Source organism: Podarcis erhardii (genome assembly GCF_964252035.2).
Source record: "Podarcis erhardii genome assembly, chromosome: Z".
NCBI classification, from domain to species: domain Eukaryota; kingdom Metazoa; phylum Chordata; class Lepidosauria; order Squamata; family Lacertidae; genus Podarcis; species Podarcis erhardii.
Window position 1 is genome coordinate 26,876,944 of NC_138504.1, and position 288,358 is coordinate 27,165,301.

Below are 288,358 nucleotides of genomic sequence, written 5' to 3' on the forward strand. Positions count from 1 at the left end.
CTCACAGAACAGATTAATTTCGTCTTGCGAGGCACCACTGTAGTTAAAAGCAGAAGTCGGCAAGTGCATCCTCTTTTTTGCTCTTCAAAATATGGCAGCCCCCTTTGAATGATAAGTAAAGACTTCTGGCTCTGGCTGCACTCCCAGTGACATAAGCAGGAATGTGACAATGGCTGCATACAGATTTAAATCACACAGTCCTCTTAGAATCCTGGGAAATGTAGTTAACTATTCAGAGTCACAATTCCCAGCACCCTTAACAAACTACAGTTCTCAGCATTCTTTGGTGCTTTAAATGTATGCAGCCCAAGCAGGGACAGTCCAAGGCAAGCCTGAGCCAATCCAGAAAATGCTCCCCCTGCCCCCCCCCCCGAAATGTAATTTGTTAAGGGTGCTGGGTTATAGCATGGGTAGGGAATATCAGGCTAAGGGACTAAATGCAGCCCCCCCCCCGCCTCTTTCTGTCAGGGCTCGGACCACCCCTCTCCAGTTGTGCTTCGTACCCTCCTTGAGGTTTTTTTAGTAACTAAAATGAATATTTGGATGGAGATAAAGTACTGTTGTGGTGGGAGAGGGCTCATCTCATCTCACCTCCCCAAACCCCACACCTTCCCTTTCCATTCTGCCATTTGACCTCAATATTGCCTTTGCAATGCATGGCAGTGTCAAATTGTTATTTATTTATTTTTAAAGGGGGTCTAAAGAGTCATTTAGGGTCCCCCTGGCAGCTACCCAAAAATACCAGGTGCTGTATTAGAACTATCTCTGGCTGTTGGGTGTTGCTATACAAAGGAATATTGTTGAACAACTGCCATGATCTGTTTAGGCTGCAAATCCAGTAATGCCACAGGATGATTCGCAGCATTATTGAAGGTAATTGGTTTGAACAGACACCAGGACTTTGGTAATTTAATCAGGGCTATAACAATCATGACCTCCATAGATACCGCCTGATATCAAAACGGGATTCTGCATCTTGATATATTATTGTCCCCGCTGCTCTTTCCCTTGATCATGTTCCCTTGGAAAGTCATCTGAAATCTAATCTGATTTCTTTCTTCTTTGACAGCAGCCGCAGAATATTATTTTCACTTCTCAGGAATCCACAGTACTTTGGTTCCTCTGTCTTTTCGCCAGTCTACACTGTATTTCATTGCTGTGGGGGAGATTAAGTTCTCATTGGTATTCAGAAGTGTGAATGCATGGATTCCTTTTGTTGTGCTGGTGGTGTCAGGATTAAATCCTTTAAAATGTGAGCCTATTGAGATAAGAGCTTGGAATTGACCCTCCCCCGCTTTAAGCTTGACTTCCCAAGAAAAGGCCTGAGCAAAGTGATGGCAATGAAGCCTAGATTTTGCTTCATACTTAATGGTCAAGGACACATTCCATGTATTATTGTAAAGCAGAAGCAGATCCATTCCATTATGCACTAGAGCTTTCTGTGCAGGGGGAAACTATTATTGTTGTGATGCAGATGCTGATGATAAGGATTATTAGGTTGTATTCACTGCAGCCTTTCAGCTTGTGCAACATCCACCTATTTGTGCAGCAGAACTCCCACCTCCTCTGCCCTATAGCCCTCTCCACACAAACCCTCCTCAAAATCTGCCCCAGAGAATTGGGAGCAAATTTTGAGGGTGCAGGAGAAGAGGAGAGGAAGGGGAAGTCCTTTTAAGTGGCAAGTGGAACTCTGCACATGCTAGGGTTGCCATTTCTTGAAGAGCAAAAAAGAGGCTAGCCGAAGCCACTGCCAGCCTGAGCCAGTGAAAGAGACACACAGGCTAGCAGCAGCCGCAGTGTGCAAAGCAGCCCAAGCCCCCCTCCCCCCCCAAAAAAACCAGACATTTCCTTTAAAATGTAAAAATCCACCCAGATGGGTATGTGTCTGTCCCCCCCAGGACATGTCCAGGTTTTCCCAGGGGTTATGGCAACAACTAGCACATGCCGTGTTGGCGACAACCTGCTATTATTTATCATTTGCTACATTTGGACCTCACATTTTCTCCCTCCAAAAAGCTCAAGGGGGCTCACATAGTTCTTCTTTGCCCCATGTTATCCTCATGACAACCCTGTGAGGTAGGTTAGGCTAAGAGATGGAGACTGGACCCCATGGTCACCTGGTGAGCTTTGTGGATGAGTGAGGATTTGAATGACTCCCAAGTTGTAGTCCAACACTCTACATTTGTACACCACCCTGTACAAAAATATTCAAAGTATGCAGGCTAAAGGTAGCCATTGAAGCTTCCATGTTCAGGTGCAATGAACCTTTGAATACTGGATACTAAGAACAAAGAGTGGGACAGCTGTTTCCTCTGTGTCCTGCTTGTAATCTGTCCAATATTGGAACATAACATTGGACTACATCTGAAGCCTCATATTCTTCTGACTGTACCTGCCTAGATTTGGCCGTTGGAAACATTATGAGCTGTGAGATGTCAGGTGCTAAACATCACTGTATAACAACTATCTAGTTCAGCAGGGGTAGCCAGTGTGATGACCTTCAGATGTTCTTGGGCTACAATTCCTATAAGCCCCAGCCAGCATGGCCAATGAGTCATGGGGACTGTAGCCTATAAGATATCTGGGGTGCACCATGTTGGCTACAACTGCAATACACTCAAATGCTAAAACAACTTCTATTGAATGTTGAGCAATTCTAAATGCTCCTGTATATCAGGTATCAAATGCTGTCAGAGAATGAATATACTGTTGCTTGTCAGTTATCAAATGGTCTCAGATAACTTAAATGTTATTGCATGCTAACCATTAAATGCTGGGAAATATGCAACAAGTAAATACTCTCAGCAGCTAAATACATTTATGAGTTTGGGGTGTTAAGCTGTATGCCAGACCCCACTAATCCCTGGATACAGCAAGTGTTAAAATCCAATCAAGTCTTCTATTCCTGGAATAGTGAGATGTAAGGAGAACAAAGGAAGGGTTGAGAGTTGAAAGTTGCAATGATGTGCGCCAGAAGTAAAAGCAGAAATCTGGGAGAAGACAGAGAGACAGAGCAATTTTTGATGTCAGTTTGAATCCAAGGTTGCAACTGCAGTTGTGCCTCATTCCCAAAGGAAACAGGAAGCTGGAGTAATCGCCTGGAATCCCTGGAATCTTGCACTGCTCAGAGATTGGGGTGGCTGAGAACAATACTGTCAAATGCAGCTATCACAGCATCTCTGTTACTAATAACTGCTGGATGCTGTCTACTGCTGCTTGTTAGTGATTTAATATTGTGAAATATACTGAACATTAAAGGTAAAGGTAAAGGGACCCCTGACCATTAGGTCCAGTCGTGACCAACTCTGAGGTTGCGGTGCTCATCTCGCTTTATTGGCCGAGGGAGCCGGTGTACAGCTTCCGGGTCATGTGTCCAGCATGACTAAGCCGCTTCTGGCGAACCAGAGCAGCGTACAGAAACGCTGTTTACCTTCCCGCCTGAGCGGTACCTATTTATCTACTTGCACTTTGACGTGCTTTTGAACTGCTAGGTTGGCAGGAGCAGAGACCGAACAACGGGAGCTCACCCCATCGTGGGGATTCGAACCGCCGACCTTCTGATCAGCAAGTCCTAGGCTCTGTGGTTTAACCCACAGCGCCACCCGCGTCCCTATACTTAACATTACATGCCAACAATCAAATACTGTCAAATAGCATATTCAGAACAAATATAATAGGATTGTAAATACAAATGTCAAATAACTGGAGGTTATTCAGTAAATGTTTGAGCATCCATAAGTACCGTATATGATCTTAAAATCTGTAGGATGAACATTTTGAGGGGAAATATTAGCAGCAAATCCATTTTAGCTCCGTTTTAATGTGGCCACCAGCTCATGGCCTTCAGTAACAGAAAACTAAGAGCCTTTTTTTTTTTTTTTTTTTTTGAAGAATGGCAGCAAGTAGGTAACAAAACAGCATTTTGCTTATTGCAGTATTCACTGCCTACGTGCTGCATGTGTATATAAAGAGCCTCTGAGCACTTTAGCAAGTGGTAACTCTGAATGCAGTTTCTGCACTGAGATTTTTGATCGGGTCCCGTATTTAGAAGCCTGCAACAGCCGATGCAAAATGAAGCATATCAGCACAATCGTCTGCTTATCTTCAAGGGGAAAAAATCTTATTGAAAGCTGTAGTGCTCAGCTGAAAGCCAGATGCAACAGCTATTGAGGAAATCATTTTATCCTAACATCAGTGGCTGAATTCTTACTTCCATGCAGGAAACCTTGTACATAACAAGAACAGGTCCAGGACCTGCTTTTTTCCATCCTTTATATTTTCTGAAGCAACCAAGAGAAATTGGTTTATTTCTCACTTCTTTATTGCTCAGCCAAACTGTGTGTTGTGTTATTGGTGCTTTCTAAAAAACATGCTTAGGAACAAAAGGAAGTCACCTAACTTGGCCTGCTGCTTCAGGTGTGGTGGAGGACTCTATTGGATCACCACTGTTGACATATAATTTGACCACCAACTCAGTTGTCTTCTGTACATAAAATGAGGAAAGGACACCATATTGTCCTTCACCCAGGCCTCGGTATGTCTTGGGAAATACTTGGTGTGAGCAATTGGAGCAGGACCTCTGAACTAGAGTAGAGGAAGCTGCTGTCTACTAAGTTAGACCAGTGGTCCATTGAGCTCAGTATCATCTACATTGACTTGCAGTTACACTCCAAGGTTTCAGGTTTCAGAGGACATTCTCAGCACTACATGCAGATGCCTGGAAATTAAACCCATGCAAAGCAGATGTTCTACCACTGAGCTATCACATTTCCCTAACTGATATACCACTACTAGGAGCTTGGGATACTGTCTTATAATAAGTCAGAACATTGGCTCACTTAAGAACATAAGAAGAGCCTGCTGGATCAGGCCAATGGCTCACTATTCCAGCATCCCATTCCCACAGTAGTCTGTTCCCTCAGACCACATGGCTCTCACCAGCTTCAGTTGCTATACCAAAAATTTAGGAACTTTCACCACTTTATAACTAAACCAAGTTTTATTGTCTGTGGATCTTTATGAAGCACATGAATCTGACCTTTGGAGAGTTTGTAAGTAAATCATTTTTAAACTTACCAAACACATGATCTTTTCCTATGCTAAGGGAAGAGGGAAACTTTGGAAAGAAACTTTTTAAGGAGATATTTTGGATCTCGCTTAGAAGGGCATATTTTAAAGGTCTACCAGCCTATTTCCACATTTCGCTGCATATTATGTAACTTTAAATCTCTCCTGGAGTCCTCTCACCCAAAAGCAGAGGTGTAGCATGTGGGGGTGCCATGGAGGCCGTGGCCCCGGGTGCAAAATCGAGAGGGGACACAAACAGACACCCGCCCCCCAGCAGGCTCCTTCATTGGAGTCTGACTCCACGCCAGAAGGAGCTCCACCTTGGCTGTGGTGCTTGTGCCTGGTGCAGCTCTGCCCTTCGGGTCAGGCCTGACCTGGGTCAGGAGAGCAGATGGCTGCCACACACCTCATGCCCAGTGGCAGCAGCTCTGCTGCTGTGTCTCGTCTGATCCAGTGGAGGAGAGCAGCCCTCCTCTGTTGTGGTGAGGCATGCCTGGCTGCAATGGCTCTGGGTCAGGTCTGACCCAGCGGTGGAGAGCAAGAGAGTCAGCGGCAATGCTGCTGCCCACACTCCTTGGATGCAAGGTGCCTTGCACCTGGCTGCAGTTGCTTCACTGCCGGGTCATGTCTGATCTGGTGGCAGGGAGCATCCCACCTCAGTGGGGCACACCCAGCCACAGCAGCGCCACCTCTGCCGCCAGATCATGCCTGACCTGGTGGTAGAGAGCAGGGGGAGAGTATGCAGCAGCTTCCCCACCCCTCTCCTACCTTGAACTGTGGCATGTGGGAGGGCGCCCTCCACACCCCTCCCCCCTCAGGGACGCACCCCTCGCGTCTGCCCAGGGCATCACAGGCATATACTCTGCCGCTGCCAAAGAATACTTGCCCTAAATTTGGATCTTAGCATATAAATGCCAGAGAGAGAGAGAACACTTTATGCTAGCAGATGCATTTTTCTGCACATTGCTCAGCTAGAGAAGTGCATTGCAAAATTCAGATTAAATGAATATTTCAAAGGATGGCTGTGTTTCAGTTCATGTATTGTTTCAGAAAGTGTGAAACAGGTAAGCAAACTGAGCTGAAATTCTGCACCATCCCTTGCAGGCCTCTGGATTTAGATGCCCCTGAAAAACGTCAAGAGTAAAAGATTTATTTTGGCACATAAAAATGAGAAGAAAAATGACAGAAAGACAGACAGGGAGGGAAGGAGGAAGAAAAGCAAGGTGAAATTTACTTAGAGAGTTTTCTTTTCTTTTGCAGCTTCAGATTACAGCACTATCCCCATTGTGGCTATGGTTATACCAAAGAGCCAGTTGCTCAGCAAGTGACTTATTGATCCCTGTCTGCAGGCTGAACCCTGACAGCAGCTGTTGCTGTTCATCATGCTCGACTGTCTTCATGTGTTGTTTCCATGACTTCTGAATTTATTGCACCTGTCTCAGGCTCCAGGGGGGACATCAGATTCCTGTGAGCTGGATCACTTAATGGCTTTCCAAAAATGTCATTTGTTTAAAGTTTCACTCTTTAACCTTTCTTTCTCATGAGCACAAAAAGAAGGGAAAAGAAGGGGAGGGCCAAAAAACCTGTCTGCACAGTGTATTTCTAGCCTACAAATAATCTTTCCCCCTCCCATTGCCATTAATCTTTCTTTCTCCTCCCCTCCCAGGCATCAAAGGCTCATTGGCAGCAATCTTAGTGAATAAGAGTACAGCACTGTGTACATTCCCATGCAAGATGCAATGAAGTGATTTCAGTTTAATGTGCTGAAACAAACAGAAACATCATCGCAACACAGAGCAAAAGTCTGAGCAGATGAAAAAGAAACTAAATTTAGGCTGTTGTACAATAACTAGCATTAGCAGCAGGGACACTGTAAATTAATTTTCGCATGTCACAGCCTGAAGAGTGCTACAGATGCTACAAGCAAAATGTGTATACATAATTGTGAGCAAAGTTGCTTAAATAACACAGACATAGAAAAGTCCTGACTTTATTGACAAAACTCAACAGTGTATAATCTGAGAAGAGACAGCGGAGATCTTGCCTTTCTCAGGTCAGGCCTTGTACATAGAAGGGAAACATAATGCCAAACATACAGAGGAAAACTTAATCAGAACTACAAAGCCAATAAGAAAATGTGACACCTCAGCAACGAGGAGGAGCCAAAATGGCGACGGAGGTAGCAGCCTAGCCAGAACCTCCCGCCTTCAATTAAGCTTTTAATTAGGTTTTAGCCATCTTCTGACCCTATGTTTATATTTTTAGTTGTCATTTTGTTTCCTTTGCTTTTAGACTAATGTTATTATCTACTGTTTTACGGCTCAACTTGATTTAGCGTAACAAGGAATGCTAAAGAAGATAGATTGCAGTCTTTGCAACTAACGCACAGCTTTCATCCATTGAACATAAGACCTGGCCTTGATCTGACAAAAGGTTGGTCAAACAAGGAGCGGCTGAAACTGAAGGCAAGGTTCTGCTTCATTTTATCCCCTGGCACAAGCCCTATTACTTTGCTGCAGTAAACCATTCTGATTTATTAGTCATTTATAACTTCTTTGAGGGTGACGAGGGTACTGGAGACAGCCTCGGTATCTCTGCTCACAAATATAAGGGGGAAGGCACCACAGGACAGAAGCGTTAAAAGCCCTAAAGCTGAGAACTAAAGACGGAAAAGGGAGCAGAAACTCTAGAGGCCCACCGAGATAAGGGACAAGCATGAAACCTTGCTTGTAAAACAACCCTCCCCACCTCTCGAAGGTGGGAAACTGGAAGATAAACATAATCCGTCTTGTGATTGAGCCAAGTGAAGCCAAAAAACCCAGGACTAAGAGATTCCAAAAAACTGCTCCCAATTACCTTTTTCCACGCCCAACATGGTCCTCACAAGAAAGAACTATATGGACCTGGGAATTGCACTAATATCACCTCAGTGGGAGTGGGAGCCCCGAAGGAAGCAAAGTAAAATCACCAATTACTTCCCCCGTAAAGAAGGGAATAAGAATCCACAACACGAGAGCTCTCCAAAAGAAATTGCCCCTACTGTGCTGGATTGGTCAATACAACACAAAGACTTACAAACTAAGCATGAAAGACCAAATTATTCCATGAGCTGGGCGCAGGAACTGGACCTAGCTGAGAACGTCTTGATGACCAATTCCCCCAACCCCAATGACCTTGAGCACCAAAAATCAACTCAGAATCTCAGGGAAAACCTGCAAGACCCTCAGCCCACAGCAAATGCCAACAGTATAGAAGAGAGGGGTGACCAGTTACATGATCAAATAGATCAGATACGCACAGACCTCTACAATATAAAAAACTTCCTAGCAGTAACAAATGGCCTACTCCTGACGCTTGTGGAGAATTTCAAACAAGCAAAAAGAGCCACAGATCAGACCCTGGACTCAGATGCTAGAATCCACATACCACCCAAAAAGAACTCACGCAAAAGAAAACCGGAACCCAAGACGAAGAAAACTGAAAACATCAAAAATTTTAAGCCGTCTAGAAAAACCCAACACATCAGCAAAAAACAGTGGCAGAAACTCTTCAACTTATTATCATCACCTCCTATATCCACAAAAAAAATCAAAGCTCAAGGCACCAAAGAGATCGACAAGGGAGACTCGCCAAAGACCAAACCCCTCCCCATATGTGAAAATAATTCCCCAAGTACATTCAAAGAAATAAGCCCCCCCACGGCTGTTCTCCCCCTATGTTCGCCCAGCCTGACAAAAGCAACCAAACTACAGCTGGATGCTCCTGTCTTGAACCCACCTAGGACCCCTGTAGCAACTGAAAACAGAAGTAAGTCGGGGATCTCCAATATAGACGGGAACCCACGGGAACTCCAAGCCCCCAGTAGAAAGAAAGAATGGATCCTGGTCCTAAGCCCGGAAAAGATGGTATTCACGAACTATCCAAAACCACTGGGTCCTCGCACAGGGACAGACCGCGTGAGGCACCTGCTGACTATTATAAACAACATTCTACCTGGGGCAGTTAAAGCAACCGACATAGACAGTATAGACTACCTATATCAAGACAGACATTCAGTCTGTGCCCTGATCACTTTCACAGATCATAATCTGGTCAACTTCATCTTTAGAACAAGAAATCTATTTTTAAAGAAAGGAATAGATTTATTAAGAATCTTTGAAAACAGAGCTCCGCTAACCTCCCTACTGGTGGCCAAGAGGGAAGGGAGACCAAGAACAGAGGAACAAAACGATAGAGTGCATATGCAACAAAACCAGCAAAACCAAAGCCTAGTACACCAGCAGGAAAACATAGCCCCTATTGAGACTCAACTTCATTTGAACGACAGAGAGGACTTTTTCTCCATAGAAGAACATGCCCTAATAAATCGGTTCTGGTCACTGCAGATGCCAGCCCAAAAGGAAATCTTGGTTAGACTGGACACAGACTGACCAAAGCAGACTGACCAAAAAGGAGGCCCATGTTGAGACTACGGAAGGCTCACACACACGGCCTATATCCCCCAAGTGCCTAGTGGACAAGAGGACGGTGGGAGGCGCCTTTAAATGTGTAGATTCAGAAGACCAATCGCAGCCCTCGCTGGTGTATGGTAAGGCAAAACTAAAACAGACTGTCACATCTCCGCGTACCTGGTTCAACTATCTAAAACTCTCCCCAAATGAAATAGCTACTCCCCCAAGTCCAAATCACCCCCTTAAGTCCCCAAGAGTTATGGATAATCATTCCCTTATGCAGCAGATGCCTATTGACAAACTTAATGGGAGTGTTTTTTTAGACGTAAAGGGGTCACTGAACACCGTGGACCCAACAAATCTACACCATGGAGGGACAAAGAATTAAAGCTGCTGTCCTGGAACATTGCAGGATGGCGCGCTAAGAAAAACAATCAACAACTTGCAATGCTTCTTAAGCGATTCAATATCATCCTCCTGCAGGAGACCTGGCACAGCGACCCCATTCTGTTCAATGGGTATTCTTGTCACTCCCTACTTGCTACTCCATCTGTGAGGGGAGGTAGGCCTAGTGGAGGTTTAGATAGCCTTAACTCCACAGAGCTTGAACATTCCTTAAAAGCCCTCCCAAACTGCAATTCACTAGCCACAGCAGTCCTACTCAAATTTAAGAGAGATGCACTGGTAGTGGTCAATGTCTATGTGCCCCCCTGCCAAAAAAAATCTATAGTGAAAGCTAACTGGGCAGAGTTGGAGGCATTCCTAAACTCCATAGAATCTTCCCACCCTTCTACACCGATTATAATCGGGGGGGATTTCAACGCCTGTATGGGAATTGATGATAACAATCTTTACAGCCAATATGATCAGATTCAGGACCCTGAAAGTCCAACCGAAGCAGGCGTTTCACGACTTTCTAAAGATAAAAATGCAACTTCTTGGGGCTATGTCTAGCCCAGGTCGCAAAAAGAAGGGAGCTGATGATATTAAACAGTAGTAAGGAAGAGGATCGCCCAGGGGAGTATACCCATTTTTCAAAGATGGGAGGAAGTGTGATAGACTATATTCTGATATCAAGATTCGCCTATAACTCTGTGTCGAAGTTTCAAGTGGGACATAACACCGAAAGCGACCACCTCCCACTAATTTTAGCGCTCAATGGCCCATCGTTTAACAAACCCATGGCTAACCTTTACTACACCCCCATTGTTAATCTGGGATCACTGGCCCCCAGAAGAATTAAATGGACCCCCATGCTCAATACAGAGCTAACTTATCTCCTCCATTCTGAAGACGTGAAGACCATCTACTCAGCCATTGTATCAGCTAATACCGGGGGAAAGGCCATGGACTCGTTCAACGAGTTATTAGCAAGACTAAAGACCTTCTTAACAACTGAGATACTTAATTCTGTTACAAAGCGGGCAAAGGATCAAGAGAGATGGTTTGATTTGGAGTGTAGACAAGCAAGGAAACGTCTGAGATCAACCTATCGGAATTACAGAAACACCGGAGCACCCTCGCTATTTATGGCTTACATCTATTTAAGACGAAACTACAAACAGCTATTAAAGGTAAAAAAACAAAAAGCTGAGAGATTGGCCTGGTGTAATTTAGTGAAGGCCTCAAATGAGAAAGACTCAACCTCCTTCTGGCGTACCATTATGGGCCTCCTGGGCCAGGAGCAGATTGGTCCCACATGTACTGTAGAACCCCAGGAGTGGATGAAATATTTTCAAACCCTCTTCTATGACGACAAAGCTCAGCACAATGATCCAAGTGCCTACTCCGAGAATTTACCATATTGGCCTCCTGTCTCCATAGAGGAGGTGGGGAAACTAATTGCCCAAGTGAAAAACAACAAAGCCACGGGCATAGACCACATTCCAGCAGAGCTCATGAAGAACAATATCAGTTGGTGGGCTCCTATAATGGCGTCAATATTTACATACATCAATTCAACAGGCATAATACCTGGTTGCTGGACAGAGGCAGTAATTATTCCAATCTATAAAAAGGGTCCTATGGCAGATCCAGTGAGCTATAGACCCATTAGCCTCCTTACTATCCCCAGCAAACTGTATGCCAAACACCTCCACATCAAACTAATTGTCTGGATGGAAACTGAGGCAGTTTTGGCGGAGGAGCAAGCCGGCTTCAGACAGGGCAGAACAACAATAGACCATTGCTTCGTATTAGCACACCTCATTGACAAATACGTCAATAAAACACGTGGGACTCTATACGCAGCATTTATTGACCTGAAGGCAGCCTTTGACTCGATCTCACGAGTCGAACTTTGGGCTAAACTCAATGCCACCAACATTGACAAAAGATTACTATTCTTGATAAAAAGCCTATATAAAGACTCCAAGTTATATGTAAGAACCTCAGTAAATGGGCAACTAATTGGCCCTGTACCAGTCACCAAAGGAGTCAAGCAGGGCTGTGTTTTAGCCCCGACCTTATTTAACTTCTATATAAATGACATGGTCAAATACCTAACATCCCCGGAGTTTCATGCCCCCAAATTGGCCAAAAAATCAATTTCAGCGATCCTCTATGCGGACAACGCAGTTCTCTTATCACGAACCAAAGTAGGCCTCAAAAGGCTACTAAGAGAATTCTCAGCCTACTGCAGGAGAGATCAACTGGTGGTTAATCACCAAAAAACCAAAGTCATGGTCTTCGCTAGGAGACACAGACATCACAGATGGGAGATGGACAATCAGCCAATAGAACAGGTCAAAATTTTCAAATACCTCGGAGTAGTTTTCCAGTCAACAGGGGCCTGGGAGGCCCATCATAAATATGCTAGGGAAAAAGCATCTCAAAGCGCCAAAATACTGTCTCGCTTTTACTTTACGAAGGGGGGCAGACATATCCCAGCAGCTCTGGAGGTCTTTCAAGCAAAACCCTTGGCGCAATTACTCTACGGGGCCCAAATCTGGACGGGAAATCATTGCCGCACACTTGAAACGGTCCAGTCTAAATTTTTAAGACAGATTCTAGCCGTTCCACCATGCGCACCAAATGCGGCGCTACGGCTGGAGACTGGCCTCCTCTCCGTCGAAACCCGGACCTAGTTAAGAACATTCAACTATTGGCTTCGCTTAAATTTAAACCCATCCGGACTACTACCTCTAGTAGCGCAAGATGCTCATAGAAGTCGGTGGTCCAAAGTAGTGCATCAAAAACTACTTACATGTGGCCTCCAAGCACAGCATCTCCTGAAAATGGGTCTCCCCAAGGCAAAAACCTTTATTGACCAGCGCATGAAGGATATTGAGCAGCAGAATAATCTGGCCTATATTAAGAAATTTAGTGCTTGGTACGCTTATCTGCCCCCCTCCCACTTTGATTTTCGGGCACCCTATTTGTCTACCTTAATCATTCCAAAACTCAGATGGGCCTTTACACTGGCCAGACTAAATATGTTACCCTCAGCTGTTCTTGAAGGTAGATATCAAAAAATTTCATTCGAGAACCGGCTCTGCCCCTGTGGAGCTGGCTACGTAGAGACTGTGTCACACGTTCTCTTGTCTTGCTCCCTATATAAAGATCTCAGGGACGAGACCATCACGCCGCTCCTATCTGCCATCCCGAGCCACTCTTGTGAAGCCAAATTGTTCTCACTCCTAGCTGACCAGAACAGCTCGACAACAGAGAAGGTTGCCAAATTTATCGAGAGAGCAATGACACTGAGAGCTGCTATCTGAATGATATCAGTGTCGTCACCCGGATTCCTCGCCTAGGATCTTATTATTATTATAATATCGTTTTATTATTATTATTTTATTACCTCTGCCAAGTTTTAAGTACTGAGATTATTAATTTATCTGCATCTGGGTATTATTATCTTTCTCCCTGTCCTGACCATCCCTCTGAGGTTATATTTATATTTATAATCTTTCAATTTGGCTGGTCTATTCACTTAACCGACCTGGAACAATCTATCAGAGAAAAGGCCGCCGCCCATGGGACAGAGGGTCATGGATGAATGATAATCCAGCTTTTACTTAGGGTTTTAATAGGTCATAAGATTTTATGGTAACTATATTCGTAATGTATTTTTGTCTGTGTTTGTCCTTTGATGCTATGGCCTGTCGGCTACGCAAATAAAGTCTATTCTGCTTCTGCTGTGACACCTCAGTGAAAATCATGCTGTTCAGCCTGGTGTCCACCTACCCCCCCTCCTGACTAGTTGACTTTAACAGAATTAGCACTTAAGCTACAAACTGGAAGATCGCTGCTGTTGCACATCCATCAGTACTCACCTAGCCAAAGTTACAAAACTCCAATGATATCCAGCCCCTCTGGCTTCATTTTCCCCTTAGAAGCACAGTTATGGCATTTCCCAGAACTACTAGAAAACAGAGATTAAAAAGAAACCAAAACCCAGTGCCAGCATGTGGTCAGTGGATCACTGACTTAGTTAGCGGTGGCCCACCAGGGGGCCCTTTGGTGACCACTTCTTTATCATTGAAAAAGAGGACAAAATAAGGTGCTGATTTCCATAAATGGTGCATAAGCTGTTTTATGTGTATAGATGCAGATTTTGCAATAATTACTATAATTTAAACATATCTTACCATAGTTGACAAAGCCCTTCTGTATTTCCTTTCTAACATATCTTTTTTCTTTAAGCCAGCTTTGGACCAGAAAACCCTCTAAAGGTCTGTCTTCTGTTAAGAATGACATGGGGACACTCTAGTTGAACCAGGTAAATGTGCGTAGAATTCAGCATTAGATAAGTTAACAGTCCATGCTGAAGCAGGTGCAGAAAGAAGCAATGGGGCAACCTCAGGGCAACTCCATCTCTCCCTTCTTAGTTTTCTTTATCTTTAAACTGGACTTGACCTGGACAGCACTTGAAGCAAATGTATACCACCCCCTCCTTTTTTTGAAAAAAAATTCTCACCAACACAGTAAACAGATTGGATAAATCACACTGTAGACACTTCAATTAAAAGGAAAAAGAAGCAAAAAGGACGAAGTCCCTTTATGGTGGGAAGGAAAAGAAACTTCATGCAGTCCAAACCCTTTTGCCCATCGCTGACATGTATTTTTACACATCTGATGTAATTAGCATATGGAATAAAGTTCCACCATACGGCACTGAATGTTTGTGGTTTCACTTTCAATTGAAAAAACTTGGACCATTTGTCTCTTCAAAGCCTAGTACAGCAATATTTGGACTATTGCAGTATTGGAGAAAATTGCCCATAATATAACCCAATACAACACTCCATGTTCCTATGAGCTGTGTGCAGCTCGGAATATGACTCAGAATTCCCTGAAAAATGCTAGAATTCATTGGGAAAATAGAACCTGGCCCTCTGCTTTCTGTCAGCCAGCTGTGTGTTGCATGCTGCAATGCATCCATTGATTTATTGAGTATGGAAGTCTTCCAAACTTCATTTGGCAAGGTGAGGCAACTGCTTCAGGCAGCAGGATCCACAGGGGCAGCGGATCTAGCCTCCAAGGAATGCATCTCCCACTACTGCTGCAGCAACAGCTACAGCATATTCCTTTGAAGTCCAATCTACATCCTCCTTAGCAGCTCCCTGCCATTCCGCCTCTACAATGACCTCTTGGTGAATAAGAGGTATTGCTGGTCTCCTTTCACTGTTATTCCCAGTGTAGATATTTATTCCCCATTGTTCTTGATGCAGAAACTCACTCACCCCTTCTTCCCTGCTGGGGATGAGCGCCATCTTGTGGTTTGCCTCAGATGCCAAAATGTATTGGGCTGGCCCTGCAAACTTCCAATATGAGCATCCAGTTGTTTCATTCCCTCCAGCAATCTGGCATGCAGGCTATGGTGCATATATGCAATCTATTCCCCAGGGTCAGACATGGCCATCAAGCTCATTTTATGTGGCCGCCTGGTACCTTCTGAAATTGTTTCATTCTTCCACCCCATCATAGTCCTTTCTAACCTGTTTCTTTCCTTCTTTAAATTTCCTGGCTTCTAAAATGTGTTTCTACCAGTTTCAGAATACGGAGTCTAGGTGGGCAAAAAAGAAAACCAATTAGACGATTCAATCAGCAACACTAATGATGTACAATAACATGAAGAAGCTTCTTTAAAGCAAATTATTTCTAAGTAAGGTTGTCTTCCTGCAACTCAGATTAATATTGTTGCATGCTCAGTGGTGTCGCGGGGGGGCGGGGTGTGTGTGCCCTGGGTGCCATGTCAGGGGGGTGACAAGAAGGCACCCCGTGGGCAAGGCGGCACAAGCAGCCATCGCACCGCCGCAGCCACATGCAGCCACGAGCAGAGGATCCTGCCACATCTATACAGCGTTCAAGCGGCAGCAAACCACTACATACAACACATGTGCAGTGTCACATGCATGCACTGTACGTAGTGATGCCACACACCTGCTGTACATAGCGGTTTGCCGCCGGCGCCGCCCGAATGCCATATGGATGGCGGTGGGATCCCTCCGTCACCACTACAATCACAAGTGGAGGATCCCTCCACCGCTGCTGCAGCTGCGACAGAGGATCCCGCCATTGTCTGTACAGTGCTCGGGTAGCGCCAGCGGCAAACCGCTACGTACAATGCATGTGCGGTGTCACACGCATGTGCTGTATATAGCACATGCGCCCTACGTAGTGGTGCAACGTGTGCGCAGCTGGCGGTTTGCCTTCATTCGCCCCTGTGTATGCTACCTCAATCTCTGAGCGGTGCAAGATTCCTGGGGTTCCAGGAGCTTACCCTGGGTTTAGGATTCCTTTTGGAGATGACTGTAGTGTCTTTATGATATATGGTTTCTTTATATACAACCTGTGTCTATAATGGAGGGGTTCACATTATTAACACCCTAAAAGAATCTAGTTTCTTGCATATCAACAGCTTTGGATTCAAACAGAGCTCAGACACATTGCTCTGATTCCCTCTCCAGCTTTCTGCTTAACTTCTGTAGCACATCACTTCTAGGGCAACTCAACTCTGAACTCAGGCCTTGTACTTCTAACTATCTAAGAGTTGAGGGAGGGGCCCCACCCATTTGCTGTTTCACAAGGAGCCCCTTTCCTTTGTTTCCCTTAATGGCCCATCACTCAGGCTAGCCTGGCATATGTTTCAACACTTGCTGGATCTAGGCGTTAGAAGGATCTCTAGTTCCTCCCCACACCCCAAACTCATAACATTGTATTAGCTGATCATTAACTGTGATCAGTCCCAGTTCAGGAGTAGCAAAGAATATATATCAATACATATCCAACCAATCTGTCAATCAAGTCAGACTGTCTGTCTGTATTTCTTAATTGTGCACACACAAAATCTTGCCCTGCAACACAGTTGACTTGCAACTTCTGCCCATTTAACTTGCGTGATTGCAGTTTTACGTGCTTGCCAGCCAGCCGGCTGACATTGCACAAATTAAACACGCAAGGCAGAGAGCTTAAAAGCTCTCATGGGGCCATCTGAGATCTCATGAAGGCTGTGGGGGGCGGGGAGAGTCTGTGGCAAACTGGAGTAAAGAATCAGAGGCAGAAGCTGAAGCTGAAGCAGGGAAGGAAGAAGGTCAAGTGGCAGAGATGAGTCTGGCTGCTGAAGAAGCTTGGGTGCCTCCCCCTCCTGCTGCAACAAGCTCCTCATCCCCCTGGTTTCCCAGGGTTAAGAGAGGCATGAAGAGAGCAAGCAGAAAAGAAGGGAGCTTCACGCAGGAGGAGACTCAGGTTGACTGGGGAAAACGCTGGAGAGCAGGGGACTTAGGCAGTTGTGGTGCAGGGGTGAAGGAAGGCTAACCAGCACCCAGTGCAGGGGGCGGGGCAAACTGCCCCATGGCACATGTGCATGCGGTGTACATAGCATGCGGCATACATAGTGGTGCCACACATGTGCCACGGCGTGGTTTGCCGATGGCACCACTCAAGCGCCGTACGGATGGCGGAGGAAGCTCGCCGGCGCCGCTGCAGCCTCCACACGCGGCTGCAGTGGCACGATGGCGGCAGCTTGCGCCACCAAGCCCAGGTGCAGCGGGGCAAGCTCCTCGTGGGGTGCTTTCTTGTCACTCCCCTTAAAGATGGCACCCAGGGCAGCCTACTCCCCCACCCCCTTCTTCCGCCACTGCTGTGGGGAGGCAGGGGGCCTTCAGTCTCAGCAACTGCTTCACGGGGGCAAGACCTATCAAAAATGAGTTGCTGTGCTCATTAGATCTGACACTCCTATGCAGATCCTGTTTTAGCTAATCAGCTTGCTTGGGGTGATTTACTGCTGGCTCGCTCCTGACAGCTGAATTTATTAAAAGGAGAGGAGGAGCGGAATCATGCATACCACCTTGAGCTCCGTGGTGGAACAGTGGGACAATAAATGTAACAATAATTAAAAGTACCAAAAATATCCCAGTCCACAATATAATCTGCTAATGCTGAACATACAACAGCTAGGGCTCTATCCAACATTCTCTGTTTGCTCTTGTGCTAGCTGACGGGCAAGTTTTAATGTTTTGCAAGAGAGGAATCCAATACAGCAGTTGAGCTAGTGGAAACCCATTGTGCAACAAGTTGCGTAATCTACTGTACAACAGATTCTGGTGTTTTTTCCCCATTTCTAGTTGTGAACTTTGTGAGCCCTACATGAATGTTTGTAAAAATTGCAGGGACTTGCATAGGTGTGAACATGTAAATGGGGGGGGGATATTGCAATCCAACTCCCTCCCCCAGTCAAATTCACTGAACATCTCAGAGAGTCCAGGAGAGAGATTCTTGTAGGCTTCTAACATCATTGCCTTCAACCATTTGCTATGTCTTGGGCTCTCTCCATTTGGTGGTCACTAGATCTGGTGCCTGAGCTTGCATCCCCACCCAACCTCTCTCCCCAACCCCTTTTTATTATATATATTTAGACTGCAAGCTTGTTCATACCCTCCAACCTTTCTCCAATGAAAATAGGGATGTCCATGATAATTTTACTATTTATACCCCACCCATCTGACTGGGTTGCCCCAGCCACTCTGGGCAGCTTCCAACATAGACAATAACATAGTAACACATTAAACATTTAAAAAACCCTTCTGTATACAGGATTGCCTTCAGATGGCTGGGGGTCAGATAACTCCATACCGTCCAACATATCTCCGATGAAAATAGGGACATACTAAGGAAAAGCGGGACATTCCAGGATCAAATCAGAAACCAGGACGGCTTCTCTGTATCAGGGACATCCCTGGAAAACAGGGACACATGGAGGGTCTGGCTTGTTGGTCTTTGTATGCCACTCTGGGAGACTTTTCAGCTACAGTGGGGTAAAAATGCTTCAGATAAATAAATAAAAACCAACTTAGATGCAAAAGCAACCATGGTGAGTATGGGCAGGGCTAGATTTAGGTTTGATAAGGCCCTAAGCTACTGAAGGTGATGGGGCCCTTTATATGTCCAGCTGTCCTTTGTCAACAACAAATTGTTGTGTAATAGGTATCTAAAGCCATTTGCACTTAACAAAATATGTATTTTCTCAAAGTAATTGTTGAACTTATCTTATATTATGGAAATGTACATCCAGTTGTTTTTTTTCCTTTAAATTTTTTGGAGGCCCCCAAGAGAGTGGGGCCCTAAGCTATAGATTGTTGATAGCTTATCCAGCACTGAATATGGGCAGGAAGAAGGAAGTAATCAGGTTGGTTGGATATTACTGGACTTACGACTGTGTTTTCTGAATCTTTTCAAGATGCTCCTTCTGTTTAATATACTACTTGCTCAACTTCATGGGGAAAGGGTGTGTGGGAGAGGAGAAAGCAACAACATTCTATCACAATTAGATGCAGGGGGCCGAAGATAAAATGGGATTATGCTCAGTAAACTCCATTATGATTACTGCTTTCTAAATGCAGTAAATAAAGTCATTCTCAAAATAATTTAGGAGGTAATTATGTGCAAAGTCATCATTAAAGACTTCTCATTTTATTTACAGAACTTAGATATTTACTCATAAATGAAGCTTGACTTCTAGTGGTATGTGTTTGGTTTCACATGTCACATTGCTGGATCACTTGTGCTGGTAACAAACAGATCACTGGGGATGTCTCTGTCGCAGTCCCTGGGAAAATCTGTGTAGAGTTTCTTGAATGGCAGGCCTCTCAGTTGTTTGAAGTTCAACAGCAGGGATCATTCAGTTTGTGACCTAAGAGGTTAATTCTGATCCCAGTGTTTGCCAACTACCCAGAAGGGTCAATATGTTGTTTAGTAGCCAGTCAAAGTGACGTGGCATTCACTGAGGTAGGCAGTGCCCCATTTGGTTGCGTACTTCTAATGCTGTTTTCCCTGTGTACCTTTGGTTGAATGTCTTCTTGCTAGAGATGTAATCTTATTCTTAGTACTGGTTAAGATTACTTTTCAGTGATCTCATCACACATACCATTTCACTTCAGTTTTCACTTAGTTATTTTAAACTATCCCTTACCTTATCTGCTCCTTTAGCTTTCTCAGAATAACATTATTGTTTACGTTTTTTATGCTGATTCCCGAACTGTCTGAAAACTCAGTAAGCCAATGAGCAATTACTGGCTTACTGAGTTTTCAGACAGTTCTGGAATCAGCATAAAAAATGAAAACATAACGTAATCCTTGCTGAAGATATGAAGTATGTTGAGGTATGTAGGCCTCAGGGTTACTGTCTGTTCAAATGAGGTAGAGGAGGTGACAGATCTCTTTTGCCCAAGTTACTAGTCTTTGCCAAAAAAAATTCTTATCAGCTAGCTAACATATTAACAGCTTATATTGTCAAGCATGTAAGTGACGCACCACAGTCCCAAAAAATCAGTTCACATTGTTCAAGGTGTAGGTTTCAGGGTGTGCTTATAATTCTGTCTCCCAACCCAGTGACACACTTTGCCCAGAAAACCAAACAAAAATAAATGCAATTGTATTTTTGCATGAATTAATAATGAGAAGTAATAAGCATAAACAGGATGAGACAAAAATTAACCAGTTGTTATAGTATTATAATGTAATATCACTTTTACAATATATATGCACCACTCTCATTTTAATATCCACAAAATACAAATAAAGCCTATTTTTTGCTACATTAATAAATATCATAGATTCGCATTAAGATGTGAGCCTTTGACTGTACTTTCTCTGTGTGTCTGGCTAAGGGCAGAAAAGGGAGAGGAAAGTCAACAATAACGCAGTGTAAGTTAATGGTGATTAATGGCTAACATAATTGCCTCAGCAGTGAATCAATAGGGCAGAAGTTAAAGTGAATAGACATTTCAGCAGTATTCAGCAGACAGTTAAGATCAAATGATTATGACTGTAGCTGACTAAATCGTATGGAAACAAATATCATATCTGAAAAATTCTAAAAGACAAGAGCAACTGGTATCAGACTCTGAAGAAAGTTGCTGCAAGCAAGACTCCTTTTGCAAAGAGAGCAGACAAACAGTCTATACGCCAGTTCGATGCTCAGTCCACTTACAGCAAGACAAAAAGTCTCTGTTCCTTTCCCTTCAATTTGTATTCTGTTTTGGTCAGTAAGGTGTTACCTTGATTTCTCTCCCCATCTGTTAAGTGACTTTGCTAACATCTTCTATGACCTTTGCAGCAAGTCCTTCTGATCTGGAGAACCATCATCATTTGGATTGGAGACAATCCTGTCAGGAATGTCCTCAGCAACATCTAGCAAAACACAGTACAATTGAGAAACAATAACCTCACCCACAACCCCAAAACAATAATTCCACGTGCAATGCATCACACACATAGGGCTCATCCACAACAACAACTGTTCAGACATTGAAGAAAGTGTGGTTGAGCTCATAGGCTCAGCTTTTGGGGTGACCAGAATGTAACTAATCTATCAATGGCACATCCCTGCCAAAAGACCTCCCCTTCATGCTGTTGTAGTTCAGGAGACTGAATCTCTGCAGGGCCTCCAGGTGTCACAATACACAATTATAGTAGCACATATCAGAGTGCAATCACTTCATGTTAGAGCAGGGGTGCCGAAACTTTTTTCAAAGAGGGGCAGATTTGCTGAAGTGAACATGTGTGAGGGCCGACCAAAGTTGTTGAGCTTTTCTTTAGGATTGCAGTTGTTGAGGTAGGGTTGAGGGGGGGGGACCTTCCTGAGACCCTACAGAGCAGCTGCCAGTCAATGTAGGCAATAGCAAGTTAAATGGACAATAATTAGTCAACGGCCTTACTCAATACAATGCAGCTGCCTATTTTCTTTTCAGAGAGGGGGCGGGGGGAGATACTTCAGCTCAGCCACTCCCGTACTCCACACAAAGAAAAGCAGCAAGAATGATAAAGGCGGGTGGACAGAGGATTTGGGGAAATGGCAGGGTGGGTGGGTGGGTGGGAAGATGGTTTAAATCTACAAACAGCAAAAAACTGTGCCTACTGGGAAAGGGTATTGGAAAGGCTACCACAATTTAAGACCAGGACACCTGTCACAACCACTGATATCTCTTTCCAGTCCTTTTACTTGTAGGTGGAAAAAGTCACTGTGGCACTAAAGATGCATTAGAGCAGCTCTGAAAGGCTGAAAAACACCTCTTAGTTCATCAGTGCCAGACCCCCTCTGTGGAAATCTGCAATAATAAAAAGAATATTTAACTATGAAGAAGAATTGGATTCAATCACCCAGGCCCCCACTGGCAGTTATTTTAAAAAGAAATTAGAGCATCAATATTTGTAATTTAGAGTCACTTACATGCATACGATGAAACAATAAAAAAGAGGATTGTTTTGAGAACTTGTGATGCCTTGAGGGGTGAAAAACCATTTAAATTATTCAGATACAATTTGTCTTGTAAGCAAAATACAAATGGCATTTGCATTAATTTTCAACTGTTAAGCACTGCAGCTTTGGGGCTTGGCTGGAATGAATAACGTAAGCTGTATATCACCCTGCTCAGAGGAGATAGAAGCCAAAGTTTACCAGTGCGGTGCACTTGTATTCGGTGCATTGTAGTTCCAGAACAAAACACCAGAAAAAGTCAGTCCACTGTTAATCCTTGGGTGATAAATTGGTTTGGATAGCAACCATCCCACAAGATCCAATGAAAGAACCGCTGCCCAGAATCTAGAGCTTTGAGGGTGTTTTCTAGGCTACAGCAGGGAAAGCATAAAACTAGGCACAACCAAGTACATATCTAACATGCATCACAGCACACATCAAACACACACACACACACACACACTGTGGTCCATAATATGGAGAAATGTATTATGGACTTAAAATACAATACAATATGCTGGGGAACATAAAACACTTACATCACTTGAATTGTTATTTTTATTTCTTGCCTAATTATGAATCGAATTGGAAATTGACAAAAAGCTATGACTGATTATGAACAATGGGTTGTTGGTTCCTCATTTTCAATGTTTATTTAGAAGTAGGTCAGCCCACTCAGTTCAATGGGTCCTGCTCCCATTGCATATGATTGCAACCTTAGCATGTTCAGCATATCTAAGACTGTGAGCCTCTACATCAGGGGTCAGCAAGGTTTATCTTGCCTGGGCCAGATCGGTCCCACAGAGATCCCTCCATGGGCCGGATCATGCACATGCCTGTATTTTTTGGCATCTGCGCATGCGGAGACGTGATTTTCAGTGCCGCAGAAGTGAATCCCCTCGCCGTGCTGCACCAATTTAGCGCAGCGCGTGAACTGGCGGCTTGGTTCGGGTGCGGCTCATGGGCCAGTCAAACAACCTCCGCGGGCCGCTTCTGGCCCATGGGCCTTAGGCTGCTGACCCCTGCTATACACACTTACCTGGTAGGACATCCCATTGAACTCAGTGGTGTTTATGTCTGAGTAGACATGTGCAGGATTGCCCTGTATTATCCTAAGGTCTGAAGATTGCTGTGAACTAATGCAACTACATTAGTAAAAAGGCACTCTGAAGCTAAACACTGTTACAACATTTTGTGTAACTATGGAAGTTACTCCAAGTCTTGAAAAGCATGACAGAAACTACTGGATTCCAATGACCAATATATTTTGAGGCCTGTATCCTTTTGGTACCTGAAGCAAGTGATTATGTATTACACAACAGTGGTACATTAGTCTCTAGATTTAATGGCATTACAGGGAAGACTACTTAGATCAGGAGTAGGAAACCTCAGGCCAATTCCAATGCTGGGGAATCTCATAAGGCCATATTCTCTCTTCCCAGACCACCTACTCCTACTTGAGAGCTTTTGCTTGGCTGGACTGAGTCCATAAGAATGTGAGAACATAAGAAGAGCCAGCCGGCCTGTCTAACCCAGCAGCCCCAGAAAGCATGATAAATGGTCTAGGGTGATGGGAGTTATAGTTCAGCAACTTCTGGAACACCAAAGGTTCCCAAATCCTACTCTAGAGCAAGGACAAGAAAGGACGTAGTAGAAGTGGTGTTGGTCTGTACCTCTAACAGGATATAGAGTCCTATAACCTAGAAATCCCAAAGGGGGCAGAGTATTCCACAGAATTGCTGTGGGTGGTGATACTGGGCCCCATGAATAATTCACTACTGGGGATGTACTATCATCAGCCTGACCAAAATGCCCAAGATGATCTTGAGGTAAGGAAGGAGCAATCCAAAAGAGGAAGTGCTGGAGTAATGGGTGATTTCAGCTGCTCTCACATGGACAGCATAAATGTACATCCCAGTACACAGAAGTAAACTTTCTAGGCACCCTAAATGACCGCACCCCAAAAGAGTTGGTCATGGAAACTATCAGAGGGACTGTGGGTCTAGACTTAATCTTCAGATGTGCCCAGGTGTCAGGGACTGGGCAGAAAAGGAATGGTGGAGACCAGCTCGCCATCTTGACCTTTCCAGGGAGGAGGGCGACGGAGACAGTATAGATTTACAACAAGGGTTTGAGGGAGATAGCAGCTCAGAGGCAGATGAGGGGGAACGTTGGGAAATCATTTGAGAACCAGAGCAACACCCAGCTGACACATTGTCATTAGAAAGCATTTCAGACCCTCCACCCCCCAGAACCCGGCGAACCTTGAAAGTAGGAGAGCAAAGAGCTCAAAGACAGAGGGCATGTAGCAGCACCCGTAGAGGAGATGATGAGAATGAGGAATGAGGAAGTGGGAGAGACGAGGGGTGGAGATTCACTTGGGACAATGCCATTATCCAAGATGCTGGGTTCTATAGCCTCTCTCTGTAAAGTTTGAAATAAAAAAGGACTGGAATAAACTTCTCCTTGTCTTTATACTTTCCTAGGCAACCAGTTGGGAACCACTGACAGCATCCTCTCACCAGGATATGGTGGGAGATGTGAGAGATCTAGGGATAGCAATGAGCAGTGAGGTCGCCATGTTTGCTGATGGCACCAAATTGTTCAGTGTGGTTAATGCAACTCAATGTAAGCAAGCATAAAGTGATGGGGGTGGGGGGTTCTTTACCACTAGCAACAAGGTCTTGGTAACCACTGTTATCTTCTTCAGCGGGGTTGTTCCATGACAGATCACCACAAACTTTGGGACTGTTGAAAAATATACCAAAAAAATTAACGAATGTGACTCAAATCAATGTGACTCTACTAGACCCAAAATTCTTAACCAATGTGGACTAAAGTCGCTTCTGGGGCCTCTCTGGGATTAGGAGCCCTGAAGCTGAAGCTTCATTAGTTTCATAGTAGATCTGCCTCTGTGCGTTGTATGGATAAAGTGGACAAAGATATGTTTTCCTCCCTCCCTCATAATACTGAAACTCAAGGCCTTCCAATCAAGTGGAATGTTGGAAGATTCAGAAGAGACAAAACAAAGTACTTCTTCATGCAGTGCATAGCAGAAGTGGGGGACATTTTTCAAACCATGGGCATTATTCTCTTGAGGGCAACCTTCCAGGGGACACATCCCAGTGGTGGGTGGGGCTAGAGTCAAAAGTGGATGAAATAATAGGTACTCTGTTCTTCCTCCCAGGCAAATGCTTGTTGGAAACCCACAAAAGAGGTCCCAAGCACAACAGCCATCTCTAGTAAATGTGACCTCTGTGATGGTGTTACCATCACTGGTTAAGTGTGTGAACTTTTCGGCTAGGCAAGTATCTTCTAATTAACAGTCCCATAGCTCTCAGCTCATGTCTGTGATTTGAGGACCTATTAAAATCTTTATTTTGCCAGAAAAACGAGTGTGTTGTTTCAAAGTGCTCATCATTACACAAAATAGCTTTGAGCTTAGAACTGTATCGATCAAGTCCAGCCTGCAAACACTAAACTGCTGTGAATATAGTATCCGTAGGGACATTAAAAAGAGCATCTGTAATCAATTGAAGTAAACCCTTTTATTGGTGATCGTACATTCTGCATACCAGAGAAGTCAGGAGCATGCAATCAGGGAATGGCTGTCAAGCAGACAAACCTTGCCAGGGATTTCAGGCCATAAAACAGGAATGGCAGAGCCTAAGGCTGGGGTACAACCGGGTGTTCTGCAATTGACCATGTATGCTCAGTCCACAAAGGACTCTTCAAAGGTAATGCAGAATGCATTTTAGTGCAGGTGGCCAGATGGACTGGAACTGCGCATTTTGATGCATATCCAACTTTCTTCCTTTTCCTGAATCCAGTGACTATTTAGATATTGGGGGGGGGGGGAGAGAAAAGAAAAGAAAAGAAAAGAAAAGAAAAGAAAAGAAAAGAAAAGAAAAGAAAAGAAAAGAAAAGAAAAGAAAAGAAAAGAAAAGAAAAGAAAAAGACGGCAAAATAGGACACTGGTTTGCATTTGCTAATTTACATGCATTAGATGCAGATTTAGAAATAATTGCCAGAATTTAAATAGAAAAACAATACTTCACAGTGGGGAAGACTGTGAAGAGATGGCCTATATGCTTGCTCTATCTGCTATCCATGCATGTACTGCTGAAGGACAGCTTCAAAAACCTGCTGTGTGGTCTTACAGTTCTTTATATGAAAATGGACTTGGACTAGATTATCCTCCAAACAGAGGATTCCTTCAAATAGAGGGCTGACAGCACTTTGAATAAAGGGCTGTTCTCTGTAATACAGGAGCTGTGATCACCCTAGAAGTGTTTCTGAGATTGTATTCTCTGCAACTTAATTTCTCCCTGCATTTTGAAATCCCAAATCACCTGGTTTTGTTTTCCCCAAAGAACCAGTTTTTTAAAGGATTGTTACATGGTGTTCCCCCACAAAGGAAAAAAACCAAATTCCAACATTAACCTCGTTCCAATAATCCTGCATGTGCAGCTTTCCATTTCTTCAGTTGTTCTGTTACTTTTCTCCTTCTCTCCATTTCCAGTCTTCAGATGTGCATTGATAGTAGTAGTACATGGCAGAGGGAAGCAATCCTTATGTCCACATGCCTTCATACACATTTGTAAAAGATTGGACCAAACGAAACACATCCACAAGCACACATGCACATCAATATTGAGTTTCTCCAGTGTTGTATCGATGCACACTTGCACTGGAAATTGAAAATGGTGGCTCACAAACCTAATGTACACATTTTTTGCAAATAATTTCTCCTAACAAATTAAATAATTGTATGTCCTTTCATGAATACTTGCGTTTTCATGCATCCTTTCTGCTAACAAATACACATGGGGGGTGTTTGTTGTTGTTTTTTGCAGAGAACAACACCACAAAATTTGGAGAAGTGTGAATATCAAAGGGTACTTGTGCTTTGGTCTGTGTATTGTTTCAAGTTAGGTTCATATTAAAATGCAAGCTGGACCAAATATCTCTTTCCATCCCTACTTGTGCATAGCTAATATTTTTAGTAAATCACATTGAACTTACTGGGAATTTAATCTCTGTAAACATGCTAAGGATTTGGCTCCAAGGGTTTGATACCAATCCAGAGCTTGCTAAGCTAGGAAACCAGTTGGCTCAAGGAATAAAAATGTATCTGCTGAACCTTTAACAAACCCTTTACGATCCCATCATCTTTCTGCACGACTGTTTGCCTCACTGAGTTTTGCAGAGCCTCATTACCATAAACCCCCATATTTTTAAAGCCCATTTTTATTAAACCGTTTAGAATTTAACCAGGCAAATTCTGCTGAGTTATGTTTTCTAGGGATTGGTGACATTTTCAAAATTAAGGCAGTATATTTGAAGCTTGCCTGAATACCATAGAGACCCCCCCAAACACTGGAGCTTTTATAAGGCTGCCTACTAGTTTGCTGCCAGACCTCAGTGCCATTATAATAAAGGGGAATGAATGGAGATGGCAGAAATGACTGGCAGAATCCGAGACCTGGGAGAAGAAGCGGTGGAAGAGGACTGGAAGAAGTTTAAAGACTATCTGCAGAAACACTGTAAAATTTACGAATGCTAAAATGATGTTGGATTTAAAAATAATATGGCATTAGTGATATAGGTTTAAAAGCTATGTAAAAAATGTAAATTGAAGAAGGGTGAAAGACTAAAGTTATATTATGTCAAAAGTAAACAATACGTTAAAGGCGTTTAAACATAAGGAGGAAGGATTGGAGACATAATAGAATGATTTTAATAATCAGAAATGAGTCTTGAAAGAGGGTAAGGATTTGCTGTATCTGACTGGGTAAAGAGGAACACAAAAAAGGGAGGCGTGAGGAAGTCAAGAAAGACAGTTTTGTAAGCATGAATTTAAAAGCTGGAATTTTTATTTTTAATTTTCCCCCTTCTCTTTTTGATGGATGGAATTTCTTTTTTCTTTTGTATTTTTGTATTTTATTTTTCTTATCTGTTTTACGTGACTGTTTTTGTTTTTCTTACTTTTGTGGTTGTTATGATTCTTCTTTTCTGTAAAAGCAAATAAATATTTTTTTAAAAAAAAGATGGCATATCAGACTAGAACCCTAACCCTAACCCTAACCCCAACCTATCACCTTCCCATTGTTTTGGACTACAATTCCCATAATCACCAGTCAGCATGGCAAATAGGCAGGGATGATGGGAGTTGAAGTCCTAAACATCTGGATGGTATAAGCTTAGGAAGGTTGGGCTAGAAGAGAATTGGGAGTTACGGGTATCTGCAAGAATTGTTCCAGGAGTGAGCAAGTCCAAACTTTGAAAGTGAGGAGCAGACTAATTTCTCTGAAAAAAAGAGACAAGTACCTATACACTTTGTTTCACAGCTACATACAAATGCTAGGAAGGTGGGAAACTGGTTCATCTGGGAGGGCATGTGTCTTCTCCCCCGCCTCTTTATTACTCACAAATATATCTTTACATCATAGCTTTACATCTTACAATTCTATATTTTCTTTATTTTCAGATTATATTCATAATTGTTATTATCATAGATTGACAAATATTACTGTACACAAAAAAGAAAAAAATATGTAATTTTAAAATCATAATATTCTTCATAAATGAATGACTTCCCTTCTCTTCCATTTTGTACTAATAAACTTATTGCCTATATTTGTCCATTGTCTTTTTATTTACAATATTTTCTTATCTATCGATTTTACTTTTAAATTTGTTATCTACAGAAACTGCTCAAAGGCTGTTACCGTTTTCAAATTGCAGCAATTGCTCTTCAAGTGTTCCTTAAAAGAATTCCAATTTGAGACAAACTCCTGTTTGGATTTATCTTTAATTCTTTCTTATCAGGGAGGGCAGGTGTCAATGCCCATGCTGGGAGCCCATTCTAACTTTACATGTTGCACTTGAGTAAAGATACTCTGGTACAAAATACCTTGATGTGTGAAGGACTTGTGTGCAATATTTGCCATATCGTACTCCTTGGTTATGTTAAGTTTCTGCCCCAAATGACTTCCGCTGACCAGCAAAGCACAAACAAGTAAGGAAGTGAGCAAACTCTACCTGTTAAGACATCTGAATCAGCCATGCTCCTAAAAAAAAGGCTTGGCAGGGACAGACCTTAGTAATATGACATTTCATGCCCTCCCCCACCCCTTGTGGCACAGGTTTAAGACAGGCTTTGGGAAGGAGGCACGAGATTCTGCCAAGTCCTAGAGCCCTACCTCCTTCCCAAAGCCCACTAAGGGTTTGCTGGTTTGGGGAAGGAGCCAGGAGCATCCAAGGACCCTGTCAGAGACCTCATGCGTCCTCCCCAAAGCCAGACAAGCACTTACTGGGCTTTGAGAAGGCATCCTTCTCAGCAGCACACCCAGTGTGACCACACCACATGCACAGTCCTAAATCCTCCCTGGGTTTGGGCATAATTCTTTATGTTTGGATAACTGACTTTTCACATAGTGAGTGTTCTGATAGCAGGACCTGTGTGTACAAACTCCCCCTGTCCTCAAAATAGGCGATTAGGAAATGAGACAAGCTACATAGCAGTTCCAAGTGTTTTTAAGGTATTCAGCCAGAGTTTTACACATGTGACCTTCATATTTGACAAAGGTCCCAAGGCTATCTATTTCTTAATGTTAAACTTTTGTAAGGCACTGGTGGGAGGGGGGAGGTTGGAACCAGGAATCTGTAGGCCCAGGATAGGAGCTGCACTCAATGTGCAAGTGGCAGGAACTGCTGGACTGATCTCAACTGCACTGAGAGAGATGCTACACCTCTAGCTCCACCAGAAACAAGCAGCACAAGAAGCACATTGGATCATATCTGGCCCTGTAATGTTGACCTCAGCTTGGCTCATCAGCCTGGGGGACTTGCTCTTAGGAGAAGATGAATTGCCATCTGTGGAACCATCTGTTGGTCTTCAGGCCACAGGACCAGCCCAGCCATTAGGAATAGCTAGGCAATCACCTGGGGCAGAAGATACTGGAAAGCAACCTCCTACCATTCCTCCTCAAGTACCTCTGCTTATAGCAATGGTAGCCAAACATGGGCTACAACTCCCATCATCCCTAACCACTGGCCATTCTGGCTAGGGATGAAGGAAATTGGAATCCAACAACATCTGGAAGGGCACTATGTTGGCTATACTTGACTTCCAGTAATGGATTCCCCCTTGTATAATGGTTGGACCCAGCATCGCCATTGGGATATGAACTGCTCAAATGATGTTTTTATATATGACTTTATATGCCAGGCATAAAACTTTGGATCTACCAGATTCAGGGTACTTCCAAGACTGCCACTGTTTTCATGTGGAATTCAATCTCATACTAGCATAAGTCAGGTTGTACAGTTATAGTAGATTGGGAGGTCTTGTGTAACAAACCCTGCTTCTGTAAAAAATAATAATCAGATTTTTGTGATAAGGAAAGCAGCTGGAAAAATGCACCAGAAAGTATGGCACAACACTTGCTTTGAAGCAACATCATCTAACCTTCCCACAAACAAATCAGAATAAATGCTCAATAAACAGGTAGTCTAAAAGTGCCCTCAGGTAGAAAGGAATTTTGCTGGCAGCAAGTGTACATTGCAATCCAAAGGGACAAGCAAGAAAATGTGCAATTGAAAAGGGGCAAAATGGAGGCAGTGGCTCAGCTGATGACAACTCTAGTGGCTAGCATCTACCTTGACAGCAGTTGTGCACTTCCACAGTGTGGGCAGAGCTGCACCCTGCCTCCACCCATCCCACAATGTACAATGTCTCTGCAGTCTCATTCCATCTCCATATTTGAAGCTTAAAATGGGAATACACAAATCTGTCATTTTGGTTTCTCGTTTTTCCAGTCTTAAATTCAGTTCACATTTTCACATCATTTTGCAGGGAAACAATACCATGGAAATTCAGCATCATTTTAGTGTGCATTTTCTAATTTGTTTTGCACACTTCATCCTAGTATATGCATTTTTGTACACAATACTTGGCTAGAGAACTGCATTGCAAAATTCAGAGAAGTATGAATTTTTAAGGATGGCTGTGTTTTTGTCAGTATATTGTGTTACAAAGTGAATTCAATTTCTTCCCCCATTCCTAGCTTGAATATGATTGGGGGGGGGCGTGTCTGTAACTCAGTTCCTCATTTAAGCAGCAAAAGGAATTTGATCTGATTATGGTGTTATGCTGTAAAACAGCTGTAATTTATTTTGCATCTCTTCTTGAACTTTGCGGGCCAATCTGCACTCAGCCCAGGAAATTACAGTTGTGAAAGGCCAACTTTATCACTGTCATGCCTACTTCGCTGTCATCATTTAGGGCTTAATGGAGCAAAAAGTAAGAACTGTGGAATTTAGCAAGGCCGTTTGACTGACTAAAGATATTCATCACATAGATTTCAGTTTTACCTCATGTTAACCAGCAGTGCAGAGATTGCACTTGTCTTTAATTATGTGCTTGATGAATTTATCAATATAGTTTAAAAGACACATCAACTTTTAAAAAACTCATTCTGAAAATTATATCGGAGTACTTCATGTGCTTTCTATTGAGAATTGTGTGTGTGTGAGAGAGAGAGAGAGAGAGAGAGAGAGCACATATGTGCATGTTTATGATTGCCGCATCAATTAAATAATTCACTTGAGCATCTTTTTGATGATGCATCCAAATACTATACTGGTAAATGAAGAACAAAGATGTAGAGAGGTAAATATGAGGCATAAAAGATACGTGAGCCAGCTAGCACAATGGACTTCATTTATAGAAATAGTGCAAAACAGTTAAGTCAGTGTTCAAAAATGTTCTTCAAACCCATCACAATTTCATTGTGTTATACAAGGTCTAAGAATAGAATCTTCTGGGGACCTGCACTCTTTGCTTCGTAAATTAGAATGGAACAGGCACAGATGGTTCTTATGTCACTCATCTGAGCGTCCCAGAGCATCAAAAACCTGCCTTGTTTCACTCTGCTGCTGAATTGTCCCAGTTCTGAAGATGGGGGCAAACTTGGGGCATGAGAATTCCTGATGCCTAAGAAGATAAACTGCAACCTGAAGGAGGTGGACCCATGTCACAAACCAGCCAAGGATAGAAAAGCTGTAGGCCATGGGGTTTGTAAGTGGCAGAGATATGGGAAAGGATGGCAAGGATTTTATGGATGGAGCCACACCTCAGTGACAGAGCACATGTACTACATGAAGGGATGGGTGAATCTATCAGTTTCAGTTTCTCTCAGTTTTTCATTGTTCCAATCTTAAATTCAGTTCTCCACATCACTTTGTTTGGGGAGAGATGGAATTATTTCCTCATGAAAATTCACCAGCAAACCAATTTTCCCTAATGCAATGCATTATTGTATGTTATTTTCACAAATATGTGCATTTTAATGAACAATTTATCCTAGAATATGTGTTTTTGTACATATGGAGAACTGGTTGGAGAACTGCACTGCAGTATCTGAATAAGTGCAGATTTCAGAGGATGTCTGTGTTATCCAATCTGTTAAGGTTATCATTAATCCTGATTCTGTCTTCAGTGGTATTACCTACCCCTCCCAGTTTGATGCCACCTGCGAATTTGATGAGCATCCCCTCAATTCCCTCATCCAAATCATTCAAAAATATGTTGAACAACAATGAGCCCAGGACAGAGTGCTGTGACACTCCACCTATCCCTTTATCCCAGGAGGAAGAGAAACCATTAGTGAGCACTTTCTGAGTTCAGTGAGCCAACCAGCTGTAAATCCACCTAAGAGTTATCTTGTCCAATCCACATTTTACCAGCTTCTCCACAAGTGTATCATGGGTGATTTTTGTCCCATGCTGGGTTTTAGTCATTACACTCCTTTTCTAAGGGTTCATAAAACAACTGTTTAATTATCTGTTCTAAGACCTTTCTTGGTATTGATGTCAAGCTCACCAGTCAGTAGTTACCTGGGTCTTCTTTCCCCCACTTTTTAAAGATAGGAACAATATTTGCCCACTTCCAGTCCACAGGGACCTCACCTATCATCATGGCTTGTTCCACATCTGGTAGCTATAGTTTCCTGATTTGTATGGAACATTTCTGAGGAGGGGACTATGCATATGGGTACAAAGTTTGTTCAGGTTTCATGCCTGAACTGGGCCAAGGAGTTAGACTGGTGAAATGAATCGTTCTCCCTATAAATGTTGAAGCTGGAAACGATGTGGAGAATTTAACTAGTTATTGATGATTGGAGCCTGAATTCACCCATGGCAAGACAAGACGGGACATGCAAGCATCCTCCATCCAGCTGTTTTCAGTACAATTTGGTTCCCCAACCCAACACCCCAATTTCCTGTAATATGTTGCAACCCTATGCATGCTTACTTGGAATTAAGCTCTTTTGAACAAAATTATCTGTAATACTGTCTTAGAATAAAATGCTCTATTAAGAGATCTGCCAGTTAAACTGTCAGCACAAGCCTCCAACACCGATCTGTTCTTTATAAGAACATTTCCAAGACAACAAAATGACAAGATAGAACTAGACATGATGTAGCACCTAAGCTAAGGCCATGGAATTGCACCACCAAGTGGCTGGTGGTGCCCCTTATATAATCATTAGGGATCCAACTTTCTAAACAATCCTGTGTAAGATTGGACTGCAAGACAGGCCTATCATTATCATGTTCAACCTAGGCTGCATATACACTATAGCTTTAAAGGACAGTCAAAGCACATTTCCCCTCCCTGAAATAAGAGTAAGAGTAAGAATGGGAACTATACTTTGCCCCTTCCAGAGCTACAATTCCCATGACCCTTAAAAACAAACTTTCCAGGCACAATTCAAAGCACTGGTTCTTACCTATAAAGCCTTAAACGGCTCAGGATTGCAATACCTCAAGGACCACCTCTTTCCATATCCACTGATTCAGACCCTGCAATCATTAGAGGCCCTCTGTGAGAAGTCTGAAGGGTGGCAACACAAGAAAGGGGTCTTTATTTGCAATTGTTCCCTGTTCATGGAATGCTCTCCCCAGGGAGGCTCACTTGGCACCTTCATTACATATATGCCAAGTGAAAACATTCCTCTTCAACCAGGCCTTTGGCTTATTAACACTCTTTAAAATGTATTTGGAGGACAGGGGTTATTGATTTGTTTTTGTTTTATGTATGTATTTTGTATTTTCATTTTGTATTTTTATGGTGTGAACTGTTCCATGATCTTTGGATGAAGGGCATTATACAAATGTTAATAATAATAATAATAATACAGTTCCCAGGATTTGGGATGTGTGCGCTTTGAATGTGCTTGAAAACTGCAGTGTACATTCAGCACAGACTTTGGACCTGTGATTTGACCACAAAATCAACTTATTCTCCAGTGAGCTTTAAGAATGATCACAGAGCAATTTCCCACGGAATGATTAAGAATTCTCAAGCTGTGGGTTTTATTTTACCAGGATTGTAATACCAACATAGACCAGATTGTTCCCTCCTTTCCTTCTAAATTATATACTGTAAGGAAACTTATTTCCCTGTCCTTGTCTATATGGAAAGTAATCTACAATGATAGATGCCTTCAGGTACACAGACCCAGTGTCAGATTGTGTGGCAACTTAAAACATTTAAAAGCTCAACACCATTTCCAATTTACTCTGAACCAGTTCCATGCTAGGCAGGAGGGTGATAAATAATTTCTCATGGATCAACCGTTTGGTAAGGAAGAGGAAAACATTATATCATCTGGGCAGTATCTCAGCATAGTAGTTTGTTCTTGTTGGCCATAGAGGTCTGAAGATTATTTACTGTGCAAGAGAGATGGACTTCTTCAAAGAAAACAAGTAGAGCAGTGGAGATTAAATACCATTAATCCTTATTTGATCTACTAATTATGGTGCCATCCCTTATTTAGATCTTGATTACAGTTAATGGTTTCTCTCTCTCTCTCTCTCTCTCTTGCATGATGCCCTCAGTATATTTTGAGTCTGATTAGGGCTAAGTTGAAACAAGCAGCTCGTTTTCACTTTTGCTCAGTGTGATAATTGGGCTTGTTTTAGCGAAAGACACACACAGAGAGATACATGGAGATATAGAGATATATAAATAAAAATACATATTTCTGCCCCTTTTAAAAGTTTAAGAGGAGCATTGCTGGACCAGACAAAGTATCCCATCTAGTCCAGCATCCTGTTCCCACAGGTGGCAACCAGTTTCCTATATGGGAAGCTCACAAGCAGGATACGAGCACAACAGCACTCAATTACCAGCAACTGGTATTTCTTTTGGCACCCAAGACAGCAAATCCCAGGAGCCTTTTACCCTGGCAGTAGAAATACAATAGCAATACATGAAATAAATGAGCATTCACTGCCCTTTCCTGACACCCAGCATTACCTGCCTAAGGCAACTGTCTCACTCTATCTAATGGTCAGGCCAGAACCTATAACTAGATGCTATGGAACATGCTATCTCCTACATTCTCTATCATAACACCAGTTATGGGGGGGGGGCAACTTATGGGGCTTGCATGCCAATGGTGGGCAGCACTAGAGGCAACAGGGATTACTCTTACCTTTGTACACTAAAAGTTAAGAGGTGTCTACATACCCCCGCAACCCTGTATCCATTTCTCCATATTTTATCCAGGCATTGTCATGGTTCTCCAACGTTGCTCCTAACTAATGATTAGTGCAATATATAGATTGCACAGACTTAGACTCATATGTTAATTATTTGTACTCCAAGATTTTCCAGGCTGCATCATGCGACGTTATGAGAACTCATTGCCTTAGCTTCACATAGGAATGCCATTACAGAATTAAGATTTAAGGTAATGCCCTCAGCCTTTTTACCCCCAGAACAGTGTTTTTGTGTGTTCTGTAAAATGTTTAAAGAGAATATTGTTCATTATGTTTTTCAGTGTCTACTTTATTCTGAGTAAGTTTTTTTTCTTCCTCTTCTTCTGCCGTTGCTGATTTTGTTGTTGTTGTTGTTTAATATGAAAACTATATTACTTTGCACGCTTCCTTATTTGCGCCTGCAACCGGGAATTTAGGTTCCTTTCGGCTTGGAGCTAAACAATAACGTTACTACAATTACATTGGACGTCTATCAAAAACCATCACATTTCTGTAAAAGATGCTTAGCTGGTTTCCAGTTTGAAATTTGCCAAACAAGTGCTCACAACCTGCACTATTGTTTCTAACCAGGTGTCAGTAGGAGAGAGAAGAAAAGAGAGATGCAAATTCTGTCAGTGAAACAGTTTGAACAGATTAATCTTTGTTATTAGAGAATGCTTGATTACAAATCAAGATAAGGCAGTGTAGCAGTATATACTGTTCTTGCGGAAATCAGGAGCATGCAGAAGCTTTTCTTGCTGAAATCAAGAGCCTGCCTTCGGTTTTCCATTCTTGTGTCAGCAGCAAACAGTGACTGAATGTGGGAGGCACTCTGCACCACCAAGACCACTTAAGCCTCAAGTGACAGCAAAGGACCCAGAAGGACCCCCAAGCTATGCACCTACTCCTTCAGAAGAACTGTAGCCCCATCAAAAGCAGGCAAATGAAAAGAGGCATAGAAATTATTCTAATAATCAAAAAGAAAGAAAGATGAGCACATCCAAATAATCAATAAACAGTGAAATTGAGAGTCTCCTCATGAACACTGCACAATATTGTATGAAAACTTATATGATTTGTTGCTTGGTCTTACATGTTTATTTATGGGGATCAATAGCTATAATATAACCTGAGCATTCCTTAGCAGGCTGCAATCCATCAATCTCTCGCTTTCTCTTCATTAACACAGAGAAGGAGCAAACGTGTTTCTTTTGCACGTATGCTGTCATAAGGCTCTACTACAGGATCCATTTGTTCTCTACAGACTGACAGTGCTCTCCTGCCTTGACACTTGCTGGACCGCAGGCAATGGCAATACCTCCTTGCCAATCTTTATTCTTGACTGCTAACAGCAATGTCATCAGCAGGGACAATTTTCTTTTCTTTTTTAAAAAAGTGACAATGGGGAATCACCAAGAGGGCACAAACCAAGGATGCTGTTCAGGAGTGGTCTGGGGCCCCCAAGCTCTATGTATGTAAGATGGCGTCATTTTCTGTTTTGTCCTGTATTCATTGCACACTGCACTGTTTCTATTTCACTGCATTTTGTTTTCTGCCAAAAACAACATTATACATCTCTCTGTCTGATGTGGTGTATGTAGTTTATGTAATTAACTATGGAAATCACGTTGATGTTACGTCATTTCACCCCATTCATTTCAATGCAGAGGAAACACAATACAAATGGAGGGGAGCACCATTTACATATTGTTTACACTCTGAAAACAACAACAATGGTGAACTCTGATCATAATCACTGGACTGATTTCCCTTCTGGAATGAAGAAGAAGAAGAAGAAGAAGAAGAAGAAGAAGAAGAAGAAGAACAACAACAACAACAACAACAACAACAACAACGTATTATTTATACCCCGCCCATCTGGTTGGGTTTCCCCAGCCACTCTGGGTGGCTCCCAACAAAATATTAAAAACACGATAAAACATCAAACATTAAAAACTTCCCTAAACAGGGCTACCTTCATATGTCTTCTAAAAGCCAGATAGTTGTTTATTTCCTTGACATCTGACAGGAAGGCGTTCCACAGGGCAGGTGCCACTACTGAGAAGGCCCTCTGCCTGGTTCCCTGTAACCTGACATCTCACAGTGAGGGAACCGCCAGAAGGCCCTCGGAGATAGACCTCAGTGTTCAGGCTGAACGATGGGGGTGGAGACATGGGATGAATAGGCAAGCATTGGCAATTTCTGTTCCCATTTTTGTTTTTATTAGAATCTTCTGGCGTTCCTAGCAAACCATGTCTTTTCTTCTGGGACCCAGTTCTCCTGTCCTTTCCTCTCCTTTTAAAACCTTTTCATTAAGAAAGCAAATAAACTTTTTTTACAAGACAGCTGTGCATGGTGCAAAGTGCTGTAACCGTAAGACCTTAGCCACCCACTATCTTGATATGCCCAGAGGCACTCTATACATTGATGCTGATTTGGGCCCCTTACCCAAAGTGACCTTCCAAAGGCTTAAAAAGATAAGCTGAGCCCTGTTGGATCAGATCAAAGGTCTGCCTAGTTCATCATTTTGTTCCACACAGTGGATTTGGAGATTCAGTTTAGCTACCCTTGCTAATAGCCATGAATAGACCTGTCTGTCTATGTCAGGGGTAGTCAAGCTTTTTAAACCTACCGCCCGCCCACTAATGCATCTTTCTTGACGGTAAAATTTCCTTACCGCCCACCAGTGCTTGATGGAAGGAGGATTCAGGTTGTGACATAGCACCCCCTACTGCCCACCTAGAATCCTGAAACACCCAATAATGGGTGGTAGGGACCATAGCTGTCAACTTTCAGATTTGAAAATAAGGGATCAGCAGCCTCGAAAATAAGGGATCAGCAGCATAGCTGTCAACTTTTGGATTTGAAAATAACGGATCAGCAGCCTCACCTGTCCCGGAGACAGTCTACGGGATATCTAATAATCTGCGATAGCAGTGGGAAGCAGCGGAAAATGGCGCTGAAATAAGAGAATTTCCCGCAAAAAACGGGAAGGTTGACAGCTATGGTAGGGACCAGGTTGACAACCCCTGGTCTATGTATTGTCTAGCTCTCCTTTAAAGGGGGTTTAAAAGCCTGTTGCACTCACTGCACTAGAAGAGAGCTCATTCATTCATTCATTCATTCATTCCATTTATCAGTTGCCCAGCAGCAAAAGTTCTTCTGGGCCTACAAAGTAAGTAACCTTGCTTTGTATAAGTGGTTCCCAAACATGGGACCGCTTGAAAATTGCTGTTGGTCTTAGTGGTCCACTTAATGATTTTTCTGTCAGTTGTAGCACCTTGTAGTAAATACACTGTGCTAGAAGCTGTGTGATTTTTAGTTTTAACTGGAGTTCAAACAAAATGGCTTTAATTGGACTTTGGAAAAAAATTGCAATTAATTGTTATTGTTTTCAGTTTTATTGTGTTATTATCTTCCTTAGTGGGTTGTGCAAACCTCTATTCTGAACAATGCTTTTTATGGGCTATGGTAGAGAGCACTGGGCTAAGTTTATGGAACCAAGGGGGCGATTCCAAAATAATTTGGGAACTATTATTCTAAAGTGACTCTAGAGGTAGCAACCATGTTGTGCAGGTTCTGCTCCCTGCCCCCTGCATGTCAGTGGAGCATGTAAAAATGCACCCTGCCCCATTCTGCCCCCAATCTTTCCTCCTCTGGGTCTAAAAGGACCCATACATCAGCAATCATGAGTCATTTGGATGTGCCTAAAATGGTTGCCACCTGTACTTTAGGCTTCTTTGGGAGGAAGCAATTAAGTAATAGCAATAATTCCCTTTTCCCTTACATTTGAATTTTGAATGTATCCAATATGCAGGACTTTGTGCCTTGCTGAAACTCACATCTCTCCGTCTACTAAAAATTTCCTCCTACTTACAATCTCAAATGGCATGCAAAAATGAAACCCCCAAAATCTGAAGCAACAAACTATCAAAATTTAGATAGGGAAAGATAGGGAAGACTGAAAAAAGTTCAGATCTCCCCACAAGATCTCAGGCTTCAAATGCAACCTCTTTCCCTCTTGGTTTGATTGTGCGGAAGGTAAAATTAGATGTGTGGCTCTAACCTGTCAATAAAATACAGCTCAGAGTTTGCTGGCTGCAAAGGGCCCCGAAGGTATTTGTAACCATAGACTACAATATGACAATTCTTACTGTGTGACTTCCCAGTTTAATAATTTGAGCTGAAGATCTGATTGTTACCACTAGTTCAGAAAGAATTGCCAGACAAAAAGCCCCCACCTCTCCTTCTCTCTCCCCCCCCCTCTGTACAGTAATTAAGGAGATAATGCAACTGAGGCCTTACCCTACTTTACATCAGTCCCAAACCACAGAGTATCTGGAGCTCTGCAATTCAAAGTCAGTCCTTCCTGAATGAAGAGCGTTCACTCCTGGGAAGCATAAAAGAGAGTGCAGAGGGTTCAGAAGAATAGAAACCAATCCCCATCCAGCTTTGGCTGCCTGCTTTTTGCATACATATAAAGTTAAACAGCAGTTCAAGTGCCATCTCTTAACACAGGGATAGAAAACTTGGGCCTGGGTCCCAAATGCGGCCCTCCAAGCCTCTCTATCTGACCCTCTGGGCTCTCTCTGGCCACATCCCTCACCAGCCCTGCTTTGTACCCTTCTCTAGTGTTTTTGCTTGGCTGAAATGTGCGCTTGAATGTTGATATTGCCTCTTACTTACCTGCTAGGTTCCCCACACCTGGCTTAGCAGCTTATCCAAAGCCCAGCTGCTGCACCTGGCTTCTCTTCCCCAGACTTCCAGTTTAGGGGAAGGAGAGGCTGTGCTACCGCAGAGGAATGTCATATTTCAGGGCAGGTAAGAGCAGCCCCAATGTTGTCATTTTGCACCATTTGAAGTAGGCTCTTAAACAGTCCTTCTGGATCAAAAGGGTGAGTGGAAAGCTAAACAAAACCAACCAGGTTTGTGCACAATGAAGCTGAACACCAGAGCCACCAACCATGCAGCCTGCCTGGGAGCTGACCACTGGTGTACATTAGAGACCTAGTGTTGCTGGAGGCAGGGAGTCTAACAGCCAGTGGAGTCAAGGACAGGCACAATGTCCCCATCTTCCTCTTCTTTCCTGCTGAGTTTTACAATGACAACACTAATGAGACTAAGGAGGAGGATGATAGCAGCCCCAGTCATTTCCTGGACTGGTTGTAAGGAAGAAGGCAGACAGGAGGGGCTGGCTGAGGGCAAATGGAGGATGGTGGGACAGCGCCCCATTTCCCAAATGGACCGGCCTCTCCTGCAGCTGCCCTGTCTCAAGCAGGAGGTAAAATAGAGCATGTTTACAGAATCTTTGGTGTGCTGCCCTATATTGTGATAGGACTGCCTTTGCTTGGTGAGTCATACGAGTCTATGCTAAATTTGTGTAGCAATACTGCCTGAGCCAGCCACAGCTCTCACAGGAGCATAGGAAGCTTCCTTGTACTGAGTCAGGCCACTGGTCCATCTAGTTCATCACAGGCAGCTTCTCCCCTGGGTTCTAGGCAGAAGTTTTTCCCAGCCCTGTCTGGTGACACCAAGGAATGAACCTGTGTCCTTCAGCATGCCAGACAGATGCTCTTCAATTGAGCTGTGGTTCACAACTCCTCATCTGCACCATTATAATTATATTTTAAGGTAGGGTTGCCATATGTCCAGAATCTTCTGGACACATCTGGAACATTGCAGTTGGTAGCAGTTTCCGGGTAGAAATCAGCAAAATGTCTGGGGAAATCCGGATGTATGTCAACCCCCATGTCAAACAACTTTGGGCAAAAAAACCCTCAACTTTTCTGTCCTGATCTTCACTGTTTGAAAATGGCAACACTATTTGAGGTACATAATTGATTCTCCTAAGGAATGCAGCTTTCACTTAAAAAAAAAAGTTTCTTCAGCCTGAAAAATGCATAAAAGTACATGGGCTGATTAAATCTAAGGAAGCTGAAGGCGAGAGGGTGGCTGAGTTGGCAGCTTTGCAGGATATCCAGCAATTATGGGTATAGGGAGTAGAATGGTTGAGGCTTTGCCAACTTAGCAATCAACCTTTCCCCATGACCTGAAGAAGCCAAATAGGTGGTGCAAGGTAAGCAGATTTATGCAAATGTACTTGTTATGCATACGCAGGTGGTGCTGTGGTCTAAACCACTGAGCCTAGGGCTTGCCGATCAGAAGGTTGGCAGTTCAAATCCCCGCAATGGGGTGAGCTCCCATTGCTCGGTCCCTGCTCCTGCCAACCTAGCAGTTCGAAAGCATGCAGTGCAAGTAGATAAATAGGTACCGCTCCGGCGGGAAGGTAAACGGCGTTTCCGTGCGCTGCTCTGGTTCGCCAGAAGTGGCTTAATCATGCTGGCCACATGACCTGGAAGCTGTACGCTGGCTCCCTCAGCCAATAAAGCGAGATGAACGCTGCAATGCCAGAGTCGTCTGCGACTGGCCCTAATGGTCAGGGGTCCCTTTACCTTTACCTTATTTGTTATGCATACTTGTTTTTTGTTTTATTAATGAGTGGCACCTCCTGAGGATGGAGGTGGTGGTGTCCTCCCAGAAGCTCTACATTCATTGAAATGAGGATGGGGCGGATCACGGTTGTTGAAACCCCAGGATGGCAGTGGTGGCCCCACAAGCTCAGTGCGCTGCTGCTGTCCCAGACCCCCCCTTTAACCACACCACTGACACTCTTGTCCATCCTTGTTTCTAGGATGATGCCATTGCCTCCCCCATCCCTGGCCTGAGACACCAATGAGTTGTAAGATTAATCTTTCATGTATACTTTTTCTCAGGCTCCTAGCCAGAATTTTTGTGGAGAGGGAATCATAGCAGTGCAGCTCAAGCATAAACACCAGGAGCCTAAGATGTTTACAGTCATTTTAACGTTCTGTAATTTATTATGTTTTAGTTTGAGTTGAATTGTGTTTTTGTGAAACCACCCCAGAAGCATTGCTGAAGGGCAGTACTGTAAATAAAATATTTTAAAAGTAGCAACAAAATAAAATGCATTAAATATTAAACAAAAGTTTAACTTTATATGACACTAAAAACAACCCAGGCTGCCACTTATTCCACTGATTAGCCAAAACACTGGAGGCAGGAGCAAAAGGTACATCAAACAACAGTATAGACTATGCCCTTTTCCATCTACTTCCAGACACAAAAGAAGCTTGGGGAGATAGATAGATTAGATAGCTAGATAACTGAAAGCTTAAGGGGGGCAGGTAGGGGTGCCAACTTGAATAAAATATTGTGGGGGCCCAGGCAAGTTCCACCCCACATAATCGATCACATGATGCAGTACACACAAACTATGTGAATGGGAATGCACACCAACTTTGCGGGGGCCAGCTCCCTCAAATATTTTATTGTGGGGGCCGACGCCCCCACAACCTCTAGGAGTTGGCTCCTGTAGGGGCTGGTCACCCCCTGTCATGTCTACAGCACTACATAATAAAAATAATCAGCAATGCAAATTCAAAATTGCATTTATATCCCACTATTCCTCAAAGGAACTCAAAGAACATACATGGCTTTCCTCTGCTCATCTTATTCCAACAACAATTCCTTTATGTATGTTAGGCTAAGAAAGCAACTGTTCCAGGATGATCTATTCTAGACAGCAGTCCTGTGCTCGTTTCCTTTCAATCCTACTGAATTTATTTCTGAGTAAATATGTGTAAAGATGAGTGAAGGTGTGGGCTCCAGCTCCAGCCCCTCCCAGCATGCTCCAGCTGGCCAGGAATGATGGGTGCTGTAATCTGCCCAGGAACATCTGAAGTATGCAAAGTTTGCTACTCCTGAGTTGTGCTGCCAATCGGGACCCCTAATCAAGTGGGATTCTGTACCTGGGTCCCTGCAGTCTTACTTCATCACTCGACAGCACACTTAACTCACTACCATCAGATAGTTGCCACTGTTAGAATAATCTGCCACCCAACAGCCAGTCATTTCTTCCCATTAAGGAAATGTGTTCAAATCAAGATGGGCCATATTATTTTCATGCACCAAAGAACACCTGGCAACAAAGAAAGGGTCCCTCCAAACTGCCAGTGTCTTGCAGGGGAGGGAGGGCATGCTGGAAATTTAGTTTGCACGGTTAAAGTAGATTAAAGTGGCCTGTTGCCCTAGTTCAAGAAATCCACTTTTAAAAAAGAAAGAAATATTCTTGTGGATTGGAAAGTGATGGGGAAATGAATTGAAAAGTGTGGGAAGAATTAATGATTAACGGGAAGGCATATAAACATTCCATTAAGGAATCAGGATGAACGCAGGATGAATGCCCTGGGAGGAATTCAACACTGTGCTGAAAATGAATTAACAAGAACAAGAACAACAACAAAAATAAACATTCCATCAGCACAAGCATTTCGGCTTGCCCAACAGAACCATCTTTTCTCCCCGCCTCCATACTGTTATTTGAGTACTCCATGCCATAGCTGTCAACTTTCAGATTTGAAAATAAGGGATCAGCAGCCTCACCTGTCCCGGGGACAATCTACGGGATATCTAACAATCCAGGATATCAGCGGGAAGCAGCGGGAAACGGCGCTGGAATAAGGGAATTTTCTGGGAAAAAAGGGAAGGTTGACAGCTATGCTCCATGCACACACAACCCGGGGTGGGGTGGGCAATTGGGGCTCAGGGAGAAGAGAGGGGAGAAAGCCCCATTGTGCTGGAAGGAGCCCTTGCACTGGCTCCTGCTAGCAGAACTGCTTAGCTCAGAGTGGTTCACTATGTGGCCCTTGAGGCCTTTTTTGGCATCCCTTGACAACATCTGACATCGCCCCAGTTCTTGCACTGCAAGCTTTAGGAGTGAAGCATGAGGGCTCTGACGGGGTCCTCCTGCCTCCTTCCCAAAGCCTAGGTAGGTAGCACTTTCTCAGCTTTGGGAAAGAGGTGGGAGAGTTCTAGTACCCTGCCAGGGACCTTGTGCCTCCTTCCCAAAGCTCAATGCCTCACTTAGCCAGCTTTAGGAAGGTAGCACAAGGGCGGCGGCGGGGGGTTGTCAAAGTTTGGCCTCACTCCCACCCCCCTTGTGACAATGCAGTGTGCAGGTTCTGTGTCAAAGTACTCTTGGTATGAAAAGTTGGACTGCCCTGACTTAGCTGAATCTAGCCCTCTGGGAGTAACCTGGGCTGCATTCACATGGAAGTTTATTCTGTTTTCATGACTTTCCCCGAACTGTTAAGTTCTGCATTATACTTGAACATTCACACAACATAATAGCTTCTGGATTTACAGTGGAATTTAGTGCAAGTTTAGTGCCCATTTCCACGTCATTTGCTTCCAGAAAAAATCCATTTGCTAATAACATGGAAATGAGTGCAAAACTTTTGCTATATTCCACTTTAGTTCCAGATGTGGCTTTTACATTGTGTGAAAGCTGAAATGTAATGTAGAAATTAATAGTTAGGGAGGCTTCGTGAAAACAGAATAAACTGCCATTTGAATGTGACTCTGAATAATGCACACAGAATCCAGAGAGAAAATAAATGGATAATACTTTACTGAGTAAACTGAACAAGAACAGTGTATGATTTCAGAAGAAATAAACAGAGAGGGTTTGTCTTTCTTTACAGTTCAGACCTAGTCCATAGTAGGGAGACATATGACAACTACTCAGGGGAAACCTTCCTAGAATGATACAACCAATCAGGGTATATGTTCCCTCAGCAAGCATCATACCACTCTGCCTGGTTGCTAAACAACACCTGACACCAAGACCCTTTGTTATCTGACTTGAACGCTAACAGGAATAACCCTTGCAAACAAAATGATCTCTGATGTTTCACTTCCAATTTGCTTGTTGTCATTTAGTCTCCCACTAAAACGAATAGAAACAAATGCTCAGTAAATACTGGACACAGGGTGAATGCACAATAATCAGGTAACTTGGAGGAGCCCAAAACATAAGACATGAAAGGGTCCGTCTTCCCTTCTTTCCAAAGAACTTGCCTGGGAGAACACGTTGCCTGTGCCCCACACCTCTGTGAAAACCAATGCTGATCTCCAAGCAACTGGTGATGGTAGTACTTATGTCATGTCCTTTAAATCCACAGTTCCCTTAACAATGATAAATCTGTATGGAAGAGACAGAGAATGCTTTGGCAGCCTGACAGGCACTTAATGTGCAGAGATGAATAAAAGATAAATCACCACTTCTGGGGATGAAAGAATCAAGCTGTCAGTCAACACACACTGGAGGTGGGAGGGGGCTCTACAGTGCTAGTGATGACAACAGTTGGAGGGGGAAATAATGAGGAATTAACAAGTGTTTGGAAGGAAGAAACATCTAAAGCTGCCATCCACAGGGATGCAAAAAAATAAAATCAAAAATAGTAGGCCAGAAAACTGTTTTTATTAGGTTGCTGTAGTTCTAACTTGCTCATCATCCTTACCCCACCATCTGGAAATCTTTCTATAAAGGTCTTTGAATTCCTTTGGATAACTCAGGAGGTGGATTTTGCTCTACCCCATATCAAGCCAGTGTTTCCTAAACACCCCCACCAGAAAAAAGACCTCCATAAAACACTGGAGGCATTTCATTCCTACAGTCCTCCCCACCACACCCATCAAATGTGGAAAAATAAGAAGGACCTAGCCTGAAATGAGGACACTCCATGTATTTTGCATGAGTCCATGTATCTCCAACACAGATTCATCCAGGGATTCGACAGGCAGTGGGGGTGGGGTGGGCAGTTGATCCTCCTGCAGGCAAATGCTTCAGAGACACAGAACTGTTATAGGAGCAAGGCAGTGGTTGGAAGGGGCCAATGTATGGAATCATTCAAGGAATCATTCAGAGATACAGCCTGATCCGAAGGTAGAAGAAGAAGAAGAGTTTGGATTTGATATCCCGCTTTATCACTACCTGAAGGAGTCTCAAAGTGGCTAACAATTTCCTTTCCCCTCCTCCCCCACAACAAACACTCTGTGAGGTGAATGAGGCTGAGAGACTTCAAAGAAGTGTGACTAGCCCAAGGTAATCCAGCAGCTGCATGTGGAGGAGCGGAGACGCGAACCCGGTTCACCAGATTACGAGTCCACCGCTCTTAACCATGCTGGCATTTATCTGACAAAATTTATATACCACAAACATATAAGTGGTTTACAAAAATATATTAAAATTATCAGTCAAAAGAGGCATGCAAGATTGCCTTACTCCATAAATGCCCACTCAACCACTTCATTCTGAGGAACTTGCAGAGTTACAGGTGTCTCATAACACCCACTCCAAATCAATTGAAAGAAGAACTAAAGAAGTTGAGGGGGTGATATCTGAACGTGTGTGTGTGTGTGCATGTGTATGTGTGTAATAAAATAATAAAAGTAAAAAAAAAAAAGTACAGTGGACGCGTGGGTTGCGATTCGGCGCTTCTACACATGTGCAAAGTGCGATTTAGCACTTCTGCGCATGTGCAACCGCCGAAACCCAGAAGTAACCCGTTCCAGTACCAGTTTCGGCAGTCTGTAACCCAAAAAAACGCAACCTGAAGTGTCTGTAACCCGAGGTATGACAATATATATTTATTTATTTTTAAATGATATTTATTGAAGTTTCAGATGATACAAAAAAGAAAAAAGAAAACGAAAAAAAAGAAAAACAGTCAACCTTAACAATCCTTTTTTTTCAGTAATTTCTTTTCTGCGACTTCCCCTCACCTCCCCTTCTTGTATTCCTTATCCAGATATTTATTCAACAAGTTCTTGTTCTTAAATTTTTAACCCTAATTTGTTATTATGTCTAATTCAATTTATATATCAAATTTTAACTTGTATACATTAATCATTATGCTTAAAGACTTTTTCTAAGGTCGACCCTGTTTCCCTTGCACGAATTCCCCGTTTTTACACTAATAGCAATACAAAAAAAGAAACAATAGAAAGAATCAAAAACATACTTGTGCACCCTTCGGATTTCCAGATCCCACCCTCCCCTTCCCGGTTTCAATCCCCAAACCATTGTCCAATTGTCCTTATGCTATCAGCCTGGATTCCTCACATCAAAAGCCCTTAAATCTCTCTCAGTTCCTTTCTGCCGGTTTTTTTGAATGTCCTTTGTAATAACCACCGAGTCTCGGAAGGGCTCTATCCCAAAAATGTCCATGTTCCATCCGGCTGGGCCTCCAGATTTAAAGGTGGAGCTCAAAACTTGTTTCTTAATCTTTATAAGTCCACATGTCCCAAATTCTTCAGCTCTCCACAAAGGGAAAACTTTCCATTCTTCCTTCTTCAGTTCAAACCAAATTTTCATCATCCAGTCCTCTTTTTCTTTTATATCCATCTTGACAGGCCTCCGGTTCCCTTTTGCCTTCTGCAACATGTCAGCCCCTCCTTCCTGATGCTCCTGTTCAGCAAATATCTCTTTCTGCACTTTTTCTTGTTCAGCTGCCTGGGCTGTAGACAAAACATGGCTCTGCTGTACCAATTTTCTCACGAGAAAAGCAACCTCTTCCAGATCAGCTACTATTTTTCGACCTATTTCCATTATTGTAGTGTCCCTGAATCCCCTCTAGAGGGATTCTGGTTATTAAGTATTCCTTACACTTCCAGCCCCAAAGTCCAGTTAGCTTGTTTCAATTCTTCTTTATTTTCAACAATTTCTCACTATATTGTAACAAATGTAACCAGCAAAGGCATCAGAAACAAAGTTCTCTACTTTTCCCCAATTTGACAGCTGTCAAAGTCTTCTATGTCTCCTCAGCAGGCTCCTCTCACTGATCGCTCCCGGGTCTCGGGGAGGCACTTTAGCTCTCAAAGTTAGCTCTTATCCTCCAGCACATTTACTTATACTGTCAATTCGTGCAATTAATAGTTTAATCCATTTAAAAAGGAGATATTCTCTCGACCTTAAATATATAGTCCTTGCTTCAGATTGTTTACAAGACTGGGGAGACGGACTTCCTCTTTGGTCTTCCCCGGTCGTGCCAAATTCAAAAAAAAATTTCTTTTATAAGTCCGATTTCCGTATTACTCACGGGTTGTTGCTTTTAGTCCAAATGTTCATAGGAAAAAGTCAGTGCTCTCGGTCGAACGGCATGTGGCTTCGCTCGTCAGGGGAAGCAGAAGACTCACAGCACCACGCCACTCCCGTCCCCCGCTCCGCAGCCTTTAAAAAGGCTCCGTCGCAGGTCGGGGGGGCGCAAAACGGTGCCCACCGAGTCACCAGGTCCACGGGCTTCCGCGCCCATGGTTTTTGAGGGTCCCCGTGTCACCGGCGCAGCAGGACCCGACCCCTGTCGAGCAGATTCCCTCCGGAGCTCGGAGGGAATCCGCCATTCGGCTGTGGCGCCAACCCGGAAGTCCCGAGGTATGACAATATATAAAAAACCCCTTTGAGAGGGAAACAAATGATTATTTACTTATTTGTTTTATTATATATGTGTGTGTGTACTCTTTAAAGAGAAAAAAGGGGGAAAGGGAAAATAGCAATAGCAATAACAATAAAGTGGAATAAAAAGGTTTTTTAAGGTGGTGATAATAATGGGAGGGCAGGGGGAGAAAAAAAAAATCTGTGAGATTCCCCCCCGCCCATTTAATTTTTAAAAATGAGAAATAAAAAATAAAAAAGTAGAGGAAGTCAGGGCTGAAGTGGCAGTCCCAGGAAGTGTCCTGTGTTGGTTCAGGGCTCCTTTATGGGTGCCGCCATTTTAATTCTTGAGAGTTAAATAAGTAAGTATTTAAAAATATATATATATTTTTAATTAAGATTTTATTTTTTTTGTAAAAAAAATTTTGTTGGCTTTACAATGTCAACTTCAATAATTATTTTGCATCAAAAAGAGAATGAGAAATACAAAATAACCAACATGAAGTATAAGAAAATATTTTTTTTGGCTCCTGTGTCTGTTTCCAACCGACAGTGGCACCCCTCTGCCGGCAGGGGAGGGCCCGCACAGCAATACCTTTTACGCGGTTCCTTGATGGGCTCCTGCCCACTACCCTCATGCCAGTCACCAGAGAGGTTGGTTGGGTGCCAAGTCTGGAATGGGCTGTGCGCTTCTACATGGCCTCCCTGGTTCTCCCAGTCCCCTCTCTTGATGGCTGCAGTGGGGGCTGTGGCAGTGGAGGCTGGTAAGTGTTTGGATGGGGTGGGCCCTCCACTATGTTGTCTGCTTAGCTTGGCCTCCAGACCTCCAAGCTCTGCTGGATCGCCGTTGGGGCAATTCCAGTCCTGGAGGAGGGGGAAGGAGGGGGTTGGGGGCTCCGCACAGCCCTCTCTACCTTTGCGTTGGGCGCCCCTGGCTCCCCCATGCTCACGGTGGCAGTGTTGGCGGTGTGGGGACCAGCCAGAGAACCCTGTTGGTGCTGGCAGTCCCCATGAGCTTGGTGCGGCTATGGTGCTTGTCATTTTGCCTCGCAGGAAGTCATCCAATGGCTAGAATCTTGTACACACAGAACTGAAAAGAGAAAATACCAATGAAAGAAGATGGATTTTTGAGCGAATGGACCATGCAGAACTGACAAAACTAATGGCAAAAATAAGAAACCAACATGATGGACTATTCATGGAAAAATGGAAGCCCTTTTGGGGGTATCTGAAAAAAATACCATAATCAGATGAAATTGTGAGCAGGATTTGAAATATGAGCAGTGGAAGAAAAATGATAATACATGAAATAGAAGAATAAGTCTTAGGTGAAATGCTTATTAGAATGCACTATGTAAATGGGATTAAGAACAACATGGAAAGAAAGGCGGAAAGGCAACGTTTAAAAAAATGTATAACAAATTTTGAATCTGGAATTTATATGTAAAGATAAAGTTTAATAACAATTTGACACACACACACACACACACACACACACACACACAGAAAGTGCAAATTTCACAGAGTTGCCTTTAAATGTGAACTAAATTGAATTTCTCCAGAATCCCTACCTTGAGGGAAATGCCACTGAACACCATAAAACTTACTTCTGAATGAGTATGTATGGAGCTGCACTGCCAATTCCCAGTTTGTGTTTTATTAAATTATCTGGAAGTGTAAAAATGTTAACATTTTGAGCGACCTAATGCAGACTGTGTGATGTCACCACCTATTCAAAATCCAGTTTAAATGTCTCTTGCACATATGACATAAACCTTCCCTGAACTTATTGAATGTATTTTTATTGAGCTCTTTCTAGAGCAGGGAGTGAGTGGAGAGAGAATGCTGTGTCTCCATTCAGTATATAATCTCCAGATGGCATACATCACTCAGCCCGGAGTCAACTTTATTAAATAAAATGTTTTCCTGGAGCGAAATGTGCTTGCTTTGCTGAGTCCCCTGTTAGGGTGGCAGGCCCAAAGAGCTTGGCTGATCAAACTTGTTTTATCAGATTTATTTTAACAGGCCTTCAAGAAGAAATGGGCTGGTTGCTTTTGCCAGAATTCAGGACAAAAGAGCTCAAAAAGCTGGCTAGAGAGTATAATTCTCCTTTAGAACAGGAGGTGGGCAACCTTTTCTTTGGTCCAAGATCTGCATTAATCCTTGACCAACACTTCAGGCGCTGTATGCAAATGGTGATGGGTGACCCAAGGTAGTGTTTGTGTGCATACACACTAGCTGATTCATGCAGATTGGATTAAGAAGGGCATAATCCTCTAATTTCTCTCATCAAATGAATAGCCATGGGTAGTCAGCAGAGGGTAGGGTTGAGACTAACAGTCCGGAGGAAATACACTTTGTATTTTTCTGCCAAAGTGCCAAGCTCCACTCTTCCTCTTTCTTGCTGTCTATCTCGCTTCCCTCTGTTCTGCCCAATGCAGCTATGAAACTAGCTACCACCATGTTGGCTTAGATCTGAAGCCATCCTTAGAAATTTGAAGAAACTGTTGACAAAGACTGTTTTTCTTCTTCTTTACCAATGGGACCTCTGTATTGTGTGTTTACTCTTGCAATGCAATTGGTGTGGGAATGAGACGGGATTGGGGGGGGGCTGACTGGCTGGCTGGCCAGGTAGCTCCAGATTTCAAGGTTTTTCTTTAGCTCTGTGAACCAATTTCAAACCCAAGACAACACTTACCCTCAGTGGGGAACTGCTGCTGGGTAAAGTGTACAGGTTTCTCAACCATGTCTCCCAAAGGATACCATTAGCAAACCCCTTGTAATCTCAGTTTGGGCAATGGGGAGGATCACCACTTTGCTTCTTGCCTTTCTCATGTCTTCTTGCAGAACCTCAAGGTGTCACGTTATTGGGCAACAGTCTACAATCCACCTTAGAAGTGGACTCTGACAAAGAGGTCTCAGCATCCCGACCTCCACTGCTGGATCGCCCAGTTTAGAGGATGCAGCTTTGTCCAACTCTTCCAACTCAGGAGACACCCCTTTTGGCAACCCTCATAACCAGCAGCTGCAGAATAAGGCAACAGCCCTTCAGGCAATAGACAGCTCCTTAAAGCTGGTGGGACTAACAGGAGGTATCAGGCCAATCAGTTTTTTTAAGCCCTCAAGACTGAAATATGCTGCTGAGGGTATAGCTCAATATTGGGAAGCTGTTTTCAATAAAGGAGGCTTGGGGTTGCTGCCTTGCCTTGCTCTAAAGACCAGCTACCTCTGTTCTTCTTCTTCGCCATTACTACCACCAGCTCATTTGTAAGGTGGAGAGGCAGTGAGCAGCAGGCTTCTGTGCACCATCACTACTGTTTGCTTGCTCCCTCACTTCCTCTAGGTCAGAGTGGAATGCAGGTGAGCAATGGCTCTTGTGGCCCTTCAGCAGGTGCCTGACATGCCAACCCTTGACCCCACCCATGTTTTGCAAATGCATTCCATTTTGTTTTCACACCTTCTACAATGGGAAGTAGAAACTGGCCTTAGGATTGGCTCACACAGATGTAGATCATCCTGGTTAATGGCTTCCTACCTCTGGCATGTTCCTCCTGAAGTTTTTATAACTGCTGCTGAATTATAAGTCACTCTTGCCTGGATCTAGCTGGCTGAGAGCTGTATGCAATTGGAATTGTACTTATCTTCAGCTCGCTAGGGTTCATATGGTCTGCAGGGGGAGGGGGCTCTGTGTCCTGTTCTTAAGCCTGTTCCATGAGATGACAGCACACATATTTTATTTTATTTTTTAATACTGCCTAAGCAGATGATGGGCAATAGCAGTGATAATTTGTTTGGCTGGGTATGGGGGTGGGGGGTGGGCCGGACTTAATCCCTAGCCCTTTGCTTTGACCATCAGCTGATTGACATGGCCACTTATCTGCCAAGGCAAAAGACATAAAAAGTATGAATGGGAAAAATCTATCCATTTTAGTTTCTCTCGGTTTCTTATTTTGCCAGTATTAAGTTCAGTTTGCCCATTTCTACTTTGGTTGATTTTTTAAAAATGTACATTTCTCCTAATATGTGCATTCCTGTACACAACTGTGCCTTTGATGTGCATTTTTGCAAGCATGCTACTTTCCTTAATATGTAAATCTGCATGCTCAGGTTTCCTCAAGTTACACACTTTTGGAAATGTCTACTGGTTGATGAACACTGCCCAGTAAAATTCAGAGCAGTGCACATTTCCAAGGAATGCTGCATTTTGGCTTGTGTACTAATTGGGAAGTTCCAATCAGGCGGGTGTATATTAAAATGTAAACCAAAATGAACTTCTCCTTCATGTCCCTAATAGAAAATTCCCTTGTTTGTTTAAATGGTTTAATACAGAAGCAGAGCTGCCCTCCTGACAGTGATATTGCTGCAGGTTAGCTAGAAGAGATGGAGTAGGATGGGTGTCGTAAGTCTAATGACAGGAGATTCTTTTAGATCAGAGCATTTTCAAGAAGAAACAAAATGACACAAATCTTCTTAGAAATAACCGTTTTATTGATTATAGAGGTAGTTGATTATGGAGGTAATTCATTTTTAGGCCTCACAGGCTCCCCTTCTTGATTTATTAATAAATAATAAATCACATATATTCTTTAAGAAATGCAGTACATACTTGAATAGTAGTATTAATACGTTGTAAGCATCGAAATAAGATGCAGGACCATATGATTACACATAAAAGTAATTACAGTAAAATTATAGTAAGCTGAATAAATGACTTCAAAAAAAAAAAAAAAAAAAGAAAGAAAGAAAGAAAAGCAGATGCTTTCAATGAGTAGCCATAAAAGATATCCCACCAATGATATTCAGTAAGAGCAGATTCCTGGGCAACTCTACATCGTATTTCATTATTATTAATTTGTTAACCATTGTAAATGACATATTCTATTCGGCTCAAAAGTCCTATTATCCTTTATAAGGCCCACACTAGATTTACACGTAACATATCCATAGAATACAGTTTTGGTCCGTAACTACCAGAATTGCTGCAACTTTACATATTTCTCCACTCCTTTCATTCATACTCACCGGATGGGTGGACCCACTAAAAAAGGTGATCAATCTTTTTTAAGAGTCTGTGGACGGCCACCTCTGCAGCAAGTAAGCCACGCGCTGTACCAGGGTTTTACCAGCTGTTATATAGTTTCAGGTTCGGTCCTCGTATGGCTGCATTGTCTTGTAATGCAGGGAGTTGGACTAGATGATAGCTGTTGTCAGGCTGATTCCTCAGATAGTTATGAATAGTTATTTGTCCCAACATGTCTTTTGAGAACAGTGGCTGCTGTCTGCTGGACCAGGCGCTGGGCCAGGCATGCACATAAAGCACAGTCCGGCTCTTCCTCTGGGTTAACCCAGAGGTAACTTGTCTCAGCATGTCCTCTGAGAATGGTTACTTGTCTCAACATGTCCTCTGCGTGTCCTTGACTTATCTCAGTTTTAATGTATGCTGATGACCTAGTACTTGTATCCAGAACCCAGGTGGGCCTGAGACGGCTGCTTGCAAAATTAAGTTCATATTGCATGTGGAATGCTTTATCTATAAACTATAAGACACAGGTCATTGTATTTGGGAAGCGTTCTAAAAAGCATGTTTGACACCTGGATGAACACATCATAAACCAAGTAAATACATTTAAATATCTGGGATTGATTTATTCAGAAACGGCATCTTGGAATACACAGCTATCCAATATTAAATTGCAAGCCTTTAAATCAGCAAAAGCCATTCTGAAATTCGCTGCCTGTAGAGGTGGAAATCTGGTCAACCCAGCTCTATCTGTGTATAAAGCAAAAACAATGGCCCAGATTTTATATGGTGCAGAGGTTTGGGGTACCTCAAAGGTCTCCGGTCTGGAACCCCCACAGAATTATTTTTTAAGAGTTCTTTTAGGTTTACCCAAAGACGTGCAATCTGCCATGGTCAGGTTGGAAACTCGCATGTTGAGCATAGAGAGCCAAATAGATAAAAGAATTCTCTGTAACTGGTTTAGAGTTCAACAGATGGACAACACTAGGCTCCCAAAAAAATGCCTGATTGAGCTCTCAAATGGATTACCCCTTAAAAACTGGGTACATCATGCTGCCCAACTGAAGGGCAAATATGACCTCTCAGTGACTGAGATTAAAGAACTCCCCTTATATTCACAGAAAAAATATTTTTAAACGAACCATAAGGGCAGTGGCAACTAAAAACGATCTAAACTCTATGTGCACATCTACATGCGCCCCATTGTATTTTAAACTTAGAGAGGTCAGTGAACACATATCTTATTTTAATGAATTGACTTTTGCACAGCTTCAAAAAGCTTTTACAGAGCTACGACTAAATACAATAAGCTCTGCTTATAGAGATGGGAGACACAGAGGCATACCAAAAAACGAACGTGTTTGCATTAGGGGATGTTCTGAAGTAGAGGACCTTATGCATTATATCTTGCACTGTCCGTTATATAATGATGCAAGGAAAAGATTTTTGGTACCTATAATGACAGGGTCCCCTGGCCAGCACCCCCTTGACATGATTTTATATCTCCTTGCAGACACAGATAAGTATGTGACCTGGCGGGTAGCACTTTTTGCAACTGCTACTAGGAAAATTAGAGCAAATTATATAGCCAAGGTAGCCATTAACTGTAAAGGTGATTAATTTATTTGATCCTATCTATCTACCTCAGGCTATGCTCTATCTTTTTCACCACACTCCAAGTATAAATTTCACACTGTATTAATTGATATTGTTTTTAACATTAGTGACCATGTGATGATTTTAGCTTATGAATTTTATTGTTTAATGTTTTTATTTGTACATTGGGGTATTTTTATAGCTTTGTTTAGAGTACTTAATGTTTTAATAATATAAATGTTTTAAGTCTTTTTTTATCAATTCAGTATATTTTCTTTTAATTGTCAAATAATTCTGTGTACATTGCGGCAGCCTTTGGCTATGTGCAATAAAACTGACTGAGACTTGACTTATCATGTCCTTTCAGAACAGTTTTTTTTTATTTAATCTCAATATGTCCTCTACATGTCCTGTGACTTCATCAGGCACATCCTGCTTGTCCATTCCACCAGCTTGTCCATCTTTCCTGTTTTCTTCAAAATCAAGCAATGTCTATCTTGATCTTCAGAATCAAGCAGTCTCTATCTTTATTTTTATCTTCAGTGTCACATACCATCTGGTTGTACTCACACTTCAGACATATCTCCATTCATACTATTAGGCATACTAAACATATCTTCAATTATACCATGAGGTCATTTTTAGGCCTCACATGGGGGCTGCAGAGGCACACCAGGGAGAAGCACCACTTAGACTCTGTCAGTGGTCCTGCACAGCCTACACCTCACCAGTGCCCTGCCTCACCTCTGTACTCCACAGGTAAGCGGCAGTGATGCTGATATAAGGAGGGTGGCACCGAAAGGATACTGCAATATGAAATGTAAAACAGGCTTACCATGTCCAAGTTCACAGGGATGCTTCCAATTTTTCCCTCTGTATTTTTCCTGGATGCTAGAATTCTGAATAACCCAGACTTGCTGCCTCCCTTCAAGTAGGACCTGTGACACACTGAATGGGTTTTGTAACACACCACCCCAATCTCCGAGTGGTGCGGGACTCCAGGGGTTGCAAGCGCGCTTACCAGAGTCTGTGTATCCTTTGGGGACAATGAGGCACAACAGAGACTGTGGTGTCTTTATGATATATGGTTTTATTTACACATTTATACCTTTCCCCAAATGGAGGGATCACAGAGCATTCACATCATATGGGGGTCTGGCTTTCCCATTAAGGGCACAAAAATCCATCCTTTGCGTCTCTTAGTTCCAGCCAGTCATTCCCAGCTCACTCTGCTGCTGCTCCTTCTCCTTCTTTCTGCTAAGCTATTCCAAGGACCTCTGGCCAGACTTGCCTCATTCTAAGTTGAAACCCTAAACTAGACCTTTGCCTCTGCCCATCAGCACACAGCAAACAGGGTCCCCACTCTCCTTTGCCTGGCAGTCTTGCCCTCTGACTGTTTCCTTGATGGGCCATCACTGGACTTCATCCTATCCTAATGGCCCATCCAGCTGCCTCTGCGGAGCTGGAGTGCCTCGTTAGCATAATTATATCCAGGGGGTTCCATGCTTGGCAGTTTAAGCAAACCTTGATTTATTCTAACTTTTACCAAATTCAGGAATTATGGAGAAGATCTGGCACCTATGAATTTAGCAGAATATGCCCCCACTTCTGCAAACCCATAACTTATTTGAATGAGCCTGAAATAAAGCAATATAGATCCCACCATGACACTTGGGGCCAGTGTGATGTTGTTAATGGACCCTTCCAGACTGGTGTTTTATTGCATGTGCATTCCGCAATATGTTCTTGACACAGTAATAGTGTATTAGTGGTGAGCTTATTCCACTTTAGTTTGTTCTTGCAATGCTTCCCCAGTGCTACCTCATTATTGCTATCCGGAGGGGCTGCAGCAAAACAAGAAAAATGAACCAGACTATTTGTGGTATAAGAAGTTACACTGTTACAGGATTTCAGCAGGGAGCAAGGGCAGATTGTCAATGGTATAATCAGCATAATTGCACTAGGGCCAATGCCTGCAAGGGGCCCCAAGTCTGAGCTTTCATTTTTTTAAAAAAATGTATGTCTCTAGCCTTTCTGGAAGGCAAGTTATGAATCACAATGTTCAAGGTATCAACCTGATTGTAGATAAGTGTTTCCTAACACCAGGAACGGAGGTTTCATATCATTCTGCTGAGCAGTTTCACAACAACCTTGCAAGGTAAGCTTGGTGGAGAGAGGGTGACAGCCCCAAGGTCACCTGATGAGCTTCTCAGGTGAGTGGGCATTTGAACCTGGGTCTCTTTGCTTCAAGTCCAAAGAGAACAGGGATGGGTGGGGGAGGGGGTAATGCTTATACCAAATTGTGCAATCTCCTACTGTATGCTTCTGACATGGCAACAAACAAAGAAGAATAGGATTTCATGTGATTTCTACTGTAGCAACTTTTTTTATTTCTCCGGGAACCTTGCATAAAAGCACATCAGAACTTTGCCAGCTCATCAGGCGTAAATGCTCTTTGTCACTAAGTGCAGTTGTGCTTAATGAATTAAAGATGAAAGTCACAGCAGGGGGCAAAACTGCTAGAGAGGGAAGCACTTTTCTTAAAGGGCCAATTCAAATCTTTAGATGGGACTCTCTGGCTCTTTAAAAGTCATCTCTAGAGTGTTTTCTTGAAGACTGTGGGAGCTGCCTGTATTTTGGAAGATGTAATAAGTAGAAGAATGTAATGAGACTTGTTGCAAGCAAACCCTTGTTTGCTCACCCCTATAGCATCTAGTCTGGGAAAGGAGCATTGTTTGTCCTTTAGCCTTTGACCTGCAGGGTAGTGACGCTAGTGAAATTGATAATTATATAAGAACATAAGAAGAGACCCGCTGGATCAGGCCAAAAGCCCATCCAGTTCTGCATCCTGTTCTCACAGAGGTACAACAGCTTCCACAACAAATCCCACTCATAATGTGTTTGGCTGCAGGAGCTGATCCTCCACACCTCACCAAAAACTATTTTTGAGCTTGGGAGGCTGAGAACTTTTGCTCACAGGGAATGTAGCTCTCAGGCTCCAAAAGGTTGCTCACCCTGGATGTTAAGTGTGCAGGGATTTACTCTGCATGCCTCCAAAGGTCCATTAAAGAAATGGGAAAACTTGCTTTGGAACCCCCCCTGCCTGTGGACATCAGGCAGGAACCTTCAGTGTACTGTTTTTATTATATTTATTATCCATCAGGTTCCAGGGCAAGTTTCTACAGGGCAGGGCAGATCTATCTCACACTCTATTGTAAGCCAACTTTGGGACCACCCAATTGTAAATCAACTGCTGTTATTATGTCAGTTAACTGACAGGTGGATTGTCTCACCCACCTGTCAAATTTGACCTACATGGGCGTGGGCAGATAAACAGTAAGCAGGGTTGAATTCACATCCATTTTTGTTTCTTCAGTTCTCAGCACCTGTTGTGTTTGCCATTGTTTTCCATATATGACTAAAATCATATATTTCCATTTCTTCCATTCTTTTTCCAAAGGAGCGCCAGAGATCTGATAGCTTTTCCCTCTGAGTTTAGTCCTAGTTGTACACAGAGCCATTCCTCCAGAATCACAACTCTTCCATTTGGCTGTTTTATTCTTCCAAACACCTCTGTGAAGGACTTTTCCATTTCACCATTTGTTTCCTCCAACTCTACCATTTCAACCTCTGCCAGTCCTTTATCCATATTCTTCTCCAAAGTCTCTGTATCATCTTTGATTCAGCTGTTCATTTCATTTGTCCGTAGTTTACTTTCACCCCCCATTTCATCAATCTTTGATCTAATCAATTTTATTTGCTCAGCAAAGATTTGCTAAAGAATGCCAGCAGCCAGTGGAATATCCAAAGGTATACTTGCCATACTGAATATTTTTGATCTTATTAACAATCCAGTCTTATTACATCTCCCATCTCCATGAGATCTTCATAGCCTTATCTCTTATTGTAACATGAGAACCAATAGGCATAGCCCATTTCAAATAAACAAAGTCCTTCCCCACAGGAGAAGTATCTGTGAGATGTGGATGGATGTAGGCTTTTCCTTTTGTTATTATTTTTGTTAACTTTTTGTTAACTTTTTGTTAAGTAAGAAAACTAATAAACCTAATATATATATATATATGATACAAACATCCAAAATGCTAATGAAAGGATTAATACACACAAGGGCTGCAACATTCTAAGAAAAAATCTTGTGAGGTCATATACCTTGTGTCCTGGACTGGCTGGATGCAAAGGAGTGGTGGGGGCACCAGCTGGGTAACCTGCAAGGGAAGAAGGCTCAGAGTCAGGGGATTGGTTGGTGGGATGACAATGAATGGTCAGAGGGAGAAGAGGGAGCAGGCTGGGAGGAGGGGGTGTCAGAAGCTGAAGAGGCAACAGGGTTTGGTAAGCAGGAAGAGTCTGGGGCAGAGAGCAGTCCAGAACCTGAGGCAGAGGAGGAGGCTGGAGAGGTGTGGAGGGAAGAGACAGAAATGAGGCAAGCTGCTGCAGAAGAAACTACACAATGGCAATTGAATGCTCCACCAAATAAATCAGCTCCAATCTTAGCATGGTTCCTTTGGGGGCTGACCAGAAGAAGGCTGCTGAAGAAGCCAGGAGTCTCCTCATTCTTCTGCAACCAGCTCTCCTCCCCCCTGTTCTCTTAGAACACACAGAGAAATGAAGAGGGCGGAGCAAAGAGGGGTTGTGCACAGGTGCAGTTTGTGACTGCTTGGGAAAGAGCCTGTAGAGGAAGAGCCTTAGGAAGTGGCGGAAAGGTCTCACAACTGCAATGTTGGAGCAAGACCTCCTGAAAAGAGTTGCTGGAATCACTAGGCCTGTGCTGTTTTGGTGTATTGAATAAAGAGTTAACTTCACTGACACCATGTTTTTCTTTGATTGCTGACCAACGCTTGACTCCAGCTCCTGACATTAAATCAGTTTATAACAGTCTTTTTGTGTTGTTAGAGCAGCTGTTCTGCTCTGCTGCTGTTTGCCTCAAAATAAGAATCTGTATGAGTTTGAGTCTTAGTGATGAATCTATGTAATACATTAGTAACATAAGTGATACCTGCCTGCCTTCTACATATATATTTTATCTAACAAGTGCAAGGACACTGAGAGTAAAAGTTATTGTTATTTAAACTTTAAAAGAGTGTCTTGAGTAGTTTTCATAGGAGGGGAAAGGGAACAAACAAAAGGGTATGAACTGCTAATAGCAATTAAAAATAATTACTAAATAAATAAACTAACATTTATTAAGTTTAACAAGTGTAAAACAGGAAAGATAAAATTAATTTATTTTTCCTAACTAAAATATAATTGCCACAGGATCAAATGGAGGTTACTTTCAATTTCTAAGCAGCGCTTTGATCAGGGGAAAAAAATTCTTAGCACTGAACTCCCTTGTTCATTTAAAACTTTATTGTCGCAAACCATTAAAACAGCCTCCCCCCCCCCATGTTTGAAATTCCTTGCTCCTCAATTCAATCCTACTTTTCTCCTACATAGCAAATCCAACCATGTCTCTACCTATTACACACCTCACATCATGTATGATATCAAGTGTTGCAGGTGGTCATGTCTGAGGGAAACAGCCACAATGGCCACATGGGGAAGCCTAGCAGGCTAAATCTGGCCCACAGTGCGTCCTCACCCCTGTTTTAATGCATGTGGAATCTCCTTTCACAAATCCTCATAAGAATATAGCAGCCTGCTGAATCAGGCCAGTGGCCCATCTAGTCCAGCATCCTATTCTCACAGTGGCCATTTACATGCTTGTAGGAAATCCACAAGCAGGACAAGCACAAAAGCACTCTTCTTTCCTGCAATTTCTAGGAACTAGTATTCAGAAGCATTACTGCCTCCAACTGTGGAAGCAAAGCATAGCCTTATTTGTCCAATCCTCTTAAAGCCAGTGGCCATCACTGCCTCCTGCGGGAGTGAGTTCCACAGTTTAACGATGCACTGTGTGAATAAGCGCTTTCATTTATCTGTCCTGAATCTTCCAACATTCAGCTTCATTGAGTGTGCATGACTTCTAGTGTTATGAGACAGAGAAAAAAACTTTTTCTCTCACCACTTTCTCTATGCTATGCATAATTTTAAAAAATTACAACAGTGGTGTTAACAGTGATGTACATAACACCAACTGCAAATGAATGCAGGGCCATGAGTAGTATGCATGAAAACATCAATGCTAAATTGAGCATATACCCGGAGGCAGTGCACATTATTGCGGGGGACTTCAATCACACAGACATGAGGGCAGTAGTCCCAAAATTCCATCAGCACATTGAGTGTGCAACAAGGAGAGAAAATACTCTTGACAAGGTGTATACGAACATTAGACGGGCATATGAGGTCAAGACCTTGGCGCACCTTGGTGGTTCAGATCATGTGTCCCTGCTTCTGACACCAGTATACACACCCCTCAGGAAACAAGGCCAGATACAAACAAAGATGGTTACGGTGTGGCCTGAGGGAGCCTCTCAGCAGCTGCAGGACTGTTTCCATGAGACTGACTGGAATATGTTCGACCATCAAGATCTAGAAACTTATACATCAACGGTCCTGGATTATATTAGATTCTGCACAGCAAATGTCACCAGGGAAAAGTATGTTAAGTTGTATCCGAATAGAAAGCCCTGGATGACGAGAGAGGTTAGGAGATTATTGAAGGCCAGAAACTCTGCTTTTAGAACTGGGGACCGGGTATTGTATGTTATAGAAAGAGTGAACTTGAAGAGGGGTATCAGGAATGCAAAAGCGGAGTACAGAGGAAAAATTGAAGACCATGTGAGAAATCACGATACTAGACAAATGTGGCAGGGAGTCCAACATCTGACTGGTTATAAATCGAGAAATTCATCAGTGGTAGAGAGTACTGCTTCCTTGATGGAAGAGTTGAATACCTTCTTTGCCCGATTTGAGGTGACACCAACAGTGACTCCAACAGGGATGCCAGAGCTATTGGCGTCACTACCTACAGGAAATGCTGCCAGGGTGGAAAAGGGAGAAGTGAGGTGAATATTAAAGGAGATAAACACGAGGAAGGTATGGGCCCGGGTGGGGTGGCTGGCAGGGTGCTAAGAGATTGTTTGGACCAACTGGCAGGAATATTTACAAAGATTTTTAACCAGTCCCTGGCCCAAGCCACTGTTCCACCCTGTCTGAAATCTGCTACCATTATACCCCTGCCAAAAAAATCAAAGATAGACAGTCTGAATGATTTTCGCCCTGTGGCGTTGACACCCATTATAATGAAATGTTTCGAAACACTAGTGAGGAACCGCATCTTATCTTGTCTGCCAGTGGGACTTGACCCTTACCAGTTTGCGTACAAGGCAGAGATCCACGGAGGATGCTGTGGCAGTGGCTTTACACGCTGTCCTGACACATTTGGAGAATCAAGGGAACTATGAGAGACTGTTATTTGTAGACTTTAGTTCTGCATTTAATACTATTATTCTGCATAGATTGGTGCCCAAATTATTAGACCTGGGACTTCCACCGTGTTTGTGCAGGTGGATATTAGATTTTCTATCAAACCATTCCCAAAGGGTCAGGTTGGGTTCCCACGTCTCTGCGGATCTCATCACGAATACGGGGATGCTGCAGGGGTGCATGTTGAGCCCACTTTTATCTATACAGCTGACTGTGCCCCCAAATACCCCAGTAATAAGATCATTAAGTTTGCAGATGATACAACGGTGGTTGGTTTAATCACGGCTGGAGAGGGGGAGGTGGCCTATAGGAAGGAAATTGAGCAGTTGGGGGAGTAGTGCAGGAAAAACAACTTACTCCTTAACTTAAAGAAAACAAAAGAGATTATTGTGGACTTTAGGAAATGTAAATTGAATATTCAGCCACTTATTATTGAGGGGAAGTGCGTGGAACAGGTCTCGGTGTTTCGATTTCTGGGAATGGAGTTGAGAGATGACCTAACCTGGGGAGAAAACAGCAAAGACCTGATGAAGAGAGCAAAGCAGAGGTTATATTTTCTAAGAATCCTCCGGAAAAGGACCTGTTGATGGCATTTTACCATTGTACTGTGGAGAGTGTATTAACTTATGGTCTGTGTGTGTGGTTTGGGAGCTGATCGGCCAGGGAAAAAACAATGCTGTCCAGGGTTGTAAGGACTGCAGAGGGAATAATTGGGTGCACTCTTCCCACCTTAGATCAAATCTATGCTTCCAGGTGCCATAAGAAAGCTGCAGAGATAGTGCAGGATAGTACGCACCCCGGAAATTATCTCTTTCAGCTTCTGCCTTCTGGAAGAAGGTACAGGGTTGTAAAGACCAGGACTAGCTGCCCGAGAAACAGTTTCTATCCAAATGCAATTCTAGTTTTAAATGCAGTATAAGGAGTCTCTATGGTATATTGTATTTTAAAATGGGGTTTCAGAGTTTTTAGGGGTTTTTGAATGTCTTATGTAGATTTTTCAATTTCATTGTTCTGTATGGGACAATGACAATAAAGATATCATATTGTATTGTATCGTAAAACATTTATCATGCTGCCTCTTTTATTGCCTTTTCTTTAAACTAAGGAGTCCCAGAAGCTGCTACAGTACCTTTCCTAATACGAAAGTTCCTCATGGAGGACATTTTGCTATAAGATTTCAAGGACTGGTGTCTATTCTCTCCCCAAAAGCTGATAAAGTAACAGATGGAGAGGAAGCACTGGGGAGAGAAGCAGGCTTAACAAGAGGAAAATCTGTAAGTGCATCACACTCAGCAATTACTTTTGATCTTGTCTGTCATATTCCCTCCTACTCACGTGTCACTCATGTCACTACCCTGGCTTACAAATTCAAATGCTGCAGGCAAAACGGCACCCAGGACTTACCAGCTGTGGCTTCAACATTAGACATACCGGTCTACGGTCAGAGAAAGCATTGCTCATACACAGTTGGATCACTTGGGGAAAACATTAGCCTAATGTGCAGGGTTTTTTAAAAAAAGGGGGGGGACTATTATTACACTGATTACAGAACTGAAATATTCCTGGTTTTCTTTTGCAGATTTTTTTCCATATACTGTTTGAGGTAGAAACCTACTAAGGTAAAAAGGTTGGATGGTTAAGTCCAGTCAAAGGTGACTATAGAGTGCGGTACTCCTCTCGCTTTCAGGCCAAGGGAGCAGGCATTTGTCCACAGACAGCTTTCTGGGTCATGTGGCCAGCATGCTTAAACTGCTTCTGGCACAATGCGGCACTGAGACGGAAGTCAGAGTGCACCACTGCCGAAGTGGTACCTATTTATCTACTTGCACTGGTATGCTTTTGAACTGCTAGGGTGGCAAGAACTGGGACAGAGCAATAGGAGCTCACTACCGTCCCGTGGATTTGAACTGCTGACTTTCCAATTGGCAAGCCTAAGAGGCTCAGTGGTTTAGACCACGGCGCCACCCATGTCCCGGGTTACCTTAAAACTACTAAAGACTATGGCCCCTTATTCACAGTAGGATGTAGTAGTAGGCAGTTGCGATCTGAAGGGGAAAAGCTGAAAGAAATTATTTCTCCAAATTCTCCTCTAAATAATTTGAAGTCAAATTAATACCCTCTGTGTATTTTCTGAATATCACGCAAATATTTGTTAACTGCCTTTGGTAGCTCATAACCACTCATTCAAAGTACATTTAGTTTACCGTACTTTACCTCTGACTGAGCTATAATTCCCAAATGGAAACTACAGTTCCCAGAATTTTTCAACATTCAGCTTCATTGGATGTCCATGAGTTCTAGTGTTATGAGAGAGGGAGAAAAACTGTTCTCTATCCACTTTCTCCATGCCATGCATAGTTACATACCCTTCTATCATGGCACCTCTTACTCGCATTTTCTCTCAACTAAAATGTCCCAAACCCACCAACCTTTCTTCACAAGGGCTTCGTTCCACCCGCTTGATCATTTTGGTTGTGCTTTTCCAAACCATTACATCTACAATTTACATTTTTGGATGAGGCAACCAGAACTGCACACAGTATTCCAAACGTGGTTGCATCTTAACAGCAATTTGAAATCAGTAGTTTTATTTCCAGTTCCTTTCCTAATGATCCCTAGAATGGAATTTGATTTTTTCACAATGGCTGGGCACTGAGTCGACACCTTCATTGAACTATCCTTTATGACTCTAAGGTTTGCAGCCTGACATGCATCACTTTACATTTCTGCCCCATCCTTGGTCCTGGAATCCACCCTTTCTTCCACTGGTCAGGACTCTGGGTCCAGAGCCGGATTGAGGCAACTGCCGCAGGTGGCAGAATATAAGAGGACAAGTGGCATATTCCAGGTTCCAGCAAGATATCATAGACCTTTTGCGAGATCTTGTGAGAACCCAGAAACCACTGCCAAACAACCCAGGTAAGTTAGGATTCTGTGAGGGAGGCAGTGGGAGAGGGTGGACTGAGCCAGTGAAATGGGACCTGCCACTGTCTGGGTCGTGGGACGCAGGTGGCGCTGTGGGTAAAAGCCTCAGTGCCTAGGGCTTGCCGATCGAAAGGTCGGCGGTTCGAATCCCTGCGGCGGGGTGCGCTCCCGTCGTTCGGTCCCAGCGCCTGCCAACCTAGCAGTTCGAAAGCACCCCCGGGTGCAAGTAGACAAATAGGGACCGCTTACTAGCGGGAAGGTAAACGGCGTTTCCGTGTGCGGCTCTGGCTCGCCAGAGCAGCGATGTCACGCTGGCCATGTGACCCGGAAGTGTCTCCGGACAGTGCTGGCCCCCGGCCTCTTGAGTGAGATGGGCGCACAACCCCAGAGTCTGGCAAGACTGGCCCGTACGGGCAGGAGTACCTTTACCTTTTACTGTCTGGGTCAATGGTACTGCCTCCGAGATTCTCTGCATCTGTAGATCAGGGCATCTTTACTGTCATTAATCCTGGCACTGATCTTACTTTTGCCCTCTGCATGATGTCAGTGTTCCACATTCATTGCCTGATTCCACTACTTTGCCCCTCTTGAGCTTTGACATTATGACTAAATCATCTGACCTCATAAAAGAGGGGGCAATTGCCACAATAGGAAGGAGGGAGATTGATTAAATAAATAAATAAATAAATAACCACACATCCCAAGCTGATTTCTTTTGAAGGGTTGTAAAATTGCCAGTGACAGCAACACTATTGTATGATTTTGCATGCTGGTTAATGCTTATAATTTTAGCAAAGCATTTCAATAGTACTACATGATTAGGAAAATGATGTGCTATGCAGGCTTGCATTCATAATGTTGAACAGGGACTGGGGGGGGAAGTGAATGAGGATGCTGCTGGCATCATTCTGTTGCTGTTCTTCCTGCTTTTGTTTCTGTTTGTATGTGTGTATGTGTGTGTGTGTTTTCATGTAAGAAGGGCACAAAGAATCTTTGACCGTGTAATTACATCAAACAAAAACATAGTATAATTGAGAGTCTTTGTCTCATTTAGGTTAGGGTCAATTCCAAAGTGTGTGTGTGTGTGTGTGTGTGTGTGTGGTGTTTGTCAATACAAGTCCCTCGCACCCCCAGCAGATTTTGATAGTACACATGTCCAGACCCCAGACTAGGGATAAATCAGTCAGCTTCCATATGCTCCATACATTGTCCATGCATTGGTAACCTCATGGTTGGATTACTGCAATTTGTTCTATGTGGGGCTGCTCTTGGGGTTGTTGTGGAAGCTGCAGCTGGTACAAAATGCAATGGCTAGGTTGTTTGTGAGAGCAAACTACCCATCAGCATGTAACATGCTACTTGTGGGATTGCACTGGCTGCCAATCCACTATTGGTCCAAGTTCAAGCTGCTGGTACTTATACAATGCTCTCTACAGCTCAGGGCCTGGTTTCTCTCTGTCACACACACACACACACACACACACACACACACGTGTAAACATAACACACAGGTACTACAGGAGCAACCATTCATAGACATACAAGTACAACATGATATTAAAGCAGCCAAGAGAAGAAAAGATGGTGGCTGCCGGTCATGACTGGAAGAACATAGGATAACCTATCCAGTGGGAAGCATGGACCAGATTACTTGAGAGACCTGTTTCCTTATACTGTAGAGTTGGAAGGGACCCCAAGGAACATCTAGTCCAACTCCCTGCAATGCAAGAATCTTAACTAAAGCATCCATGACGGATGGCCATGTGCCCCACTTTGTGTGTACATTTCATGGACCAAAACTACATTGCAAAATCCAGAAAAGTACATAATACAATCTGGAGTTGTGTTGTGATGAACAATCAAGTTTGGGTTCTAAACTGCAATCATGTGGAAATCTGGAGATACATCGGAAACATTCACTGGAACCACCAGAAAGTTCACTGTTAATTCAGTACAATTTATCTGTGTCTCTTGTAAGGGGGACATGTCAAACTCAAATAATCTTTGCATGAGTGATTCTGTCAGTCAGGCTATTCTTCCAGACTTAGTTCACCAGAAAAGGCATCACAAAGCTGAAGTGGATGGACTGACAGAGTGCAAAAGCATGCATGTTTGGTCAAAAATTATCTACACTGAGTACAGTAAGAACATAACATGAGAGGTGCCTGCAGGATCAGGCTAAAGGACCATCTATCAGAATGGCCAGATATACAGTAGTACCTCTGGTTACGAACTTAATTCGTTCTGGAGGTCTGTTCTTAAGCTGAAACCGTTCTTATCCTGAGGCGTGCTTTTGCTAATGAATTTCCGTTTGCATCCTGGGGCAAAATTTGCAACCAGGAGCAGTTACTTCCAGGTTAGAATTTGTAACCTGAAGTGTTCGTAACCAGAGGTACCACTGTATGTCTATGTAACGGTGACATCCACAAGCATACCACCTCCATTCAGAAATATACTCCCGGGAAAGTGGGTATGCACAGGATGGCAACCTGGGTTTGGAGAACCTGTAACCTTGTAATAATAATAATAATAATAATAATAATAATAATAATAATAATAATAATTTTATTATTTATACCCTGCCTATCTGGCTGGGTTTACCCAGTCACTCTGGGCAGCATATAGCACATAAAAATTGTAAAACATTAGACATTAAAATTTTCATGATAAAGGAGTGCCTTCAGATGTCTTCTAAAAGTCAGATAGTTGTTTATTTCTTTGACATCTGATGGGAGGGCGTTCCACAGGGCGGGTGCTGCTATTGTGAAAGCCCTCGGCCTGGTTCCCCACAACCTCACTTCTTGCAGTGAGGGAACTGCCAGAAGGCCCTTGGAGCTGGACCTCAGGGTCCAGGCTGAACAGTGTCTGGGCTGTTATTAAACAGCAGCAAGAGCTTTCTGGTAGTAAAGAGCTGTTTGATGGTAGAATAGACTCCCTTGGAAGGTGGTGGACTCTCCTTCATTGGAGGTTTTTAAGCAGAGGTTGGATGGCCATCTGTCCTGGATGCTTTAGTTGAGATTCCTGCACTGCAGGGGGTTGGACTAGGTGACCTTAAGGGTATGAGATAACCAGCCTCATATAATCAAAATGCTTAAGGCTAATGAACCCAAGACAAGGTCAATGCCATAGAGTAAGAGACCCTGCCAGGCTTAGCTAGGTAACACACCCTCCCCCTTGGAGGAAGGAAGTCAAGTCTTTTCTTGTGCTTCTGTACCAAATTATTTAGGAATGTTCAGCACTTTGGACTACCTGTGTTTTCCGACTGCTGTTTGGAAAAGCACATGAATCTGACCTTTGAGGAGTTTATAAGTAAACCATTTTTAACTTATCAAATGTATGGTCTTTTACTATGCCTAGGGAAGTGGGAACTTTGGAAGGAACTTAGAAGGGGATATCTTTTAATGAAAAAGAGGCATAGTGCCATAGCACCATAATACTTGTTGTTGTTATTAATGATGATGCTACTGCTGCTGGTGCTATAGCCCTACAACACTATGCAATACAGGACTGCAATAATGAAAAAAATTCTGATCACTACCATTTTATCAGTGTACCTAATGTCAGTGATCAGAAAGGGTGCTTATTATAATAATAGCGTTACAAGTTTGTGGGGAGCCTGGACCCCCCCTTCTGGTTCCTAAACTCCCCCTTCTAATTCATAGGTGCCAGATACTGGATATAGCATGTTAAAATTAACCCAGAAACAAAGATGGATCCAGTAGTAGCTCCAAAGTTCTATTGTTGCAAGTACTTGGGGTGTGGGGCTGAAGGAAGAAAGATGACTGCCTTTCACTGTTTGCAAAGTCAGTGAGACTTTACTGAACACTGATGGTTTCTGGAAGGCAAAACATGCACAAATGAGACCTCTTATTATGCATATACTAAATAAAAAAAGACTTGCAAAGGCAACATTGTTGTTTTTTCCCCACCCACTCCCCAAAATGGTCTTCATAGGCCCAAATTCTGCCTTTGCTCTTCAAAGCATGTTGGCTGTTTTTATCAGTCTGCTTTACCACCACCTTCTCACTTCTGCACCTGTCTCTCTGACCATCATCAAGCATCTGTGGATAAGCTCATGTCTTTGTAGTTCAGCTCTGCACATCACCAGAATGCTTGACCTCAATCTTAAAGCCCAAAGGAATGTGTCAGCTGGAGTCTGACTTCTCATTAAATTACTAATAAGTTCTACCTTCTGAATAAAGCTTCCATTCCTCTGCATGCTTGTTTTGCATGTTTAAGGGAATTTGCTACTGCAATTGGGGGAGGGGATTAAATTTAGGTTAAATAATGTGGTTCCCTCATTTTCAAATCTCCATCTCAGAACTCTGGCAGCCTTCCTGAAATATGCCATGCCTTTGATGAATCCCCTTATGAATCATGCTTGCATGAATGAACGTTATCTATCTGTGCAATGCCTTGTATTTTAAAATGTATCACAGTATCTCATCTTTTTAACACTTTCATACCAAAAGTTCTTCACACTCACAATAAATATATCACAATTGCTGCTTTTACAGCTTTATATTACCCAGGGAACTTGCTGGTACTCTTTACATTTCCTGTGTAGGGATGCGGGTGGCACTGTGGTCTTAACCACTGAGCCTCTTGGGCTTGCTGATCAGAAGGTTGGCAGTTCGAATCCACATGACAGGGTGCGCTCCCATTGCTGTGTCCCAGCTCCTGCCAAAATAGCAGTTTGAAAGCATACCAGTGCAAGTAGATATATAGGTACCATTGTGGCAGGAAGGTAAATAGCGTTTCCGTTTGCTCTGGTTTCTGTCACAGTGTTCCGCTGCACCAGAAGCAGTTTAGTCATGCTGGCCACATGACTCGGAAAGCTGTCTGAGGACAAATACCGGCTTCCTTGGCCTGAAAGCAAGAGGAGCACCCCAGCCCATAATCACCTTTGACTGGACTTAACCGTCCAGGGGTCCTTTACCTTTACCTTACATTTCCTGTATTTGTTATTCTTGCTCGCTGGATCATCACCTTGTCGTGGTGAGTGGGGTTGCACATTCCTACATCCCTTGTGAGCGAAACTGTCGGGAATCTTGTACTCCCAGCAGGGTCACCCAAGGTGGTAAGGTCAAAGGGAAAGAGCTAGACAAAGAATGATCCAAGAAGTCCTCAATGGCAGAACAGGCGGATGATAACAAGCGGTATGTTACAATGGCTGTGAAGGCGGATGAAGGCTGCAGCAGATAAGAATCTACCGGTTGTCGTGGCTGCTCATGCCATCGGAACAGAGCCTTACTGTGAAGACTGTGCGTTGGTCAGTGTGCACTGATCTACAAACATAAAACAAATTCACACACAGGCATCTTCCAAAAACCCATCCCAAACCCAAATCCCAAAAGTCCCATGGCAATCAACAAATGGTAATGGGGGCAGGATCGTGAAATCTGGAAGCCCCTAGCACATGGGTGGTGAATACAGATTCAGTCGTTCTGACTCAATAATAATAATAATAATAATAATAATTTATTATTTGTACCCCGCCCATCTGGCTGGGTTTCCCCAGCCACTCTGGGCGGCTTCCAACAGAGATAAAAAATACACTAAAATGTCACATATTAAAAACTTCCCTGAACAGGGCTGCCTTCAGATGTCTTCTGAATGTCAGGTAGTTGTCCATCGCCTTGACATCCGATGGGAGGGCATTCCACAGGGCGGGCGCCACCACCGAGAAGGCCCTCTGCCTGGTTCCCTGCAACTTGGCCTCTCGCAGTGAGGGAACCGCCAGAAGGCCCTCGGAGCTGGACCTCAGTGTCCGGGCAGAACGATGGGGGAGGAGACGCTCCTTCAGATATACTGGACCGAGGCCATTTAGGGCTTTAAAGGTCAGCACCAACACTTTGAATTGTGCTCGGAAACGTACTGGGAGCCAATGTAGGTCTTTCAAGACCGGTGTTATATGGTCTCGGCGGCCGCTCCCAGTCACCAGTCTAGCTGCCGCATTCTGTATTAGTTGTAGTTTCCGGGTCACCTTCAAAGGTAGCCCCACGTAGAGCGCATTGCAGTAGTCCAAGCGGGAGATAACCAGAGCATGTACCACTCTGGCGAGACAGTCCGCAGGCAGATAGGGTCTCAGCCTACGTACCAGATGGAGCTGGTAAACAGCTGCCCTGGATACAGATTTGACCTGTGCCTCCATGGACAGCTGTGAGTCCAAAATGACTCCCAGGCTGCGCACCTGGTCCTTCAGGGGCACAGTTACCCCATTCAGGACCAGGGAATCCTCCACACCTGCCCGCCTCCTGTCCCCCAAAAACAGTACTTCTGTCTTGTCAGGATTCAACCTCAATCTGTTAGTCGCCATCCATCCTCCAACCGCCTCCAGACACTCACACAGGACCTTTACCGCCTTCACTGGTTCTGATTTAAAAGAGAGGTAGAGCTGGGTATCATCTGCATACTGATGAACACCCAGCCCAAACCTCCTGATGATCGCTCCCAGCGGCTGCATGTAGATGTTGAAAAGCATGGGGGAGAGGACAGAACCCTGAGGCACCCCACAAGTGAGCGGCCAGGGGTCTGAACACTCATCCCCCACCACCACTTTCTGAACACGGCCCAGGAGGAAGGAGCGGAACCACTGTATGACAGTGCCCCCAGCTCCCAGCCCCTCAAGACGGTCCAGAAGGATGTCATGGTCGATGGTATCAAACGCCGCTGAGAGATCCAGCAGAACTAGGAAACAGCTCTCACCTTTGTCCCTAGCCCGCCGGAGATCATCAACCAGTGCGACCAAGGCAGTTTCAGTCCCATGATGAGGCCTGAATCCCGACTGGAAGGGATCCAAATGGTCCGCTTCTTCCAGGCGTGCCTGGAGTTGTTCAGCAACCACTCGCTCAATCACCTTGCCCAAGAATGGGAGGTTTGAGACTGGGCGATAATTGGCCATCGTGGCCGCATCTAAAGATGGTTTTTTAAGAAGCGGTTTAATAACCGCCTCTTTCAGCGGGTCTGGGAAGGCTCCCTCACGGAGGGAAGCATTCACCACCCCACGAAGCCCATCGCCCAGTCCTTCCCGGCTAGCTTTTATAAGCCAGGATGGGCAAGGATCCAGGAGACAGGTGGTTGGCTTCACTCGTCCAAGCAGCCTGTCCACATCCTCGGAGGTAACAGATTGAAATTGATCCCACACAACTTGACCAGACAGGACTCTAGCACTCTCCCGCCCCGGCCCTGCTCCCACGGTGGAGTCTACTTCTTCCCGAATCTGAGCGATTTTATCTGCAAAAAAATTTGCAAAATCATTGCAGGAGAACATGTGGCCCGTACTGGGCCCCGATGTTACAGGTGGTTCCGCTAAATTGCGAACCACCTGAAAGAGTCTCCTGCTGCTGTTTTCTGCAGATGCAATAGAGGCGGTGAAGAAAGTCTTCTTCGCCGTCGCTATCGCCACTTGGTAGGCTCGACGTTGAGCTCTAACCCGTGTCCGGTCAGATTCAGAATGAGTTATCCGCCACCGGCGCTCTAGCCGTCTCAACGATTGTTTCATTGCCCTCAGATCCGTGGAAAACCACGGGGCTCTCCGGGCTTCATGCAATCGGAGAGGGCGCTTCGGAGCCAAACAGTCAATAGCCCTGGTTAACTCCACATTCCAGCGGGCCACCAGGGAATCGGCTGAAAGGCCATCAACATGGGATAAAGCATCCCCAACCACTCTCTGGAAACCATTTGGATCCATTAAGTGGCGGGGGCGGACCATCCGAATCGGTCCCACCTCCCTGCAGAGGGGATGGGTCGCGGAGAAGTCCAGTTGCACCAGGAAGTGATCTGACCATGGCACTTCTTTCGTTTCGCTTTTACTTAGTGTCAGATCACCAACATCCGTAGAGGTAAACACCAGGTCCAAGGCATGTCCGCGGCTATGGGTTGGGCCACACTTATTCAGGGACAGCCCCATGGAGGCCATGCTTTCCACGAAGTCCCGAGCGGCCCCTTGTAAGGTCGTGTCGGCATGGATGTTAAAATCCCCTAGGACGACCAAGCTAGGTGTCTCCAGGAGAACATCCGCCACGACCTGAAGCAGCTCGGGCAGGGAATCCTTGGTGCAGCGGGGAGGTCGGTACACCAAAAGGAATCCTGTACTGCCCCTATTGCCCAACTTCCAGAACATGCACTCAGAAAACTGGGTCTTCCCAATAGGACGCCTGGTGCAAACTAATGACTTCCTAAAAATCACTGCAACCCCCCCTCCCCGCCCACATGACCTGGGTTGCTGTGCGTAAGAGAAACCTGGTGGACAAGCAGCGGCAAGGACAGGCCCATCTGCTTCATCCAACCAAGTCTCTGTTACACATGCCAGGTCAAGTCCTCCATCCATGATCAAGTCATGGATGGCAGTGGTCTTATGAGTCATTGACCTGGCATTGCACAGCAGCACTTTCAGGTCATGTGGGTATCCCTTGCTGATTCTAGTATTCATCCGGTCAGGACCAGACCCAGAGGCAGGGATAGTCCTCAGACAACGACTAAACCTGCCTCCTCTGTAATGACATGGTCTGGTCTTAGCGTAACTCCTCCTCCTACCCGTGATCACTGAGATCGGTTGTCCCAGTGCATTCCCCCCTGTGAAGCATATCCCAGCCATTTTATGGGCTGGGGCCCATTCCCCGGCAGCCCTGACCCCTCCCCTTAAGAACAAAATAACCCCTTTAAGAAACAAACAAACAAACAAAAAAACCACAAATAAGACAATATAAACAAAAAACAATAGAAATTACAAAAATTACAAAAACATAAAATCAAACAAATTCCCAGGCCCAATAAACATCCACCGCACCCCCCCCCCACATACAAAAAATTCAAAATTAAAATTTTAAAACATTTTAAAAGCACTCTGCACCCCTCCAGCAGTAACAGCAACTGTTCCAGTGAGGCCCGTCAGGCCCCGCCCCAGGCCAGATGGTGAGTGGCAGGAAGGAGCAGGGCCCTCAGACACTCACATGCAGGAGAGTCCTCCCGGGCAGCAGAGTCCAGCAGTCCTTTATGAGGCTTCAGGCCCCGCCCCCGGCCAGATGGTGAGTGGCAGGAAGGAGCAGGGCCCTCAGACACTCACATGCAGGAGAGTCCTCCCGGGCAGCAGAGTCCAGCAGTCCTTTATGAGGCTTCAGGCCCCGCCCCAGGCCAGATGGTGAGTGGCAGGAAGGAGCAGGGCCCTCAGACACTCACATGCAGGAGAGTCCTCCCGGGCAGCAGAGTCCAGCAGTCCTTTATGAGGCTTCAGGCCCCGCCCCAGGCCAGATGGTGAGTGGCAGGAAGGAGCAGGGCCCTCAGACACTCACATGCAGGAGAGTCCTCCCGGGCAGCAGAGTCCAGCAGTCCTTTATGAGGCTTCAGGCCCCGCCCCAGGCCAGATGGTGAGTGGCAGGAAGGAGCAGGGCCCTCAGACACTCACATGCAGGAGAGTCCTCCCGGGCAGCAGAGTCCAGCAGTCCTTTATGAGGCTTCAGGCCCCGCCCCAGGCCAGATGGTGAGTGGCAGGTAGGAGCAGGGCCCTCAGACACTCACATGCAGGAGAGTCCTCCCGGGCAGCAGAGTCCAGCAGTCCTTTATGAGGCTTCAGGCCCCGCCCCAGGCCAGATGGTGAGTGGCAGGAAGGAGCAGGGCCCTCAGACACTCACATGCAGGAGACTCAAGAAATGAGGCAGTTGAGCAGCTCAACAGCTGTATCCATGACTGAGCAGCCCTTTTTAGGATCCACTCTGCTCACCCCAAAAAGGGGGAGGGGCTAGAAAAGGTGCCCTAAACAATGTCTGCCTCCCTTTTTCTCTGACTGGATTAGCGTGCCCAGTGGGGTCACCACCCAGTGGTCGTAAAAGACAACTGAACTTTGAAACATGGAATATACGGACTTTGTTGGATAACACAGATAACGAGCGTCCGGAATGCAGAACTGCCATCATTGAAAGAGAGCTGCGACGTTTTAACATTGATTTTGCAGTGCTTTAAGAGACTTGAAGAGCAGGTGAGGAACAACTGAAGGAAGAAAAAGGAGGCTACACATTCTTCTGGAAAGGTCTATCTGAACAAGAACGTCGAATACATAGGGTAGGCTTCGCTATCAAAAACGATCTTGTGAAGCTCCTGTGAGAAGTCCCTACCAGCATTAATGAGCGACTCTCAACCCTTCGAATAAAACTCACCAAAAACCAACAGTCTACTATTCTCAGCGCTTACGCACCAACACTTGATGCCGATGAAGACATTACATAAAAAAATTACTCTCAGCTGGATACCGTCCTATCATAGATGTCTAAGGAAGATAAAATTATCCTCCTGGGTGATTTTAATGCAAGAGTTGGGTGAGATTCCGATCTGTGGCCTGGGACTAGTGGGAAAAAAGGAACTGGTAACAGTAACCAGAATGGAATCTTACTTTTGACGATATGTGCAGCGCACAACCTTGTTATCACCAACACACTCTTTCGACAGAAAAATAAATTTAAAACTTCATGGAGGCATCCTCGATCAAACCACTGGCACCTCTTAGACTATTGTCCGTGCTAAAGATCGCCATGATGTGCTCCTTACCAGAGCTATGACGAGTGCCGATGACTGCTGGACAGATCACTGGCTAATATGCTCCATGATGGCTATCAAGATTATACCTCAACGCAGGCTTCAAGGAAGGAAACCAAGGTGCAAAATGAACACTCAAACCCTTCAAGATCCCATAAGCGGGATTGCTTCCAAACAGCTCTTAAGGACTATCTGCTTTCAGAGTTCCCTGATAACATCAAGGAACACTGGACCAAGCTAAAAACATCCATTATTGCAGCCTGTGAACAAACTATTGGATACCAAACCAAGAAACACCAGGACTGGTTTGATGAGAATGAAAGTGAGATTGAACGCATGATTGACAAGGAAAGGAAGGCCTTTCAGATCTGGCAAAGAGATAGAAACTGTCCCATTAAGAAAAAAACCTAAGCCAACTCTAAGGCTGAGGTTCAAAGAAGAACCAGAGAAGTAAAAAGCACCTGGTGGATAAAAAAAGCTCAAGAGATCCAGCACTTAGCTGACACTCATGATGCACAGAGTTTCTTTAAAGCCACAAAGACCACCTATGGGCCAATAAATCATGGCGTATGCCCTCTGCTCAGCAGACAGTAGCATGCTTCTAAAAGATAAAGAAGCTATTGCACTGCACCGGAAAGAACATTACCAACATCTCTTTAACCGCAACTCCCCTGTAGCTGCTGATGTCTTCTCACAAATTCTACAAAAAACAAGTTAGAGATGAGCTTGCAGTATCTCCAGATCTGGGAGAGTTGTGTACAGCTATTAACCAAATGAAAGACAACAAAGCCAGCGGATCTGATGGGATACCTGCCAAAGTCTTCAAAGTGGTTGGAATTGAACTTACACAACAACTTCACAAGCTCATTGAAAAAATCTGGGAGAGAGAAGAGATCCCAGCAGACTTTAGGGACGCCAAAATTATCAATCTCTTTAAAAAAGGTGACAGAACTGATTGCAGAAAACTATTGAGGCATCTCTCTATTAGCTGTGGCCAGCAAAATTCTTGCAAGGATCTTAGCAAACCGTCTCTTAACAATATCAGGGGTGACCCTTCCTGAATCCCAAAATGGTTTTTGACCTTCTAGGGGGACAGTGGACATGATTTTCACCACTCGACAGCTTTAAGAAAAATGCAGAGAGCAAAACCAACCCTGTATATGGTGTTTATTGACCTGACTAAGATTTCAACACTGTAAATTGTAATGGCCTGTGGACTGTCCTTCTGAAAACTGGCTGCCCAGATATATTTGTGAACATCATTCGGCTCCTCCATGATAATATGACAGCAACAATTGCAGATAACAATGGCTCTCAAAGTGAACCATTTACAGTGGGATCAGGTATTAAACAGGGTTGTGTTACTGCCCCAACTCTATTCATTATTTTCATTGCCATAATCCTACACTTTGTCGAAGGGAAACTCCCCACCGGAGTAGAAATCATATATCGAACAGATGGAAAGCTCTTTAATCTGAGCAGGCTGAAAGCAAAGAGTAAGGTTACCGTAACTTCTGTCATAGCTCTTCAGTATGATGATGACAACGTAGAGCGTGCAAGCTCTGAGGATGACTTCCAAACCATCCTAAATATCTTTGCAGAAGCTTACGAAAAGCTTGGCCTATTGCTCAATATCCAAAAAAACCAAAGTGCTGCACCAACAAGTACAAAATAACTCCTCTGCAGCACCACAAATCCAACTCAATGGTGTAACATTGGAAAATTTTGATCACTTCTCCTACCTGGTAGTTATCTTTCCACAAGGACTTACATTGATGCCAAAATCCAGCATCACCTGAGCTCTGCGAGTGCGACTTTCTCCCAATTGGAGTGCAGAGTGTTTGAGGACCAGGACATTCACAGGGAAACCAAAATGCTTGTTTACAAAGCTATTGTACTAACAACCTTACTGTATGCTTGTGAAACATGGACCACTTATAAACACCCTCTCCAGCTCCTTGAAAGATTCCATCAACAGTGTTTCCAAAAAAATTTACACATCACTTGGGAAGACAGGCGAACTAATACCAGTGTACCCGAGGTACTACTTCCGGGTTAGCGGAGTATGTAAGCCAAAGTGTTTGTAACCCGAAGCGTTTGTAACCCGCGGTACCACTGTATAGTGGAGGAGACCATGCCTTGTGATGGAGTCCTTAATAAAGTTTATCTTGAGTATATGGCGGGCGCACAACTTACACTCACTATACTTACGTGACTGCAGCTTACCATGGGTGGAGGAAAGTAATAAATAAATGAAGAGTAGGGAAGACCTACTGCAGAAAGAGCTTTTAAAGCTCTCCACCTTACAGGGTTCTGAGAACCCTCATGTTAGTGATGGGCCCAGAGTACATAATGTATAACCATAATTTGTCCACAACATGCAAAAATATGTCCCCATATCCCTTTTTAAATTGTTTAATCTTTCCTTCTCAGATACATAAAAACAAAGGGCTGGAACTACCTCCAGGCTATACCACTTGAGGCTTTTAGAAGAGAAAGAAAAGGCAAATGAGCTAGCTGAGGAGCTAAATGGCGGCATAAGTATTTGTCTCCGATCGCCACAAGATAATAAACACTTTGACTGTTTTCAAAAAGAGACTCAACAAGTGAATTGCTATTGTCTGCAGGGACACCATCTCCTTGATCAGGAAGCCTCTTGACCTTGAGATAGGCTTAGAGTGTCTTTCGCTGGTGTTGGGCCAGAAGACAGATCAGTGATGCTACTGGTCTATTGATCACTCTGTTGCATCTCTAACCAGGCTGACCAAGGTGGTCTCTGGGATATTGTTGGAGGACCATAAAATGATAATCTTGGGTGACTTCCATCTCCATGTGGAGGCTGCTGATGGGCCAGCTCAAGACTTCATGACCTCCATAACAACCACAGGTCTCTCTCACTTTACCATCAGTCCAACACAGGAGGCAGGGCACACTCTGGATGTGATCTTTGCCCAAAGTGATATGAGGGATTTACTGAAGATAGAAGGAGTACAATGGCCAAACCATTATCTGGTTAAGTTTCGACTGACAATGGCAGTGCCGCTCTGAAGGGAGGTATGGCCTGCCCTGGGAGACTGATGTCATCTGATATGTCCCTGAATGTCCTGAGGGATTTTCTAGTTGCACTGGTGATCCTGCTGAAGCCCTTGCCGTGGAATAGCGAGATGAAACAGACATGATCATTCCTGCCCTGGGCATCCTTGCCGGTGTTTTGGAGCCTGAGAGGTTCTTTGGTACTTTGAGGTGCTCCAGACTATGAAGCAGGCTGGATGAGAACTGGAGTGCAGGTGGTGCAAGTCTCATTCTGAAGCCTACGGAAAACTGCTAAGAACACATAGTTGGGCCTACTATGTGGCAGTGTGGGCAGTGAAAAAAGCTCATTTTGTAGCTCACATTGCATCCTTTAGAAGCCAGCCATTAGAATTATCTCTGATGATGTGGAGGTTATTGTTATATATTCAGTGGTCTGTGTTTGCCTGAGCTTGAGTCTGGACTAAGGATTCTGAGGCCCCCGTGTTCTAATTCAATACATAATATCCAATCACAGAACATTTCAGGATTTGGGCCACTGCCATTGGTTTTTAAACTCTAAGTTATGATCTGCAGCTTGGGAGTTTAGACAACCAATCACATTGAGAGTGGGAGTGGCCCAGGCCTTCAGAATTGTACATAAGCAGTTGCTTTGCTGTTATTGTCCAGTTCTGTTAGTTCAATAAAGGTTCTTGCTGTTATCACTGTGTCTAGCTTTGTGGGAACCCACCTACACTTCAGTCACTGACTCCCATTGTTGGGGAGGGACTTCTGGAGATCCTGAAGACCCACTACAGCCTGTAACTTTGCAATACAGATGTGTGTTCCATGAATTCACTGCTGCACTCAGAGAAGCTGGAATCAAATATAGATGGGGTTACCTCTTCAAACTGCTGATAACACATGAAGGAAGAACTAAAGCTGCAGTCACCCACCTTGAAGCAAAATAAAAATAAAAATGGACCAGTTACAGCTTCAGCCAAAAGGAGATAAATACACAGAGGAGCAGAAGACAGCGGAGAAGACACTGATCCTGAAGAGGGAAGAAGGCGCGGGGGGGGGGGGAGAGGAAAAAAAGGAGAAAAGAACAAAACTAAGAAAATGGCTGCAAAAACAGCAGCAACAGCAGCCTTTGATGGATTCTGTCCTGCTTGAAAACCAGAACAGGCAGTGTGGTTAATGGTTTTAAGGCCCCTCTAATCAACCTTCTTAGAGGCATGTGTCATGACTGCTCCCTGTCACTGTTATTTGCAGTGGTGATACAGGTGCCAGGCAATTGACTGTGAGAAGATTCTTCTACTAAAGGCATCATCTGATGCCTTTGCAGATGATACTTCTAATGCTACAGAACCCAAAAGAAGCTCATTCTTTCTAGTCAACCAGCTGAATGCTTTCCACCGAGTCACAAATTACTCAAAATCCAGAATTCTCTTTTCTAATGAAGAAGCAGCAGAAAATGGATTTTATCTACCATATTTACTCAAGACTAATGTGCCATCGAATCTAATGCGCAACTCAATTTTCAGAACCTTGAAACCAAAAAAAGCATTTGCTGGCGAATGTAAATGTGCCATCAAATCTAATGAACACCTTAATTTTTCCAACGTAATTTGGCCAAAGAAGATGAGCATTAGATTCGAGTAAATACGGTATTTCATTTGGCTGGGGGGGAAAGCCCGGCTTATACCCCACCCATCTGACTGGGTTGCCCCAGCCACTTGGGGTGGCTTTCAACATAATATAAAAACACAATGAAATATCAACTATTAAACCATTAAAAACTATACAGGGCTGCCTTTAGATGTCTTCAGAAAGTTGTGTAGTTGTTTATCTGTTTACAAAGTTGTGAATGTTTTGGATCACTGTTTCTGACACCATTTCCAAGATCACTAAAAACTTCATACCCTCCAACATTTATCCAAGGAAAATAGAGATGTCCCATGCCATAATGATAATTTTACTATTTTCTCCGATGAAAATGGCGGCATCCTAAGGAAAAGTGGGACATTTCGGGATCAAATCAGAAACCAAGACGGCTTCTCTAAATCAGAGATGTCCCTGGAAAATAGGGACACTTGGAGGGCCTGCAACCTATCTCTAGCACTAGTCCTACTTTCACTAAATAAAAACCCAGATTTCAATATCTGGCATAGACTCATTTTTTCCCCGATGACAGCCACCTGCTGGCATGTTTTTGAAATCCGAGGCTGAACAGCCACTAGAAATATGGTTCAGCAATGAGTGGGTTGTGGTTATCTCTGAACACCTCAATAGACATAGAAGGATGATAAAAGGTATTGCAAAGAGAGACACTTTAGATGAAACCTGGTTTTCCTTTTTTTCATATATAGGGGATGGAAATAAAAATTCTCTCACTGACAACCCAAACCCATCAGTGCAAGAGCTATATTAACTAGTAATGTGCTTAAGTGTGTGTCTGAAATGGTTTCTGGTGCGATCACCATGGCGTTTGGCAGCTTTCCCATAGCACCGGACTCCAGTCATGCAATTTATTAGGAATAATATGGGGGTAATTATCCCTGGCAACCCCCCAGGGCAGGGGGCGGGACTTCTCATCTGCTGCTCACTACAATGGAATGCAGGGGCAGGGATGCTGGGTGTTTAGCACTGCACAAATTGGAAACTCTCCATTGCTGGCACCATGAGAGAGAGTATTCCTGTTCCTTAAAAAAATAATTGAATTCGGACCCTGAAACAGGCGTGTTCTGGAAAGAAGTGTTAAGGTTCTGATCTGGAAAGGATTTTCGTCATTTTGCTACGATTTATGTGAGGTGAGCATCTGTTTCTTTTCTATACTTATTACTTCATGACTTGGCAAGCCTCACTAAGAAAGATTTAATTAACTAAAGGGAATGCAAGAGGAACTGTACAAAAACTTGAGAATTTGATGCTTTATGGTGTGGCCCTCTGTGGAGGGCTCTAATTGGAACTGGCAAGATATGAAAGGACTTTGTACAAAAACATGAGTAGATATACTTTCGGCTTGGAACGATAAAATGGCGTAAATGGTGGTGCATTAGAAAAAGAAAGGGCCTCTCTACAGGGGTTGAACACAACCGATGGATTACAACTGGGAAATATTTCACATAAGAAACTACATTTGCTTGCATGGATTCTTGTCGTATATGGATTAATATCAAAGTGAAGGTGAATCTTTGATCTTTGCAAGCTTCCCCTAGGGCCCAGGGGGAGCAAAGCTTGGATTGTAGAGGAACCAAACAATTACTAACTGTGGAATATACCTTATGGCTTTGCCCCCTATGGAAGACCCTTATTCGGATTTGAAAAACACCAGTTCATTAAAAGATTTGAAGGATTGTTGTATTTTAAATTTTGATAGACAAAGGAAAGCTGGAAGACAGCTCAGAGTCCTGGAAGCTCGTGGAAGATAAGATCGTAGAATGAAAAGGGACCTCTGAGGGGGACTGCACCAGAAACATCTGATGAAAACAACAGGAAGAATAAATAAAATTCCTCTTGCATGCTAATATACATATGGATTTGTTAAATACGATTGAAAGTTACATACCAGTGACTGTTATGATAAGATAAAGGATAAGATCGGATATTGGATTTATGATACTTTATGATTATGAGATTTTCTCCTGACCAGCCAGAACATGGGAAGTCCCTTTAAATTATATAATTTGGAATGTATAATTGGCTTTATTATTTGTATTATGTGTGGCAAGATTTGATTTGTTATTAATTGGAGTGTTATTTTTTAAAAAACAAAGAGTGTTTCTGAAATAATATTGCACGGTTAATGTAATGCACCCAGTGGTAATTGTATCATGCATTTAGACTCAGTTCTTGTTGTTGCAGTTTTGTTATATTGGAAAATAGTGGTGGTGGAGAGAAAAAAAGGCAAATAAGGGGTGGTGCATGATAAAGGGAAATAAATGCATGGTTTAGAGAAAGTGGATAGTTTTTCTTCCATAAATCTAGAACTTTGAGCCATTCCACAAAGCTGAATGTTGGAAGAATCAGGACAAAACGAAAGTACTTCACCACATAACACACATATTTAAACTAAGGAATTCATAGTTGGGAATGGCCACCAACATGGATAGCTTTAAAAGAGGATTAGGCAAATTCATGGAGGATGAGGCTATCAATGGCTACTAGCCATGGTGGTTATGTTCTACCTGTACTATTGGAAACCAGTGAATACCAGTTGCTAGGAATCACACACGGGGAGAGTACTGTTGCACTCAAGCCAGCCTCAGGGCTTTCCACAGACATCTGGTTGGCCACTGTGAGAAAAGGAAGCTGAAGTAAATGGGTCTGTGGCCTGATCCAGTAGAACTCTTTTAATGTTCTTGTGAATATGTGCCGTCCTGAAATAATAAAGTATTCTATGCATGCTTTGAGTGCAATCCTAGAAGTGCACCCCAGAGGACAAAGGATTTTTTGAAGTCTGTGGGCAGAGAGAGTAGTCCACCATCTGAAGCCCCCTCCCAACAAGTGTAGGAGCCACTGTTGCCCCTCCACTGTTCTTGCCTCAATGATGGGGAGGGCAAATGGGATATCCCAGGGGCAGATCAGGGTGGATTTTTTAAAAAAGGTGTCTTGTCCGTGTTCTAAGCTTAAATTTTCCCCTGGATTGAGATGAACTCTAAATGTGGCCAATGTGTTAAAGCAGAAAAACAAAACAAAAAACCAAGCCCTTGGTTTTTATGGTTCCTGTGACTTATTTACCACATCAGAAAGGATGTCAGCAGACTCAGGAAAAGCTCTGTCAGTGAAGCCAGCTATTCCCAGGGTCATCCAGCGATTTGACTCAGACCAAATCGAAAATGGAGCTGCAGGAGGAAAATAATCTTTTTCAGACATGGCTTTAAAGGGGAAGGGAGGTTTGAGCAGGCTCTTACGTGTGCCCTTCCTCAATGGCAAACACCAGGAATTCAAAGCAGAGATTAGCTTTCGAAAAGGATTGAAATGAATCCCTGTGGAATAAATTAAATGCCTCACCCTTGAAGAGTGATTATGTTCCTTTCATTGGAGAAAGAGGCTCTTTCACCATAAGAAAAAAGAAAAAAGAAGGGGGGGGGGGAGAGCACTGCTGTCAGACCTTTGCAGCTCAACTTACTGCCTTTTGACAGTTTTTACCAGGAGTTGTTTGGCATATTTCTGGGGATGCTTATTTGAAGGGGGGTGTTAATATGTGAGCTTTTATCCCCTTCTATTAGAATTAATTTGTTGTTTTCCTTCTGCCCCAAATGTATCACAGGTTGTGCATGTTGTCTGTATCAATGATAGGGAACCTGTGGCCCCTCCAGGAGTTAACCAAAATATCTTTGAATTCCCAAGTCACATTATACCTTTTTAGCACCCTTCATTTTTGAAAGTTGATTCAGCTCACTCTACACTAGATCACCAAGGGTCTACTTAGGAGGAAGGGTCTACTCAGAAGATCCGGCAGCAAACAATGATCCAGAGCAGGGGTCAGCAACCTTTTTCAGCCGTGGGCTGGTCCACTGTTCCTCAGACCATGTGGTGGGCCAGACTATATTTTGAAAAAAAAAAAAATGAACGAATTCCTATGCCCCACAAATAACCCAGAGATGCATTTTAAATAAAAGGACACATTCTACTCATGTAAAAACATGCTGATTCCCGGACTGTCCACAGGCTGGATTGAGAAGGCGATTGGGCCGCATCCGGCCACCGGGCCTTAGGTTGCCTACCCCTGATCCAGAGACTACCTGGAAGAGGCTGAGCTGGCAGTGACCAGATGAGACTCCTTAGGACCTTTGAAGGATTAACAGTTGCCATCTCCTCTGTTCCAAATTACACATTGTGCTGTACATGGATGCCCTGCAAAGCTCCACACCACCCACCTTCCAAAATGTGAGATTGCTTTGCCTTCAGACCATGCAGAAGTTACATTTGTCCCTGGAGTGGGAAATGTGAAGAGCATTTCTAAGAGTATGCCCTGCAGCACTGAGTATCTGAAGCCATCCCCACATACAAACAGCTAGGATCACAGGACAAGAAAAGGATTCTACACGTTGAATATAGTTTCATTGCAAACTCTTAACACCGTATATTCTGAAAAATTCAGCACTGAGGTCAAGGCAAGCAAAGTCCTAGTTTGAGAATGGACTGAAATTTCCTGAAAATATTCAAATGTAGATACAGCACACATCTGATAAGAATAACCTCTTTGGAAGTACCTTTTATTTCTTGGAATCCAAAATTAAACATTCTAAAGCTCTCTTTTTCAGGAATAAAGGATAATTAGCAACAATGTAAGAACATGCAATTAAAGCCCAATGGGTTATAATTTATGTCTTACCCTCTGATGTGAAACAATTAGTATAGCATTAAAATGGTTTATGTATTAACTGCTTAAGGGGCAGATTTAACTCTCTCAGCATCTGAATGAAAGCCATTGTATGGTTGCCCTTTTAAATGCCTCCGCCTTCCCCTTCACTTCTATAGCACATAGACTAAACCATGAAGGATTAGGGTGAGAACAAAATCTACTACATTGTTGAAGAACTTTCTTGTTGCTCACAGATATCCACATCCCATGCCCTGAGTGGCACTGCCAGGTTTTCTGAGTGCCTCAGCAGGGACTTGCCGAAATCCGAAACTTCCACGCAGGTGCATGAGCAGTGTTCCAGTGTTATAAGGGTTTTTTTTTGGGGGGGGGGGGAGTCAGTATGGATGGTGTCCATGCATCCCTTCCAAACCTGTGGTCCTGTGTAGATGAGGGTAGAATCTCTAAGAGGAAACCAGTTATTTTGTTAAGGGAATATACACCTCAGGGTAAAGAGGTGAATCTTCAGCATTCTCTGAACGTGGGGAGTTCCATAACTTAAGGGATGCCACAGAGAAAACGCTTTCCTGGGTTGCTACCTGCCTCCCAGACTTTGAGATTGGAGGAACTAACAAGAGGGCCCCCTCTGCTGATCTCAGCACCTGAGAGGGTCTATAGCAGTGGTGGCGAACCTTTTAGAGACCAAGTGCTGAAACTGCAACCCAAAACCCATTTATTTTATTTATCGCAAAGTGCCAACATAGCAATTTAACCTGAATACTGAGGTTTTAGTTTAGAAAAAACAACTCATACATTAGGGTTAATGTAACCCTTTCCATTGATATATAATTTTATGGTATAACTCAGTGCTTTTTTTCTTTAAAAAATGTTTAGGAATACTCTCATTTTGACTCAAGAAAATCACCATTGGGGAAAATAAATACAGTGAATTTCTTCTCCCATTAAATTCACAAAATGTTTAGGGTATGCATCTCCCTGCATCCCCACAGAAAAAAATCACTGGTATTACTCCAAAAAAGTAGTGTTATGAGCCATCAAACCTTGGAAATATACTTTTTCCAGAAGATTCCACAATTTTGGTCACTGGTATACTAAGAGCTGTTGAGTGTGGGGGGGGATTGCCCAGAGTTGTTCAGCTGTTGGAGCGGGGGGTTTCCAAAGTTGTTGAGCTTTTTTTTGGGGGGGGTTGCCGAAAATTGCTCACCAGCCACACAGATGCTTACAATCGCACAAGTCACGGCAGACACCAATCATCTCCACACTCGCAGCCGCAAATCAACCGCCCAATTGCCACAATGGCAGCCAATCGAAAACAGCCCTTGACACAGCCACCAATCACCTGCACTATTGCCGCAGAGAATCTCTTGCTCACATCTTTTAGGAGCCCTGAGGAGACGGAGAGCACTGTCCGCCTAGACCAGGGGCAGCGCTCCTCCCTCCCAGCCCGGATCAGGAGGTGTGGTGAGCGAATCGCAAGCATGTCCCTTTGTGTGCGCACTCTCTCTCTCTCTCTCTCACCCAAAGACCCGTGTCAGCTGGTTGGTGGGTGTGCAACTCCCCCCGACGACGCTGTGGGCAGCGCATGCTCTAGGGAGCGTTTCCCGCACGCAGCAGCATTGGGGGGGGGGAAGTGGCCAGCCACTTTGCCAACCCCCAGCAACGGCCCTGCTTTGGCGATGGCACGTGTGCCCACAGAGAGGGCTCTGAGTGCCGCCTCTGGCATGCGTGCCAAAGGTTCGCCACCACTGGTCTATAGGGAAGGAAGCAGACTTTCAGCTTAGAGAATCATATGGAAGAAGAACTGAGTCAAGGCATTTCTAAGGGTGCATATACTCCCTCCACCCTTGGATTCAAGGCTGAATGGAAGCAGGCAGAAGGGGGCTGGCATCTCTTCAGTCTAACTGCCAACTCCCAAAGGATATGGATGTGCACCTGTGTGATACTCTCTGCTGCCAACATTCACCATGATGACAGAGCACATCTGCAGTCCTTTATCCCTGTGGAGTTTTGTTTAGGTATGGAGTGTGGCCTTGTTCTCTTTTTTAAATGACATAAATGACAACAAAACCTGGCCTTTTTTCATACTGTTTTAGTCTCTACAGTTTACAAGACTCACAACCCATCTTACCTCTTTTCCCCTTCCACTTCAGCATGCCTGCATGTAGGACTCCTGTTTTGCTAACGGGGGGAGTAATATCAAGATCCAGAAAGCTCTAGTGAGTAAATTGTACAAATAGTTGCTACTCAACTGAATGAATTTTTACTTTTTTAAAAAAGGGAAGGGAGAAGAATCTACATCAGCAGTCACCAGCATGACAATTGTTGGTGTAATGTTGCCCTCACGTCTTCCCCTGGTGCCCATGAAGCCACTAAGTCCCCACCACCTCCATGTTCCCTTGGTCATGAGGTAGTGAGAGCAGTAACTTTCTCCTCTCTTGGCCTTCTTGAAAAAGCTGTGCACACACACTTTCTCTCTTTCTCCGGTGGGGCTGGGGGGGGGGAATAAATGAGACCAGAAGGGGTGGCCATCCCCACAACACACATTCCAAAATCCAAAACTGCATGCTTCTAAATAGTTGGTGACCCTGATCTGCATAGCAAGTAGCATTACTGATAAGACCTGGGAAAGGATATGGAAATATTCTTCTGTAACTGTGATTTATGCAAAAACTAAAGAAACAATTGTGAAATCCAACATGCTCTAATACCGTTTTAGAATGAGTAAAATATATCATTTACACTGGGAGAGCCAGTGTGGTGTAGTGGTTAAGAGCGGTAGTCTTGTAATCTGGGGAACCGGGTTCAAGTCTCCGCTCCTCCACCTGCAGCTGCTGGGTGACCTTGGGCCAGTCACACTTCTTTGAAGTCTCTCAGCCCCACTCACCTCACAGAGTGTTTGTTGTGGGGGAGGAAGGGAAAGGAGAATGTTAGCCACTTTGAGACTCCTTCGGGGAGTGATAAAGCGGGATATCAAATCCAAACTCTTCTTCTTCTTCTAAATTGTGGGCAATGTTGGAGACGTAAGTACACTATTAAGACACTTCAAGCACATATTGGGGACTGTCTGATTACCAGTCTTTAATGGGTAGAACTATTTCAATCCAATTTATGGAATTTGTTTATTTAAAGATTTATATATTGCTGTTCACAAAATGTATCAAAGTGGCGTACAACAATGTAAATTGAATACTCTTTATGTCCATATTTCTTATATTGTACTTTTTATAGGGGTGCATGTTTTATTTCCCCAGAACTTACTCCACACTTGGAAAACTGAAATGAATACTGATGATACCTCACTCCCAATCTCCAGATGACTTTACACCATGGTTTTATGCAGGTGTTACAAAGCATAAGGGACACAGTTGAACCCTATAGGACCCCGTCCCCCCAAAATCATAAATCCCAAGTTGTTGAGCAGTGGTCTCTCAACAATAGTTTCTCAAATTGATCATCTGGACAGAAACAGGACCTCCATGCACAGTACTTTAAAAATACAATCCAGAAGGGTTGATAGCACTGAAAGCTGCTGAGAGATCTTAGAGAAATCACAGAGTCATATTGCCCCTGCTGGTATTCCAGGGTAAGTCACCCATCAGGATGCACAAAGAGTGTGCCAAAACAAGGTCTAAAGTCCAAATGAAAGAGATCAAGAAAATAAGCCTCATCAAAGAGTAGTTGAAATGCAGTTGCTACACACTCAAGCAGGTTGTCCAAGTAAGGGGTCTTGGTGGTGGTGATATTTTTAAAAAATTAATCATAATCATCATCCAGGGTGATTTACAGAACTGAAAATATATAACAAATATAAAATATGCAACGCTTAAAGCCAAATAATAAAGCAACAATGAATCTAAATAATTCAAAAAGCACATGCCCAATAACATTTAACATAATCAAAAATAGCAGAATATAGAATTACAGTGGTACCTCGGGTTACAGACGCTTCAGGTTACATACACTTCAGGTTACAGAGAACCCAGAAATAGTACCTCGGGTTAAGAACTTTGCTTCAGGATGAGAACAGAAATCGTGCTCCAGCGGCGCGTCAGCAGCAGGAGGCCCCATTAGCTAAAGTGGTGCTTCAGGTTAAGAACAGTTTCAGGTTAAGAACAGACCTCCAGAACGAATTAGGTACTCAACCCGAGGTACCACTGTAACCAAAAAGAAATAAAAATTAATGGTCAGTAAAACCAACACACACCATTTTAATATGCTACTTTGCAACATAGTGGTAAATTCTAAAGCATGGGCACTCTTCATAGCAGTCCCCATAGCAGTGCCCCTTCTGATGAGTCTGGGGAGGGGGTTATTGGTTTGTAGGCGGTTTTTTCTGGTTTTGTTATGATTTTTGTGTTTTTATCTTGTACTTTTATGTTGTGAACCGCCCTGAAATCTACGGCATAAGGGCAGGACACAAATTAAATAAATAAAGAAATAAATTAGTTAGTTAGTTAGCCAGTGCAGACGTGTTGACTTAAATAGCTGCCACTCAGCTTTACCCAACATCTGACCCTATGAAGAATTCTTGTGGACTCAAAAGCTTGCTCACTACTTTATGACATTTTGGTTAGTCATAAGAAAGAGACTTTATTATTTTTCAAAATGAACTGTGGCAGTTCTAAACACTGGCCACGCATGCTCATGTAATGTACCTCTTCCTCTGGTTAGCTGATTTTGTAAATTTCTCTCTGAGAAAAACCTATCTATTTAGTACACAGAGGGTTGCAGATAGCCTGCCAGGAGATGAGATCACTGTCCCTGCTGTGAAGTACTTGGGAGGCCCTTTGTCCCACCACTGTTACTGAATATGAATCACAGGTGTTTGTGTAGTAAGAGTGCTGTTGCTTGCTTGTTCTTGGTTTTTGAGATAAACAGGAATATTTAGATCAATAATCTTTGCGGTTATGAGTAGAAAGAACTGCTATGATTAATACTGTGTCAGTGGAAGTGACTTTTGTTAAGTCTATATTGAAGTAACACTGTGCTGTTGTAACAAGATGCATGATATTCTTTTTGAAAATCAATTTAAGCACACCAAAAGGTTCGAGCCACTGCTGCACACCGGGCTTTGATTGAAAGGGAGCTGCTCTATGGAGAAACACCCCCAGCTGTTCCTGCCACTGTGCTATATACTGACCCAGTCAGTAATGATGGCAAATTTAATGACATTCCATTCCGGAAAAATCATTTCCCCAATCCCTTATGTGATGTTTACGTGGGCCACACAGGCCCTCTGCTGTCAGGCTTTTCACATTGCCACTGGCATTGCCAACTTGCTGCAGAGAGATGAAATGCAGAGGTGGCAGAACAGTGTTATGGCTATAATGTCAGCACTCAGCAGCTGAGTTCGCTATTAGAAGGAGTGATAAACATATCTCCCAGGATAGCATAATGGTTTATTGAAATGTTTTTGTTGGTGGTGTTTATGTTTCCCCAAGGGGCAGTGGAGTGTCCTGCTCACATCCAGTCAAGGAGGGCAAACGACAGATAGTTATTCTTGTTGACAAAAGTACACACAGCAGCTCCTAAGCACTGAATACACACTGCCACACACTTCTAGGAACTACGTAGCAGGCATTAACTCTCCCTGGTTTGTGTCCTCACAGAGCAGTTGAAGCAACAGTAGGACTGTGACCCCTATGCTTATGTACCTTCGACGGAATTTGCGCACGCCACTTGAGACTTCTCCTACATGGAAGTTGCCATTACACTTGCCTCTTTTAGCCCCTCTTGATCATGGGGAGGCAAACCATGCACTCTTGTGCCTTGCCCACACTTTTTAGGACCTTTACTCCTGTTATGTCTTGTACACATGCACATAGGTTATGGGTTTTAGTTACAATTCAGCAGTGTACAAATTTTGTTCATAAAAACAAATAAACAAAATAAAATGCATGATGACACTACAACTCTAAAGCGCAATGCAATGTGGCACCTTGAGCTTTTTGCCACTTTGGGAATTGGGAATGGCTTAAAACATGAAGTGGGACGAAGGCTACTATCCTAGGGCCATGGACTGGCTGGATGCAGAAGCATGGTGGGAGGCACCAGCTGGGTAACCCACAAAGGAGGAAGCCAGGGGATTATTGGTGGGATGACAATGAGTGGTCAGAGGGAGAAGATTGGGAGGATGTGTCAGAAGCTAAAGAGGCAACAGGGCTTAGTGAACAGGAAGAGACTGGGGCAGAGAGCAATCTAAAAGCAGAGGCAGATGCGGAGGCTAGAGGAGGGAGGGGGCACAAGGCAGACATCAGGTAAGCTGTTGAAGAAGCCAGAGGGTCTCCCCCTCCAGCTGCAACCATCCTGGTCTCCCAGAGCATGAAAAGGAATGAAGAGAACAGATGAAAGAGAGGCAAGAAGGAGGAGACTCGGGTTGCTTGAGAAGGATCCAGGAAGGAGATTTAGGGAACTGTGGGAAGGTGGGGACCTTCAGTCCTTGCAACTGCCTCACTGTGAAAAGTTACTAGGCTCATTAGGCTTGAGCTGTTTTGTTTCTTTGAATAAAGAGTTAACTTCACCGGCACCTTTTGAGTTATTACTTACCTGACCCTGGCAACGGCCTCTGACACCTGGCTCCCAGTTGCTGAAAAACAAGAGCTTGAAGGAGGATTCTTTTCAAAGGCTTTAATATCCAGATTCCTACAATACATATGCAAATCGCTGGTTAAGGCACAACAGGGAATGCACATAATTAATCCAAGGTTCAGCTACACAAAGGCAAGTGAATTAGCTCCCAAGGCTTAGACGTTGATCCGACAATGACACATACCCTTGCTATTCTATATAAAGGAACAGGGCGGACGCAACTTAGCGCAGCAAGCATTTCTGCAATCCATCACTATGCTTGGTATAGGAGCCTCTTGCATCTAGGCAGGAGGGGGTCTCTGCCCCCTGAGTGCTGGACAGGGCACCCCCCCCTCTGGATAGGGCTCCTCCTAGTGTCTGACTGTGCTGCGGAAGCTGGTACATGAGGCACCATGGAAGTGTCAAGGATTGCTCCATTAGTTGTAGAGAGGGAGGCAAGGGTGGAAGAGGTCACGGCTGTTGTTGCAGAGATGGGTGAGTTGGAGAGTGGGTTGAGGGGAAAACCCCATGCTTCGATCATCCCCAGGACCCTCACTGTCAGGTTGCCTCAACTACAGCATAGACCTCCCCAACCCACTGGAGCCCTCCTTCAAGGGAAGAGAGTGGAAAAGAGGAGCATGTGGCCTAGTCATGTAATTGCCATATGTCAGGTTTTTACTGGACACGTCCTCTTTTTCAGGAGTAAAATTTGTGTCCAGGAGGATTTTTAAAACTTGGCAAAATGTCTGGGGTTTTTTGGTTTGGTAGCAGGCCAAATTCAGCAGCGGAGGCAGGAGCCTTATGGCCCTCATTGTCTTCTTCTCCCTTTGCCAGCAGGGGAGGCCAGCCCCACTCCAGAAGGATGCTGCCATTGAGGAGCACAATGGCCAGCAGGGCACACCCAGCTAAGCAGTGTGCTTTGCAGCTGCACAGTGCACAGGGCTGCAGAAGCAGGGTTCCCGCTCTGCACTCCCGCCATTCCTTCGTCACTGGGGCCTTTGCTCAGCACCTTATACAGTGGTACCTCAGGTTAAGAACTTAATTTGTTCTGAAGGTCTGTTCTTAACCTGAAACTGTTCTTAACCTGAAGCACCACTTTAGCTAATGGGGCCTCCTGTTGCCACCGCGCTGCTGCTGCGTGATTTCTCTTCTCATCCTGAAGCAAAGTTCTTAACCTGAGGTACTATTTCTGGGTTAGCGGAGTCTGTAACCTGAAGCGTCTGTAACCCGAGGTACCACTGTATGGGCACCACGGGTCTCCTTCCTAGACCTGCACCTGTGGCCTCTCCTCCTCCTCCTCCAAATGGCTGCTACCACTGTGCACCGCCAAGGCTCCTCAGGCTATTGAGACACCTCCCGGCCACGGTGCCTGGCCCAGACCAAGCAGGACGAACAGGAGCAGCCGGAGAAGCATGACTGGCACCAGGGCATGGAGGAGCAGGAGCAGCACAGGGGAAAGGGCTTTCCCGGCTGGGAACCGGCTTGCTCTAGTGGGGCTTGGGTATGCAGGGAAGCCCTAGCCACATCCCTAGGGTGCTCCTGCGTGGCAATGTGGAGCACGAGTCCCCAACATGCTCCAAGCCCAGTAATCTGTGAAGGTGTGTGAGGGACGTAATGGTTGTGCTGCTGGGGAGAGAGCGCAGTGGCTCCTGGCACTGCTTGCCCCAGGACCACAGCTGCCTGCTACTACGGATCAGACCCCCCCCCCCATCAGTAATTTGTTTTGTTTGCTTTCAGTTGCTTGGTTTGGTACATCATCATCATCATTATTATTATTATTATTATTATTATTATTATTATTACATTTTGGTGGGCGAGTGCAGAGGAGACTGAATATGCCAGCACCCATGGGGAAAGCCTGAGCCCTCAAGGATGCTGCCTCAGTAATGGCTCCAACTTCTGGATGCAGCAGTACCATCCTCATCCTTACATATATATATATATATATATTTAAAAATCCTCCCTATTTTTAGTTTGTTTTTGTATTTTTAATCATTTCCCCCCTTTTCTTCCATTTCGGGGGGGGGGGGGAATCCTCTTCTTCTTTTAACTATATCTCCCCTTCTCTTTCTACTCCACTTTAACTGACATCTCTTATTTATCATTCTCCATTTTCATTTTTATTACCATTATTAAATATTTCAATACACCTTTTATCTTATTACTACTATTCCCCCCCCAGCCCACCTACAAATGTGTCACAGAAAATGTGTCCCCTTTTTGCTCTTCAAAATATCGCAAACCTATTTAATACTAAATCATAATTTACTGCTACATCCAAATGAGGCCATTGCCTGCTACTCACAGGTTTTGTAAGTGCTTGCTTTTAAATTAAAAAAAATAAATCTGGAATTTTTATTTGTCTTTTTTAAAAAACAAAAAACAGGCACTATTGATGAGTGTTTCTTCTTAACTGAAGGGTGTTAACCTATTAGTTAGCTCACTTTGCATCCACATAGCCAATAAATGTTGAGCTTGTTCAGAAAGGAGAAATTGTGGGAGGAAAAAGAAAATCCTTCCAGCAACTAAGGCTGAGAACCTGGCCTGGAAATGAAAGCTCTTTGGTGTGTTTTGCTTCTCCACTGCTGATTCACACCACTCCATTGCTGAAATTTGCTGTGACGGCCAGGATTGCTCATGGAACTTATTAAATCATCATTCAGCGAGGGGCCTGGCATTTCAATCAGATGGGAGGATGGCTGCATTTTGTGTAACTCAAGAACAACAGAATGGACTACAATGCTACAATTCAAACACAATGACAGCCATACTGGAAATGTGTCTGCATAACGAATTCCAAAGAGGCAGGCTATGTGAGTGGGTTGCAGAATAAACAACAGAGAACGGCTAAGAAATTTTGTTATGACACAAGCTTCTACAGGGCTAGTTCACTTTGTCATATGCAGGCTTATGCTATAATGTTTATGTTAAGATATGTTAAGATGCCACAAAGCTCTTGTTTTTGTTATGTGGTGGAGGCTCCAAGTGGTGGTATAATGCTTGAAAACGTCTCATTGGGCAGATTGTCAAATGTGCACAGGGACATAGGAAACTTCTGAGTCAAGCCATTGATCCACCTTGCCCAGTATTGTCTGTACCACGCTGATGACCCTGAGACACTGTTGGGCTACAATTCCCATCAGCCCTAGCCAGCATGGCCAATGGTCAGGAATGTTGGGATTTATTTTCATTCTGAAAAGTAGGATGCCTTCAAAGATAGGTTTGTCCAATGCAAAGAGAGACATATGCCAACATACTTGCCTAGCACAAACCCCTGCATGTTTCCTGAGAATTAAGTCCCACTAATAGGACTTGCTCTACTGGCTTTACTCTCTGTATTTAAGGTCAGCTGTCAATATTTTGCAGGGGGGATTCAAGGGAATACTGAAGATTTTGATTTGTGTAATTAAAATGTATTAAAGTTCTCTGTCATACTAACACAACAAATTCACTTTTTAAAAACCATGACTAATTGTAGTTAGAAAAGTGACAGGGAAATGCTCTGAAAGTGTGGATGATAGAATCAGAGAATTGTAGAGTTGGAAGGGACCTGGAGGATTATGTAGTTCAACCCCCACTAATACAGGAATATGTAGCTGTCCCATACAGGGATCGAACCTGCAACCTTGGCGTCATTGGATGAATGAATAACAGGAAGATATATAAACACAGCACAAACAAATCAGGCTGAATGCTCACTGTCATATAACCTCCTGACAAACAAATCGGAACACGTGATCAATAAAACCAGGCATACTCTGCATAAGCTTTATGCAAGCAAATAATAATAATTACTTGCATTTACACACCACATTTTCTCCAAGGAGCTCATGGTTTGCCACCATGTAGAGATTGCAGTCCCTATCTCTGACCCAGGGTGAAGGGACTGGGAACATTACATCTGCCCAACTCCAGCAGCAGCACCTCAAAGGACCAGAAAATCGACTGCTAAATGCAGTTTTTATGGTTTAATTTGATTATGAACAAGCTGGAGGCTAGAATTTTTAGGAAGGAGCTTTTGATCATCCTTAATTGGCCTTGGCCAATGCTGGCAGCAAACGACATTCACCCCCAAGGAACCTGTGTGCTGCTGTCATTGTCTCCAAAGAGTCAGAAGGAAAAAGGGATTCTGCTACAGAGAAGCCTCCTCCTTTGTCCTCCCCACATGTCTAATGTGTTACCTACAAAAAGCTGAAGGATGCTTACAGACTAATTAATTTGTTAGGAAGCATTTTTCAATTTTGCAGCCTCTTGGGCTTGTAAAAAAACCAAAAACAACAACAACTTTCCCTGGCTGGCAAATAAACATTAGCTGTAATCTCTCTCACAGAGCCGTGCCTGCCTAAATCAGATTTAAAGAAAAATTTAATTTAATTGTACTGAACTATCTTCTGAACCCACCTTTTGGAACACTCTCTGACACTGGTGATCAGGTGTTTCTGCATTCGAAACGTGCACAATAACAGGTTGAAGTCATGCAGCCCTCTCTGACCAAAAGGATCATAAACAATTGCTGCCAGCAGAGCAAAGATACTTCTGCAGCAGAGTGGCATGCAGTTTTGAAAGTCTCTTAGAGTTCTGCATCCCCTGGATTGCTAGTACTGTGAAAGAAATTATGTGGTTTTCTGGTGAAAAGGTCGGGGGGGGGCAGCGTTAATGCACATGCTTTGCATGTGAAAGGTTCTAAGTCCAATTCCTTGCCTCTTAGCCTTTTTCATTCTGCAGGCTGCATGGCACAACCATCTAAGGGCCACTTGGCAGCAGTGGTTGGGGCCTGAAGAAAAGTGGGGAGGAGGAACAGACATGACTTTTACCTTTGAAAAGAAAAAGTCAGGGATGGTAATAAAATTTGTTACCACACCTTCACCAGCCTACCCAGGGTGGATTATGACAATTAAAAATTCAATCTTTGTTCAAAGTATTTTCATTAACAACAAGAGGCAAATACAGTGGTACCTCTGGATGCGAATGGGATCCGTTCTGGAGCCCCGTCCACATCCTGAAGCGAACGCAACCTGCGTCTGCGCATGTCGCGATTCGCCGCTTCCGCGCATGCGTGTGATGTCATTTTGAACGTCTGTGCATGTGCAAGCAGCAAAACCCGGAAGTAACACGTTCCATTACTTCCAGTTGCCGCGGAGCATAACCTGAAAAAGCTCAACCTGAAGCATATTTAACACGAGGTATGACTGTACAGAAAAAAGAAATAAGATTGTGTGTTTTTTAAAAAAACAAAGATTAGTTGTCACAATTGTCAATAAAGAAATGTAGAATGCAGCTGTGATTTCCTAAGCTAATAATAAAGCATTACTGAGAGGGAAAGGATGTGTTGTCTGTAATTACCAAAGGGTTCCATGGTCTCAGTCCATTTCAAAGAAATAAACAACACTAGGATGTAATAAATTAGGACACTTGCATAGATCTGTGGTACCTAACATTCCTGAGTTTGTATATAAAAAAATAAAATGAGATCAAATGGCAAAGAAGGGATCTTGATCACTTATGCCCCTGGGAAGTTTTGCTTATGTTTTTTTTTAAAAAAAATAATAATATTTATTACTTTTAAACCTTACAAACAAGAAGAAAAAGAAAAGGAGAAAAAAGAAGAAAAAAACAAAAGAAAGAAAAATCAATACACCACACATTAACGCATTAAACTAAACAAAACAGAACAAAAACAATTTAAAAACATACATCATACCATTTCAATGCTTTATCTTTCATTCCCTTGTTTCATCGACTTCCTCTCACCTCCCTTTTTATATTCCACTTCTATTAATTGTTTCAGCAAATCCTTTCCATCTTTCACTATTTTCTGTCATATAAATATCTTAACTTATTTTAACCTTATTTCCATTAATACTATAATACTTATTTATGCTTAACTCTTTATAACACTTCTACTAAAGCCATATAATTTCATTCCAACATTTTTCTAACACTCATTAATTTTACCCTATTTCTATAAATAAACTTTAAACTTTTTCCAATCTTCTTCCACCATCTCTTCTCCCTGGTCTCAGATTCTGCCAGTCATTTCCGTCAATCACCATCAACCTGGTGATCTTCTGTACGAGGCTCTTAACTCTTTTCCAGGTCCCTTCTGCAAATCTTCTTCGTATTTATACATACACTTTACTTTGTCTTCTGCTGATCTTGTTCTTAATTTCCTTTCTTTGATGCTGAAGAGTAGGTCTCGGGGGAGCTCCAACCTAACAATGTTTTTATTCCTTCTCGACATGTCATCCACATCTCCGTGGTTAAAACTAAAATCCAAAAGATATTTCAGGACGTGTTTCAAAGTCCCTCCAAATCTGCAGGTCCCCACAACTCCAATTTCCTCCTGACCCAGATCCCAAAGATCAGTAAATCCCTGCATGAGGTGATCTATCCAACTTTCCTTCTCCAGTCCAAGCAGGGTTCCAATCTGACTTTCTCTGAATTCAATCATAGAGGGCAACAACTTGTAATCATCAAATTGCCTCTGTAAGGCTGGGGCTCTCTCCCTCTCCACTTGTATTACTTTAGGTTCAACAACCACAACTTTCTCCCTCGCTTTCTCCACCATTTGGCATGTCAGAGTAGATTCCTCACTTTTTGTCCCAAAATATCAATTTTAATATTCATCACATCCGTCTTCTTGTGGAGCTGTTCCAACGACTCACTTTAGTGCAATCACTAAGGCTTCTTCTGTCGACATTCTCAAGCAATCCAAGGTCAATCTCACGGTTTTCTCTTGCAGCTGGAGATTCCACCAGCCCAACTCTTGTAACAATTTCAAAGGCTCCCTCTAGAGGGAAACAATTTCTGTTTGTATCAATCCTTTTAAGCACAGTTCAAGCAGTAAAATTAGTTTCAATTTTCAGCTACTTTTACTCCTTTTTAAACGCAGGAGACAATGAAAGCAATGTATTTCTCTTATTTAACTAACTGTCACAGTCAATGAACTTTCCCAAAAAGTCAGTCTTACTAGCAGTCCATTTCCAGGTTCAGAGCGGTGGTGATCCAACTTTCTTCACCCTCTCCTGCAGGCTTACGCGATCCAAAATTTCCCCCCTCTTCTCCTGCCTCCAAGGGGAGTTTAATAATTTTAGCCGATGGAAGTTTAATCCTTTACATAGGACTTTCCAAGACTTTAGCTTGCAAATTCTTTGCTTCAATCTATTTACAAAAGGGGAAGGCGGACTTCCTGTTTGAAACCTCCCCGTTTCGGTGCCAAATTAAGACGTTTAAAAATCCAATTTTCCGTTCTACTCACGAGTAGTTGTTTAGAATCAAATTGTCCACAGGAAAAGTCAGCGCTCTCCGGCAACAGCAATGCGGCTTCACTCCGTGAAAGAAGCAGTCAATTCGAAGTACCGCGCCGCTCACCCCACATTGCTCCGGATCCCCAAAACTGGGTCTCCCCGCGAGTAGGGGAGGCGCAAAAGGTGCCAGCCGAATCCCACGTTCACAGGCTTCTCCCGCCTGCGATTTTTAGTGGGTCTCCGCCTTCACCGTGGCGGCCAGACCCTGAATTCCACGGAGCAAGTTCCTCCCGATCAGAGGAATTCTGCCATTGCCGGAGGCGCTAACCCGGAAGTCCACACTTTTGCTTATGCAAGATCTTTTCAAGAAGGGCCAAGCCTTGGAATAGCAAAAATCAAGATTATTGAGATCAAAAGCCTTCCAGAACTTGGTAGTTGTGGCCTGGGCCACTGTCAAAAGGTGCCATACCAGTTCCTTGTTATTCAGGTCTCGATCCGAATTTACAAACAAATTTAAGAGTCAGACAGGGGAAGGGATGGCTTGTTTGTCTTGCTAAAATTCAATATTAAAAACAGTTAAAACAAATTGCAGTCACAGGATGGGTCATGAAAACACAAATCTATGCTGACAAAGACAGGTTAAAGATCTGTGTCTTCAGCATACCCCAAAAACTATATAATGCAGGTGCCAGACTTAGCTCTTTGGGAAGGGATTTATAAATCCATAGAGCTGCCAGAGAATGCCCTCTACTGGGCTGCTAATATCCCACCTTCTGAGAGCAGTAGATAAAAATTACTACTGGGGCGAGGGGCACTTTCTGCTATTTATGTATGAACGTAACACAAGCTTAGTTAACAGTGAATTGCCCTTTATTATTGATGAGGCCTCAGAACCTGCGCAGAGTAGAAATTAAAGTCCTCCAGCCAGGCCACACCTGTGAGTTAACTCTCCAGGAGTTGGGCTCCTTGGTCGTAGCTGATTCTCTTAAAACAAGGACAAATGCCAGATACAGCGGTACCTCGGGTTAAGTAGTTAATTCATTCTGGAGATCATTTCTTAACCTGAAACTGTTCTTAACCTGAAGCACCACCTTAGCTAATGGGGCCTCCTGCTGCCGCCGCGCCGCCGGAGCACGATTTCTGTTCTCATCCTGAAGCAAAGTTCTTAACCAAGGTACTATTTCTGGGTTAGTGGAGTCTGTAACCTGAAGCGTATGTAACCTGAAGTGTATGTAACCCAAGGTACCACTGTATTTAGTTGGCAATGCATTCATTACAGGGAGGTGGAAACATTTGTTTGTTTGTTTTGTTGTAAGTTTGGGGGATTAGACTGCATGATGACTGAGTCCCTTATAATTATTGAGGTCCTGAACTTGACAAGGGTTAAAAATCTAATGGAGGATTCAATTGTTGAAGAAGTCAGGCCAGCTTCTTGGTGAGTCTAATATGTATAAAAAAAGGAAGTGGTTGGATGGCCATTTGTTTTAGATGCTTTAGCTGATATTCCTGCATTGCAGGGGGTTGGACTAGATGACCCTTGAGGTCCCTTCCAACTCTATAATTATGATTCTATGACCCCCAAGAATCCTGTGAACAATAGTTCAGAGCTCAGCACCCTACACAAACAACTCTTTCTGGATTCTTTTTTTGGGGGAGGAAGAGGGGTAGAATGTTTTAAATGTGCTTTAAATACATAGTGTGAATGCAGCCTTTATGTAAATCTGCTGCTGTACATCCTTCCTTGGTTCCTGCCCTGCTATGCTCAATCCCTTTAGTGAGGCACAAAGGGAATAAACTGGAAATGCTTTTTGCAGGCTCCTAGTTTACTACTAATCCCATTATGCCTGATCAAAAAACTAATGGAAGACCCCCAAGGGCATCATGGTTTTTAATAGTAGGTATTTAAACAAGAAGCTGTCTTTATAGTATACACTTGTGCATTTCAGCTTTATTATGCGGTGGGATGGACAGGGGTTTTTTTGCCACACTTCCAGGAATAAAATGTGTGAGACCAGGCAGGGCAGAAGGCCATGAATATGGTTGGTCTGCAACATGGAACATATCAAGCGATGAATTTCCCTAGTTGTACTGGTGGTTATTAGTGATCTTTTGCCTACTTAGCCCTTCCCCACCTGCTTCCCACCTGCATATCACACCCCACCCCAGAGCTTTTCCCCACTACACAGTATTCCTGTCCACTATTTTTCCCATGCAAAATATTCCTTAGTGCTGCTTTGGAGAAGTTTTTGAGTCCTGCAAGGTCACTGTTTCTTCCTCATGCTGCTGCTGCTTGGGACCATGATACTGGAGGTCTAAAGTCAGAGTGGGCAAACACAGTAATTTATTTTCAGAGAGAAGCAAGGAGCTGGGGAACTGACTTTAAACTCTAAAGAAATTTCAATGGGTTGGTTGGAGGTGTGAGGTACACTGGTCCAGGATGCCTAGGTTTGATTGTTAATTGATCATTTCCTCCCTTTTCTGAGGCTGTGACCTAAAAAGGGGCAATTCCAGAAACGACCAGGTAGAAGAGCACTGTACTTGCTAAATTCCATAATATATGGTTGCATTAGTATGCTGACATTAGTAACATTCAGCCTCTACTTCAGTGCTTATACGACATCTGAACTATGCCTTTAGGTTGGGGAAAGGTGGAGGGGGTGGGGTGTTCAGTTTGAAATTATTCTTTTCGATTTATTTTAAAGCAGCTGAACTGCTTTTTTTATTTTTTAAAGGAAAGCACTGCAGGGCTGTTGTACAGCAATGGGGCCAGGAATGGCATGGAAGAGACTCTTCTGAGTAACATCTCTTCTCTACACCCATGTCTCATAGATGGTTCAGGAGGATACCATGGTTAATGGTATCAAAAGCCAATAAGAGATTTTGTTAGAGCTACAGGGTCATATTCTCCCTCTCCCAATAGTTGTCATTTACCAGGGTGACCAAAGCAGATTGAAATGTGTCTACATATTGTTTTCTCCAGGAACACCTGCAGTTGTTTCACAATGGCTCCCTAAATTCCTTGTCCCAAAAGTTGGTATCTACGACAGAGCAGTAGTTGTTAAATGCCATCTGGTCCAGGGTGGGTTTTCCCCCAGGAGTAGTTGAACTATCACCTCCTTCTATCTGAGCAACATCACTCCCTCATGAAGGGCAAGGGTGCAAATGACACGTTGTTGGGTATGTATTCACAAGCACCCTGCCACCATCATCAGGCTACAAAAGCTGAAACTGATCCCACAAAACATGGCTTGATGGAGTGCTTGAAACCTAAATTGGGAATACATCAATCACAGCATCTAGCTCACTATGGAGATGAATAAACCTTGCCCTCAAAGTGCCTAGTAAGCAACTCACAGAAGTGTTCTGGGCCCACTCCACTGATGTAGGTGCCTACAGCCTGCTGACCACCCTGAAAAACTCCACCAGCTGATTTCTTGATGATGACTTGGAAGCAATGGAGTAGGTCCGCTTTGTGTTTTCACAGTCACAGAGTAGGCATGATTGCCTGTGTTTGGATATCTTTGCAGTGGGACTTCCACCACCTATGCTCTGTCATCCTGCCTGCCTGCTTCATCTCATTTATACTCTGCCGTGTATCAGGGGAACTGAACGTGCTCCACAGTAGCAGAGAAACCACTCAGGAGTGATCATTTCCATGTCCCTCTGAATCTTGCTGTTTCATAGCGAGACAGGGGCCTTGGTAGGATTGCCAGTCCTAGCTGTTGTAAAATTCCTTAGAGAGTACTGGAGTCTGTAGGCATGGGCATGTTTAAAGATGCATCTTCAGCATAGGAGAAGCTGAGCCAGAGTAAGCAACAACTGAACAGGAAGAGTCAGCAGATTTTTTATGCACTTTCACATTTTGAGGGGACATTTACCCAGGCCTGCCATCACCCAGCGACCTTCATGGCCAAGTGGCGCCTGCTTGGTCCCAACAGGCAGAGTTCCAAAGTGTAGGTGCTGCCACACTAAACAATCTTGGGTACTTGGTCTCAAAAGGCATTTGGGGGATTCATTTGTATAAAGCAGGTTTCAGTCTTATGAATCAGGGAAATTACTGCCAGGTTATAGTGTGGTCAGGGCTGAGAGGGGACTGTTGAAAAAAATGGAGGGGTTCAAGGATCTGGTGTAGAAACAGCAGCTGCAGTAGAAGCCCTGCCACGACTTCCTCACAAATAATAGCTGAAGGGGAGGCAATGGAACCTGGATCTCATTTTTGTGTGAAAAATTGTGTGTGGAGAGCGTGAGGGGTTGTTCTTTCATCAAAAACTTTTGCTGAAAGTTTACAGGGCTGTGAGGGGCAGTTTGGCCTAGTGGTTGGGCCTGGAGGAGACCAGGGTTCCCTATTCCCACTCAGCTACTGCCTCTCGGCCTGAGATATTACAGGGTTGTCGTGAGGATATAAATCGGGAACGGGAAGAGCCAGGTACATCAGCCTGGATGAAAAAATGGATGAAGCCCAAATAAACTCGTAAGATGCTTTTATCTCTTACCCACCTGAGTCACCTCTCAGTACTGACGCCTTTCACGCGAGCATGGCATGCTTGTGCGCTTGCGCTCCCGCCTGAGGAAAACATAGAGGCTTCCGCAGCTACCCTTAAAACCCTGGAATCCCGTGCCGTTGCTATGGGCAACCGTCACTTCCGCCCAGGTGAAGACCGGCAACCACAAACCCCAAGCCTGGAAAGCCCCGGAAGCTCAGCCACCGGGGACAGTCTTGCCGCAGCTATGTTTATGCCTTCTCCCTCATATCCGCTTCCGTGTCGCAGGGGGCGCCGCGCACCCAGTCAGATTGCTCCCTCGCTTCCTTCGCCCCGCCCCTGCCGCTGTAATTGGTCTTGCTTTGTCTCCCGCTCGTTTTCTTTTCCCCTCGGTCGGCTTACTCTCTTCTTGACTTTGGAGGGGCTAGGGAGCCTCGCTGCTCCTCAGCAGGTCCCATCGGCGCAGGAGATAAGTGTGTGCAGCGGTTCTGCTCAGCATAAGGTGGACGTGGGGGACGGGGCGGGTGGAGTGGTTACAGGCGCCTCACACACCCCCTTCCCAAATAGGGGGCAGAGAACGGCGGTGGGGACCTAAGTGGTGGCTTTGCATCGTATGTGTACAGTATATGGAACACCTCCCTACACGGGTATCGCCACACAGTGTGTGCGTGTGTGTTGTATGTACGTCAGTAAATACAGTACATGAATGTATTCGTAGGAATTTTTGTTCCATGTGCTGGCGGCGGCCTTACAGTAGTTCAACTCAATACAACATAGAATCACATAAATACTACTAAATATAGCGATCCTAATTTATAAACTTTATGTGTGTTAGTTTATATGTTTAAGTGTATACATCTGAAATATTATGTATTTTGTGTGATGTCTGTATAACGTGAAGGTATGAATTGCTACTGAGTAAATGCAGCAAAAGCAGCAGAGACTTGAGTGTAAGTGTGCGTGTGATATATTTATAGAGAGCGGATGCAAAACTGTTAGTAATTGTCATCAGTGTATGATTTTAGTGATTAACAGAATCTTACCAGGATCCAGAGCTGTGTGAATATTTTGAAATGTCTCTTTATATTTATATATGCATCACACAAAAATGTATGTTTATTTATGTGTGTATGGTTAGATCGATAAATGGATATAGGACCACCACAGAAATGCAGGAAAACAGCATCAAGTATAGGCTAAAGAATTTAATTGTGTTAAAGGTGCATCAAGATGTTCTTTGGTTTATGCTGCAACAGAGCAGCACAGCTGCCTACTGGAAGTTGAGTAAATGCCAGTTTTGTCCAAGCTGACCTTTGAACTTGTGTGGGATGTAGGGACAGCACTTGTCAGCTTGAGAATGCATATGAGACATTGACTTTGGTGCGTTTCAGCTCACAAAAGTTTTGTTTTATCCTTAGATCTGATAGTGTTGGATCTGCGGAGGTTGTTGAAGAGTGGAGCGACAGCATGTCTAGTGGTCCCAGTAGCACAACCCCAGGATGGAAGCAGATGTCTTGGCGGAAGAGGCCACAGAGTGTCGTGGCTTGGGAGAGCAAAGCTGAATGGGACCAAGTGATGGTGGGCTTATATTGTGGGGACCGTGAGATACAACAGGATGCGTTGGACCGAATATCTGCTTGGAAAAGCAGGTAAGAGGGAATGTGAACGGGTTATAGAGGCAGCAAGCAGGTGGGGAGGTACCTGAAGTGCAAGGGAAGGATGGCAGGGGATAAGGTGAGTCAGACTCTATCCCAGAGCTTTCCAAACTTTACATGTTAGTGACACACTTTTTAGACATGCATTATTTCGCGACACAGTAATTCGGCAAATTGAAGGTTAAACTATCCCCTTTCAGTCCCAGGAGAAGTGCAGGGAGCATTCACATGGCACATCTACACACTGCAACTGACACACTAACGTGTCGTGACACACAGTTTGGAAAGCTCTGCTCTATCCTATGATTGCTAGGGGTGAAGACCTCTGTCCACTCCTCCTCTGCTTAGCAGCACCTATTCTTTTCTCAGTTCCAAGCTCTTGGCTTTTCTCTTGAATTTAGATCAGTGGTTCTCAAACTTTTTTCTCTGGGCCACACTTTCAGAATAAAAATTTGCTTGCACCTCACTAATTTTTTTATTGATAAGAAATGCATTGGAAAACAAAAAGAAACGGCTCCCATCAATGCTTGCTTTATAACATAGAACATGAATACTTTATAATATGATCATGGGACATCCAGAAAATATAAAACAATGCAGCTACATAAGAAACATGAATCATTCTCGAAATATAATATAAATGAGCTTCTTACATATGTATCTTAAGTACAGACTCGGTAAGAGGAGTGAGTTTGCTTTTGCCGGGTAATCTCATTTATATTAGGTCTAATTTGAGAGAAATGCTCTTAAAGAGAGGCATGGATTCTGCTTCTGGTTGCATATTCAAAAAAATTTTTTTTGATACTATACTGCACTGAAGTGTTTAAATGTTTCTTTGAATGTTCTTGAATCTTCCTGCCACATGTACCTTCCTCTGCTGCCACACCCTTTGAGAACCACTGATCTAGATCAAAGGTGGGGAATTTATGGCACTCCAGATGTTGCTGGACTCATGTCATTCCTTGGCCATGCTGGCTGATAGGATTTGGAATTCAACATTTGCATGACCACAAGTTCCCTACCCCTGATCTAGATCCTGGTCAATTTCTCACAGCACCTCTCTCTGGCAATTCCAGATGAAAAAAAATGGCATACTTACATAATTTTATTTGTATGCCACTTTTCCACAGTTCAAGGAGTTCACAGGTCTCCTTGAGGAAGGGGTTTTCTTAAACTCGGAGTTTGAAAACTACTGCTCTAGGAGGTAAGTATATGCTTTTTGTCTTCAGAATGGAGACAATCCTGACCTCACTGTGTTTCACTCTTTAAACCTAGGTATGGGCATAGGATGCCATTAGCTGTAGAGTGCACTGCGGATCTGATTCGTTGTAAACTCCTAGATGCCTCTGGTGTTCTGAAATCCCATGAACTGGTTCTTACGTATGGTCTAGCTCTTGTGAGGTAAGAACGGGTAGACAGAGGAAGGAAGATTAGAGGGCTGGAAAGGGTGTTTGTGCTAGTCAGTAATTCCACACCCCTAGTGCTAAGCAGGGAGAGATTAGGCTTTCTTTGTAGAAAGTGGTCATACCATTATAGCATTTTCAGTATATATATAATTCATAATTGCAGTATACATTAAAATACCAACCATTAAGTTCTTGGGTGTTGTCTCCAGCTCAGGTTTACTCACAACTGAAATTCTGTTTTGATTTCAGTTAAGGTGAAATAAGGTTTAGTAACTGAGTTGCCACATAGGAACCAACAGGTTCATTTCTAGCTTGCATGAGAGAATTTTAATACAGCCATTCAATTAGATTTAAATAATAAAAGCAAAACCAGACAATCCAAGATGATTGGTTTAAGGCATTTCACAATTCATTTAGGTTCCCAATTCATTTAGATTAAATAATCTTTTTGGCAGCTGACACTGTTTGGGGCAAAAAAAAAAGTCACCCACAACTTTCTCTTATGCTAGTGCATATGAAGCTGCTCTATAGGCAACAAACAAGTTTGCATCATCCAGCAACCATCAAATTTTGGAATTACAGTGGTACCTCGGGTTACATACGCTTCAGGTTACATACGCTTCAGGTTACAGACTCCGCTAACTCAGAAATAGTGCTTCAGGTTAAGAACTTTGCTTCAGGATAAGAACAGAAATCGTGCTCCGGCGGCAGCAGGAGGTCCCATTAGCTAAAGTGGTTCTTCAGGTTAAGAACACTTTCAGGTTAAGTACAGACCTCCGGAACAAATTAAGTACTTAACCTGAGGTACCACTGTATATGACTGGTCTTCTATAAAATTCTGAAATAAATAGAGCAATATGTTCCTAGGTGAATTGTATAAAGGGTAATGCACAATGCCTTTGATTCAGTCTGATCCTCATATATGAAGATGGCCCTTTATTCGTCTATTAAGAATTTACCAGTCAGATATTCTGTGGCTGTAATTTGAAATCAAACTTAAGTATTTAAGTCATGTTTTGATTAGTGTTGTGGGGCAGAGAAAGCTGATAGGTCTAAAAGAATTCTGAGTATGTAATAAATTTGAAATGTTAATTTTAATCTTACAGTCAGAGACATGTACATTGTGCTCATACTGATTAAATCTGATGATACCCTTTAGAGTACCACACCAGATATTATTGACTTAACTTTTATTTATTTATTTTTTGTGGATTCACATTCAGTGGAGACATTCAAACAACAGTTCAGGTTCAGTTCAGGAAAACAAAATAAAGCTTTATTCCAGTTTTATATTTTGACTGCATTCCTGGAAACATTTTTTTTTCAGACAAATGTATCATGAAAAACTAGAATCAGTTGTGTACTGGGTAATTTTTTCTTTCATGTGCAGGTTTGTGAACCTCATCACAGAGCGGAAGCAGAAAACGGTCGTCATTCCACTGAGACGCCTAGCAAAAGAGGTAGGAAGCTTCCAGAGAATTAAGTCTCTGCAGGTTACAGACATCTCAGCACACACACACAAAGGCAGGCAGTTGGATAATGATGACACATATAGTATTCATCTCCATTACCCCTTGCCCCTTTGATGTTAATGACCATTTGGTTCTCTTTTATAGCTAAACATCCCAGTCTGGATTGTGAACCTTCGTCATGATTTGACCCATGGCAACCTACCTCACCTGGATGCTTGCCAAAAAGGTGAGTGCAGTTTTATATAGTGCTATCTGTACCCATTGTGTAGGAGAACGGGCCAGACTCTAGAGGCTCCCACCTGGAGAAATGGAAGCAGGGGTAAATGGGAAGAATAGGTGACAAGGCGATTTACAAATAATTAAAATCAGTTTAAAACTGAAAACAACAAATACATTTAAAATGATTCTGAACCTGTAACAAGTAAAGACTCATGGTAAATATCCATTTATCCAGCTGGGGAAGCCTGTGGGAACAAAAATATATTCAGTTGCTTCCAGAAAGTGCAGATAGTGGGTGCATGTCATATCTCAACAGGAACGCTGTTCCACAGAACAGGAGCAGCCACACTAAAAGCCCTGCACTGAATTACTACAGAGTGGGCTTCTGAGATCTTTGGAACTTTCAAGAAAGACTCTCCCATAGATTACAGCCATCTACTGGGTATAAAAAGGGATGTGGGTTAAACCAAAGAGCCTAGGGCTTGCCAATCAGAAGGTCGGTGGTTCGAATCCTCGAGCTCCCGTTGCTCGGTCCCTGCTCGGTCCCTTCCGTGAAGCCTTTAGCAAACCCCTCGTACTGTATTCCAGCTAAGCCTAAGTACACATTACTATATCCCCTTTTATACCTAGTAAAAAGGTAAAGGGACCCCTGACCATGAGTTCCAGTCGTGGCTGACTCTGGGGTTGTGGTGCTCATCTCGCTTTATTGGCCGAGGGAGCCGGCATGCAGCTTCCGGGTCATATGGCCAGCATGACTAAGCCACTTCTGGCCGTTTACCTTCCCGCCAGAAGTACCTATTTATCTACTTGAACTTGACATGCTTTTGAACTGCTAGGTTGGCAGGACCTTCTGATCGGCAGGCCCTAGGCTCTGTTGCTTAGACCACAGTGCCACCCTCGTCCCTGCTTGGATTACCTGGCATGAAAAGAGCCTGTCTGCCTTGTTTTCTGGACATGACCCACTCAGCATGTAGCTCCAGGAGTACTGGAGATACATGTGGAACCATTGCAAGTCTCATGCTTTTGAGGACCTGTTCAATCAGAGATAACATTGGGACAAAAGAGACATTTAACTCTAATTCCACCTTCACCTACTGATCTTCAGCCCCAGTGGGCTGCTCTGCCTCTCCAAATGCCTAACTGCTAAGTGCAGTACTTTATTATTTCCAGCAGGTGGTGCTGTGCATTTAGGGCTTGGTAAATGCTTTCACCAATAGAAAAACTGGATGGTCTGAAGATCTGGACAGATAAGAGTGTTCATTTGTAGGGGAACAGAAGGCAGTAGAGCATCACTCTGTAGATGGAAGAGAGGAAGTGCTAGTCTGTCTTTTTGCTCCAGTGGAGCCCATTGCTGGGCAAAAATTTGTTCCTGTCCAACTGTATGATTCTAATTCTACATAGTACCTTCCCTCCATAGACAAGTCTAAGAACAAGCTCATCCAGGTTGTTATCCACCAAGCTAGTTACAGTCATTATTTTACATTGTATAGCACCCTAAGTCCACTGGTAGGATGGGGGTATATGGATGTATTAAGCAAATAAACCATGTGAAGATTCATATTCCAGAAAGAACAAGAATGTATTTTCTTGGTGCCTAAAAGTTGACAGTGTTGGCACCAGGTGAACCTCCTTTGGGAGAGCATTCCATAACAGAGGGACAGCCACTGAAAAGACATGCACTCTTGTTGCTGCCCTCTGCACATGTTTCCCTGTATGGAGCAGTTATGAGAAATTACTTGTAAATCTTTCAGTTGACCAGGCTGCCTTTGTTTTATTATCTTCTCTATACTGTATATGTGTTGTCACCTCCAGGCTGTGATGTTGTCCTGGAATGGCTCCGGCAAACATATTGGAGCCGCCAGTTGGCCAATAACCTAGTAAGAGGATATGAAGAGGATGAGGATGAAGAATCGCCACTAGCAGGTACCGGGTTCATCAGCAGTATAACGGAGCCTGAAAAATTGGAGTCCCTCGACTGTCAGGGAAATGTGATGTTTCAAGGTGAGTATAGTCACCATGTGGATACACACTGCCACCCAATTACAGCTATGCTAAAATCCTGGATTTATGCATTGTTTTCTTGAGGCAGGAATCTGGGGGCAGAGAGAAGAAAAAAGGAGCTAGAGGTCAATGGTATGAATCTAGTAACAAGTCTGCATCTGTGAGAGAAGTTGAGGCATGGAATTGTCAATTCAAATGGAAATTGGGGAGATGAAACTAGGCACCTTGGGCCCCTAAGAAGCTTATAATACTCTGAAGGGTTGGGGAGGTGTTGCCATTAGATTTAAAGAACTTATTCTCCAATGTTTTACCCTTTCCTCCCCCACCTCCCCCAACCTTCATCTATATGGCAATTAAGCTTTCATGCTCAGTGTGCTCAATGTGAGCCCCAAACAGCGCTACGTGGCTCCTGGTCACCCCTGAGCAGGAACACTCATTTTGAAATACAGATCCCCCTTTGTGTTAATTAAAGCCAATAGGTAACTACTCGACTAATTAGAGTTTATCGAGCTGTTGATATTATAAGCAGAATAATTAGGCTGGGAAATAATAACATCAATGCCATCAATGGAGGCTAGTATAAGGCTCGGGATTGCTACTGTGGAGGGGCAAGGGAGGTGTGGCAGTGGGAACAGATTTTATAGGCGAAGGGGACTGAGATACGGATACACTCATACCCCTTCCGATCTGCGCCCCATCCCGAGGGACAAGGGTAGGGTGAGCAAGGATTACTCACCTCCGTCACTGGTGCTGTGCAATGCCAGGTCTTTAGGCAACAAAACCGCCACCCTGCGAGATTTCTTTATCTCGCAGGGGGTCGACCTGGCTTGTGTGACAGAGACCAGAAGGGGAAACAGTTACCTTACAAGAGGTGGCGCCCCCGGGTTTCTCCGTCCTCCACCAGTTGTGGACTGTGGGCCGAGGGGCGGGGGAGAAGGGTGGCATTATTAATCCGGGAAGATTGTTCCTTCAGGGCTTTGCCATCGCCATCGATCTCTGGCATTGAATGTGTTGGCCTAGTGCGGGGTTCCGAGGAGAGCTTGGCTGGCTGGCCACCTAGCGCACCAGCAGCCACCCTGTCAGGCCTACTGGAGGCAGTCGCTGACTGGGCCTTGGAGTTCCCTAACCTATTGATATTGGAGGACTTCAACATCCATGCTGATGCCACTGCCTCCTCACAGGCTCTCGACCTGGTGTCTTCCATGGCGACACTACGGCTCTCTCAGTTTGTTTCGGGCCCCACACATCAACCAGGCCACACGCTGGATTTGATTTTTGGTGCAGGTATAGATGTGATCATGTCTCCTTCGATGAAGGTGCCATGGTCTGATCACTATGCTCTGAAAGCCAGGATTGACTTTCCACCCCCACCCTGCTTAGTTGGCAATCCGATTTGGGCTCGCCCGCAGAGGCTGATGGACCCTGATAGATTCCGTCAAGCCTTGCGGGACCTTGCTCCCTCTGGCGACTCATTGACTGAGCTTGTTGAGGGCTGGAATACCCAGCTCCTGGCAGCCATCGATGAGATTGCAGCTAAGCGCCCTCTGCAACCCGCAGAAACCGGGCTCCCTGGTTTACCGAGGAGCTCCAGAAAATGAAGCGGGACCTCAGACGGCTAGAGCGAGTATGGCAGGGTGCCTGCGACAGAGCCTCAAGAACATCTTATAGGGTTTTTATGGAAACCTATGAGATGGCAGTGAAGGCCGCTAAGAAGTCTTACTTCTCAGCCTCCATTGCATCCACTAGCTCTCACCCGGCGCAATTATTTAGTATAATTAGGTCTTTAACGTCCCTTGAGGGACAGCCAAATTGAAATAACAATTTGACACATAGCTGTGAGTCATTTGTGGGGTTTTTTGCGGAGAAGGTCCTGTTGCTCCACCATGACCTCCCTGCCAATTTGGATACAATAACAGAACTGGAGGCCCCTCGACTGTCCTCGGGTCCAGACTCCTCCGAGCTGGAAAGCCCACCACCTGTCCTCTTGACCTGTGCCCATCCTGGCTGATTAGAGCATGTCCAGACGAGGTGCGGGGGCCCCTAAGGGGATATCATCAATTTGTCCCCTGGCACTGGGACATTCCCAGGGGAATTGAAGGAGGCAGTGGTGCGCCTGCTCTTAAAGAAAACATCATTAGATCCTTTAGAGCTATCCAATTACCGCCTAGTTTTGAATCTTCAGTTTCTGGGTAAGGTTGCTGAACAGCTTGATGGGTTCCTGGATGAAACATTGGCTCTGGATCCATTCCAGTCCGGCTTCCACTCTGGTCATGGGACCAAGACGGCTCTGGTCGCCCTAACAGATGATCTCCGCAGGCAGCTGAATTGAGACGGGTCGGGGCTGCTGATTCTTTTAGACCTGTCAGCAGCCTTCAACATGGTCGATCATGAACTCCTGGACCACCGCCTCGCCAATGTGGGGATCCAGGGCACAGTCCTTCAATGGCTGCACTCGTTTCTCTCTGGTCGGGGACAGAGGGTGGCTCTTGGGGGGGGGGGGAACTGTCGTTGCGCCACTCCTTGGTGTGTGGAGTGCCGCAGGGTGTGATACTCTCCCCGATGCTTTTCAACATCTTTATGCGCCCCCTAGCCCAGCTTGTCCAGAGTTTTGGGTTGGGCTGGGCTGTCATCAGTATGCTGATGACACCCAACTCTATCTGTTGATGGATGGCCATCCTGACTCGGCCCCAGACACACTGATCAGATGTTTGGAAGCTGTGGTTGAATGGTTACGTGGGAGCCGGTTGAAGTTAAATCCTTTGAAGACAGAGGTCCCTTGGCTGGGTCGGGACAATATGGGATTGGGGGGACAACTCCCATCTCTTGCGGGGGCGCAATTAGTGCCAGCACTGTCTGTTAAGAGTTTGGGTGTAATCTTCGACACCTCCCTTTCCATGGAGGTGCAGATTGCAGCTATAACAAAGGCGGCATTTTTTCATCTCCGCCAAGCTAAGCAGTTGGCTCCTTACCTTTCTCGCCCTGACCTAGCCACTGTGATCCACGCAATGGTCACCTCTGGACTTGATTATTGTAACTCACTCTACGTGGGGCTGCCCTTGAGACATTTTGGAGGTCCCGGGCCACAGAGAGGTTAGGCTGGCCTCAACCAGAGCCAGGGCTTTTTCGGCTGTAGCCCCGATCTGGTGGAACACTCTGTCACAAGAGACTAGGGCCCTGCGGGACTTGACATCTTTCCGCAGGGCCTGCAAGACAGAGCTGTTCCACCAGCCTTTGGCCAAGGCACAGTCTGACCCCCCTCCTTTGGCGATCCTTGGAGAACTCTGGCACAGTGGTTGCCATTTGATTTTGAATTGATTTTAGAATATTGATTTTAGAATGCTGTGTTACTTTTATTGCTGTTAGCCGCTCTGAGCCTGACTTCGGCTCGGGAGGGCGGGATATAAATAACATTTTTTTATTAGTATTAACCCTTCAAAAAAAAAAAAAAACCCCCACAAAATACTTCTAATGTGTGTGCAGTTTTCTTTGCACGATGGCAGAGGTTACACCAAATATTCCATCATCTTTTAGGGCTGCTGTGGGGAAGCCTTCAACCCACAGAACCTAATCAGGCCCACTGGGCCTCCCCATTTGGCTCTCCAAGCTGTTTTGGCCAAACCATACCCAACTGCCCCACAGTGGACATTTAGTCCACAGGTAAAAGATCCTGCTTGCTGCTGAAAGCGGGGTTTGCAGGCACCAGCTGTGCCTTAACCTGATCTGATAATCTCTACAGCACTCGTAAAGGCACAGGGCTTTTTCCATAATTGGCAATCAGCTGATTTTCAGCACCTTAAAAGCACTGTTTGCTTGCATGGCTCAATTCAAAGCACATAGGGAAAGAAAAATGTTCACCTTAAGCTGTTGTGACATCAGATTATTGTCTTGTTGCTAGCCCCACTTGCTTGAAAGGTTTGGTCTGCAGGAGTTGTGGAGGTAAGAATATGGCCCACTAGTCACATTCAGTTCTTCATCCCTGCATTGAGTCATGCCGAAGCACTGAAATCCTGGGGTTGGGGCCTGCTGGAGATGAGGGTATGGAGAGCATATTAGATGTCAGTTCACCATTCTTACCCTCATTGTACATGTCTTCATGGCTACTAGCTGCAGGGCTTTTTAGCATCCCTGCCTGAAAAAGGCTTCAGCTTCAGAAGCATCTCTCAACAAAAAGCAGCCATGCAGTACAGGTGACCTGCCTTGAGAGAAATTTAAGTAACTTTGGGGCCTAAATGGAGCCTAAGTGTATGAAGTGGTGCTGATGTGAAGAGGATGATAGTCATTCCTGCAATGCAGTGTATTACCCACATCAGCCTTCACCAGTCTGGTGCTTGAGTGCCCTCTACTTGTTTTGGGCTACAACTCCCATCAGTCCCAGTTAGCATGGCCATAGGCAAGGGCTGACCTAGATGATGCCCAGTGCTTCTCATTTACTTCTGAGGAAATGTCACCCCATCAAGAGCAGGCCACTACCCATCCATCAGGTATAAGGAACCACCCACTACCACTGCCTCAGTCATATCTGAATTGAGCTTCAGTTTATCAGCTCTCATAAAACCATAGAATTGTAGAGTTGGAAGGGGCCTCAAGGGTAATTTCGCAGGGGGTTGGACTAGATGACCCTCAGGGGTCTTATGATGGAAAGACTTCTTATGATGGAAATAATATCTAGTTATTTGTTAAATTAGCATCTTGCTGTTTGAAGAAATGGTGCTCAGGGTGTTTTGCATTTCATAGATTTCAAAACAATTACTGTCTTTCTTCTTTACTTGCCTTCCCAGAGAAAGTCGTGGAACTTCTGGTTTCCTATAAAAATCAACAATTTGAGGTAAGTTTCACAGATTTGTACTTCCTGATTCATTTTTGAAGTAGTAAAATATAAAGTTCAAGAAGTTTTGCTCTATATACCACATTATATTTTTCCTGGACCTTTTGACAATGCATCTAGAGAATCATACTGAGGACTAAATTGCAAATAGGGAATTGTGCTCCAAATGTACATACTATATATCATTTAGATGTCATGTTAGAAGGGTGGAGAACCTCCCCAGTGGGGTCCAATTCAGTCCGAGAGGCCATGCCTACTCTCCTATCAGTTGACGCCACTTGAGAGAGTCAGAAGGAATAAGGCTGTATAGTGCTGGGTTCAGGCTCACAAAAGTGCTGCCTTCATGGAGGGCTCTCTTATGCTTGAACACAGCACTAAGTAGCCCTGTTTCTCCCATCCCTGTAAAGTGATTTTGGGAGTGGGAGGAGAAACATAACTATGTTTTGCCAATTAAAGCAGCAAAGCTGCTGTCACTTGTAAACTCCAGCCTTGCTTCTCATGTCCTTGTCAGTGGCAGGGAGTGGGGAAGCATGCAGTTTGCCAGCCTCATTCAGTGCTCCCAAAAGTGCGGGAACATATGGCTGACACAGTATCCCTTGTGGTGTGGTTCCTAGGCAGAAACTCCATGAAAAGGATTTTGACAGCCCACCTGCCTGTCCAATTTGACCAGCGAGGCTGATCCTGATAAGGATCTGGCCCGTGGAGCCAGAAAGTTGCCCCACCCCAGTTCTCATCACTGAACATAATAAAGAGGTAGATTGATTGATTCCCCACCCTTTCTTACTGGTACAGATCATGAAAGTCCATAACTTCTGCACTGGCAATGGATGAGTAGCAATGGATGACCCATCCCTGAACGCTGATGGATAGATCCAGTGAGGCTATTTTTCACTGGCCGCCTTACTCCTGGTTTCTTTTTTACTGTTGGTGTTGTACAGCACAATTCCTCCTGTTTATTTATATGTTCATAAATATATATCTGTCAGGCCTGGTCGTTGTCCTCTTCAGATCACCACACAAACGCTTCTGGTTCTTTTATAAAACTTTTTATTGCTTATTAACAAAACAACCTTATAAACGGTTCTTAAATATTATTCCTCAGAGTCACTTATTTCAGATACCTTCTGAGCTCTGCTTCTCCATGACCAGCCACTCTCAAAATGTCGAAGGCGCCCTTCCCTTTGTTTTCCCGCTCTTTTTTCTAACCTCCTGGCTAGAGCTGGCTTGTATCTCCCCTCCTCCGAATCTGAGCTAGAACTTATCCCTTGCCTTTCCTGGGAACAGCCGGTCCCTCCCTGTTGTTCCTCCTGTTCTCTTCTATTAGATTCACTGCCCCCCCCCTTGGGGAATGCTTTCTCTGAGAAACTGGAAACTTCTAACTCTTCCCTGACAATATCTATACTGCTGTGTCATAAAAATGTATCCAAGTGGTTTACAGCAATAAAACATAAAATGGTACAGTACAATAGAAACCATATTAAAAGGTTAAAAACGGATATCAATTAACTGTTGTGGAACATTTTATATTTTTATTGCCTACATAGGCATGACAGAATATAAAAAGTTTCAGCAGTGGCTATTTAAAAGTTGTCACAGAAGGCACCTGCTCGATCTCTGTTGGCTGAGTGTTCCCCAGGACTGGGCCAGTGAAACTAAAGGCTCAGTTTCTTGTTGGCAAATGAGCCTCACCAACTTAGGGAACAACCCAAGATGCTCCTGCAGATTATCTCAATTATCAAGCTGGGGTATAAGCGTTTAGGCAGTTCCCAAGGTGTCCTGGACCTAAGTTATTCAGAGCTTTGCAAATTGATGCAGGGACATTGAACCTGGCTTAGTATTAGATGGACACCCGGTGCAGCTGTTTTAACAGTGGTGTTATGTAATTCTTGACCAGATGCCCTCATCAGCAATCTGGCTGCCATATTCTGGAGCTTCTGAACCAGACCCAAAGGCAGCCCCACATACAGCAATCCAGCCTGTTAATTGAGTCTTCCTCTTTGTGTTAGGTTCTCCAGCAACAGCAGGACATCAATCAGGTCTGCAAATTGTGGTACAACTCTTCCGCAGAGATACAGTGGATTGTGGCCCAGGTGAAAGAGTTGTTCCTAGAGAACAGGTAAGGAAGGACTTTAACCTAGTTGAGACTGAGACCCACAGTGGCAGGTGTCTACCATGCCTGCAAGTACATAGCATTTGATGCATGATATTTCCCAATTAGATACTATGCCATGGTAACAGAGCCCCTCCTATGAAGGTAGGGGAAATCAGCTTGCATGTGTAAATACGCAGGAGCAGCCATGCAAAGTTACACCACAGTGTTTTTTTCTACGAGCCTTGAGCAGAGTGAGGGGACACAAATAGCAGACACAGGAAGCTGCCTTATACAGAAGCATACCATTGGTTCTTCTAGCTCAATATTTTTTGAACCAACTGGTAGCAGCTCTCCAGGATTTCCAGCAGGTTGCATTCCCAGTGCTGCCTGGAGATACCAGGCATTGTACCTGGGAGATTCTGTATGCAAAGTAGATGCTGTACCACTGAGCTATAGCCTTTCCCAGGAGCAAGTACTGAGCATGAGGCCTAGAGCTGTGGGAGAGCTGTCCAGTAGGAACTGAATGTCAAGAGCAGATGCTTTGACAAGAGACCAGGAATATTAAGGGAGCTGACAAAAGGTCAACGTAAATGAACTCTCCAAGCCCTTTCTTCTGCTAAAAAATTGATATTCATTCACTGGAAACATAATACCATGGTTCCCTTCAAACAATGGATAGAAGATATGATAACTCTAGCAACATATGAATGGATTGCTTTTAGACACAGATTGTGTATGGTTAAATACAATGATATTTGGAATCCATTCATAGAGTATAATGTCTTTTTAATAATTTTAAATTTATTGGATTAATTGTACAGTCGTACCTTGGTTGTTGAACACCTTGGTACTTGTCTGTTTTGGCTCCCAAATGCTGCAAACCTGGAAGTGAGTGTTCTGGTTTGTGAACGTTCTTTGGAAGCTGAACATCCGACGCAGCTTCCAATTGCCGCACCTTGGTTTCTGAATATTTTGGGAGTCGAACGGACTTCTGGAACAGATTCTGTTCGGCTTCTGAGGTACCACTCTATTACTTATGTACCTATATAATCCACTGCATACTCTTTTGGATTGTTTTTGTTTGGTTAATTCCCCCCCCCCCCTTCACAGTACAGTGGTACCTCTGGATGCGAACGGGATCTGTTCTGGAGCCCCATTCACATCCTGAGTAGAATGCAACCCGCGTCTGCGCGGGTCGCAATTCGCTGCATCTGCGCATGCGTGTGACATCATTTTGAGCGTCTGCACATGCGCAAGTGGCAAAACCTGGAAGTAACGCGTTCCATTACTTCCAGGTCGCCGCAGAGCGTAACCTGAAAACGCTCAACCTGAATGAAGCATATTTAACCCGAGGTATGACTGTATTCACATTTCCTTTCTTTCATATTATTTTTTCACAGAAAACTTTTAATAAAATATAAATACAGTGGTACCTCGGGTTACAAACGCTTCAGGTTACATACGCTTCAGGTTACAGACTCCACTAACCCAGAAATCATACCTTTGGTTAAGAACTTTGCTTCAGGATGGAACAGAAATCGTGCTCCAGCGGCACGGCAGCAGCAGGAGGCCCCATTAGCTAAAGTAGTGCTTCAGGTTAAGAACAGTTTCAGGTTAAGAACGGACCTCCAGAACGAATTAGGTACTTAACCCGAGGTACCACTGTAGTTTTAAAGGGGAGCTGTCCAACAGAACTCAGTTAATTAGCTGGGGCTTCCCAGAGAGCTTTGCTCTAAGCACTGAACAGCTGAGGGCTGAGGGTTTCATAAGGAGACCTGATGACTTCCCTTCCTGGATTGCTTCAAAGCTATGATTGGAGCATGTGCTGGCCTTGTCTCCTTTTTCCAAGTAAATGGAATGAAATGAGAGACTTTGGGATGTCTAACGTGCACCATTTGGGCTTGGGCACAGTTGTTCTAGCTTTAAATGTTTGTAGGAAATAAGATTTACCATGACTTTTCTATCTTATCACACTCTGAGTCCTTCTGCTTAGTGGTCTTTTGTGGGTGCCAATTGACTACTTTTTCCATAGTATTTAGGCCCATTAAGGGATTCTGGCCCAGTTTGAACAAAACAATACAGTACTCTTCACTTGACATTCTCTCTCATGTGTGTTTAGGAACTGAATGTGTGCATTACCTCCCTGCACTCTTGGTGCACCTGTCCTATCCCCAGATATCCATGAATAGAATGTTTTGTGGGTAAAATATACATAGGCTCAGGTTGCCGGCTCACTGCCTAGATTTTATCTGGGCTATTGATTGTAGTGTTCAGGTTCATGCACATTTGATTTTACACATGCACTCACTATTCATATATTCCCATTTGTGAACACAAAAGAGGGGGTGAAAGGTGCAGTCTTGCTCCCATGTGTAGGGGGGAAGAGTATTGTCAGGACCACCATGCTGTGAAGGAGAGAAGGTTGTGTCAACCTCCTAAATATCTGCAGAAAACGAACTTGTGCCCTCTTATCTCTGCAGATTGTGGAGTTCTCATAGCAACTGTTCTGTTTGCATTATTCCCTGACAGCGCAGAAGATATGCTTCAGTGTTCTGCTCTCTTATTTACATTTCTGAGACCTTCTTTTAAGCATGTCCTGCTGTTTCTTGATAAAGCGGAATTTGCTTTTGGCACTTAGCATTTCAGCAGGGCCTCCTATTTTCTAGTGATGGGCAACAGGAAGTGTAGGAGGTGGCTCTGCAACACAGGTCAACCACCCCACCTCTAGCTTGCTTAGGAGTCCTGGATGAGAGAACACACCACAGTGCATGCTTCTAACACATTTTACACAAAAAAGTGAAGGGAAATGTGTTTCTGTTGAGGCTGCTTTCTTCACAGGCAAAAACTTGTCCAGCTCAGAGCGAAGTAGTGGGGGAAAAGAGATCAGTAGCCACAAGGCTGCAGTTGTTGTTTAGTCGTGTCTGACTCTTTGTGACCCCATGGACCAGAGGACACCAGGCACTTCTGTCTTCCACTGCCTCCCGCAGTTTGGTCAAACTCACGTTGGTAGCTTCGAGAACACTGTCCAACCATCTCGTCCTCTGTCGTCCCCTTCTCCTTGTGCCCTCAGTCTTTCCCAACATCAGGGTCTTTTCCAGGGAGTCTTCCCTTCTCATGAGGTGGCCAAAGTATTGGAGTCTCAGCTTCACGATCTGTCCTTCCAGTGAGCACTCAGGGCTGATTTCCTTAAGAATGGATAGGTTTGATCTTCTTGCAGTCCATGGGATTCTCAAGAGTCTCCTCCAGCACCATAATTCAAAAGCATCAATTCTTCGGCGATCAGCCTTCTTTATGGTCCAGCTCTCACTTCCATACATCACTACTGGGAAAACCATAGCTTTAACTATAAGGACCTTTGTCAGCAAGGTGACGTCTCTGCTTTTTAAGAGGCTGCAGTAGCATTTTAAATTGCTATATCATGTGATTTGTGGTGTTCATCTGGGTCTGTCTCCTGCCCAAAGACAAGGCAATTCACCCACCAGCTCTCTTTCCCAGATCAGCTGTCACAGTCCAGGGCACTGCATGCTATGGGCAGAGAGAGTAGGTATTGGTTTAGCATTTGACTAGCAAAAATTACAGCCTGTCAAATTTGGGCCAGTTATTTTAAAGCATTAATTAGTCTGAACAGTAAACAATAACAGAGAGAACTGTGATGACTACAAAAACTGTCCAAGGAGCGCAGGAAGCTGCCTTATTTCAGTATAATCACTGCTAGTAACCACCGGTAGCTTTTTCTTCCACAAATTTGTATAAGAAGAAATTCTTATTTTTCTAGCCCAGTATGGTCAACTCTGGCAGGAAGAGCCTCTTCAAAGTGTTAAGTGTAGGTTTTCCGTCATTTACTTACTACCTGATTGTCTGCAGTTGCTGAGTATTGAATCTGAACATTTGTAGGCCAAAAAAGGTGCTCTCCTTGTCTGTTTCTAGATGATGCTAGAACATTTATTAGGACAACAGCTCAAACAGAGCCTGTTCCCCCCCAATAAGTATATGAACCTAGGAAGCAGCCTTGGATCGAGACTCTTGAGAGTCTGCAGACTCTGAGGGTCTTCGGTAGAAGATCTTTCACATCTACTAACTGCTAATGAGTAGGATTGAGCCTGATACCTTCTACGTACATGGAAAGCAGGTGCTCTGCTGCTGAGCTGTGTCCTCATCCCATGCATCAGACTGCCGTGACGTAATTGCATTTATTTGTTTTATGATTTTTTCTGAGCTTTGACTTCAGTCTGGAGATTCCTGCAGAAAAAGTGTAGTTTATTGTGTTGCCAAGAGTGTCAGTAGTTGGCAATTTCTTACTGCGACCCAATAACAGGTAGTCTCTTGAATGTGGCTGGGAGTAGATATTACAGTTTCCTTCCAAAAACAGCAGTCACTTTGTCTCCTTCTGTCCCACTGTAATGTCTAGGGAGCTGAAATGTGTGATGGGAGTGGTGTTGCATCGCCTCTTCCGTGTGTGAGGATGGGGAAAGACAGTCCTAATGAGGCTGTGTTGCATTCTGTTAGTGCCAGAGAGATGGGGAGGAGGTGTGGGGCTTTGGTCAATGGCTCCAGAAGATTCCTGGCAGCGACCCAAGCCATAGGTTGCTGCCAGCTCCTCTCCCACCAGAGCAACAGAGGAATACAGATAAACAGTGCTGCCAATGGCACATTTCCTTCCTCCCCACTGCCCATGTGTTCTCAGTTGATTGAACCCTGATTCCAAGCTGGAGCCCACCCAGAGGGTCACTCCGCTGAGGGCCTTGGAGAACCTTCAAGCAGCCCAATATCCTCTGCTTTGAAAAAATATCTTTAACTGCTGATAAAAATCCTTCCAAGGCTAGCAAATCTAAAGCATGGGAGTAACTGTTACTTTGTGTTCAGTATGTCAGGAATCTTGAAATAGGGCGTAAATTATTTTGCTTGAAACCTTGAACATTTGAGAATGATACTGTGGTTTGATGTCCTCGCAAAAATTTGACACAAACTTGTGAGTCTGCCAACAATCTCCAGCACCCAGGTGGCCCAAGTGAATGAAGTTTAGAATTTACCCTGTCTGGAGGGTTGATTGTAGGGTTGACCCATTGAAATGCCACAAAAGGGACGTGTTGCCCAATTTACAAATGCAGGAGTATGACGTGGAAAGACATAAGTTGAAAGTTGGACTGTCCTGCTTCAGAATGTAGGTTACAGGGGAATCCCAGGTTAGACTCAGTTCCATGTAAAAGGAATGAATCTCTGCATGTAAAAATCTAGCACACTCATTTCATGCTAGATTCGTATTTGCATAATTTTTATATTATATTTTATATAGGGTGGTCATTTGAAAATGGCAGGCATCACCTGCAATCTAAGGTGATGCAGTGCATTCTACCACCTCATTTCTGGAGCACGTGTAGACCAGGCCTTTGGTGTATGTATATGGACAGGTGTATATGGAGCTAATTTCAAAGGCTGCTTTTTCTTATTAGGTTCTCTCTATACAAGCAGGAATGTCCATATGGCTGGGGCAACCCAGTCAGATGCACAGCATATAAATAATAAATTATGATGACCTGTGAAAATGGTTTTCTGTATGAGGGCTCTGAATTTTTTTTCTTTCAGGAAAATGCTGGCAGTGCTGCCTCAATAGTATCTCCCCAGAAAAACAACACCAGAGGTGGTATTGGAATGAAGTATTGAAGGATGTTTCAAAGTTAATGAATAGGATTATTAAGAATAATTGTTGTGCAGTCATAAAGTATCTATATCCATATATATAAACACTGATACACATATACCTGAATACTGGCTATTCTGATATGTACCAAGTGGCCAACAAATTTGGAGGTGTATAGAAGTCAAAAAAGACTAGGCTCAGTAATGTCTGTTTTTTCTGCTTTTGAGGGTTATGGTTCTTATGGCATAGTCTTCTTTTCAATTAGTCTCTTATCCATGCTAGTGCAAGTCATATTAGCTTGAAGCGTACTAGATAATAGTTAGTTTGTAGGTGCTGGCTAGGGCTGATGGGAATTGTGGGTGGTTGCTGAACAACTCCAAGCACGCCTAGAAGATGCGGACCATTTGGATCCCTTCCAATTGGGATTCAGGCTTCACCATAGAACTGAAACTGCCTTGGTCGCACTGGTCGATGATCTTCGGCGGGCTAGGGACAAAGGTGAGAGCTGCTTCCTAGTTCTGCTGGATCTCTCAGCGGCCTTTGACACCATCGACCATAATATCCTTATGGACCATCTAAAGGAGCTGGGAGCTGGGGGCACTGTTATACAGTGGTTCCGCTCCTTTCTCCTGGGCCGTGTCCAGAAAGTGGTGTTGGGGGATGAGTGTTCAGGCCCTGGGCTCTCACTTTTGGGGTGCCTCAGGGTTCCGTCCTCTCCCTCATGCTTTTTAATAGCTATATGAAGCCACTTGGAGAGATCATCAGGGGGGTTGGGCTGGGTGTTCATCAGTATGCAGATGATACCTAGCTCTACCTCTCTTTTAAATCAGAACCAGTCAAGGCGGTGAAGATCCTGTGTGAGTGCCTGGAGGCGTTTGGAGGATGGATGGCGGCTAACAGATTGAGGTTGAATCCTGGCAAGACAGAAGTACTGTTTTTGGGGTACAGGCTGCGGGCGGGTGTGGGGGATTCCCTGGTCCTGAATGGGGTAACTGTGCCCCTGAAGGACCAGGTGCGCAGCCTGGGAGTCATTTTGGACTCATAGCTGTCCATGGAGGCGCAGGTTAATTCTGTGTCCAGGGCGGCTGTCTACCAGCTCCACCTGGTATGCAGGCTAAGACCCTACCTGCCTGCAGACTGTCTTGCCAGAGTGGTACATGCTCTAGTTATCTCTTACTTGGACTACTGCAATGTGCTCTACGTGGGGCTACCTTTGAAGGTGACGCGGAAACTGCAATTAATCCAGAATGCGGCAGCTAGACTGGTGACTGGGAGTGGCCACTGGGACCACATAACACCGGTCCTGAGAGATCTGCATTGGCTCCCAGTATGTTTCTGAGCACAATTCAAAGTGTTGGTGCTGACCTTTAAAGCCCTAAACGGACTTGGTCCTTCTATACCTGAAGGAGCGTCTCCACCACCATTGTTCAGCCCGGACACTGAGATCCAGCGCCGAGGGCCTTCTGGCGGTTCCCTCATTGCGAGAAGTGAGGTTACAGGGAACCAGACAGAGGGCCTTCTCGGTAGTGGCGCCCGCCCTGTGAAACACCCTCCCTTCAGACGTGAAGGAAATAAGCAGCTATCCTATCTTTAAAAGACATCTGAAGGCAGCTCTGTTTAGGGAAGTTTTTAATATTTAATGCTGTACAGTGGTACCTCAGGTTACATATGTTTCAGGTTACATACGCTTCAGGTTACAGACACCGCTAACCCAGAAATAGTGCTTCAGGTTACAAACTTTGCTTCAGGATGAGAACAGAAATTGTGCTCCAGCGGCGCGGCAGCAGCAGCAGCAGGAGGCCCCATTAGCTAAAGTGGTGCTTCAAGTTAAGAACAGTTTCAGGTTAAGTACAGTGGTGCCTCGCAAGACGAAATTAATTCGTTCCGCGAGTTGCTTCGTCTTGCGATTTTTTTGTCTTGCGGAGCGCGGATTCCCCGGGTATTAACGGCTTTAAGAAAAAGGAAGCAAACCCACAAGACGTTTTCGTCTTGCAAAGCAAGCCCATAGGGAAATTCGTCTTGCAAAGCACCTCGGAAAACCCTTTCGTCTAGCGAGTTTTTTGTCTTGCGAGGCATTCATCTTGCGGGGCACCACTGTACGGACCTCCGGAATGAATTAAGTACTTAACCCGAGGTACCACTGTATTGTTTTTAACATGTGATTGGGAGCCGCCCAGAGTGGCTGGGGAAACCCAGCCAGATGGACAAAGTATAAATAATAAATTATGATGATGATGATGATGATCATCATCATCATCTGAAAAGACTAGAGGGCACCAGGTTAGCCAAGGCTGTTGTAGATGTTCTTCTGGGTGAGAAATTTAAACCAGATCTCAAGCTCTTCACGGATGTGAATATGAGTGGTTTTGTTTTTGCTTCCTCTCCCCCCCCCCCCCGGTTTATTTTATTATACTTTTATTAAGTAGAAATTGCCACCTGATTGAAGTGCCATGCAGCTTCAGCTGCATAGCAAGTGGAAAATTTCCAACATCCAGGGTGTGGGGAAGTACTTTGAAGAAGTGGATAACATTTAGAAAGCAACGACTTATTGGTGCAATCCCCTCGCTTAAAACATCTGCGTCCTCTTGATGAGACATGATGATTGTTCCTCAGGTGACCTTTGGGGAAAGAGGCCCAAGAGGTCAGAGTTATCTTTCCCTTCAGGTCATCTAGGTTTTCACCCTTTTTCATGCGTACATTTGGTAACGAAAGAGGGGAAGTGGGGGGGAGAACTATGGGAGGTTTGACTGTGACGTGTTCCTTGACCTCCATGCCTTAAAGTATTATCTGCATCATAGGGAGCCAATGTCTTTCCCTCAGGATGTTTATTATTTGTTTTTCAAATTTATATGCTGTCCTTCATCTGATGATTGCAGGACAGTTTACAGTGTAAAAGCAAACAATATAATAAACAAAACAACTGCCCTCACCCTCAACTGTCTAAAAGGCCATAGATTGTTTATTTAGTCAAAGGTCTGGAAATGTTTCAAGCCAATGTCTTTTACAGAGGCAGCATCATCTTATTGTAATCCTAACTACTTGCAACGTCTGGAGACATCTTTGCTATTTGTGAGAGTACTAACAAATTGGATCTTTCTTTTACCATTTCCTTCTCAGTATCAGAAATCATGTAATAAGCAATCACCAGTGCACAATGTCTTATGGTAATGCACTAAGCAACAGAATGCTCAATCTGGGACCCTCCCACTTCCCAGGTACCAGATTACACATGTAGAAGTTTATGTGTAGGCTTCATTCAGGTGCTCCTTTTAAATGTATGGGGGTCAAGAGTGGGGAGCAGTGGGCGCATCTCTACTCTGCAGCATTCATTTGTACTCAGTGTAAAAAAAAAGAAAAAAGAGCTAGTTGTTATCTAACACCAACTGATGGTCTATTGTGTTTGTATGTTGTATGCTGCTTTGGTACTTAAATATGAGAAGCAGTATATAAATTTATATAATGAATACAATACTGTAATATCACAAGAACTTTTAAGTGGTGTTGGAGAACATCTGGCCGTTGGGCCTGACAACTTGCCCTCAAGCATACTAATCAGTTTTGGGCAAACTCTGACCACCTTGCCCATACTTGTAGAAATTTCCTTTGCAGCTGTGGCTTGGAAGTTTTGATAACCAGATGTCTTATTACATCAGGTAATTGGTAGGTGAGTGGCCCAGAGAGGGCCACTCCTGGGTGCAGCCCTCCAAATGGAAGTGATTCTCCTATAAAATAAAATAAAATTCAGTGTAGTAAGATTGACATCACATATTGATAGCCAGCCTTTACTATATATTTCCTGTATATTTTGGAATGTTGTTTGTTTGCTGTACATTTGGACACCTCTTAAGACAGCCTTTGCCAACCTGGTTGCTTTCCAGGGACTGAAAGGAGTTGTAGTCTAAAACATCTGGAGAACACCTGGTTAGCAAACGCTTTCTTAAGATATAACCCAATTTTGCATGATCATTCCTGAGATCTATGAGCAGGTTTTCAACTATATTTAGATATGAGTGGATGCTATTTGAATCAAGATGGTGGGCAGAGCCTTGCAAAACTCATGCCAGCCCCACTTTCTTAGAATTTCTTAGCACTATCGGGTACAAGGCTACTAGCAGCAGAATTGCTGAGGTCATATTATTCAAGATGTTGATAGTTTAATGTTCAAGGTTCTTAGTCACATTGGTGTTCTAGCAGAAACTGGGCTACTGGGAGGTAGCCCATTATACTTCTCTCCATATACATATGGAAAGAAGGTGCACCTGTTCTGGACATGGATGGGCATGGAAACCAGGAAGGGGGTTTCTCCATGGGTCACCTGAGCTAGTTCCACTGAGGGCTGAGGTTTGTGACTGAGCAAGAAACTCAAGTTTTGGTTCCCCATTTCATTGGGAAGAATTTCCTTGGTTTCAGAGACATGATAAGAGCTGGGCCCATTACCTTCCACAAGCTTGAAACCACCTGTTTTAAATAGCCTGCAGCTTTTTAGAGGCCAGGAGTTGAGCACTTTCTCTCTGTTGCAGGACTTCTCCAGGCTCTGAACAGGCTGTGTGAAGAGGGGGTGGCTTTTGCTTTCTTAAAATTACCAGGGTAAAGAAAAATATGTTTATGAAGGGTGTGGGAATATGATCAAGTGCACCTCTCCCTCTTTCTCTCCCTCCCTTTTAAAGAAGTAGTCGAAGCCTTCCAGGCCTTTTAAAGAAGTAGTCTAAGCCTTGTTGCCAGATCAGGGCAGAAATGCCTGTTTGTTAAATAAGGGGTTTGTACACCCCAGGGCGTGGTCCATGAACACATGATACATTGACTTCCCTGAAAGTAAGGAGGCGTGGGGCTGGTCATTGGCTGGCATCACCACACACCATTTTGGGCTGCTGTGGATGTCAGCTCTAGCAGTCCCCCTTATTTCATAGATGAAGTTCTGAATAAGCACCAGCTTCTGCCAGTGCATCGCAATGCCCCCTGACAAAGCACTGCACCACAACATTTGTAGAGACTTTAAATGGTGTTGTTACTATTGCCGCAGGCGTCCCGCAATGGAGGGGACCTACCGAGGGCATTTTGATGAGGTACCACCGCATCCCCAGAGCAAACCCTGTGGGGATGGATGGAAAATCCTTGAGCATGAGCTTGAGGTAGGATAAAAATGGAAGATACGAGAGACAGTTGCAAAAAGCAGTGTTTGTGTTTATGTCCATGTGCTTAACCTTCTCCCCTGCCTGCTGTTTCTCTTTTGTAAGTCTTCCACTTCAGAGCTGCTTATCCGCCAACAGGTTTGAAGGTCAAGTGGAGAAAAGCAGCAGGCAGCAGCAGTGGAGGCAGGGCTGGTACTGTTCAGGGATGCTTCTGATAGAAGAAGTGAGAGCCAGCTTCACTGATGCCTTTTGAGAAGGGCTGTGGTTCAAGTGGTAGAGCACATGCTTTACATTCAGAAGGTCCCGGGTTCAATCTCTGGCATCCGCAGACAGTGCTGGGAAAATCTGGAGAGCTGCTGCTGGGGACTAAAACCTGGGATCTTTTGCATTCACCTTTCCGACCTGCTTCCAGGTTTCGGTGCCAGAAAGGTAATAGTAAGGGGGTGGGTGATAGGTGGGAGGGAACAGAGAACATGGAATTAATGCTGTTTTAGAATTTGCTCCAGCATAGCAGCAGCATAGCAGTCCCTGAGCAATTGACCAGAGGCCTACTTACCCCTTGTTCATTTTGATCTGTTGTTCATTTCCCAGTTTTTGCAGAAACATGCCTTTTGAATTATAGTACAAGCTGCTATTTTTACAGCCTGGGGGAGAGGCTGTGTCTATTTACAGCAACTGGAACTGATGCACTGACTACAGTGACATGTTCCCTTTCCAACTAGAAGTTTCCTTTTAGAAACTAACACTATTAAATGACACTTACAGAAATGAGATTTGTCTCCCCATCCTCTTTTATTAGCTGTAGTATATTCCTGTTTTAGAAACAGATTCTTCCCCTCTTTTTTTTTTTTTTTTTGAAACCCCCACAACTTTATTGAACTTCTATATAGAGATTCAAACTGTATTATTGTGGAGTTATCAGTGGGCTGGTTCTTATCCTCTCAGCAATAGTTTGGGGAATTGGAAGTAAGTGTAGGGTGTGTGTTTCCTTTCCTCAATTTTGGTTTCCACAACTGGTAGCTTCACTCCAAACCAGAACAGAAAAACAAAAATGTTCTTCAGATGTAATACCAAACTATGAAATTGTGGGATGGGTTTTAATAGGTAGAAGAAGATATATTAATTGCAATTTATCCCTCCGGGCCACATGTGTGGGTTGAACAGTTTTAACATTCCACCCTTGGCAGCAAAAAATTCCTATGCTAAAAGCATAGAAATTAGGCTGTAAAGGCTCATTTTGAGCAAGTCCAGCTAATGAAATAAGCTACCTTCTCACTTCTTATCCCACTTAACAAACTGTCAGGCAACAACTTATAAAGTATATTTAAAATAACATTTACTTGCTTTGAACTCATGCATTGGTTCATAGCAATGGCAGCATTAAAAAAATATCCTGTAGGCAGTATAGCACATGCCTGAAGCTGAAGCAAGCGGAAGGCCCATCTGCCCTCATGGCTGGTCAAAGGATGAGAGAGAGAGGAACAGGAAGTACTATATGTTGCTTCCTCTCCAAGAGAGGAAGGGAAATGACATCACACAGAGCCATTTCTACCACTTGTACAGTGGTGCCTCGCAAGACGAAAAGAATCCGTTCCGCGATTCTCTTCGTCTAGCGGTTTTTTCGTCTTGCGAAGCAAGCCCATTGACGGCTTAGCGGATTAGCGCTATTAGCGGATTAGCGGCTTTTAGCGGCTTCTCGGCTTATCGGATCAGCTGATAAGCGGCTTAGAAAATGGGGGGGGGACCCCGCAGGAACTCTCAATACATTTTCGTCTTGCGAAGCAAGCCCATAGGGAAATTCGTTTTGCGAAGCGCCTCCAAAACGGAAAACCCTTTCGTCTAGCGGGTTTTCCATCTTGCGAGGCGTTCGTCTTGCAGGGCACCACTGTATTTCTATGGTCTGAGAATCTGCCTATCAGCAATACAGCTCTGTTGACTTAGCCCCTTCTCATGCTATGTGGGAAGAATATGCATTTGTTAGGTTTGGCTGCTAATCTCCCACAGGAATCTCCCACAGGCATAAGGAAAACATTCCATTTCCCTAGCATATGAAGATGAGAAGAAATTCTGGTTTGTGATTGGATCCTAGTTTGTAGGCAGGTGCAAGCAGTCATTTGGCCATTGGAATGTAACAATGAACTAAGGTTAATAGCTACACCAAGAACAGAAGGGAAGGAGGAAGTGTGCAATCTACTCAAGCCTTGTTCTTTCTAATGGTTTGGCATTAAATAAGCACAATTGAAGAATGTTGGGTTATACCAATGGTGACTGGTGCTCATATGGTAGAGCGGAAGGAAGGAAACTCACTGAGATTTGTAATGACTCTAGGGAGGCTATGATCGAAGTGTTGCTTGATGATGGCTTTCTCATCCCAACCACGGAAGAGCTGAACATCTTGAATATTGAACATCTAGGTTAGTGCTCTAGATTTCTCTTTTCTTTTGGCTGACAGATGTGTGCACATGGTTTCAGCAGTTGACCACTCAAAATAAATAAAACAAATCTGTGCTACATCCTAGCAAACGAAACCGTATTACCATTTTTAAGTAATATAAATGAATAGCTTTCGGTTGCCATCATAGTCAAAAATTATGTGGACAGATTGAGAAAGTAGTAAACTGCCCTGCACCTTGCCTTTTCAAATTAATGAAATTGAGTTAATCATGTCTATTAATTTCAGTGACTCTGCTTTGAGTAGAGCTAGCATTGGATACAGCCTTATGATTGTGGTTCTACACCCTCCTGCTGATAACAGTAGTAACAATAATCATGCAGAAATATAAGTTTTAAACTTGAGGAAAATTAAGGGAATGTGGTGGTGTTCAATATATTACCTGGTTGTTGTTGTTTGAATAACTTTTTTCCTCTCTCCCCTTGGTGGTGGTGTAGAAACCGCGGATTGGGATTTTAGAATCCCTCAGTCTTTTGGTTGCTTCTGGTACCCCCTCCTGAGGGGCCTGCACTCTAGAGACTTCACACAGACTCTGGCCGAGATGCTGTTCTGTGAGCTGAAGAAATTCTTCTCGATTACCGAACTCCGGTCAGACTATCTCATCAGGTGGCTCACAAAAATTTTAGAGACCAGCGCACCATCAAGTGAGTATTGTACCCTTTGCAGGAATAAAAAGCAACAGAAAGCGCTGTTTAATCCTCATCATCAACAGCAACATTTTTTGAGAACCAGGGTAGTGTAGTGGCTACAGAGTTGGGCTAGGACCTGGGAGACCAGAGTTCTAGTCCCCACTCAGCAATGAAGCTCACTTGGGCCAGTCACTCGCTCTCAGCTTAACCTACCACACAGGATAAAAAGGGGGAGGGGGGAGGAGAACTTAAGTATGCCACCTTGAGCTCCATGGAGTAAAGGTGGGATATAAATGTAATAAAACAAATAATAATAAACATTTAAGGTAACTGTCCCCAGCCTGGTACCCACCAGAAGTTTTGATGACCGTTTCTATCAGCCATGAGAGTGGGAGGCCAGAACTTCTGAAGGGTACCAGGTTGAGGAAGGCTGATCTAAAACATGCAAACCAATATGAAAAAATATTTTTTGCTATTTATTTTATATGTTTCTATACCACATACAAAAAAGACAAATAGAATAAGTAGAATACAGGTGACCATGACTTTCTGTGTACGTAGCCTTGAAGGTTGAGGAAACACATTAATGTGTTAATTCACACATTAGTGTGAATTAATGTTCCTTGCCAACTACATTTGCAGTTTTGTGGGAACTAGTGAATGGGAAAACCTAGCAATGTCACATTTACTATAAATCTGGAAAGGAGTTGCTCTCCTTGTAGGGCTCTTTTCTACACCCTCATTTTCTTCCTTTTAATGATACCTTTTGCTTAAGCCTCAAGAATGGAACACAAGGATAGTCCTGCACTGAACCAAAGATTCATCTAGTCTAACATTCTTATTTTAGCAGGGACTAACTTCTGAAGGAGTCTATGAGCAGAGCATGAAAGCAATGGCTGTCCCTCACAACAACTGGTATTCAAAGTGCCTGTTTCTGATTATGGAAGTTCCACTTGACAAATAGCCTTTGATAGAACTGGCCCCTATGAATTTGTCTAATCACCATTTAAAGCCATCTGTTAGATGGCAATTGAACTGCTGTTGTTCTGATCAGTCTGGCTCCCACCAATGCCTTGTTCTGTTAGTAAAATTTGACAAACCTGCTCCTTGAGTTTTTCTCGAAACTGGCTCTCCATCTACTTGTTTTTCTGTTTTAAAACACATACTGTTAAATCAGCTACTCTTGGCTCCATTTTACAGATAAGACAACTGGGGCTGAGACAAAGTGACACTTTCCCAAAGCCACATTATGGCAGATATGGAATTTTCACCCAGGCCTTCCTTTTTCAAATCCAACTCATTTGATTACACACTCTTTCTTTGCCAGCTAAGTGTCTCTTTTCTTTTTCTTTCATGGTTCTGCGTGAAGAGAAAAAGTCAATGCATTCCCACACAAATAGCGAAAGCACCCCGGAGCCATTTCTTCAAAATGTTTCACTGCAGTGGCAAAAACTCCTTGATTGTTGCCTAGAAGCTACTTGCTGGGCGAGTCTTCATCTCATGCACATGTAAGTATGTAAGCCATTCACTGGAATATGCACGGTGATGGAGACCTGGACTTCAGGGTGTTAGTGCAGAAGAGTCAGTTCAGGAAACCAACATGATTTGCAGCCAATACTTGAGCCTCTGAACTGGCTCCTCATTGCCCTGTGGACACAGGTAAGAGATGGGAATTTTTACTTGAAGTACTCTAAATACCTTGGCACTTAAAAACCCTAGGGCAGAGATGGGGATCCTCAGGCTTGGGTATCAAATGAAGCCTTCCAAGCCTCCCTTTCTCTGTCCCTTACACTTTCTCAAGTTGATCTTGCTTAGTTCTGTGCTTGGGTTCACATGAGAGAGTTGTGCACTTGCAAGGAGTGTGGTGGTTTGGTGTGCTCCACACCGAGATAGGGAAATAAAACTTGCAGGTATGGAATTTATTGGCACCTATTATGCCCAGCTGGCTTCTTAAACACTAACTTGCTTTGGCCAACTCATTTGAAAGCAGTTGTTCTGCCCTTGCATCACACTCTCTCCACGTGTCTCTCTTTCCGGGCTCAGGATTCTGGAAAAATTGGATCAGCCTTTGCCTCCAGATTCCAAGGAATTGCTTCTCTACCTCACCTCTATTTACACCCAAGAGGACACCGTTCCCAGTCCAGGCTCAATCCCAGAACTCCGCAAGCAGCCTATTTATACTGTGGAGAGCTTACAGTGGCAAGTGAAGCAGAGCAATATGGCCAGAGGGCTTGCCAAAAGAACTACAAAGCATGAGTGGCCGCTGGGAGATATCGAAGAAGAAGAAGAGATGGAGGAGGAAGAGGGAGAAGCTCAGGCAGCACATCTCTACCCTGGATATCTTGATGAGAGAAAGATGGTTCTGCTTGGGTCGGTCTGGCAGGTCAGCCCAGGTAAAAATTGCCTTTTGGTTTGCTGGGGAAGGGAAGAAACAAGAAGCAGTCTGGAGTGTCTCCAGCCTTACATCTGGCATTGTCTTGAGTATCTGTACACATCATGATTAGTAGTTGCAAGTATGTGGAATGGTGGTAGTGGCAGTGGTGACTGTTAATATTATTATTGGATTTGTGAGTCACTTCCTCTTACCCTGGGCAGCCCAAAGCGACTTACAGCCAAACAGTTGAGTGGAGATAGAAAAGGGTGGAACTAAGCACCTGTGATTCAGAGACACTTGAGCCCACAGTTTCATTCTTTGCCTAGCAGGGGCCTTTGCTGCATCAGAGGAAATAGAACTTTGCAGGAGCTATGGAGGGTAGAAAACATGCTTGGCATCCAAAAAGTCCCATGTTCATTCCCAGGCATCTCTAGGTAGGCCTGGAAAATACCCATCTGAAACCATAGAAAGCTGTTGCCTTAGACAGTGGACTAATGGTCTGATTTTGCACAAGGCAGCTTCCTAAGTATGTTCTGAGGTGATAAAATCACATGGGGGGATGAGTTGGTGGAGGGAGAGAAAGAGGACCCTCTCTTGTAAGTTATCAGTGGTAGAATATCTGCTTTGCCTGCAGGACCCCAGGTGCAGTCCTATAAGTTAATTTGTGTGTTGAGTGGCCCATTCAATTTCTTTGGATGATGCTGAGTTCTAATGTTAAAAAAAGAAAGTATTCTCTGCGTCAGTCTAGTCTTCAGTGCAAAATGCCCAGGCTTGTGAGAATCATTCTGAGCTATGAATGTTGCTTGTTTTTTTCCCTAGGCTGAGTCAGCCTCATTCAAGCACCTGTTACTAGATTTAGTATTAATTCCAGCTCTCTCTAATAATCTTTTTAATTTCCTTATTGCTCAAGTAGTACACATTGAGTTTCCCAGGCAGTTACCCAGTGTGTTGCCCAATAAGTTTCCAGAAATGTTGTGTTAGACATGCCCCAAAGAGATATTAAAAATCTGCTTTCAATGCTCCACTCATTTAGAAACTACCCAAATTCATTCATTCTCTCTCCCTCCCTCCCCTCTTTCTCTTTCTCTTTCTCTCTCTCTCTCTCTCTCTCTCTCTGTGTGTGTGTGTGTGTGTCTGACCCACACACTTGTTTTCTTTTGGGGGGTGGAATGGTGAGGATATTTTGAGCTGGTTTATCCAGAAATAATCATGGCTCAGTCTGAAGTGTGTTTACAGCTCAGAACTGATCTGCACCTCATTCACTGCATCAATTAGATGTTTGTGGGCAACTCAACATATAAGTTTGTATTCAACTGACAAAGTGGGGGGGGGGTCAAGTAGAATCACACTGCTCTGTATTTGCTGCCCTGCTCTGCTGAAGAAACAGATTGTCTTTTTTTATATATAAGATATTTATTGAAATTTTCCAGAATAATACATTGTAAAACAACAAAAAAGAAACACAAAAATACAAAAATACAAAAAAATATAAAAACAACTAAAAACACATAAAATTTCCTTTTACCTATTTTCTTTTAACTTATTTTCCGGACCTCCTCATAGCTCCCTTTCTTATATTCCAATTCAAATTATAAATTCAGCAAATCCTCACCATTAGTTTTTACTTATTTCAGAACCTTATTTTCCATATCTCTTAAAGCATTACAGCTGGAAATCACTTAATTTCTGTCCAACATCATTCTAACATTCAAAGATAGTCAAAATTGTCATCTAGACCATTGGTCCAACACATTGGACCCTTGATATGGTCTTTGCTCGAAATGATATGAGAGAAATATCATTTATCAAAATGATATGAGGGAAATATATCCTTTGCTCGAAATGATATGAGGGAAGGACCCAAGGATTTGTGTGAGTGTGCAATGAACTCCCTTGTCAAGGTCAGACCATCATTGGGTAAGTTTTGGACTGACATTGGTAGTTCCCACCTAAAGATGGGGTAACCCATCTTTAGAAACTAATGGAACTGTGTGTGTTTCTTGAATGATCTGGGGGATTTCCAGCTAAGAAAGCTGACAATCCAGGATTGTCTATGGAATGCCAAGATGAAATGAATAGTTGGCATGATTGTTCCTGAGCATCCTCTCCAACATTGTGGAGCCCAATTGGTCTCTTTGTCTTTTGGGGAGCTCCAGGCTATGAAACAAGCTAGATCAAGGCTAGAGTGATGCAAGTCTCACTCTGAAGCTGACCCAGTGTAGAGTTGCAGCCTGCCATAAGGTGGGCTGCAATGCAGCTAGATGGGTGGGGTATAATTTTTTTATTATTATTATTATTATTATTATTATTATTATTATTATTATTATCTCCATGCATAGGCTATATATGTTAAGAAGTTGGTCTCTCAGTGCTTGTTTGGAAGGGTTGACGATTATTGATGTTCTGAAGCAGAGATCAGGAACTTCAAGCCCAAAGGGCAGATATGACCCCCAGAAGACCATCTGCAGGCCATGCACCTTCCCCAGGCCACACCAGCCCTGCTTTTGCCTGGCTGCAATGTTCATTGCTTGCCTGGATGGAGGATAGAGAGGAATGGGTGTGCAACCTCTGAGTTCATGGAGTAGGAGACATTCCAGCCATGCAAAAAGTGGCTTCACACAATTTTGCCTCCAGACCCACCTATCACTGGCATGTGACACCAGAAGGATGCCTGTGAGGGATTGTGGCCTTTGGACTGAAAGAGGTTTCCCATCCATCGTAAAACATGCTTACATTTTAACTCAATTCTAACCCACGTTGATCTCTGGGGAGAGGAAAAACCGGGAATACAGCATGATCACATCTTACACATATTTAATTTGCTCAGTTTCAGTTGAAGGCAAGCTGGTTGAAATTATGCAAGTTAAATCCAAGCAGGGCAGAGAGTTTAAAAGCTCCACTTGGGTTACCCCACACATAAAGAGCTTTTCAGCTTGGTGGGCAAGGCCCCCCCCCCCCCCGTCTCACCCACTAGCTGCTGGGTGGTTTATTCATTCATTCAACTTATACACTGCCCTATACCCAGAGATCTCAGGGCGGTTCACAACAAGACCACAACATATAAAATCAAACCAAAAGCAATTACACACACACCCTCCAAGCGACATTCTAAAAGGGTGTTGGATGTCAATAAGATCAACCAAAGGCCTGGTTAAAAAGGAACATTTTTGCCTGGTGCCCAAAGGTGTATAATGAACTTCCCTAAAGAGAGCATTCCATAGACGGGGAGGCACTGCAAAGAAGGCCCGTTCTCGTGTTGCCACCCTCTGGACCTCGAAGAGGAGGCACACAAAGAAGGGCCTGAGAAGATGATCATATGGGAAGAGGCAGTCCTTGAGGTATTGCAGTCCTTAGCCGTTCCAGGGGTTTGGATATACATGCTTTTCGTGTATATTCAGAACCCTTGAAACCGAACCCCTGTGTAAAGGTAAAGGGACCCCTGACCAATAGGTCCAGTCGTGACCGTCTCTGTGGTTGCAGCGCTCACCTCACTTTATTGGCTGAGGGAGCCGGCGTACAGCTTCCGGGTCAAGCGGCCAGCATGACTAAGCCGCTTCTGGCAAAGCAGAGCAGCGCACGGAAACGCCGTTTACCTTCCCACCAGAGCGGTACCTATTTATCTACTTGCACTTTGACATGCTTTCGAACTGCTAGGTTGGCAGGAACAGGGACCGAGCAACGGGAGCTCACCCCATCGCGGGGATTCAAACCACTGACCTTCTGATCGGCAAGTCCTAGGCTCTGTGGTTGCAATAATATTGTACCACATTTTGTTCATAGTCCGTATGAACAGACTAACCCCAGGTGAAAGGCATTTGATCGTGCTGAATTATCTGTGTCTTCTCTCACAGATTGGGTGAAGTGGGGAAATTATCCCTTGGGGAAATTGCCTGACCAATCAGATGACCCTGACAACCTGCTGGTGGAGAACTACTCCGTGATGTTGACACACGACCAGCTGATGGATGGAGGCAGGAATAGCACCCCTAATGCCACGTGAGTAACATACCGAGGCCTGGATGGGCCCTTGCAGTGCTAAATAAAAGAGATGAAAGGCTTGATCTTGTCTCCACCATGAAACGCACAGGCCAGTCTTTCTCTTACCTTAACATACCTCACAGGGGGGTTGTTAAGACATCAGAAGGTGTGGAGGGTGTGCGCTGTGGATGCTATATTGGGGAGGATCAGAGAAAATGTAATAAAATCCATGGGAATGGCACAGGCTGTGAATTGACAATGTGTCATGTTTTGTTCTTTATGTCTCTCTAAGCTGGGTTTTGAACATTACTTTTTCCTTTCACTTGGTTCATTCCTTAGGAACTGCTCTTTACTCCAAGTAGCCTAGAGTAGCTTCCACGTGTTTCCTTTAATGTCTGTCACCCAGACAGCTTCCCCATCTGCACTTGCTTAACTTTCCAGGAATAAAACAGCATCATATGTTATTTGTCCTTGGCCTGTGAAGATAGACTCAGGGATGTTACGCGTATTTGTTCATTTTAACAGATGTTTTAATAACCCAACCTTCCTCCAGTCCCCTCAATTTTTTAAAAAATAAACTACTTACCAGCAGCTGAAAACTGCAGGAGGGGAGAGTGGTACTCAGGTCCTGCTTGGCATCTGGTTGGCCATTGTGAATACAGGATGCTGGATTATATAGGCCTTTGGCCTGATCTAGCAGGACTCTTTTTATGTTAAGTTTAGTGCTGAAAATGTGTGTTGGGAGGTTGCTTGTTTGGCTCTGTGTGATTGAGGCTTTCTAGATTAGGGTTGACTTATGAGGTGAACTTTTGTTTTTTTTGCTAAAGTTTTGAGATCCACCAACTGGAGACTGATGCAAAGGGTGGGACAGAAATTTGATAAACTACCCAGAGATCTACTGTAGATTCAAATCTAGCTTCTGCCCATCCTTTGGCACTTTAGCAATACAGTGACAAAAAAAGCCTCCACGAGCCTTTCTCCCAACATTGGAGCTGGGGAAGAGACAGGAATCCCACTGCAACTACAGGGAAGATCTTTGGCCACCTCTCTAGCTCCAAAGGAAGTAGGAGGAAAGCAAGGGCTAATTGTGGATGCAATGTGAGTGAAAATTTGTAGCATTGTTTATGCAGCACCTTGGACTTTGGTTGTTTTACAGCAGTTAAACTGAAGCTGAAGTTCAAAGCCTGTCTGCAGTCTAGTATTTGCTAAAAACTGCAAGTGACACCTTAGCAGATGTTGTAGAATCTTAGAATTGTAGAGTTGGAAGGGACCCTGAGTATCATCTAATCCAATCTCCTGCAATGCAGGAATAAAGCATCCAGGACAGATGGCCATCCAACCTTAAAAAGTTCTTCCTGATCTTTTGTCAGAATCTCCTTTCTTGTAGCTTAAAGCCATTGGCTATCCAGCTTCTGCTTAAAAACCTCCGATGAAGGAGAGTCCACCACTTGCCAAGAGAGACGATTCTATTCCACTGTCAAACAGCTCTTACCACCCAAAAGCCCTTGAGATATTTGAAGATGGCTATCATGGCTACTCTCAGTCTCCTCTTTTCCTGGCTAAACATACCCAACTCCCTCAACCATTCCTCATACAGCTTGGTTTCCAGACCCTTGTTCATCTTGGATGCCCTCCTCTGCACACATTCCAGCTTGTCACTATCCTTCTTAAATTGTGGCACCCAGAACTGGACCCAGTACTTCCAATGGGGTCTGACCAAGGCAGAATAGACTGGTACTATTACAGCAATGGGCCCAGGACAGCACTCTTTGGTTCAGACAGACAGCCAATTACAAATCAACCTAAGAGTTATCTCATCTAGCTCACATTTTATCAGCTTCTCTGCAAGAGTACCGTGGGAGACGTTGTCAAAAGCATTACTGAAATCAAGATACACTATGTACACAGCATTCACCTGATCTACCAAGCTTGTAACTTATTGAAAAAAGAAATGAGATGTGTTTGGCATGACTTGTTTTTGAGAAACCCGTGCTGGGTATTAGTACTCATAGTTGACCATTTAATTATTTGTTCTAGACCCTTTCCTGGTTAGTAGATACCTGGGTCTTCTTCTTTTTCCACATTTTGAAGAGAGGGACAACATCTCTCCACCTCCAGTCTACAAGGACCTCACCTATTCTCCAAGAATTCTCAAATACTTTAGGCAGAGGCTCTGAGATTACATCCATGAGCTCTGTTAGTACCCTTGGGAGCAGCTGACCAGGCCCTGGAGATTTGAATTCATTTAACGTAGCTAGATGTTCCTTTACGACCTGTTTCCTATCTTGGGCTTCAGCTCCCTACTTGCATCATTTATTCTGTTATCATCAGGTTGGGCATTGCTTTCCTTTTGGGTGAAGACAGAGGCAAAGTAGGTGTTGAGCAATTCTGCCTTCTCCCTGTCATCCAGTAGCATCTATTCCTCCCTCCTCCCTCACAGTTGACTGTATCTGCAGCAACCCCTGTATGTAACATACAAAAACAGTATGAGAGCAATTCAGTGCCACACTCATCTGATCTTCTGTCCATGCTAGCAGTTCTGCCAGACAGAATGATCCCCTGCTTTCTCCCTGTGCACTGTTCAGGGGGTCTCGCCAACCCTCCAGAGCAAATACAGGCAAGGAGTGGAGAGAAAGCACCATTATGCTAGCAGAAGCCCTTGTACTGGGCTTAGCCAGCATGCTGTGTTACTTGAACTGGGGCCTACATGTTTTCCACTTTTCTTTAAAGGCACTCTTTTCCTTCATGTGAAGGAACTGCCCAGCCTTACCCAATCTGGTGTCCCCCATATGTTTTGGACTACATCTATCAATTCCAGCCAGCACACAAGTGCTAGGTTGAAGCTGGCAGCAGTCATAGTTCAAAGTGTCAAAAGGGCACCAGGTATGTGAAGATGGTATTTGGCTAAGCTGACCCATTAACGGTGAGCTTAAGTATATTGTTATATAGAATCATATTTTTTAAAATAATGATTTTATTTATTTTCATGGTACAGAAGATAAATTTTGAGAAAACAATTGCTACAACAGTAAACAACAAATAGCTAGTTCTAACAAAATTTTTATTATTATATTATGCCACATGTTAAAGTTTCATTTGATTACTCTGAGATCACACCACATTTTCTCATGAGTGCTGGGTGGATTACCGCAATAGTCTGAACAATTTATATATTCAATAAATGTTTGTCATATGAAATGATATTGACCTTCAGGAGCCCAGAGGCCTTAACCCAATTGTTTGGTTAACTATGTCCTAATTCTAGCAATGGGATGCCTTATTTAAAGTTTCTGTCTGTTCCTAAATACAGAAAACATTTTTCCTTGGCTCAGACGAATGCTTTATCCTCAAAGCTTCTAGGGGGTATATATTACAAAGCTCCTATAAGTAAAAGATTGTGCACTTTCAACAACAAAGACGTATATTTTGTTTTACCTGTTCTTTTTTAAAAGCATTTTTACAAGTGTACATAGGAACTGATATGCTCCATTACACAGTCCTTCATTGAATGCCCTTCAGAATTTCTCTTGACCACTTTCATGGAGGGCTTGAACTTTTTGAATGATGGAGCAAGTTGCAAAATTCATAAATGTAGCAATCTTTGATAGCTTTTTCTGCTTTTAGCCATCTTAAATGCTTCACATTCTGTAAATTTTTATTTTATCTGTGGTTGGTAGACCATAAATAAACAGCATTTGAATATTAGTTTCTATCCATGTTCACTCCTATTTATTAAGCAAATTGATTAAAAAAAACTTGTGTGGTTCAGACTTCTGCAATCTGGTAACAGCCCAAGTTAAGGGACGCAGGTGGCGCTGTGGGTTAAACGACAGAGCCTAGGACTTGCTGATCAGGAGGTCGGCAGTTCGAATCCCCGCGACGGGGTGAGCTCCCGTTGCTCGGTCCCTGCTTCTGCCAACCTAGCAGTTCGAAAGCATGTCAAAGTGCAGGTAGATAAATACTGTATTTTTTGCTCTATAAGACTCACTTTTTCCCTCCTAAAAAGTAAGGGGAAATGTGTGTGCGTCTTATGGAGCGAATGCAGGCTGCGCAGCTATCCCAGAAGCCAGAACAGCAGCGAAAGCAGCGATCCCTCTTGTTGTTCTGGCTTCTGAGATTCAGAAATTTTTTTTCCTTGTTTTCCTCCTCCAAAAACTAGGTGCGTCTTATGGACTGGTGTGTCTTATAGAGCAAAAAATACGGCAGGAAGGTAAACGGCGTTTCCATGCGCTGCTCTCATTCGCCAGAAGCAGCTTAGTCATGCTGGCCACACGACTCGGAAGCTGTACACCGGCTCCCTCAGCTAATAAAGCGAGATGAGCGCCGCAACCCCAGAGTCAGTCACAACTGGACCTAATGGTCAGGGGTCCCTTTACCTTTAACTTTAACAGCCCAAGTTACAAATATTTTTCTTGCCCTAAAGACCTCAGATAGGATTGGGGAATAGCGTATGTTACAATAGAGTCTTTGCTACAAAATTGTTCCAGAGGTCTGAGCACTAGATTGAACACTAATCTGAACACTAGATTGGCCGGCATCTATTTTAGGTCTCTGCAGCAGGCCTTCTATTTATGGTTAGTTTTTTACCCCAAAGTTGGATGTTTCCAGCAGGGTGGCTCCTAATTGTCCATTTGAGCCAGTGCTGTGAACTTCCATCATTTTGTCACCAGAGCAATAATGTCAGTTGCCACAGCAGCTGCTCCAATTGTAGCCATTTATAGCCACTCCTGTCCCACTTGCTTAACTGTTCTAACTCTGATCCTGCTGTGGTGTTGATTTCTTCCTGTCGGTGTGTGGCGAGGGCAGAATTGTTTGACACACAACTGAAGGCAGAGATGTACAGAAAATAGTTGACATCCAAATTGAGCTTTTCTGGATGATCAGAAATGGTTGCGTGCCCCAGTTCGGCTTCATTTTTAGTGCAATATTCATGCAATACTAGATCCATCTGAAGGAGCATGAAGATGCTGCTCCTTTGTCGAGAATGGTGAGCGGGAACAATTGTTGAAGAGGGCAGTTTGCCTCTCTCGCCCTTCCAAGTAGATTTTTTTGCCAGCAGCAAGGATGGAGGAGCAGATAGCCCTGGGGCACTCCAGTGTGTGCATTTATTTTATTTTATTTATGCTGTCTTGCTGTTTAACCTCCCCCTTGCTGTTCTGGGGATGTGGGTAGTGCTGTGGCCTAAACCACTGAGCCTCTTGGGCTTGCCGATCAGAAAGTTGGTGGTTTGAATCCATGCAAGAGGGTGAGCTCCTGTTGCTCTGTCCCAGCTTCTGCCAACCTAGCAGTTCAAAATATAAATAGGTACCACTGTGGCAGGAAGGTAAATGGTGTTTCCGTACACTCTGGCACTCATCATGGTGTAACGTTGTGCCAGAAGCAGTTTAGTCATGCTGGCCACATGACCCAGAAAGCTGTCTGGACAAACGCTGGCTCCCTCAGCCTGAAAGCAAGATGAGCGCCGCTGCACCCCATAGTCGCCTTTGACTGGACTTGCCCACCCAGGGGTCATTTATCTTTCCCTTTACCTCTGGGGATGTATAATTGGGAAGCAGGCAAATTATTATCATTAATAATTTAATGATATTAATTTAAATTAATAATTTAATTAAATGCAGTAACTCGATAGTGTGACCTGGGAGTTTGATGGGTGTGGGTGTGGGTGTGGCTGGAATGTGGTTTGTTTGGTTGTTGTTGTTGTTTTGCTTTTGTTGTTTTTAAGGGATGGCATCCAATTTCGTTGCACTTGTGCAATGTTGCACTTGTGTAATGACAATAAAGAATCTATCTATCTATCTATCTAATGACTGATAACGGGTGTTCTTGTGGTCCAGTCCTGTTTTTCTGCTTCCTTTTGAGGCATATTGAGTAGCTATAGTTGAGAACAGATTGCTGGACTAGATGGGCTTTTGGTTCTTAATTAAATCTTCATCCCATCCTTCTACCAGAAGGCATCCAGTGCTGCAAGTATTGAAGTAGCAAAACAATAGAATTAAAAATTAAACTCAGAACATGTTAAAAGGTTAAGAATGTATCAAAACAGTTACATATTTAAATGATGGCTAATCATTTAAAGATTGCTGGGAACAATCTCTTGCAGCCACCCAATTCCGGGTAAGGGAGGTTTGTTAAAAACAAATGTTTTTAAATCCCTCCTGACCATTAATAACAAGATAGACAGGTGCACCTCACCAGGAAGGGGATTCCACAAACAGGGAACCACTCCTGAGAAGGCCCTACCTCAGAACATCTCCAACCAGACTGCATACTCAACACCCAAGCATTCACTTCTGTGGTAGTTGCCACAACTGATATAATAAGCACAGGGTTGGCTTAAGTACAGTGGCCAAGAAATGGAGCTAAGAGTGGCAGAACATCTGGATTGAACTTCACCTTTCCCATGAAAGCGCCCTGTCCCTTCATCCCAATCAGCAACATGAAGATAATAATAGTGACCTGCTTTGCAGGGGTATTATAAGAGCAGTAATGAGTCTGCTTCAGTTTGGACATAACCAGCATAAATGCATTTGTTAATAGCACTGACCTTTTTCTTCATACCTACAGATTCTTCTCTGTTGTCTTCCAGTCATCCCTCAGTTGCATAAGTAGCAGAAACCCCCTCCACCATTCAGTTTCTAAACATAGACTGACTAACGAGAGTTCTTTGTTTTTATCTTGAGTCCATTTCAAAACACCATCCCTCTTAGGGTATGTGATGCTCTTTCTTTCCGCCTTTCTTATCCCACCTTGAGGTTTGATTTACGTCACTGTTTGAGGCTGCTGCTGCTGCTGCTGTGAGAGTGCAAAAGAGAAGCATGAGGTCTTGCTTTAGCAATGAGGTGTGAATTTTGTGGTTGCATGTATCTATTTGAGGAAGGGAAAGGAAAGAGGTTACTCTGGTTATGAGGTCTCTCTTAAGAACTAAGCCCCTGTGGGCTGAGTGGGAAATTTAAGGACGTTGGGTCCTCTGTTTCTTTTTCTCACAGACTTTGCACCTCCCTGTATGGTGGGGAGGATGGGTTTACCCCCTCTGTCTTCCCCCAACTGTTTTTGCGGGCAAAAAAGGAAGGGCTCAAATGATGTACAGGAAGCAGCTGATTTCTGAAATAAATCACCGTGGAAGGGAGCTGTTGATGCCTGCAACTTGGAGGATGGGCAGAAACCTCACTTCCACAAAGTGCCTTGCTTTACATGGGCTATAACTTACTCAAAGAGATGTTGCAGAAGCCCCAGATGCTGTCTAACTAACATGTCTGTGCAAGGATTTCTGCAAGGGGACATCCCTCAGTCTCCACAGGGTTGGGGAAAACCCTAGAGCAGATTTAAGGGGCACACAGGCCCTAGAAAAGGGCAAAAATCTTTGTGCTTTAATTTCAAAGAGCATGGTGTCCAGTTTATGACAAGTGTACTCAGTGCTGTGCCTCTCCCAATGACGCAAGTGGACTGCAAGTGACTACCTCAGTGGCAATGCTCACTGAGGCTAATAATAATAATAATAATAATAATAATAATATAAAATTTATATCCCACCCATCTGGCTGGGTATATAAAAAAACAAAACATCAAACATTAAAAACAAAATCTCCTATACAAGCGACAAGCCAATAACAATAATAATAAACAGTTTCCAATTATACCCAAATTAAAGTAACCACCAACTCCAACTAAACATTTAACCAACACCAACCCGACAAAAATGAAACAGAGGAACCAAAAGTAGAACCGTTCAAAACATTTTATCCAGTTGCCCCAACCCAAGAGTTGTTCCAGCAATGTCCCTCCGCCTCCCAGGAGCCTCTTTGCTGTTCAAGTGAGTGTGGGCCCCACCCCTGTGGGCCAGGTGGAAGTGGGCCTTGCAGCAGGAAGCAGCCTTCATTCTAGCACTTAAGCAACAGCATTCCCTTTCTGCCACCGTTTACCTTCCCGCTATAAAGCGGTACCTATTTATCTACTTGCACTTAGATGCTTTCGAACTGCTAGGTGGGCAGGAGCTGGGACTGAAAGACGGGAACTTACCCCGCCGCGGGGATTCGAACCACCGACCATGCGATCGGCAAGCCCTAGGCGCTGAGATTTTACCCACAGCGCCACCCACGTCCTAGCATTATTAGTTCTCTGCATTTTACAACATAGCAAACTGTCTTTAGTCAGGCTGCTAGTCGTGGCTCTCCAGTTTCAGATAAGGTACATTCGTAGCTTATCTGGAGATACCAGGAATTGAACCTGGGATGCTTTGCATGCAAAGCAGATGTGCTGCCACTGAACTACAGCCCTCAACTAAAATGTCCAGTCCCATCCCTGAAAGTGATGAGGTGGAAACATTCCAGCTGTGACAAGCATTTTATTCTGCCATCCTGTGCCTCAGTATGCTATTTCCAACTACCTTGTTTCATCTTATAGTGGAGATGCAGCCTGTCCTCTGTTTCTACTATGATTCTGCTTGTAGTGTTCACTCCTCAGGTTTGCACCACAGCCTGATCTATGCATAAGACAGAGTGAGGTGGTAGAGTTCTCAGGTGTGGGAGAACAGACTGCAGACTTCAGGCTTCACAATTTTTAATGCTACCCTAATGCTAGCACAATAGGGAGCAACTTCCTAGCATGCTTGGTTTTTGTTTTTGTTTAACTGCAGGTCATTTTGCAGTTGTGTGGTTTTTTTTATTGTGATTTGTGATGAGGGGTTGGGTACCAAAACCGGCATCCCTTATCAGCTGTCTGAAGCGGTACGGTCCACAATACCACCTCAGCATTCTGATGACTTGCTCTGCTGCATATGTAGACCAGCCCCACTGCATATCTTCAGTTAAATCATTTGTGTTACTTGGCAAGCCATGTTGAGACATGGGCAAGCCTGTTTTATTTTGCTACCTTTTTATTCCACCTTTTCTCCAAGGCTCTCATTTATCTATGATTATGCAGAAGCTTGAACATGAGATTGGCTCTTGACTCTAGCATTAGGGGAATTCTTTACTATATCTGGCTTTAGGGAAATTTGTAGGTGCTTTTCAACCTTTCCCTACTTGTTGAAAACACACATGTGGCCTGATGGGGTTAGATATTAGAAACCACAGCAGACATGAAGCAGGCATGTGTCTTAAGGCTATAGCCTTAAGCAGGTTTACCAGCTCTAAGCATCTTGGGTGTGGAATACCTGAGATACTTACCCCAATATGTAGGTGCATACCCCAACCTTACCTCACAGTGGCCAGTTAATTTTAGGAGGGCAGATTTTGCCTGTCTTACTGGCTGATTTGATGTTAGCTTTATGAAGCTGTAGCTGGACTTTTCATTGTGGTTTGCACATGCTGTTGACCACTTTGCGAATTTGATGGTAAAGAAGCAGGGAAGGCAAATCCTGCTGAACACAGGGCGTTCCCAGGCTGTCACTGTGTTCAGGAGGGATTAAATCACATCTTGATGAATTCAGCTTGCAAAATTATAGTTGATTTGGAAGTCTTATGCAGCAAACACACTTCCCCAAAAGATCTGACTTCTTGCAGTAAGGAAGGTGATGGGGAAATGCTCTGGAAAGTGTGGGATAACAGTTTTTCTGTTGCAGAATCATCTATCACCCTTGAAAACAATCCAGAATAAATGTTCCTAATATAGTCAAACAGAGATGCATGAACGCTGAATAAACAAGTTGTCTGGAAGCACCTTCTGCTGTATTTACTTTTTAACCAAGGATGGTTCTGTTAAAATATCAGTTTCTGCTCTGTCACTGGCAGGTCCCTTGCTGGTTGTATTGGCATTTTGTTAGGGGAATTCCTTCTTTCCTCCAGAGAACAAAACAGCTGTTGGGCACAGTTTTCTGTGTGTGCAATGTGGAATTTACATTCAGAAGTAACCATTATTTAATCCTGGAATAGGCAAAGGTGATTATAGTTGTGAAACCCTCTTCACTAGTATATCTTAAGTTGAGTTCAATAGGTTAGTCCAGTGTTTCTCAAGCTTGGGTCCCCAGCTCACCCCTGCTAGCTAGGGATGATGGGATTTGTACCCACTACCCGTGTATAAGACGCCCCCAGTTTTTAAACCTTATTTTACAATAAAAAACCTTGTCTTATACACAAAAAGTATGGTATGTGTTTGTGTCCCTTTTGCTTATAAAATTTGTTTTTAAAGCTGTTTTCCCCCCTTCTCCTACAGCTCTTCAGAATGGGGTGGCTCTGCTGCTGAGGGATTATTATGGACCCAGAGCGATCTCCATAAGATCAAAAATGACCTTCAACTATTCTAACAAGTGGATGATGTGCTGGTGGTGCAGAAGAATATAGTGTGCGGAATTGGCACTACTGCAAGTGTCACATACATACATGTTCCACATTTGTAATATTTTAATGTTTCAATATTTTAATGCTGTATTTTAATTTTGTTTTTAAGTTGTAATCATTCAACTTGTTTTATTATTGCTTGTAAGCCGCTCTGAGCCCGGCCGGCCTTGGCTGGGGAGGGCGGGGTATAAATAAAAATTATTATTATTATTATTATTATTATTATTATTATTATTATTATTATTACATATCATGTGCTGAGGTGTTGGCATGCTATTTTGTTTACTACATGTGAAAGTCTTGCCATTTTACAATTTTTTTAAAAAGAAACTAAACAATATAAATCTTCAATCAAATATTGAAATATAAAAATTACAGTCCTGTACATATTTACTTGGGAGTTAGTCCTATTAAAATAAATAGGCCTTATTTCTAAGTAGACAGGCATAGGCCTTGCATATTAACTTATCACTCCCTTGGAAGCTGAGCCTATTTCTGTAACCTTCAATAGATTCCCTTCTTTCCCTTTCTCACAATCACCTGTCCATCTGTCTTCTTGTGTCAACTTTCCTGAACTCAAATGGTAGAGGGGAAAATTTGTAGTAGCTTTAGTACCCTCAGAACCTTACATTGTCTGCAATTGTTTGCTGCTCTTCTAAGCCCACTTAATTTGGAGCCAGCTCCATTTAAATGAATGGACCTTGCTTCTGAATAAGCATTTATGGGAAGGCAGTGAGCAAGATGGCTAATCATTCTGTAAGCAAGCACTCTAGTGCATCCCTACCCATGCCAACTCAGAAGAAAGTCCTACTTATTCAGCGGGGTGTGCTCCCAAGTAAATTGGATTAGAATTGCCATTTCAGATTTGGGTGAAAAACTGCAATAACCCTCAGGTATTATTGAGGAAACGCATAGCAATCCTAAGCCCCATCCATGGTTATTATTATTATTTCATTATTTATTGAATTTATATACCACTCCATACCCGGAGGTCTCAGGGCGGGCACAGAAAAGCTCAACATAAAAACCACAATATGTATAATCAAAATAAAAACCACCTAATAACACCCCCCAATAAAAGGAACATTTTTGCCTGGCACCTAAAGGTGTATAATGAAGGCACCAGGCGAATTTCCCTGGGTAGAGCATTCCACAGACAAGAAGCCATTGCAGAGAAGGCCCGTTATGTTGCCACCCTCTGGACCTCTCGAGGAGGAAGCACATGAAGGTTAAACCTGAGTAAACTATCCCAAAGGATCAGGCTGTGAAATTGCCCACAATCCTATCAGAATACATTTACCTGGGGAGGAAGGAAAAAGATAAGCCCTACCCTAGCTGAACCCATGAATTCTTATTCCCAAATTATTATTCTTCAGAGAATTTAACCCATACAGCAAAGCAATAGAAATCCGATCCAAACTTGGATGGATGAGAGACAGGGAGATATAAAACATTCAAGGGGACTGGACCCTCAGTAGACTTAATGCATGAATGAACCCATTCAATTCAACTGGGATCCCCACCTTTTCTTCCTGCCCAACCCCTCTATTCCAAGTCAAATGAAGATCAGTGAGGCAGCTGAAATCAGATGAAAATCCTCTTTCAAGGCCAGGCAGCAGGTTTCCAGCAGTGGGTGGGGAGGCAAGGCTGGGCTGGGACAAAATGGGGAGGAAAATCTCACAAAAGGAAAGAGAATAAAAGGTTGCATCCTCCAGGCCTAGCTGAGAGATTGGCACGTGGGTCCTGAACCGCTGGTTTAAGACCTATGGCTTAAGGCTTCAATACAACTTCAAATTTGCAAGATTTAGACTGGCGGGTATTGGCCACAAAAAGAAATGCACAAGAGACTTGAGAGGTACTGACCAAGTGACTCAGTTTATTGAATACATTAATATAAATGCCTAGATACAAAACATCTACACAAAACCTGCTAATGGGGTGGAGTGGAGAAAACAAGGATCCCTTCCACCCCCACCATATCCACCTTTGAGATGCATTTAAACAGAAATATTTGCTGCCCACACCACTCACCAGAAAATTAAAGGTCAAAATCCAAGCAAGCTGGAAGCGACTATTAAGCTGTTTCATAAATAAATGGGTGCTTGCATTCTTTGAGCATGAAATGACAGTGACATTTGTACTAGTGTGCATATGCGCATATACATTGCAGCCCTGTCACAGAAAATTAAAAGATCCTCAAAGTCACGAACTTGGTGATTGCTGAATATCTACTTATTTCTGTTGCTGAATATCCACTTATTTCAGTGGACTCTGTAAAGCTCCTATTAAAGTTACGCTAACATGGTGACTCATCAGCAGTGGTTGATTGACTACAATTTCTGGCAAGATTTCTAACATTTTTTGTAATGCTGAACACAAAAACATTCAGAAGTCCTGTACGTGTGATGCTTGTAAGCTATTATTTGGCAGATCAAAATATAGCAACACTTCACAGATTATTTATCCAAGTGACTAACATGGCACTAATGACTTCTCTGTAGTGAACCCTGCAAGTATGGGTTCAAATTTGTGCCACTGTCTTGTCTTGCCCTGACACCATACACCTCTTAAGGAATCCACTCTAGTGAAAAAAAAGGCTGTTTTTTCATTGGTATTATGAAGCTGCTGAATGGCATCAGGCCCTGTGGAAAGTCACTACAGTACTTCATTGGTTAAGTATTGCAGAGAAATGTCTTCAACTGAATTGCAAGAAAAAAATTATTAAGAGGCCCGGTTCACAGTTAACACTAAGCCAAACTATGGCTCCGCAAGCAGCAGATACCCATAGTGAAAATCGCAACCGTTTCACTCTGCCTGTTCTTGTGGTACCACAATACCCAGAGCTAAGGCACAGCCACAGTGTTACATGTGGTTTGTCTTGCTCCCAACATATAAGGTATGTTCTTTCTTTACCACTCATGGCTTGTTGGGGGAAGACAGGCCACAAAGCTCAGACCCACATCCAACATACTTATGGCTTAGCTCCAGCTAAGGTTGGCTCCAGGTAGCACATCAGCAGAAAGACCAGATTTTTACTCTGGGTACCCACACACTTGCTCATTCTTGTTTTGGCTTGCAGTTACATGCAAATAGGGCCACTGTTGTGTAAGCATTGATTTTCACATTTTAAAGGGAAAGCATGTTTTCTGTCCCCTGCAAGATGATGCTTTGGCGATTATCTCAGCCATTTTATAGATATATATATAAAACTTTTTACAAAACTTACACACATGCCCATGCCAGTGGATGCCTGAAACACGCAGCTGTATATAAAAACATTGCACAAAATATTACACTGATTACAGACACCACATGCTGGCCCTGACCCAGCTGTAGCTTCACTGCCCCGACAAGGGGGTGGAGAATTCTCTTCGGCATAAAACAGCACATCCAACTAATTCAATGGAGTATAGATTGCTATCATGATGTACCACCTGCCTCTGTTGCACTTGTGGAAGCCAGCTTCCCTGTTTGCATTGCTCTTGCTGGATCAGGGCAATGGGCTGTAAAGTCTATCTTCACTCTTTGTCATTGAGACTTACATTATATTTGGGTCAACAAAAAAACCCAAAGAGATTTTATAAATTTTTACAACAATTAAACAGTTATGTTTAGTTCTACAAATTAAGAAAAGCAAAATACTGCAGCTCAATAGTACAATAGAATTAATAGTAGTCAAATATGTGTGTACAAGCAAAAACACAGAACAACATTTAATATTTACAAAATTACTTAAGATTGCTTCCTAACCTACCTTTTGGGTTTTTCAGACACAACTCAGTTGCCTAAGTGAACATTAACTACTCTTCAATAATAAATTAAGAGAAAATTAAAATATTTTACAAGTGAAAGATTGCTGTTACCTGGGCTATTTTAAATTTATATATAGATACATATTCTGTAGTTATTTGGTACACAATTTTAAAAAATTAAATACTGTACTCTCAAAAAGAGCATTTTAAAGTAAAGTCTTATATTTACAATGTAGGCGACTGTGACTTGTTTTTATACCATCCCTTCTACTTTTAGAAGAAATTCTGCAATTAGAGATGAAGGCAGTGAAATGTCAGTTTTGAACTGGCATGGGAAAAGTCTCCCAAGAGAGAAAGAGAAGTGGATCAAGGCATAAAGGAAACATATATAAAAAAGTTTCACTGATGAAAGATAATTGACAGCAAAAGATTTGCATACTGCTTCAAAATTTTCATTCACCTCTTCTTCCTTGTACAGCAGAAAAATTTGGGAACCATTGTTTAGGAAAAGCTGTGTTACAGTAAACCACTTCATCTTCACAGCAATATTTCTTCCCAAGAAAGCATTCAAAAAAGGCTTGAAATGTTTTTCAATACGGAACAAAACAATATATAAACCCCCTGACACATGCACGCACACAAACAAACAAAAAACATTTACTGACGGGAACAGTAAAATATTTTAGAACCCAATAAAAGCTCTCAAGGTAATTTCAGCCCAACATTAGGTTTGCTAAAAAGACTCTTCCAAGATCCCCTGCAAGAGTTTGCCTTAACATAGGAATAAAATGGAGAACATCCATTTTTATACATACAGAAACTGATTTCCATGCAAGAAATTGTGAGCACACAAAATTCCTTATTGAACCTAAATCATACAATAGTTATTTTGTTAAGAACAAAAGCAGGATGTACAGCAATTTTACTGTAACTGTATAAATATTAACATCAATATTATTAACACTGATGCTTTACAAAAAATATCAATTGCAGGAATGCATTCATTTAATAAATAGACTTAATATAACCTATGCAGAGTAGTGTTCTTAAACACACACACTAGCTGTGCACATTATAGTAATAAAGTGGATTTTAAAAGTTACCTTTGTTTTTTCTATAAATTGTTAAGTGCCCATTTTAAATAAAAAGGTTCATAATCTGTGATGGGCTACTCCCCTGTGACACACAGTGCCACAAACATAGTGATGAAAATACAATATTTAAGCTAATCTAGAGATGGCTTTTGTACATTTTTTTTTATACAATCAAGAAAGATACAATTTGTATCAACAAACAAAAGGTCGTTTCTGGATATTTGAGGCGTTGCTCTCAGCTGCTTTTACACCACACAAGAGAAGGAAGTATAAAATAAATGCAACAATAAAGGAATCCCATTCTGACAAAAGCTGGCCAATTTTTATTTTTTTAAAAGATGTTTTCCAGATTTAAATGCAGGTATCTTTAAGGGTTGTGTTGGTGCACAGATTAAAGCTACAGGGCTGATCTGCATTTCTGCTGTTTGCTTTTAAAAGATGAGAGAGGACAATTGATGTTCTGGACACCAGCCCACATAACCACAAGCCAACACGGTGTGTGCCATTCTGTTCTAATGCAGATTCAGCCTCCTGCTGAAACCCAACCTGCAACCATGACAAACCACCTGTTTGCCACTAGTTCTTCAGCAACAATTTTCTGTAGTTACCTGGAAAAAGCAGCAACTTTTGTGTTTCATCATTAGACCCCCAGGTATTCTAACACTTGAAAATAAATGCCTGGGAGTGTGCTCCCTACACTGAGTGAAGCAGCAGCCCCTTCCTGAAGAATGCCATCTGGCACAGGGCTGGTGGTCAGCCACTCTTTCCTATATTTTGAATTACTATTGAATAGTAGTAATTGTTTCAATTAGTATGATTTTGTTGTTTCCTTTACCTGCATGCGACTGCATTTGATATAATATAGACTGCAATGTTTCATGTTTTTTAATGCTACTGTGGTTATTGTTACTCGCTTTGAGCTCAGCATTTGAACTCGCACCACTTTTTGAAAACCGATTATGACATCATGAAGGCAGGGGACCTTGAGATTACAAAGATACTGTAGGTAAACCAATATCCTCATCTTGTACTGCATTTAGAAGAATGTGTCAAGACAGCACCTACCAACAGTCTTGGGTCTTCAGTTGTGCACTCAAGCAGGAGCACAGCAAGATAGCCAAGTTTCCTTGCCCACCCTTTTGCCACCATTGTGCTGCATGCTGCTATAGGCACTGCCTGGCCCATGTTGAGCACAAACACTCTGGACCCTGTGTGGTTGTAGGCAAACAGACTGGATCAGCATGTGACAGAATTATTACCACCTGTTGAGCTGTCCAACTTAATGCAAGCACATCCCTCTTGAAGTGTACTCAACACAAAATAGAAATGGGCCACCAGCAGCCATTTTAGGATTAGTGCAATCAATCAAGTAGAGGGCTTGGGGTTTCCTTTGGGTTTTTTTAGACTGGGATCAACATATAACCCAAAAGCAGCTTGCAAGCCATTATCAAAACACCAGAAACAACCCTGACTGCAGCCTCACGTTCCGTGTTTCATAGTAAGAAACATTTAGGCAGTGTCACACCTTCTCATGAAGAAACAAAAGGCCAGAAACCAGGCCTTCTCGACTTTCATGAAAAAAAACTACAGTAGAAGTCAACAAGTCCTAGCTCGAGACATATCGAGTTAGTAGTGGTTCAAAATGTTGAAATACACATTTGGATTTAAAAAGGGTGTCCAGTCAGTGCAGCCTTAAAAAAGAAAACAAAAGAGCCACCACCGCCATAAATGCCTCTTGTGGGAGACATTTAGCTACTAAATTGCCCACCCTGGAGCAAAGGATACTCATTGTGCAAACATTGCCACCCATAGAATGATGATTCTGGCCTGTCAAACAGGGAGTTCCAGGAAGCAAATGCTCACCTTTGCATGGATTTCAAAGTGCAAAACTGAAGCAAGTTTGCAGTAAACCCAATTCTAGAGCACCCATTTGAAAACTAGCCTGCTGTCCAACACTAATAAAAATGAACTGGATTTTTAAAAATACTTTGCATATTTATTCATTGGCATCCTCCAGCACACGTTCTCGGCATGTCTTTGGTCAACGCACAAGAACAGGAAAGCCGAATTCAGATTGCAGATGCTACAACTTCTCTGCTTTCTGGACTGTACTGAAAAGGCTAGAAATGCCAATTGTAACGATCTGTAAAAGCCATAGGCGTGCACATAGGGAATGCTGGTGTGCTTAGCAGAACCTTTAAAAAAAACAAAAAACTGGATTGTGATGAGGATAGAGTGTGGAGTGGCAACCCAGCTCCCTCAGCTGCCACTAGGGAAGCAGTGGGGCAGGGAGAGACAAAGGTACAAGAGAGGAGAGTAGGGAAGCAGATGAAGGGAGACACAGGCAGGATTAAAAGGCTGGAATAAAACTGTAATGTATAGGCGGTGTCTGCCTGTGTTTGTCTCTAGAAGAGGACAAGAAGAAGTTGCATATCCATTCCAGCCTTTTCTTTCTGCTTGTATCTGTTTGTTTCATAGCTCTGTCTCTGTCAGAGCTCCACTCACCACCTGTTACTCACATCTGGTGGGCAATGTCCCATTCTACACAACAGGAACATGAAAAAATCTTAATCTGCTTTGGTCAATTTGGGTTAGCTCCTTATACAGATCATGAAAACTGACTGTATTTTGTATACACCTGGTAATCACTACACCACAGATCTGGTATTTTGTGCCTCATTTTCTACGTTTGCATATTTAAAGGAGGGTTTAGTTGTTGATTTAAAAAAGTAAGTTTAATTAAGTTTTAGTTTCCTTAGTTTGATAGATAAAAATAATGTCCTTTGTGACTGAGTATGAGTATATATTCAAGAAATGTTCACCTTAAAAATTAAAATCCCTGGGTGCACACCCTAGTGAAATGTATTGTACACGCCTATGGTAACAGTGCAGATTACAACAGTATTTAGCTGAGAATTATTAACATGTTTGCAAGCCGGCCATGTTCTTTTTCCCAAAGGGCAGAAGCTCAAGCTATCTAGAAGGTCCAAGAGAAACATTCACTGCTCCCCAGCCCCAGCCCCATTCCCTTCAAGGTTGGATAATGCTCCTCATGTGCAAAAAGGTATTTCCACTGCACAAAAAGTGTATTCCCCAGAGAACTAAGCCTCCCCACAAAAGCCTCCTCATGCTGGAGCCACTAGATAGGTGCAAAAGCCCTCTGTGAACACAAGGCATGTCAACTGACTGGGCTTGTTTTATTGTAGTTCTGTGAAGGATATTTAAGAAGAGCAGGCTTCTGCTTGTGAGGATGTCCAAGTGCACAGAGTTTATTGTAAAAACCCAATGTTATGTTGGAGCAACATATGTCAGTTAATACTGAAGACTATACAATGAGTCATGCAATATAATTGCTGTTTTGAAGGACCTGTTTTGGACATACCAACATATGACCTTTTTAGATTCAATAAATGATACATCCATGCATAAGGTATGCACTTCCTGTAAAATGCCTTTTTTCAAAAATCCCTGCTTTAAAAATCATTAAATACTCATATTTATTATACAATCTGCTTTTTCAAAATGCTTCATGCATATTTTAAATATAATCACTACAATAATATACAGAATTGTATACTGCAATTAAAACCTTTTAACAAATAGAGCATATCACCTACATTCCCCAGAATGTACAGAATTTTCAATTATTTATCTTTAGAAATTCAAAATGAAGGATCTTTATTAACGTCCTGTTCTCAATTTGGCAACAATCATAGCTGCCAACTGTTGTGCGTCTGTCATGTGGGGATTCTTCTCCATCACCGAGAGGACAACGCTAGCTGGAAAAATATTACAGAGATTCTTATAGGTTTGATACTGGTGCTCTGGGATTATGTGTGGTTCTTGTGGGTCACCACAGATTCCAACCCAAGGATTCCTCCAGATCTGCTCCATCTTCTCTGGCACACTTCTCACCATTACAGGCTCATAAGATGGTTGCATGAGGTTGTTGCTCAGTGGGTAGGGATGGTAAGGGTAGGTATCGGTCGGACATGGCAATGGATCCCAACTGGCATGCTGCTCTCGACAGAGCGGTGGCCTTTTTTGTCGTGTGGGATTGCTTTCATAAAGACGCGAATCAGAAACACTATCCATTCTCGTCATAACGAGGGCACGACTTGGCTGGGTAGTGGCTGATGGGTGAACAGTTGGAGGCACAGGGTAGTCCCCTGGGCAACTGGACCTAGCCCCAACAACTGGGTGTTGGATGTGCAGTGCTAAATGGGAAAGTGAATGCTTGTGAATATGTTTAGACCCTTCAGGGCTATAGCTCTGAACTCTTGTTAAGGACTCATGATAACCATGGGAGAAAGGCTGAAGGCGGCTTTGAGGTGGGAGTCGGTGAACCTTCACACTGTCTTCTGGGCTCCCATCCCCCAGACCCATATATAAGTCTGTATATGAGGAGTACGAATCATTGCTTGTATGGCTTAAGCAACTGTCTGGACAGGGGCTTGAATTTCTTGAGTATAAACTTTGGTCTACATCAGCCCCATAGTAATCTGTGCTATGCATGCTACTAATACTCAAATTGGAGAAGTCACTGAGCATTGAATAATAGCCATGGTCCCCCAAAGACTCATACTTTGGGTACTGATCTGCATAGTTCATTGAAGAGCCATGGCTATTAGTGACCAGGATCGGAGGATACTGTACACTGGCCATGTGTTCTAGTGAGGATTTCTGATGTGTGAATTGAGATGAACCAGGTACAGGGCTGCTTGCTGACCGGGTATTTAATGCCCCAACAGCGTGACTTTTGGAAGGTGGAATGGTTGGGACGCTTAATGCTGAAACAAGGGAGGGGACAGAATTAGCCTCAGACTTCCGCACCATTGAAAGTCTATCTTCGGGTTCCACAGGAACAGACCGAATGCTTGGATCTGACTGACGTTTGGGAGCAATGCGCTTCACTTCTGAAGTTATTTCCCCTTTGGAAAGGGCTGCTCCTGTGCCACATTTAGCCAGTGCTCCTTCACTCATCGTTTTCACAGCGGATAATTTGGCACTGATGCGAAGCTCATCAGCTACGGATCTCAGGGGCTGGTTTGCTCGTTCCGGGTGGTAATATTTACACTTGTGTCCATAGGTGCATTTCTTCCCTGTTGGGGAAAAATCTCCCATATTAGGCATGGTCTTTGCAAGCAATATCTAGCTAAGCACAGGAGGTTGTGTCAGAGTCATACTTAGACTAGCCCAGGCATCCCCAAACTCGGCCCTCCAGCTGTTTCGGGACTACAGCTCCCATCATTCCTAGATAACAGGACCAGTGGTGAGGGATAATGGGAATTGTAGTCCCAAAACAGCTGGAAGGCAGAGTTTGGGAATGCCTGGACTAGACCCACTGAACTCAATGGACTCAAGTTAGTAATGAGTAAGGGTTATAGCCAATGCTAGCTAGCCCTGGTCAAAGTAAGCCATTGTAATTAATGAAAATGGTTAATTTGGGTCCATTAATTTCAGTGCATCTACTATGAATAAAACTTAGTTGGATACAATTCTTAACTTGTTCATTGATTTCAATGAGTCAATTTGGAACATTACATAGATGGATACAACCCAAGGTCCTTTAAATGCATTGTAACAGTCAATGCTAGAATGAACTATTAACAGCCATCACATTTCCTTTGTTAGCAGACCCAAATATGTGCTATATATGTTCTACAATCCAGTCACTGTATGTATTTATCTTACTTAAGTGATATAAACCTCCCTGAAGGTAGCAAGAGCAGGTACTGGTGTGAGTGTAATAAAGACTCCGGTTTAAATTCCCACTCATAGAAGCACAGGGAATAACCATATACAGATTAGGGCCATTAATCTATCAAGCCTAACACTGTCTGCTATGATTGGCAGCAACTCTCCAAGATCTTCCACATGATCCCTGATTTTATTTTTAAACAGTCAGCTTCATGCATTATCATATTTTAAAACGTGCACATGATGTCCCTTTAGGTCACCATTTCTCTGCTTAACTTTTGACACAAAGGTGTTATGAAAGTGAAATGCAAGTGTGAATATGTAACCCCTTAGGCTACAGGTCTATGCACAACAGGGAGTAATTGCCATTGAACTCAGTGGGACTTGCTTTTGAGTAGACATGCACATTAGACAGTGTAGACTGTGCAGTAAAAGTCTCTCAGCCAAGACCACATAGTGTTACTCATTAGGAATTTAACAGAATGGATCTGCTGACTGTGGATGTGCTGGGAGCTTGAAAATGAACAAGGCGAGGGAGAGGTTTAATTGTCAAATATCTAACTGGGTTTTAAAACTTTATTTAACGAATACTGCCCTTCAATTAAAAAAAAAAATCAAGGGTGGTTTACAGCTATTAATTGACTCTCTGTGGCCTTAATACTCGATTAGTTAAATGACTTTTTGAGCACAGGAGAGCTTTGAAAATATTTCCAAACACCGAATTAAGTTCCAGCTGTATTTTCTTCCAGACTTTCCCCAGAAATGCTAATGCATGTAAACATCCCTCTAAATCAGTGGTTCACAATTAGCTAAGTACTGCAAAAGCCAAGCCATAGACCCCCTACTTTTGAAAATGTTGATACATCTATGGTAGTTTTCATTATGTGATTGTGGTCTACGGATTGGGAACCACTGCTCTAAATAACAGAGCCAAGATGTGACATTAAACACATGATTGGCCCTTCCATTCTTAGTTTCTGCAAGTGCAAGAGAAGGGAAGGATGGTTCTGGGTCACATGTGGCACAGAGGTAAGAGGAAATTAAATCTTTGCCCAAACTGCAGTTCCTCTCCGAGTCCTCCTCTTTCCTCCCCACCCTGCTCCCAGCCACACGTACGCAATGCCAAGATCAAGCAAGCAAGAGCCAGTTACCTACTTAATACCATGTCTTTGGTTTAACCATGAAAGCTTTTTTTTTAACTCAGCAGTGCACTCAGCAGACCCAAACAAAATCTGATTTCCCCACACTTCTAGAAGCATGCTACACCTTTCTGTCCCACTCAAGCTTCTTACATGTTTCCAATACAGAAAACACATCAGACAACCCACTATGATTTTTAGCTTTTTATCAAGGTTACTAATTTTATTATTCTGACTCCCAAAATAGTCAAGTGTGACACACTCACCGTAAGGACAAGGTTGCTTTTTGTGTTCAGGAACAACAGGCCTTTTCCTTAAGAAATTTTCAAGGCTGGGGCCATGGCGTCCTAATGGGTCGTCTGGTGGCATAAACCTGGAAAAACCAAGAGACCAGTTTCACCTGCTAGTATTAAATTTACCTAACACGGTAGACTGGTAACAATACAATGGTTAGGAATGGGCTGGGAAATACCCAGTCTGAACCTGGTCATAGCTATGAGCTTGGCAGGTGCCTGAAGGCGAGCTAATCTCTATCAGCTCCCCCCACCCCATCTCAAAAAGGAAACTGTAAGAGTAGGAAACAGGGGAGAAAGGCCAATCGAAATCAATAGGGGACTGGAGTCCCTTCTCTGTGCAGAAAAATGAAATAGGTGTGTGGCATTCTAGTTTAAAAGAGAATAACAAAAGGGAGTCACTAATGGTCTTACATTGCCCTACCAGGCAGCTTCTGTTTAAGGATCTATGAAAATGTAGATGACGTCAAATACTCAAATCTCACCAGATAAACATTAAGCATTACTATTCTACTTGTAAATAAAGAAACCTACTTATCATTCACAAAAGAATACATCAGGAGCCGTTCCTCTACAAATTTCTTCCATTCTGGCTTTTCATTTTGAAGGTCACGGTAATTGTCATTTGACACAATGATGCCATCAGACTCACACGCCAGTTTCACTATGAAACGGTCATCGTAACAGACAACCCGTCTCCCTTGAACTCTTCGAGATGGGGTGAAAACAAGAATTTTTTCCTTTTCCAGTTTGTGTAAAATATCTTGATCTGAAAAAACAGGGTTATATAAAAAACTGTTAATAGCAAAGTCCCTTATATAGAAATATGCTTGCTCTCTATGTTTATCTCAGTATCTGAGATATTCAAGAATTGTACATGAAGAAGTGTTTGCACACTCCCCAAGAGCATAAAAGTTGGTGTGCCAGTGCTTTGCTCTGTAACAGTGGACTTCAATCTTGGGTCCCCATATATTTTTGGACTGCAACTCACATCATTCCTAGTCATTGGTTGAGATGGCTGGGCACAATGGGAGTTTTACTCCAGCAACACCTTGGGGCACAAGGCTGAAGAGTCTCCCTTCTGGGGAATAATCTCACAGTTAAGCTTGCTTCAGTTTATACACCATGACATTTTATATTATGGTTCAGTCTATGCAACAAAAAACTGTAAAGCTGCCTTGTATGGAAAGACCTTGTAGACACAGGTGAGGGGAAAATGCATGCAGGTGAAGTGGAATTGCAGAGGAGGAATGGAGCACTCAAGCCCTCCCATCCATGCCCAGAACAGAAACTAAGTAGGCTACTCTTGCTCCTTTGTCATCCCTCAGAAGGATTGTTAACACTTCTGAGGGCTAGTAACTATTGCAGGCTTATGTGCAGCACGGATTTAAAGTATGAAGTGTAAAAAAATTAAGAAAAAATAACAATCTAGTGGCTTAGAATATGAGCAACTACCATGCATGTGCATACAGAAAATGCTCTGATTCAGGTCCTTGGCCCCATTCCAAGAAAAGCCAGTGTCTAGCACAGTAATTATCCTCGTCCTAGTAATGGCAATTGAAGAAAACAAATGTATGTTTGATTTGCCACCTGTAATTGGTGCATCTGGTCGAGATTGCTCTTTCCTCCATGTAGGCACAAACACTGTAATATCTTTATGACCTTTCTCCAGAAACCAGTCGACAGCTAACTGAATCCCTCGACAGGAAAATGCTTCTTTATTGCCATGACTGAAAAACAGAACAAGTTAGTTTAGCAAGTACTGGTCATAAGTACTGCAATGAGATTTGTTTTTTCTAAAATACATAAAGCCAGAGAGCCTAGTGTTATGTAGTGGGGCAGAGTGTTGGACTAAGACTAGGAAAATCTCAGTTAAAGCCATTCACTGTCTCTCAGGTTAACTTACCTCACATCAGACTATGTACACCACCCTGAGCTCTTTGGAATATGGATGGGACTAAAATGTAGTTTAGCAAATAGCATTAAGCAGACTTATAGAGGGAAATAAACCTTTTCTGGAAGTTTAGTACCCACTTTAGAAAGACACAATTTTATTTCAATGGGTTGTAACCACCCCTGCTACAACTCTTGTGCTCAGCAAATTGTCTGTAAATTTTAAACTGCTTTTCAGACATGTATTTCAGAGAGTGAATAATGCCTTGAGAATTTACTAAATTGATTCCATTCTTACCAATAAGAATAGGCCTTTAAATTCCATTGGACTTTAATTACTCAAGTAAAAGGAAAGATTTTCTATTCTGTGATACACTGTACAAGATGAACAGTATAGTCCTATGTATGTTTACTCAGATGGAGCCCCACTGAATTCTCTCAGAGAAACATATACAGGACTACAGCCCTAAAAATCTATTAAACAGCTCAATTTTTAGTTTTTAAATACAAGTGTGTAGACTTAAGGCTCATCTTCTTCAACAGGTCTTTGAGCTCCCATGGTTGATTAAAAGGGCTATCTCAGTTGAGTTACAGATGCTGCCTTTTAAAATCTATTATGCTATCATTTTTAATTGGATGTTGTTTTTAATAACAGAAAAGCAGAGTGTGTATATGAAATAAAACAAACAAATACATATGCAGCATAATTAGTGCATTTCTTAGAAGTATTCTATTACTACTAAAGTACCTCATTGCCACATTACTTCCATCAATAACGATTGGCCTCAAGTTGTCAGAGCTGTCTACCACCTCATCTTCCAGAGACAGCTCAGGACTAGCAACCTCCTTTGTACCTGCAGGACCAGTGGCATTTCCACTACTTGCTTGTCCTTCATTCTCAGCCTTGTTTCCAAGTCTCACAAGCTCAGCCAAAATGTCATTGGTAAGAGCATCTGCCCCCAGCTTGTTCAACACAGCTTGAATCTGATCTCCAGGATACCCCAGTTTCAAAGCAAAATCAAGTTTAGATTGATATTCTTGACTCAAGTTTGCTTTATTCTCTTCCGGTTTCAAATCCTGAAGGAGGCTACTCTGTGAAAAACTCGGACGATCCAAGCAAGGAGAGCGGCAAAGTTGTCGATGTGGTTTGTGGGAAATCTCTTTATCCCTCAACTGTGCCTTGCTGCAGCTATTCCTGAAGCCAGGCTGCTCAGGTTCACTCTCAGAGCTTGTCCATTCCTCAGATTCGGTGCTACGATCCCCACCATCTTGCTCTTTAGTCCTCTCTTCTTGGGAGTGGCTCTTCTCCATTTTCAGCCTTTCCACCATAGACCAGGCCGTCATCACGTTCACCTTCTGGCCAGATTTCTCTTATGGCCAAAGTAGCCCAGAAGTTGTACGCCACTGCATCTTGTTGACATCACTAGGCTGGGTTTGATCTGTGATATACACCAAGCCAGTAATATGTCCCTGCATTATGAAAATATACAACATGCATAATTAGATTTTACTGACTAATGCAAAATAATTATGAATCTTACAAAACACATTTTTAGATAATTTGAATACAATAGAGTTTGTATTACTTCCAAGTAAATTGAATTCCCTTACCCTCACTCTCCAAAATAAATGCATTTAATACAAAGGCGTGGTTTACACATCACATTAAGCTTTAACTTAAAACTAACATTGGTTAACACTCATATTTTGTTTCAGGGAAAGAAACACAAACATGACAAGACTCTGGCTTGTTTCATCTGCAGAGGAGCACACTGGGAGCACACTTAGATTCCTGCATTGCAGGGGGTTGGACTAGATGACCTTCAGAGTTCCTTCCAACTCCACAATCCTATGATTCTGTAATTCTGAGCAGCACGCTGCTCATTCATATTAAAGTTTATAGTCTTAAATATGGTTTAATGTGGCATATGAACTGGGCCAGTGATGGCAATTATACCAACACCACCCACACATTAAATTCACTGTTTCAAGTTAATGCCCTGTCAGATAGCTGCTTGTCACAGTGGCACATAGCACATAGCACTGTAGAGTTGTGAATAAGAAACTGTACTCACAAACCAGGGAAAACAAAGAAAGTTCATCTTCACACACTGAAAGAATGCCTAAAGAGAATATGGGGTGCACTGAATAATCCTACTACCCCAGACAACCACAATACCATGCACATTTCTGGTCACCACACCTCAGAAAAGACACTGTGTAGTTGGAAAAGGAGCAGAAAAGGACAACCAAAATGAGCAACTCCACTTAAGGTGAAAGGTTACAACATTGTAGACTTTTTAGTTTAGAAAAAAGTGAATAGTGGAGAACAAGATATAAGTTTATAAAACTATGCATGGAATGGAGAAAAGAGACAGAGGGTTTCCCCTCACTCATAGTACTAGAACCTGGAATCATTTAATGAAACTGAATGGCGAGAGATTCAAGACAGGCAACACATCATTTGACTATGTAATTTGTTACCACAGGATGTGATGATGGTCACTAACATTGCCGGCTTTAAAAGGGGATTGGTAATAACTATGCGTTGTTTGTTTAAATTCAAATTCAGAACAAGCAGGGATCTGAAACCATAGATTGGTCCTGGCTTGTTCTCACTAACCATAATTAAGGCAAACCAGTTAGGACATCTTTTGAAACCATGTAATTAGTTTAAACAGAGAAGGGGGTGCGCTTCTGCTTTTTTCCTTGTGGGTGAAAAAGAAAAGACGGAGTGTAACAGCCCACAGCTTAAAACGATTTGTTCACATAATGCAGGGATGGGGAACTTGTGGTCATTCAGACACTGTTGGACTCCCACTCTCATTAGCCCTGACCGTTTATTTAGCCATGTTGGCTGGTGATGAGAACTGAAGTACAACAACTGCTGCAGGGCCAGAGGTTCCCCATCCTTGACACTGTAGGAACTATGGCTTATCATGGTACCTGAGCATGGCTAATGCTGCGCAATAGTGTGCAGCATCTCTGTTCAAAAACGGAATCTGAAGGTTGGCCCCAAAAGCTATGCAGTGATCTGTATGTGAATAAAGCATTCCGGATTCTATGGCTGATGACTGAAATGCATGAGAAGGGCCTCATGCAAGAAATTCCAGATGTATTTCCAGAGTACTTCTTCCCAACCCTTTTTGTATTATTTTCTTTCCTGTATGCTCTGAGGTATTAAGAAACAAAGACCTATTTAGGAACTCAGAACATTTGTAAATTTTATATTTACTCAGCTGTTCATTATTCTTTTTAAAAAATGAACTGTTCATCCACACTATTAAAAAGCCAAATCAAATAACTGTTTCATTTCAAAGTATAAATCTTTATTCATTCTTTCTCCAATAGAGAAAAAGAAGGCACACTCTGCAAAATCAAAGCAAGTCACTGGAGTCAAGAGGAAGCGTGGTAAGAATGAATTCTGCTAATGCAAATGTATCTCCCTATATTAAAAGCATATTATTTACTGTACATTCTACTGAATATCAGTACAAGGGCAAACAAAACATAATGGCACCTTTTCTCACTTTCCTTGCCAGAGAAACATAACTGGAAAAATAACTGTACTTGTGGAACCTCTTCAAAACTGACATTAATCTTTTGAAAAACTTCTTTTCAATGGCCACTTCACATCCATTATATGTGGACGCAGATCTTTGGCAAAACAACCATAAAAGGGGAAAGGTAAGGTGCTTTGAATGGCCAATGTTATATCATGACATGTATTGGTAGACACGGTTTTTTTAGCCCTGCACCACAATTGGTCTGTTTTAGCAGCAGACTAAGAAGTGAGAAAGATAATTGCAACAGCTGTTTAAGGGAACACAGTACTATCTGGGAAATAGCTGCTGAGGGGTAGCCAAATATGCTGCCACCATACCTGCTACTTCTCCCCCCCCCCCCCAGTATATGCTCCCCTACTCCCTCCTGTACACAAAGGAGATCAAAAGCACCTGTTTTGTGTTTAAGTGTCCTCCACAAAGAACTTACAATTGACTTATGTGTTTTCAAGGGATAGATAGAACATTCTGAGGTGCTATGCCTTAAAATGACTGACACACAATCCTATACATCCCTACGAAGCAGCAAGTCCCACTGAAATCAATGTAATCAGAATACATGGCACCTTGCCCCCATATGCCTAGTGACTACTTCCAGCAATTTATACGCTGTAGAAACAACAAATTATACAAATACAAAATATACAAAAGATCACAATCATAATAATCTGATCTAATGCAATTAAGTCATATTTAAAATTGACTTTAAAATGAACAACTTATATCAAAAAAGGAATATTCAATAATCCATATAGGATATAATAATACATACTAAAATTAACTTTCAAAATACCACCAAATAATAATTAAACGAAAATTCACTCTCAATAACTATAATAAATCATGACTATGACATAGTCAATAAAAAAAAAGCAAAGTGCCAATACCTAAAATAAAATGTAAAAAGACTGAACTGAGCAATGAAGTCACATAGCTTATAAAATCACAAGATAACTGGTCCCCTTTCCAGGTCTAATATCTAACAAAACTGCCAAAGCAATCAAGGTAAATAGCATAACTGTAGCCCACCCAGCCATGAAACGTTTTTTAACGTATTGAGTCAATAAAATTTCAGTCACCAGTTTTAGGGTAGTCGGATAGGCTTCGTAGTAGCTTAAGCAAAGCCAGGCAGATAGCAGGCAACACGGAAGAAGAAGAAAACAAGCAATCTCCTCTCTCTCCCCAAACGGAGTACTGACTGAACCTTTTAGCTTTTTCAGCAATGGATCCACGGGGGTGGACCTTTATGCATAAAATCTAGAGTTACTATCACAAACTATCTGGGAGGGAGGGGAACTGGGATTCTGCTTTATCAGTAGTTCCTCATGCAAGGCACCATGACACATTTCCAGCATTGGTTTGCCAGAACTTTTTTGGCACAATAGTTGCTGTTTTTCCACTACTCTGCTGATAATACCAAGGTTTTCAACAGCCTTATCTAAAGAAGCAGTATGTACAAAGATTCAAGAATCTTCCACATTAAAGATACAGGCATGGAAGTGTCATTCATTTTATCTATCACAGCTGCTCTATTTGTGAAACCTACCAAAACTGATGGTTCTGAATATGTAGTCCTAAGCAGAGCTAACAGGTCAATGGTATCAAAAGTCACAAAGAGATCAAGAGGCAGGAGCAAGGTAACACTCCCCTTGTCCCTTTCCCTGTAAAGGTCAGAGATGAGGATCAATAGTTCAGTTGTATCAGTTCCAATCCAAGAGATCCACGGTAAGTTTCTTTAGAAGTGGACACACCACCTATTTCAAGGCAGCAAGCTCTAGTCAAAGTAACTCTGATAGGTTGAATAAGCCAGCTGGGACTGAGGTCAAGAGAGCAAATGGTCAGACATACAACTGCTAGCACCTTGTCCACATTTGCTGACTGCATAAGTTCAAACTGATCCCACAACACATCACTGACTGGCATTGGGTACCTTCATGTGGAACTGGAACTGCAGAGTCAATGGTACTCCATGCATTATATTGCAAGCCACCCTGTGATCCTCAGATGAAGGGCAGTATAGACATTTAATAAACATCAACAACACTCTTAATTCGAGCCAATTTATCCTCAACATGTATAACTAGTTGGTCGCAGCAGGTCCTCAAATGCTCCAGATTCCTCCTCTACAGTGGGAGTCAATAACCTCTGGACCATTCAAAATAACTGTCTGCTGACCACTTGAGGATGCAATGCAAAATGTGCCTTCCTCGTAGCCCACACTGGAACATGGTAGGCATGTTTATGCATACTAGCCAGGGTTCAATCAGCTTTCAATAAAGAATTGTATCACTTGATTGTATCACTAGCCTTCATGTAGTTTGCTTCATAGCCCAAAGCTGCCCAAAATTCTAAGTAACCACATGGGCACCACTAAGCCAGAGAGGAGGCTCAGGAGTGATTGTGTCAGCTACCCATTTCATTTCACCATCTTATAGCTAGACAGGAGCTTTGACAGGATCATCTGTATTTTCCCACTAGCAGAACATTCAAGAAAAGATCAGGTCCCAAGGCAGGCCTTCAAAATGGGCCCACCACCCTTACAATATACCGTATTTTTCGCCCCATAGGACACACTTTTTCCCCTCCAAAAATGAAGGGGAAATGCGTGTGCGTCCTATGGGCGAATGCAGGCTTTCGCTGAAGCCTGGAGAGCGAGAGGGGTCATTGGGCCCCGACCCCTCTCGCTCTCCAGGCTGCAGGAAGCTATCCACAAGCCTTGCAAGCCCGGCGGGAGTTCCCGCGGGCTCACAAGGCTTGCGGGCAGCAGCCTGCAGCCCCGGTGAGTATCCGCAAGCCTTGCGCGCCCGGCAGGAGCTCCCGCCGAGCGCGCAAGGCTTGAGGCGGCAGCCTGTTGCCAGAAGCACAGGGAGCCCTCCGGAGGGCTCCCTGTGCTTCGGGCGAGTGTCTGCAAGCCTTGCGCGCCCGGCGGGAGGTCCCGCTGGGCGCGTGAGGCTTGGGGCGGCAGCCTGCCGCCCGAAGTACGCGGAGCCCTCCGGAGGGCTCCCCGTGCTTCAGGCGAGTGTCTGCAAGCCTTGCGCGCCCGGTGGGAGGTCCCGTCGGGCGCGCGAGGCTTGGGGCGGCAGCCTGCCGCCCGAAGCACGCGGAGCCCTCCAGAGGGTGCCCCATGCTTTGGGCAGGCGTGTGCAAGGCTTGGGGCGGCAGCCACGGCTGGGGGGGGAAATAATTTTTTTTATTCATCCCCCCCCCAAAAAAACGATGTGCGTCCTATGGGTCGGTGCGCCCTATAGGACGAAAAATACGGTAGCCTGTTTGTTCTAATTTTAAAAGTATGCTGTTGCCCTTGTTTTCTGAAATAGCAAGTGAAATGCTAAATTATTGAATAAGTGAATCCCTTCCTTAGCAGTTGAGGCTAGCAATGCAAATAAGGGGAGATTCTAAGCTGACTAAACAAACTTCCACTTGCAGTCAAGTTACTATGGGACTCTTCTCATTTCCACCTCCTAGACACAAATCATGCAGAATTCCACACACCTCTGGCTGTACGAAGGCCCACACCCAAGTGTACTAGCTATTAGAATAGCAATTGGAGAAGTGTGATAATAGCAGCAGAAAAGGTCACTGTGCACAGCGTTCTGTGAATGGATGTAACCTTCACATTACTGAAAGCAGACGTCAGCATATGCAACAACTACCCTGCTCCAAGTATGACTGTGTTCCAGAAAGTTTCCTTCCAAAAAGGAAGACACAGACAACTCTACTGTAAAATTATTTATTCTGCAAATCCTGTGCCCTAAGGCAGCGGTGTGGAACTTGTGGACCTCCAGATGTTCAGTGGGGCTTCTGGACTCCCTCCCTCCCCGATTTCTGCATTTAGTATTATCTAAGTACCTTGGGCTCATTTGTGATTCACATTTCACTTCAAGGCCATTTGGAAATCATACTCAAGAAACTGGACAGATTGATGTAACTTATAGAAGTGTAATTATTTTATTTATTTTATGACTTTGAACTGCCTTCCAAAAGATGAGGGTGCATATGCTTCTACAAATATAAATTTTAAAATGCTGAGGTTCACCAAATGGATTGTTTCAGCTAAAATAAAACAAAATGTTTATTTTCCCTGTAACTGAATCGTGTCAGTTACCATGAAATTTTTGAACGCTACTTAAGTTTGTGACAAATCTCAGAAGTATTTAAAAAGCATCATAGAAGACGTTTACTTCTGGGTCAGCCTTCATGAAGGTGCCCATCAAATGTATGTTTTTATGTATTGATGTCTGCTGATATCCTCAGCCTGAGTGATGTGAAGCCCCTGCCACCTTTGGACACTTAGCGTTTTATATTGCCCAGACCTGCTACACAAGGACACACTTCTAGGCAGAACAGAAGACACAGCTTTGTGACCAATGAAGACACTACAACAAAAAAAAGAAAGCTGAGGACAGGACTCTACACCATTGATCCTCATGGCTCATTTACCTTGAGTCAGAAGTACCTGAAGCTCCCTGAAGAGATAGAGAAAAAAACTGGTTGAGAGAAGTGACTTTATTGTCACTTCTCCCCACCTAGAAGGGCGGGGATGCTGGTTAATGATAATGAGTAACTGATGAGCTGACGTACAACTAGAGTAAAATATATTCATACGGTCATGAAGAGTTCTGTGTAAGCAAGCAAACTACCTTTTTTGTATATCATGAAACCCTTGAATAGCAATTGAGGGTCCCTTCCATCTCAGCCTAGCAGAAATCAGGGTCACATATGACCATATAACTTATCAAGAATCAGAAATTCTCTGCCCTGGAAATTTACTTTGCCGTTTCCTTTCCCACATGGGCAAACTTATAATAGGCAATGTGGTGTAGCCAGATATCTTTGTAGAGAAATAAGGGCACATGGTTCAAGAGGAAGCATAAAACAAGCATGCGTGCACAAATCAAAAGGGAATTTTGCTACAGGGATCTGGTAGCACGCAGAGCATCCCTTAAAGAGGAGTAACTTTCACACAATTTGGGCAAGTATCTCCTGGTGTTTCTTCATTCAACTCAAGATGTGCTTCATCCCAGTTGTTATCCTCCTTGATCATTACCTATTCCTTTTTTTAAAGCTGATTTTGTGCAAGTCCTACAGTCACTACAGACCTGTTTCCCCTGCAATTTATACTGGGTGTAGAGGAGAGGGTGATGTGTGACCCTACACAACCATCAGGCTTCTCCACCTTTGTTTTGTAGACTAAAATAAATTACTTGTGTGTGCTGCAGGGATGTAAAGCAATAACTGAACAAATCCCATACTATTAAAATAATTTAAAAATCTAAACACATAATTCTTAGCTGTGGAAGGAGACAAACAGAAATGAAATGAAAAGCAACAAAAAGGATGCTTGCACAAACATAATCTTGAAGAACGATTAAGTTGTTACCTCACCGGCTCACTAATTTACTGTTCTAGTTTTTAGTAAAGCATCACAGTGATGTAAAGTTTGAAAGTTTGTTGAACACCTGTAACATGTACCATCCAATACCTTGTTAAGTAATCATATAGTATGTTTTATCTTTACTGGTGAACTTTACACTGCGGAAGGCAGTGGAAGACAGGAGTGCCTGGCGTGCTCTGGTCCAGGGGGTCACGAAGAGTCGGACACGACTAAACAACAAACAACCATAAGCTATACAGATGCAGATTGACCTAATCTAAAATAAGGGGTATAAGGAGCCTGAAGGCTGCTTGTTGCAAAGCAATTCCAAGAAGGGGAACACTTATCCGTTTCCCTGTCAGCCATATCTCCCCCAAACCCTTTCCCCAACCAGCTTTTATCCTTAAAGAATATTAAATCTCTGAGGTAAACAATGAACAAGAATACAATTAATAACACTGTGAGAAAGGGTATAAGGGTAAATACTTAACAAGGAAGGGTTAAAATACTCTTTTTCCTCCTGTCTTTTCTCTTATGCAAATTGCTCTTACCAAGTGTTAACTTGCCAGTCCCCCAAGTGGGGCATTAGATTCTATACACTCAAAATTTAACAAAAGATCCTCTTTTTCCTGCATTAATCTTATGCACATGTACATTTTATTTTATTTTTGCAACATGCACACTTTCAACTTGTTTCCATATTTTAGGACGTCAAGCGTGGTGCAACAATTCAGAAAACTCTCCCTCCCTCTCTCTCTCTCTCTCACACACACAAACACACACACACACACACACACACACACAACTTACTGAAGTCTGCCTCCTTTGAACCACAATATTATGAGTAACAAGCACTTAAGATTTGTCACACATCAAAAACAAGATTTGAAAAGCAAACTACAGGGGGGAATTCATCTCCAAGCACATGTTACCCTTACTGCTAGCATACTCACTTCCACTTGCCTCTAAGAAAGCAGCAGCTTAGCTTGAACTCACATTGGTAGTAAAGAAGATAGCTCTTTGCCAAAGCAGAGCCTGTGTGCAAGGGTGTTCTATTCTTCCGACTCTGGTGACAGATTGGTGGATTGGTGTTACGAAAGCTGCTCTCTGCAGAAACACACCCACTTCCATGACTCACAGGAGTATCTTGCTTCTCCTTTTTTTAAGTGATTGTCAACTGTGGCTGAAAGACTATTAACAAGAAAATTCAGCTGTGTCATTTTTTCATTAAAAGGCGACAGGTGGGGGGAGCACTTTGATGTGAGAATCACAACTGCCTCTAAATCAGTGATTATGAGGGAGTAATTATTTAAATTGTTTTTTAAAAAATGTTGCTATAGTGCTACGACATCTTAATAAATAGGGGGAAGTTAGATCCGCACAGAAAAGACAGCTTTATCAGCCTGATTTAAGATATTGACTGTATAACAAAATCAATAGGAATTTTCTAATGATAAGTTCTGAGATGCAATTTGTTGCTCCCAAATGTTCTTCTGGGGGCATTTTTATTATTATTAAATCAAAAAGTTAGAATTTTTACTCAACTGTCTACAACAATAGAAGCCCATCACCAGATTCAATAGTATCTGGCATGGCAGATCCCTATGCCTGGATCCCACATGGTTCCAAATATCATGTAAAGGATGGAATCACATGGAAATCATCCACATCAGTCAGCAACCTGTATTAGCACAGTGGTTGTAAGGATATGGCATGGGTATCACTCATGTGACCAGCTTGTTCCACGTGGAACAGAAATGTGTTTTTCTCTAAAATGCAAGAGTTGAAAAAATATCTGGAAACTTTAGTTAACTATTTGCACTGCAAACTTCAAAAAAGCATTCCACTTTAGATGACCGTTAAGTCTCTGTCACATCTAAGCTTTAGCCTTTACAAAATTTGATCAAAATTATTATTAGCTATCATAATCATACTATTATTTGGTGGTAGTAGGGAATCCCTCAAACCTCAGGTAAAATTGACACCATCAAGGGAACATATACCAAAGGGGATTCCTATGGGATTTTAAAATCTATTATTATTATTATTATTATTATTATTATTATTATTATTATTACCACCACTACTACTACTACATTCTTCAGGGCCACTAAAAAGCCTGGAGTAGCTAACACAATGCTCTTCAGAGGTTGTGAACTACAACTCCTTTATTACCGACTCTGATTGGAGGTGATGGGAATTGGAGTCTAAAACATCTAGAGGGCATCAGGTTGGTTACCCCTACCATTACTATTTGTTTTTAAGTAGTCCTCAAGAGCTTTGCAAGAAATTTTTTGAACTCCCTGAAACTTTTTTGAACTTCCTGAAAGAGAATGGTGGGAGGAAGAGATTATCTTTCTCCAAGTCGTAAGCACCTGCTTCTGTTCAATTTTTCCATGGCTCTCCTCTGCCATCAGGAAAAAACGCATAATTTCTCCAAGAGAACAGAAAGAGTTTGTCTAAACTAAAGGGCAATATGTTTCTCAATGTTGTGAGAAAATGAGCATTCTGTAGCTGGTGTGAGACAGTGGAGAGAGGGCAGGGAGTGTATCCAAGAGTGTATCATTCTAGCTTTAAAATACATTTCTGACTAGTAAGTTTGCCTGTGCTGATTTCCTACTACTTTCATGAATGGTGGTCATCACACTAAATTCCTACCTAATACTTATTTGCATAATGATATCCCCAAGCACTAACAGAGCAAGTGTAAGAACATAAGAAGAGCCTGCTGCATCAGACCAGAGCCAGTTGCCCATCCAGTCCAGCATCCTGTTCTCACAGTGGCCATCCAGATGCTTGTGGGAATCCTGCAAGCTGGATTCAAGCACAATAACCCTCTCCCCTCCTGTAGTTTCCAGCAACTGCTATTCAGAAGCATTGAAGCCTTCAACTGCAATGGCACAGCACTGCTATCATGGCTAACAGGATCCATGCTGCATGCATAACTCAATTGTTCCTAAAATATTAGAAGCCTTGCTCTCCAAGCCATGCTACTCAACTATACTGAAATTCTAATGCACATGACATATTACAGAACAATATAAGCTCCCAAAGGGATGGGGCTCTTCCCCAGTGAATCTACTGCCTAAATTTCAAATGGGGAAAAGACAGAGAAATGAAGTGTGAGAAAATGCACCCTACATGTGTTTCTGCTGCAGATGAGACTTCCTAGCCAAAGGATTTACAGGAAAAGGTGGGCTGAAGAGCAGGGGGCAATTAGATCATCAAACAGGGTGGGCAAAGTTGGTTAAGGAAGCAGAAGACTTTTTGGCAGGTGTTAAGAGTTAGAGCTTGCTATAATGAATCGTTTGACAGGCAAGTCAAACTTTCGCTTTGGAAATGCAGCATTATATGGCAGGCTACAAATGTACTACATCTGCTTACAGAATAGAACAGATAAACCATATTTTTCTATCTATAAGACGCCCCCATGTACAAGACATCCCCTATTTTGGGATACCCTGATTTAAGAAAATGGGGGGAGATACTATCAGTGTATAAGAACGAGCCCAGATTCTGAACATTATTTTAGAGTAAAAAAACATAGTCTTATACACAGAAAAGTATGGTAATCGCTATGTTTACCTCTTGCTTGCTCCTTCTTCCCATACTGTTTTTATCTATATGGCATACCTAATGCTCAGCAAGCTTCTTTCTACCTTCCCTTTTCATTGAGGTAGGGAACCTGTGGTCTTCAAACTAATTTCATGCCTGTGGGGGGAGCCCAAATGAAGAGGAGGGTGAAGAAATAAAACCAAAACAGATGGTGATGGAAAGTGAACAGGGAAGAAGCCCCGTGTAAGTGGTCAATTGATATTTCTGGCCAGAACAATCTTAAGAACTTTCTATTCCCAAAAGACCTGCCCAGATGTTGAGATGCGAAGTTCATGGTAGGGCTGTGTGATGTCTGGTATTCAAGATGGAAACATCATGATATCACAATGTCTGAAATAAGGTTGGAACTATGTAAACACCAGAAAATAAAAACAAAAACATTTCTCCCTCCTTTTTTGCCAGTGGGGGTGGGAGGGAAGAAAAAGGAAGGAACACATAAGGAAGTATAGGGCTGGGGGAACAAATGTGTGAGAAAGCAAAGGGGCGAGGGGAGAATTAGGGAGAGTTCGAGGATAGGGAGGAGAAAATAGGGAACATTACGAGGGGGTGAGACACAGACATCCACACGGACACAGAAGGCAAGAACGGAGGAAAGGGGCTTAAACAACAGGGCAAGGTTTATTTTTATTTTTTTAAACTCAGAGGTAAATAACCCCAGTGTATTTTTCCACAGGACAAGCAGTGGTTTCCAAGTGCGCCCTGGCTGAGCGCAGCAGCTATTCAAAAGGCAGGGCTGGGCAGCAACATGGGGGGCAGGCTTTGGGGAGGTGAAGCAGGAAGACCTTCCTACTTTTCAAAGACCTCAGAAGAGCTTGAGTATCAGGAGGCACCCTCAGGCAGGTCCTGCTGGCAAAGAGAGTCCAAAAGGAGAAAAGAAGGGGAAAGGGGGCTCCCAGAAAAAGCCCAGAGCCAGCTTGGACCGGCATCTCCTTCAAGCATGTACCAGCCCGGTACCTGTGCTTAAAAAAAGATGCTTGTGACATCTATATTGCTAAGTTTCTGGGTGGGCTGCTTTCTTCAGCGCCTGCTCTTGTGGTTTGCTGCCCCCTCCAGGAGGCAAGGAAGAGCTGAGGCAGTACAGCAATGGGGTGACAAGAATCATGAGAAGTGATGACTAGCTTCAAGGTTTTCCCCACATCATGATTTTTTACATAGTATTTGAGTTTGGTTTAAAAACAAACAAACAACAGTGCTATCAGACAAGTGTTCAACTGCATGACATCATTCTGGCCAAAGGAGGGAAAGGCTAGAGCTTGAGAGACCAACAGGGCACCCAATAGGAAGTCCTGGGGCTGAACAAGTCTTGAACACTGTAGGTAGGTCCAGTTGGGCCTCACTGAACAATGGAGAATATTCCTAGCCACATATTCTTTCAGCAGGAGTCCATTCTGACCTGGGGCTTTGAGGGGTTTTTTTGCAATGTGTTTTCTTGACACAAAATTTAGTTGCTAGCTAAGAGATCAACATCTTTGAATGACAGGTCAGTGGAAGGATAGAGATTTCCAGTTATTTCCCTAACCCTACTTCCCAATTTCTCATTCATCTCTGAAGTCCCTGCCACAGGCAAGCCAAGTCTACTTTTCTTTTGCAAACCTGGCCTTGCTCACCATACCACATTATCCAGGTCCTGAGAAAGAGGTCAGAAACATGTGCCCTGTCAAGGCACAAAACAATCCCCTGCTATTTTTATTTTATCTTTTAACCAAGACAAGTAGAGATTCTCTGCTCCCTCTTGCTGACCCATTGAATTATCACCTTCTGCAACTGAAAATGAAATAGATGTGATCAACTTTTGCATTATCTCTAGCATATCTCTTTCATGAGCTACCAAGCAATCCTTTAGTTTCCCCTCCATATTTAATTGTTGCTGCTATATATTGCTTGCTAATACTGAAGTAAGCAGAATTTTTAAAATGCCTTTAAATACCACCAAAACTATTACTTGGAAATGGGTAAATTCTTCCCCATCTGTAAGTAACAGACTAAAAGATAGTAAGAGACAGTAATAAAAATAAAATCATCTCCAATTATGCAAAATTTCATAACTTTGGAGCTATTATAGTCTTCCTTATATAAAATACATATTTAAATAGCAGTTTAAGGAAGAAAAAACCCTTCCAATTTGTAACGTGAAAATATCTCACTCAAAGAGGGAAACTTTGCACTACAGCTTTAAACGTTTAAGCCTCTAATGTCCATTGCTTAGCAACCGGGCATCCTTACCTAAACACCGTTTTTCAGCAGAGTCACGACTGACTGGTGGGGCTGATAATGCAATTCAAAAAGAACAAGTGTTCCCAAAGCACTTGAATTCTGTTCACATAGTACTGTACCTCAAGTATCAATACACCTTTCTGTGTAATAAAATAAAAATGCTTTCCCAGTAATTATATACCACAACAGGATTTTAACAGGATGAAAAATAATAATTTTTCAATTGCACAATTTGAGCTCCAGTTCTTAGAAGAATTAAGGCATAAAGGCAGATAATCATTGTTCACAACACTGTTTTATCCTGATACAAAGTACATTTAAAAAACCATTTTATGAAGAAGGCATTTGATTTACATGCTGATGATTTAAACTTTTTCAAGCAGCCCATAATCACTCAGAGTCCAGTGAAATCATTAGGAATTTTTCAGTCACAAATTATGAGAAACCAGTTTCTGTTTCAAAAGCAACCAATCACAAGGAAAAAGAAATACTGTAATGTGAATATAAGTTCTTTGCAGGCCAAAACTATGTATTAAATTATAGGTTTGGAATTTCATTCAACAACAGAAGACTATGACCAGAGTCATATGTTACTTGAGTAGCAATATTTGGATCCCACCTTGCCGAAGTAATGTGTGAAGGACAGAATCATGCAAAAAATGGATGGGGAACCACATATTGCAGGATAACAACTCCCATCATTCCTAACTATTGACCATACTGGCTGGACTGAGGGGAGTTGGTATCTAACAACATATGAAGAATCAAAGGTTTCCCACCTCTGCTGTAAGAGAATGGTCAGGCACTGCCAAAAGTAGTGCCAGCAACCCATACTGGGACAGCAATGGTTATAGACATGGAACATGGGTACCTCTTATGCAACAGCCTGCCCCACAGGACTCCATCGCTCAAATGTTATTGGAGTGATGTGGGATTCTGCCAGAGAATTGGCAATCTCAATGAGACAGAAAGAGTATAAAGTTGATCAGAACTTTAATCAATTATCTGCACCACAAACTTCAAAAACATTTCATTCCAGATAATTCTTATTCCTTCATAAAAAAATCTAGGCTTTTGCTACTACAGAATTTGGCCTAAATTACTCATATCATCATATTATTAGGAGAAAGATCACTAACCCCAGGAAAAATTGACAGCATTCATCAACAAAATCTATAGAAAAGGAATTCCTATGGGGTTGGAATTTTGTGTGTGTGTGTTTTGCTTGTTTTGTACTCATTAACTAGTACAGTGGTACCTAGGGTTAAGAACTTAATTCGTTCTACAGGTCTGTTCTTAACCTGAAACTGTTCTTAACCTGAAGCACCACTTCAGGGGCCTCCCGCTGCTGCCACGCTGCCGCTGCGTGATTTCTGTTCTCATCCTGAAGCAAAGTTCTTAACCCGAGGTACTATTTCTGGGTTAGTGGACTCTGTAACCTGAAGCGTATGTAACACGAGGTACCACTGTATTTAGAGCCACAAAATGCCTATTCCCACCACCATAACCCTCAAGAATTTTGCAAAAAAAAATTAAAATGCACTTCTTAAAATAAGGGAGGGATCTATTTCTTCAATCTAATTATCTTACACACCTATCTCCAATTTTTGCATCAGGAAGAAACATGATTCCAAGAGAACTGAAAACGGTGCATGTCTAAAAGATGAGGCAATGGCTTGAGAAAAGGGGCGATTCATGACTCATATTGCGTACAGAAGGAGGCTAGCCAGGAGCAAATATTTATTTTTTGTATTTATATCCCACCTTTTCCTCCAATGAGTTCAATGTGATGTACATGGTTCTCCCCCTCCTTGTTTAATTTACTCTCCTAGCTCTAAAATATTACCTCTGCCACACAAGTTTGCATTTGATAATTTCCTACTGAAGATGGCATCACATAAAATTTTTACCTAACACTTATTTGCATGCTTGAAACTGCTAGCACTAAACAAACAGCTGCTACACATTCCATGGTTCATGTCTCAATGTGAATTCTAAATTTAAAAAAAAACAAACCTGAGAGATATTCCTAATATTTGCATACCAACTTTAATGGACACGAAACAACCATTTTTTTTAAAAAAGATACACAGTTTTGTTTGATTTGTTAAATTGTCTAGCGTTAATAATGCAAATAGCATAATCCCTCTATCCAAATCTTTTGTTCCTTAAGCACAGACAGGTGGTAACATATGTATTCTCTTAATTCATTTTTGCCCATCAGGGAAAAAATGTATTTAAAGGATACAAGAACGCTGACATACTACAAAGGCTGCAGTCCTACAATGCCTTCAAAGAGGTTTTAATTATGTGATTGAATCCCCCATGTTAATGTCACTATTCTACATCAAGCTGTCCCCTTGGTTGCCTGGGAAAGGACAACAAACTAAAACCTACTTCTCATAAACCTCAGATAATGCAGTAAGCTTATGTCTGTACTGCAACACTTCTGGCTCCAGCTGCGGGGGCTCATATGATTGAATACTCCTCAGGACCACCACCACTCAATAAACAATTATCTGAACTATACACTAGTAGCCAAAATTGTGGAAACCTTCCAGAGAATGTGTATTTCCAAGGTTTGATGGCTCATAACACCATTTATTTATTTTTTGGAGTAATACCATAAAATTATATATCAATGGAAAGATAATTTATGATAGGGTATATTTAAAGGAAGCTAAAAGAGAAGAAAGAGATAAAAACATGCTTTCTTCAAGAAGTGGAATCACTAAGAAAATACTACATTTGCCCAGGGATGGGCACAATGGTTTCCCAAGAAAAGAAAAGAAAAGAAAAGAAAAGAAAAGAAAAGAAAAGAAAAGAAAAGAAACAAAACACTCTCCCCTTGGAGCCCTCACAATGAAATCTAGGCCTGTACTGAGAGCGGAATTTAAGTAGAACCTGCCTCCTAGTGGAAAGAAGGGAAGACAACTTCAGTATCTAGACCACTGGAGAGGGACAAGTAGGAAGATAAATTTAAAAGTTGAATTTCTTAATATATCAGTTAAAGTGTTCATACATGCTAGGAACAGATGGTACAGTCAATATCTTGCCCCAAGCGGCATTCCTACTTGTGGCTCTATAGTTGAGATTGTCCCAAGATAGTCATTAGTACCTTATTAAAGAGAGAATACATTCCCAGTACAGTACATCCTGTCATGATTGCTAGACAGATATCATGAGATGCACTGGAGCCATCAAGCTTGCCATGAGCAAATTTACTTCACACTAGGTGAGCCAGCTCACCATTTCAAGCAGCAAGGATTGTGTCTGCATGGCTATAAACTTAAGTTTCAAGTAGACATGACAGCTGGAGTGTCCACTAACAGATAAAAAGTTTGTTTTCATCAGACTTGTAGTTAAGAATCAAGTGACATTAAGACATTGTACATTTTCAAACAAAGTAATTTAACTTACAGTTAAAGCTGGTCTCTTATATTTCTTAAAGTGCCAGAATCATATCTTGGGTCTCTATACTTCAGGCTTACATGGCGGCTACAAACATTCCTAATTTTAAAAAAAGGAAAGGAAGTTTAAAAAACACAGACCTAACTAAACCAAACAGCAGATATCAGTAACAGCACATATTTAGATTTGCTTTCAAATATTTGTCGAAGATGATATTTTGAACCACTTCATCTCTCACTAAATGTTACATAGACACAAGGGGAGAAACCTTAAACTAGAATATTGTAATATACTATATCAATAGTATATTCTATCAGCCAGCCAGTGCCAAACAGAAAGCCAAGTTTTCATTTCCAGGTCTGAGTTTGAGGTGGACACTGCCTTTATATTTTGCTCTCTGAAAATAAGCACAACTGTGGAGATGATCCTTGCTGGCGTTCAACTTGAAACTAGAGTGTGAGGCTAGGAACTACCCCAAATTGTCACTCTTGCCAGAGGGTGATAAAACACCTGCCATAGTAAGTGGAAATGCAGACCTCTAAATCCACAAATATCTGGACCGTATGCCACAAACTCTTGCCATGGTGGGAGCTAGTTTTGTCATGAGGAACTACAAACTGGGAGAGCTGAAAAGTGGCACTTGTTTTAATCTTCTTGCCAGGGAGTTAAGTTTGGATTTTGAATTTTGGAAATATATGAATCCAAATCAAAGCAGAATACTTGCTTCTGCTTATCCTATTACTCACAAAATATCTCCAGTTACAGATAGGTAGCCGTGTTGGTCTGCCATAGTCAAAACAAAACAAATTCCTTCCAGTAGCACCTTAAAGACCAACTAAGTCAGTTCTTGGTATGAGCTTTCGTGTGCATGCACACTTCTGAAGAAGTGTGTGTATCTGAAGAAGTGTGCATGCACACGAAAGCTCATACCAAGAACTGACTTAGTTGGTCTTTAAGGTGCTACTGGAAGGAATTTGTTTTGTTTTCACAAAATATCTGTTCATCTTTTGCATTTGTATACAAAGTATTACAAAGGCACAATAAGTCTTGAGTTGCTTCTCTTCCAAAAAGAAACTGATCTTTTACAATGCTACCGCAAATTTTCACCCCTAAGATGAGGAGAAAGGTGAAACATTTTGAGTTTGCTCAAAAAAATAAAAATTCTATCACTTCAAATGTATGACCCTGAGGTCAATGCATCATCTCTTTTATTCTATCCAGAGGATGTGGTGTCAATCTTTTGTTAGAAAGCATCCTATTTATTATTTGCTTTTGTAATTATGTAGATATTATGACACATTTTTAAAATTTTACTGCTTTTGATAAGATTTAATCTGAATCAACCATAGCTAGAACAGGCTACTCTCAACACGCCCAAGGGCATTTCAAGGATATTTCTGCACAGACTTTTTTTTGAGGAAGGGGTAGATTTTCTTTTCTCAACCACAAGCTTGTCAAACAAAACAGGTATCATAGAATGTTTCAATTCCATGTTTTACTTTGTGGTGTAGAAGACTGTGTGCTCTTATAAATTGCTTAAGAGTTTTTAGGTTAAGCAGGAAAAACATTTATGGACAACCACCTCCACCCAACAGCAAACTATACAAATTGTAATAAAGAAGAAAGCACCTCAGGTTATGCCTGCTCTTAGCAATTGGCATTCAGTTTGTCTAAGTGGCATGTCTTCTTCTGCAGGACTCTCAGATTAAAGTAGTTTGTTAAAGTACATTTGGCTTTGGATGAGTTTTCGCAACAGCTACTGATTCTTATTCTCCCACAGCCACCTCCACAGTAGAACAATAAAAATATGTGCCTTAGCACTACCTTGATAGAACTACAGCAAGAATGACAATGAGTCAGTTGCTGTTAACGGAGTTACAGAAAATGCTCCATAATATCCAAATACCGGCAGGGCTGCCATTCAGGAAGATGCAACTGTATGGAAGCAGTTCCACATGGAAAGATTCTGTGAAAGAACTCATTGTGTGATTCCACCGCAATACAAATAAATAAGGGTCGTAGTACATAGCTGAGGTTATCAGAATTACTGAAAGCCATTTCACAAAAATGGCTTGCCATATGAGCAGTCTCCCACACAGATGCATTTAGAAAAAGCTGTCACGCCATCACTTGCTGGTAAAATATATTCCTTTGATGCCAGAGCACCACTAAGTCAATTGCTTTGGGAGCCTAAAAACATAATGTGACTAGCAAATTCACACCATGTTTATCATGCTTTTATATGTGTTGGAAGCCACCCAGAGTGGCTGGTGCAACCTACCCAGATGAGCAGGGTATAAATACTAAAATATTATTATTTATTCTGAAAAATTCAGTTTTCCAAACCTACTAAGGTAGACCTCCTCATGGAACCAGGCTTCCACACACATAGGTGAGATGAGCATATGCAAGGATGGAGATCTAAATCACTAGGTCTGACTGGATGCCCATCCCCATTCAGGGCTATTAGCCATAACAGGCCAATGTTTCAAGTTAGAAGTACTATGGGTGCAAAGATCACAATAATATTGCTATAAAACACACGGCTGAACAGAATAATATACAATTGCCCTACAGAATTGTCAGGCATATTATCTACATGTCATTTAGGTACAAGGCACAATTTCATTACTAGCAGAAAAGGAAGCAGGTTGCTTAGAAGACATCAAAGGGGTCCGTTATTTTTTTTTAATAAGAAAAAGATAAACCTTTAAAAGAGACAGGGAGAGGCATGGCAAAAGTCAGGCAACAGAAGGCAGCCAAAACACACAGTCTTTGTGTTGGAAGTGCTAAGTGGAACATTCAATTTTGCTCAAGTTACAGTGCGACACCTTTTCAAATTGGCTGCCTGTAGCTTCAACTGCAGATTCAGAGCATTTGGAATAAAATAAGCCTCCTCATTAAAAGGCCAAAGAAGAAAATTCATAATGTAGTCTTGGATTTCCCTACACTGGAGGTTTGGTTCACTATATGGATTATTCAACTAAATTGTTCTGGCATTATTAAAAAGAAGTGAAACAGCACAATTGTTTTCCTGTTTCCCTTCTTCTGGCACACCACAATTGCTGGAAAAGGTAATATATCAGTCAGGGATTAACATGTGGTCTAACATGTGCAAGATTCTGTCTGAAGGCAAAGATATGGATTGCATCCTTTTTAGCCTTCCTCTTCTAAAACTGCAATCCTATGCACACTTATTTGGAAGTAAGTCTAACTGAATTTAGCAGAATTTAGTTCAAGGTAAACATGCAAGCCAATGGAAGTTGGAAACCAATAACATTTGGAGGGCACAAATTCTGCATTCCTATATTAAGGCACTTAGCATTGTGCCATCACTGCCAGTTCTGTGCTTGTCAAAATTTCTTTAAAGTTCTGGGTAGAATGATGTAGAGGTGGGATGCCAAACACAAAGCCCAAGATTGTACTGCTACACTGGATCTAGTTTTGTAGGTACCATTCAACTACAAACCAAACAACAATTCTGACTAAGTTAATAGCTCTCTGGATAAAGTTCTAGAAAGAATTTTAGTTCAAGTTCTGCAATTTCAGAACTTTTGCAGAAAGTTGCTGCGAAAAATACAGCAAAAGCACATGGATAAAATTCATTTACCAAATCACCAGGTTATATTTGACCTAACTAATGGCAACAGACTCCAAAGCTGATTCTTCCAGCTAAGAGTGTGCCACAAGAAGGGATTAAGAAGGTATAGAACAACAAAGGTAAACAAAGGCTTGTGGGAAGAAAGGCAAAGTGGGAAGAAACAAAACAGGTGCTGTTTATACTGAGTACTAGTTCTCTGAATTGTTCATATTGACCACAAATTGTCATTTGGATGTCAATGTGGGCTAAGTAGATATGTGAAAAAATATAATTCATGCTTATAATAAACAGTCTACAAAACTACTTCACTCCACACACAAATGCACTCTAATGAGCTTGCTAAAGAGTAAAAAAAGAGCATATTTTAAAATGTGACTGAAGTAAGTAATCAGGTTAAAGCTTTGAACAATACAAAGTATTAACACTGGGGTTCTTTTTAAATGTTGTATCTCATGTTCTGAAACCTATAAAAATATTGTTCTGCGAAATTTTTGAGTAACTGCACACAGCAGTGTTTATATTCCCTCAGAAGAGTCCTGTTAGTTGACACTAAAGATGCATCAAATCCAACAGCCCATTTTCTACAGTGGCCAGGCAAGTGCTTCTAGGAAGCACACAAGCAAGGAATAAAGGCCATAACCCTCCCCTGGTGGGATTTAGTATTATGGGAGAGTGATATTTTTTTTATAAACCTCCATGATGGTCTCCTTTCTAAACTAAGTTCCACATGCTTGTCTTTCTTTTTGATGAACCTGTTCAAACCTGAATCATTTGATAATTTCAGTTCTTTGCTGTCCACTTTGAGATGTGGTGACCTGTACAAAGTATTTTAAATGTAAGTTTTATAAAGGCATTGTGATACTATCCATTTTGTTTTCAGTTTCTTCCCTAACAATTCCTAATAAAGAACTCACCTTTTTCAGTAATAGACCACACAGATTTGTTGTTTACTGTAAGCGCCCAACCACAGCTCAAAGATCTCTTCTCTAGGGATAGAGTGAATAAATGAAAGGACACATTTCAGGGCAGGGGGTTGTGTCCCAAGGTCAATCACTTTGCACAATCTTATGTTGTATCTTATATGCCATTTTGATGCCCATTCATCCGTTCTTGAGATAATCCTTTTGGAATTCTTCATGGTCTACTTTGAGCTTCTTGAATAATTTGGTACCCCTTTAAGATTTCTAATGATTCTATGTTCTGTAGCATGCACAGAAACAACTCCTATAAAATAACCTTCCTTGTTCTTTCTATAGATTTTGCATGCAGCAATAAGTGGATATCATTCATTTTCACCATTGCATCAGCTGAAGGATCAAGCCAAAAGCCCATCTAAACCACACCCCATTTTCCAGAGGCTAGACAGATGCTTTTGGGACTACTGAAGGCATAATTAGATCAGTCCACTGCTCCTCCACCGCTCCAGTGTTTAGAAAAATATTACCTATGAACCTAGATTCCAAATAGCTACAAAAGCCAATAGCTGAACTTAGACTTATCCCCACATAATCATCATAGTTGGAAGGAACCTTGGAAGTAATCAAATCCAATCTTTATTGTTATAGTCCATGACCAGCACCCTCTAAAGTAATCTAATCCAGTGTTCTTCAGCCTTAGATCTTAGTCTACAACAGCCTTAGTTGTTGAACTACACCTTCCATCATTCCTGAACACTAGCAAAAAATGGATGGGAATGATGCAGAGCAGCAACAACTGGAGACCCAAGGTTCAAGAATACGGATGTAGTTCAACCTTCTACTCAATGCAGAATGCAACCACAGCATCCCTGATACATTGGCATCTAGCTTCAGCAAAAAAAGAGTCCTGAGATAATATATTCCATTGCTGAACAACTCTTACCATAGTTTGTTTCTCCTAATGTTCTGCAAAAATATGCTTCCCTGCAATTTCCACCCAGTAATCTCCCCCAGAAACACATGGCATTCACCCACCTCCCTAAAATCTCCCCATGCCAGTTAGTCATGTCAATAACTCTGTAAACAAGAAACAGCGCCTGATTTTTCCTTTTCCTCCCAATCCTGCTTCCTTTTGTGCTGTGTCTGTTCAGAATGAAAGCAAGAACTGTTATGACTGACATTTGGAAGCAGAAATGGCAGCAGGGGTTATGGCTGAAAAATGGTGTGAAAGCACCTTAAATAAAATACAACAAATAATACCTTACATTTGCTAATTATTGTTTTTAAGTTATTTCAAATTCCCAGCAGCACCCAGCAGTATACTATATCTAACCCTAGAGGGTCCTGCTGAGTTATTTGCTTTAATCTTTTACACCCTAACCAGCTTTCCATACATATTTCCAGCTTGCAAGCTGAGGACAGACCTCTATTCTGCACCTAAGAATTTACGTAAACATATAACCCAACATTTCCATGTAAAAAATCACAGGGTGGTTAGCAATAAAATATATGCTAATTAAATAAAATCAATACATAAAAAATTGGCACTATTACAGGTGCCACATAATACCTACTCTGCATTTGTAAGAACTTGATTGTTTAGTGTGGTGGCACCTACACTTTGGAACTCCCTGCCTGTTGAAATCAAGCAGCCGCCTTCACTGTACTATTTTCGGCGCCTGTTAAAAATATTCTTGTTTAGACAAGCCTCCCTGATGCTTAGAAAGTTGAGGTAATTTGGTATTTTAACGTTTGCATATTTTAAAGTGGGGTTCTGAATCTTCCTTGATTTTACAATTTCATGTTTTTGTAAACCACTTTGAGGGGGGGTTAAAAAATTGAGTGGTGCACAATTTTTTAAAATAAATAAATACTGAACAACAAAATTTAAAGAGCGTTGGGGGTGTATGGCAGAAGGTAAGAGACCTTACCATCATACCATATTTAAAAAAACAGTAAGCCTGCAACTTGAGGGGGGGCGGTTTAAATTCCAGCGATCGTGCTTAACGCTAAAATCATGTACTGTATAGTCAAAACACATTGGATTCAATGGTGTGGGGGCTTACCAAAGTTTCCCCCCCCCCCCAGGCGCCTACCCTTCTGTTTCTTCCTTTTTGGGGTTTGCTTGGTTTGGTGTGCTTTTTTGCCAAGTTGCGGACTAACAGAACAGAAATAAATGAGCAACGATTACGATATATTAACACGCACAAGCACACAAAACCCTAAATAAGCGCGGACAAGCTCCCTAGCCCCTCAAAAGGGAAATGCTCTTTTGAAACCCCAAGTGCTGCATGTGGGCAGGCAGGCAGGTACACTGCCCCTGCAACGGGAAGCTCTCCCAAGCCACGAGGAAGCCTCGACGCCCCCCTCCCGGGTCTACCGCGGGCGAGGGGGAGGGAGGGGAGGCGACGACCTTTCCCCACCCCACTCCTCCCGAAGGTGAGGCTGGCAGGCGCCGGGTACCCACCTGTCCCGGAGGCCGCTTTGCCGCACAGAGCCTCCGCCCTCCTCACCGGTCTCTTCCTGGGCGCAGCGGCGGCGTCTCTGCTTGGGGGGCCCCGCCGCGGCCGCTCCCGCCCCGCGGCGCCCACAGCATGAGGGATGGGGCGGGGGCGTCCTTCCCGGACGAGGAGGCGGGGAAGCGGCCCCCGGACGGAGCAGGAGGTGGAGGAGCCGGCCCAGCCTGGCCTGGCCGCCGCCGCCGCCGCCGCCGCTTCTTCGCGGCTACTGCTGAGGCTGCTCCTCAGAAAGGCCGCTCGGGCGCCGTCTCTTAGCAACCGCGCCCGGGCCCCTCCCGCTCCTGAGAAAGAGGCGGCGGCGGATTCGGCTTGGCCGAGAAGATGCTATCGCGCCGTCTGCGCAGGCGCGGGCACCCGCTAAGCTGCCGCTGGCCCGTGCGCGATTCCGGCGTGCGCTGCCTAGGAGGTTAGCAAGGGGGCTGCTTGCTTCAGGACTGGGCTGCTGCAGTGCGCTCAATGGGTGGCTGGGACGGCGGAGGAGGAATAGGGAGGAGCGAGCTGCTGTTGGTGCAGGATGCTGCAGCACAATTGCTGACCCTGTCAGCTTGTGCTCGGAGGTCTGCGCTGGCCGCCGATTCGCAACCGGGCTAAGTTCAAGGTGTCCGTCTATAAGAAGCCATTAACAACTTAGGACAGGTTTGCCTATGAGGCCACCTTCCCGGCATAATGCACCCACTCAGCCACTTCAGTCAACAGAATTGGCATTGATAGAGGTGCTGCAGGATACCTGTTCCACATTTCTAGTAACTTGATCAATTGTTGTTATTATTTATTAAATTTCTATACCACCCTTCATCCCAGGATCACAGGGTGGTTTACAATATAAAAATACAAAAATACATAACATAGTATTAGGCAAAAACAGTACCCCCACCCCAATTTAAAAGTTCATGGATTGTTTAAATAGCTGAAGGCCTGGGAGAAGAGGAATATTTTTGCCTGGCATCTAAATATATGGGTTGAAGGCAACAAATGAACCTCCCTGGGGAGAGCATCTCACAAGTGGGAGACCACTGCATAAAAGTCCATTCTCTCATGTTGCCACTCTCTAGACCTCTTGTGGATGAGGCACACAAAGAAAGGCCTCAGGTGATGATCACAGAGTCTGGGGAGATATGGCAGCTACATTTTGGAATTCCTTACCTATTGACATCAAACATGCATTTTTTCACTTTGCTCTGTTCTGCTAAAAACGTTGTTCAGGCAAGACCACCCAGATGTGTCAAATGCTGGTGTGTGTTTTAATCTGTTTGTAGTTTGGTGCTGATTTCTTTAATGTTTAAATAGTTCCTTGTGACGGTTACTAAGAATTTTATTGTTTCATTCTCTTTGTAAACCACTTTGAGGGTTGGGGTTTTGTTTGTTTTTTACAATTTTATGAAATATAAACAAACAAGGTATCTCTGCTATCAGTGGATGCTAGCAACTATGGCTATGTTCTGCCCTCACTGTCAGACACAGTTGTTGCTGGCCTCCACATGTCCTGAGAGATAATGGAGTGTGCTCCTGGGTGTGAAGTCAAGCCACTGGAGAATCACAGCACCTTCTTTGTCTGTACAGAACAGTAACTCATAACTTCTGGCTCCCACATTGTGTTTGCTGCATTAGCAGCACTGAAGTGACCTCTTTCATGGGCGCAAGCCTGGGCAGTGTGCATGGAGCTCCTGGGCTGCCCAGATAACAAGACTCCCCTCTTGATATCACTGCTGTGGTTGGTCCAAAGGAAAGCAGAACAATACAGCTTGGCTGCAAGAGTTGCCAGACAGAGGTGTATAAGTCACCCATCCAACTCCACTCTGGATTTGTGTAGAGTTTACTGCTTAGCCTTTTCTTCTCCTGAAGATGTCCTGCAAGACAGCAAGTACAGATTTTTCCGCAGGATTTACTGCTGAAGCCTTTCTCAACAGAGGTTTAGGATCAGAGTTTTCCTTCTCCTAGATGGGCTAACTTCCCAGGTTGATGAGCCCCATCTGCCCCTCATTTCCCTCTATAGCACAATCAGAAACTGTTGGACCCATTATTGGTTTCATTCACTCAAGCCGCCAGAACCTCACCAAGGGCTTGAGACTCATCTGCTACCCTTACCTGTCTTAGCTGGTCAGTCAAAGCCATTCCCAGGGTGTGCCCACGGTCGCATGGTGACAGCTTCTAGGAGCCACAGATGAGAGCTGAGAGCAGGGTGGAGACCAAAGGTGTACAAACTACCCCCCAAGGAGCATGACCTGTCCCCCAACAGAGGTGCTACACATCCCCTGTACACCCCATATATATACATAGGTAGCTTCATTTTTGTGTTGTCTTACTGCTCAATCATAGATCCCAAAGCAGTTTACAGAATGAAGCAAGGGTTCTACTGAAATCAGATGAAACAGATGTACAAATAAATAAATAAGAAAATTGAGGCACAAGGTGTCACTGCCAGAAAGCCAGTTGGACTTATTGATATGATCCAAACTCTGCTAGCCACCCTCCCCCCAGTTTATTAAATGAATTTTATAGTGACTCATTTTATTTCTCTCTTATCCCGTATTGATTTGCCCTTTAAAATTAAAGTGAGTCAGCTATTTCATGATTCTCCTTTAACCTTTATGGAAAGTATGTCTCAATGACTTCATATTTATTAATTGTTTTCTTAAATGTTATTTGAGAGAGAGAGAGATCACTGACAAGCCCATCATTCTGCATGTACATGGTTTGCTGTATTCACAAATATATCTACTGAGCATGAGCAGGATGGCAAACATCCTGATGCTGTTAGTCTGCAAAGCATCATCAGTTCCCACACCACCCACCCAAAGCAAATAGCATCCATTGGGAGTTTCTTTCTGTGTTCCCTCTTAGCCACTTGCAAATCTCATCTTCATGAGCCACACTGCTGCTTTAAAAGGCTTCTACAAACATGTGGGATGTGCCTAGGTCAATAGCCACCAGCAATGCTGATTTTTTTTTTTTTAATGTATCTAGCTATCACAACTCATTGAAGTTATCTACAATGTGGATAGTAAACCAGTGGCCCTCCAGACCTTACTGGATTACAACTTCCACCCACCCCCTTATGGGATAATCAGTCTCATATAACCAAAATGCTTAAGTCTAATTAATGCATGAAAGGCTTAAGGCAGTGGTTCTGAAAGGGTGTGCTGTACCACAGTAGTGTGGCAGGAGAGGATGGCAAGTTTAGCAGAAAGATTCAAGGACATTTAAACATTTCAGTGTAGTATAGTATGGTATCAAAGTAGCATTTATTTATTTATATTGCAGAATGCAGTGCTTCTTTTTTTTTTTAGAAAAACTGGTGCTGGAACTCACCATGAACACCTCTCATTCTCTTAGAATGGCAATGGCACCCACCTGACAGGTGCCGGAACTGAGTCCCGGTGAGTTCTGGCTGAACCGCCCCCCCCCCGGAAGATGGATAGAGATCTTTTCAAAATCAAGCACTGCTAGGAGTTTATTCTTTTTGTTTTCCGTTGTATTTCTAATCAATAAAAACATTCGGTGTGGCGCAAGGAAAATTTTATTCTGAACATGTGGCCCAGAGAAAGAAGTTTGAGAATCATTGGGTTAAGACTATACAGTAAGCTGTCCTGCCAGGCTTAGCTAGGTCACTCCACCTTACCTTGGGAGGGAGGGTTAGCAAGCCTTTGTTCTCTTCCATCCCACCATGTCAATCCTACCAGTAAGGAGTTCTGAGCTAGTTGCTCCAAGTTTAGAATGTGTGTCTTAAAGAAGCCATTTTTGTGATTCTAAACAAATAATTTAGAAGCACTCACCACACTGGAACATAAATTTTCCTGCCTGTGTTTTCTAATTGCTGTATGGAAAAGCACGTGAATCTGACCTTTGAAGGGTTTGTAAGTAAACCATTTTTAACTTGCCATCTAACTCTGTATTTTCTATATTGATATTTCCCAAACTTGGGTCTCCAGCTGCTTTTGGACTACAATACCCATTATCCCTAGCTAGCAGGACCAGTGGTCAGGGATGTTGATGGTTTAAGTAGGCTATGGATTGCAGTCTGACTCATATTGCATTCATTGATGTGATGGGGAATGGAATAAACCCATGAAGAAATAAATCCAGCTTGAAAATGTTACCTCGGGCTAAAATAAAAATAACAAAGAAAAAATGAGTTTTGTTGATGTTGTTGTTGAAGCTGGATAAGCCCCTTGCCATTGCTCATGTTTTGTGCATTCTCTGTGGAATCTTAATTTCCTCTCCCTCCTCATCTCCTCAACCTGCCAGCTCTCGTTCCCTCAGTGTCTTAGCAACCAGAGGAGACTCACTGGCCCACTGCAGCTAATGTCCCTCAACCCCCTCAAAGCAATCACATTTAATTTCTCTAATTAAATCACACATCAAAGGATCCTGAATCCTCCAAACATATAGCCCTAAACTGACCTGGGTTTTTAAAGTGTTCTCCTGAAACCAAGGATTATATTACAGTGGTACCTCAGGTTACGGACGCTTCAGGTTACAGACGCTTCAGGTTACAGACTCCGCTAACCCATAATAGTACCTCAAGTTAAGAACTTTGCTTCAGGATGAGAACAGAAATTGCACGATGGCGGCAGTGGGAGGCCCCATTAGCTAAAGTGGTACCTCAGGTTAAGAACAGTTACAGGTTAAGAATGGACCTCCAGAATGAATTACAGGGGCCATAACAGTTTCCTCAGAAAATGCAGCAGAATATTTAATCTCACAATAGATCTGGTTGTTGTTGTTGTTGTTGTTGTTGTTGTTGTTGTTGTTGTTGTTGTTGTTGTTGTTGTTGTTGTTGTTGCTGCTGCTGCTGCTGCTGCTGCTGCTGCTGCTGCTTTTGTTGTAGAATAACAGAATCATAGAAGTGTAGAGCTGGAAGGGACCCCCTGCAATGCAGGAATCTCAGCTAAAGCATCCATGACAGATGGTCATCCAACCTCTGCTTAAAAACTTCCAAGGAAGAAGAGTCCGCCACCTCTTGTGGAAGTCTGTTCCACTGTCAAACAGCTCTTACCATCAAGGTAGCTTCCTATGGTCCTGACCTAAAGGTAAAGGTAAAGGGACCCCTGACCATTAGGTAAGTCGTGGCCGACTCTGGGGTTGCGGCGCTCATCTCGCTTTATTGGCCAAGGGAGCTGGCGTACAGCTTCTGGGTCGTGGCCAGCATGACTAAGCCGCTTCTGGCGAACCAGAGCAGCACACGGAAACGCCGTTTACCTTCCCACCGGAACAGTACCTATTTATCTACTTGCACTGGCGTGCTTTTGAACTGCTAGGTTGGCAGGAGCAGGGACCGAGCAACGGGAGCTCACCCCATCGCGGGGATTCAACCGCCGACCTTCTGATCAGCAAGCCCTAGGCTCTGTGGTTTAACCCACAGCGCCACCCGCGTCCCATGGTCCTGACCTAGTGTCCTCTATATGTTTTGGGCTACAATTCCCATCAGCCCCAGGCAGCATGGCTATTGTGTGTTATGTTCACTAATATATGTATTTTTAATGCACACTTAACTCCAGTATATGCCGTATTGAATACATTATTTGGCTGCAGAATTGCAATGCAGAATTCAGTAGAGGGTGACTTTCAAGGGGTTTCTGTTTTTCACTCTGCATATTGTTTCAGAGACTATGGATTAGGTAGGGTCATTGAATCAATATTTCTCCCACATATGTATGTGCAGCTAGCTTTTTAAAAGAATGTGACATGATATTGTGAGATGAATAAAAGGTGACAGTGTTGCCTTATTGGAAGTCCTGATGCAAAAATTTTAATCGTTCCATCTCTTTCTGTTCACAACTACAGTTACAGGCCTCTAGACCACTAGGGTAATGGGCTTTTACCTTAATTCCCTCTGTGTTGGAGTGGAATAATCTGCTGCACTACATTAATACGTGGTGCATTTTATCATAAAAAGGAACAACTAAAAGGGAATGCTTTGTGTGAACCGATAGTTGGTGGAGGCAAGAGCCACAAATTGTGAAGGAGGCAGGAGCCCCTCTTTTTTTCTTTCCAAAAAGGAGGCAGGGGCTGAAGAGAGAGAGTGGGGGAAGGGAGTAAAACACCCATCGCTTTGGTTCAGTAAGTACAAGGAAAGGGCGTGTTGAGCAGGGCTGCCAAGAGGTGAGAATGGGGGTATGAATGTACAGAGCCCACAGTGAGCAGCAGCCCCCAAACCTACAGCTTTCTTTTTAAAAAGTAAGTCTGTAACTCTTTGAGAATGAAAGTTACGGAACAAAAGGTACAGATATCCTTCAAAGTGATTGGAATCATTAGTTTATATAGTGGTACCTCTGGATGCCAACGGGATCCGTTCTGCAGCCCTGTTCACATCCCGAGTGGAATGCAGCCCACGACTGCACGTCTGTGCGGGTCGCAATTCACCGCTTCTGCGCATGCGCATGACGTCATTTTGAGTGTCTGCACATGCACGAGTGGCGAAACCCAGAAGTAATGCGTTCCGTTACTTCCGGGTCGCCGTAGAGGGTAACCTGAAAATGCTCAACCTGAAGCATATTTAACCCAAGGTATGACTGTATTTCGCAAAGGGGGGCTGTCTATGTTGCACAAAGCTCACACAAAACAATACTCTCTCTCACACACATACACACATAGCTTTGTGCAACTTGCTCTCCTTCCGTACAATATACATTACTCTATTCTACCGTCTATTGACTATATATAGCACAAAGTAACTATGTAATTTTTATATGGCATTCTATTCAAATTTTGTCAAATAGAGGTTGTAGTTTTTAATTCATTTGATGAATTAAATGGAAAGATCCATAATCTCCACTCTCCAATCTCCACTAAAAAAACCAAAAAACACTCTAGGAAAACGCATCTCACTCATTTGCACTCCTAATGACCACTGGACATAATTAGCTGTGACAAATGCAAAGAGAGGTTGCCGGAAGAAAGAGAGCAGTAGCTCCGCGCTTTGCATTGTGGGCCTTGTAGTCTTGGCCGCCTAAGTGAGCCTGGACCGCTATTACAATCTGAACTCGAAGTCCCGAGAGGTCTCGCTCTCCCCTACCGCAGTCTTTGCGTTCAGAAGCACGGTCGGGGCGGCTACATTGTGTCTATTGTATTGGATTTTCCTTTCTCCCTCCTCTTTGACTGCTATTATTTTGTTCATTTCCACGGGAGGTTAAAATCGCGAATGAGAAAGCATGGCTGATGAACAGGAAATCATGTGCAAACTTGAAAGCATCAAAGAGATCAGGTAAGGCTTTCGTTGTTTGTGTGCCGTTTTTAGAAAGGATGGTGATATACAGCCCGATTCCACGCATGTTTACTCCGAATGCAGCCCTTCTGTGTCTGTCGTGGTTTACTTCCAGGAAAATGCGTGCGTCGGATTGCAGCTTAATTTCTCCTCGCGCCCGTTTTCCTTTTCCACTGTGAAAGAGTGGCTAATTTATGCTAGTGTAAAAGTAGCTACTATAAATGTCACACAAAAGGTCCATTGGATTTTAAATGGAGCTTCTTTTGAGAGCAACAGACGGGGGGAGGGGGAAGCGGCCGCAGACTGACTTATGATGAATGCACATAAAATATGCACAGCGGAATTATGGACCATACATTTGCAGAAAATCGTCCATTATTATCATTATAGTTGCTTTGTATCAGCCTCTACCAACCTAGTCCCCTCCAGATGTTAAACTATAACTCCCACCAGCCTCAGCCAGCATAGCGAGTGAGAGTTGTAGTCCAATAACATCTGGAGGGCACCTGGTTGTCAAAAGCTGTTCTGTGTTAAAGTCTGCCTTGCTACATTCTTTATGGAAGGATGCCTCAGGAAAGAAATTAATAAGCCTGATGCTGTGCATGCTTACTCAGGAAGAAGTCCCACTGGGTTCAGTAAAGCTTGCTCCCTTGTAACTGGGTATTGGAAACAGTAATTTTTTTAGCAACATAAAGCAGTTTTGATGGATGAGAAGCTCTGACAATGAACAAAGTTGGAAGATAGATTTCTAAGTTGAAGATGTAATTCCTCCTAAGCTGAAACACTTTCTGAAATAGTCAAGGTAGAAGACAGGTGAATTTGGGTATATCCTTGCCAAGAGAGGATGAGGCAGAATTTGTATTGGGGAAATCTTCATTGCAAGTTTTTATCTGCCTAACACAGATAACCTTCCAGATGACCTGTTTGTTGAACATTCATCCTGATTTGTTTGCACAAGTTTGCAGGGAGGTTTAGACACCAGATATTTATTGAGCATTTATTCTGATTTGTTTACAGAGAGGTTATTTGACATTGTGCCTGTCCCACACATTCCAGTGCAAAAAAGTTTGATTTGGGGGAGGAAGTGGCTTTGTTGTGCATGAGTTCCAAATCAACTTTAATTTCACAACCCATGCAATTTGCCTGTATGTGACTGAATATCACCAGAAAATAGTGTCATTCTAGATGCACACTGTGTTTCCCTTCTCTTGTGGAAAAGAGAAGGGCCTTGGTAAATATAGGGATGCAAAGCATAGTCAGTTTTCTTTCCTTTCTCTTATTTGCAGGGGGATCAACTCCCCTGCTTATTAAGGGAGTAGATTGGAGACACACAAAAGAAAGGAATAATGGACTGAGCACAGCTGCCGCAGTTTTCTAAAGCCTTTCTCCAACACACACAAACACACACAATGAGCTGGGAATGCCCACCCTTCCATGCAATGGAACCTTTTACATTTTTATAAAGTGGACAGTAGTGCATGTTACTGGGACACATGTAGTTTGCAAAGCACCATTCCTCTTTCACTTTTAATGTGGTGTTTTAAATAATATGAACATTATGCTCTTCTTATTGTTTCATTTACCTTGTCTAAGTCTTTTTGTGAAGGCAGAGTCACATTTTGAAATGGACCGTAGGAAGCTGCCTCATACCGAATCAGACCAGAATGCCAACACAGTTGCCAACACTGATTGGCAGCAAGTCCCCAGGATTTCAGGCAGGGAGTCTCTCCAACCCCTACCTGGAGATGCCAGGGGATGAACTTCTGGCTTTCTGTATGCAAGGAAGATGCTCTAGCGCTTATGCTCTAGCTCTGTTGTATTAACCTATAAAATCCTGAACAGTTTGGGCCAGGCTCCTTGAAGGATTGCTTTCTCCAATGCATACATGTTTGGATCTTGAGATCTTCTGCACAGGGGTAGCCAAAGTGGTGCCCTCCCAGTTTTGGACTACAACTCCCATAATTCATAAATATTAGCTGTGCTGGCCAGTGCTGATTATGTTGTAGTCGACAACTTACAGATAGCTGCCTCTGTTCTACAGAGATCCAATTAGTTTATTTGTATCTAGTCATCAGACCATGAAAAAACAAAAGTCTGTTCTACAGAGTGCCTTTTCCAGGGTCTCCTGTCCTCAGCCTCTAACAAAGTGAGGCAGGTGGTTACTGGGGAGAGGACCTTTTCAATGGTAGCACCCTCTTTAACAGAAAGTACTCCCCAGACACTTGCCTTTTAGGGTGCCATGTGAGGCCATTTCATTTTCCAGGGGTGTTGTTTATTGAGATTTCATCCTGATTTCCTTGTTGTGTACATATAAGATTTTCTCCTATTCACCCCACTCCAGTGCATTTCCCATCACTTTTCAACCTGCAGAAAGACCATTTCTTTGTTGTGCTACGGTGGCAGATCTCTTTAATCCAATTTAACTGCATAAATCCCTCACACAAAAAATTGACAGTCTGGAGGCACTCTGTATCCAGTGGCGTAGCGTGGGTTGTCAGCACCTGGGGCAAGGCAAGTAATTTGCGCCCCCTAACCCATGGATTTGCGCCCCCTAACCCGTGGATTTGCGCCCCCTAACCCTAACCCCCAGATGTTGCGCCCGGTGCGGCCGGCCCCCCCTGCACCCCCCACGCTACGCCACTGTCTGTATCTTTTATTTACAGTAGGCACATTTGTCTAGTGGGTTAGATTCTGACACCACGCCTCCCTCATGCTGGATTTAAAAAAAATGCTGTTGTGTTGATGATTTCAGATGGATTTTATTGTTCTATAATTAACTTCAGTGTTTTCATTGTGTCAAATTTGAATTGTGCTTTGGGTTTCTAATGCAAAATACCCAGAGAATCTAGTTATACAGCCAGCACATGAATGCCCAAAATAAAAGTGAAACACCATAGGAGTGAGTTTTGAGACATGATTTCCAAGAGGAGTGTGTGTATTAGATTGATGAATGAAGGAGGAGATACTGATCGTTCTATAGCTTTTTCATTATTATTATTTTGAAGACTATTCTGGCTTCTAATGTCCAACGCTCTCCTCTCCTTATTTAAGGGTGGGTTTTTATAACCCACTGGTTACAGATTTGCTTGTAGGGATAACACAGGGCATTACAAGTAGCCTTGAATGAAAAGTTGACCCAGGAACAGAGAAGGGCATAGGGGAAAATCAAAACTGATAAATTAATGGCAAATTGTTATTATTTTATTCAATTTCTAACAACAGCGACTTGACTGAAAGCTCCCCCCTTCTCAGGTTTCCTTCTCTCTTAGTTATGATGCTCTGTTGTACCTTAATTCCTCCTCTGACATCCTAGTTGTGCTAGAGGTAGCCTAAACTTTTCTCTCTTTTTCCATTTCTTCTATCATTGTAAAGAACACTATTTCCCCCAAAGAGATGAACCCTCTGAATATATAGGGCTGGCTTATCCTGAGTCAGACATGTAACCTACTTAAGGAAATATGGTCTACTCTGAATGGCAGGAAAACCCCCCCCCCCCACAATGTCTCATGTAGACTCCTGCCCTGCTGTGTGAAGGTGTTGGTGGAGATGATGCAATAAATTGAACTTGGGACTCTTCTGAAGAGAAACCAGTCATTTTGTTAGTGAGCTCAGGGTTTTCTCTCCTTCTGCCACTGTGCTACGTGTTCCATTCTGAACAAAAAGATGGCATCGCTGCAAGTCTTCATCCTCCCATTTGTTCTGAGCTGCGGCAAAATGTGCTGAGGAGACCAGGAAAAGTGTGTGCAAAAGTGTGCTCTTTTGTTCAATGTGTTCTTGGAAGTGTGAGTGCATGAGGCTTGAGAGAAGGGGGCGACAGAGCTGGTGGTAGAGCCGTTACGGCATTGTAGGCTGCAGGTGAGGCCGTAATGAGAACAGGGACGGCGTCTCTCTGATCATTTCCACTGCAGCTGAGGAGGCCCATGCAGAGCTAGGTGGCAAAAGATATGATACGACTCCATTTTCTCCTGTTGTTGAAGCCTTGGTGCTAATGATGTGCTGTAATGGGAAAGAGAGGGGCAACAGAAGCAGTGCAGAAAATGGCAATCTAGAAGTTAAGGTGTGTAGAAGAGGTTTCACCAGGCAGAGGCTACAAAGAAGAGTTGGCTGCCTTAGATGTGGTGGTCCTGGGGACTGAGGTCCAACAGGGTAGGGCTAGAGCTAAGTGGTGAAGCACCTGCTTTACATGCAGAAAGTCCCAGGTTCAATCCCTGGCATTTCCAGGCAGGGCTAGTGAAGACTCCTGTTTATAAAAGTGGAGAGCCACTGCCAGTCAGTGCAGACAGCTCTGAACTAGATGGTCCCAACTCGGTATAGGCAACTTCCTATGCTCATAAGTAAGGTAAAGGGTAAAGGGGCCCCTGACCATTAGGTCCAGTCATGGCTGACTCTGGGGTTGCGGCGCTCATCTCGCTCTATAGGCCGAGGGAGCTGGCGTTTGTCCGCAGACAGCTTCCAGGTCATGTGGCCAGCATAACTAAGCCACTTCTGGTGAACCACATCAGTGCATGGAAACGCCGTTTACCTTCCCGCCGGGGTGGTACCTATTTATCTACTTGCACTTTGATGTGCTTTCAAACTGACTTCCGGGTTAGCGCCTCGGGTAATGGCTGAATTCCTCTGATCGGGAGGAATTTGCCTCGTGGAAATCTGGGTCTGGCCGCCATGGCGAAGGCGGAGACCCACTAGAAATCACAGGCGGGTGAAGCCTGTGAACGTGGGATTCGGCTGGCACCTTTTGTGCCTCCCCTACTCGCGGGGAAACCCAGTTTCGGGGATCCGGAGCGACATGGGGTGAGCAGCGCGGTGCTTCGAATTGACTGCTTCTTGCATGGAGCGAAGCCACATAGCTGTTGCCGGAGAGCGCTGACTTTTTCCTGTGGACAATTTGATTTTAAAGCAACTATCTGTGAGTAGAGCAGAGAATTGGATTTTTAAACGTCTTAATTTGGTGCCAAAACGGGGAGGTCTAAAACAGGAAGTCCACCTTCCCCTTTTGTAAATAGATTGAAGCAATGAGGATGCAAGCTGAAGTCTCGGAAAGCCTATTGTAAAGGACTAAATTTTCATCAGTAAAAAATACTAAACCCCCCTTGGTGGCAGGAGAAGAGGGGGGAAAGTTTTGGACTGAGTATACCTGCAGGAGAGAGCGAACAGAGTTAATATACCACCGCTCCGATTCTGGAAACGGGCTGCCAACAGGACTGACCGTGATTAGAACGTTCACTGACAGTTAGTTTAAATAAGAGGAATACATTGTTTCCATTGTCTCCGTCTGCGTTTAAAAAGTAACAGAAAATTGAAACTAACTTTATTGTTTGAATTGAGTTTAAAAGGACTAATTCAAATAGAAACTGTTTCCCTCTAGAGGAAGCCTTTGAAACTGTCACAAGAGTTGAGCTGGGGGAATTTCCAGCTGCAAGATAAAAACCTGTGAGATTCTGGGGACCTTGAATCGGTTAAGAATGTGACAGAAGAGGCCTTAGTGGTTGTATTATGTAAGATAAGTGACTCACTGGAACAACTTCATAAAAAGGTGGATGTGGTAACTACCAAAATTGACAATTTGGGACAAAAAGTGAACACCAATATAGAAACTATTCAGAAACTGACACAGGAATCTATTTTGACATGGCAAACTGCGGAGAAGGCTAGGGAGAAAGTTATTGCAGTTGAACCTAAAGTAACACAATTGGAGAGAGAGAGAGTCCCAGCCTTACAGATGCAATTTGATGACCATAAGTTGATGCCTGCTATGATTGAATTTAAAGAAAATCAGATTTCGAGGATCAGAGCCCTACCTGAACTGGAGAAGGAAAGTTTGATAGATTTCCTCACACAGGAATTTGATTACTTTTGCGACCAGGACTTGGGTCAAGAAGAGATTAAAACTGTGAGGGCTTTCGGACTTGGAAGAGGAGGGAAAAAAGAGAAGAACAAAATAAGAGACTGTTGGAACTACCAGAGGAACTTAGAACAACAACAGTCAAGAGTGGAAATTTTGAAAAACGTCCTGAAATACCTTTTGGATCTTAGATTTAATTACGGAGATTTGGTTGCCCTGTCGAGAAGGAATAAAATCATTTTTAGGTGGGAGTTTCCCCGAGATCTACTCTTTAGCCTCAAAGGAAGGAAAAGGAAAATAAGATCAGTGGAAGACAAAGTAAAGTTCATGTATAAATATGAAGAAGACTCGCAGAAGGGACTTGGAAAAGAGTTAAGCGCATCGGACAGAAGATCACCGGGTTGATGGACTATAGGGAATTGGCGGATATGACTGGCAGAATCCGGGACCAGGGAGAAGAGTCGGTGGAAGAAGATTGGAAAAAGTTTAAAGACTATTTATAAAAATTTTGTAAAATTAATGAGTGTTAGAAAAATGTTGGAAAGGAGCTATATGGCTTTAGTAGAAATGTTACAAGGAATTAAGTACAAATAGATTATTAGAGTATTGAAGGGAAAATAAGGTTAAAATGTTAAGACAATTATATATTAAAGGGAAAAATAAGGTTAGAATATGTTAAGATAAATTACAGGACAGAAAACAGAGGAAGATGGAAAGGAATTGCTGAAACAGTTAATTAAAGTGGAATACAAAAAGGGAGGTGTGAGGAGGTCGTTGAAACAAGTAAATGAAAGTTAATATATTGAACTTATTAGATGTGTTTTAAATTGTGTTTGTTTGGTTTTGTTAATTTAATGTTTTGGGGTTGGCGTTGTGTGGTGTTTTTATTTTTGTATTGTATTGTATTGTTTTGTTTTGTTTTGTTTAACTCTTTTTTTTCTTTCTTTTGTAGTCTTTAAAATGTTAATAAATATTATTTTTTTAAAAAAAATGATGTGCTTTCGAATTGCTAGGTTGGCAGGAGCTGGAACGGGAGCTCACCCCGTTGCAGGGATTCGAGCTGCCGACCTTCTGAACAGCAAGTCCTAGGCTCTGTGGTTTAACCCACAGCGCCACTCACGTCCTTTTATGCTCATAAGTAAAGCCCTGTTATTCCAAAGGCCCAGCTAGTCCAGCATTCTTTTCCCACAGTGGCCAACAAGATGCCTACATGAAGCTCATAAGGATATCAGCACAATAGCATTCTCCCATTCATGTTCCCCTAAAACTGGTACTGCCTCTGATACTGGAAGCACCAGTGCTTTTTCTTCCCTGCTAAGTCACTGAGTTGTGCCCAAATACCTTGCATTAAGTAATCAGTTAAGCAAGAAATGAACCATGTGCCAGTTAGATATGTTGATTGTACATTTGACATGCCAGTCAGCTGACTGGTCAAAAATTGCCAAATTGCATTTGAAGCTAAAAATGGCACATATGTGGCATCTGCTGTTTAAACTTTATTATTTAAAAATGAGCAAGTGGAAAAGCTAGGAAGTGACAGCTAACCATAACCTGTAGTGTTTGAACCAGGAAACTATGGCTTCGGAACAAGTCAAGATTTTAAAGCCAACTTTAACCCTTCATATCCAGACTTGATTAGAAACGGTTAAGCATTGTTTCCCACTTGGGTGTAACAGGAAGCTATGGTTGACTGTAGATTTGGGGGTTGTTTTGTATGAAGTAAGGAATGACGCAGGAGCAAAGGGGCTGCAGGTGTGACGGTTGTGCATCTCTCGGCTTATGACGCCCAGATTTGAACATAGCCAAAGCTTCAAAACATGGCCATTCTATGTCCCTGCTGCCAAAACCCACTTTCTTTGGAGCTCAGCCTCATCACCTGACATTTATGACAGTGGTTGGAATGATTTAAATGCCTCTTGGCAAACAGGAAATGCCACCTCAGCTTTACTTTGATATTTTCTGTGCATTTGTGCTTGTGTGTATCCCCTCCCCCCTTCCCCAGAAACAAGACTTTGCAAATGGAGAAGATCAAGGCCCGCTTGAAGGCTGAATTCGAGGCTCTGGAATCTGAGGAAAGGCACCTCAAGGAATACAAACAGGAGATGGACCTCCTGCTGCAGGAGAAAATGGCTCATGTGGAGGAACTGAGACTCATCCATGCTGACATCAATGTTGTAAGTGACAGCCAGGCATGGTGGTAATGAGTTTTCATGATCATTCGAGTTGCAGTCTTATGCATACTTACCTGGGAGTAAGCATGACTTTTGCATTTGTTGGGTGTACTCCTGAGTAACCTAGCATAGTGTGAAGGCTTATCTACTACTAATGTTGTGCTTTCCCTCTTAGATGCTACTCCTCAGAAATGTGTGCTGAATTCATTTGCTTCCCAGACCTGGTTGCAAAAAATGTTGTCTGTCCAAGATTTGTTATTTCACTTTCCCCCCGACAGGCTAGGCAGAAGGGAACTCAGAGCAACTTTTATGTGAACAAAACATTCAACTATTGAACTTTATGTCACTGTGCAAAAAGGTGGTAGAAAAGAAGATGTTATGTTCATTATTTATGATCTTGCTACAATGCTTGATGGGGGGCGGGGGGTGGAAAGCAGAGAGAGGGACAAAGAGTGAGTGAGAGAGAAAGGTCTAGAATCCCGCCCAATACGAATATTATTGTTAATATTTTATGGCACCATCAATGTATTTTATGTAGTCACTAAGAGAGGATAGCTCAGCACTGGGAAATTCAGCACTGGGAAAGTGACAAAAGAAGGGGAAACAGGAATAAACAGGAAATGAATTTGTACAGGGAATCTTATTCAGCCACCTCTCTGGTTCCTGATACTGCAGCAGTCCACAAACATCTCTTCACAACCATAAGACCTAGAAACTTGATTTTTAAAACTGAGGTTCTCAGGGCATTGACTTCAGCTTCTGTTCCCACAACCTGTGCTGTTTCTGGCCTCCTGCAGAATCTAGCATGGACTTTCCGTATCCCAGATGACTCTCTTTATCACGGTTTCATTGGTCTCTTTTAAATATTCACCTGAATGTAAAAACCTCAACATTGTGTGGGCTCCCTGGTGCTTTTGTTGCAGCTGCATTTCAGGCGGGGCTGGACAAACCTAATGAATGCTGCCTTGTTCCTTCTCCAGATGGAGAACACAATCAAGCAGTCGGAGAACGACCTCAATAAGCTCTTGGAGTCTACCCGCCGTTTGCATGAGGAGTACAAGCCTCTGAAGGAGCATGTGGATGCCTTGAGGATGACTCTGGGCTTGCAGAGGCTGCCAGATTTGTGTGAGGAGGAAGAGAAGCTCTCCCTTGAGTAAGCTGACACATTGCTTGTTAAAAGCTTGTTGTTGTTTAGTCATTTAGTCATGTCCGACTCTTCGTGACCCCATGGACCAGAGCACGCCAGGCACTCCTGTCTTCCACTGCCTCCCGCAGTTTGGTCAAACTCATGCTGGTAGCTTCACGAACACTATCCAACCATCTCGTCCTCTGTCGTCTTCTTCTCCTTATGCCCTCCATCTTTCCCAACATCAGGGTCTTTTCCAGGGAGTCTTCTCTTCTCATGAGGTGGCCAAAGTATTGGAGCCTCAGCTTCACAATCTGTCCTTCCAGTGAGCACTCAGGGCTGATTTCCTTAAGAATGGAGAGGTTTGATCTTCTTGAAGTCCATGGGACTCTCAAGAGTCTCCTCCAGCACCATAATTCAAAAGCATCAATTCTTCGGTGATCAGTTAAAAGCTTAGGCACCTGCTTTCAGGTCCTGAGAGGCAAACAGCTTCTCAAGCACAATGAAGAGGGGATGTGTATGCAGGTTGCTGTGATGGACTATGTCCAGTATTCTGAAGGCTCTTTGGATCTCTCTTTACTTGAGGATCATGCTTTTGGAGGTTTTGTTTATTGTTCTCTAAGGCTTAAAAACAGAAATTGTAAATTCTTATAGTAAAACATTCTGGCTTCTGCATTCATCAATTGCTGTGGCAAAAATGATACTATTCCCAAGCCAGCAATTATAGAGCTTTGAGAATGGAATGCTCAGAAGACCCTCCTTCGCTGAAGCCTAGTGATGGTTGAGGTCATGCTGTGTTAATGTGTCCAGCATGTGCATGCAGAAGTTCTCCCTTTTTGCAACGCTATTGGATCTGCTGACATCTCTAAAGCAATTATTGAGAAGTCTGTCTGGCTGTGCTTCTCAGAACTGAAGTGTTTAGTAACAGCAAGGTGGTCCAATATGCAGCCCTTGGGGCCTTGTCATGGCCCTTGGCAACATTTGACACCCACCCCCTTGCAGCCCTCACACCGCCTTCCCAAAGCCCAGTTAGCACTTCCCTAGCCTTGGCAAGGAGGTGGGAGGGATTGAAGACCCTGCCAGAGCCTTGAGCATTCTTCCCAAAACTCAGTACCTCACTTAGCCAGGTTTGGGAAGGCAGCGAGAGGACTTCACTTCCCCTAAATACTCTTGTGGCCCATTTGGTATGGAAAGTTGGACCACCCTGAGTCACAGGTTGCTCAACATGTGTGTGTAAAAATTGCTTATTTGTGGTTTCTAAAATGTCCGTGTAGGTTGGTTGTAGTTTTACCTATGTATTGGACATGACATATTGCAGTTCTGCATTCGATGCTATGGATTGAATTACCCAGTACTTGCAGGTGATGTCCTGTTTGATGCAATATGTTCTAGCCATCCTGATGCTTTTGAAAGTAGCTGTCTGAAGGAGACACACACAGGTGATGGAATGACAAGGAGGAGATCCAGGATTGCGGATAGATGGCTTAAGTACAGCTCTCACTAATACTTTGCATAGATTGGGAAGCTTGCTGATCGCAAGCAGTTTAGAGTTTGCTAACTATGAGTAGCTTTCTCTGATTGCCAGGTGTTAGTTTGGAGATGCTGGATGGAAATCTACCACAAATGGGATACACTGTTAGCTGACACCTCACTTTGATAGAGAGATTTCCATCCAGCATTCTAACATCAATAGTCTTCCTACTGATATCAAAGATATAGGGAAGCACCTGTAGGGATGAAAGGAGAAGCAGTCTATTCAATACCTGAACCGTACACTTTATACTTCACATGATATATTTTGAAGATAGTAGTTCAAAAACGTTAGGAACAGGTACTCAGGATGGAACATGACACCTGACACATGGCAGGTGTTCAAAATGGCAGCTCTGAGTTGACTACTCCCAGAAGTTGAATATTCCCCATAATATTTTGGAAGAGTCATCTTTGGCCTCAACTGCCCTATACATTTAAAGCAGTATCATACAACTTTAAAATGTCACGGCTTCCCCCCAAAGAATCCTGGGAGATGTAGTTTGTTAAGGGGACTGAGAGTTTTTAGACTCTCTATCCTCTATCCCCAGTGCTGTAACTCCCAGAGTTCCCTGGGAAGAGTCATTGAATGTCAAACTACTCTAGGAATTGCATCTCTGGGAGAGGAAGTGTGTATGTGTGTGTCTCTTAACAACTCTCAGTGTTCTTAACAAACTACAGTTCCCAGGATTCTTTGGGGGAAGCTGTGCCTGTTTAAACTGTTATAAAACTGCTTTAAATGTGTGTTGCAGATGAGGCTTGTCTTGTTTCCCCGGGTCTGTCAGTGAGTGGCAGCATAAGAACACAAGGAAAACACTACTGGATCAAAGCAAAGGTCTGCCCCAGCCTTGTGCCCTCCAGATGTTTCAGACTACAGCTCCCATCAGCTGTGCTAGCTGGGGCTGGTGGGAATTGTGGTCAAAAACATCTGGATTGCACCAGGTCAGTGAAGGCTAATGTAAGCTCCCCGAAAGAATCAGAGTGGCAGCGATTCTGCATAGCCTGTATTAGTTTTTCTTCTTTATTTATTTAGCTACTTTGAAAAGCAGAAAGCTGAATGGCAAACAGAACCACAGGAACCTCCTATCCCAGAATCTTTGGCTGCAGCTGCAGCTGCTGCTCAACAGCTACAGGTGGCCAGGAAACAGGACACCAGACAGACAGCAACATTCAGACAGCAACCCCCACCCATGAAGGTAAGGACACACCTTTTGGGTCGCTGGTGGTCAGGCAATCCAGCAGCCAAACAACACTTTGTGGCACCCTTCACCCTCCAGAAATTTTGGAGCACAATTCCTGATATATAGTTCATTCACGTAAATCATGGATCATGCGTCAGTTCACAGAATAAATTCTAAGTGTAAAACTCTAGGTTATTAGTCAGCATTTCCTCTCCAAAGGCCCTCTTGAGATGTGAGAGGGGAAACTTTTCCCTTTATTCACAAATGCAAAAAAAAAGAAAAAAAAGAGAAAATTTTCAGTTCACCAGAATTATCCGTTTTTGTAACCCCTTTCACTGCTCTTCTATGTCTCATGAGATGGTCTAAGAAAAGCACTTCCCATAATTATTGATCCAGTTGTAAGAAGGGATCCCCTCTTTCCATGACCGATGTTGCGCAATTTCAAGCTGGGCTGCAGTTAATAAAAGACATACTAATTCCTCATGCTGAAGAGATTTCTAATGTTAATGTTAAGAGAATGCAGCACAAGTGTTGGGTCTGGCTCTACAGGTTGGCTATTGCTTCAAATACAGTGGTACCTCAGGTTACATACACTTCAGGTTACATACGCTTCAGGTTTCAGACTCCGCTAACCCAGAAATAGTACCTCGGGTTAAGAACTTTGCTTCAGGATGAGAACAGAAATTGTGCTCCGGCTGCACAGCAGCAGCAGGAGGCCCCATTAGCTAAAGTGGTGCTTCAGGATAAGAACAGTTTCAGGTTAAGAACAGACCTCCAGAACGAATTAAGTTCTTAACCTGAGGTACCACTGTACCTTATGCCAGAATGCTTGTGCTACCTCATGCCCCAACTGTATATGGAAATATGAGCCCATGTTACCACACTCTCTCCAGCTTTGTTTATTTTTGCAAGCTTAGACATGGTCCTGGGCCATCTTAGAATAAACTTAAGGGATGTTTCTTGCAAGTGATTGTGCTTTGTGTGATGAGGAAGTCTTTCTTTCAGCTGTCCTGTAACCTCCTGCTGCCAGTTGTTTTTATCAGGTGGCTCTTGAGTTCTAGTATTATGAGAGAGTTTCTCCCAGCTGGTATGTGTTTGTTGTCTTCTGAGGAAACTTGGCCAGGCTGTGTCTGGAACCATCAAGGTGAAGAAGCTGCTCACCCTGGCTTTCCAGGGAAAAACCACTTTCCTAATGGGATGGTTTTATTGTATTTCAGGCTTGCTTGTCATGCCATCAGCAGATCCATCGGAATGCACCAATCTGCCCTCTCTGCAAAGCCAAAAGCCGCTCTCGGAATCCAAAGAAGCCCAAGAGGAAGCAAGACGAATGAAAGCCTGCCAAGGAAGTTTGTGACCCAACCAGACCCCAACCATGTCCCATTTTTCAGTAGAACCATAAATGTGACCAGCGTCCATCTGAGTGCAAAATTACAAGCCTGACTTTAGCTTTTGTTTCTATTTATCATGATGTTAAGCACAACTGTTTCATTTTGGACCTTATTTTCATCTTTTGATTTTCTGCTTTATAGGAAGTTATTAAGAGGCAATGGTGCTACAGTTTGTGACATGTTGGTCATTCCACCATTTGGACTCCTACGCACAAGTAGAACCTGTACCACCCTCAGGCTGAAGTATACCTGGTACAGAGAAAACAAAGGCTTTTATCCGATCAGTGATAACATGCTTAATGTTTTAGAAAAACAAACTGAATGATTTTCTACTCAGCTTGCTAAAACATCTTCGTTTTCCATTCCAAGTTTCATTCCATTCCTCCACTAATTTTGTATCAAGCCTTTATGCTAGTTTCCAGAGCTGAAGAGTCTTTAAGTGGGCAAAACTGTGTATGTCTGATTTTATGGGAAGTGTGTCTTTACTCACCCATTTCTCTTCCAGTTATAATCAGGGGTATGTGTTAAGGGAATCAGTATTCTGCACTACCTGGAAACACTGATCAATTATCTTATCTGTTCATGCAAACTTGCATTCGGCTGTGCTATTATTTGCAATTTTTACTATTTGGACAATGCACCCCATTTTTGCTAATCATGGGGAGGGCCAAGGAGCCTGTACACAGGCTTGCCTTCTGGCTTAGAGAAATACTATTTGACCACTATTTTGGCATCCAATGCTATAGCAAGTATCACCCACACAAAGAAAAACATTTTTATGTTTGCAATGTTAAGGAAGTAGGCACTTGCTGAAAAGAAGCTGAAACTTCTGCAAGACTGTTTGTGCTCCTGCAGAGACATAGGAAGTTGCTTTTCACCAGGTGGCTATGGTCCCCCTCCACTGTTGGAGGCAGTATGCCTGTGAATACCTGTTGCTGGGAACAGCAAGTGGGGAGAGTGCTGTTGTGCTCAAGTTCTCCTTGTGGGCTCCTGCTGGGCATCTGGTTGGCCACTGTGAGAACAGAGTGCTGGCCTTAAATGGACCAGCCACAAGGCTCTTATTTTCAGATTATACTATTTGCTTCCTTAGCCCAGAATTGTGACTGACAGCCTGTGACAAACAGGGTCCCCAACAGAGAAAGGCCTTTTCCCTGTTCCCTTTTAATTTAGGGGGTGAAGAATCTCCCATCTGCAGGCCAAACATGACCCCCTCTGTCCAGCCTACAGGACTCTTCACCCCAGGCTGAACCAGCCTTGATCTGTGCACTCCCCGAGTGCTTTTGCCTGACTGGAACCTGCCCCTGATCCATGAGAATGCCTCTTGTTTGCCTGGTTGGTAGATGAAGAAATGTAGCTTACTGTACACATGTAAAAGGCTCCTCTATTATTCTACCCATTTTGTCTGGCATGCAGTCCCAGGAAAGGTGCCCAGAAGGGAGTACAGCCTTATGGGTGAAAAGGTTCCATACCCCTCTTTTAACTGCAGATATCAGGGTTTGGACCTAGTGTCTTCTGCACTGGTGGTTTGTGGTCTACTACTGTGCTTGATTATGGCACACACATGAAGAGCCCTGGTGGTCAACCTTCCCTTTTTTTTTTGCGGGAAATTCCCTTATTTCAGCGCTGTTTCCTGCTGCTATCCCGGATTGTTAGATATCCCGTAGACTGTCCCCGGGACAGGTGAGGCTGCTGATCCCTTATTTTCGAGGCTGCTGATCCCTTATTTTCAAATCCGAAAGTTGACAGCTATGCCTGAGTGATGCAAAATGAAGAAAAGAAAAGCATCCATTCATTTTGCTCAAGGAAGGAGTGCAGGAAACTGCCTTTTACTGAGCCAGACCACTTTTACATCTAGCTCAATATTGTCTACACTGATTGACAGCAGCTGTCCAGGATTTAAGACAGCCCTCCCTGGAGATAGAACATGGGATCTTCTGCATGCAAAACAGATGCTCTACCAATGAGCTGCAGCCTTTCCTCAGTAGTCTCCCCCCCCCACTTTTGCTCAGTAGTGTAGCTGTTACTTATCCCCTTCTGAACTATCAACAGACAAGACTGAGTCAGCATTGAGACGTTTATTCAGAGTGGTGATGCCACGATGGCCAAATTAGTTCTCTGGCATGGACAAGTGTCTGAGTTATTTTAACGCAGTGAAGAGATAACTTTTGTTGTTCTTGGTAACGTCAGCTACAAAGGAAGCAATATAACTAAGCTATGTGATTGAATATTAACATTTGGGCTTACACTGCCCATGCACAGTCCAATGATTTATATAAAAGGCTATTCAGCATAAATGTAGGATGATAAATGTCTGTTTGCTTTACATTTGTGCAGTATTTTTTTAAAGTGTGAATCTTTCAGATGCTTTTCACATTTCTAGTCCTTAGATGTAATGGGGGGGGTATGTGGCCTTCCAGATGTTGCTGAACTACAACTCCCATCATCCCTAACCATTGGGCATGCTTGCTGGGGCTGATGGGAGCTGGCGTCCAACAACATCTGGAGGGCCACCGATTCCCCACCCCTGATATAATGGGATCTATTATTAGCCCTTTTGTAGCCTAGAAAGAGTCTGATTTAGGAACAAGTGAGAGTGCATCCTTTTTGGGGACCAACTAATATTGTAAACATTGGAAAAATGTTATTTTCTGTTGCTACAGAGATGTCAAGAATAGCTATTAAAGGGACAGTGTATTAGAACACCATTTTTGTTTACCTATCCTGTTTCACATGCTGCTAGTGTTGGGATTTTTGCATTTTTTAAATTATTTAACCAGAAACATGTAGTGCAATAACATTAAAATAAAACTAAGGAGAAAACAATACAATTGCATGAAAATCAAAATTAACCCCCCCCCCATGTTGGTTGCATTCACAATTCCTGGAAAAAATAATTGTTGATTTGGATGGTAGTAACAAGTCCTTTAAAAAAAGATTTCCTTTGTTCATAAATATTGGGATGTTGTCCTCACGTTCTTTTTTCAGAGTTCAGTTTAAGCTGAAAAGTTTCTAAGAATTCAAGATAGTAGCATATTTCAAAAAAGCATTTGAACATTGTTATCGTTTATATATAAAATAAATTCTTGCTATATAGTTGAAAATGAATCTTTTTGCTTGCCCTTAATTTCTGAGCTTATTTTTCAGCAATAGCTATGGGCCTGATTTGACTATACCATAAATCCTTATTTAATCTCTAAGTATTCCTATTTATTTTTTGATAATCATCCTGGCAGCAAACAAAAAATAGAAATTCATTTCTTTTTCCAAACTATTTTGATTTGGCTCATCCCATATCCCCAGTAATGTTAAAGATTGGATTGGTATAAATTCTTGTTTGTTTATTTAAAGAAAACATTAAATTAATTTCTAGGAGCGGCATTTCATGAAAATCTTCCACTGAATGACATTCCCTCCATAATTTTAAATATGCACTCATTTGGGGGAGAGGTTGGGGATTATCACCAGTGGCAACTAAAATTGATCATAAGGGTCATTTCGTGAATTCTTGCTGAAATTGATTTCATATGCCCCCTGCTGCAGTTTCTTTTCCATTTTATGGGATCAGTATCATAACCTAAACCATTTCCCCTGCATTTTTATAATTCCATTAGATCACCTGTGCCTCATTTTGTTAATATTTTATAAATTCATTTTGTTAACATTTTATAAATTGGGGTCATACATCTTTTGGCATTGAAATTATGTGCCAATATCAGGTTTTTGAATGGTTGCAATTCTCTTTTTACTTGCTGTTTAATAATATATTTTACTATAAAGGAACTAACTCAACTAAGCTCAAACCAAGAGTACTCTTACTCATTATTATTGCAGAAATTCGTAATTCTATAATATCCCTTTATTAACCATTAAAAAAAATATCTGGGTTCTATTATTATAGAACAGTGGATGATGCCAATGGAAGTAAGCAAGGTCTTAATTGAAACTAGATGCTTCCATCTAGACTGCAAAATTGTAACTCGTTTTTATGAAAGGCTTTCAACCCAATTCTACATCCTTAAAGTTTTTTATTAAGTAAAAAAGCTGCCACTACCAGGAATACATCTTGACTATCATTCACACTCCATACTTTAACATCTTCTTTCTTTACTAATAGCAGAATTTGTCTTAATTGGTTTGCCTCATGATGTTAAATGAATATTGGGGATACCCCCCATCTCTTTTCCTCTTTTGACTTTTAAATTTGTGGTCTTCTCCCCCAAATATATAGCCTTCGATTAACTTTTGCCAAGAGTGTATTGTTTTATTGGAAATAAAAATTTGTAAAGCCTGGAAAAGATACAGCAGACTTGAATGCATTTTATTTGCTGCCATTTTCTCTAATAGATTTAGGCTTCATCAGTTGATGCTGATTTTTTTGATAGACTCCCAGCTTTGAGTTCAAATTATGCTAGGCTTTAGGTTGGATTCTGAAACCCAGTGACTTCTGAAGTGAGTCCCCTATGCTCTGAAATGAAGTCTTGAATAGCCATTCAAATGTACTATATAGAAAGAGCTCAGCGTATTGTACTCTCTGGACCACTATTGTCACATATTGCAATGCAGTGATGCAAATTAATGATGCGATCAACCCATGTGATGTGTTAGCAGCCTCCATGTATGTGCGGCATTGTTAAAGGGCATCCTAGAGGCAAACAAGACTTCCCACCAAATTCTGGCGGCCTTGGCTTTGATTCCCCTCTGGGTTCTGATCAAGTGTAACCTTAAATCCCCTAAGAAAATATGGCCTTGACAAAAGGCATCCATTGTTTTGTGTTATCCACATTTTAGAAACATCCTTTTTGAACTGATGTGAGGCTTCAGCTGCGGTGGCAGAGCAGGGCAAGCAGTGGACAGTGTGCAATCAGGGCAGTGCCTTCCCATTTTTCCTCTAAATGGGATGGGCTGCTCTTGCTGCCTATGAAGATCCAGTGGTCAGTCTGGGTGGGCAAGGTCCATTCAGAAGGTTTCCTTGATGAAGTCTGCCACCTGCAGTTTAGTGACTTACCACATGGGACAGCAGCCACCCCAAAGTGCCTGCAGCTCCTGAGATGTGCCCTCCTATGTTCAGAGTAAAGTTAAACGCCTTTGGGCAGGGAAAGTGGGGAGGTGACGGTACTAGCAAGGCCTCCTGCTCACCCCAGTATTGCTCATAAACATTTAAGCAGGGAGCGCCCCTGCTCAGGTGCGTGTGACATCCCAGCTTAAAAACTACAAGTTAGTACAATGGGGTCAGGGATGCTGGTGAACCAGAAAAGGCATAAAGGCATCCTAATTATTTATATTACACACCATTATTTATTTAGAGCATTTGAAGAAGAAGAAGAGTTTGGATTTGAGATCCCACTTTATCACTACCCTAAGGAGTCTCAAAGCGGCTAACATTCTCCTTTCCCTTCCTCCCCACAACAAACACTCTGTGAGGTGAGTGGGGCTGAGAGACTTGAGAGAAGTGTGACCAGCCCAAGGTCACCCAGCAGCTGCATGTGGAGGAGCGGAGACGCGAACCCGGTTCCCCAGATTACGAGACTACCGCTCTTAACCACTACACCACCACACTGGCTCTTTGCACACCACTCTTCAGCCAAAAGGTCTCCCAGAGTGGCTTACATGCAGTCAATTGAGACAAGACTGGATAGCTCCATTGGTCAGAGCATGGTGCTCTAAAGTTTCGTTTAATCCCCACATGGGACAGCTGCATATTCCTGCACTGGATTAGATGATCCTCAGGGTCCCTTCCAACTCTACAATTCTATGATTCTAAGACAGCCCTCCCCTGCAGGTTTACTATCTAAACAAACAAAAACAAACAAAAACACAACACACAAGGGGCCAGGAGGGCAGAGGGGGGAAATCAAACCCAGGCTTAAACAATATAGTGACCATTTCAGGGGAGGAGTTGCCTGATGGAGCTGGGCCTCTAGCAAAGCTGATGAAAAGAGCCCTGTTTCCCAGCCCTCCCACTGAGGGAGTCTTATACCCTCAGGTGACAGAGGAGGAGGGTGAAGAGGCCTGATGGGGTTTGTCCATTGCAAGAGAGCTGATGGAGAGAGATGCTTTCTGAAAAATACTCTGATAATAGAGCAAATTCTTGACTCTTTGAGAGTAGCACAAAATAAAAGAAAGCATCCAAAGCTGTGTATGGAAATAGATTGTTTTTCTCCTATTTCCTTTTCAGTGTGCCTTGCTTCCCTCCTGCCCACCCCCAAAAAGATTATAAAGCAGTTGTCTTGTTTCCATTATGAATATGAGTATAGAAACACAACCTGAAAAAGAGACCAGAACTAATGTTTGCTATCAATCTGATGACAAGGCCGACTGTTTCAAGTCACAGACCATTTGACAGCAAGCTTTAAGTGGATTCGTCCAATCTTTAACTCAATTATACTTAATACATCAAAGCCAGCCACAGCACTGACAAAATTAGACCTGTTTAATTCAGTGAAACACAATTGTTTTCAGACCTGGAAATTTTGTCTTTGTAAATAGTAAGGAAGACAGACTGCTTCAATTATCTCTCCATTGCCACCTCCCTTGCTCAAGAAAGAAATCATTTTTCTGCAAGCTTTTCTATTCGACCAGAGCAGAATTTAAGTGGCTTATACTCAAAAGCCACCAAATGGCTTCACTTAATAATAAGCTTACACATATATATAACCTAAGCATAGGGTGGAAGGGCTCACAGCATTAACACTATAGCAGATCTTATTAGACCATTCCCCAAAGATCTTGTCTCCCCATTAGGTTTCCAGGGAGATCCCCAAGCCACAGCTTTGGGTCCAGCACGGAGCAAGATAAGCCTCTGTGTCTCCAGCTTCCAGTATTAGCCAAAACTGATACATACACAGCCCCCCTTGGCCTACTGTTCTCCATCATAGGATGATGTAGCATTCAGCCAGGTGAAGTGCAGAAAGGCTCAAGAAATTTCTGTAATATTTGAGTTTATATCACACTAATCAACTCTGAACTGGCCATCTACTGAAGGTAAAAATATTTACTGAAAATAGTGATAGTGATCTACCAATGACCAGGAATTTGTAATTAATTAGCATGAAGGGCTGCAATCTAGCCACAGTTAAGCACTTAAAAAATAAAAATAAACATGTCCCAGTTATTCCAGTGGAAAAGTTCAGCAGGTGCTGAAATCCAGTTGAATTCAATGGGACTTAACTGAAGAGCAAAGCAACAATTTTGCCATTTGCCATTTCCATAAAGTAAAAGCAGAACAAAAACCTTCTTATAAAATAAAATAAAATTCTCTCTTTCTGGGATATTAAGCTGAACATGTTCCATTACTATGTTGATTTTTGGGGGGGTCTTTGTTTGAAAAAGCAATTTAGATTAAGCTGTATGAGAAATCTGACTTTTCTACGATGTTAATTAATTCTTGGTGTGGTTGAAAATCATAAGCCACAAAGTATATTAATATTCTACCTGTCTGGAGAAGGAAAGAAGTCTGCACATTGTCATATTATAATTAATCATTCATTTCCATATTTGTAAAAGAAGTCATTGGCAAAGAAGAACATTTGGCAGATGGCCTGACTCCTTGTTCCATCTGACTAATGCAAGCACTTTAGCTGACAGAGCAATTAGTACTACAGCAAGAAACTCTCGCTGTTTCCTCCATGCCAACTATCAGGTTTTCATTAATGGAGCGTATAGCTTATGCTGTTAGGTAAAAGAAATGAGATCATGTTCTAGGAACAAGACAATGAATAAGAAAGTCAACCATACATTAAACACTAGACAGAGGTTTTCAAGTGGAAATAGTATATGTGAACTGATGGTACCTTTAATGACTGATAGTACAACCCTACACATGTTTCTTCAGAAGAAAGTCCCATTACTTCTTATCTCTTACTGGGATGAGCCTTTCGACAAACAAATCTGTCCATGGGTTATACCACAGAGCCTAGGACTTGCTTATCAGAAGGTCGGCGGTTCGAATCCCCGCGACGGAGTGAGCTCCCGTTGCCCGGTCCCTGCTCCTGCCAACCAAGCAGTTCGAAAGCACATCAAAGTGCAAGTAGATAAATAGGTACCGCTCCAGTGGGAAGGTAAACGGCGTTTCCGTGAGCTGCTCTGGTTTGCCAGAAGCGGCTTAGTCATGCTGGCCACATGACCCGGAAGCTGTACGCCAGCTCCCTTGGCCAGTAAAGCGAGATGAGTGCCGCAACCCCAGAGTCGGCCACGACTGGACCTCATGGTCAGGGGTCCCTTTACCTTTACCTTAGTATGGTCTGCTCCATTTCTGCACCACTTTGCAGGCGGTGGTGGTGGTTGTTTTATTAATAATACAAACATGTGTATTTATTATCATGTGGATTTCTCCCAACACACACATATTTGTATTCATTTTTGCATGTCATTTTCATCAATATGCACTTTCCCTCATACATTTTTAGGGGTGCATGTCAGAGAACTGCACTGTAAAAGTTTCTGTTTGTGTTTGCTGGTTCAGGATGTGAGAATTAGGTATATTTGCATTAAAATGTGAACTGAACTCCATCCCCAGAGCAGCCCTAGTTCAGTGGGAGAGTATATGCTTTGCATGCAGAAGGCCTCTCAGGTTCAACCTGTGACTCAGTCAGTTAAAAGGATCAGGAAGCAGGTGACGGGGAAGACCTTGGCCTGAGACAATCTGTCTGGCTATGAGCCAGCTCCCTACACTCCGTACTAAGTGCAGTAGTGCTTACTCCCAAGTGAATGTGCTGTAGGAGCCCAGCACTGAATTCGTAAACATACTCATAGTGCGCAAGCCCCATGTAGAAGTGTTACCTCTGACTGAAATACGTATGATTGCCAGGGCAGCCCACCTATGAGGCAAGGTGAGGCAAGTGCCTCAGGAAGCAGGATCCGCAAGGGCAGTGAATCCTGATATAGACCTTTATCCCCACCACCACCACTTTGTTCCTGCTGTCAATCTTCACTCACCCTTCTTCCCTCATGGGGAGTGAAGCACCATTTTGTGGTTTGCCTCAGGTGGCAAAATGCTTTGGGCAGGGCTTGAGGATTGTATTGCATGGCTGCAATCCTAAAACATATATAACAGCAGTGGAGGCTGGTCCATTAGAGTGAATGGAGCACTGCCTATTACCCCCAACCTGCCCTCAGCCACTCCCCACTTGCCTGCTTCTTTTTAGTGACACCGCCTTTCCTGATTGCTTCCTCCTCGGTCTCTATGTTGCTCCTTAGAAAACTCAGCAGGGAGGACGAGGAAGGGGACAAAACTAGAATTAGTTGGCTCCACCTATTTTGGTTCTGGCTGTACCTACTGTTTGGACTCCCTGCCTTCTGCCCCACTAGCGACCAATGCATATAAAGTCTAATTAAACACAAGTGCTGCATATTGTGTACCAAGAACCCTCAACTGCCATGAACTCAGCTTGGTGACCACAACCCCACACCCCTCCACACACCCCTCCACAAAGTGGGGTTAAATTTGACCCTCATACTGCACAGGGTTATTGTAAGGATGTCCAGAGCCTCTTCAGAAGCATCTGATGTTCTGAATAAGGCATTCCTTTCCAGCGGCTCCACTCTGCTAGGAGAGCTGACTGCAATCTTTAAAGAGTCATTAGCTGCTCCGTGACTGTGGAAGAGGAGGAGAGTCACCCCAAGTGTATGAAGATGATTGCAGAATCACCCCCTCAGGTGGAGATGGTGTAGAAGGGGCTATTGAGAGCATGCTCCCTAAGTATTTGTAATCCTTCTTGGGGTGGCATGGGGACTATGCTTGCAGGGAACATGGCAGACATGAAGAGTCTTGTGGCATCTTAAAGACTAACCCACAAATAATGGCATATAAGCCTTATTTAGATGTGTGAAGGGCAGCTTGACAACTGAAGAAAGCCTTCATGCATACGCTTATGCCATAATAAATTTGTCAGTCTTTAAAGCAAGTGTTGGGAACTTGAGGCCTGTGGGTAGAGGGCAAATGCACCCATCCAAGGCTCTCCATTTGGCCCTCAGGAGTCACCCCACACCCTCTCCCCAGGCCACACTCCTCACTTGCCCTGATTCGCACCCTCCCTTTTTGCTCGACTGAAATGTGTCCTGGAACTCTGTTCGTGCATTTTCCTTGGCTGGATAAGAGAGGTGTGTGCATATGTGTGTGTCAAAGGTAGTCTACTGTACAAAGGTGAGTTTTAAAATTTTTTGCTCCACTCACTTCTGCTTCTACCCCACCCACCATTAGCATGTGCCCCCAGAAAGTTTCCCAGAAGGAAATGTGTGGTCTTAGGCTGAGAAAATCTCCCTAACCTTCCTTTAAAGTTCCACAAGGCTCTGTTGGAGTGGTTACTGCAATGGTGTTGTTAGGAAACTTAGCTAATTGTGTGTTTGTGTGTGTGTGTGTGTGTGTGTGTGTGAGAGAGAGAGAGAGAGAGAGAGAGAGAGAGAGAGAGAGAGAGCTTTTTAGATGGCAATGTGCATTATTTCACTTGCTTCTGTGTCTGGGAATTCTTTTCTTCCTCATTCTGCTCATGCAGTTCCTTGCCTTCAGCTCCTGAGACCGGCTGTGACAGCACCACTGCATCGCCCTATTTCTTTCTGCATCAGGGAATAAGAAAGAAAAGCCTTTCCTTCTCATTTTGTTCACAGCAGTCCATTTATTTCTTTGATAGTATCTGCATTAAGACAGAAAATGAGCAATTGCGGGTTTTTTTTAAAAAAAGGATGGGTGACTGAGAAATCTAGGACACATCTATTCAATCATTCACATTGATTAATTATTTAATAAAGCTCAGCATGAAAATGAGGCAGTGAAGAACACTGTAAGGTTACGCATACCATAGAGGAATAACTTTTCACTTTGGTGTCTAAATGGGATCTAAATGCAAAAAATAAAAATAAAAATAAAATAAAATAAGAATCTTTTGGTCAGCTGAATCTCCTGTCCACATCTTCAATCACTCCCTAGTTTCCCAATATGCAAGTGGGCAGCTGTAGAAAAAGTCATGCAAATTGTCAGGTCATCTCAATCAGAGGTTTTCTTTTGCATTTGCCCATAGTTTCGGTTACTTTGTGAGTAGGGTGGCGTATCTATGTTGTGTAGGGGTAAAAGGAAAGCACATCATGAAGAAGCAGGAGCAGGCCTCTCACACATAACTGTCCTTTATTGCTACATAAGAAGAATGGAATAGAAAAACTAACTCTGGATTTCTACAGCATGCAAACTGCAGGAGCGCAAGAGGTTTAAAAAGTATTGCAGTGAAGCACAGCATCCCCTGGCATACGTAACACCTACATTTATTTATTTGGTGTTTGTTGCATCACACCAGGGGCAGACTTTGGTTATATTGTGCCATGAGTGAGGACAAAATTTGGCACCTCTCCCTAAATATTTAGCGTTTTCACAATACAGTGGTACCTCGGGTTACAGACGCTTCAGGTTACAGACTCCGCTAACCCAGAAAGAAATAGTACCTTGGGTTAAGAACTTTGCTTCAGGATTGAGAACAGAAATCATGCAGTGGCAGTGGGAGGCCCCATTAGCTAAAGTGGTGCTTCAGGTTAAGAACAGTTTCAGGTTAAGAACGGACCTCCGGAACGAATTAAGTTCTTAACCTGAGGTATTAAGAGTATTTGAGTAGGTACCCATGTAAATATAGGTATAATCATCACCACCATCATTTTTGCACCCCTTCAACTTGGCAACCTGTGCAGTGGAACTGTCCACACCACCCTAGATCTAGTGTTGATCACACCTTTCATCCATGCACATTAAGAACAACCTTGTGAGGCTGGCCTGAGACAAAGTACTGCATTCTTCAAGCAACCCACTAAGTTCCTCCAACAATGGGGATTTGAATCCATGTCTGTCATGTTTAGGCCCAGCCATTCAGCAACTTCAATACACTGCAATCTGCAGATGGCTGAACCTGAAAACAGGAAGCTTTCAATTAATATTATACAGGACCTTTCCTGAATTTAACTTACATGTACCAGGAGGGAGAAGGGACTGAAACGGCCAGTCAGTCCCTTGTCCCTGCTTGGGGAAAAGCCCCCAAGAGCGGCGCGCTCTTTAAAGGGTGTGCGGCTCCTGCGGGCTTTTCTACGAGGTGGGGGAATTCGGCCACCTCGTAGAAAAGCCAGCAGAAGCCGCGCAGCCTTTAAAGAGCGCACGGCTCCTGTGGGCTTTTGCTGGAGGTGGGGGAATTTCCCCATTTTCTGCAAAAGCCCACAGGTGGGAGAAGGGACTGACTCGGCCTGTCTGTCCCTTCTCCCTCCTTGGGGAAAAGCTCCCAAGAGCGGCACGCTCTTTAAAGGCTGCGCGGCTCCTGTGGGCTTTTCTATGAGGTGGGGGAATTCCCCCACCTCATAGAAAAGCCTGCAGAAGCCGTGCACCCTTTAAAGAGCGTGCGGCTCCTGCAGGCTTTTCGACCCAGCTTGTGGGGCTGGCGGTGGGGGGAAGCGCTGCTTTCCCTCACCGCCAGCCTCAAAGCCGGGTCGGGGAGCAGCGCTATGGTGTCACGTGCCTTCCCGCTGCCCCCCAAGCTTGTGGGGCTGGCGGTGGGGAGAAGCATTGCTTTCCCCCACCGCCAGCCTCAAAGCTGGGTCGGGGAGCAGCGCTTAGGCATCGTGCGCCTTCCCGCTGCTCCCCAAGCTTGTGGGGCTGGCGGTGGGAGGACGCATTGCTTTCCCCCACCGCCAGCCTCAAAGCAGGGTTGGGGAGCAGTGCTAAGGCGTTGTGCGTCTTCCCGCTGCCCCCCCCAGCTTGTGGGGCTGGCGGTGGGGGGAAGTGCTGCTTTCCCCCACCGCCAGCCTCAAAGAGCAGACTCTCCTGGCTTCAGCGAAAGCAACGCAAAGCCTCCGGAGCGCAGGCTTCAGAGGCTTCGTGTTGCTATTGCTGAAGCCAAGGAGCCTGCATTCGCCCCATAGGCGAATTTCCCCTTACACATTTCCCCTTAATTTTTGTAGGGAAAAAGTGCATCCTATAGGGCGAAAAATACGGTAAATAGGCATTACAGAAGGCTCCTGGTGAATAGCATTTCTGTATAATCTAGGCTACATTAAGTAGTTGATTTTGGAACCACTGTGTTATCTCCACTTTCACTAGCTGTGGAAAGGGTTATAGCTCAGTGGTTAAAGCATCTGCTTTGAATATAGAAGGTCCCAGGTTCAGTCCCTGGCATATTTGGATACAGCTGGAAGACATCCCATCTGAAATCCTTGAGAGCCGTTATCTACCAATGTAGATAATGCCAAGCTAGATGGACAAATGGTCTGATTCCTGCTTCCTTTCTACAGTGATCACTTTAAAAGGGGATTAGACCAATTCATGGAGGACACGGCTATTGATGGCTACTAGCCACCATGGCTATGGTCTTGCTCCACAGTTGGAGGCAATACTAGTTGCAGGAAACCACAGGAGGGGAGAGTGTTCTTGTGCTCAAATCCTGCTTGTGGGTTTTCCATTTGGATCATCTAGTTGGCCACTGTGAGAACAGGGTGCTAGAACAGATGGGCCATTGGCTTGATCAAGCATGCTGCTCTTATGCTCTTAAACCTATTCCTATGCATGTTTTGTTTTTTACAACACAAATGTGTCCCATTTTTTTCTCTTGAAATCGGTTTATCTTGAGGCCAAATGCGATTGGAGAGGGACAGGAATGCCCTTTTAAATCCTGAGTTCACCACAGATGTCTATAATGCAATGGCTGTATGTATGTATGTATGTAGTCCAGAGATAGCCGATGGGATGCCCTCCAGCCACTGCCATCATCCTTGCACAATAGCTATGCTGGGCATGGCTGATGGGAGTCCAGCAACAGCTGGTGGCTATCATGTTGTCTACCTGTGGGTTAGCAAATGCTGATGAGCATGCTTAAGAGTGTGGGGGTGGAGGGAGAGAGGGGAGAAAAACCATTTCTAAAAGAAAAGAGTTAATATCATTATTAGTGAGAAGCACTTGAAAAGGGGATTGGAAAGAGGGAAGCAAATCTTTTAAAAAGCACTTCTCTTTCAATTAAAGTGTCTGCAGAGCTTAGATACTTCAAGGAAGAAACTGCCGTTTGAATTGCCTTCTCCCTAGGTCCGTTCCCTCTCTGATTCTTCACCTTGAAGATGAAAGAAGCGAAGATGTTCTCCTTCCAAGTTCCAACAATTCATTCTTTTCATGAATTGTGCTTGATCCAAACCGTTTTACTAAGTCAAAGGGCGTGCACTATGAAACCATGTTTCTGGCCGTCAATCACCCCCCCAAAGGAAGAATACTTTAAGTTGGTGTCTCTAGTGTCTACCATGTTAGTTTGAAAGGGAAATTACTACGAAAGGTCTATTGCGTGTCAAGGTCCCCAAGCCACCCCCAAATGAATTCACACTTCACACAGGAATTTTTGTTTAAGGTTTTTGGCATAATTTTGGCCACAACTTTATTTTTTAAAAAATGTGAGTGGTTGCTTAGACATTGGTTGCGACAGAACTAACATCCACAAATCTGCAAAGTCAGTAAGGGAAAACATTTTTGGGGAGAAAATGGAGCTGGGTGCCAGACCCTCACCTCTCCCCAAATGCTCCCAGGGGCTCTTGCGTGGCCCTAGTCTCCTTGACAGGGGTGCAGACAAAAGCATGGTGGGCCCCTGGATTCCTTTAACGGAATACCCTTGCAGCGGCAGCATTGGAGGGGCAGGCACAGCCAATCCATACCCCTCCACCAACCAATTTCCTAAAACCAATGCCTAACCGCAACCCTACAAGTTGTGACGATTTGCTACGCAGTAGGCAAAAAACCAAATGGCACCAGCCAATCAGCCAAATGGACAAAATTCCTACCAGGCCCCTGCCCCAAAAGCAGATGACCCCATGACAGGCATAGCAAGATCAAACGCAAAAGCCCTAAAATTAGGGAGGGTGGGCCGGTGATCCGATATGTGCAGCGAAAAAAGGAAGCTCAACACTGTGCGCAGAGAATATATAACCTAAGGCTGTCAGTCAATAACTGGCAAGATCAAACTCTCCCCAACAACAAGAGGAGCCCAGTCACAATGGTGGACATCCAAACTAACCCACCCGGCAACAGTGAGGTGTCTTGTTAACCCCACTGCAACCTGTGCTCTCCATGAAGGAGAAAACACTTTGGGGGAATAGATGAATCCCCAGAGCAAGGAATCTTAGTGAATAAAAGAAAAGAAACCAGGAGCCTCATAAATAAATAAATAAATAAATAAATAAATAAATAAATAAATAAATGTATTTGCTCTGGGACAAAAACAAAGCGAAGATGTTCTCCTTCCAAGGAGATGTTACATCATAAACATCTATATGAATGCTGAGTGGGGTTATCCAGAGATTTGGAATATGCTGTCAGCAATATGCTGCTGACATACAGCTTTACTTCTCCTTTGCATCTGCAGGTGTCACAGTGGATGGGCTGAACCTTTGTCTTGCCTTGGTAACTGACTGGATGAGAGTCAATAAACCAAGGCTCAATCTAGGTAAGACTGAGGCATTGTCAGTGAGTGGTTCCTTAGACCAGATGGATGGGAGGTGGCCTGCTCTTGATGGGATTACATTGCTCTTGATGGGTACATAGCTTGGTGGTGGTGCTTCTGGGTCCTTTGCTGTTGCCTGAGACTCAGGATGCCTCAGTGGCATGGAGTGCCTTCCATCAACTTTGGCAGGTGGCTCAGCTTCACCCCTGTCTGGGCAGAGATAACCTGACTTCAGTTGTCTATGATCTGGCAACCTCTAGGCTAGATTACTGCCTCTGAAGACACTCTGGAAACTTTAGCTGATGTAGAATTCAGTGGCCAGGCTACTCACCAGGCACTCAGTTGCACAGGTCAATTTATAACGTTAAAAATGTGTTACATAAATGTGGCACCAGATGGCACTGTACAGCAGAATCCAAATTCAATGGCAGATTGCCTAGGGAGCTCCCCTCCCCCATTGTGTTTTTTAAATAGCATTTTTTATATCTGTGTAGATACAGCCCAGGTCAAGAGGGTTACACATCTTTAGCCACCAGGTGAAAAGGTTTCTTTATAACCCAGCCTTTGACTGTTTAACATTTTATGGCCTATTAAATATGTTTGTGGGAGAAACAGTTACTGGGTTTTGTTTATTTTGTGTTCTCATTTTTTATTTTTTGTTTTGAATCACCCTGTGACTTTTGGATGAAAGGCGGCATATAAGTTGATTAAATAAATACTATATAAATAATATATGGTTAACCACATTGGTTGAATCTCTGGTGTACTGTAAAACATTTGTTCTTCTTTACACCAGGGCAGTGTAATTCACACTTTTAACCGCTAAGTGGAGATCAAGTATCATTTATGCTACTTACACAGCCAAGAAATACAGTTTCTTTCAATTTATCGCTCCCAACAGGCCTTGGCAGGCCTGCTGCTAGTAAGTGACATCGTTTGACAACTGCTCTCCCCTGTGCTGGTGTGGATGCACATATATATAAATTTTGGGACCATGTTTTACAAGGAATCAAGGATATAGTGAGTGCACCAGTTTATTCAGATCCTCAGCCTTGTTTGCTGTCCATCTTCACCATTGCTGCTATTATGTGCAAAATCCCTTGTAATTTATTTTCTTATCAGTGATTGACTAACCATTGCACAGACTGCCCCAAGACATTTTTGTATCTGAGGAGAACCACAAAACAGTGACCCTCACACTGCCAGGGAAGGAGTGATGAACTACCACAGGAACAAGGAAGGAATAAAGATCTACACCAGGATCTGCTGACCCTCTGGATCTGCTGCCTGAGGTAGCCACCTCACCTTGCCTCATGGTTGGACTGGCTCTGCCCAGGGATGGAGGGCTAACTTAGCCTTTTTCCCAGTTTAAGAAAGTCGTCTTCATTGCACTATCTGAAAAAAGTTCCCGCATTCATTATGAGTTTCCAGGGGTAAAGCCAAACCTATGAACTACGCAGTTACATGGTGGTCATTCATGACTTATGCTAAAAGACAAACTCATGTCTGTAGCTGCCTAAAAAGTATGATTTTATCTGGATTTGATCTTATTCCAGGATTTATTATTGATCAGTCCACTGTGCTTCTGTAGAATGATGCTCTCATTATTTGCAGCATGTTTTAAAATAAAAAAAACCTCTCTGCATTTCTCTGCCTGCAGTATTTTCTTTCCTAAGTTGTTGACCATACAATATCAAACAGGCAAGCCATTGTTCATTTCTGTACAGTCATACCTCGGGATAAATACGCTTCAGGTTGAGCGCTTTCGGGTTGCGCTCCGCTGTGACCCGGAAGTAACGGAGCGAGTTATTTTTGGGTTTCGTCGCTCGCGCATGCGCAGACGGTAAAAAAAACGTCATGCGCATGGGCGGAAGCGGCGAAACGCGACCCGCGCACGCACAGATGCGCTGTCGTGTCTGTTCAGGATGCGAATGGGCTCCAGAACGGATCCCATTCGCATCCCGAGGTACCACTGTATCTTGCAAACATTTTTACAGGAATTTTTTTTTTTTTTTTTTAAGGGAAAAAGCAGCAGCACTTTTGCCAGCACAGTGTAATTCACAGCTTTAACCAGTAGGTGCTGATAAAACATTATATATGTAATAATAAAAAAGGAAAGGGACCTCTGGACGGTTAAATCCAGTCAAATCCATCAGCATGTGACACCCTCTGACAACTCTTCGGCTCTCAGTCTCCTGGCCAGATCCATAGCAGCTGCCTGGATGTATATAGAACTGGCAAAAAGCACTGCAGTGTAGTAAGCATGTTGGAATTGGGCCTGTGGGATCCAGGTTCACATCCCTGGTCAGCTGTGTCGCATGACTTCCAATCTGTGAGCAGGTATGCTCTGTTGATCTTAGAGGTTGCTTACATGTCCAGCTTGAAAAACACTGTGGGGAGGAGGGGGGGAGAGAGAGCTTGATCCAGCCTAAATGCCCCTTTCAGCCCAAGGGCCATACTGCTTTTTGGGCAACCTTCTGAGGGCCATATGCTTGTGGTGGGTGTGGCCAGAACCAGAAATGAGAGGAGCAACACATGCAAATTTTAATTTTTGTACAGTTAGTCTAGTTTCTATGCACAGGCGCAGACACTTCTCTGTACTCCATCCAGGCAAACAAAAGGCACATTCCCAGCCAGGCAAAAAACACTGAGGATGTGAAGCAGAGCCTGTGATAGGTGTGGCCTGGAGAGAATTCTGAGGGCCACACAGAGATGCCTGGAGGGCCACTTTCGGGCCCTAGGACTGAGATTACCCAGCCCTGTTTGAGCTCTTAACCAGAAATGCAAACGATCTTGCAAAGAAGGTGTGTCATTTAAACTGCTAGGGTGAAGTAAATAAGCCTCAGCCTCTGCCTGATATTTTCCCCCTCTTTCCCAAACTTCTGTTATGTTAACAAACAATCACAACACTTGGAAGCTGCATTATCTCCTCATTATCAACTTACCAGGGCAAGGAGGGTCTCTCAATTAATGGGCTGTTCTGACAGAGGGCACAATAAGTCCCTGAGCCCCCTCAAATTCCTGCTCCAATATCTCAGAGTTTTAGTTTCAATATGAGTAGGAAAATGAGAGTAGCCCTAAACCTTGTTTTTTTTTTTTTTTTTTTAAAAGCACTGCTTTAAACCATGTGTTACTTTAAATGCAAACCAAAAGAGGGCACTGTTTGTTCAGAAAACTGGCCAGCACTTGTTTGGAAACCTCTTAAAATTAACTCCACCCCTAAATGCTGAACCAAGATACCTGCTATTTTCTCTCTCTCATCACTATTCATCCTGTAAATACTTCACAAGCTGCTTCATAAGAAGGTAATATATAAATTTTGGCTGTGCACAGAACCCCCATCTGTTCAGTGGTTTCAATCTGAGGGACCAGTTCCAAAGTACTTTGGGAGATGGAGCTTATGTTTCGTGACCTGGGTTTTTTTTTTTTTTTAAATGTCATTAAACATACACCTGGAAGCTGGAGAAAGATGTTGTTCTCCTCCTCATCTCCAGCTGAAAGCAGGCGTGGGTGGGTTGTCAATTCTGCCAGCTGAGCCCTTGCAAGCATATTGTCTGATAATTTGTTTGCAAAGGAGCCCCCTGCGCCAGACAGGATTGGCCACTCTGCTGAGCAGTGGAGTTTCTGCTCCTGCTCCTTTGCACCATGCAGGAAGAAGTGTCAGGCAGTAGGGGGCTACCTTCGCCCGGTGGTTACGGTAGCTCTCAGTCTCTTTGTGGGGTTTTCCCACCTGATGCCTGCCTCTACACCACGATAGCAGCAAATTGCTCTTGGCCATGGGTAGGCAACCTAAGGCCCGGGTGCCAGATCCGGCCCAATCGCCTTCTAAATCTGGCCCGCGGACGGTCCGGGAATCAGTGTGTTTTTACATGAGTCGAATGTGTCCCTTTATTTAAAATGCATCTCTGGGTTATTTGTGGGGCCTGCCTGGTGTTTCTACATGAGTCGAATGTGTCCTTTTATTTAAAATGCATCTCTGGGTTATTTGTGGGGCATAGGAATTTGTTCATCCCCTCCCCCCCAAAATATAGTCCGGCCCCCCACAAGGTCTGAGGGACAGTGGACCGGTCCCCTGCTGAAAAAGTTTGCAGACCCCTGCTCTTGGCCATCCAAGCTGATCTGTAGCCATCTGCATCTGTCTGTACCTGACTCATGCAACACCCAAGTCCTTCTGAATAGGCCCAGTTTGGCTCAGAACTCAGCTGGATTTGGTGCACAGCCTAAAATAAAATATAATATTCATCCTTATCCAACCTCCATTTTCTGTTTGGTGGGAGAAAGATGGGGGTGGTGGTGAGGGAATTACATTTAAACCAGAGCCTAAAGATTTGTCATGTCCCTGTACTCATCCCTAATAAAACATCTGGTATAGTGGTTAGAGTGTTGGACTAGGACTAGAGAGTATACCAAGGTTTGAATTCTACCTCAGCCATGAAGTCCACTGGGTAGTCTTCACTGGCTCTCATGCACATAGCCAGGATTTATGTTGGTGGGGACAGGCTTTATGTTGGGGTGGGGGCAGAACCTCAGTTAATTAAGTATTTGTATTGATTTACTTGATATGGGGGGCAGCTGCCCCCCTGCCTCCCCCTTGACTATAACCATGTAGCCTCTCTCAGCCTAATCTACTTCACAGGGTAGTTGTGCTAAATGAGGTGACGGAGAAGCATGAATTTGGGGGGCTTGTCGCTTGTGTGTGACGTCACAATTGCAACAAATGCATATGATGTCACATGCTTTGGCATAGCTGTCAACCGCCCCTTATTTGGCGGGGAACTCCCTTATCCCAGCGCCGTGTCCCGCTGCTGTCCCTTATTGATGATGTCCCTTAAATTTCCCGGGTTTCAAAGGAAGCAGCTCCTCTCCCTCCCTCCCTGCCGGCCAGGGAGGAGGGAGGCTCCAACTGTGTTTCTTGGCTGCCCGGCCAGCCCCCCTCCGGCCTCCTCTCACCAGCCTCAGCCCCCGGGAGCCCCTCCCTGCCGGGACTGGCAGGAGCCTCGGGCCCTTCCGCCGCCATCCTCCTCGCGGCCGCCGAACTGAGCGTCTCTGCCTGGGGCCTCCCCTCTGCCCATCGCCCCCGCTCCCGCTAGGCCGTGCTGCGGCTGTGCTGCCGAAGGACCCGGATGAGATGGGCAGCCTGGCATGGCCTATGAATTGCTGAGGAGCCTTGAGAGGAGAGTGAGGGCAACCATAGAGAAAGCAGTTCAGAGAGAGGAGGAAGAGGAGGAGGCGGAGGCATGGGCAGGTGTTCCAAGGGCTACAAGGGAAGGACCGCAAGCGCTTCTCCCATAGATTTGTAGTGGTAGACCAGCATAGATGGTCTGATCTGCGGGTTTACTTCGGGCGCTATTCCCCCCCCCCCTCCTCCTGCCCCGCCTGATGGAATTGAGAGCTGCAGATGGAGCACGAGAGAAAAGATACAGAACTGCAGCAGCATCTTCGTAGCTTGGACTTCGTTTTGCGCGAAAAGTGGTTGCTGCTTGTAGTTATTTAATTGCAGTGTTTCATTGGCTGGTGTCTTGAGCAGCAACCTCTGGAAACGAAGGGCTAAAAACCGGCGCTGCTCTCCAAAATTATCTGGTCCCTTTTAACTTCATATTTCAGTTGGTTGACTAAAATCCTTTATTTTGGCTGCTGATCCCTTATTTTCGAGGCTGCTGGCCCCTTATTTTCAAATCTGTAAGTTGACAGCTATGTGCTTTGGTAGGAGGCTGTAAGGCCTGACAAGGCCCTTGGTCACTGCAGGTAGGCCAGATGGGGCCTTCTGGTGCCAATGAGGAGGCCCAGCAGGGCCCTCCACTACCGCCACAGGGAGGCCCAGTGGGACCCAGCTCCTCATGACTGTGGGTGACGGACTCAGACCAGGCCATCCCTGCATACTTGGGGGAGGGGGGAGCTGAGCTGTCTTCAGCCCCATAGATTTGGTGCCTATGAGAGGGACAAACCCCTCACAGTATTGACCTCATTACAGTCCCTGGACACCCCAAGTTCATACACCCCAGGGGTGAATGGCAAGAGAGGGCACTCAGCTTTTTACAGTCTGTTGCTGTACTTCTCTGTTGCCCTGAAGCCCTATTCAGCTGTTTACATTCCAGCATGCTGCTAGAACATTGTCATGGTTAGGCACCAGCTTATCTGTAAGACAGAGACAACAATTCAGAATTGCATCAAAATGTTACTGTGCAGAGTAGTTTCAGCTAGCCATGTCCCGTGACACATGGTGTGCATGAGTGCAAGGTCTTCTTGTGTGTAAGTGCTGATGCATCACGTGCTTTTCAAGGCTCGGATTATTGACTGGATCCAATTTTTACCCAGATCTCTTGGAAAAGTGAAGTCCATGAGAGCATGCCCATCTGCATGGGTCCAAGGATCTTAATTGGCTGGTGACACCCTGCTCTATCCTAGTCCACCTTTCCTAATTGTTCATCTTCTTCCCAAGTCACTCGACATTCTGCGGTTACTGATCTTGCTCAGTTCCTACCAAACAATTTCCTTTCCCCTTTATGTTTTTTCTTTACTCCCTAAACATTATTTGTACTTCTGCAAAGCTTAGGGCTTCTTCAAGGCTGCTGATATCTCCCTTCCTGCTCTTGGATTGCATTGTTAGTGCTGGGAAAGAGAACGCTATCTGATGCCCCAGAAAGCCCAGAGACAATGTGAAAGGCTTTGAATTTTATACTTTATAAAGTCTGAATATAACGATTCTAGGCTAGCTGAAGCATCTAAATGTTCTTTGGGGCAGCCCCAACCCACCCACAAACATGTTCCAGTAATCCTCTCAAGAGGTTACTAAAGCATGTGGCAAGATCTGATTGCTCCCAGAAAAAGAAACTTAAACCTGCAGCACACACATACAGGAGGTGCGGGTGTGTGGGTGCGCGCGCATGTGTGTATGTAATCTTATCCGTCTGTACCCAGAATAAAGTCCCACAACTTTCCATATACAGGTTAAGAACTTTCCATATACGGTTTAAGAACTTAATTGGTTCTGGAGGTCCGTTCTTAACCTGAAACTGTTCTTAACCTGAGGTACCACTTTAGCTAATGGGGCCTCCCGTTGCCGCCGTGCGATTTGTGTTCTCATCCTGAAGCAAAGTTCTTAACCCGAGGTACTATTTCTGGGTTAGCGGAGTCTGTAACCTGAAGCGTCTGTAACCTGAAGCATCTGTAACCCGAGGTACCACTGTATATCTCTCCATCTCCTACCGCTTCCCTGCCCACCAATACATTTTTGGTGAAAGAGATATCTCAAACTGTCTTGTTTTTCACCACTCTTTGCTGTCCAGTAGTGCCCAGGAGTGAGTAATCTCCACTGATCACTTATGACTTCCTGGGCCATTTTCACTCTCATTGAGACACATCAGAGTATGGTCCTAGGGCAGGGGTCAGCATCCTTTTTCAGCCGTGGGCCGGTCCACCACCCCTCAGACCATGTGGTGGGCCAGACTATATTTTTTGGGGGGGAATTGAACAAATTCCTATGCCCCACAAATAACCCAGAGATGCATTTTAAATAAAAGGACACATTCTATTCATGTAAAAACACGCTGATTCCTGGACTGTTTGCAGGCCAGATTGAGAAGGCGATTGGGCCGCATCTGGCCCCCAGGCCTTAGGTTGCCTACCCCTGTCCTAGGGTGTAGTCTGAAGGTGAATGGGACCGTTACATTGTTATAGAGCAGCAGATCTAGGCCTGCTCAGAGCCTGGATAGCTGATTACCTGGGGTACCTTGCCTTGGTACCCATGAATAATGGTAGGATATAAATATAAGGAATAAAACAAATTAAATATAATTGGCCAAATGTCACAGGCTATCAATAGTAATCTGCCAGGCTTTCAGAGATCTTCCTTCAGGGTAAGCCACACTAACAGCTGTAGGAGACATGAAATGAGTGTTATCAAATTATGCAAGGTTTGGAGAAGTCGTTTGGGAAATGTTTTGATTGCTCTCAGAATGTGGGGACAGTGAAGCGAAATGCTGCAAGATTCTGGACAGACCAAAGGAGGTACATAGTTGAACTCTGGACTTTCCCCCCACAAGTTGTAGTAAAGGTCATAAACTTCAAAGGATTTACAAGAGGGTTGGAACAATCCATTTAGGATAAGGCAACCTGTGGCTGGTAGCCATGATGTTCTTTCCCCAGTTGCTAGGAATCTCAAGTGGGGAGAATAAGCTGTTGCACTCAGGTCCTGCTTGTGAGATTCCCTTTGGAGCATCTGGTCCACCACTGTGAGAACAGAGTGCTGGGCTAGGTGAGCCCTTGGGCTCTTTTTATGCACTCACCAGAATAATAGTTAAGAATCACAGGATTGGAAGGCACCCTGAAGGACCATTGCAGACCCACTCCCAAACCTACAGCAATATCAAAACAGCAAAAACTTCAGAAAAATAGTAAACACAGACTTCTAAAAAGACATTGGGGTTTTCTCTCAACACACATAGAGTTGAACGTTGATTTCAAGAAAGCAAAGAGGCAAAGGAAAAGAAGTAACTTTCATGGTCTTACTCAGTTCCTTACTCAGTGCAGCTGGTACTGGAGAATTTATCACTGGATTATGCTCAATTCATTTTGAGAGTACCGAAGGCAGATGTCAGAGGGGATCCAACATAGCTTAGCTATTGTTGTTCTCCTTTTCCTTTATTGCAACACTGATTACCTGCTGGCCATGAACCTTGCTTTTTTAAAGAGAAAAACAAATAAAGCTTCAGTGTTCTGTCCCACCTCACAGAAATTTTCTGATTAAAAAAAAACAGAGCAACTGGCTTGACCTTGATGGCAGTACAGACTAATGCTTTGGTATTATGGGATACTTGGAAGCTTGAATTAATCAGTGTGAATAGCTGGCTGCAACATGATTTTCTTCTGTGGGATAATAAAAGGGAATGTAAGAAGGCATATTTATTGGAATATTTCTTCGCCAATACAAACTTGGTTGTAACAGACACAGTGGCAAAGTTCCTCTTCTCTGTTAAAGTTCTCACAAGAGGATAGTCCCATTTTAATTGTATTTTTTGTTAACACAGTTTTTATTCATTTTATCTTTAAACTGTTTAACACGGTTGCATTGAAACATACCAGTATCTTCGCTTACATTAGACCATATAAAGGTAAAGGGACCCCTGACCATTAGGTCCAGTCGTGAACGAGTCTGGGGTTGCGGTGCTCATCTCACTTTATTGGCTGAGGGAGCCGGCGTACAGATAATGTAGCCAGCACGACTAAGCCGCTTCTGGCAAACCAGAGCAGTGAATGAAAATGTCATTTACCTTCCCGCCAGAGCGGTACCTATTTATCTACTTCCACTTTGACGTGCTTTCGAACTGCTAGGTTGGCAGGAGCTGGGATCGAGCAACGGGAGCTTACCCCGTCGCGGGGATTTGAACCGCTGACCTTCTGATCAGCAAGTCCTAGTCTCTGTGGTTTAGACCACAGCGCCACCTGTGTCCCAGACATACATCCTCTCTATTTTCACATCATAAAGTCATTTCTACATATCAGATGAAGTCAAGATTGGAAAAATGAGAAGCTGAACAAATCTGAAACTCAGTGGTGTGCAGTGAAAATTTTCATAGGTTTGTGAGGGCGATTGGGGTCGTGCATGAGCATTGCACCTCTCACCCTAAGCCAGGCAGAAGCTTCCTTGATGGCAGAAAGTGAGGAGGAATTAAAGAACCTTTTAATGAGGGTGAAAGAGGAGAGCACAAAATATGGTCTGAAGTTCAACATCAAAAAAACTTAGATCATAGCCACTGGTCCCATCACCTCCTGGCAAATAGAAGGGGAAGAAATGGAGGCAGTGAGAGATTTTACTTTCTTGGGTTCTATGATAACTGCAGATGGTGATAGCAGTCACGAAATTAAAAGACGCCTGCTTCTTGGGAGAAGAGCAATGACAAACCTAGACAGCATTTAAAAACCAGAGACATTACCTTGCCAACAAAGGTCCGTATAGTTAAATAATAATACTGGTTCCCTGTAGCCTCACTTCTCGCAGCGAGGGAACCGCCAGAAGGCCCTCGGTGCTGAACCTCAGTGTTGGATGCTGAACCTCAGGGCTGGATGATGGTGGTGGAGATGCTCCTTCAGGTATACAGGACCAAGGCCGTTTAGGGCTTTAAAGGTCAGCACCAACAATTTGAATTGTGCTTGGAAGTGTATTGGGAGCCAATGAAGATCTTTCAGGACTGGTGTTATATGGTCTTGCCAGCCACTCCCAGTCACTAGTCTAGCTGCCGCATTCTGGATTAATTGCAGTTTCTGAGTCACCTTCAAAGGTAGCCCCACGTAGAGCGCATTGCAGTAGTCCAAGCGGGAGATAACTAGGGCATGCACTACTCTGGCAAGACAGTCTGTGGGCAGGTAGGGCCTCAGCCTGCGTACCAGATGGAGCTGGTAAACAGCTGCCCTGGACACAGAATTAACCTGTGCCTCCATGGACAGCTGTGAGTCCAAAATGACTCCCAGGCTGCTCACCTGGTTCTTCAGGGGCACAGTTACCCCATTCAGGATCAGGGAGTCCTCCACACCAGCCTGTCTCCCAAGAACAGTACTTCTGTCTTGTCAGGATTCAACCTCAATCCAATAGTTTCCATCCATCCTCCAACTGCCTCCAGTCACTCACACAGGACCTTCACCACCTTCACTGGTTCTGATTTAAAAGAGAGGTAGAGCTAGGTACCATGCACATATTGATGAACACCCAACTCAAACCCCCTGATGATCTCTCCCAAAAGCTGCATGTAGATGTTAAAAAGCATGGGGGAGAGGACAGAATGCTGAGAGCCCACAGGTGAGAGCCCAGGGGTCTGAACACTCATCCCCCACCACCACTTTCTGGACACGGCCCAGGAGAAAGGAGCAGAACCACTGTATAGCAGTGCTCCCAGCTCCCAGCCCCTCAATAATTTTGTTATGGTTGATGGTATCAAAGGCCGCTGAGAGATCCAGCAGAACTAGGAAACAGCTCTCACCTTTGTCCCTAGCCCGCCGGAGATCATCGACCAGTGCGACCAAGGCAGTTTCAGTCCCATGGTGAGGCCTGAATCCTGACTGGAAGGGATCCAAATGGTCTGCATCCTCCAGGCGTGCTTGGAGTTGTTCAGCAACCACCCGCTCAATCACCCTGTCCCAGAATGGAAGATTTGAGACTGGGCGATAGTTAAAGCTATGGTTTTCCTAGTAGTGATGTATGGAAGCGAGAGCTGGACCATAAAGAAGGCTGATAGCCAAAGAATTGATGCTTTTGAATTATGGTGCTGGAGGAGACTCTTGAGAGTCCTATGGACTGCAAAAAGATCAAACCTATCCATTCTGAAGGAAATCATCCCTGAATGCTCACTGGAAGGACAGATCCTAAAGCTGAGGCTCCAGTACTTTGGCCACCTCATTAGAAGAGAAGACTCCCTGGAAAAGACCCTGATGTTGGGAAAGATGGAGGGCACAAGGAGAAGGGGACGACAGAGGACGAGATGGTTGGACAGTGTTCTTGAAGCTACCAACCTGAGTCTGACCAAACTGCGGGAGGCAGTGGAAGACAGGGGTGCCTGGCGTGCTCTGGTCCATGGGGTCATTAAGACTCGGACACGACTAAATGACTAAACAACAACAACAACAACAACAACAACAACAACAACAACAACAATTGTCTTATAGGGCCACCATCTATTTCCAAATTCTCTAATGTGCTTCATTGAGTTCCCTTACTGCCAGACATTAGATCTGTCATGTTGCTGAGTCGACATGCTTTGTAACAGCTACTTAGATCTGGGAGTCTGCATCCTGCAACAGTTGGGTGAAGGTATAGCAAAGATTGTTTCTTTAATGTCTGGTCTGTCTGATTGAACTATGAATTTCTGAAACTTTGAAATAAAAACAATAATTCTGAAACAAGCATACTTTCGGTTGCAGCTGGTAGCTCCATAATCATAGCATCATAGAAACATAGATTTGGAAAGGGAGCACAAGGGTCATCCAGTCCAACCCCCTGCAATGCAGGAATCTTTTGCCCAATGTGGGGCTCAAACCCATGACACTGAGATTAAGAGTCTCATGCTCTACTGACTGAACTGTCCAGCAGCTCAAAAGTTTCATTTTATGTCCTTATTTATTGTTTTCCATACTTTGCTATAATTTGTCTGATACAATTTTTTAAATTATGGGCAATCTGAATGCCTAAGTATAGGAAGCTTTTTCTAGCTGTTGGGTTTTGAAATATTTTGGAGAAAGTTTCTTGAAGTTGCAGTGGAGTATGAAAGAACATTATCTAAAGTCCAGAGACATTTTAAAAAATATCCAATTCCATACTCAATAACCTTCCAGCATTAACCAGGTCTGATGTACAGAAACAATAAAATCAGCATAAAGTCCCAGAATGTATTCCGTTCCATTGATAATAGCACTCTTTCCCACTAGAATTTGTCATAATCTTGGGGTTCTATAAATAAAGCTTGGGGTTCTATGGATAAAGCAAATAATACATGTGATAATGGACAACTTAGTTTTGTTTCGTGGCTAAATTGACATTTTTGCGAAACCATAATACTTATTCTAATTGTAAAAGGTAAAGGGACCCCTGATCATTAGGTCCGGTCGTGGCCGACTCTGGGGTTGCGGAGCTCATCTTGCTTTATTGGCTGAGGGAGCCGGCGTACAGCTTCCAGGTCATGTGGCCAGCATGACTAAGCCGCTTCTGGCGAACCAGAGCAGCACATGGAAATGCCGTTTACCTTCCCGCCGGAGTGGTACCTATTTATCTACTTGCACTTTGACGTGCTTTCGAACTGCTAGGTGGGCAGGAGCTGGGACCAAACAACGGGAGCTCACCCTGTTGCGGGGATTTGAACCGCCAACCTTCTGATCGGCAAGCCCTAGGCTCTGTGGTTTAACCCAAAGCGCCACCCGCGTCCCATCACACAGTGGTATTTTTTCACTTTATAGATCAAAACAAGCATATTGAAGTAGACCCAGAAACTGCAGACAAGGACCATTTTGTGTGGGGATTGCATGTTGGCAAAGTGCATGTAAGCCTGCTCTGCCCCCACCCACCCTGCCCGGCCTCCATTACACCCCCCTTCCCAGCCACTTCCGGGGGCGGTGCGATGTGCACATGCATGTCTGCACATCAATTGGATGTGCCTAAAAAGGTTATTGCCTGTAATTGGCAGCTAGTGCAGTCAGGCCAGAATTGGCATTATATGCTCAAACTTGGCAGCTGAATTCTGCATTAGCTGAAGTTTCCAAACCATCTCCAAAGGCAGCCCCACATATAACATATAGCAGTAATCTAACCTAGAGGTTACCACAGTGTAGACAACAGAGGTTATGTTATACCTGCCCAGATAGGGGCAAAAAGGTGCCAGCAGCTGAAGCTAATGGAAGGCATTGCATGCCACCAGGATCACCTGAGCCTCAAGTGACAGTGATGCTTCCAGAACTACCATCAAGCTATGTATCTGATACTTCAAAGAGAGTGTAACCCTTTTAAAAGCAAGCAGCCTCCCATTCATCCAGTCTAGGAAACCACTCACTCACAGTGCCTCAGTTGTAACTGGTCTGAGCTTCAGTTTGTTGGCTCTCATCTTGTCTATAATGTAAGACATCAGTCCAGCAAATCTACTGCATCACCTGCAAATGTAAAGAAATAGAGTCATAGCTGTCGACTTTTCCCCTTTCTTGCAAGGAATCCTAATCGGAATAAGGGAATTTCCCTTAAAAAAAGAGAAACGTTGACAGCTATGAATAGAGTTGTGGGTCATCACCATATTGCTGACAACATCAAAACTCAAAATGACCTCACTCATTTGTTTCATGTACATGGTAAACAACACAGAAGGCTCCACGGGCCTGAAAGCACCACCCTCTGAAAACTAACATCCAAGTAAGACTGGGACCACTGCAAAGAGGTGCTGCCCACCTCCAACTCAGACAGCTCCAGAAGGATACCATGCTTGATGGTATAGGAAGTTGCTGAGAGATCAAGGAGAATAAACAAGGATACATTTCCCGTGTCTCTCTCCCTACAGAGGTAAACAACATTCTCCATGCCATGCATAATTTTATAATAAAAAAATAAAAAATATATGTTTTGAAATTCAGCAGAAGCTGCTGTAGAGGCACTTCTTTGGCACTCCTACCAGTCCATCCCGATTGCTATGTTCCACATAAATGAAAAGCATCTCTTTCATAGCAGGTACATAACATTGTTATTAAGCCATTGCCCCAGTTTATGACCCAGGGAGCAATTTACTGTTGATATTATCATGGCAGGTGGGAGCACTTGTGCTTCCCAGCTCTAAATATTATGATGTTCCTCTTCAGGGACTTTTAAATACACACACACACACACACACACACACACAGAGAGAGAGAGAGAGAGAGAGAGAGAGAGAGAGAGAGAGAGAGAGAGAGAAGTCAGCCGAATGCTGAATTTGTCCCTTCCTAAACGCTGTTCCTGGCATGAGCCAAAACACTTAGGCTTACTGGCAAGCGAAGCTCTTTGAGGAATTAATTTGCTCAAGCAAATTATTAGAATCTTTCTTCCTCTTAAAATGTTTAGGGCAAACTGGAGGCTAATGAAAGGATAGGAACAATTACAATGCTTGAAGTGCCCATAACCTCTGCAGGCAGATGCACAAACGAGTAAGTGCTGTTTCCAGGGTAAGTTTGGAATTGCATCAATTTTGAAATGAAAACAGGGGAGGTTTAGGTTTTACCCTCTGTATTTCAGGAGGAGCACCTGTATGTCTGGATGGAAGCTGAAAGAAGAGATGATTCTGATGATCCTACAACAAAATGTTGCAGTGTAAAGTGCCTCTGTCGATGTTACTCCATTCCATTCTACCTCCCTCCTAGTTTTCTATCCCCATCCCAAACAGACACTCTATATTCTGAAGTCACTGATCTTGTAAAGTTTCACAGCTGTTTTGGCTACCCCTGCACCTTGAAGAATTTTGACACTTCTGAAAAAGTCACCACAGAGCTGGTGATGGGAGCAAGTGGGCACATATACTTGTCCATATATCTGCCCAATTCATCTCTAAATCAGCTGATGTATTCTTTCTCTGTAAAGTTTATCTTTGTAAGGTTTGTGCTTTAACCTAAGTTTTGTGTCCTAGGGCTCATCCACACTTCTGTTTCACCTGCCGCTTTCTCCCAGGAAAACCCACGGTTTAGTGCTGAATCAGGGCAGATGGCAGTTGGATGGCAGTAGGCAGTGTGTTCCTCACCTTCCTGTGCTCCTGGCATGGTCTAACTCTTGACTCTTCCTTTCCCCAGAGCCTCAGTCTCAAAGTGGGACTGAAAAAAAGTCGCCCCAGAAAAAAAGCACTGCCTGGAAGTATAAATGCAACCATTATAAAGTTTAGTGTGAACAGTTTGTGATGCCCACAACCATTTGTTTTATTTTGCTGCATGGAAGAACGTATCTCTAATGGCCTTATGCCCCTTCCCCAATGGGGTGGTGAACAAAGAAACATGGCTGTCTCTGTCACTCTCTAATAGAAAGTTCTTCTAGTTAAATGAAGCCCAGTTTTCCTGTGGTTGAACATGGCATTTAAGAAAAACCTTCTAAAGGCGTTTCTGTTTGCAGCATGTTATCCAGAAGATAACTGAGCCATAGACATTGAGCTTATGCTATTACAAAAGCCAATTGGCAACTTGTTTTATTTATTTATTTAATATTGTGTGCTGGCAAAGATCCACAAAGGCTTCCTGGATCCCAAAATGGGAAAGTCAGGGATGTCATTGGTGGGAGTTGCTGCAATTTTTATTGCATTGTCCACAGCAGTAAAATTACAAGCTTGCTGACAAGTAATGATTTCATATTTGCTTACACTGTTGGCAGCGCTTGCAAAAAACATTTTTTTTTGTAAGAAAAACAAAAACAAACCAGCGACAGCCAGGAAAATATTTGCATTGACATTTTCTAACATGAATGAAAGATATCACTAGTTCCGTAATGAGGTCTGGGAGACCTCTTATTCCACCCATTAAGTTCATACTGTCCATCTTTTCATTGAACATCTACTTCTAGAGATGGGGGGGGGGTAGAAGACAGCATTGCTTGAAGAACAGCATACTTGCACCACGCACATGAATGAAAATTTAAACATACCCTGAAGGTAGCATAGGGATAATGATTTAAATGGCAACATGTTACAGGAAATTGCCCTTGTTAAACAGACACTTATAGTAGGAGTGGGGAACCTGTGGCCCTCCAGTTGTTGCTGGACTCCACTTCCCAGCAGCAGCAGCCAGCATAGCCAATGGTCAGGGATGAGGGTAGTTGTAGTCCAGCAATTTTTGGAGGGTTACAAATCCCCCTATACCTGCTTTATAGTATATGCAAACCTACTACTTGAGTATTCTGCTGTTCAGAGATTTATTACTTCCAACTTCCCACATGTAGTCCAAGTCATGGAGTCTCATAAGGTAAAATATAACAAGAGGTCAGCTAGGATATGACCAAAGCTGTTCTCCCAAGCACGTGAAGAGGCTAAGCTGATCTTTCAATGCCTGTCAGGGAAAGACATGCCTGATTTCTGCTCACATCCAAGGCTGTGGCTATGGGTGAAGCAAGACCCTCTTGGGGTGTTGATGCTGTGAACCCCTCCATCGTAGGCTCAGGTTGTATATATCAGTAAATAAACCAAATATCATAAAGACGCCACAGTCCCTACTGTCCCCAATTCCAAAGGAAACACAAACCCTGGGTAAGCACCTGGAACCCCTGGAATCACACACGGCTCAGAGATTGGAGTGGCATGTAATAATATGCTTTTATTTTAATTGTACTGCTTTAAATTTTTGATGTTTGCTGGCCTGGACTCTTTTGGGAGGAAAGGCAGGGTAGAAATCTAATAAGTAAGTAAGTAAGTAATTAGTCTCATGTGCTGGAGGATGCCCATCACTGTCTTAATAACTTCTTATTGCTGTAGACATGCATGTAATGAAAGCTGTGGAGTCCTTCTTTTCTTATATGGTTTTTCTGTGTCTTGTATACTCAGTGTTGGTTTTTGTTTGTTTGTTTGTGGAACAAATGATGCTGAGTTTGTTAGAGGAAAATGGAAGTGCAAGCACTGGGTCAAAAAGTGAAAGGAGCATGAAGGAACAGGATTGTCACCTGGGGATGATCAAGAGTGAGACACATTCAGCAATAGTGTTTTGCAGAGATGAAAGCAGGTGTAGCGGTGGGGGGAAAATTAAGTGTGGGAGCTCAGGAGCGCTGACAGAAAGAGGCCACTGTGATTCCACCCGCCCACTTCCTCATTTTTTAACACACACACACACACACACACACACGAAAGAGAGAGCGAGAGAGAGCGAGAGAGCGAGAGCACCAAAGATGTTCTTTTGTCTCTTAGCTGTGCCGCTCTTCAAAAAGTATTCATCTTAAATTAGGGTCATGGTGGGGCTCATTAAATGTTTCACTAAAGGTTGTTTCATTTGGGGCTGATGTTCTGCCAATCAAATTGTCCAGAGTGAAGGTAGGAGCTGTAACTGTGCAAAGTGATAATAGCACCTGGGGAAATAAAGGTTGAGGCTTAAAATAAGTGTGTGTGTGTGTGTGTGTGTGTGTGTGTGTGTGTGTGTGTAATTATCCATCCTTTGGAGAACAAATATAACCTGGAAAGATGCTTCCCAAATCTAAACAGGATGATGTGATGGGGGTGGCAGTGGGGAGGCAGGAAGAAGAATGAAAAAAACAGTGCAAGCTCCAAAGTGGATTTTCAGTTCCAACAGTTTAGTGCCTCGGGAGAAGGACAAGATGGCAAGTCTCTCCTCCACCTGCCATTGCACTACCACCATTTACAGCTTTCAAAGAAAGTCTGGCTTTAGCAATGAGAGATGACCAGAAGATAAGAGGAATAAAGGTGGGCAGAAGAAATCAGTATTGTAATACAGTATATGCAGATGACATAATGTTACTTTTTTCCTACCAATTAACCCTTTGGAATAAATTAAGGAGGTAATTCAATAAATGGGTGGGGCTACTGAATAGACGCATCTAAAACAGAATTTATTGGATTCTGTTTCAAGGGAGAGGACAAACTCCTTGAATTTTTCTGTTGAAAAAGGAAAGGTAGGAGATATATGCTGGGAGCAAACAAGCAAGCTAGGTGCTATGTTAACGATTATTTCTTGAAGACAGGCTTGATGGTGAATGTGATAAAGGTGGCCCACTGCTTGATGGTTATATGTGCTTGACAAAATAGATTGCTGTTAAGAAATGAAAAGAAGCTTGAGTAAATATTTTTCCTCAGCAGCGTTCATATAAAAAAAATTAACTGGAAAAGATACCATGGCTGATTGATTTTGTTCTGTTCTCCAAAAGCTCCAGTTGTGTCAAAACCAACTTCCATTCCATCAGGAGTATGTTTGACATTTGACGGGCTGTCACTGGAAAGACAAATGTGTCCAATCAAAAGCAGCTGAGGAGAGAGATGACCTTTGCCGTCACTTCTTGATGTGCTGTGAGCTAATAAATTAAGGAAAGGAGATTAAAGATACAGGCAGATGGGGAGGCAGTTGGCTGGGCAGACAGGGTGAAGAGTTACGTTGTCTCTTGAGATGGCCTTATCAAATAGCTGTTGCTGGAGGCTTCTTTCCAGAATCTGAGTCAAAACCAGAAGCTACATAAAATCCTGTGTAATTTCCCCTGGTTGCTTTGTATATGTAACTGAAAAAAGCAGAGCTTGGAGACTGCAATCAGGAATTGAGGAAGGGTGAGAGGTGGTTTGCCACTCTCTGCTGGCCATTTCCCTCCTTTTGTTGTTCAAAGATAAATTACAAAAATGAGGAAGAAAAAGGAGAGTGTTCATAACACAATGATGATGATGATTTATTATTTATACCCCGCTCATCTTGCTGGGTTTCCCCAGCCACTCTGTGCGGCTTCCAACAAAATATTAAAAAACAATAGTCTGTCAAACATTAAAAGCTTCCCTAAACAGGGCTGCCTTCAGTTTTCTTCTAAAAGTCTGGTAGTTGTTTTTCTCTTTGACATCTGGTGGGAGGGAGTTCCACAGGGTGGGTGCCACTACTGAGAAGGCCCTCTGCCTGGTTCCCTGTAACTTGGCTTCTCGCAGTGAGGGAACCGCCAGAAGGCCCTCAGCACTGAACCTCAGCGTCCGGGCAGAACGATGGGCGTGGAGACGCTCCTTCAGGTATACTGGACCGAGGCCGTTTAGGGCTTTAAAGGTCAGCACCAACACTTTGAATTGTGCTCGGAAATGTACTGGGAGCCAATGTAGGTCTTTCAGGACCGGTGTTATGTGGTCTTGGTGGCCACTCCCAGTCACCAGTCTAGCTGCCACATTCTGGATTAGTTGTAGTTTCTGGGTCACCTTCAAAAAATATTTGTGCACAGGATAATACCGTATTTTTCGCTCTATAACACACACCCGACCATAACACGCACGTAGTTTTTAGAGGAGGAAAATCCGTAGGCATGCCACCTGTAGGCATTCCCTCCATAACACGCACAGACATTTCCCCTTACTTTCTAGGAGGAAAAAAGTGAGTGCTATGGTGCAAAAAATACGGTACTTAGTTTCAGATAATGTATGGTCACATCCACAACAAACACAATGAACATCTTATGTTAAGTGATGAATTAATATGTTTAATTTCATAATGTGAAGATCTAAGGATGTTAATGTTTAAGTTAAATTTTGTAAGAACTGTGATTTGGAAAACCGTTAAAAGGATATGCAATGAAATTCAGCCAAGGGGAAGCGAGAAAGTCACTTAACAATGTTAATAATCTTCAATAAGGCTATGATTTATGTTTGTTTGTCTTATGTGTTTGTTTGTTTATAATGTTGTGAAAACCAATAAAAAAAATTGGGGGGAAAAATGAACACCTGTACCACTATCATGGTCATGCCCCCCTCCCAATAATTTTGGAGACTGTAGTTTGTTCAGGGTCTCCTAACAACTCTCAGTACCCTTAACAAACTTTAGTTGCCAGGATTCTTTTGGGGGAAGCCATGAGTGTTAAAATGCTAAAATAATTCTTATGTGTTAAGATAAATAGAAATGCAGATATTTTGTATCGTACTTCTACATTACTTAGAGTGAAGCAGTGAAATGCATTGTCTGCTGGAAGATAATGTGAGATGTAATAATATTTCAATATGTCTCCTACTAACAAATACAAATTTATTTGTTCTTGCTCTCTGTTATTCCAATGAAATATAAACAACTTCCATTTTTCACCCAATGCCTTCTGTCAAAATAGATTTTCCACCCATGAGAGAAAATATATAGACCCCTGTATCCTTTTCCTTGTACTGGGGAATAAACAAACAAGCAGCTTGAGCAGCCTGCGGCTCTGCATGCGCACAAACATGTTTTTGGATAATATCCTACACAGAGTAAATTGGAATTATTTTCATTAGAGACTAATATGATTCAATCTCATTTCTTTTGTAGGTTTATCTAGCAACAACGATGCCTTCACAACCGTCCCTCCAAAACTCATCAGGCTAAGACATCTTAATGCTGCTGCTTAAACATTTCATTTGGGATGAACTGAACTAGCCTCTCTGCTTTTGTTGGTATTCTAGTAGTAATTTGGTTAAAGAATAAAATGATAATTCCCAGGATGCCTAGAGCCCGTTCTGAGACAAGTATGCTTTTGTGTGAGAGAGTTCAAATCAATAAACATGTAGCAAAGTAAAGCAGAAATATAGGCCTTTAGTCATTTAAAATATCCCCTTCTAAGTTGCTTCCAAAGTTCCCTGCTTCCCCTTAAGCATAGAAAGCACTTAAACTCTTCTAAGGTCAGATTCATGTGCTTTTCCATATAGCAAGAAAAGGCAGTACAATTTCATTTCAAAGTTGGTAAATGTTTCTAAATTATTTGTATTGAAATACAGAGGTGACTTGATGGTCAAGGCTTGGAGCAGTCAGCCCAGACATTCTTACTGATTTGTTCACATGATGGAAAAAGAAATAAAAAAGAGATTGGTAACTTTCCCTCCCAAGATAAGGGTTTTGACCTGGCCAAGCCTGGCAGGATAGCTGACTCTATGGTCTCAACCCATTCATACATTAATTAGAGTTCAGCATGCTGGTTTTGTGAAGCTGGATATATCCCACAGCTTTAAAGCTTGATGTGTTTTATCAGGCTCTCATTCTGCACTGAATAAACAGATTAAGGGAAAGTCTACTGGCCTGCTTGGATGAGTGTGGTCCACAGTTGGGGTTTTCGGTGATACTAAAGACTTGCTTATATAACATGCAAATGAGCTCATCACACACCTTCTGTTGCATTGATGGAACATCTTTGGCACTTATTGAGGTTTTCTTGGTGTTTAAGTTAAGTTGCTATCTGTGGGGCTGTGTAGGTGGAACACAGATTTAGTGCTCACACAACACGGAGGCTTTGAAATGTTGTTGGACATTTGAAACAGATCTGCTGTGCACTGAGTTAAATCAGGGGCTTTTTCAGACTGAGGGGCACAGTGGTAAGTGGGGCCAGAGGCAGTCCAGAGTTTTGACAAATTAAAAAACAAAGTACGAGACTGGCTTCATTATTATCAAATAAGGGAGGTTTTTAATTTGGATAAGAAAATTGGTTTTCAGGTGGAAAAATCAAAATTGGAAACAGAATTGTTAGATCCTAAAACTAAGAATTTGTCAAGAATGTATAACTTGCTGTTGAAATGGAATACACAGGATGAAACGATTAAATCTGCTATGATTAAATGGGCACAAGATGTTGGACATAACATTATGATGGCTGACTGGGAACAGTTATGGACCACTGGCATGAAGTTTACGGCATGTAATGCCTTAAGAGAGAATATAATGAAAATGATGTACAGGTGGTACATGACACCAGTCAAGCTTGCAAAAATTTATCATCTGCCCGATAACAAATGTTGGAAATGTAAAGAGATTGAAGGTACATTCTTTCACCTTTGGTGGATGTGCCCAAAAATTAAGACCTTTTGGGAGATGATCTATAATGAAATGAAAAAGGTATTTAAATATACCTTCCAGAAGAAACCAGAGGCCTATCTCTTGGGCATGGTCGGCCAATTGGTGTTAAAGGAGGATAGAACTTTTTTTATGTACGCCACAACAGCAGCAAGAATACTTATTGCAAAGTATTGGAAAACACAAGATCTACCCACCCGGGAAGAATGGCAGACGAAGGTGATGGACTATATGGAACTGGCTGAGATGACTGGCAGAATCCGAGACCAAGGAGAAGAGTCGGTGGAAGAAGATTGGAAAAAATTTAAAGTTTATCTTCAGAAATATTGTAAAATTAAGGAATGTTAGAAAGATGTTGGAATAGAATTATCTGGTTTTAGCAGAAAAGAGATAAAGGATTAAGTAAAAATAATTTGGTGAAAGAAGAGAATGTAAAATCACAATATATTAAGATAAATTATTAAGATAAAAACAAAGCTGGAAAGGATTTGCTGAAATATCTAACTGAATTAGAATACAAAAATGGGAGGTGTGAGGAGGTCAAGGAAGTAAGTGAATGAAAGCAAGCGATGTAAAGGTTGGATTTGTTTTGGTTTTTTCAGTTGTCTGTATTTTTTCTGTCCTTTCTATTTTTCTATTTTTCTTTTTATTTTTTTCTCTTTGTAATCTTTAAAATGTGAATAAATATCATTTAAAAAAAAAAAAATGGGGCCAGAGGCAGAAGTAGGTGGGGCAACCTTTTTTTTTTTTTTTTTTTTAAAGAAAAACTTTGTTCAGTAGGCTAGTTCCTACATGCACTCAGACATGCACTCTCTGTCCTCCATCCAGGAAAGTAAGTGACATTGTCAGAGTTCAAAGACACACTAAAGCAGCGGTTCTCAACCTGTGGGACCCCAGATGTTGTTGGACTACAACTCCCATCACCCCTGAGCTCTGGCCTTGCTAGCTAGGGGTGATGGGAGTTGTAGTTCAACAACACCTGGGTTGAGAAAGGCTGCAGTAAAGCATCCACGGAGGATACAAAATAGGAGTGGTGAGGAGGGTGGAGGTGGAATGTGGCTGAGGAGAAGGTGTAGTCTGGGGAGAATCCTGAGTACCAGATAGAGAGACCTGGGGGGTTGACTGGCAGAGATGACCGGCAGAATTCGTGACCAGAGGAGAGAGACAGTGGAAGAGGACTGGAAAAAATTTAAAATTTATCTTAAAAATTGTTGTAAAATTTCGGAATGTTAAGATGTCAAGGGATTTGATATAAAGAATTACAGCTGTAAAAATTTAAGCTTAAGAAAATTTTAAAGAGAATTAAATATAAAAATGGATGAAGGATTGCTAAAAAATTTTAAAACAAGGATGCAGTGAAGGGGAGGTATGGGGAAGTCGTGTTATGTTTGTTTGTATTTTGTTTATGTTGTAAAATTAATAAAAATTATTTTTTTAAAAAAAGAGAGACCTGGGGGGTTGCATTTGGTCCCTTGACTTGAGGTTCCTCACCTCTGAGTTAAATAACAAAACTACCACTATGGTGTGTTTTTACTAGCATTCATAGTACTTCACATACATTACCTTGTAGTACTTTGTAAGGATCTTGCCTGATCCAGACCTCAGGAGACCTCTTACTGATTGATTGAATTTATATCTGCCCAAAGTAGGAGGAGGCTTCAGACACCACAAATAACCCCAGTCCGTAGCCAAGGACCCAGAGGACCTATTCTAGTCCCAAGGCAGCCCCAATAGATGTCTTGCCTGGACACTTCCAATAGCCCTCTTTGACCTCATTGTAAGCACTGCCTTCATCCCCAAACCTCTTGCTTCATCCCTTCTACGAGGACTTCACGAGCTAAATTGGCAGTGGGAAGGTCAAAGTTGCCATAGGAATACCCATTTTGACTGCCAGAAGGCTCACTTGCCAGGAGTTTCCATGGAAGGGTCAACTCAGATAGAGGGATATAATCTACCAGGAAGAGGAGGAACAGGCATAAATCTCCCAGTCTCCCCTGAACCCTTGCTGGGTTAACAGCTCCCTCTGAGCATCTTAACATTCAGCTCTCTTCCTTGCTGTTTGGGATTCCTCCTGCAACCCAAGGTGTGTTTCAAAGGAACATTGATATGAGTACTCGCCACATGAATTTCTTAAAAATGGCTCCCCAAAAGCCCATTTTTCTTTCTTCCTATCAACTGTAGATAGGAGGAACCCAGTATTTAAAGAAGTGTCAGAATCAGATTAATCTGCTTATTTATTTGCATTGAGGCTGTTGGAATAAAATATTACTATTTCAATGCAGCACATGGGAATATCTTTTCATCTGTTACCATGATGATGGACAACTTTGCAGAGTTCATGTTTTGAGGTTAGCTGTTAGTCTCTCGTTTATCATCACAGAAGGTAGGAAAGCAGGCAGTTGATGCTGGGCATTCTTCGTTAAATGAGCCTAATCTGTGAAAAAAGTTCCAAGTCTTCCAGGAAGCCATGCCCAGTACCTCAGGGGAGCCATTCAAGTTCAGTACAAGACATTTTGACCCCTCGGGTTGAGGTTCCCCAGCCCTGCCATCAGATTTCCACAGCATTCTCCCAGCTCCCTTTCTGAGGAGAAAGAATTGTGCAAACAGAGCCCTTCTGGACAAAAGTCTTCACCACAATATCTGAGATTGCAGCACTTGCCAGCAGGCTCTTGCAAAGCTTGTATGAGGCCCGGGATGAGAATTTTGTTAGAAAAAGGTTATAAATGCAAATGAAACAGCATCTGGCCCCTAGAAGGGCCCCCTGACCAACTTAGCCTTCCAAAACCCGGGGCAGGTATACCCAGCTGCTTCTTGCCCCCTGCACAGGCCTGCTTGCAAAAGGTTACTAGCAGTCCCTGCTTTAGTGTTGGTGTCCCTGGAATGTGATGCAAACCTAGCCGTCTCTCAAAAGACTTAGATCTTTTTAGTTTACGGGTTGCCAGGATGTCAATATTGGGGCACTGGAAGCCCCCAACGTCTTATCTCTGAGATTCCTGATTTTGCAAAGTATGTCATATTGCTCTTTCAAGAGCGACTTACTCATCCCCTCCATATAATATGGGGTGCTTCTAAAAGAGACCACTTTGATAAGGTTTGCTTTCAATTTATTTCTTACTTTCATAATAATACAAGGTTGTCCCATCTGCCAGGAACAAATTGTGGAGAGGCTATGCTAGATCTGACTCATACTCTGAGAAATGTTCTTTTTCTGTTCCTTGTCCACTCTTGATTGAGTTATGCTATTTGCCTCATGTATTATTTGTTTGCAGGCTGTACACTTGTTATATATAGCTGTCAATTTTTCTCTTTGTAGGAACTTTTTCAAACTATAATATATTTTTATTGTGTGTGCATTTCTCCGATGAAAATAGGGACTTTCCATTCCATAAAGATAATTTTAGTATTTATACCCAGCACATCTTACTGGGTTGTCCCAACCACTCTGGGCAGTTTCAAACATATATAACAACATAATAAAACACAAAACACTGAAAAACTTTCCTATACTGTATATGGCTGCCTTCAAATGGCTCAGGGGTGGAATAACTCCATACCCTCCAACATTTCTCCAATGAAAACAAAGACACCCTAAGGAAAAGTGGGACATTCCAGGATCAAATCAGAAATCAGGATGGCTTCTCTAAATCAGAGAGGTCCCTGGGAAATAGGGACACTTGGAGGGTCTGCTGTTCCACATTGCCCAGACTAGTAATTCACCATTACCTCCAACACTGGTGATGGTATAGCGTCCTGTACTGCACTTGAAGCAGCAGTCTAGTTTACTGCCTGTCACACCTGAAGTTCAGTGGCAGCTCCCATGGTACACACAGCTCTGCCCTCCTAACACCAGTGTTGTTGCAACATACCTGGATGGTGACTGCAAAACTGGGGTTGTGTAGGTGTAATAACAGGGTCACTCTGGCCCTATCCTATTCCAGCACAGTCCAGGAAATTGGCAGCAATGCCAGTGTCTGGCAGGTGGCTCCACAGTTCTTACCCACAATGCCTACTGCTTTCCAGGCTCTTTATATGGTCCACAAGACCCTACACAGGGGGACACCCCATTCCTCTAGGCCACTCCCCCTTATCGGCACTGTTCCTCTCAATTTGCAGGCTGGAATGTGTCCTTGAACTGTGACAATGTCTCTTGCTTGAGATGTGGGGTGGGAGGGATGCCACGATTAACTATCATCCTTGTAAGCGTTAGACGTGGTGAATCTGCTTGGTGTCTCTGCAGAACTCTGCACTACTTACAGCCAATATATATATAACAGAGGGAGAGAGGGAGGATTTGCCTTGTCAGCAAAGGGGAAAAATTGACTCTGTCTGGTCGGAGCTTTCCAGGGGAGCACTTCGGATTAATGGCTGTCGGCGGGGTGGTGCAGCTTAGCATAGGCAAGTGCTTCAGAAAGATGTAGAGCTGCAGCAGCCTCTAAGAGATAACTCACATCAGATGCCTTTCCTTGGGGTTTTATCTTTTCTCTCTTTGGTGCAATAATGACCTTGATTTATCAGCAACTGCAGCACACGGAGCAGCTGCACTGTCTCCACAGTGACAACATGCACAGGGTCTGGTTAGCACGCTAAGAGTTTTTGCTGGTGACTGGTAATAACTGGAGCAGCAAATCTCATTTTGGCCTAGGGCAGCATAAGGCTGCCTGCTACAAATTAGGAAAGGTGGAATAAGCAAATAAGCCAAAGGTCCATCTCGTCCAGCATCCTGTTCTTACTGTGGCCTACCAGATGCCTCTTGGTGTCCCACAAACAGAACCTGAGCACACAGCGCTCTCTCATGCATGGGGGGCTTTTTCCAGCCAAAACTTTCAGGTGGGCGCCATTGCTATTATAAGAGAACAAGGGAGGTGTTCATGGTGAGTTCCTCTTTTTCTAGAAAAATAGCACTGCATGCATGTATCGCCAGCAACTGGTATTCAGAGTCATTCTGGTCCCAGCTATACCCAACCATCAGGTCTAGTAGTCACTGATAGACTTTTCTTCCATGAATTTGTCTGATTTGCCTTTACAGCCATCTAAGTCAGTGGCCACCTCTTGTGGGAGCAAATGCCATAGTTAAACTATGCACTTTATAGAACCACAGTGTTTTGAAGGGGAAAATATGTAGGTTTGGGTTGGTTTGCAGGAGTTATACAAGAAACTGTAATATAAACTGATTTTTGCAAGATATTAGCCAGAGTAACTGCATGGGTTAATCCTTTGGTACGTGTCTCTCCACCACCCTTTTCTCTACTTCTTCTCTTCTGCAAAACTTGCATATTTTGTATAAGTGAAATAAATAAAATTAACACACACACAACAGAAGTCTCAATTGCTGAGCAACAGTGACAAGCACCTGCAGAGTTTTCTTCCTCCAACATCACTCAACCATGAGGAATTAAAAACTGCAGATCTCAGTTCTTGGTGGTGATGGGGGATTCTGAGAAGGGCTGAAAGCCTCCAAGTTGACCTGAAGACACTTGGAAGTGGGAAATGCATTCTCTGCTATCCACAGCCTCCCCTGTTGCCAGATCTCCTCCTCTTTCTACTTGCACGGCAAGTTTTGGAAAAGACAGGGATAACAAGGACAAAGAAGGCTGCTGGTGGTGCAGACAGGGCTGGCAAATTTTAGAGAGCTCCCAGAAAAGGCCTGTTAGTTTCATCAGGATTCTCTCCGAGAGCCCTTGAAAAGGCTAACCCTGTTCTGCAAATCAAGAGGGATATTTTTAATCATCACTTATTGCTGGGCTATACTGACAACAATGACAGCTCCCACTGCTGCTCTTTTGCCTTGCTCTTCTCCCCACCCCCACCTGCCATCTAACATTCTGGTCCTCTTGCATCTACTTAAGATAGCCACCTGTGCCTTTGGCATAGGATATTATCTTCATCCCAGATGCGCTGATCTATCCCTCATTATGTGCCTTTCCGCCTTGGATGGCTTCTCTGTGCTGTCCGATTAATACGCTCCACGATGGTTATCAAGATTATAACTCAATGCAGGCTTCAAAGAAGGAAATCAAGGTGCAAAATTAACACTCAAGCCCTTCAAGATCCTATTAAACAGGATTGCTTCCAAACGACTCTTAAGGACCATCTGCTTTCAGAGTTCCCATCAAGGAACACTGGACCAAGCTAAAAACATCTATTATTGCATCCTGTGAACAAACTATTGGATACCAAACTAAGAAACACCAGGACTGGTTTGATGAGAATGACAGTGAGATTGAACATATTGTTGACAAGAAAAGGAAGGCCTTTCAGATCTGGCAAAGAGATAGAAACTGCCACTAAGGAAAAAAACCTGTGCCAACACAAAAGCTGAGGTTCAAATAAGAACCAGAGAACTAAAAAACACCCAGTGGATAAAAAAAAACCTCCAGCACTTAGCTGACACTCATGATGCACAGAGTTTCTTTAAAGCCACATAGACAATCTATGGGCCCATAAATCATGGCATATGCCCTCTATGCTCAGCAGACAGTACCATGCTTCTAAAAGATAAAGAAGCTATTGCACTGCACTGGAAAGAACATTACCAGCATCTCTTTAACCACAACTCCCCCATAGCTGCTGAGGTCCTATCACAAATTCCACAAAAACAAAGTAGAGATGAGCTTGCAGTATCTCCAAATCTGGGAGAGCTGTGTACAGTTATTAACCAAATGAAAAACAACAAAGCCAACAGACCTGATGGGATACCTGCTGAAGTCTTCAAAGTGGGCAGAATTGAACTTGCACAATAATTTCACAAGCTCATCAGAAAAATATGGGAGAGAGAGAAGATCCCAACAGACCTTAGGTAAAGGGTAAAGGGACCCCTGACCATTAGGTCCAGTTGTGGATGACTCTGGGGTTGCGGAGCTCATCTCGCTTTATTTGCCAAGGGAACCAGCGTACAGCTTCCGGGTCGTGTGGCCAGCATGACTAAGCCGCTTCTGGTGAACCAGAGCAGCTCCCGGAAACACTGTTTACCTTCCCACCAGAGCGGTACCTATTTATCTACTTGCACTTTGAAGTGCTTTCGAACTGCTAGGTTGGCAGGAGCAGGGACCAAGCAACGGGAGCTCACCCTGTTGCAGGGATTCGAACTGCCAACCTTCTGATCGGCAAACCCAGGCTCTGTGCCAAAATTGGCTGCCCAGATAAATTTGTGAACATCATTCAGCTCCTCCATCATAACAATGGCTCTCAAAGTGAACCATTCACAGTAGGATCAGGTGTTAAACAGGGTTATGTTATTACCCCAACTCTATTCATTATTTTCATTGCCATGTCCCTATACTTTGTCAAAGGGAAACTCCCCACCAGAGTAGAAATCATATATTGAACAGATGGAAAGCTCTTTAATCTGAACAGGCTGAAAGCAAAGAGTAATGTTACTGTAACTTCTGTCATAGAGCTTCAGTATGCTGATGACAACGTACTGTGCACACACTCAGAGGATAACCTCCAAACCATCCTAAGTATCTTTGCAGAAGCTTACAAAAAGCTTGGCCTGTCGCTCAACATCCAAAAAACCAAAGTGCTCCACCAACAAGCACAAAAGCAACCCGTCTGCAGCGCCACAAATCCAACTCAATGGTGTAACATTGGAAAGTGTCAAATCACTTCTCCTACCTGGGCAGTTATCTTTCCACGAGGGCCGACATTGATGCCAAAATCCAGCATTGCCTGAGCTCTGCACATGCAGCTTTCTCCCAGTTGAAGTGCAGAGTGTTTGAGGACCGGGACATTCGCAGGGAAACCAAAATGCTTGTTTGCAAAGCTATTGTACTACCAGCCATACTGTATGTTTGTGAAACATACAGACCACTTATAAACGCCATCTCCAACTCCTCGAAAGATTCCATCAACGATGTCTCCGAAAATTTTTACACATCACTTGGGAAGACAGGTGAACTAATACCAGTGTACTGGAAGAAGCAAAGATCACTAGTGCTGAAGCAATGATTCTTCAACATCAACTTCGTTGGACTGGTCATGTTCTTCCGAAGCCTGATAATCATCTTTCAAAACAACTCCTCTATTCTGAACTTAAAAATGGAAAGCGTAATGCTGGTGCATTAATTTAAAGCCTCTCTTAGGGCAAATCTTAAAAAATGTAGTATAAACAATACAAGTGGGAAACACTCGCCTGCGAGCGCTCCAACTGGAGAACAGCCTTTACCAAAGGTGTCATAGGCTTTGAAGACGCTCGAACTCAGGACGCAAGGGAGAAACGTGCTAAGAAGAAGGCACACTTGGCAAACCCTCACAGTGATCAACTCCTGCTCAGAAACCTATGTCCCCACTGTGGAAGGATCTGTGGATCCAGAATTGGCCTCCACAGTCACTTACGGGCTCACTGTTAAAACCGTGTTTATGGAAGACAATCTTACTCGGCTACGAGTGATCATCAAAGAAGAAGCAGCTGTCCTATAGTCAGCCCCTGCTGCTAACCATGAGAACAGGAATGGAAAGGCCTGGGGTGGGTGGGAGGAAGAGACAGGAGAAAAATTGTTGGGAATGCAGTTATGCTGGGGAGTCAATAGGCACATCAATTTCTGTTAATTTCAGTGACATGTTCTTAGGGTACTTTTTTTTCTAACCGTGAGACACGCCCAAGGATGACTTTTTGTAGAACTTGTAGAAGGGCCTGCTAAACAGACTTAAACAATAAACATTTATGTCTGCACCAGGCAGGATGAAAAAAATCATTTAAAGTCTAAGAAAAGCCATTCTGGAACAGACCTAAAACCTGCAGGAACTCTAGCGTTGTAGTTCCATTACAGTTTTCAACCAGATGCTTTTAAGAAGTCAACAAGAGGAGCATGAAGGCTGCTGCTTTCTGCCAATAGCAAACAAGTTCAAGGAGCAGTTTATTCAGAAACCCTCTTACAATTCAGGGGACTAGCAATGGGTTGGGGAATCTTTTTGGGGGGAGGCATGTTTTGGAGGTATAAAGCAGTTAATGCACATTTGTTCCTATTGTTTATCTACTAGAGTAATTAATGTTTCAGATACAGTAATACCTCTGGTTACAGTCGCTTCAGGTTACAGACTTCTGCTAACACAGAAATAGTACCTCAGGTTAAGAACTTTGCTTTAGGATGAGAACAGAAATTGCGCAGCAGTGGCGCAGTGGCAGCGGGAGGCCCCACTAGCTAAAGTGGTACCTCAAGTTAAGAACAGTTTCAGGTTAAGAACGGACCTCCAGAACAAATTAAGTTCTTAACCCGAGGTACCACTGTATCTGATTTTATACGCTCAGCTTAAGTGTAGCAGCCAAACAGGTTCATGCAATAGATTGTTGCTCTCCCAAAGAACATGATAATATGGAGCATGTATAAAAAAAATCAGTTGTTGCTCAGGACCTGCTGATGGCTGAAGATTAGGGATGAGGGAGAAAGACCTCTAAATTCATATTTTTATGTGGATCCACTTAATTTGTACTCCTTGAACCAATAAACAACTAGAAACATAGCAATCCATCAAAAATTGGACTTTATGATTTGGCTAATCTACAAAAAAGCATCTACAGAAATGTGCATATGAGGGGAGCTTGCGCATGACAAAATCAGTCAGTAGAGCATGAGACTGTTAATCTCAGGGTTATGGGTTCAAGCCCCAGGTTGGGCAAAAGATTTCTGCATTACAGGGGGCTGGACTAGATGACCATTGTGGTCCCTTCCAATGCCACAATTCTAGGATTCTATTAGAGCAAGCAGCTTTCCCCCCCAAATTGATGCAGAAATTCGGGCCAACTCAATTTAAGACTGGAAAAATGAGAAACCAAAACTGAGAGATTCTTCTGTCCTTACTCAAGATGAGCAAATATGGCACAACTTTCCTTAGACCGTGAACAATATCCACTCTGAAAGCGCATGCGAAAGATGGGAACAGAATCTAAGACAAATATGGTGTTGGTCCGAAAGGAGGTGGTTGGCAAAGGGGAGAAGATAAAAGCAGCACCCAATGTTTTGATAAGGAGGGTATCTTTCTTTCACATCATCTTCCGTGTGTGACCCACAGAGCCCTATTGGAACACCCCTTGCTTCTCTGGTTGGCCACCAGCCATAGGCAAGCAACAAATTGCAACCCCATTAACCTGGAAAATTGCAGGAGTAAAAAATTGGGGCAGTTATGTTGGCATAGAGTTCTTTCTTGCCATTTTCACTGGGAATCCTGGGGGAACAGGAGCACACATGTGTGGAAAGGGGGGGGGGAGCATTGTCCAATGACATTCATTATTGTGTCACACTATTCCCACTGGTATGAATGAAATTCAGCCCGACATGCCAGTATAGCGGGCAAAAAGCCACAGTTTCATAGCACAATAGATTCTGCAGTGTGAAAGAAGCAAGTAATCTGAAAGTTTGCAAGTCAAATGGAAATGAGTTCTAAACTTGCACTATTTCCACTATACAGTCGTACCTTGGATCCTGAATGCCTTGCAAGTCAAACGTTTTGGCTTCCAAACACCACAAACCCAGAAGCGATTGTTCCTGTTTGCGAACTATTTTTGGAAGCTGAACCTCTGACGGAGCTTCCGTGGCTACCAATTGGCTGCAGGAGCTTCCTGTAGCCAATCAGAAGTCGCACTTTGGTTTCCGAATGTTTTGGAAGTCGGACTTCTGGAATGGATTCCGTTCGACTTCCAAGGTATGACTGTAGTTGCAGAAGTGGCTTTTACGTAATGTGAAGGCTCAAATGCAACATGAGAATTATATTACACAAATATTGTGAAAATGTGATAAACTGTCATGTGAATGCAGCCTCACTATGGTTTTCCCAACCTTTAAAATGCATTGCTTCAATGGGAAATAGCAACAGCTTCATTTCCTAGAGCTGCTGAGTGCTCTGCTCGTGCCGGCTGGTAACCTACTTCTGGATTCCTGGCACAGATTAGCTGGAGCACAGGAAGCTGACGTGAGCTGTTTTCATCTTGGCCCAAACAGTTTCTCAGTCTTTTATTAAGACTGACTGGCCTGGGGGTTATTATTTGACTAGATGTTTGATGGGAGAAGTGCCCTGTGGTCATATATTTGATGAGATGACTGGGTGGCCAGAGTACAGACAGGAAAGCAAAGAACTTGTGAAGAAACTCTGCCTGCAATGCACCGAGCTGGAGCTGAAGAGAAACACAACACACAACTGTGCATGCATATCTGAGGGGAATGAATGGGAGGGGTAGCTAATGCTGTAGAAGACAGAATCGGGATTCAAGTTGACCTTAAGAGATGGGAGAACTGGTCCCCATTAACAAAATGAATTTCAATAGTATAGAGTCTATACTTAGGCAGGAAGAACCAGGTAGGGGACACCTGGCTTTCCAGTAGTACACATGGAAAGGATCTAGGGGCCTTAGCTGACCACAAGTTTAACCTGAGTCAACAGTGCAGCAGCAAAAGAAAAGCTAATGCTATTCTAGGTTGCATTGATAGAAGTTTAGTGTCATGTTCAAGGGATGTAATAAAGGCAAAGGTAACCCCTGACCGTTAGGTCCAGTTGCGGACGACTCTGAGGTTGCACCTCATCTCGCTCTATAGGCCAAGGGAGCTGGCATTTGTCCACAGACAGCTTCTGGGTCATGTGGCCAGCATGACTAAGCCACTTCTGGCAAACCAGAGCAGTGCACGGAAACGCCGTTTACCTTCCCGCCGGAGTGGTACCTATTTATCTACTTGCACTTTGATGTGCTTTTGAACTGCTAGGTTGGCAGGAGCAGGGACCGAGCAACGGGAGCTCACCCTGTCGCGGGGATTTGAACTGCCGACCTTCTGATCGGCAATCCCTAGGCTCAGTGGTTTAGACCACAGCGCCACCTGTGTTGTAATAAAAAGCATTAAAAAAGAAAGAAAAAGAAAATGCAGAAGCAGGTTGCTGGTAACTTAGTTGCACAATAAATCATGCAAGCTGTTGTTAATCAACTTTCCACTGACACAAATGTTTAACCTGATTCTTCTATTGCAGACTAATAAAATTCATTAGCAAACAGAATGTTGGATACCGCCCCAAAAGTTTTAATATTTGCATATGTACTGGTATATAGGTGAGAATGCGTTAATCCGGCACTGATTTAGGGACATGCAAGGGTTTTTGCTACTTAGTGGAATTCGCTTTCTTAAAACACGGCAAACTGCTTTTGCCATGTGACAAAAATGGGGAGACTGCTATTCAAGTCTAATGTTGGTTTTAGTTGAAATTTTGCAGAAGAGCGAAGGCTGCCCCCAAATCAAGGAATTGCAAATTTATTGTGGCTAGCCACTAGAAACAACTCTTTTACAGTTTTTATTTGTTTGTTGAAGTATATTAAACGAAAATTAACACCCCGCCCCAAATAATAGAAGTACAAAACATAAAAAAGCAGTGCACTGTATTTGGAAGAGACTTAAATCAAATCAGTAGAGTACTTAACTGTTATATATATGATAAAATCCCACCAAACAGCATATAATTTTGCTAAGCCTGGTAACACATAATTTATGAGTTATTTTTTTCAGCTAATGCTAAACTCCACATGTTTTTTTTATACCAAAGTGAAAGTTGCAAGTCCTGTAAGGTAATTTTTCATTGCTAATCTTGGTCTCTTTCTTTGAAACACAAAATTATTTGACTACTAGCAGGCCAGATAGTCAAGGCTCAAAAGGGGTCTCAGTAACCACTGATCAGCTCATTGGCAGTTACAGCAAGCCCCTTTGAAGCCTGGTTGCAGTGCACTTCAGATATTCCTCAGTAGACACTAGCTGGATGTGATGGCTGGGGCTGATGAAAGTTGGAGTCCAAAAGCATCTGAAGATGGAGGAAAATAGGCAAAAACAAAGCAAATGGTGACAGTCCCTTTATTTTTTAAAAAAGCATGACCCAGATTGTTTAAGAAGATGAAGAAGAAACTCCTTAACAGACCAAACTCTAATGAGCCTTTCACGGGTGTAATGATGCTTTTAATTAAAACATCTAGACATCTCTTTGTAGTATTCATGAGAAATAAAATTCCATGTAAAGTGATTTGGTGGGGTATTGCACTGGTTGCACTGGGATATTGCACATTTGCATCTTTATGGTTCATTGTTCTCTGAGCTTCTGTAATTTTTACTTGCAATGAAAACATAATAGGGCACGTGTGTGGGCAAGCTTTAAAAATCTAACTATACATGCAAGCATTCCCATATTTCTCCTCCTTAGAGCCAAGCTACATGTTACATTTATCATGCCCAAAGTAGCCACATTTAAACCATTCTTTGGCGGTTGAAAAGGCACCCTCAGAGACAAGCAGAGAAAGCTGGGAGGAGGGTCTGCAGTCAAACAAAGAGAGAAGTATAAGAGGCTAGCTGCTGGATCAGGCCAAAGGCTCATCTAGTCCAGCATCCTGTTCTCAAGGTGGCCAACCAGATGCCTATGGGAAGCCTGGAAGCATAGCATGGGCTCAGCAGTGCTCTCACCACTAGTGATTCCCAGAAACCACTATTCAGAGGCATAGTGTCTCCAACAATTCTACCTTAACTACCATTGCTATTGGAGCTGATAGCCATTAATAGGCCTTTAAGAAGGACAATGCTTTCACCATTGGTTGTCCATCTCTACTCAGGGCTTGCCCTACTATTTGGGCAGATTGGAGCAATGTGGAAAGTGGACATGTGTCTTAATCTGTTTTGTTTTGTTTTGAAAGCTTATTCATTCATTTAAATTATTTTTTTGAAGTTTTTAAATTGTTGTTTTTTACTTGCTCTTTTACTGATCATTTCAATGTTATATATCTTTTGTAAACCGCTTTGAATGGTTTTTGTTGTTTGTTTTTTGCTATCAAGTGGGATAGACATTTTAGGAAGTAAATATAAAAATTCACCAACACAGGAGCCAGATATATAGAGAAACGTGACTCAAAGAAGTAGGAGGCCCAGGGTTCGCTCTGATTGTTTAGAAATACACAATCGCTTTGAGGTCCTCTCCCCTAGAATGGAAGACGAAGAGCAGACTCCATTTGAGGATCTCTCCCTCGTTACAGTCGATCAGGTATATGAAGACGAGCAACAAAGTCAGTCCTCAGGGAATGTGCAGGCGACCTTGGAACGGACAGATCACGGAAGAACCCCGACCAAACCTAAGAGGAGGCGTGTAGTGGTGATAGGGGATTCTCTACTGAGGGGAACAGAAGCAGTGATCTGTGGGCCTGACAAGATGTCTCGGGAAGTGTGCTGTCTCCCCGGGGCTAAGATCCAAGATGTAACTGAACGACTGCAAGGAATCATAAAACCCACTGACAAATACCCCTTCCTCTTGGTTCATGTGGGAACCAATGACACTGCAAGCAATAGCCTCCAGAAGATCAAAAGAGACTATGAGGCTCTGGGCAGGAAACTGAAGCAATTAAATGCACAAATTGTCATCTCATCTGTCCTCCCAGTTGAACGACGTGGCCCAGGGAGAGAGAGAAGAATAGTGGAAGTGAACAGCTGGCTTCGCAAATGGTGTAAACAGGAACGGTTTGGATTCTTAGATCACGGACTGCAGTTTCTTGAAGATGGACTTCTGGCAAGAGATGGGCTGCACCTCACAACGGTTGGGAGGAATGTTTTTGCCAAAAATCTCAGAAACCTCGTCAGGAGGGCTTTAAACTGACTAATGTGGGGGAGGAAGACAGTGCTCCTGAAGGTAGGAGTCTATCAATTGATGAAGATGATCATCCAAATGTCATAGACCAAATGGAGCAAACAGCACGCAGACCTAGTGGTGGGAGGAAAAAATCCTTAAATAAGAGACACGGGGGAATGATTAATGGACTTCAATGTCTGTACACTAATGCGCAAAGCATGGGTAATAAACAAAATGAGCTTGAGCTCTTGGTACAGCAAACTAAATATGACATAATAGGCATCACTGAAACCTGGTGGGATAAGTCCCACGACTGGAATGTAATAACAATCTATTTCAGAGAAACAGACCAGACAAGAAAAGAGGAGGAGTGGCGTTATATGTCAGGGATGTGTATACCTGTGAAGAGATCCAAGATTTAGAACCTCAAAGCCAAAGTGAGAGCATTTGGGTCAAAATTAAGGGAGAAAAGAATAACAGGGACCTCATTGTGGGAGTTTACTATAGATCCCCAAGCCAAACGGAGGACATAGATGATGCCTTCCTGGAACAGATGGCCAAGCATGCAAAAGGAAGGGAGATAGTAGTAATGGGGGACTTCAACTACCCGGATATTTGCTGGATGTCAAACTCAGCCAAGAGCATAAGGTCAAACAGATTCCTCACTGGCCTTGCAGACAACTTCATTGTCCAGAAAGTGGGAGAAGCAACAAGAGGAACAGCCATTTTAGATCTGGTCCTAACCAATGTTGATGACCTGGTTAGTGGGGTAGAAGTGGAAGGATCATTAGGCGCGAGTGATCATGCTCTTCTGAAGTTTACTATACAGCGGAAAGGAGCAGCCAAGCATACTAGGACTCAATTTCTTGACTTTAGGAAAGCCGACTTTATAAAACTTAGGGAAGTGCTGGGTGAGATCCCATGGACAGTAATATAATAATAATAATAATAATAATAATAATAATAATAATAATAATTTATTATTTGTACCCCGCCCATCTGGCTGGGTTTCCCCAGCCACTCTGGGCGGCTTCCAACAGAGATGAAAAATACACTAAAATGTCACATATTAAAAACTTCCCTGAACAGGGCTGCCTTCAGATGTCTTCTGAATGTCAGGTAATATTAAAAGGAAAGGGAGTTCATGATGGCTGGGAGTTTGTTAAGAGGGAGATAGTAAAAGCACAACTTCAGGCAATACCAATGAGACGGAAACATGGAAGGTGCCTAAAGAAGCCAGGGTGGCTATCTAAAGAACTTTTAACTGAGTTAAGATTAAAAAAGGATGTGTACAAAAAATGGAAAAGGGGGGAAACCACCAAAGAGGAATTCAAACAAATAGCCAGCACGTGTAGACACAAAGTCAGAAAAGCTAAAGCACAGAATGAACTCAGGCTTGCTAGAGAGGTTAAAAGCAACAAAAAAGGCTTTTATGGGTATGTTCATAGCAAAAGGAAGAACAAAGAAACAGTGGGGTTACCCAGAGGAGAAGATGGTGTAATGCAAACAGGGGACACAGAAAGGGCTGAACTCCTCAATGCCTTCTTTGCCTCAGTCTTCTCCGATAAAGAAAACAATGCCCGACCTGAAGAATTTGGAGCAAATGATTCAGCAGAGGAAACACAGCCCAGAATAACTAAGGAGATAGTACAAGAATACTTGGCTAGTTTAGATGTATTCAAGTCTCCAGGGCCAGATGAGCTGCATCCAAGAGTATTAAAAGAACTGGCAGATGTGATCTCAGAACCACTGGCAGTCATCTTCGAGAATTCCTGGAGAACAGGCGAAGTCCCGGCAGACTGGAGGAGGGCAAATGTTGTCCCTATTTTCAAAAAGGGGAAAAGAGAGGACCCAAATAATTACCGCCCAGTCAGTCTGACATCAATACCAGGGAAGATTCTGGAGCAGATCATTAAGCAAACAGTCTGTGAGCACCTAGAAAGGAATGCTGTGATCACCAATAGTCAGCATGGATTTCTGAAAAATAAGTCATGTCAGACTAACCTGATCTCGTTTTTTGACAGAATTACAAGCCTGGTAGATGAAGGGAACACAGTGGATGTAGCCTACCTTGATTTCAGCAAGGCATTTGACAAGGTGCCCCATGATATTCTTGTAAAGAAGCTGGTAAAATGCGGTCTTGACTATGCTACCACTCAGTGGATTTGTAACTGGCTGACTGACCGAACCCAAAGGGTGCTCATCAATGGTTCCTCTTCATCCTGGAGAAGAGTGACTAGTGGGGTGCCACAGGGTTCTGTCTTGGGCCCGGTCTTATTCAACATCTTTATCAACAACTTGGATGATGGACTCAGGGGCATCCTGATCAAATTTGCAGATGACACCAAACTGGGAGGGGTGGCTAACACCCCAGAGGACAGGATCACACTTCAAAACGACCTTGACAGATTAGAGAACTGGGCCAAAACAAACAAGATGAATTTTAATAGGGAGAAATGTAAAGTATTGCACTTGGGCAAAAAAAATGAGAGGCACAAATACAAGATGGGTGACACTTGGCTTGAGAGCAGTACATGTGAAAAGGATCTAGGAGTCTTGGTTGACCACAAACTTGACATGAGCCAACAGTGTGACGCGGCAGCTAAAAAAGCCAATGCAATTCTGGGCTGCATCAATAGGAGTATTGCATCTAGATCAAGGGAAGTAATAGTGCCACTGTATTCTGCTCTGGTCAGACCTCACCTGGAGTACTGTGTCCAGTTCTGGGCACCACAGTTCAAGAAGGACACTGACAAACTGGAACGTGTCCAGAGGAGGGCAACCAAAATGGTCAAAGGCCTGGAAACGATGCCTTATGAGGATCGGCTAAGGGAGCTGGGCATGTTTAGCCTGGAGAAGAGGAGGTTAAGGGGTGATATGATAGCCATGTTCAAATATATAAAAGGATGTCACATAGAGGAGGGAGAAAGGTTGTTTTCTGCTGCTCCAGAGAAGCGGACATGGAGCAATGGTTCCAAACTACAAGAAAAAAGATTCCACCTAAACATTAGGAAGAACTTCCTGACAGTAAGAGCTGTTTGACAGTGGAATTTGCTGCCAAGGAGTGTGGTGGAGTCTCCTTCTTTGGAGGTCTTTAAGCAGAGGCTTGACAACCATATGTCAGGAGTGCTCTGATGGTGTTTCCTGCTTGGCAGGGGGTTGGACTCGATGGCCCTTGTGGTCTCTTCCAACTCTATGATTCTATGATTCTATGATTCTATATTTATAAATGAACTAAAACACACTTAGGAGGAGGTAGAAAAAAATGGAAGCCTCTTCCACAAGGGAAGAAAAGTATTGTGAAACTGGAGGACAGGTTTCAGCACAGAACTACTTTATGCCCCATTATGTACAAGTTTCTGGTGTGCATCCTCTATGGATATACACGTTTCTGAAAGTAAAAGCCAGACCTTTGTAATGTCAGATTTTAGATACAGCTAACAAGAGAGACAGATCCTGCCTCTGCACTATAAGAGATCAGCTGGCAGAAATCCACACCACATAATAATGAAATTCTAAATGTGTCTCGATGGACTAGATGCAAGACCAAAGGCTCAGCCCGTTTATCAATGTGCAGGTACTTTTCAGCTGCAACAGGTCAAACAAGAGAAGGGTCTCATTGCTTCAGTGTGATGGAGAGCACAGACCACAGCTGGACCAATAAGGAGGGAATATGTCGATAGCACAATCCTGCCATTTATTTATTTTTGTCATTTTCATGGATGGCACCAGTGTTTGACTGCCTTGGGCAGATGCCAAGGCACACACTTCCACGGATGGTCTGCCAAGATCATGCTCCTGTCTCTTGCACTGGACTGCTAGAAAGCAGAACTTCCTTGCATACCTTCTATTAGTGGGTAAATTGATTCATTTTCCCCTGAAAAAGAAGTGCTATGTGCATGGTCTCCAGTTGCCATGAAAATGCTGGGACTGTCATGAAAACTCTTAAGTCATCACAGCTTCCTGCTTTGTCACACAGAGCTCCAAATTCCCAAATGCAAGTTACTTTAAGCTGCTCTTTCAGAGGCCATGGGCAAAACTGCAGCTAAGCTGCACAACCCCTTTAAGAGCCAGTAAAAGTGGGTGGGAGCACTTTTGTGTGACATAGTGTTCTGCTCTGCATGCTTTATGCGCCTGGAAGCAGCATGAGCAGATGTGCCAAAGGAGTCAAGGAAGAGTCCATATTAGATGTAGCAAGAAAGGAAGGGGGGGGCAGGTAAAGAAAGAGAAAAAGAGAAATGGCTTTGCTAGGTGGCACAGGAGCCCATAGGGGACCAAAAAAAAAAAAAAAAAAAAAGGAAAGGAAGCTCTAGCCAACTTTATTGCCAGAGGTGGCAAAATGCCATGCATTGCTGCCTGTAAGAACCAGGAACAGAACCAAGACAGTGCCACGGAGCAGTCATCAGCTGATGTGCCTCTCTGAAGGAGGCAGAGATGGGGGTGGGGTCATGAACTGCTTTATTGAGATGGAGTGGGCACTGAATGAGAGGGGAGCAGTGAGGGGTCAGACTGCAAACCTCAAAGGCCCAGTTCCTGGCCAGAAGCCTTTCCCCCCCTCTCTTCTCCCTTTCCTCTCCACATTTCACCACCTGATGCCTCATGCAAAACTCAAAATAACAACATACAAAAATGCATTTCATTAGGAGAAATGTATGTCAAAACTTCACAGAAAAATGTGCTTATTTGGAGAATTTCTCACCCAAATGCTGTAGAATTTTGGATTATTATTTGGATTTTTTTCAAATTGCTGCAGAAATGTGGAAAACTGAATTTAAGATTGGAAAAACCAAACAAAGACAACCAAAACTGCCGGAACATTCCAGGGTTAATCACCACCAGCTTTTTCCTCCCACTTTGGGAGTTTCTGTTCCTCTTTGGAACGAGCCATTTCTTGTTTGGCGCCATCTCTGGATTTCTTTTCAAGAGAGCACTGAAGGTGCTACCTTGGCATTTTGGGTGACAGCCTGCCAAGATGAATTTGAACCACACACTCCTCTCTTTTCTCTCCATCAGCATAAATCTTCTTTCATTACTTCTGCTGCTGTTAATCCTCACATGTTTTTGGAACTATGCCATCGCAGTGTCCCTTGTTTCTGAAGAGGAAATAGATTTTCTAGAGAAAAGGCATTCACAGCTTTTGAAATAACGGACTACTTGTGCATGCTTTCGCAGTTTGAAGCCAGGGACTCGCCAGATTTCTGAGCGGAAAAAGAAAGACGCATCATTACGGCCCTGCAAGATGCATCGCCAAATCAGATGATTAGATTAAGAACCATACATTTCCCTCTGATGTCTGTTTTATGGCCAGAATGGAAAGAGCTACAGAATTCTGACATTAGTGAGTCAAACCCCTAAGACTTTGGGATCAGTTCTGATTCAGCTGTGGTAGAAGTTTCAGTACAAACTAATAAAGCAGGGCTAGGCAAAATAATAATAACAAAAATAAATAAATAATAATAATAATTTTATAATTTGTACCTGGTAGCGTTTCAGCCTGTGTATCAGATGGAGTTGGTAGACAACTGCCCTAGACACAAAATTAGCCTGCACCCCCATTGACAGCTGTGAGTCCAAAATGACTCCTAGGCTGCGCATCTGGTCCTTCAGGGGCACAGTTACCCCATTCAGGACCAGGGAGTCCCTCACACCTGCCCACCCTCTGTCCCCCAGAAAAAGTACTTTTGTCTTGTCCGGATTCAACCTTAACCTCAGAAGCTGCCATCCATCCTCCAATGGCCTCCAGACACTCACACAAGACATACACTGCCTTCACTAGTCTCAATTTAAATGAGGTAGAACTGGGTATCATCTGCACACTGGTTGCCATATGTCCTCTTTTTCCAGGACACACCCTCTTTTTCATGGATATTGTCATCATAGTGATCTATAGTTAAAAGTAGAAGTCAGCAAATGTTTCCTCTTTTTTGCTCTTCAAAATATGGCAACCCTACCCATCACCTCCCAGGGGCTTTATATAGATGTTAAAAAGCATGTGGGAGAGGACAGAGCCCTGAATGGAAGATTTGCGCATCCTTTGGGAACTGATTGTTTCTTAGGGAAAGGGCTTTAATACATCTGTGCTATCTTTATCATCTGTATTTTAATAGGTCTTTTTCATATTGTTTCAATTCTGTTAAGAGTTTAATTCCTTTTTGACGATTATCTCTCCCCCCCCCCCTTTTTCCACTTTTTGGATTTTATCTGTGTGTTTTTAATCAGTTTGAGCTGCTGTGTAATAGTAGTAATGGTAGCAATCAGAATAAGAATGATGTATGGGCTGGGATTATTTCCTAGCTGACTTGCTGTGCCCAGCAAAGTGGGACACCTGAGAACTGGGAGAAGCCACCTGGGTGGTTGCACCATCACTCCAGCACCACAAGGGTTGAGGCTATGAGAAACATCAGGAGCAGCCACCCAGGATGGATGGCCTGGCCTGTGTGGGAATAACATCCAGTTGCTTCAACAACAGGAGACTCAGGTGCAGAACACCATTTGTGAGAACATCAGAGAACAAGGGTGTAGGGGGACTTATATAGATATTTGCCCTGCTGTAGTGATCACTGTATCACTGTTCGTTTTGTTGTGTTTCACAAATATTGTCAGCCACCTCAAGAACTAGGGTTAGTAGATGGGAAATAAAGTTTCCTAAATAAAATAGATAAATATTCAGAAACATTTATTATCTCCACTAGAGGCCTTTTGTTACCAAATGAAGTATGGTGGGTGGCTACTAGACAGAGGACCTCTTTGTGGTGGCACCCTAATTAATGGAACAGCCTCCCCAGAGGGTCACCTGGCACCAATCTTATGGCCTTTTGAACAACTCAAGTCTTTTTTTTATATAAAAAATAATAATCTAGGCTTTTCACATAAACAATTCATAATTTATTGCCTATCTAAGAGAAACAACATTCTTTTTATATTGCTTTTACTTTATTTTAACACTGCTTTTTATTCTGTTTAGTTTTGTGAGCTGCCAAGAGAACATATGCTGTTCATCGGCCATAAGTAAAGGTAAATGGACCCCTGACCATTAGGTCCAGTCGTGACTGACTCTGGGGTTGCGGTGCTCATCTCGCTTCCAGGTCATGTGGCCAGCATGACTAAGCCGCTTCTGGCGAACCAGAGCAGCGCACGGAAACGCCGTTTACCTATTTATCTACTTGCACTCTGACGTGCTTTCGAACTGCTAGGTGGGCAGGAGCAGGGACTGAGCAATGGGAGCTCACCCCGTCATGGGGATTCGAACCGCTGACCTTCTGATAGGCAAGTCCTAGGCTCTGTGGTTTAACCCACAGCGCCACCCGCGTCCCTCATCAGCCATACAAATGTAATAAATAAATCTAATGAATTAATATTTGTATTCCCAATCTAGCTGGTGGCAACAGTGGAAATTTCTTTTCTACTTTTCTCCCCCATCCCCCTTGAGCATCTGTCTTAGTTCTGCAAGGTGAAATGTCCCCTTCCCTTACCATTTGTTTATCACTTTACAGTGGTCTCCATGGTGACACAAGACTATGGGCCAATGTAGAGAAATCATAAGATCTGTAGAAACTACTGGGTGCCAGGGGCAGAGTGCAGCCCTCTTTGCTGAAACCAGAGAGGGTATACAGCTCCCAGAAATAACAATGCAATGGTGGATCAGAGAGTCACAGAGCATGAAGCACAAGGGGCTGGAGCTTCAAGCCATGTCAAGTGTTGAATAAATCCTATTTATAGACTGTCTGCAAAACCATGATAAAGCCAAGAGCCTGATGGAACTCACTCTCTCTCCAGCCGCTTACAAACAAAATGGCTGAATCACAGCTGGGTGTCCTCTGAGTGCCTTCGCTTACTTTGCTTGAACTGTTGCTCAATTCTTTAAAAATAACTAAGGTATTTTTAAAAATCTATGATGTGTCTTTGTGTGAGTTTGTCCATAAAAGAATGAAGAGATCAGCCAGCAAGGCAACTACATCACATTCAGGGGTGCTTCCAGGCTGTTGCTATTTGGGGGTAAAAGAGAGCAGGTGGCACTGTGGTCTAAACCATGGAGCCTCTTCAGCTTGCCAATGGTAAGGTCAGCAATTCGAATCCGCACGACAAATCCATTGCACTGTCCCAGCTCCAGCCAAACTAGCAGTTTGAAAGCACACCAGTGCAAGCAGATAGATAGGTATTGCTGCAGCGGGAAGGTAAATGGCGTTTCTGTGCGTGCTGGCACTCAGCACAGTGTCCCGTTGTGCCAGAAGTGGTTTAGTCATGCTGCCTACATGACCCAGAAAGCTGTCTGTAGACAAACACCAGCTCCCTGAAGTGAGATGAATGTCGCACCCCATAGTCAAGTTTGACTGGACTTAACTGTCCAGGGGTCCTTTACCTTTACTTTACCTTATTTGGGGCTGGGGTTCAATCACATAATGGCAAATTCCAGTTGTGCAGTTAAAATGGATTTGGCCCTGTTGTGCAATAAAGCGTCTTACCCGAAAGTCAGAGTATATGTGATGGGGAAATTAATTGGGGTGACAGTTGCTTGATGCAATATCCTATAGCCTCTCTGCAATCAAATCAGAAAAAAGTACTCAATAAATAGCTGACCTTCAGCATTTTCAGGTACTTAGCAACTTTAAATATTCCTAGCAGCAGGTAAACATTTTTCATGGCAAGGTCCTCCAATGCATTTCCATCTGCAGTTAGGTCAGGACAGTTTACAAAGCAACCTTGGTATTTGAGAGTTTTTACTTGTGATGGTGTCTCTGTGGAGACATTAGTTCTCCTACCCTGTGATCTTCATTGTTCTACACAGTGCTATTTTTCCAGAAAAGGATTTGCCGGAACTCACTATGAACACCTCCTCTTTTCTCTTAGAATGGCAATGGTGCCCACCTGAGAGGGGCCGAGTTCTGGCTGAAAAATAGTCCAGGTTGTACACTCAGGAAACACCGGTGAATTCTGTGTTTTCATTTTAATAGCAGAGTCCAACCCTAAGATTACAGAAAACACAGGCAAGTTCCTTGCTGGAGACATCCAAACTAACCACGATTATTAAAGGGAAGATGAGTCCCCTGTGAAGATCATCTATATATTTAACTATTTCTGCATTTTGTAATACCCTTATTTTTTAAAAAGCCACATTGATGTGTGGGTGTGTATATTGTGTTTTTCTGTGCTGTGGTTGTCTTGTCACACCCACAACATACATTTGAAGTACCCTTACATGGCACTTTAACAGGCATGGTTTTGCCCAAATAATCATGGGGACTGTAGTTTAGCCTCTGTTAGGAGTCTCCTCTCAGCACTCTGTGTCAGTACAAGATTTTAAGCACTGCAGATATACATGCTGTTGGTATTTTGTTCCCCCTGCAGCATTTTGCACCAGCTGGAGTCTCCAGACCAGACCCTAGAGTAGCTCCACATAAAACACATTGCAATTATCAAGTCTTGAGGTTTCCAGTGCATTAATCACAGTGGCCAGACTACTTCCATCCAAGAGCAGCTGTAAAACTGGTAAAAGGCATGCCTAGCCACTGAAGCTACCTAAGAGTCCAGAAACAGAGATTCATCTCTGTTTGGAAAGGAGGGATTTCATGCATGTGCACTTGAATCAGCAAAACTGGTGCACTCAGAGCATGCAACAATTGTTCCTGTAAATAAGTATGATGTGCTGTTATATCAGATTGCCTTCAGTGTGCTGCATATGAGTGTGGACATTTCTTAAGCTCAGCTTGAAAAGAACAATTTTGTCATCCAATGGAAATGACGTTTCCCATTTATATAAAAATCTGCACCACTCAGCTTTTCATTAAGAGCTTAATATCCACCTGGTTATGGAAGGAAGGAAGGAAGGTAGGTAAGTGGGGGGGGGGATGTAGCAGCTGATATTCTAACATTCCAAAATGGGATTCAACTGAGAAACTTCAAAGCCAAAGTGAGAGCCAAAGTGAGAGCATTAGAACCTCAAAGCCAAAGTGAGAGCATTTGGGTCAAAATTAAGGGAGAAAAGAATAACAGGGACCTCATTGTGGGAGTTTACTATAGATCCCCAAGCCAAACGGAGGACATAGATGATGCCTTCCTGGAATAGATGGCCAAGCATGCAAAAGGAAGGGAGATAGTAGTAATGGGGGACTTCAATTACCCGGATATTTGCTGGATGTCAAACTCAGCCAAGAGCATAAGGTCAAACAGAAGATACAGGACAATGAAAACACGAACCACACGCCTTCTGAATAGTTTCTATCCAAGAGCTCTGATTGCACTAAATAATGATCTCAGGGCCAGTTGTAAGAAATAGCAAGCAGTGAGTAGTAAGGAATGAGATAGGTTTTAGGTTATGCTATGCTTCTAATAGGTTTGTGTTATATTCTGGATTATGTATGTTTTAATAGATTATGTCTGAATAGAATGAGAGTGTTGGAGATACGTGCAAATGTGTATGTGAATCCGGTCTTGGGTGTTTGATATTCGTTGTTGTGTATACTGTGTATATACGGACAATGACAATAAATTTATCTAATCTAATCTAATCTAATTCCTCACTGGCCTTGCAGACAACTTCATTGTCCAGAAAGTGGGAGAAGCAACAAGAGGAACAGCCATTTTAGATCTGGTCCTAACCAATGTTGATGACCTGGTTAGTGGGGTAGAAGTGGAAGGATCATTAGGCGCGAGTGATCATGCTCTTCTGAAGTTTACTATAAAGTGGAAAGGAGCAGCCAAGCATACTAGGACTCAATTTCTTGACTTTAGGAAAGCCGACTTTATAAAACTTAGGGAAGTGCTGGGTGAGATCCCATGGACAGTAATATTAAAAGGAAAGGGAGTTCATGATGGCTGGGAGTTTGTTAAGAGGGAGATAGTAAAAGCACAACTTCAGGCAATACCAATGAGACGGAAACATGGAAGGTGCCTAAAGAAGCCAGGGTGGCTATCTAAAGAACTTTTAACTGAGTTAAGATTAAAAAAGGATGTGTACAAAAAATGGAAAAGGGGGGAAACCACCAAAGAGGAATTCAAACAAATAGCCAGCACGTGTAGACACAAAGTCAGAAATGAACTCAGGCTTGCTAGAGAGGTTAAAAGCAACAAAAAAGGCTTTTATGGGTATGTTCGTAGCAAAAGGAAGAACAAAGAAACAGTGGGGTCACTCAGAGGAGAAGATGGTGTAATGCAAACAGGGGACACAGAAAGGGCTGAACTCCTCAATGCCTTCTTTGCCTCAGTCTTCTCCGATAACGAAAACAATGCCCGACCTGAAGAATTTGGAGCAAATGATTCAGCAGAGGAAACACAGCCCAGAATAACTAAGGAGATAGTACAAGAATACTTGGCTAGTTTAGATGTATTCAAGTCTCCAGGGCCAGATGAGCTGCATCCAAGAGTATTAAAAGAACTGGCAGATGTGATCTCAGAACCACTGGCAGTCATCTTCGAGAATTCCTGGAGAACAGGCGAAGTCCCGGCAGACTGGAGGAGGGCAAATGTTGTCCCTATTTTCAAAAAGGGGAAAAGAGAGGACCCAAATAATTACCGCCCAGTCAGTCTGACATCAATACCAGGGAAGATTCTGGAGCAGATCATTAAGCAAACAGTCTGTGAGCACCTAGAAAGGAATGCTGTGATCACCAATAGTCAGCATGGATTTCTGAAAAATAAGTCATGTCAGACTAACCTGATTTCGTTTTTTGACAGAATTACAAGCCTGGTAGATGAAGGGAACGCAGTGGATGTAGCCTACCTTGATTTCAGCAAGGCATTTGACAAGGTGCCCCATGATATTCTTGTAAAGAAGCTGGTAAAATGCGGTCTTGACTATGCTACCACTCAGTGGATTTGTAACTGGCTGACTGACCGAACCCAAAGGGTCTCATCAATGGTTCCTCTTCATCCTCCCACCAAACTGGGAGGGGTGGCTAACACCCCAGAGGACAGGATCACACTTCAAAACGACCTTGACAGATTAGAGAACTGGGCCAAAACAAACAAGATGAATTTTAATAGGGAGAAATGTAAAGTATTGCACTTGGGCAAAAAAAATGAGAGGCACAAATACAAGATGGGTGACACCTGGCTTGAGAGCAGTACATGTGAAAAGGATCTAGGAGTCTTGGTTGACCACAAACTTGACATGAGCCAACAGTGTGACGCGGCAGCTAAAAAAGCCAATGCAATTCTGGGCTGCATCAATAGGAGTATTGCATCTAGATCAAGGGAAGTAATAGTGCCACTGTATTCTGCTCTGGTCAGACCTCACCTGGAGTACTGTGTCCAGTTCTGGGCACCACAGTTCAAGAAGGACACTGACAAACTGGAACGTGTCCAGAGGAGGGCAACCAAAATGGTCAAAGGCCTGGAAACGATGCCTTATGAGGAACAGCTAAGGGAGCTGGGCATGTTTAGCCTGGAGAAGAGGAGGTTAAGGGGTGATATGATAGCCATGTTCAAATATATAAAAGGATGTCACATAGAGGAGGGAGAAAGGTTGTTTTCTGCTGCTCCAGAGAAGCGGACATGGAGCAATGGTTCCAAACTACAAGAAAAAAGATTCCAGCTAAACATTAGGAAGAACTTCCTGACAGTAAGAGCTGTTTGACAGTGGAATTTGCTGCCAAGGAGTGTGGTGGAGTCTCCTTCTCTGGAGGTCTTTAAGCAGAGGCTTGACAACCATATGTCAGGAGTGCTCTGATGGTGTTTCCTGCTTGGCAGGGGGTTGGACTCGATGGCCCTTGTGGTCTCTTCCAACTCTATGATTCTATGATTCTATGAACTTTTACAGGGGGAAATGCATGACAATATAAAGAAAAAGAGCAGTAAAATGTTGGTGGCAGAGAGTGAGTGAGAGTGAGAGTGAGAGTGAGAGTGAGAGTGAGAGTGAGAGTGAGAGTGAGAGTGAGAGAATGTATGAGAGAGTGAAAAACTAAGGGAGAGTTTGGTTCTGTGAGATTTGAGTTCACATATTTGCTTAACTTTAGCCCTGAGCCTACAGTTCTTGAGAGTCCCATGGACTACAAGAAGATCAAACCTCTCCATTCTTAAGGAAATCAGCCCTGAGTACTCACTGGAAGGACAGATTGTGAAGCTGAGGCTCCAATACTTTGGCCACCTCATGAGAAGACTCCCTGGAAAAGACCCTGATGTTGGGAAAGATGGAGGGCACAAGGAGAAGGGGATGACAGAGGACGAGATGGTTGGACAGTGTTCTCGAAGCTACCAGCATGAGTTTTACCAAACTGCGGGAGGCAGTGGAAGACAGGAGTGCCTGGCGCGCTTTGGTCCATGGGCTCACGAAGAGTCGGACACGACTAAACGACTAAACAACAAGCTCTGAGCCAGGCTTTCACTTCAATCAAATGCATATATTGTTATATAATACACTAATAAAGCATCTAAATTTTCCCAAGCATTTCATATATTAAAAGATAAGGCAACTGAACAGACAGAACACAAAAGGAAAAAAGAATGAGGAGAAAGCAATTTTTGTAGCAGCAGCTGCTCCTTCTCTGATATTAATTTGAGTTCCCCCTTGCTGTGAGTGTCTTCTTGGGTAACTACCAAGCAGCCCCAACCTGTTGCACACCACCCCAATCTCCAAGCAGTGCGAGATTCCAGGCATTCCAGGCACTTACCCAGGATTCATTTTTCCTTTTGGGAATAAGGAACAGCAGAGACTGTGGTGTCCTGAGCCTGCAACGGAGCCTGCAACCTGAGCCTGCAACGGAGGGTTTCACAACATTTTGTTTCTCCCATAGTCATAGCCTTGGATTGAAATGGAAATCAACCATTGCTCTTCCTCTCTGCCCTGCAGCTTTTGCATCTAGATCACACCCTAACCTCTCCACTCTAAACTTTGGTCATATTTGTTGAGGGAAGGAGGTACCCATTTGCTGTCTTGCATGAGCCTCCTGATCCTTTGTTCTCTTAATGGCCCAGGAGACTAGCCTGGCTTGACTAGCTTTTAACATTTGTTGGATCGAGGGATTAGAAATCTGGCACCCTGCTTAACAACCCAAGCCTTGATTAAATTCTAACACTTGCTGGATCCAGGAATTTTAGAGAGGTCTGGGATCCACCGACTAATAACACTACCCCACAAGAACCAGATGTCTGTCTGCAAATATGCAGACAAACTGCAAGATACAGCTTCCCTCTGGAAAAATAACAGACAAGCAAAGGAAGGCACCAGAACATACATCACCATAAACTGATAATAAAACATAATCACACTTTTAACACAACTCAATACAGAAACAGCTCATTCCTATCAAGCAAGTTCCAGTCCATCAGGATCTCTTCAGGTCTTCTTTCTCCTTAGTGCACACCTCATCAGTTCTGCATCCAAACAGCTAACCCAGGCCCCACACTTGACAAGCCTAAGATGACGGCTTTCCAACACGTTTAAGCCTCAGTACCGGAGCTCACGGAGCTCAAGGTGGCTTACACAATTCTCCCCCTCCCGATTTAATGCCCCACAACAACCCAACACTCTCAAGGCCTAGTCTGACATTCTAACCACTATACCACACTGGCTTTTGAGGAGCACCTGCTTCTCAAACAGCTCCTTAAATTATGGCTGGAGATCTTCCTTGATGATGGTTTAATATGAAATGGTTGGAGAGGCCTTTTGTTTGAATCATCACAGTTCAAGCACACACACACACACACACACACACACACACACACACACACAGCGTTCGTTTGTATTATAACATATCCACAGTTATATTTAATGTCATTCACTATCTACAGGCTGCTGAGGAATGAAGAAAAATGGAACCAATTTGTGGCTTGGTCTTTATTAGCATTTAGATAATATGCCCATTCATCACAGGCACGAGTGTGTTTCAAAAGTCCCTTGGCTCAGTGCTCTGAGCTATTGGAACCTGGGTAAATCACCCTTTTCTGCACTCATGGGGAATTTAAAATACCGGTATATATAAAAATAATCTGGAAGATACCAGTACAGAAAGATGTTCTCCTCCTCCTCCTCCTCTTCTTCTTCTTCCTCCTCCTCCTCCTCCTCCTCCTGTTGGAAATGAAGATGGATGGTTCTGAGGGGCCATAAAGATAAGAGTCTATCACGAAGACAAAAAGAATCCACTGTTTTACTCTTAACATACTGAAGTAAGTCGAAAGGAAATACAATGCAGTAGAGAGGGGAGAGAGGGTGGGAAAAGCAGGGAAATGTAAAGCCTAGAAATATTGGGCTAAGCACAGGTAGAAACTCAGTCCCACCTCCACCTCTCTTTGTTTTATTCACATATCTCTAGCATTGCTTTAAAAAGTAAACACAAAGGTTCGCTGGGTTCTATACTTACAGCTTCTTCATGTTCACAAGCATAGCTTTGGATTCTAAGCTCGCATTGGATGGAGCTAGCAACCATGGCTGCCTAATGCAGGAAGAGGGAATAGATGGATCTTGAGGGGCTTAGTGAGAAACTACAGTCTATTTTCCCTGACTGCCTGTTAGTTTCAACCTTCCCCTCTGCAGGCTGGAGGCATGCAAGGTTGCCAACATCCAACAAGTGATGGAGCGCTGATGGACAAGGCCTATGTAATGCTGCTGGATGTTTCTGGCCTTTATTTCGAAGTGGGGAATCTTCAGCAAAACAATCACCATGATGTGATTTCTGTTGTCATGTCAACCAGGCAACAAGTCCCAGCCTCCCTCTCCTCTCTTGCTTGCATCATTAATTGTCGCCCATTCATTATTAAACGCTCAAGGAGAAATTCCTAGTTCCTGACCAGTCAACCCAGAAAGGTGTCAAGTAGAAATGATTTCCCCTTGTGTTCTACTGACCACTTCGGATCTAGGTGTGCTTAATGAAAACCAATCTTTGGGGAATCAGCATGAGAAATGGAAACTACATAAGGCACTTTGATTGTCCTTTGGTTTTTCTTTTTTTGCCCGTCTCTCAACACAATAAGAGTGGTGCGGCATTAGGCCAAAGGCTAATATAACGCAACATCCTGTTCTCACAGTGGCCATCTAGGTGCCTCTATTGGAAAATCACAAGCAGGAACAGAGAGTGCTACAGTACTCTCCGTGCTTGCAATTCCCAGCAAATGCTTTTCAGAGGCATTCTGGCTCCCACACCTGAGTGAGAACATAGCAATTGTGGCTAGTAGTCATTGACAGGCTTATCTTCCATAAATCTGACTAACCCTCTTTTAAAGCTGGTGGCCATCACCACATCTTTGTGGGAGCGACTGATGAGATATTATTTCTCAAGAAGTGATGGAACCTTTCTCCTATCCCAAAAGCCAAATGAGTGGTCCCAGAAGAATCAGATTATAGTCAAACGTTCTTTCTGGGGTCTGCTGTTGTGAAGTGCTTGTGTGTGGCATTTATATCCTGCTTCCCCTCCAAGGAACTTTGTTCTCCCCCCCCCCCGGCTTTTATCCATATTAACAATTAAGTATGCTGAGAGAGAATGACTGGGCAAAGGTCACCCAATAGCTGAGGGGAAGCTTCCTAGCACCCTTAACAAACTACAGTACCCAGGATTCTTTGTGGGAAGCCATGACTGTTTATAGTGGTATTACCGGTATATGTACTGCTTTAAATGTTATCAGCTCTGAAACTTACATGAGGCTCCCTTTGGGATCTTAGAAAGGCATCTCTAGACATAAATTTTAGTGGAGTGTAAATGCAAACCATTTACTGGATAAAAGACAAGCATTATTTGACTGTCTTACGCACAAAAACAAGCCCCTTATTTTCTCAAGTTCAATGTTGTTTTAAATTATTTGCCACCCCCACTACTTGTAAGCATGCAGCATGACCCTATGGGTCTACTTTATTTGCAGTGGAAAGAACATTGGGCTATAAAATCATAACAAAGCAATAAAGTGCAAATGGAGTGAATGTCATTCAGTGCCACAATGTGATAACACTTTTATAAAGCAACACAGTGCTCACATGCAATTGCATTGCACACTCATTTTCTATTCCTCTCCCCCCCCCCAACTTTTGAAATGCTAATGAGGTAAAACATAGCTTATGCATAAAGCATTTCTGAAACAAAACTGGACAAATTTACAACAACAACAAAAATAGCAGTAAGGTTACAGTTATGCTTTTCTTTTTAAAGAATGCATTGAGTATTGAGTGTTAATGTATTTTTATTACATTATATTTTATTGTATGTTGCCCTGAGATATTTCAAAATGGTTTTTAAATAATAATTTATTTATTTTTAAATGATGGATTTACACATGCCAACAGACAATATGTAAAAAGTAAACCACATCTGATACAACTTAGCGTCAGACACAGGTAGAAGGAATAGCTGGGCAGTACACCAACAGAATCTTTGATCTGTTCCATTTACCAAGTGCTAAGCAGAAACACTCTGAACCAGAGCTCTGTGGAAAAGGAAGCCTGCAATGACATTTGAGTTTCTGTAGATGATAGTAATGCCCCTCCCTTACCTTCAGGTCTGCTCTAAATTGTGGTACACCTTGTAATATAGAAGAGTCTTCAGCTGAGTTTATAATGCCAGAGTCATAACCAGTACCCATCCTGGTATTTATTTAGTATTTCATCCCTTTATTTTAAGAGAACCAACTTGCAACTGTGTTCTGCCAGGATGTCACAGTATTTGACATGCAACAACATTTAGTAACTGGCAAAGAATGTGCAATGTCATTAGGTATTCTAAACGATTTGGCCATTGACAGCTTTCACAATAAAACCCGGCAAATTCAAAACTAAGTCTCCAATACAGGGGCATCCTGCTCTGATCATGGCTAAGAGCCACTGATATACCTCTCAGTCTGTGACTTTGTCCAACTGCCTTTTTCAAAGCCATTTAGGCTTATGGTCATCACAGCATCATGTGGTGGAGAGTTCCACAGATTAACCGTGCCCTCAGTGGTGAAGTCCTTTATTTTTCCCTGTACTAAATTTGCGTGTCGAGGTCCCAAGCCACCCCCCAAATAACTCACAATGCACACTTAATTTTTGTTTAAGGTTTTTGGCATAATTCTGGCCACAACTTTATTTAAATACAAAACCGTGAGTGGTTGTTTAGGCATTGGTTAAGACTATCTGTCCCCCCACCTGGGGACAGAACTGACTTCCGGCCACCACCGAAAGACAGTGCAGGGGAAAGCAAGTCGGGGAGAAATGGAGCTGAGTCACAGACCCTCAATTCTCATCCGCATGCTCCCCGAAGGCTTGCTGGCCCTAGTCCCATTCCAGGGATTGGACGAAAAGATGGCAAGCCCCAGGAATGCTCCAACTACCAGATAATAATAATAATAATAATAATAATAATAATAATAATAATAATTTATTTATATCCCACCCTCCCCAGCCAAAGCTGGGCTCTGAACAGTTAACAACAATAAAAGTAACAGCATTCTAAAATCAATTCATTCTAAAATCAGTTCAAAATCAAATAAATGCAACCATTGGGCTAGAGTTCTGTGAGGATTACCAAAGGAGAGGGTCAGACTGTGCCTTGGCCAAAGGCTTGGTAGAACAGCTCTGTCTTGCAGGCCCTGTGGAAATATGTCAAGTCCCGCAGGGCCCTAGTCTCTTGTGACAGAGCATTCCACTAGACCGGGGCCACAGTCGAAAAAGCCCTGGCTCTGGTTGAGGCCAGCCTAACCTCCCGGTGGCCCAGGACCTCCAAGGTGTTTTTGTTTGAAGACCGTAAGGTCCTCCATGGGACATACCAGGAGAGGCAGTCCCGTAGGCCAAATTGCGCTCATTTCACATGCTAGCAAGGTTATGCTCAAAATTTTACAAGGCAAGCTAAAGCAGTATGTGGACCGAGAACTCCCAGAAGTGCAAGCTGGATTTCAAAGGGGCAGAGGGACCAGAGACCAAATTGCAAACATGCACTGGATTATAGAGAAAGCCAGAGTTCCAGAAAATCATTTACTTCTGCTTCATTGACTATGCAAAAGCCTTTGACTGTGTGGACCACAGCAAACTATGGAGTGCCAGACCACCTTATCTGTCTCCTGAGACACCTCTATTTGAAACAAAAAGCAACAGTTAGAACTGGGTATGGAATAACTGATTGGTTCAGAATTGGGAAAGGAGTACGACAAGGTTGTATATTAACCCGTTGCTTATTCAACTTACACAGCAAATACATCATGCAAAAGGCTGGACTGGATGAATCCCAAGCCGGTATTAAGATTGCTGGAAGAAATATCAACAACCTCAGATATGCAGATGACACAACTTTGATGGCAGAAAATAAGGAGGAATTAAAAAACCTCTTAATGAGGGTGAAAGGGAAGAGCGCAAAATATGGTCTGAAGCTCAACATCAAAAAAACTAAAACCATGGCCACTGGTCCCATCACCTCCTGACAAACAGAAGGGGAAGGATTGGAAGCAATGACAGATTTTACCTTCTTGGGCTCTATGATCACGGCAGATGGTGACAGCAGTCACAAAATTAAAAGACGCCTGCTTCATGGGAGAAAAACGATGATAAACCTAGACAGCATCTCAAGATGCAGAGACATTACCTTGTGGACAAAGATACGTATAGTTAAAGCTAGGGTTTTCCAAGTAGTGATGTATGGAAGTGAGAGATGGACCACAAAGAAGGCTGATCATGAAAGAATTGATGCTTTTGAATTGTGGTGCTGGAGGAGACTCCTGAGAGTCCCATGGACTGCAAGAAGATCAAACCTACCCATTCTGAAGGAAATTAACCATAAGTGCTCACTGGAAGGACAGATCCTGAAGCTGAGGCTCAAATGCTTTGGCCACCTCATGATAAGAGAAGACTCTCTGGAAAAAACTCTGATGTTGGGTAAGATTGAGGGCACAAGGAATGGAGGACGACAGAGGACAAGATGGTTGGACGGTGTTATGGAAGCGATCAACATGAATTTGACGAAATTCTGGGAGGCAGTGGAAGACAGAAGTGCCTGGCGTGCTCTGGTTCATCAGGTCACGAAGAGTCGGACCCCACTAAATGACTAAACAACAACAACTATCCTGCCCATGAGGGCTGTGCACAGCTCCTTCTACCCCATCTGAAACCAAGAGACACCTGACCTGTATATGGCCCTGCATCAATTTGGGGTGGAGTGGGGCAGGGCAAATATTTAATTAGAATTTTTAAAAACTCTAATTAAACATGCAATCAGGTGGGGGAAGAAGGCAAACTTCATTGAGGGTTCAATCCTGCAGGGTGAGGCTTTGCAAATGCCTTCCCTGCAGAGCCCCAGAGCCCATCAGGGAAGGCACTCCTTCTTCCCACCTGATGCACAACCACTCTAACAGCTCCCGACCACTTCAAGCCAACTCACAGCTATCTGGGGCTGTCTCTGCCTGAATCATCTGATTTGGGCTTAGGATGAATCCATTGCACAGCCCAACTCCCAATCTGTTTCATTGCATGACCATGAATTCTACTATTCTGAGACTGAGGATGGGGCAAGGCGGGCAGGGAATGACTAGTCAACTTCTCCAAGCCATACATAATTTTACAAATTTCTTTACTGCTCTCACCTTTCCTGCTCTCTATCCCAAACTAAAACACTCCAGCTGTTGTAGCTGCTCATCATAAAGAAAGAAATCCAGTCTCCTTCTCATTTTGGTCACCCTTTCCTTGATCATAGCTCCTCTTACACACTACATCCAATCTCTGATGAGCAGTAGCAAGATTTCAGGGGGTTCCAGCACTTACCCAGGGTTGTGGTTCCATTGGAAATTCAAGGCACAGCAGAGTCTTAGGAATATGGTTTGTTCACACATATTTACACCTGGAATCTTTCAGTGGAGGGGGTGCAGAACATTACACCTCAAGAGTGCCCCTCACTGCTTCTCTCATAGCTTCAAGGGAGCTTGGGTCCAAAGCAGCAGCCTGTCATGGCCCCCGGCTTCCTCCAGCCAGTGCCGCATGGAGTTCTCCCTACTTCCTCCTCCTTGTTCCCAGAACACATTACCAAAACAAACAAACAAACAAACAAACAAACAAACCCTCTGTGTAGAAGGACAATTTTTATTTCGGTGTGACATCAAACCCATGTTGCCCTGGCAACCTCCCCCTTGGTTACCAGTAGGGTCTTTGTCTTGAAGATGGCTTTTGCAATGAATTAAAGGCAAGGTCATCATCTCCTTCTGCCCATTTGTCTGGCAGAAAAACAAGCTCAACCTGTCAGCTCTGATTAAACCCAGCATCCAAGAATCTAGAGGGTAAATCTGGCACCTAGGGAACAGGGGGATCTCTGTTCCCCCAATAACACATAACACTCCCATTTTTTAGATGCCAGTGGCACAATGGCAAGGAGGCTCACAGCTGGCCAAGCCAATGACTTTGGTTTTGTGATTGCTTATCCCCCCTTCCCCAGATGCTACAAATCAGACCAGTGAAGGGGATTAAGCAGCTGAACCAAACCCATAAAAAGGTGGCAATTTGCGACATAAGGTTCATTGCCAACAACACTTGAGTTATGAAGGAATGTGAGTGTGACAGCTGAATGACAGATTTGCCCATCCCCACACAGAATGCCAGAGCATTGAAGATCTTGGAGCACATTCTGTGGTGTAAGCTAATAGGGGACACTGACCAGTTCAGTTGGGCCTCTCCTGCTGCCCCTCATGCCCTGTGGCAGTGGGTCTGATGGGAAGTCTCAACTCCAAGACTTTGTGTGGGGCTTTAGGGCAGAATGAGGTCTCCTTGAGTCTGCTCTGCGGGTAATCTCCAGCCTCTCTACTACTCAGTGTCCACTGACCTTGCACTTGTTCAAAACCCTTAGGCCATGCCAATGCCGTAATTTGTTTTATAATTATTTTTACATGGTTTTTATTTACATGTTGTTAGCCTCCTTGATGTTTTTCTTTTAATAAAGGAAAGGCAGGATATAATTTTTATTGAAGAAAAATAAATAAAAGCACAAGTCCATTGGCCTGCATGTTTGATTCAATTACAGTTTCACTGGCTTACATGTTAAAAGGCCTTTAGTAATTAGGATTACATTGCCTGCTAAGAAGCTGATCTCTAATTAAGATGTCAACTCCTGGAACTTTAGTCATCAATAATTTCATTCCCAGAGTTTGCCACATGACAAAATGTTGCATTTTCCATATCCGGACAACCCTTCTATTCATCACATTCTGTTGATCTGATCTGATTTGCTTTCCTTTACTATTACCGCCGAGTTGATTTTGGGTACCCTAATTTGATAAACATCCAGCAGCATTTACTGCTTGCTATATCCCTTTTAAAACCTTTGACTCCAATGCTACGTCCTAAACTTAGACATTTAAAAGGAAAAGGGGTGGGTGGAAATAACCACTAATGGTATCCAGCCAGAAGCAAGCGGGTTGTATTTGAAAGGCTTTCAAGCTTCCCACAGTGGATTGTTCCTCTTCAGCTGTCAGTCATCCCTGTCAGGAACCTCACTGTGCAAGCTGTTTCAGAAGCAACGTGACCTCGGCAGCCAGGATGTTGGAGCAGCAAACGGCAAATAGTCGCTTAGATCTCCAAATCCTTAACTAGGATAAACACAGATGTCTACATGTTCCAGCCACATGCTCACTGCTTCCTCTCTGCTCCCCTGTTCCTCACCTTCATTTGAAAAGAGACGCACAGGTACTGAGAAAAGGCAGTGAGACTTTGAGTGCAGCAGCACATAAAAGAGGCTCCTTTGCAGAGTGAAAGCGGGCCCTGATAAATGCTCACAGAAACTCTCTGATCTATTTCTTCAAGGGGAGCTCATTTCCATAGTCTCCAGATGTAACTTATTATTGTGTGGTAACAGCAAATCCAAAGCTCAGAGGTGATGCCAGGTCATAGAAGGGAGGGGGAAAGCTCTATCTATGCATTTGTCTCATTTCTGCTAAGATGGGCCACCCTTCACTTCCATTTCTTGCCCTGCTTTGTTCCTGGGTGAATCTGGTGTCATGTTAAATTTGCTTGCTGCCTTTTCCCAGGTATGTGTTCTCTGTGTTTCTAGTTTTCCTGTAATGCTTTGGTGCCAAACCAACTCACAGCTTCTCTCGATAAAACAAGTGTATTAACAAAAGATGAAAATCAGCCAGATTGAAATAATGATAATTTTAAAAAGCCCTAGCTAAAGGTGAATCATGTGTGATAGATGTGGGGAAGGAGGGGATAACTTTGGGGGAAATGTGGGGTGGAGGGGGCGGAAAGATGCTATACTTCAATGGCTCCCATTTTTTTTCATGCCACAGTTTCCATAAATGCATCCTCAGTGACCCCTACCCTGCTCTATAAAAAACATTGTTCAGAACAGCACTTTGTTCAACCCACAAAGAAAAATAATAGCATAATAAAATTCATAGCAGTAACAATTAATTGCACATTTGTTTAAAAGCCAATTAAAATGACAGTTTAATTCAACGCAATTGACAAACTTGATCCAGTAATACCAGCTTTTCAAAGTCTGATAGACATTTACACCTCCAGTGACCACCTGCTGCTTTCCTGCTTCTTAGCATCCCCTCAGGTAATCCAACAACCCCCGGGGGGGGGGTGCCTCCACCCACTTTGGGAACCACTGATGTAGTTGAAGTCTGAAACCAGCACCCTCAGAGCTAGTAGTGATGGACAGCAGCAGCAAAAACTTACACAGAGTAATCAAAATGTATGGAGTAAAATTCAACAGAGGATAGAAAGCATGCAGGGCAAGGGTGGGGAACTTGGCCCATGGACTGAATGTTGCCCTCCAGCCTTCACTATGTAATCTTCAGGACTCTTCCCAGGCCATACCCCTCCTCTCAAACCACACCCTTCACTGGACCTGCCTTGCACCTTCCTTGGCTGGAATGTGTCCTGGAACTAAAACAAATCTCCTCTCAGTCTCCACTTATCCAGGCTAAACAGATCCAACTTCCTCAACCGTTCCTCAGAAAGCTTGGTTTCCAGACTTTTGGTCATCTTGGTCAGCCACAATCCCAAAAATGCTCACACTAAACTAAGTAACCTAATCTGAATATAACCCAGGATGAATGATCTGTGAAATGGAATCCATTCAGAGAATACAAAGCTGTGTGAAGGAAGATAATAGGAAATGCTACCAGCCACATTCCAAGTTTCCCCAGGACTGATATGTCAAGGAACTAAACTTTCCGTCCCTGCAATTGTATGATAAAGACTCAGATGAGTTAAGGACCATGTCCCTGATGTTGCAATGCACAGTACCTATCATTAGCACTGCCAGTCTGTGTCAAAGCCCAGAATTTCCAACAGAGGTTCCAGCAGAAGGGAGAAAAGCATGGCAGGCATTTGGGAAGATTAAGAGGAGGCCAAAGGGTTTGGGGATTTTATGACAGCTTTGAAAGATGGAGTACCATTCAGAAACCCCATCAGTACATCCTCCCAGCTGCTAAAGGTTGGTGTTAGTATTCGCCTTAGGCACAATGAAGTGCTCTTAGCTGCTTTCCCTGCTGTCACATCCCATAAATTAGTCAGTGGCTTTATCTGGCAATTGCTTCGTGATCTGCTGGCGGATTGCCCAGCCAAAAAAAAGTGTGTCTCAGCACTTAGGCTGCCCAATCCTTAGTGAGTCTGACATGCCAATCGTGTTGGATCGCTCAAGAGGTAAGCTAAGCATGTGCTCAGAGTGCCTTATTTTCAAAGAAAACACAAACCTTGGGTAAGTACCTATAACCATGGAATCTCATACTGCTGTGGAGATTGGGGTGGCATGTAACAATCCATATACTATTTAACATTATTATTCTGTGCTTTTCAAATGTATTAACGTGTGTTTTTATTGAGGCTATTGTCCATTGTTATAAAATGATCTACTGGCTGAAAATAAAGAGATCACAATGACTTGCTTTTGAATGGACACCTGTAGGATTATGCTGTGAATCTCAGCATTTATTGTCAAGTTGACCACAGACACAAAACACAGCAATAACTGTAAAGCTGTAATAAAAGGGGGAGAAGTGAATCAAATTTGCAGGGACACCACTGGATCTCAGAGTTATCATTCTGCCATGATGAGGGATTGATTTTCAGAAAAGCAGCTCTAACTTTTATCACCAGCTATGCAAACAATGCCACATAGCAGGTTGTAGACAGGATTTACCCCCTGTAATGAGTTATTTGATTTTCTTTAGCAATGCCCAACATTTCCACCGGAGTCGTGGAAAGAGGCTTTCATCACATTGATACCCAAATTAGAAACTGAAAAGACACAACTTAAGAACTACTGCCCCATCTCCCTCCTGAACGTGGATTATAAAATATTTGCAGACATTTTAGCAAGTAGATTCAAAAAAGTGTTAAATGAAGTGATCCATAAGGACCAAGCAGGCTTTCTCCCAGGCAGACATTTGTTTGCTAATACAAGGAACATTATCGATATTTTGGAACTCTTGCAAACAAACATCAATACAAAAGCAGTGTTGATATTTATAGATGCGGAGAAGGCCTTTGACAACATTTCTTGGAAATTCATGAAGAAAAACTTGGAAGGAATGGGAGTGGGGCGGGGGTTTCAGAATGGGATAGAGGCAATTTATTCAGAGCAAAAGGCAAAATTGATAGTGAACAATGTGGTGACAGAAGAGTTTAAAATTGAAAAAGGAACACGACAAGGTTGCCCTATATCCCCTTTGTTATTTATATCGGTCCTGGAAGTGCTCTTAAATATGATTAGAGGAGACCGGTTGGTGGAAGGTATTCAGGTCGGAGCGAAACAGTATAAACTTAAAGCATTTGCAGATGACCTAATATTGACTTTACAGGAGCCAGAGCCTAGTACCAAAAGGGTATTGCAACTGATTTATGAGTTTGGTCGAGTGGCAGGATTTAAACTTAATAAGCAAAAAACCAAGGTTTTGGAAAAAAACTTGACTTCTTTAGAATCAGAAAGGTTTCAGAAAGAGACAGAATTAAATGTATTCAAAAAAGTAAGATACCTAGGGGTAAACATAACAGCGAAGAACATGAATTTATACAAAGATAATTATGAAAAATGTTGGTCTGAAATCAAAAGGGATCTAGATGTTTGGTCAAGACTGAAACTTTCCTTGTCAGGACGTATTGCTGCTATTAAGATGAATGTATTGCCAAAAATGCTGTTTTTGTTTCAAACTTTGCAGATTGTGGATAAAATGGAGTGTTTTGGGAGGTGGCAGAGAGATATCTCTAAATTTGTCTGGCAGGGCAAAAAGCCCAGAATTAAGTTTAAGATACTAACTGATGCTAAAGAAAGAGGGGGCTTTGCCCTGCCAGACTTAAAGTTGTATTATGAATCAGCAGCTTTCTGCTGGTTGAAAGATTGGCTACTTCTTGAAAACACTGATGTTTTAGATTTGGAAGGATTTAACAATGCTTTTGGTTGGCATGCATATCTGTGGTATGACAAGGTCAAAATACATAAGGCTTTTAAGAATCATGTTGTCAGAAAAGCAGTGTTCAATGTCTGGTCAAAATATAAAGACTTATTGGAAAATAAGACCCCAAGGTGGTTATCACCAATGGAGGCTAAGGCCCCGAAAAGACTCAATATGGAGGCCAGATGGCCGAAATATTGGGAAATAATAGAAAAAGATGGAGACAATTGGAGGTTGCAGAGTTTGGAGAAACTAAAGGGGAAAGTGCGAGATTGGTTACATTATGCTCAGATCAAAGAAGCTTTTAAGTCAGATAAAAAGTTAGGATTCCGGGTGGAAAAATCAAAGTTAGAAACAGAATTGTTAGAACCCAGCTCTAAGATACTTTCAAGAATGTATAACTTGCTGCTAAAATGGAATACACAGGATGAAACGGTCAAATCAGCTATGATAAAATGGGCACAGGACATAGGGTACAACATCATGTTTGCTGACTGGGAAAAGTTATGGACCACAGGTTTGAGATTTACGGCATGTAATGCCTTGAAAGAAAACACTATGAAAATGATATATAGGTGGTACATGACTCCAGTCAAGCTTGCAAAGATATACCATTTGTCTGACAATAAATGTTGGAAGTGTAAAGAAGCTGAAGGAACATTCTTTCACCTCTGGTGGACTTGCCCTAGAGTGAAGGCTTTCTGGGAAATGATATATAATGAGCTGAAAAAGGTATTTAAGTATACCTTCCCTAAGAAACCAGAGGCCTTTCTTTTAGGCATTGTCGGCCAGAGTGTGCAAAAGAAGGATCGAATTTTTTTTATGTATGCCACAACAGCAGCAAGGATACTCATCGCCAAATGCTGGAAAACTCAAGATTTGCCCACACTGGAAGAATGGCAGATGCAACTGATGGACTATATGGAACTGGCGGAGATGACTGGCAGAATCCAAGACCTGGGAGAAGAACTGGTGGAGGAGGACTGGAAGAAATTTAAGGACTATCTACAAAAATATTGTAAATTGTATGAATGTTAAGAAAGATGTAAGATTAGCGATAGTATGGCTCCAACAAATTAGTTATAAGGAATACAAATCTAAATGCAATTGAAAGAAAAGACAAATTTTGGATAAATAGTATGTTATAATTAAGTCTCTAAAAGAGTGATTTAAATTCTAAAATTTGAGATTTAATATTGGAAAATTATATTCTATGAATTGAAACAAGTTAATAATTTGCTAGTAAAATCTATGAGTTTGGAATGCAGGAACAAGAGATGTGAGGAAGTCCAAAGATGAGAATGAAATGTGGATATTCGAAAATATTATGTTATTATGTATGTTCTTTATTGTTCAAACAAAAATTTAATAAATATCATTAAAAAAAAAGCAATGCCCAACATTTCAGTGTACAACAAGAATAAGAAGAAAATATCCAGTATCGAAAGAAAAACCAAATGATCATATACTGTAAGTATTAAAAAGAAGGCTTGTGCTCTCTTGAAAGAGCTGCAGGGGGATGCTTTAAGAACCATGGGCTAGCCTTTTGGGGGAATAAAACTATGCTATTTTACAGTATGCCTGTGCAGGGCTTCCCCAATCCAAGTCAGGGCCCACTTCAGAATGGCCCCAGTCTGACCCAGGGTGATCTGGGACCTTGAACCAAAACAGTTCTTATATAAGTTCTTATAAGAGACTATGTGGACCTTGAGGTCCTCAGCAGAGGACCTTCTCTGAGCACACACCACAAGAACAAAAAGGCGGCCCCTTTTCAGGAGACTCACCATCTGGTAACTGCTGTTCCTAGTGAAGTCTGCCTAGTGCTATACAAATATGTGCCTCTTTTCTATGCATTTAAAATTTTGGCTGCTGGTGGTATTTGCTGTTGAGACATTTTATGGTGGCCTTGTTGTTTTTATTTCAGAAAGCAGCACAGCTTCCTACCGGCTACACTTCCTGGAATTCCTTTATATTCAATCCACAGGACTTGCGTTGTGTAACATAATGTCCATTCTGCATTTGCAGTTCATTATAGTGTGGCAGCACAGGTGATCAGAGAACTCCTTGCCTATTGGTATTAAGGGCTTGTCCATCCTTCTGCACGTCCCATGCCTGTCCAAGTGGTTTTGCCTTTGCCCTACTACTTTCCCCCAGAAAACCCACTTCTTAGTACTAATCAGTGGCAAACTGCAGAAAACTTGACTGCCATTTGTTCTGATTCATCACTAAACCAGAGGTTTTCCTGGGGGAAAGCTTCCAGGCAAACAGAAGTATGGCAAACAGAGCCCTAAGCAGGCACCCTCCAATT

At 43.3% G+C, this 288,358-nt stretch overlaps 4 protein-coding genes and 2 long non-coding RNA genes across 13 annotated transcripts; 3 read left to right on the forward strand and 3 right to left on the reverse strand.

Annotated features, from left to right (window-relative positions):
- Nucleotides 1-36,503: 36,503 nt before the first annotated feature.
- On the reverse strand, nucleotides 36,504-104,490 carry LOC309333595 (uncharacterized protein). 5 transcript variants are annotated; one of them, XR_014152559.1, is made up of 6 exons: nucleotides 104,187-104,487; nucleotides 92,413-92,508; nucleotides 59,853-59,908; nucleotides 49,981-50,156; nucleotides 40,078-40,162; nucleotides 36,504-38,077 (listed from the first exon to the last, which is right to left on the reverse strand). XR_014152559.1 is itself a non-coding variant. In XM_081847328.1 (5 exons), exons 1-4 carry the CDS (start codon nucleotides 104,255-104,257, stop codon nucleotides 40,089-40,091), a joined length of 297 nt encoding a protein of 98 aa, XP_081703454.1. In that variant the 5' UTR covers nucleotides 104,258-104,488; the 3' UTR covers nucleotides 36,504-38,077; nucleotides 40,078-40,088. The 5 variants fall into 5 exon arrangements, 1 of the variants encoding a protein (XP_081703454.1); XM_081847328.1 differs by lacking the exon at nucleotides 49,981-50,156 and having other exon boundaries at nucleotides 104,187-104,488; XR_014152561.1 differs by lacking the exons at nucleotides 36,504-38,077; nucleotides 40,078-40,162; nucleotides 49,981-50,156 and adding exons at nucleotides 58,080-58,311; nucleotides 84,279-84,382 and having other exon boundaries at nucleotides 104,178-104,490.
- LOC309333643 lies at nucleotides 69,512-71,407 on the reverse strand. The gene is made up of 2 exons (XR_014152631.1): nucleotides 70,525-71,407; nucleotides 69,512-69,831 (listed from the first exon to the last, which is right to left on the reverse strand). It is a non-coding gene; the product is annotated as an uncharacterized lncRNA (long non-coding RNA).
- Nucleotides 104,491-104,536: 46 nt separating the features above from the next.
- Nucleotides 104,537-148,528, forward strand: LAS1L (LAS1 like ribosome biogenesis factor). The gene is made up of 14 exons (XM_081847104.1): nucleotides 104,537-104,663; nucleotides 105,580-105,810; nucleotides 107,092-107,217; nucleotides 108,613-108,682; nucleotides 108,839-108,920; nucleotides 110,726-110,914; nucleotides 115,693-115,739; nucleotides 117,746-117,855; nucleotides 130,927-131,012; nucleotides 131,488-131,694; nucleotides 133,049-133,187; nucleotides 133,723-134,072; nucleotides 137,905-138,049; nucleotides 148,181-148,528. Exons 2-14 carry the CDS (start codon nucleotides 105,629-105,631, stop codon nucleotides 148,269-148,271), a joined length of 1,824 nt encoding a protein of 607 aa, XP_081703230.1. The 5' UTR covers nucleotides 104,537-104,663; nucleotides 105,580-105,628; the 3' UTR covers nucleotides 148,272-148,528.
- Nucleotides 148,529-150,161: 1,633 nt separating this feature from the next.
- Nucleotides 150,162-187,635, reverse strand: ZC3H12B (zinc finger CCCH-type containing 12B). 4 transcript variants are annotated; one of them, XM_081846999.1, is made up of 8 exons: nucleotides 187,339-187,635; nucleotides 184,869-184,940; nucleotides 180,363-180,452; nucleotides 162,925-163,646; nucleotides 161,874-162,013; nucleotides 160,818-161,052; nucleotides 160,257-160,363; nucleotides 150,162-158,253 (listed from the first exon to the last, which is right to left on the reverse strand). In XM_081846999.1, the coding sequence occupies exons 4-8, from the start codon at nucleotides 163,518-163,520 to the stop codon at nucleotides 156,833-156,835; spliced, it is 2,499 nt and encodes an 832-aa protein (XP_081703125.1). In that variant the 5' UTR covers nucleotides 163,521-163,646; nucleotides 180,363-180,452; nucleotides 184,869-184,940; nucleotides 187,339-187,635; the 3' UTR covers nucleotides 150,162-156,832. The 4 variants fall into 4 exon arrangements, with proteins under 4 accessions (XP_081703125.1, XP_081703124.1, XP_081703127.1 ...); XM_081846998.1 differs by lacking the exon at nucleotides 184,869-184,940; XM_081847001.1 differs by lacking the exons at nucleotides 180,363-180,452; nucleotides 184,869-184,940; nucleotides 187,339-187,635 and adding an exon at nucleotides 172,067-172,085.
- A 6,696-nt stretch (nucleotides 187,636-194,331) lies between these two features.
- On the forward strand, nucleotides 194,332-208,281 carry ZC4H2 (zinc finger C4H2-type containing). Its single transcript, XM_081847329.1, has 5 exons — nucleotides 194,332-194,594; nucleotides 202,439-202,610; nucleotides 203,588-203,760; nucleotides 206,297-206,459; nucleotides 207,662-208,281. Exons 1-5 carry the CDS (start codon nucleotides 194,542-194,544, stop codon nucleotides 207,773-207,775), a joined length of 675 nt encoding a protein of 224 aa, XP_081703455.1. The 5' UTR covers nucleotides 194,332-194,541; the 3' UTR covers nucleotides 207,776-208,281.
- A 17,186-nt stretch (nucleotides 208,282-225,467) lies between these two features.
- On the forward strand, nucleotides 225,468-244,130 carry LOC309333665. The gene is made up of 3 exons (XR_014152655.1): nucleotides 225,468-225,606; nucleotides 237,824-237,924; nucleotides 243,703-244,130. It is a non-coding gene; the product is annotated as an uncharacterized lncRNA (long non-coding RNA).
- Nucleotides 244,131-288,358: the final 44,228 nt, after the last annotated feature.

What these genes read in the sequence shown, in the direction of transcription:
- LOC309333595 (XM_081847328.1), bottom strand. Translation starts at nt 104,257, where the DNA reads ATGTTTTCCTCAGGCGGGAGCGCAAGCGCACAAGCATGCCATGCTCGC. An exon ending in GAGGCCGTTGCCAGGGTCAG is followed by an intron (nt 59,909 to 92,412) that starts GTAAGTAATAAC and finishes CTTCCCTTGCAG; the next exon opens with GTTACCCAGCTGGTGCCCCC. An exon ending in CAGCCAGTCCAGGACACAAG is followed by an intron (nt 40,163 to 59,852) that starts GTATATGACCTC and finishes TATGCTTCCCAG; the next exon opens with GAGTGAACGCTCTTCATTCA.
- LAS1L (XM_081847104.1), top strand. Translation starts at nt 105,629, where the DNA reads ATGTCTAGTGGTCCCAGTAGCACAACCCCAGGATGGAAGCAGATGTCT. An exon ending in TATGGTCTAGCTCTTGTGAG is followed by an intron (nt 107,218 to 108,612) that starts GTAAGAACGGGT and finishes TTTCATGTGCAG; the next exon opens with GTTTGTGAACCTCATCACAG. An exon ending in AATAGCACCCCTAATGCCAC is followed by an intron (nt 138,050 to 148,180) that starts GTGAGTAACATA and finishes CTTCTCCTACAG; the next exon opens with CTCTTCAGAATGGGGTGGCT.
- ZC3H12B (XM_081846998.1), bottom strand. Translation starts at nt 163,520, where the DNA reads ATGACGGCCTGGTCTATGGTGGAAAGGCTGAAAATGGAGAAGAGCCAC. An exon ending in GGAAGTAATGTGGCAATGAG is followed by an intron (nt 162,014 to 162,924) that starts GTACTTTAGTAG and finishes TCTGTTTTTCAG; the next exon opens with TCATGGCAATAAAGAAGCAT. An exon ending in AAAGCAACCTTGTCCTTACG is followed by an intron (nt 158,254 to 160,256) that starts GTGAGTGTGTCA and finishes TTTCCCCAACAG; the next exon opens with GGAAGAAATGCACCTATGGA.
- ZC4H2 (XM_081847329.1), top strand. Translation starts at nt 194,542, where the DNA reads ATGGCTGATGAACAGGAAATCATGTGCAAACTTGAAAGCATCAAAGAG. An exon ending in GAAAGCATCAAAGAGATCAG is followed by an intron (nt 194,595 to 202,438) that starts GTAAGGCTTTCG and finishes CCCCTTCCCCAG; the next exon opens with AAACAAGACTTTGCAAATGG. An exon ending in AGCAACCCCCACCCATGAAG is followed by an intron (nt 206,460 to 207,661) that starts GTAAGGACACAC and finishes ATTGTATTTCAG; the next exon opens with GCTTGCTTGTCATGCCATCA.